Genomic DNA, 286,698 nt, shown 5'->3' with positions numbered 1-286,698 from the left:
GCAGGCCCCTCTGAGAGTGGATGTTTGGCGAGAAAGCACGCTTGAGCAAGCAACCTCTAAGTCAAAGGCCTAGTCAATATCCCAGTTTTTAAACCCAAGAGCTCAGAACAGTCTGTGGATTGCAAATCTGTAGAAAATGGCCTTCCCTCACTCCCCCTCCATGAAATTTTTGTGATTGGCTTATTTCTATGAAATTTTTCAAGGAACGGGATTTTTACATAAAAAACAAAGGGTTATTGGTTTAGATGTAACATTGAAGAATAAGGAGAGAGCTGAACTCACCTCTGGACCCGGTGTTCATGAATAAATGAGACCAAAAAGACAAAAGGACATACTTTCAAGAAAGTTGCAGGGGGACAGAATCTTCAGAGAAGTGTCAGCATTTGTTAAGACCAGAAGGTGAGGCAAAAATTCTGTGAGGAGAATCCAGAGGTAGTGAATTAGAGCATCAGAGAAGCAATGGAAAGATTGTGAATGGAGAAAAGTAGCGGGAGATTGGGTCATAAGAAAGGAAGTACATGTGAGAACTCACAAGAAAGATGATGACCAAGGATGCCAGGAATATGAGGAAGTATTCACTAGCCTCAAGGTCTCAAAACAGAAATCCCATATAAATCTGAGGTTCACCCTAACTTGTGCAGGTAGACTTCACTAGTCTTGACAGCAGAGAGTGTAACTTACTGACTTATACTCACATCTTTCTTTTACAGTGGAACCCTAAATCAAACACTGTGGCCCATTTCTCTTGGTTTAAGCATGAACATGTGAGATAATTCTTGGCAATGAGATGTGAGGGAAAATCTGCTATGGGGGGCTTCTGGGAAAAGTTTTTCTCTCTAACAAAAAGCAGCACATGCTGTGTACCCACATCATAGCAGCATTATGCACAACCACTAAAAGGTGGACGCAGCCCAAGTGTCCATCAACAGATAAATGGATAAGCAAAATGTGGTGTATGGACATAATGAACTATTACTCCTTAAAAAAGTAGGAAATTCTGACACATGCTACTATATGGATGAAACTTGAGGACATTATACTGAGTGAAATAAGCCAATCACAAAAAGACAAATACAGTTGACCCTAGAACAATGAGGGAGTTAGGGCACCCATCCCCACGCTTTTGAAAATCTGCACGTGTAACTCATAGTCAGCCCTACATAACCACAGTTCTACATCCACAGAGTCAGTCAGCCATGGATTCTGTAGCACTGTAGTATTTACTATTGAAAAAAATCTGAGTATAAGTGGACCCATTCAGTTTAAATCCATGTTGTTTAGGGGTCAGCTGTACTGTAGGATTTTACTTACCTGAGGTACCTAGAGTAGTCACATTCATAGAGATAGAAAGTAGAATGGTGATTACCAGGGGCTAGGGGGAGGGAGGAATGGAGTCATTACTTAATGGATATAGAGTTTCAGTTTTGTAAGGTAAAATGGATTCTGTAAAATAAAATGGATTCTTTTTTTTTTTCCTCTGGACTGGGAGGCCTGGTTTATTACAAATTCTTTTGCAAGCATTGAACCTCTTACAGGGAAGGGTTTGTGGACCAGAACTTTGACTCTGTGAATGAATGGTGTTAGAGATATGATGATGGTTATGCAACAATGTGTATGTACTTAGTGTTACTGAACTGTACACTGAAAATGGTTAAAATAGTTAATTTTATGTTATGTGTATTTTACCACAATAAAAATAATTGAAGAGAAAAAAAGCAGTGAATGCCAAGACCATTCAATGACCAAAGGATAGTCTCTTCAACAAATAAATAGTGGTGGAACAACTGGGTTTCCACATGCAAAAGAATAAAGTTGGATCCTTACTTCATACCATGTTCAAAAATTAACTCAAAATGGATCAAAGATCTAAATATAAAAGTTTAAATGATAAAACCCCTAGAATAAAACATACAGGCATATCTTCATGACTGGGATTTGACAACAGTTTCTTAGATGACACCAAAAGCACAAGCAAGAAAGAAAAAATAGAGAAATCATACTTCATCAAAATTAAAAATTTCATGCATCAATGGACACTATGAAGAAATGAAAAGACAATCCACAGAAAGGGAAAAAAATATTTGCAAATCATATATCTGATAAGGGTCTAGTATCCAGAATATATAAAAAACTTAAAGATAAACAACAAAAAGACAATAATCCAATTAAAAGATGGGCAAAAGACTTGAATAGACATTCTCCAAAGGGTATGCACAGATGGCCAAAAAGCACATGAAAAGGTGTTCAACATTGCTAATCATATTTTTATGAAAACGTGTATTTTATGTTTAAATATGCATATACATACATTTGAAGAGTAATATATAATGCTTGAAATTGCAAAATGTTTCTCAGCCACTGTATTAATCACGTATTTTGTATAACAAATTATCCATGTCTTAGTGGTTTTAGAAAACAATATTTATTATCACAATTTTTGTGGGTTAGGAATCTGGTCATGACTTAGCTGGGTCCTCTGCTTCCTGGTCTCTGCCAAGGCTGCAATCAAGGTCAGCCAAGGTCTGTGATCCCATCTGGAAATATGACTGGGAAAAAATGTGCTTCCAAGTTCATTCAGTGGTTGTTGACAAGATTCAGTTCTTTGCAGGTTGTTGGACTGAGGGGCTTCGTTTCTCACTGGCTATTGGTCATCTCCTCTCTCAGTTCTTTGCCACATGAGCCTCTCGAAAAAGCAGCCTGTTTCATCAAAGCATGTGAGCCAAGAAGGCAATAGAGAGAGTCTGCTAGCAAGATGGAAGTCACACTCTTTTAAAAGCCAATTATGGAAGTGACACCGCATCACTTTTGCTGTGTTCTACTTATTAGAAACAATCTGCTAGGCTGAGACCACACGCAAGGGGAGATTATTACACAAAGACATACATACAAGGAGGTGGGGATCACAGTAGGCCATTTGAGAAATATTCACCACAGTCACCATACACAACTGTTGCAAATACCAGGCTAATTCATAATTAACTTGGAACCACACATTGGAATAGGAACAGAAGCAAGAAAATTCCTATCGTGGAATGAGTCTCTGCTATACAGGAATCTATGGCATTCATGCTTTCTGAAACATAAGATTTGACAAGTTGTCTTTTTTCTTACCTAAGTATTTTGCCACTCAAATCCTCTCCATACTCTGAAGCAGTATTTATATTTGATGTTGCTACCAGCAAATCCCAGAACTTTACAGCATTTGCATACAGCTGCCTTTTGTAGGGCAAAAGATGTGGAGAAGCATTTTCCTGGGACCTGAACAATGTTAGTGACAGGAACAGCTGTTTAGGGTGAAGGGTGGCACCAGGTTAGTGCTGAGAGCCAGTTAGAGAATGAGAAAGATACTCCTGTGTTTTCAGTATGATTTTTGTGATCATATTACACGTAGAGTCTTCTAAGGCAGGGGTCCCCAACCCCTGGGCCGCAGACCAGTACAGGTCCGCGGCTTGTTAGGAACCGGGTCACACAGCAGGAGGCGAGCAGTGGACGAGCAATCGAAGCTTCATCTGCCGCTCCCTATCACTCGCATTACCGCCGGAACAATTCCCCACCCCACCCTTCCATCCTCTGCCCCCGTCTGTGGAAAAATTGTCTTCCATTAAACCAGTCCCTTGTGCCAAAAAGTTGGGGACAGCTGCTCTAAGGCATGGTTCCCCTTGCTTGGGGCTAGTGGCAGAACTGATGTATTTAAGGCACCTGAAACCCAGTGGGTAATAAAAGTCATACTCTTTGGCTTATCTAACATGTCCCAATTTTCAGATGATTTGAACTCAGATAAGCATGAATTCAAAATTCACATTTTTCTCTCTTTGCTTCTTTTTATTCCTTCCATTCTTTTGAAAGTTACTATTTTTTCCAATTATAAAATAAAATATATATAGATGTAAATCATTGTAAACTGCCGAAAAGCAGTAAGAAAAAAGAATCACTCAAAATTTCGTTATCTGTGGGACTAATTAAACTCAAAAGCTTTTGCACAGCAAAGGAAACCACAAACAAAATGAAAAGACAACCCACAAAGTGGGAGAAAATATTTGCAAATGATGCTACCAACAAGGGATTAGTCTCCAAAATTTATGAACAGCTCATTCAGCTCAATACCATAAAAACAAACAACCCAATTAAAAAATGAGCAGAAGGGGCTTCCCTGGTGGCGCAGTGGTTGAGAGTCCGCCTGCTGATGCAGGGGACACGGGTTCGTGCCCCAGTCTGGGAAGATCCCACATGCCGCGGAGCGGCTGGGCCCGTGAACCATGGCTGCTGAGCCTGCGCGTCCGGAGCCTGTGCTTCGCAACGGGAGAGGCCACAACAGTGAGAGGCCCACATACCACAAAAAAAAAAAAAAAAAAAAAAATGAGCAGAAGACCTAAATAGATGTTTCCTCCAAAGAAGACATACAGGTGGCCAAAAGGCACAAGAAAAGATGCTCAACATTGCTAATTATTAGAGAAATGCAAATCAAAACTACATGAGATATCACGTCACACCACACAGAATGACCATCATCAAAAAATCTACAAACAGTAAATGCTGGAGAGGGTGTGGAGAAAAGGGAACCCTCCTACACTGTTGGTGGGAATGTAAATTGGTACAGCCTCTATGGAGAACAGTATGGAGGTTCCACAAAAAAACTAAAAATAGAGCTACCATATGATCCAGCAATCCCACTCCTGGGCATATATCCATAGAAAGACATGGTTCGAAAGGACACATACATACATTGAAGCACTGTTTACAATAGCCAAGACATGGAAGCAACTTAAATGTCCATCAACAGATGAATGGATAAAGAAGATGTGATATATATATAGATATAGATATAGATATAGATATAGATATAGATATAGATATAGACGGTGGAATATTACTCAGCCATTAAAAAGAATGAAATAATGCCATTTTCAGCAACATGGATGGACCTGGAAATTATCACACTAAGTAAAGTAAATCAGACAAATATCATATGGTATCACTTATATGTGGAATCTAAAAAAAACAAAGTTACAAATGACCTTATTTACAAAACAGAAACAGACTCACAGACTTAAGAGAATGAACTTATGGTTACCAGGCGGGATGGATGTGGGGGAAGGATAGATTGGGAGTTTGGGACTGACATGTACACACTGCTTTATTTAAAATAGATAACCCAAAAGGATCTACTGTAAAAATAAATAAGTAAATTATTTTTGTTATCTAAAGGTGACCATTGTTGACATTTTGATCTGTATTTCTTGGTATCTTTTCTTCTAAATGTAGTTTTTCATGTGTTGTTTGACAGAGTTGTGATTACTTTACAAACAATTTTTTATTCAGCTCTTTTCACTTACCATTAAAACATAAAGCACTTTTCCATGTTATTACGAACTATTTTTAAACATTATTTTTTTAAACCTGTGCTCTTTTTTCCACCTTACACTGCTTTCCAGGGAAAAACAGCAAGTTAAATACTGCTCATAAACATTACTTCTATTAAGTCTAAATTTCAGCCTGACCCAATTTCAGATTCTTCTGAATCTAAAATAATCTCTCTCTCTCTCTCTCTCTCTCTCTCTTTCTTTTGATAGAAAACTATTTTGGGTGTTTGGAAACTAAGGAATTCAGTGAGCTTGGAGGAAGATGAAAGAGTCTAATACCGGCAGTTTGTCACTTGAACCAAAAAACAGAACTCAAACTCTGAATTGGGAGAATGTTCAGAAAGGAGCTACTAACTTAATATTAATATTAAATATTGATATCACAAAACTTTAGTTTTTAAATAAAATTATAAAAAGCTTCAATTTATATATTTTAAAGTAAAAAGACAGCCAGAAGCGACCTCTTGTAATTCTTTTTGACTTCTCTACAGAAATACGAAAGCTGGCAAGGATCTTGTTTATTAAGTCTCAGTACTTAGTTAAAGGATATTATTTACTTAATAATTCACAAAGGTTGTACCTCTGAATGCCAAAAGCCAGTTTGTAATGAATTTACTCTAGTTTTGAAAATGGTTAGACTTTGAGGCATGGCCAGTCACACACTCAGTTGGTCAGGTGCCTAGGAGAACATGATATTATCTTGCCCTTGAGGAGTTAGAAATCTACTGAGGAAGACAAGTATGTACATACTAAATTATAAATCAAGGCAGAATGTGAACAGGACTTAATAAAGTTACAAAGTCTTACTGTGGCATAGAAGTATGTGTATACTTCAGAATATATATATTCTGATTTTTAAAATAACCCAGGTGTTTGATAAAAATTCAAACATTAAATAATATATAACAACCAAAATAATGACCCGTAATAACTTGATGTATAATCTAACTTTTTATGACTATGCTAACATGAAATATTATTATTACAAACATTTGTTAATGTTAATGAGTATGTCTGCACTGTATACAATGAACTAGGCATTGTTTTAGATGTTGGGGTTATAGCTGAACAAAAACAGGGATTTCTGTTCAAGGAGCTTACATTTTAGTGGATTGAGACAGAGAATAAACAAAAAATAAAACAAGTAAATTATGTAGAATGCTAGAAGGTGATAAGTCCTATAGGGAGGTGGAGGGAGGAAGAAATAATAGAGGATGAAAAGAAGGACCAAGAGTCCTGAAGGATGGATTACAATTTTAAAATGGTGGTCAGGGTAGATCTCATTTAGAAGGTGACATGTGAATGAAAATTTAAAGGAGATAAGGGAATGAGGCAAGCAGATATGAGGGAAGAGCATTCAGGTAGAGGGGGCAGGCAGTACAAAAGTCCTAAGGTGGGCATGTGCCTTACCTGTGCACTTTCTAATCAGAAAAGATCTTTTAAGTATCTGGAAGCTGACAAGCTTGCTGTGGCTGATACTAGTTTTCCAACATTCTAATTTTCACTTAAAATTAGTGTGGTTTTCCTTGAAGTAACAGGTTCGTTTCACTCATTTTTTAAAAAATTTCTGTCAAATGCCAAATCTAAATAAATGTGGTTTGTCAGTTACTCTTTCATGAAAAAAAATGGCATTCCAAGAAAAATTGTCTAGTTTAGCTGGCAACTCAAATAAACACACATATGTTTCTCCTCAAGAGAACCATCCCACTCTGGTATGCAGCAGAAGTGTTTTAGTCACACTGCCTATTTTATCACCCAAAAGGTTTGCACTTAAGAGTTAAGATTCAGGGACTTCTCTGGTGGCACAGTGGTTAAGAATCCGCCTGCCAATTCAGGCGACACGGGTTTGAGCCCTGGTCCAGGAAGATCGCACATGTCGCAGAGCAACTAAGTCCGTGCGCCACAACTAATGAAGCCCGTGTGCCTAGAGTCTGTGCTCTGCAACAAGAGAAGCCACCGCAATGAGGAGCCCGCGCACCAAAACGAAGAGTAGCCCCTGCTCACTGCAACTAGAGAAAGCTTGTGGCGCAACAACGAAGACCCAATGCAGCCAAAAATAAATTAATTAATTTTTAAAAAGAGAGTTAAGATTCAATGAAATTAGTCATTTCTACTGCTTCATCAATGACAATTATAAATTAAAGTGGCATTTTTACTTCAAGTTCATGATAGTGGGTAATACAATGGCTACTAGTAGAGAGACAGTTATTTTATTGTGTCATAAACCCAAATATCTACATATTAATATTCATTTATTTCAGAATAATAATTGCTACTATGTATTGGGTGCCTGTTATTGTGACGGGAGCTTTTACATATATTATCTCATTCTGTCCTTTTAGTAACTCTTAAAGTTGTAGCTATCACATTCAGACCTAAAGTACCCAGCAGAAGATGTACTTTTTTTTGGTTCTGTTTTTTTTGTTGTTGTAATAAAATACAGATAGCATGAAATTCACCATTTCAACCATTTCAAAATATATAGGCCAGTTCCATTTAGTAAATTCACAAGGTTGTAGAGCCATCACTACTATCTAGTTCCAGAATGTTCTCATCACCCTAAAAAGAAACTTCATACTGATTAAGCAGTCATTCTCTATTTGTCCCTTCCCCTGACCCCTGGAAACTACTAGTATACTTTCTGTTTCTATGGATTTGCTTACTCTGGTCATATAAATGGAATCATACAACACGTGGTCTTCTGTGTCTGGCTTCTTTCACTTAGCATATAGTTTGAAAGGTTCATTCATGATGTAGCATATATCAGTACTTCATCCTTTTTTATGGCTGAAAAATATTCTGTTGTATGGATATACCACATTTTGCTTATTCATTCATCTCTTGATGGGCATGTGGATTATTTACACTTTTTGGATACGTGAATAATGCTGCAGGGAACATTGACATACAAGTGTCTGTTTACATCCCTGTTTTCAATTATGTTGGGTGTATATGTGGGAGTGGAATTGGTAACTCCACTCCAGATCATATGGTAACTCTATGTTTCACTTTTTGATGAACTGCCAAACTCTTTTTCACAGCAACTGTACCATTTTATATTCCCATCAGCAAATGTGTGAAGGTTCCCACTTCTCTACATCTTTTCCAACACTTATTATGACACATCATTTTTTCACTTTTTAAAAAAATATTTATTTATTTATTTATTTGGTTGTGCTGGGTCTTAGTTGCAGCAGACAGGCTCCTTAGTTGTGGCACCCTGGCTCCATAGTTGTGGCATGCATGTGGAACCTAGTTCCCTGACCAGGGATTGAACCCGGGCCCCCTGCATTGGGAGCACGGAGTCTTATCCTCTGCGCCAACAGGGAAGTCCCTATTTTTCACTTTTTGATTATAGCATCCTAGTAGGTGTGAAGTTGTTCTAACTGTATTTTCTTAGATTCTGTTTGTCTATTTGGAATCCATTCATCACAGGGCAAATATTATATTACTTATATTTTCTTATTATCTGTATTCTTTGTTTATTTATTTATTTATTTATTTATTTATTTATTTTTGGTTTCATTGGGTCTTCGTTGTTGCACACCGGCTTTCTCTAGTTGCAGCGAGCAGGGGCTACTCTTCATTGCGGTGCACAGGCTTTGCATTGCTGTGGCTTTTCTTGTTGCAGAGAATGGGTTCTAGGCATGTGGGCTTCAGTAGTTGTGGCATGCAGGCTCAGTAGTTGTGGCATATGGGCTTAGTTGTTCCACAGCATGTGGGATCTTCCTGGACCAGGGCTTGAACCTGTGTCCCCTGCATTGGCAGGCAGATTCTTAACCACTGCACCACCAGGGAAGTCCCTATTTTCTGTATTCTTGATGCTCTGGCATTTGGGGGCCTTACAGATGCAGAGAGAGAATATCCCTGCAAGGGCTGGCTAATTCCTAAAGATAATAACAATTTGCCAATTGAGCATGGGTTTAATACATAAACCAACCAATACTGAGTCTATACACTCAACCATCTCCTTATCTAACTCTCACACACTAAACCAATATTTCCCCTGCTCTAAATGATCCCAGGGCCAGGTATCAGGCAACTAGTGACCATAGTCTTTCACCAATGAGTATGATGTTCATTATGGGTTTTCCATAGATGTCTGTTATCAGTTTGAGGAAGTTCTCTTGTATTCCTAGTTTGTTGAGTGTTTTTTTTTATCATGAAAGGACATTAGATTTTTTTCAAATGTATGATTGATGATCATGTTGCTTTTGTCATTCATTCTATGAATATGATATACATATATACTGATTACGTTTACCTGTATTACTGATCTTATATAATTGAATAAACAAGAATCCTTGGAGAAATCTACTTCCCCCTCTCCTTTGCCTCCAATGTCTATTCAGCCTCCAGTTTCCACTGGTTCTACCTCAAAAAAATCCTAAATCAGGCATTTCTTATCCACACCTGTTGATCTTTAGCAAGGAAGTTCAAATTTCCTCTTTACTGCCCTCCTCCATTACACAACCTTTTGTTCTCTCCAGGAATAAAAATTAAAGAAAGACACAGCAACTCTATTCTCGTCTTAGCTTTTTTCACTAGGCACACCTTCCCTTCTTCTTCAGACCCCACCCCTCTATGACCATAGACCTAGGTTGGCCCATAATTCTTCATCCCTTAAGTCAATCAATTCAAGCATGGGCATATGACAAATTGTTCTAACATTGATATAGAAATGCAAGGAAACCAACATAGCCAAAACAATCTTGAAAACAGAACTAAGTTCAAGGATTTATCCTTCCCAATATCAAATTTTAGAGGATTTGTCTTCCCAATTTCAAAATTTACTACAGTAATCAAGACTACATGGTATTGGCATAAAGGTAGACCTATATGTCAATGGAACGGAATTGAAAATCTAGAAATAAGTGCTTACATCTATGATCAATTGATTTTCAACAAAGGTGCTAAGGCAATTCAATAGGGAAAGGATAGTCTTTTCAATGGTACTGGGAAAATTGTATTACCAAATGCAAAGCAAATCAGTTTAGACCTGTACCTCATGCCTTACACAAATATCAACCCAAAATATATCATAGACCTAAATGTAAGAACTAAAACAATAAATTTATTAGAAGAAAACATAGGAGTAAATCTTCATGATTGTAGGTTAGGCAAAGATTTCTTAGATACAGTACCAGAAGCATAAATGATTAAACAAAAACATTACTAATTTAACTTTATCAAAATTAAATGTATTTTGCTTCAAAAGGTTTTCATTTTCATTAAGAAAGTGAAAACATAAGCATATCATGTTGCTGATAAAAGACTTGTCTCCAGAGTATATAAAGAACACTACAACTCAACCATAAAAAGACAAACCAATTTTAAAATGGGCAAAGGATTTGAATAGACATTTCTCCAAAGGAGAAGGATGTTCTACATCATTAGCATCAAAGAAATGCAAACCAAAACCACAAAGATGCCATTTTACACCCACTAGTTTTGGTTATAGTCTAAAACACAGACAATAGCAGGGGTTTACAAACAGCTCATACACCTTAATATCAAAAACAACAGTAACAAACAAACAAAAAAAACAGTAACAACCCAATCAAAAAGTTGGCAGAAGGGGACGTCCCTGCCAGTCCAGTGTTTAAGACTCCGTGCTTCCAGTGCAGAGGGCATGGTTTGATCCCTGGTCAGGGAACTAAGATCCCACATGCCACACCTTGCGGCCAAAAAAAAAAAAAAAAAAAGGACAGAATACCTAAACAGACATTTCTCCAAAAATGACATACAGATGGCCAAGAGGTACATGAAAAGATGCTCAACATCACTAATTCTTAGAGAAATGCAAATCAAAACTACCATGAGGTATCACCTCACATCGATCAGAATGGCCATCATCAAAAAGTCTACAAATAGGGCTTCCCTGGTGGCGCAGTGGTTGAGAGTCCGCCTGCCGATGCAGGGGACACGGGTTCGTGCCCCGGTCCGGGAAGATCCCACGTGCCGCAGAGCGGCTGGGCCCGTGAGCCATGGCCGCTGAGCCTGCGAGCCCGGATCCTATGCTCCACAACGGGAGAGGCCACAACAGTGAGAGGCCCTCGTACCGCAAAAAAAAAAAAAGTCTACAAATAATAAATGCTGGAGAGGGTGTGGAGAAAAGAGAACCCTCTCCTACACTGTTGATGGGAATGTAAATTGGTACAACCACTATGGAGAACAATATGGAGATTCCTCAAAAAACTAAAAATAGAGTTACCGTATGATCCAGCAATCCCACTCCTGGGCATATATCTGGAGAAAACTATAATTCAAAAAGATAATGCACCCCAATGTTCATAACAGCACTATTTACAAGAGCCAAGACATGGAATCAACCTAAATGTCCATTGATAGATGAATGGATAAAGAAGATATAGTATATATATATATATATATATATATATATATATATATATATATACACAGTGGAATATTACTCATCCATTAAAAAAAGAATTGAAATAATAGCAAATGTTGACAAGCATGTGGAAAATCAGAACTCTCATGTATTACTGGTGGGGATATAAAAGGGTGCAGCTGTTTTGGAAAATAAGAAGTTCCTCTAAAAGTCGAGCATAGAATTACCATAAAACCCAGCAATGCCACTCTGAGGTACATATCCAAGAGAAAGGGAACATATATCTACACAGAAACTTGTATACAAATATCTGTACCAACATTATTCATACCAGCCAAAGAGTGAAAACAGTTCAAATGTCCATCAATTGTTTAATACATAAAGAAATCCTTACAATAGAATGGTATTCAGTCACAAAAAAGAATGAAGTACTGACATATGCTACAACACAGATGAACCTTGAAAACATTATGTTATGTTAAGAAACCAGACACAAAAGGCTACATATGGTATTGTTTCATTTCTATGAAATGTCCAGAACAGGCAAATCCATATAGACAGAACTGAATTAGTGGTTGCCAGATTCTGGGGGGAAGGAGAGGATGGTAAATGACTATTGATGGATATAGGATTTCTCTTGGGTGATGAAATATTCTAGAATTAGAGGTGATGGTTGCACAATTTTGTGAATATACTAAAATATGCTGCATTGTACACTTGAAAAGGGTGAATTTAATAATAAGTGAATTATATCTCAACAACAGCAACAAAAGGATGTAGGTAATGGAACAGATTTGGTGATGGAGCAGAAATGTGCTCTGTTTGAAGATATTAACGTGTTAAGTCTTAGGTACCTCCAGAATATCGTGGTAGATACCCATATCCCAAGCAGGCATTTGGAATTACTTCACTACAGTTCTGGAGACAGTCCAAAAGTCAGGTGAGTTTTGAAACCACGAAAAATGTGAGATCATGTATGGACAGCAGAGCAGTTCAACCAAATCTCTCCTTAATACAGCACATCAAGCCCTCTAGGAATGGCCTTTGCACTCTTCTCAGCCTCATCTTTCATCACTCTGTGTCTCAGATATTTTTCTCAACAAACTAAATTATATTCATTCATTAAACAAATATTTAGTGCTCAGTACAAGGAATAAATGAGTGAGCAAAGCAGACACAGATAGCCCCTGACTTCAGGGAGCTTGCAGTTTAGAAAATAAACAAGTAGTTATATTTTAGTGTGTTGGTGCTGTGATTAGGAGAACAAGTTAAGATACTATCCCATTCTTTCTTCATAAAGTTGAGCTAAGTGCCTCTTCGTTGTGGTCTCAGAGCACACTTTACATGTTTTAATTAACTTACCACATCATCTGTGTTAAACTTTATCTACATTTGCATTTTTCATCCTAACTGTAATCTTCTCAAATTTGACTTACTATCTTTGTAAGCCATAACAATGCTGATTAAATAATATGAACTCAATAGGTGTTTGTATATGGCTATGGTTAAAGAGTATCCACTCTGCAGCCAAATTACTTGAATCCTAATCCAAGCTCTGACACTTCGTAGCTGCTTGATCTTTGGCCAAGATATCTAACTTCTCTGTGTTCAGTCTCTTCACCTGTAAAATGAGAATAATAGCAGCACCTACTATGCAGCTAGAGATTATCATACTAAGTGAAGTAAGTCAGAAAGAGAAAGACAAATGCCATATGATATCACTTATATGTGGAACCTAAAATATGACACAAATTAACATATCTATGAAACAGAAACTGAATCATGGACATATAGAACAAACTGGTTGTTGCCAAGGGGGAGGGGTTTAGGGAAGGAATGGAATGGGAGGTTGGGGTTAGCTGATGCAAGCTTTTATAATAGAATGGATAAACAACAGGGACCTACTGTATAGCACAGAAAACTATATTCAGTATCCTATAATAAACCATAATGGAAAAGAATGTGTATTTATATATATATACATATATAGCTGAATCACTTTGCTGTACAGCAGTAATTAACACATCATAAATCAACAATACTTCAATAAAAATAAATAATTTTTTAAAAAAGAAGAATGAATGGGAAATAAAGAAGAGAAAAAAATAATAGCATAAACCTTATAAGGTTCTTGTGACGATTACAAGAATTCATGTAAGTAAAGTACATGCATGGAACAGTGCTGGACATATATTTTCTACTCTTATTATGTTCACTTTACTAAACATCATACACCCTGTTGTTATCATTCTTACTGTAATAGCCAAGTTGGCTAATTTCAAAGAATAACTCCTTAACATGCGTATCTGTGTTTCAAATTATAACTGTGATACTAAAGATACTCCCCTTCATACAAAGTATAGCATGAAAGTTGGTCAGATTAAATTTTTCCAGAAAGTTGATCACAGTATTACATATGGAAATATATTTGGCATAGAAACCTACTGAATTAAACAGATTTCAATGAGCTGCCAGTAGATGGCTCTCTTAATATGCTATTTTATTTTCAGTTCAGATTTGTGCTTTTGTGCATGGAGTCACACTTTCAAAAAACCCTGATAAGAGGGTAGAAATGGCTCTCCAGGAATTATCTAATTTATTTGTCTATCTTCTGGTAGGATTTACAATCCGCAGTTGTAAATTCATTTGCAGAGGTACTTCAGTGGATAGTTGTAGGGGTTTTGTTTGTTTGTTTGGTTTTTAATTAAGGAAACATAAGAAAGCCCTTTTGGAAATGTAAATTCATTTGCAGAGGTACTTCTTCAGTGGATAGTTGTGGGGTTTTTTGTTTGTTTGTAAGAAAACATATGAAAACCATTTTAGAAATGTTTTCATTGGAGGCTATTTTTATCTGTCATGATAGATGGATGAACATAATTTATACCTTAAATTTTTCATGGAAAATGGACTTCCAATTTTCTTGATATCTCATTTTTTTATAATAACTTTAGACATGGCTAATTCTTCCCTTAGTTTTCCTTCGTATTATAAAGCTAAGTAATGACTTATAAAACTCTAACTTTACTATATCAGTTAGTTGTGCAAGACCTTTCTATTCCCATAGCATTTTTTAAAAAATTTATTTATTTTTGGCTGCGTTGGGTCTTCATTGCTGTGTGCAGGCTTTGGCGAGCAGGGGTACTCTTTGTTGCGGTGCGCAGGCTGCTCACTGTGGTGGCATCTCTTGTTGTGGAGCACGGGCTCTAAGCGCTCGGCCTTCAGTAGTTGTGGCTCACGGGCTTAGTTGCTCCATGGCATGTGGGATCTTCTGGGACCAGGGATCGAACCAGTGTCCCCTGCACTGGCAGGCAGATTCTCAACCACTGCGGCACCAGGGAAGTCCCTCCCATAGCATTTTACCGTTATTTTATTATATTGTGATTTATTGGCTTTTACTAGTTTTACTATTAGTTCATCAAATGTTTGGAGAATAAAGCTGAGACTGGCTGGGACTTGGGACCCTTTGCTGGGACCTGTGACCCTTTGCTAAAGTGTTGCAATGCTTGTACCAGGACACACCTCTCCTCAAGCAACAAAATGCAAATAAACTATATGGGACTAAAAATAACTGCGTGCATGTGCAGCTGGGGTAAATTCTGGACCCAAAAGATACAAAGAGACCAAAAATCCCAACTGTCACTTCTGCCTGGAGCAAAAACAGGGTGTCAGGAGCAAAAGCACGATACTGAGCATCCCCCCTGCACATAACACCGCCTAAGGGGTGGGCAAACCACCTAAGCTACCCCTCTGGCCAGAAGCCTGGACACACCCCTACCCTCACCCCATAGAAGAAACCTGCTCGCCCCCCCACTCCCCAGCCCAGCAAGTGAGCAAGCAAGGGAACCTGTTGTTTGCTCTTGCTCCCTGCTGCTGCAGCAGGGGCCTCAATAAAGCCTTGCCTGAATTTCTGGTCTGGCCTCTAGTCAATTTCTATTGATTGGGGAAGGCCAAGAACTCTGGCCATTAACAAAGCTATACTCTAGTCGCCAAAATATTTGTTGCTATGACAGGTATATCCAGATATTCAGTAGTTAAACCTTATAACCTATAGTGTTCATAAACCTACTCACTGTTTCTGCAAAATTATAGAACTTATTTTCTCAGATTATATCTCTAAACTCCTGAATACACCTGTGTTCTACAGTTCCATCCCTTCCTAGGCCATTCTGGTGGGGGATGCCCAGTCCCTCCACTGCTTTCACACACACACACACACACACACACACACACACACACACACACACAAAACAAAACAAAACAAAAAAATACTTGCACTCAAGCACTTGGTAAAGATCTGCAGAATCCTAGAGAGGGGTCATAGGGCAAGGGGTTTTTTGGAATATTCTTTTGGTTCACTTCGTATCTCCTCCTCATCATGTTTCTCCATTTCTTCCCTATATATCCAGAATTCTAAAAATAAACTCAACCCTCTTCTTTATGGAACAGATCTGCCAAAAGTCAGACCTCAAGTTCCACAGACTTCTCAGCTGATCCCATGGGTAGCCCTAAAGCTGGGATGGCTCTTCAGATATGTCTTCAGTCAAGGAAAGAGGCCAAGCCTTTGTATCCCTCATTGATCAGTTTTTGGATGCAAGCTGCTCCCAGGGAGGTGTCATAACCCCCTCTCTGATTGAGGATCCCCTCTTTGTCTAAGGGCAATTCCCAGAGAGAGAGACTCAGCTTCAAGCCGTCAGCAGCCAACACTTCCCAAAGCTGGGGGAAACCAGTGCTTCCATCCTAAAAGTGGCGTCTGGGTGGTGTACCACAGAATCTACTTCAGAGTCCATCTTTAGAAGAAGAAGATAAGTCCCAAAAAGCAAGAAGTAAATCCAGAAATAAATGGAGAGACCCAATAATATTATTTGGATTCCTCAGCTCAGCTTCATCCCTGGAATTCCTAGTTACATGAGCCAATACATTCCATTTTCTGCTTAGGCTATTTGAAATTGGGTTTCTGTCACTTGCAACTGAAAGATCTCTGATCAATAACACCTCATGTTTGAAGAAAGCAATAATCACTATTCTATTCTTTCAGCAATTACAATGTCATAATTTATTTGTTTACACATCTATCTCTCTAATTAGACAGTAAATTTCTTATAGGATCATATTTTATTCATCCTATCTGTAGCATCTATGGCAGTGGTAAGTAAAGGAGATAAGGAACAAATATTTGTTGAATTAATGAATAAGAAAATGCCAAAACGGGGCTTCCCTGGTGGTGCGGTGGTTAAGAATCCACATGCCAATGCAGGGGACACGGGTTCAAGCCCTGGTCCAGGAATATCCCACATGCCACAGAACAACTAAGCCCATGAGCCACAACTACTGAGCCCGTGTGCCACGGCTACTGAAGCCCACACGCCTAGAGCCCATGCTCCGCAAAGAACGGCCACCGCATTGAGCAGCCCACGCACCGCAATGAAGAGTAGCCCCTGCTCGTCTCAACTAGAGAAAGCCCACACACAGCAACGAGGACCCAAAGCAGCCAAAAAGTAAAATAAAAGAAAGAAAGAAAACACCAAAACGATAGACAATGCACAGGAATAGACGTGGATGAGTTCACAGAGCACATTAAGTAAGGAAAGGATAGTCAAATGTTGACTTGAAAGGCATATTTGGCCTATCAGATTTCACTTTCCTTCTCTTAGCCCAATCTAAGTTGGAATTTCACCCAAGATACTCAGATTCATCAATATTACGTAGCCTTTGGTTGACATTTAAGCTAAGTTTGGTGGAATGCTCATTTATTCTTAAAATACACTTTTTGCCTTTTCTATGGTTCTGAGCTCCATGTTCATTCTTGGTCTAGGGATTTGTTCACTGTGTATTTGGTCCCAGGCCCTGTGCTGGACTCTGGGAATATAGCAATGAGTATGACAGAAAGCCCTGTCCCCAGGGAGTGTATATTCTTTAAAAAGAAGACAGATTTTAAACAAGAAATTACAAATGCAACATGTACCACAAAAGGTAATTATGGGAGTGTATAGCACAACCTAAATTGAGATTAGGGAAATCGTCCCTGAGAAAGTGACATTTCTATAGAGAACTGAAGGAAGAGTAGAAATTAGCTCCCAGAAGCCCCCAACAAACATGTTATTGTGTCTCATTAAGCCTGAAATAATCCGTATAGTCCAAGGAATAGATGAATTCACTCAGTAGGAATTCACTGAGTAGCTAAACTAACCAGAATCCCCTTCTGGAGCTGAAGGTGAGGTTAATCCCACCCAAATTACATGATTGAGAATGGGGGAGGGATTTTTTCCCAAAGGAGATTTTTGGGTACAGCTACAAAGAAAAAGCAGAAATTTGTGCTGAGCAGCAAGCACAAGCACCCCCTTATAGGGAGGAAGTCTTGATTCACAGAGGCTGCTAGAAGACCTTTCCAGTATTCAAGTGAGAGATGAAAGTGACTTGGATAAGGAGACGCCAGTGAAGGTTGAGAGAATGGACAGGACTTGATAACTAATTGGATAAAAAGGTAAAGAGTGGGGAAACTAATCAAAGATGACTCCAAGATTAAATTTTTTTCCTCCTCAGGCTGTGACATAGTTAGCCTAGATGTCCTAAGAATTTCCTGGCTATGGGTCCATGAATGAGAAAAGATTTCCCAAGCTTATCATAAAGCTCCTTTTTGGTGTTTTATAAACGAAGCTTATAAATGTCTCCTTTGCCCTTTAAAGTTCTCTCTTGTTCTTTTGGATCCTCATATGCTTCTTTTTATAACGTACTGCTTGTCTGAACCATATTCATTAATTAAATGTTAAGGCTACTTCTACCTTAGCTTCTTTATACACTATATTAGGCAAGCATTTGACCCTTAATATTAACCAGTGGTGAATGTCATGAAGTTTGAAATTACTTCAAAGTAGTTCTTCAAGTATCAAAAAATAGTATACCCAAAATTGTAGACACAGATTGGGATGGCTGCTCATCTGATAATTCCCGTGTCTTTCTATCTACTAAGAAATTCCAGATCACTGGGCACAAAGGTAGGTATATGATCCAGACTGAGTCTGTGTAAATTCCTCATTCCCCAGCCACAGTGATTCATCCAACGGATGGGCTCATCATTCCTTCCTAGAGATTTTTCAAACTGACGCTGAGAAAAAGAGATTCACTTTCTTCTAAAAAAAATAAGCTCGAAAGAAGGCAATTACAGGTTGCTTTGTCTGTGTACTCTTCATGAATGCAGTTCATCTATAGAAGGAAAGATTGACACCACTGTGCCAAAAGATACAGAGACACAAGGTATGGAAAGAGAGACAGAGACAGAGAGACAGAGATTTTGAAATCTGGTAGCATTTATATCCTTGGGTCTCGCTGGCCTGGGAGCTATCTCAACTTCTGACCTTCCTGTAGTTCGATCATGTGCTCTAGAAAAGCAAGGATCCCAAGAGCCTGGCACATGACAGCTACTCCAAGAATAATTGTTGAGATAGAGACTTCACTTTGGACCAAGATGGAATGATAAGAACCACATTTACACTCCTTTCTGAAACAATTTAAAAGACAGAGAAAATACATGAAAAAAAAAAAGGTTTTTATTTATTTTTGTATTTTTTTGTTTTTGGTCATGGCATGAGGGATCCTAGTTCCCCGACCAGGGATGGAACCCGCACCCCCTGCAGTGGAAGCATGGAGCCCTAACCACTGGAGCACCAGAGAAGTCCCAAAAAATGATTTTTAGACATTGGACATCAGACAGTACAGAACAGTGTGATTTCTGAGAGAGAAGAAACAAAGTGAGCCCTATAAGTACCCCCTTTTTATTGTCTGGAGAGTTTTCATACTGCATGCAAAGAGAGGGGACGCTGGTGGAGTCTCACAATCTCTCTGAGTTGAGAAGATGGAGCTGGGGTCGTGGGAGGACAAGGCAACTAGAGTTCTCAGGGCAGCATACCAGAGAGGAGATTGCTGCACAGAGAGAGTGCTCTGAAGATCTGCAGAGTTCTTCTTTATTGTTTAGCTGACTATTGATCAGAGGATATATATGAGGAACAATCTGAAGTGGGAACTGTAAAAAAAAAAGTTTCCTATAATTTTCTTTGAGCAGATCTGTGTTCCAACTTGGAAAATAAATATATCCTTATAGTTTCCAATGAACAAAAGTTCTAGTAATTAAAAAAAATTCTTGAATGAATGTGAATCAGTCCATTCTCCCTTTTTCCTTAAGCTAGTTCTAGTTGGGTTTCTGTTGCTTGCAACCAAAGAATCTTAGCCAATACACCTTAAAATTCCACTTCTGAAGTTATCTTCAGAAACTAACAAAGAATTCCAAAGACTTTGGTTATAAGAATGTCTATCATTTTAATGTTTATAAATGTCAAAACTCAGATTTTCTGATATTCCCAAAGATTTTTCTATGCAAATTGGTAAATTAATCCAATAAAATACTATGTAATAACTAACAGGACATTTTAGTTTCTCACTTGACATAGAAATATGCTTATGATATATTGATTCGTTTTTTTAAAAATTAAAAATTTCCATTCCAAGTTATAAAACAGAATATATAGTTTTTATTGTGCATATGGATATATAAAGTGTGGAAGAATGTTTCTTAAAACTTAAATAATCCTTTTCGCTGGCTGGTGGAATTTCAGGTAGTTTTTATCCTTAAAAAGAAAAGTATCTGTGTTTTTGGATTACCCATCCTACAACAAATTTGTTTCAACTCTTTTTTTTTACTGCCTGTCTTAGTTGACCTCTGAGGTTTTGTTTTTGATCTAAAGTTTACCACAATTTTCAGTTTATTTGCAAAGCAGAGAAGGTTGACATAATTTTAGTCAGTTGAATAATTAAGTCCTTTCCTATTCAGATTACAAATTACTCCTATTTCCCCAAACCCTCTTACAGAGCTCTAATCTTTGCACTTTTACAACTTAACAACTGTATACACAGTACACTTACTAGAGGCACAATAAAAATTATTAGATAGATGGTTATTCTCTCAGTAATATCCTAAGGGAGAGATGCTGTATACCAAAGGTATCTGTTTGATAAAATGGGGCTGGAGAGGTTTTAAACTTTTACCAAAACACATCAAAGCAGCTCAGTTATTAAGCTTAGAAATGTTTCCTAGTGTCTGGCTGATCTAATGTTTTGGCAAATATTGAAAGTGACCTATGTCCCTAGGGGGAAGCACATTACGCCTCATGATTCCATGTCCCAGATTTTCCAGAGAAGACCTGGTTTATTTCCTACTTTTGTTTTTCCATGGCAAAGGTCATTCCTTTATTGGATTTTAACTTTTATATCTCTCAAAGAGTTTTCCTGTAAATAAATTCATGCATTTGTGTAAAATATCTTTTTCTAGATTACAAATCCCATTTTTAATTTAGAAAGATGAGCCAACAAAGCATCAGGATTGGAACAATTAATCCTCCAATAGGGTAATGTGGTACTGGTGACCCAAACAGGATCAGGGAGATATATGAATGTTGTGGATATTAAAAATCTAATTTGGGGCTCACACTTGGTAACTACGAGAAACTACCACCTTGAATTCCCAATTTGCACCTTAATTACTTCTGACCTTGAATTCTCATCTCAGATCTAAAGCTAACTAGCTGTATAAAAGATGTTCGATCAGTCAGTTGCTTTCATCTATTTATCTCTCTAGTAGAATTTTGAAAAATGATCTATCAGCCATGCTGGATTGTTTGAGGATGAAATGTAATAGTGAATGTACAAGTGATTTAAAAAGCACTGCTTGTATTTGCTAAGAGTCCTTTGTTAAAATCTTACTATGGAAGTTAAAAAATACAACACAAAAAGACTGAGCTGCTCTGGTTGAAGAGGTTATGAAGAGCAGAGCCCTTCATATAAATTTGGTATGTTACTCTTGCTTCTTCTTATGTTTATCAGAGAAAAATTGGAACAAGAAGAAAAAACAAAAATCAGTAATAATTCTACCACATAGAGAACTGTTTGTGGAACTACGTTTTTCCAGACCCCAAAGAATATCTTCAAACAAACTTGATCAGGTGACTGGTTGATCAGAATGAAATCTCTGTCCCATTGTTCCATGGAGCTGGGATAAGTGAGGTTTGGGGCCTATAGTCAAAGTGAGGAAGGCAGATTTCATCATCAAATCCTGGAGGCAATGAAACACATGGCCAGAATGAGGAGACAAAGTCCAGAACCTGCTGGATGATGAATCTGATTGGAGCCAGACTGAAGCAAACATAGAAACATAGAAGCCCTGGATAACAGCTAGAAACAGACTGGAGTTCCTTTAGCTTTTTTTTCTTTCCCCCCTGATAGAACCCATGCCCCCGGCAGTAGGAGCGCGGAGTCCTAACCACTGGACCACCAGGGAATTCCTCTCTAGCTTGTTTTTTACGGACCAGCAGCTGTAAATTCTTGGATTAATCAGACTAGTAAAGAGAGTCAGCGTCATCAAAATAATTTAACTTAAAGTTTTGTTGAGCTTACAAAACGGCAGTTCTGAATTTTTGGTTAAAGTTTTAGCTGCTATAAAACGTTATTTTGAATATACTTTGAATTATAAAAGCAAAATAAAGATAATTTTTGTACCTTTTTTCATTTAATTGGAATTGTTATCAAGTTTCTGCAAATGTAATTGTAAAGCATTAAGTATTTATTGGTAAATAATGTATGTATTTCCAATCCAAGAAATATAATAAGTGAGTGAAGTTGAAATAAGTGCTTTATTTTTTTTTTAATTTTTTAACATCTTTATTGGAGCATAATTGCTTTACAAAGGTGTGTTAGTTTCTGCTTTATAACAAAGTGAATCAGTTATACATATACATAAGTCCCCGTATCTCTTTATTCTTGTGTCTCCCTCCCTGCCACCCTCCCTATCCCACCCCTCTAGGTGGTCACAAAGCACTGAGCTGATCTCCCTGTGCTTTGTGGCTGCTTCCCACTATCTATCTATTTTACGTTTGGTAGTGTATATATGTCCATGCCACTCTCTCACTTTATCCCAGCTTAACCTTCCCCCTCCCCATATCCTCAAGTCCATTCTCTAGTAGGTCTGCGTCTTTATTCCTGTCTTGCCCCTAGGTTCTTCATGACCTTTTTTTTTTTTTTTTTTTTAGATTCCATATATATGTGCTAGCATACAGTATTTTTTTTCTCTTTCTGACTTACTTCACTCTGAATGACACACTCTAGGTCCATCCACCTCCCTACAAATAACTCAATTTCGTTTCTTTTTATGGTTGAGTAATATTCCATTGTATCTATGTGCCACATCTTCTTTATCCATTCATCTGGTGATGGACACTTAGGTTGCTTCCATGTCCTGGCTATTGTAAATAGAGCTACAGTGAACATTTTGGACATGACTCTTTTTAAATTATGGTTTTCTCAGGGTATATGCCCAGTAGTGGGATTGCTGGGTCATATGATAGTTCTATTTTTAGTTTTTTAAGGAACTTCCATACTGTTCTCCATAGTGGCTGTATCAATTTACATTCCCACCAACAGTGCAAGAGGGTTCCCTTTTCTCCACACCCTCTCCAGCATTTATTGTTTGTAGGTTTTTTGATGATGGCCATTCTGACTGGTGTGAGGTATTACCTCATTGTAGTTTCAATTTGCATTTCTCTGATGATTAATGATGTTGAGCATTCTTTCATGTGTTTGTTGGCAAACTGTATATCTTCTTTGGAAAAATGTCTATTTAGGTCTTCTGCCCATTTTTGGATTGGGTTGTTTGTTTTTTTGATATTGAGCTGCATGAGCTGCTTGTAAATTTTGGAGATTAATCCTTTGTCAGTTGCTTCATTTGCAAATATTTTCTCCCATTCTGACGGTTGTCTTTTCGTCTTGTTTATGGTGTCCTTTGCTGTGCAAAAGCCTTTAAGTTTCATTAGGTCCCATTTGTTTATTTTTGTTTTTATTTCCATTTGTCTACAAGGTGGGTCAAAAAGGGTATTGCTGTGATTTATGTCACAGAGTGTTCTGCCTGTTTTCCTCTAAGAGTTTTGTAGTGTCTGGCCTTACATTTAGATCTTTAATCCATTTTGAGTTTATTTTTGTGTATGGTGTTAAGGAGTGTTCTAATTTCATTCTTTTACATGTAGCTGTCCAGTTTTCCCAGCACCACTTATTGAAGAGGCTGTCTTTTTTCTACTGTATACTCTTGCCTCCTTTATCAAAGATAAGGTGACCATATGTGCGTGGGTTTATCTCTGGGCTTTCTATGCTGATCCATTGATCTATATTTCTGTTTTTGTGCCAGTACCATACTGTCTTGATTACTGTAGCTTTGCAGTATAGTCTGAAGTCAGGGAGTCTGATTCCTCCAGCTCTGTTTTTTTCCCTCAAGACTGCTTTGGCTATTTGGGGTCTTTTGTGTTTCCATACAAATTGTGAAATTTTTTGTTCTAGTTCTGTGAAAAACGCCAGTGGTAGTTTGATAGGGATTGCATTGAACCTGTAGATTGCTTTGGGTAGTAGAGTCATTAGTGCTTTATTTTTTAAATATTTATTTATTTATTTGGTTGCACTGGGTCTTAGTTGCGACAGGTAGGCTTCTTAGCTGCAGCTCACGGGATCCTTATGGCTCGCTGGCTCCTTAGTTGTGGCATGTGAACTCTTAGTTGCAGCATGCATGTGGAATCTAGTTCCATGACATGGGATCAAACCTGGGCCCCCTGCATTGGGAGCATGGAGTCTTAACCACTGCGCCACCAGGGAAGTCCTGAAATAAGTGCTTTAAAGTTAAAAAAAAAAAAAGAGTAAGGATTAGGGTGAATATTTCCCAACACCCCCTGCTTTCTCCTGCTTTCTTATATCCCCAGAACAAGACAAGGAATATAACTTGAAAGAAATATGCCCAAATAAGTAAATAAATATGCCCAAATAAATAAAGTTTTTCTATAACAGCTGTTTAAAAACATTACCATTATGTGGTCTATTTTCCCTCTCTTTACCAAATCCATAAAGAGATATTAAAATATCAAAACCAGATATGATTCTGATTGTTGAGTCAAAACATTTATCTAGAAAATTCCAACCTATCCATGCAAAGGTTCAAAACCTTTCTGAAACACTTGACTATTGTTTTACAGCCTTCATTACCCTCCTGCACATCTTTAGTCATTCTTTACTCTAGGAAGTCTTTACTGACCCATCCAGGCTGGGCTAAATGCCCTCCTATGTGCTCTAAGCCCCTCTATGTATACTTCTACTGTTTCTACTTCTGTCTTTTATTGAAATTATCTATTCATAATCTGTGTCTTTGGATGAACTGTAAGCTTCTATATGGAAACCCTCCACACACTCCAGATGGGATTGAGTTCCCCTGCTACAAGTATCCCCAATTTCCTATGGTTTTTCTTTGTAAGAGTTATGGGTGTGGGGATTCCCTGGTGGTCCAGGGCTCTGCGCTTCCACTGCAGGGGCACAGGTTTGATCGCTGGTCGGGGAACTAAGATACTGCATGTCACAGGGTGTGGCCAAAAAATAAAAAAATGAAATGAAATGAAATCTTCAAAAAGGAATTATGGATGTGATTATTTTTGTAATAGGGATAGTAATTACCACTGTCCAGTACTATATAACCATCAGGGCTGAAGCTTTCCCTTACACATCACTATTACTTTCCTCACTTCAATCCCTTTATGTTCAAAAGATTATTTGGAAAAAATGTTAGTTATTTCTTGCTCTTTTATTTAAGACAGAAGTTTATCTTTGCACAGAGTTTTAAAAATCAAATAATACTATAAGACTCAAAATGAAAAAAAAAGTGGTGCACTGTTGTTCCTCCTTCTCTACCCTTGATTCCCACTTCTCAAACACAACATTCTTTCCATTATATTAGCTGAATATTCTTCTGGTACTTGCTTCCATCTTCCTCAATAGGATCCTTGTATTGCTGCTATTTTGAGATTGCTCAGTTTCATATCTTTTAGCTTCCTACTACGGAGGGTGAAGATTAAGCTCTCTTATGACACTGCCCACCTCACGCCCTATCTCACACATTCACATACATTCTTTTCCACCTTCATGTCTACCTATATGATTACATGATCCATAACTTTTGGTTAACTCAACATGACCATGCAGTATAAAACAATTATACTTCCTTTCTTGTACAGTTTTTTGTTTCTCCTGGAATAAAAAACAATTCTTTATTGTTAGCTTAGTTTTCTATGTTCCTATAACTAATTCATCCTCAAACATTCCTCCAGAATTATACATTTCCTTTCATGATGTTCAAATACATCAGGTTGCTTTTATTTTATTCTTTTCATGGCAACCTCCCTGGTGGATACCTCTGCTTTCTTGTCCCCCAAATGAACAGACTGTTCTCTAGAAATGCTGTGCAGTTATTGCTCTGGGATCTCCTTCATGCTCATCCTGAGGATTCCCGTCTCCTCTTTGTGCTGGATCCCCTATTTTCTGTATCTCACTTCTTTCTTCCTGGTTTTGCTCCCTTGCTTTGTGGAGTACATTCTCCAGTAATTCCTGACAAAAGGTACATATTAAGCACAATCTTTAAGAACACAAACATCTGCAAATGTCTTTATCCTCACACTTGACAGTTTGGCTGAATATAGAATTCTAGGTTGAAACCATTTTCCTTGGAATTCTGGAGACATTGCTCCACTACCTTCTTTCATGGAGCATTGCTGAAAGAGTCAATTCCTTCCTTATTCTAGCTCTTTGTGGCCTGTTTTTTTCCTCTGGAAATGTTTAGGAGCTTCTTTTTGTCCCTAGTAAATAAAACTTCCCATGAGATGCCTTGGTGTGGGTCTTCTTAAATCTATTGTGCTCAGCATGTAGTGGGCTCTTTAGCTCTGGAAAGTCATGTCTTTCAGTTGTGGAAAACTTTCTTAAATTACTACTTTGATAATCTCCTCCCCTGTTTTCTCTATTCTTTTTTGCATGACATTTTTATTATGTAGATGCTGAACTGTCTTTCATTTTCTTATATTTTCTATTTTCCATCTCTTTTTCATTTTCATTTTTATTTTTTGGTTCTACTTTCTCAGGTATTTCCTCCAATTTTTTCTTCTAATTCTTGAGCTTTTTGAGATTTCACAGCATGAATCAGATTGTTATTACCTTCCCTTCTGAAAGTTTAGATTTGAGCTTTCTCTAGACTAGAATATTAGTTCTCATTTATTCACCTGCTTCCATGTTTCAAATTTTGTTATGTTGTCTCCTCTCCCATTCTCTTGGTCCTTATTGGCTTATGCCTTTATTGTGATTTCAGGAGAAACCTGTGGTGAATAAATGAGTTCAATCCACCATATATAGTCAGAACCTTTGTTACTTTCCCACTATAACTGTTATGCTTCTTTTCAAGGCAACATGGCTACCTCTGAGTTACAGGGAAAAGATCAAGTACAAGAAAGCAGAAAAAAGAGAAAACACAAATGTTAATATTTCAAGATATTACAACATTTCCAACAGTACTGGAGCTAGCTTATACTGGCTCACAAGAATACATGGTTTTACTTTCAGGAATTTGTGAGCCAGTTGGTAATCATTATTAATAATTAATTAAACTTTATTATACTTTACAACTTACAGTGAAATAAACTATATTAAAAACATAGGTAATAAATACTCAAAATTTATCACTTCTTCATTAGTTTAGTGAATTTTACTATCATCTATATTCTTCAGGTTATTTACATCTATTGTAATGATGTGCTATATATCTCTTCCCAACTTCATATTCAGTGAAGTCATATTAGTAGCTTAAAAGTGGCTATAGTGGGAGCATTTATATAAAATGCTACAAATAAGGAATTGATATTGTTCTTTTCATTGTCTAGAATGAAATGAAATTGTCTAGAATGTGATGGAGAAAATATTAATAATACAAATTAAACTTAAGAGTGTGCTGTGTCTGTAACGGTTAGATTGTGAATAGCACAAAAAAATTAAGGATATAGTCTTCGGGTATTTGAAAACTATTATCTCATGCAGCAAAGAAATCAGTCATTGACAAACAAATGAAGTTCTGACATTCCTCTTTCTTGTTTCACTTTCATCTTAATCTTTAACTGAAATGAAAATATCAACCAACATTCAGGTGGACCCACACTCATTTGTCAGTTGTGACCATAGTTTGGCCATGCTTACAAGAGTTTCACAATCTACAAAATCATTCTGTGAGAATCAATTTGCTATAATGATTTTACAATAAGGTATATATTATTATTTATAAATTGTGTGCTACACATCCTTTGTCTTAATAAAATTTAACACACACATACACATACTTTCTAATTTATTTTTTGGAGAACTAGTTCTTAAACAATTATTAATACATCACTCTCTATAACTTTCCCTATACTATAATTTCCATGAGGGCAGTAACTATTTCTGTTTGATTCCCCAGGTCTTGCAAGGTTTTTATTACCTAGTAGGTACTCCCTAAACATTTACTGAATGAGTGAACGAAAGCTCAGGAAGTTTGCCTTATTCATTTTTATATCTGAGAAGTAGCACAGTGCCTGACACAGATTAAGTGCTGAAAAGAAATAATGTTTGCTGACCTGAACTGAAATTGAGTCATAGTCTCCTAATCCTGAAAAACATCCCATGACAATCAAATGCATCAAGGAAAAGAGTTAAGATGGTTTATTTTTTCAGGCACAAGTCTTGTTTTCATGGTCGCTTTGCAAGTTAAGTCACTTGCTGCACTAAGTCCAAGGTGAAAGCCAGATCTCTGATTCCCGAAACAGTGCCCTATTCATTAGATTCCCTATTTCTCAAGGGCACCAGTATTTTCTGACACTAATGTTGAATAGGAGAGCTGGTTACTTGCTTGTGGCTACAAGATTTTTACTTAAGATAAATGACAATAAACAGAGCTGGGAGGAATCAGATATGATGTCTACCATTTAATGAGCACATACTATGCTCATTTTAAAACTACGCTTAAAACCAGTAGCTCGGTTTCTCTCAACAACTTTACAAGGTAGAAATTATCCTAACATTACAAATGAAGACACTGAGGTTCAAAGAGGTTTGTAAATTTACCTAAAGCTCACAGCTGCAAAGTAGCAATGCTGGGATTCAAAACAGTTTTGTCTTAAGACAAATTCCACTATAGTTTAATTGGACAGTGTTCTTAAACATCAGCTGTTCATACACCATTGTTCATGTACCACTTTCAGGATATGCATGTCAATCATATTATCATTTACTTCATATTTTCCTTGGACCTTCTTTTGTTATTTGTTAACCTAATCTGAAATAATAACGTCCATGAAATGATGGGTTAATATGTTGTTATACTTTTCTAATATATACGAACATGAATACATAATTATTAAACTAAAAATTTTGCCTGCTTACTACCTAAAATGACCTTGGGTACTATTAGAGATACATATACTTCCCTGAGGTAAACACTGCTTCTTGCAATGCAGCAGATTTAACTTGTACTGAGGTAGGAGCAATGGTGATGGCCATATTTTTTGGTTTGTCTTCAGTTTCTATCCTGAAAAAAAAAAGGAAATCATCCAATCTATTTTACTGGGAGGAGAGGGAGGGGGCCTGACTCACACTTCCTGAGCAAATTCCTATTGCACAAAAAAAACCTTCTTCTAGGGTCACTGAAACCTTCCAAGTGACAGAATTGGAATTAAACTTGGCAAAGATTACTAAATGCCATCAGTGTTAGACAACTGAAGGTTTTTGTAGCAAGAACAGAATTCAAGAAAAAGAAAACCAAAGTGTTGGAAAGCACCTACAGTGAGAGTCACGAAGGATTAAAAATATCTAAGAAAATCTTCCTGGCATTTGTGCTGCCCAAGCTGGAGTTGATAAAATTGTTTCTATTCTTTCCTGTAAGCACGTTGGAGGAGGAAGTAGTTGGATTGTCTTTCTTGGCTTTTGAGTAGGAGGAATAACACAGCATTATCGGATATAATGGCAAAAGAAAAAAGAGAAAAAAATGTTTTTTGAACTGCTGAAAAACTAAATTCATAACTCTGTGGAAGAACACAGATTTGGTTATATAAATAGTTTGGAATGTTGTCCAATGCATTTCAAAGGAAAAAAATAAAAAGAGCATCAGAAACCATGTAACAGTCAAGACTATGGTGGTAAATAATATAGATCTTTTTTAAAGCTAGTGAAATATACATGTGTATATTTGGTTCAGTTTTAATCTATCTCCTTTATGGTGCTTACATGTCCCTCCACAATATGGTTAATACCACACATTCAGTCCTCTCTTACCTCAAACTATTTGGGCTCTATACCCTATACCCTAACTGAGCCCAGGCCTGGGGTCACTGCATGTGGGTTTCACCAACATCCAGACTTTAAGTTGACTAGAATTTGCAAATCTTAGTACTGCTACCCTCTTATTTCTTAAAAGAAAAGTCCCCTGTAGAATCTGGAGCTAGAAAAAGTACTGTTTTTCTTGAGGAAATAGAATCTTTCACAATACTGAGAACTTCACGATTGAGTATTTGTTCTCAACATAGATAGACTGTGTGGCTAGCAACCTAAGTGACAAGTTAAAGGACTTCCAATTACTGTAGAACCATCACAAAAGAATGACACACCATTTTCCCTCTCTGTCTGGGAGGAGCATGGGGGTGGGAGAGGGGAAGTAGCCAGGACTTTGTGTTCTATTTGGTAAGATCTAGGCTTCCTTTACCTAGTTAAGAGAACATTGTTTGTTTTTGAAATCTAGGTTTTTGGAGGCTTGCTGCTGGATTGGCCTAAAGAGAAAGAGCTTCCGGTGTTAAGAGAGGAGGGGCTGGTGCAGAGGTAAGTTATCTAGAGTAGGCAGATGCATAGTGCTTTGTCCTCTAGCTGTGGGGCTTTGCACTCCACTTCCTCACAGTGGCCTAGAAGTTGCAGGAATTTTGACAGAATGGCTTTGTGTGTACCTGGGGACTGAATACTAAGTTGTAAACATCCCTCTGTAGTGAAGTTTCCAGTCGCCAAATCTGGCACAGAGGGAGTAGATGCTGTTTTCAGCAGAGGTAGCCACCTTAGAATAGATGATAGGTAGATAGACAGGAAGATAGATAGATAGATAGATAGATAGATAGATACATAGATTTAGACAATGTGTATTTCAGCAACAAGTTGATGGATTGAGAACTCTCTTTGAGAGAACCTCTTCTCCTCAGTTTCCCTGAATCAGGTAAGCCTTAGGGTTCTTTTATCAAGAATGAGACGGGGCCCTCTAAAAATAACTTTGATTGAATTATCAACCCTGATAGGGGAGAGTCCAAAGGATTTAATTTAATTTAGAAAAACAATGAAATGTGATATTTCCTATACCTTAGTTTTATTAGTTAACTATTGCTGTGTAGCAATATTACCACAAACTGAGTGATACAAAATATCACTCATTTATTAAGAGCTTAAAACATTCATGCATTAGCTCATAGTTTCTCTGGGTCATGAACCTGGATATGGCTTAGCTCAGTCCTCTGTTTCAGAGTCCCTGACAAGGCTGCAGTCAGTGTCAGCCAGGGCAGAGGTTTCATGTGAGGTTCATCTGGGGAAGGTTCTTCTTCCAAGTTCATATCATTGTTGGCAGCATTCAGTTCCTTGCACATGATTGGACTGGAAGCCTCAGTTCCTCCAATGTTGAGTGGAGACAGACCTCAGATCCTTGCCACATGGACCTTTCCACATGGCAACTTACTTCATCAAAGCCATCAAGTCAGAGAGCCAATAAAGAGAGTCTGTTAGCAAGATCAAAGTTACAGTTTTGCGTAATGCAATCACAGAGGTGCCATCCCATTACCTTTACCATATTCTGTTGGTTAGAAGCAAATCACAGGCCCTGCCCACACCAACAAGAGAGTTTTACACAAGGTAAAATTGGCATGAATACCAGGAAATGAGGATAATTTGGGGCCATCTTTGTGTCTATAATACAAATTTTAGAACAATTTTATACATGGTAACACTAAGAAGTTCATGGAAAAAATTGTAATTTAAACATAGTAATTTATGTTAACTCCCAATGGGCAGTCATGCTAACATTCTTCTTTTTCTTAGTTTTCATTTTCTTCTTTTATTTATAATTTACTACTTTATTATATGTGCCTCCAAAAACTTTTTCAAATATTTTGTGGAAAGGAGTGTATATAAATACACTTAACATACTGTTAAGGTCTAAATGTTTGTGTACCACCAAAATTCATATGTTGAAACCTAATCCCCAATGGGATGGTGTTTGGAGGTGGGGCCTCTGGGAGGTGATTAAGTCATCAGGGTGGAGCCTTCATGAATGCGATTAGTGACCTCATAAAAGAGACTAAGGAAAGCTGTCTAACCTGTTCTGACATGTGAAGACAGAGAGAAGAAGGCTGTCTATAAACCAGGAAACAGCTCTCACCAGACACCGAATCTGCCAGTGCCTTGCTCTTGGATTTCCCAACTTCCAGAACTATGAGAAATAAATGTTGTTTAAGCTACCCGTTCTATGGTATTTTTGTTATATCAGTCCAAATGGACTAAGACACACAATATAAAAGTAAACATTTTATTAAAAGGGGAAGTAAGTCAGACAAAGACAAATATCATATGATATCACTTATATGTGGAATCTAAAAAAAATGATACAAATGAACTTATTTATGAAAGAGAAACAGATTCTCAGACATAGAAAACAAACTTATGGTTACCAAAGGAAAAAGGGAGAGGGCAGAGATAAATTAGGAGTTTGAGATTAACATATACACACTACTACATATAAAATAGATAACCAACAAAGACCTACTGTATAGCACAGGGAACTATATTCAGTATCTTATAATAATATATAATGGAAAGGAATCTGAAAAAGAATATATATATATATGTGTATAACTGAATCACTTTGCTATACACCTGAAACATTGTAAATCAACTACACTTCAATAATAAATAAATAAATAGGCTGGAAATGTTTTAAAAAAGGGGGGTGGGTAGGGGAAGATAGGTCCTAAAGTATATAACATGTAATATTTACTAAAGTGAGGAAAAAACAAATTTGCACAAAACAGATATGAAAAACATTCCAACTTCATTCATAGTAAGAGAAAGGCATATTAAAACTCACTGATATATACAACTTTTTATAGATCAGATCGGTAAAAGTTTGAAAGTTCTGTTGGTGAAACTTCTGGGAGAAACAGGTAAGAAACAAACTTAAATTACAATGTTACATACTGACAGGTGCTTTGAAGAAAAGTAAAGTAGGACAAAGAGTTAAATTGACAATGTCACGGGAATTCCCTGGCAATCCAGTGGTTAGGACCCGGTGTGCTCACCACCAGGGGCCCAGGTTCAATCCCTGGTCAGGGAACTAAGATCCCCCAAGCTATGCAGCGCCACAGTCAAAAAAATAAAATAAAGTGATGATGTTGCTATTTACTATAGATCAGTCAATATGGCTTATCTGGGGAGGAGACATTTGTGCAGAAACCTGAATGAAATGAGGGAGTGGGCTTTCTAGGATCTACAGAAAAAGGCAATTTTGAAAGCTCAGACATGGAAAGAGGTTTGCCAAGTTTGAGGAGCGTGGAGAAAGCCAGAGTGGCTGAAGCACAGTAAGCAAGGAGAAAAATGACAGGAAGTGAAGCTGGAGAGGTAGCCAGAGGTCAGATTGTGTACAACTCTGTAAACTACGGTAAAAACCCTTTTATTCTGTGAACCAAGGCCATTTGGAGGTTGAGAGCAGGAAAGTGATATAAAAGGTCTTAAGTTTTAAAAAGAATCACTGTAGTTGCTAAGAGTAGTTGAGGAGGGGGTGGAATTGGGCAAGAATGGAAGCAGGAAAACCAGTGAAAAGACTTGGGTTCCTATTATGCATCTCAAACAGAACTGTTGATTGCCAAGCCCATCCCCTGCCCGTGATTCAGCATTCCTCTTTCTTTCCCATCTCAGTAATGGCATTACCATCCTCTAAGTTATTTCTTTTCCATATCTCCTACATGGACTCTGATCAGTAACTTCTGTGGCCTTATCTAAAGAAGGCCAAAATCCATCCTCTCTTTCTGTCTCCACTGTCACTCCCTTAGTCCTAGGTACTTTCATGTCACATCTGGACAGCCATCCTCTCTGCTGCTACTTACCATCTCTACAATCCATTCTCCACATGCAACCAAAATGAACTTTTGGAAATATAAATCAGATCATGACACTTAGCTTGAAAACTTAAGGGTTTCTTTTAGCTTTTAGAATAATATCAACATTCCCTGTCAGTCCTATAAAGCTTTACATGATGTGGCTCCGATTTACTTCATGCATGTGGTAGGCAGAATTCTAGCCCCCATGATCTTCACCCCGGGTGTTATTCCTGGGATTATATTTTGTTATATGGCAAAGCGCATTGTTTTAAGTTTGTTGTAATTTGCTCCACAGCAATAGAAAATTAATACGATGCAACTTTCTTGTTCACTGTGTTTTATATCACACAGGTCAAATTTCTCTTCTTCAGATGTGCTAAGCTTCTTCCTGCCTTAGGATCTTTGCATTTAGATTTCCCTCTTCCTGAAATACTTAATCATGACTGGCTTCTTTTCATCCCTTGGGTGACAGCTTAATTGTAAGAGCATCAGAGAGTCCTTCATTGACTACCCTATTTTAAGCTACACCCTCCCAATTTATTGTTATATCATCCCAGTTATTTTATTCATAGCGTTAGTAAGTAGCTTTTATTAGGGACTTACATGTGGCATGCACAATTCTAAGCACTTTACATGGATTCTTCATTTAATCTCCATAATAACCCCATGAGACTATATTACAATCACCAATTACAGATGAGGAAATGGAAGCACAGAGATTGAATACCTCATGCAGGTCACATAGCTACTAAAGAGCAGAGCCAATATTTGAACCCAGGTAGACTAAATTCCAGAGTCTACACACTTAAAACTGTATTTCCCCCACAGTATCTATCACATTCTAAAATCATCTTGTTTTTTATTTACTTATTTATTGTTTTTCTCTTCCTCTACACTTAAAACTAGTATGTAAGTTTCTCAAAAGTAGGAATCTTATTTGTCTGTTCACATAGTAGCTGCTGAAGGGTAGCAAAATATGCCACTTCAAAATAAGTCACTTTGGCATAAGAACTATTTTGGCTGAAGGAAATTGAAAAGGAATAGATACAAGAAAAACTCTCTGCCCTCCTCCTCTTTGCCTAAAAGCAGGTTGCTAATCTGTATAGATATTTCCCCTCCCATCTCTATTGGGAAGGACAAAAATTAATCACTGGAGATAACTCTAGATCCTTAATAGCCCAGAGATGGCACCAGAGGAATCTACATAACAAACTTTACTAATTAGCCTTTATTTTGCATTAGTTCCCCCATATGTTTGCCTTCCCTAGAAATTCAAAGACTTTTTCTTTTGTCTTGTCACTTGTCTAATAATTTATTTATTTTTCTTTTCTTAGGATGATACATAAACCCAAGTTCTAGCCATTCCTTTAAGTTACCCATCTCTAAATGCTTCCATGCCATGTTAATAAACTTCTGCTTGTTCTTCTGTCTTTTGTCTTTGTTAATCTCTCTTTTGTCACCCTAATTTATAGAGCCCCAGCTAATGAACCTAAGATGGGTAGAGGGGAAAATATTTTTTTCCTCCCCTACACTGCTCAGCAAATATTTTAGAATGAATGAGGAAAATGATAACACAGAAATTAAGTAACTTATCTGCAGTACAAAGTATGTAATAGAGCCAGGCTTTGTACCTAGAACCACCGATCTCAAGCTTGTGCCCTTAGCTCCTATTGCCTTTTTCATTAAAAGAATAATAGTAATCAGTTGTCATTTTCTTAATATATGTATAATATTGTCCCAGAGTATGAATACAGTTTTCTTCACCTGGCAAAATGATCCATCCAAAATGATTTCTTGGAAAATTTTGTGGAAGTTCATCCTTACTGTCATCTTACTCTGTTTTTGCTCTGTGGGCCTTCTCTGAGGCATATGCTGGGTCAGAGAAGTCTTTCTAGTGCCCCTCAATTGCCTCTGCCTGCCCATAATTCTGGCCTTGCGTGCAACACATACCAACTTCTCTGCCTCCAAGAGATTAGTCTTCGCTGACCACAAAATATAATAACTATTTTCCTTTCCCTTGCTTCCCACACTAGTTTCTCTTCTGGTCTGTATAAGTGGCCCTTCCCACCTCTGAATATCCAAATTACAATGTATTTTGAGAAAACTCTCTGCCCCTGTGAAAACTTCCCTTCCCTGTGACAGACCACTGACTGCTATATTCACGCTTTACCATAGATAGTTATCAGTGTTTGAGGTCTCACAGCTGACTCCATTGACACAAAACAACACATTGAGGCCAAGATTCTGGCCTGTAAAATGTTTCCTCAATAGCCTGACATGAAACAAAGACAATCATACTGAGGCATTTGACCCAGGCTGCACGAGTCCATGGAAGTTAATTGTTTGGTGATTTCCTGTACTTGAGGCACAAATGCTTCCTTTTCCAACAATAGACTCACTAAAGCCTCAGTCAATGCAATGAAATTAGGGGCTTCAGGGACAGTCTGTATTCAGATAACACTCAGTGGTAATTTAGGCGATGAGGTTTGCAGGATTGAAAGGCAGTTCACAAAAGAACTACAAGTCCTCCCAGTGTGAGGGTTCTTGATTATGGTTCTGGGTATTTCTGGAAGGGTTGTGGCCTTCCTATCAATGACTCCTTGATTTTATTGCACCCTATGCAGTTCAGAGCCTCTGCCTTACAAAGAAGGAAAAGGTGGGTGTGCATAATACACAAGCATAAGCTACCAAGGAGACCAAACTCCTAAGCATAGCATAGAATTGGATTTTAACTACCCAAACAGCTTTCTTCTGCCTCAGCCTGACAAAGACCCTCTCCTTGACCAAACTTAATCAGGCTCCTGTAAGCCCTCCTCTCAACTAGGCCTTGACCTTGGGCTTCAGCATCCAATTTTGTTGAACCCACACCACTTATTTTTAGCACGAATTCTTCTACATCTGGGAATTCCCTGGCAGTCCAGTAGTTAGGACTCAGTGCTTTCACTGCTGGGGCCTGGGTTCAATACCTGGTTGGGGAACTAAGATCCTGTAAGCCACGGGGCATGGCCAAAAAAAAAAAAAAAGAATTCTGCTACATCAGTTTAGACAGAATCCCCCACCCTTGATCACCCTCAAAATCTGTTCAAATTCGTCAGCCTCCACTATCTCCCAGGTGATATCCGATCACTCTGTCCTACTTTCTGCAAGAATCCTATTAGGACAGTTCAGCAAGAATTATCCTACTCCCTTAGTAATTTTCCATCCACTGACTGACACCCTCACCCTCATGCCCCCACCCCACTTCTTGGCTCTAAATCCCCACTTTCCCTTATATTCCAAATTGAGCCCAGTTCTATCCTGAGGTCCCTTTTCCCCTATTGTAATAGTTCCTGAATAAAATCTGCTTTTGAAACAGAGCAGGACCCTGCGGGGCCCTCCCAGGTACAAAAGCCCCTCTGTGTCCCCTGTTTCTTATTTGTAGAAGAAAAAAGACCTTAGTCTCTTAGGCCTTTCCCAAGTTCCAAAATAGGACAATAGGGTCACGGGACTCCTAGTTCCCTGAAGGGATACAGAAAACAATCTCATACATATCTTTGAGTTGTTCTACAGAAACTAAGGTCTCCCCACTCAGGTGGAGGATGGTGATGGCATGCTGACCACAAGCACATAGACCCCAGACTGGCTGGAACCAGAAGGTTGAGATTCCTGAAATATCAGCCTGTTACCTCACCACCAACCAATCAGAAGAAAGTCACACACCCTACAGCCTTTACCCCAAATGCTGCCTTTAAAAACTCTTCCTCCCAAACTATTGGGGAATTCAGGTCTTTTGAGCATGAGCTGCCCGTTCTCCTTGCTTGGCGGTCTGCAATAAGCCTTTCTCTATTCCAGACTCTGACATTTTGGTTTGTTTGGCCTCACTGTGCATCTGTCAGGCACATGAACCTGGACTCGACAACAATTTTACCACTTTAACTACCATCCAGCACTGTTTTTTCTTTGACAATCCCCTGTAGGGATCCTGTGCTCCAGTCAGACTGAATTATTTTCCACTTCTCAGAACATTTCTTGCTTTTTCACACCTCCCTGCCTTTACACCTGCCTAGGAATGTTCTTTCACTTCTCTGCCTGGTTGATGCCTACTCATTCTTCAAGACCAAGCTTACGTTATTTATTAGCCAATTTCCCTCCTTTCCATTCCTAAAATCACTAGCTCAGGCCCTCAAAACTTCTTGGCTGATGGCTGCTAACAATCTACATTCTCCATGTCTCCAGTGTTGAACCCTTTCAAATCCATCTTCCCCCCACAGCCAGAGCAATTTATTTAAGACCCAAATTTGATCATCTTATCTCTTACTTGAATTCTTTGTTTCATTAAAAAAAAATTGAGATGTAATTAACATATAACATTGTATTAATTTAAGGTGTTCAACATAATGATTTGACATATGTATATACTGCAAAATAATTACTGCAATAAGTTTAGCTAACATCCATCACCACACATAGTTACAAATTTTCTTTTCTTGTGATAAGAAATTTTAAGATCTACTCTCTTGCACTTTCCTGGTGGTCCAGTGGTTAAGACTCTGCACTTCCACGGCAGGGGGCATGGGTTCAATCCCTGGTTGGGGAAGCTCTGCATGCCGCAGGGTGTGGCAAAAAAACAAACAACCCCCCCCAAAAGATCTACTCTCTTAGCAACTTTCAAATATACAATACAGTATTGTTAACTATAGTCATCATGCTGTACATTACATTCCCAGTACTTATTCATTTAATAACTAAATGTTTGTACTTTTTGACCACTTTTACCCATTTTGCACCTCCCCACCTTTAACACTTAAAGTTTTCCCATCAATTACAGGGTAGAGGCTAAGCTCATTAACATAGAATATGAAGGTGATTCTTGATCTTTCTCCTGCTTATGTCTCTGCCATTTTATCTTCCACCCTTTTATTCCCTGCTAGTTTTCCCTCTAGTAAAATCAGATTGCATGAGGTTCCCCTAAATATACATCCTCTGCCCATCTTCACTACCAAATTATTTCTTTTTATGACTTTGCTCAAGTTGCCCTCCAAGGAACTTTCCTTAACTGCCTTAAAATATATAGGAATACTACACACTATGTGCATATATATACGCACACACACATACATATACACAATATAGGAATACTATATGTGTATATATATGCACACATGTACATATACACACACCTATAGGGAATATACATTTTAAGAATGCTTTATATATGCATATGTACATAATAAAATAGTTATATACATCACCATTTCTGCCTTTACTGCATTGTTTTATATGTATTAAATTTTCTCGATTCCCAATGAGATTATCAAATTCTATGGGCATAGACCAGGTCTCCTCAATATAGCTTACTATATGGCACACTGTAAGCTCAATAAAATGTGTATTGAACGAAGAAATAAAAGGAACTCTAGAAGTTCCCTTTTTTAAAAAGTATTTTTCTCCATACAGATAACTCAGCAACTGAAGGTTCATTTGAGTTAATAAGGTACTCTTTTAAATTGCCAACTCTCAAAGATGGAAACCACAGTTCTGTGTGAATTACTTCAAGCTGCTGAATGCCTGGCTCAGATTAGTAGGACTTGAGAGATTAACTGGAGCAGAGTAGTACACTTTTATTATTCTTTTTTTGAAATTTATTATATTTATGTTATTTGTTTATTATTTTTGGCTGCGCTGGGTCTTTGTTGCTGCACGCGGGCTTTCTCTAGTTGCAGCGAGTGGGGGCTACTTTTCACTGCAGTGTGCGGGCTTCTCATTGCAGTGGCCCCTCTTGTTGCGCAGCACGGGCTCCAGGCGTGAGGGCTTCGGCAGTTGTGGCCCGGGAGCTCAGTAGTTGTGGCTCGCGGGCTCTAGAACACAGGCTCAGTAGTTGTGGCACACGGGCTTAGTTGCTCCGCGGCATGTGGGATCTTCCCGGACCAGGGCTTGAACTGTGTCCCCTGCATTGGCAGGCGGATTCTTAACTCTGTGCCACCAGGGAAGCCCCGCTTTTATTATTCTTATTGGCTGCCCAGCACCTCTGAACACTCTTGTATTTGCTGATTTCTCTACCCAATTAAATAGAAGCCAACCCTCACTTCCTCAGCCTTTCTTGCAGTTAGGCTCCTCCAACTGGATACATTTGTGCCAGACTTTGAAAGGGAAGCTGGGACTTCCCTGGTGGTCCAAAGGTAAAGAATCTACCTTCCCTGGTCGGGGAACTAAGATCCCACATGCTGCGGAGCAACTAAGCCCGCGTTCCACAGCTGCTAAGCTCACACTCCTCAAATAGAGAGCCCGCGTGCTGCAAACTACAGAGCCCAAGCGCTCTGGAGCCCATACACCACAACTAGAGAGAAGCCCTCATGCGGAAGTGAAAGATCCCGCATGCCTCAACAAAGACCCTGTGTGTGGCAACTAAGACCCAACGCAGCCAAAAAAAAAAAAAGAAAGAAAGAAAGGGAAGCTAGAGAGATAAAGAAGTAGGGAGTACCCAGTCTAGCAAGTGAGGCAGGTGTGTTCAAATTCCCAGGGAACAGTAGCAAAAGTTCTATCGGAGGGGTCTTTGCCCTACATTAGAGTCAGTGGTAGAGGCTGTGATGTTTCTCTGGTATGTGAGTTGTGCACTGATCCTCCAGGCCTGGTTCTCCCACCTCTCAGGAGATTCTGTGAACTCCTTAATGTCCTTTAAAGAGTTCCTTTTCTGCTGAAACTAGCTAGAATATATTCCTAGACTTTCTATCTTATACCATGGACTAATAGATGAAAGGAGGAAGAGGGGAGTACTTAATGTGGTGCTTTGGGGAAGACAAGCTAGAAGAAGGATGGGGGACTTTGGACAGGAGAACAGCAACATAAAGACCATGGATCCTCAGTGGAGCAGAAATAAAGAAGCAGGTATGAAGGTAAATGAGAATCAGCAAACTTTGCCTACTTTGTTAATTTTGCTTGTGGTCCTGGTCAGAGCCGTTACAGATCTAAAAATGATTCCTTAGCTATAGTGAGCAAGGTGTGTGTTGAGAAATACTGATATCGTGATTGGTTTAGAAAGCTGCAGACTTTAGTCTTCTCCAGTTTGCTCAAGCTCCCCAGTCCCGAGAACCCCCTGACTCCCCTAATGCAGATCGGGCTCTCTAAATTGATATAGGTCTTTCCTGCATAAAACCTCTCCCTCTTTCTGTGAAGTAGAGGAGGGAGAGAAGGATAGGAGGGAGGAGAACAGCAATAGAAGAAGAGTACAAAGAAACGAAAGAAGGAGGTAGTGGGGAAACACTGTGTGGAGAGGAGAAAATGCTGGGGACAGAAGAATACTGTATGTGCAAATATCCATTTGAAACAGGAACATCATACTGTTTCTTTTAACTGCCCCTTCTTGGCTTTCCTCTCTCTCTAAGACATTCATAGAGTACTGAGAATTTTCCCATTTGAAAAGTCTTCCAGAACATATTTCTTTGCCAATATTAAGGCTCTCCTATAAATGCTAACTTATATATGGACCATCTAAATAAACGTGGGATTTTTGGAAAATGTGTTCATATATATCCAACGAATATTTATTGAGACCCTTTACGTGCCAGGCACTAAACTTGGGAGCAGTGCTGAATAAGATAGATAAAGGCCTTTGGGAGCTTTTATTAGCATTGAGCTCATCTATACTCTCATGTTTCATAATCTATTATAATAAATGTCCTCTGTTGAAATCATCGCAGTGGTACAATGGCAGATTAAAGGATCTATCCCAAGGTTACATACAGGTAGGTGCTTAGGGTAATCGCTTTGTAATGATAAAGTGATGATACTATTAAAGCTCTGAGTATAGGCAGGGCAATGGCAAAAATAAATTTTTATCAAGGATACTAGAAAGAGCTATAAATCAATCAACTGGGCTCTTCTAGATAGACAAATAGATGTGTTTAACCTGTGAGTATGCTATTAGTGTGACTGAAGATACATTTCCCTGCTTCTGATGTTTTTCCATTTGACAGGAGCCCATTAGTGTGTAAATTAGTAGAGCTTGTGATCTTCTGCCAGCCTGGCACTCACTCCACCCTGGGGGGTGATATTTGAAAAGAGAAGTTGGGCATGAACAGCTTAGCTTCTTCCTCTTGGGATACAGTTAAAGAGAGAGAGCATGTGTTTATCTCTCTGCCCCTCTGTGTACAGGTGTCGCCCATGCTGGGGATAGCCGAGGGGTCTGCTCAGCCCCAGCACTGCCTGCAACTGGGGACGTATGTTTGAATAATTCTGGACTCAGTATTAGGAAGCCCACTTGCTCAGACATCAGCCCTCTACCCTAAACTTTATCCGTACAACGGTGATTTCTTTTGGCTCCCACTTGAAATACTCATGACTTGCTTTCCCATTGATTCAGAAATTAGGTGAGGAAAAAGGGATAGTTACTGGCCCTTCAGATTAAGTAAAGATTGTCCCAATGACTAAGTGGAGAAAGACAAAACTTAGTGGAATGAGCCCAAGGTCTGACATCAGACCTGGGTTTTGAGTACTGGCTGTGGGGTCTTGGTTAAGCCACCTAGCCTCAGAGAATCTCATTCTTCTTTGGTGCCCTGGGGATAATATGGCTAGTATTGTCGCAAAGATGAGAGCTAACTTATGAAGGGAATTCCCTGGTAGTCTAGTGGTTAGGATTCCGGGCTTTCACTGCCTTGGCCCGAGTTCAATCTCTGGTTGGGAAACTGAGATCCTGCAAGCCTCGTGGCACGGCCAAAACAGGAAAAAAAGATAGCTTATGTAAAGTACCAAGCACAATGTCTGGCATTTAATAAATGGTAACTGGTAACAGCAGCAGCAGCAGCAGTAATGTGGGGTACCCAGCACTGGGAGAGTTAAAAAAAGCATTTCTGCTTTCACGAAAACAAGTCTCTTTAAAGAGATAATACTAACTTAATTTTTTTAAGTTTTAACTTTTAATTGAAAAAATTTTATCACTTAGCTAAAATACTTTTGAATACATTAATATGCATTTGAATACATAATTAAAATACATTTCTCATGTAAAACACTGCGTGTTTTAAAATGATTTGGTCACTCAATAAATTCCTTAGAATTCAGGGGTGAGCATAGCACAGGGAGATCAGCTGGTGCTTTGTGACCACCTAGAGGGATGGGATAGGGTGGGTGGGAGGGAAGGAGACGCAAGAGGGAAGAGATATGGGGATATATGTATATATATATAACTGATTCACTTTGTTATAAAGCAGAAACTAACACACTATTGTAAAGCAATTATACTCCAATAAAGATTTAAAAAAAATTAGTATAACCTTAAAAAAAAGAATTCAGGGGCGATAATGAGCACAATTGGAGTGAAAGTGTTTATTTTCAGTTTATTAATTTCCTTTGATTATCATAGAGAAAAACTTTGCTAGTCCTAAGGTCTTCTTTGAAGTCAGGCATGATGGGAAGTGTGCTGGGAAAGAACAAATCAGGCATCTTACTTTTGTAGACTCTTTGTGTCCCCTCATTCTTTTTTTTTTTTAATTTCTTTTATTTTTAATTTATTTTTTGGCTGTGTTGGGTCTTCATTGCTGCGTGCAGGTTTTCTCTAGTTGTGGTGTGCGGGCTTCTCATTGAGGTGGCTTCTCTTGTTGTGGGTCATGGGATCTAGGCACGTGGGCTTCAGTAGTTGTGGCATGTGGGTTCAGTAGTTGTGGCTCTCAGGCTCAGTAGTTGTGGCTCAGGGGCTCTAGAGCACAGGCTCAGTAGTTGTGGTGCACGGGCTTAGTTGCTCCATGGCATGTGGGATCTTCCTGGACCAGGGATCAAATCCGTGTCCCCTGCGTGGGCAGGCAGATTCTTAACCACTGCGCCACCAGTGAAATCCCTTGCCTCATTCTTAAAGTTAATGTTCCATATATGGAATTGTCTGTGAGCCAACATATCTAGTTTTTTTCCCCTCATAGGCATCTTCCTGAACACAGTTTTGTCATCCTAGCCCATCTCTGCTGATTTCAATTCATCATTGACAAAGGTGTGGAGTGTTTTGTGGCTGGATGACAGATTTATGAAAAGAACCCAGGTATGTTTCTATTATATTTCTGATGCACGCCTTCCAAGGTTCATTGGGTTTAGAGATTTTCATGTTTAGCTCAAATAAATGAAAAACATCTATATGAATTTGTGACCTATAACTCTACTGGAAAATAATGTAGATTGATTTAATTTAGATTATGCTGTTTGTTAAGAGGATACTCTTTTTACATTTTCTTTGCTATCCTAGAAGTTTTTTTTAAAGTACATTCTCAGAGATTACTTCTTTTTTACTACTTTTTAAAAAAAATAAATTTATTTATTTTTGGCTGCATTGGGTCTTCATTGCTGCGTGTGGGCTTTCTCTAGTTGCGGCTAGTGGGGGCTACTCTTCGCTGTGGAGCGCGGGCTTCTCGTTGCGGTGGCTTCTCTTGTTGCAGAGCACTGGCTCTAGGCGCACAGTCTTAGTTGCTCCATAGCATGTGGGATCTTCCCGGACAGGGTTCGAACCCATGTCCCCTGCATTGGCAGGCGGGTTCTTAACCACTGCACCACCAGGGAAGTCCCCTATCCTAGAAGTTTATATCTAGAATATTTTCTCTACAAACAGACTTTTTACGTGTAAAGCAGGTAAAACTCTTCATTTTGTCTGTTAGTGCTTTCATAGTTTTTATCATTCTGAAACAAAATCTACCCATCAGCAACAACACAAATAAAACTAGAATCAAAGAATGAAAGCTAAGGGCTTCCCTGGCGAGTTCGCCGTGTATGAAAGCCCGTGTGCAGCAACGAAGACCCAATGAAACCAAAAATAAATAAATTTATGTATAAAAAAAAGAATACATCAAATGCATCAAATAAATGACTAAAAACCTGTATCTGGTCAACCCAGACAACCAGTGATACTTTGATAACTAGATTGATTTCTGACACTGGCATAATAAAATTAAGGGATTTTTTTTTCCCTACTCTTAAGCAATATTGCCTGAACAAAACGCTCTATTATTGGTTCCCAGGGAATCAAGTTTTTAGACTGCTATGTCTCTAGCATCTTCTCCAGTTTCCTAGTATGGGAAACAATGCATTTGCTGAACTAATTCTTTTTAGCTAATATACTAATTAGAAATATTTTAGTGGCAAGTGTCAGAAACTCAACTCAAAATGGCTTAAGCAAAAATATGAATTTAACTGGCTTATGTTAATCCAGAGTTAATGTAACTTTAGGAATGGCTGGACCCAAGTGCTCAAACCAGTGCTGTTCAGTATAAATACAGTGAAAGCCACAAATGTGAACCACTTATGCAATTTTAAATATTCTACTAACTACATAAACAAGGAAAAAGAAACAGCTGAAATTAATTTTCCTAATATATTTTATTTAGTCCAAAATATCCAACATATCATTCTAACAAGTAATCAATATAAAAATTATTAATGAGAAATTTTAAATTCTTTTGTTCATACTAAATCTTTGAAATGCAGTGTGATTTTACATTTATAGCACATCTCAATTTAGACTAGCTGTATTTCACATGCTCAATAGCCATATGGGGCTGGTGGTTACAAAAACTGGACAATGCAGGTCAAAACAATGCATCAGGACGATATCTCTAGCTCCTGCTCACTCTGCTTTCCTCTCTGTTGGCCTCAGCATCCAGCCTCATCTGGCTAACTCTTATTTATTTTCAGTTTTCAGTTTTACCCATCCCTACCTATGGTGACCTCCTCTCTTACTCGGCCCATTTACTATGGTGACCTTCTCTCTTACTCGGCCCATTTGCTAGAGACATACTGGCATGTAGTGGGCATTTGAATGTCTGTTCTTTATCATAAAAGTTCTAAGGGAGAGATTGTACCAGTACAAATTCATTATTTTTAATAAGGGAAAAACTCAGGTACTGATCCCTTCGAAGGTAAGATTTCACAAACCCCCCCACCCTGGCTCCTATCCATCATCTTCCAGGTATAGGAAAGACACAGAAGGTTAGTTGCATCATCTGCACAATAAAAGATAGCATTATTTATGGAATACTAGAGCTATGTCTACATTTGGGAAGGGAGAATTTTTTTTTTTTTTTTTTTTTTTGCGGTACGCGGGCCTCTCACTGTTGTGGCCTCTCCCGTTGCGGAGCACAGGCTCCGGACGCACAGGCTCAGCGGCCATGGCTCACGGGCCCAGCCGCTCCGCGGCATGTGGGATCTTCCTGGACTGCGGCACGAACCCGTGCCCCCTGCATCGGCAGGCGGACTCTCAACCACTGCGCCACCAGGGAAGCCCGGGAGGGAGAATTATTTTAAAATATTTATTTATTTATGTATTTGGCTGTGTCGGGTCTTAGTTGCGGCATGCGGGATCTTCATTGCGACATGTGGGATCTTTAGTTGCGGTGGGCGGACTCTTCATCGTGGCGCATGGGCTTCTCTCTAGTTGTGGCACGAGGGCTCCAGAGTGCGTGGGCTCAGTAGTTGCAGCACGCAGGATCTCTACTTGTGGAGTGCTGGCTCTAGAGTGTACGGGTTCAGTAGTTGCAGCACGCAGGCTTAGTTGCCCCGCGGCATGTGGGATCTTGTTCCCCGACTAGGGATCGAACCCATGTGCCCTGCATTGGAAGGCGGATTCTTAACAACTGGACCACCAGGGAAGTCCCAAGAATTGTTATTCTTTGTATTTGTCCTACCTCAAGAGAATTTGGGACTTTTTTTTTCTTCAGAGGTTTGAAACATCTCAAATGGAACAGTGAATTCCAAAATGGAAAAGCACAGGAATGCACTCATAAAACGCTATGATGTTACTACCTCTTGTGTTATTATAATTCCAATTTTACAAATAAAGAAACTGAACTATAGTGAAATTTTTTTAAAAATCCAAAATGATAGCATAAGAATGTCTCAGTGATTACCCATGTTCTTAACTACTGTGCTATAAAGTCCTCTAGTAAATGTGATGTCTTTTAAAATATGTAAGGAGACACACCACAAGGCTATGTCAAACTGCAGAAAAAACCAGGATACAGCAAAGAAAAGCTTTTAAAATGGCTGGAATCTGCTCAATCTTTATATGTAGTAGTTGATTTTATTATGTGTGAATTTGTTTGATAGCCAGCTCCACTGACTTGACATACCAAAAGGGTTGGGAATAGAGTTTAGGATTTCCACAGTGCTCTTAACACACTAGGCATTACTCCTTGTGGTAAGGACAGGTGAGAAATGAAGAGGGGGTAGGAGGATGAAGGGATAGGGAAGAGGAGGTAGAGACCCCATAGCTATTAAATGGGTTTCAAAATAATACTCCCAATAATTATAAAAACAACAGCAAAGATAGCTAATATTTATTGAGCACTTACTATGTGCCAAGCCCCTGAATTATTTAATTTTATCCTCCCCAAAATCTGTAAAATTGGTGCCATTATTGCTTTCATTTAGATTCCCTGACTCAAGTAAGTAATGGCTCAACCATCTTATTGGAAATCTCCAATCTTCTTATTGGAAAGCTAGAGATTTGCTAATCATTTTCCTTGGGAATTCTCCCATAATGCTCCTGAATAATTTTTATTTTTAAATTTTATTACTTTTTTATTGAAGTATAGTTGACTTACAATATTATATTAATTGTACATTACATCCATGTAGCTATTTATTTTATACATAGTAGTTTGCACCTCTTAATCTCTTGCCCCTATCTTGCCCCTCCCCGCTTCCCTCCCCCCACTGATACCCACTAGTTTGTTCTTTATATCTGTGAGTCTTTTTCTGTTTTGTTATATTTATCCATTTGTCTTATTTTTAGATCTCACATGTAAGTGAAAAATACAGTCTTTGACTTATTTCACCAAGCATAATATCCTCTTGGTTGGTCCATCCATGTTGTTGCAAATGGCAAATTTTCATTCTTTTTTATGGTTGAGTATGAATAATTTTTATTGTTCCTTCTTGAAAAGTTCCCCTTCTTTGGCTTTTAAGACACCACATCTCTTCATTCTCCTCTTATTTCCATTGCCCTTTCTTCCTCTCTGCTCTTTAGTATCCCTTCTTTACTTTTCTCTTTAAAAATTTGGTTCCTGCCCTCAGCCTTTTCTTCTTTCCCTTGGTTGATGTATTTTCCCTGCTCTCATATCTCAAATAACATCTGCTTTCATACACCAAATTTCCACATAGATGCTTTGGATTCCAAAACTGGTCACTGGATATTTTTGCCTAAATGTCCTGTAAACACTTCAAACTCCATTTGTGCAAAACTGAATTCTATACTTCCTCCCTAAATTTATTTTTCTTATACGCTCTTACTCAGTAACTACTATTCACCATCATCCACCCAGGGTTGCAAGTCAGAAACCTGTGGGTATCATCTCTGGCACCATCCTGTCCCTCACCTTCCATAGTCAATCTACATCTGAGTCAACTCTTCTCCTAATCACCTTTCAAACTGGTCCACTTCCCTTCATTTTCACTGCCACTACCTTAGGTTCAGGTTCTTTTCTTATTTTTTTTTCTTTTTCTTCTTTAACTGAAATATATTCAACATATCACACTGTGTGAATTTAAGGTGTACAACAAGTTAACTTGATACACTTACATATTGTAATATGATTGCCATTGTAGTGATAATTAGCACCTCTATCACATTACATAATTATCCTTTCTTTTTAGTAGTTGGAGAAATTAAGTTCTAGTATCTTAGCAAGTTTGATGATTATAATATTGCTGTCTAGATTCATTGCACTGGCATTATAACTCTAGGACTTATGTACTACTCATTGTAAGTAGGTACCCTTAAACAACATCTGTCCTGTCTCCCTACTCTCTAACCCCTGGTAGCCACCATTTTCTACAAGTTTGGCTTTTTATAATTCCACATATAAGTGATATCATAGAGTACTTGTCTTTCTCTGATTTATCTCACTTAGCAGAATGTGCTCAAGTTTCATTCATATTGTTGGAAATCGCAAGATGTTCTCCTTTCTCATGGTTGAATAATATGCCATTGTAAGTATGTATGGCATTTTATTTATCCATTCATCTACCAATGGACATTTAGGTTGTTTCAATATCTTGACTATGGTAAATAATGCTGCAATGAACATGAGAGTATGTATATCTTTTCGAGTTGGTGTTTTGGTTTTCTTCAGATAAATACCCAGAAGTGGAATTACTGAATCATATGGTAGTTCTATTTTTAATTTTTTGAAGAACCTCCACAATTTTTCCCACAGTGGCTGCACCACTTTACGTTCCCACCAACCATGCACAAAATTTCCCTTTTTTCCACATCCTTGCCAGCACTTGTTATCTCTTGTCTTTTTGATAACCATTCAAATTGGTGTGAGGTAATATCTAACTGTGGTTTTAATGTGCACCTCCCTGATGATTAGTGACGTTGAGCAACTTTTCATGTATCTGTTGGCCATTGGATGACTTCTTTGGAAAAAATATCTAGTTAGCTTTTCCACCCATTTTTTAATCAGATTGTCTTTTTGTTATTGAGTTGTATGAGTTCTTTATATATTTTGGACATTAACTTCCTATCTGATATATGGTTTGTAAGTTTTTTTTCCCATTCTATAGATTGCCTTTTAATCTTGTTAATTGTTTCTTTTGCTATGCAAAAGCTTTAAAGTTTTTATTTATTTATTTATTTATTTATGGCTGCATTGGGTCTTCGTTGCTGTGCGTGGGCTTTCTCTAGTTGTGGCGAATGGGGGCTACTCTTTCATTGCAGTGCACAAGCTTCTTATTGCAGTGGTTTCTCTTCTTGTGAAGCACATTCTCTAGGCGCACAGGCTCAGTAGTTGTGGCGCACGGGCTTAGTTGCTGCACGGCATGTGGGATCTTCCCAGACCAGGGCTTGAACCTGTCTAGCCTGCATTGGCAGGCAGATTCTTAACCACTGTGCCACCAGGGAAGCCCAAAAGCTTTTAAGTTGGATGTACTCCCAATTTGTTGATTTTTTCTTTTGTTGTTTGTGCTTTTGGTATCATATGCAAAAGAATCATTTCCAAGATCAGTATCAAGGAACTTCTCTATGCTTTCTTCTAGGAGCTTTACAGTATCAGGTCTTATGTTTAAGACTTTGATCCATTTCAAGTTAATTTTTGTGAGTGGTGTAGGATAGGGGTCCAATTTCTTTGCTTTGCATGTGTTTATCCAGTTTTCCCAAAACAATTTATTGAAGAGACTATTCTTTTCTCATTGGGTGCTCTTAGTTCTTTGTAGAGTATTAGTTGACCATATAACTAAGGTTGAATTCTGGGGTCTCAATTCTTTTCCATTGGTCTAGATGTCTATTCTTGTATCAGTGCCATACAGTTTTATAACTGTAGCTTTGTAGTACAGTTTGAATCAGGAAGTGTGACTGTTCTAGCTTTTTTTTTTTTTTTCCTAATGATTGCTTTGGTTATTTGGGGTCTTTTATGGTTCCATACAAATTTTAGGATTGTTTTTTCTATTCCTGTGAAGAATGCCACTGGTATTTTGATGGGGGTTGTATTGAGTCTATAGAGGGCTTTGGGGATCAGGTCCTTTTTTTTCTTACATTGTATGATAGAAAGCTGCTAATTGTCCCCCAGGAAATTCATTCTCCCCTTTGTTTATGATAATAAACCCTTGTTTTTTAACTGTGCACATGGCCTCACAGAATAAAAACTATATTTCCTAGCTATCCTTGCAGATAGGCAATGGTCATGTGTTTAAATTCTGGTTAATGGGATATGAGCTGAAGTGATGTGGAACTTCCAGGTCATAAACTTAAAGGGAAACGTATCCTCTTCTCCATTTTACTATATCTCAGGCTGTGAGGTGTATATGGTAGTGGTAAACCATCTTGGAACATGCAAATGAGGACAACACCTGACAGTCCACGTCCTGGAACTGTTCTACAGCCCTGGGTTGCTTATGCCCTGAGTGAGGAAAAAACTTTTATCTTGTGCAAACCCCTGTAATTTGGGTTTCTGTTACAGTAACCAGATCTATAGAGTGATACCCTTGGATGAGTACAACAATGTTCTGATTTGTCTACCTGTCCCCACTTTTAACTTCTCTTTAATCTGTTTTCTTCACTAAAGTTGGAGTAATCATTGTAATAGAATTTAAATTTGGTCAGATTTTTTCCTGCCATTTTCTACTTCCTATGCCATCTCTTTCAGTGTGTACTTTATTATATTCCTTAGCCTGGCACACCAAACTCTACATAATCTGGCCTCTGCTTTATCTCTCCAGTCTTACCTCTTATCATTACCTCATATCATTATCTTATCATTCCCTGCCTTGTGTGCCAAGCTCAAATCACATAGACCCATTTGCAGCTTCACAGAATAAGCCAAGCTCTCATACCCAGTGCACCTGTACATGCTGTTTACTCTGCCTGGAATGCCCATTCCCCATCCTCACTAGTTTCTCTGCCTGGCTAGTTTCTATTTGTCCTTTAGAATTCATGTCTTCTCCTCTTGGAAGTTTTTCTTGCCCACACAAGAATTGGTTATAGCCCCCTCTTATGTATTCCCAAAGTATTCTGTGCATACTTTTATCAAAGAACTGCCTGTTTGTCTATTATCTCCACACCCCTCCCCTACCAATATCCTGGAGAGCAAGGATGATTTTCTCATTAATAGTGTATCATTATGCCCTAGGACAAACCCTGGCACACAGTAGCACTCAAAAGATATTTATTCAGTTAGTGAATAAAAGGCAGTGAATGAATGGATACCATGGAGTCATGAAAATAGCATTTAAATGGAATATAGAGACCTGAGTTTTGTACCTGGTTCTGCCACTACCTGGATGGTTTTAGTTGAAATCATTTCACTCCACTTCACTTGAGCTAGATAAGCTCTCAGGTTTCTTCCAGGTTTATGATTTACAAATACATTATACAGGGAAAAGCAAAAATATACAAACTTTTAGAGCTGACAACCTTAAGGGGCTGGCTAGGTAATTCTTGTTCGAAAAAATGTACCTTGAAAAAATATGCCAAATAAAAGTGAGCTTTTATAGCAGTATTTAAGTTCTTTCTACTTACAGCTTTCAAACTATTTTTGTAGAACCAATTATTTTCACAAAATCTTTCAGAAATATCTATTGTAATCTGTTTGAGAAGCAGAGAATGTGAAATTCAGTGATATTAGGTAACATATTTGAGCTAGCAGCAGAGACAGAAGCAGAATCTGATTCAAAATTGTCTTGATAGAATATCCCACCTATTGTAAAAAACTGTGTGATATTATAGAGCTAAACCAGTAAAGAAAGCAGTGAAAAAAATTTTCTTTTTATTATTTATCTATCTATCTATTTATTTATTTATTTTTGGCTGCGTTGGGTCTTTGTTGCTGTGCGTGGGCTTTCTCTAGTTGTGGCGAGTGGGGGCTACTCTTCGTTGTGATGTGCAGGCTTCTCACTGCGGTGGCCTCTTTTGTTGCAGAGCATGGGCTCTAGGCGTGAGGGCTTCAGAATTTGCGGCTCACGGGCTCAGTAGTTGCGGCTCGCGGGCTCTAGGGCACAGGCTCAGTAGTTGTGGCGCATGGGCTTAATTGCTCCGTGGCATGTGGGATCCTCCTGGACCAGGGATAGGACCCGTGTCCCCTGCATTGGCAGTCGGATTCTTAACCACTGTGCCACCTGGGACGTCCCGAAAGCAGTGAACTTTAAACTATGTTACACATAGATTAAAATAGCAAATACCAAAACTAAGGTGCTAGATGACATTCTATTTCAGAATCACATAATTATGGGGTTAGGCAGCATTCTTAAGAGGTAATCGTCTATCTTTAAGCAAGGCTACACCTAGTAGTCCCCAAACAGAGGAAGTTATGCAATTCTTTGAAATATTTGGAAAAAGCATATTCCACAACTCTTTTTCATACTTGTCCCAGTGCCACGTGATACTGATAACAGAAAATTTACTACCTTAACAATTATCTAGAACTGAACCAGTTCTAGCAATGACCCCATACATCCATGATTCCCATCCTTTCCTGGTTGTGGTAGGCAGAATTCTAAGATGGCCCCCCAGATTCCTGCCCCTGGTATACATGTTTTGTATAAGCCTTCCCCAAGCATGTGGGCAGGACTTGTGGATACGAGATAGGCATTCATTTGATAGGTTATATTATGTGATGAATGTATGACAATGGTCACCTTTGGTTATACAGTGATTGAAAATGAATATACCAGCATTACGTGGTTATATTTAGTGAGAAAATGGAATGGTATCTGAAGGTAGCTCCCTCAGTTTCCCTTATTTCTACCTCTACAATGCTGCATGATCTTCCATCCTTTTCTTCCCTCCCCAGGTAGCAAACGAAAGGTACCTCTTTATCTCAAGGTTATCAAGTGTCTCTTTCAGAATTTCAATTGTTCTCTCTCCTCTTAGTCATTCCCCACAGCCTACAACACATAGGATCTGACAGAACCTTTCCATGACTCCAACTCTTGAACTTTGGTGCTTCTCCTTCCTTTCTGTGTCAGACCTGCTTGTTCCAGATCTACCCTACTGTTCCTAAAGAACATTGGCCTCATCTGGGCCCAGATCCAGATCAATAATCTCCATCAGGTTTCAGATCCTAGCCCAGAGACATGAAATAAGAATGGCACAATAGGGTACCACTGATATTGGTTTCAAGCTGGCCCTTGCCCCAATGTTTCCTCTACTTGCTTTATTTCTTTAACCTCTAGCTTCTTAGGCCTTTTAGTCTGGCTACATGATAGATTCATTCTCTGAGCTTTCAACTCTCTTTCTATCTTCTCTAATCAGCGGGTTGTCTTCTCTCTTGTGATATCATACTAATTTGGGACTTTTTTCTTTTCTTTCTTTCAGGTTAAAAAGAATGAGGTAATGAATCCCCATGCTCCCATCACCCAGCTTCAGCAATTACCAACGTAAGCCCACATTGGATTATCATTTTTGTGTGTGGTAAAAAGTACATAACATTAAATTTACCACCTTAATCATTTTTAAGTATAAAGTTCAACAGTATATTCACATTGTTGTACAACAGATCTCTGAAACTCTTTCATCTTTTAATTCTGAAACTCTGTACCTACTAAACATCAATCATGTTGGATTATTTTTAAAGCAAATTCCAGATCTTATATCAGTTCTTTAATAAACATTTCAGAATGTATCTTAAAGGAATAAAAGATCCCCCCACCCCACTTCTTTTTGTACAACCGCAAAACCCTTATCGCACTTAAATCAAGGTTTCAACAGGAAACAGAGGATACACTCAAATAAGATAACTTTAAGAGGGTTTATTTAAAGGTTGTGGGTATAGGGGAACCACAAGGTATAGTACAGTAACCTAGGGTAAGTGACTGAGTTGGTACCACCTCCAGACCCAAAAGGATATGGGGAGGGAGTGGTTACCAGAACCTGGAAAAAGAAAGAATCTATAAAGTGGGCTACACTGAGAAAAGCAATGACCTTAGGTCAAGAGACACAGTAGGGTGATCTTGCAGGGAGGGAGACAGGGGAATGATACCCTGACATTACTCTCCTCCCTCTCTCTCTTCTTTTGCTAGTAGTTTTCAATGGCCTCGTCCATCTAATGGCTAAAGGGCATGGGAACCCTAGTGGTATGATCCATAGAGTCCAGCCTTCTGGAGCAGAGAGTAGGGTGGAGAGTGGCTCTGGAGGAACAAAGGGAAGATACCCAGAAAATAATAATTCTTAATATCACTTAATATATTTATGTGAACCATTCTGGCAAATTATTGAAACTGGGAAGGGGATTGTGGGAGCCCACTGAATTTATAGCCGGTTGGTCAGAAGCACAAGTGGTAACCTATGACTTGCAGCTGTCATCTTAGGTGGGGGTAATCTTGCAGGATTGAGCTCTTAACTTGTGGGGTCTATGCAAAACCCAGGTAGGTTGTGTCAGAACTGAAATGAACTATAGACACCCAGTTGGTGTTTGGAGAGTTGGAGAATTGGTTGGTGTGGGGAAAAAAACTCCACATATTTGGTGTCAGTGTTGTGAATAAAATCAGCTCAAGATGTAATTCACATTCCATACAATGCACCCACTTAAAGTGTAAAATTTACATAGATTTTAGTATATTTACAGAGCTGTACAACCATCACAATTAATTATAGAACATTTTAATCACCCCCAAAAGAAACATTAAAGCCATTAGCAGTCATTCTTCATTCTCCCTTTCTCTCAGCCCCCGGGAAGAACTAATCTACTTTCTGTCTCTATGGCTTTGTCTATTCCACACGTTTCATATAACTTGTGACCTTCTGTGTCTGGCTTCTCTCACTTAGCATAATGTTTTCAAGATCCATCCATATCGTAGCATGTATCAGTACTTTATTTAATTTTATTGTCAAATAATATTCCATTGTATGGATATACCACATTTTATCCATTCGTCAGTTGATTGGCATTTGGGTTGTTTCCACTTTTTGGCTATTGTGAACGATGCTGCTATAAACATTTCATGTGCAAGTTTTTGTGTGGACATATGTCTTCATTTCTCCTGGGTATATACCTAAGAATGGAATTTCTGGGTCACATGGCGACTCTGTATTTAAACATGTTGAGGACCCGCTAGACCGTTTTCCAGAGCAGCTGCACCATTTTACATTCCCATCAGCAGTCTAAGGGGGTTCCAATTTCTCCACATCCTCATCAACACTTATTAATATCTGTCTTTTTGATGCTAGTCATCCTAATGGGTGTGAAGTGATATTTCTCTGTAGTTTTGATTTGCATTTCCCTGATCGCTAATGATGTTGAACACTCTATTCATATGTATATTGGCCATCTGCATATCTTCTTTGGAGAAACGACTATTCAAATCATTTCCTCATTTTAAAATTAGGTTATTTGTCTTTTTATTATTGATATATGAGTCGTTTATATATTCTAGACAGAAGTCTCTTATGAGACAAATGATTTGCAAAAATTTTCTCCCATTCTTTGGTTTGTTTTTTCATTTCCTTGATGGTGGTGTCTTTTGAAGCACAAAAATTGTTAATTTTGATGATGTCCAATTCACCTTTTGTTGCTTGTGCTTTTATTCTATTTTTAATCTTTAAAAAATTCCTTGCTACTTATTTCTTGAAGGAACCAGGTCATTACGTCCTGTATAATTTACCATATTCTCAATTTTGCTAATTGCAACCCTAGGGTATTACTTAACATGTTCCCCCAACCCCTATATTTTCTATAGGCTCATAATTAGATTCAGAGTCTTGATCAGATTTGGGTTTAAACTTCTGACAGAAATATTTCATAGGTGGTACTGTATACATCCTAAAATCCTCTTTACCTCACATGAGGAGGAATACAGTGACTGATTGAATTCTTTGTGATGTTAAGATTAATCAGTGGGTTCTGTTCTTATTGGCCTAACCCAACCATTTAAAATTCTCCAACAGGCTCTTATTTAATGGTTTATCAGCTATAATATTTGGGTCAGTGCTGTCCAATAGAACTTTCTATGGTGATGGAAATGTTCTATCTGTACACTGTCCAATATGGTAGCCTCTAATCACATGTGGCTATTGAGTACTTGAAATATGCCTAATATAACTGAAAAATGACTCAAATTTTAATTAACTTAAATGTAAATGGTTACATGTGACAAGTGGTTGATGGATAGTACAGGTCTAGATTCAGTATTTCACCAGAGGCTACACTACCTCTGCATTTGTTAGCTCAAATTCTTCTAAAATAAATTTCCCTCATCAAATATGACTACCTTGGAATACAGCTCATTCAGAAAAGGCATAACTTGGGCTTGTTTTTCAAGTGGGCACTGAGCCTACATTTCAGGCCATTTTGATTGGGGTAGCCTGGCCTTTGGGCCCTTCCCAACTAAAGAACTATGAGGGGCATACATTCTGTTTTAGGAGGATTGTTACTGTAGTCTCTGTGTCACTTGCAGGGGGTCGGTAATAGAAACTATTGGCACTTCATACTTCTTCCCCACAGCTCATCTCTGATTTTAGCTGCAGCTGTGGGGGACAGTTATGCACACGGATGGCTTCCTACCTGAAGCACCTACCATATCGCTCAGCTTTTTGCAGCATGGAGTGTGGGAGTAGTTAATGTCCCGAGGATCAGCCTTCAACCAAGGGTAGCTAAAATACTCAACCTCACAGGGCCAATTCTGAAGTGCATACTAAACAGTTCTCCAGAGGGTGGCAGGCAGGATTAAGCTTTGTTGCCCACTGTGCTAACACTCAATAATGCCCCCATTACCAGCTTTCTCTCCTCTAGTCCACTCTCTGTACTCCCTCTCTCCAGCTTCTAGGATCTCTTCCCTAATAAACTGCCTGCTTCCAAGTTGTGTCTCAAGCTCTGCTTTGGGGGAAATGTAAATTAGGGCAGGATCTCAAAATACTTTAGTCCATGGCATTAATTCACTCAGAAATATTTACTGAGTGATTATAATGGATCGGGCAGTGTATTAGATACTGAAAGTACGATGGTGAACATGAGATCAAGTGTGATGGCGTACATGGATAAATGGGCAATAATTGAATAATGTATCAAGCATTATAACAGGATAAACGTGGGTGCTATTAGTTGTGAAGCGTGGCCAGGTTTAGGATCCCTGAATTGTCCCTTGCAAAAATCCCATTTGCTAGGTAGTAGGGGAGAGTGAATGACAGAGGACAAGGCAGCCAAAGCATCCCTAGCTTGGACTTTGTGCCCAACTCCCAGGCTTCAGTTTGGGACTGAGGTAAGCCTAAGTGGCATGGTCGAGTCCTCCCTTCGTCCAGGCCACTACTTTGGCCCTCCTAGAGCCTTCATTGGAGAGAGCCCCACGTTGCTCTTACTGCATGAATCCAGTGGTGCTTCATAAAAGCTCAAGCCTGAAAAAAGGAAGCACTCCCTAACCACCACCCCCCCACTCCAAAAATCCCCAAAGAGAATACATTCTGCCCGCAAAGCCAGAATTTTATTCTTACGACACAAAAACTGCCCGTTTGTACTGTGGCCTTAGAACCTTGACCTTGCCACAACCATTACCCTCCTTAGTGCTATATTAAAGGTGGAAACTTGAGCCCAATAAAACTTAAAATGTGAAACGAATGTGACTTTCCTCCCTTTCTTCTTTTTTCCTGCTGTATCCCTAAGTCTTCTGCTTGAAGGACTTTAGAACACTGTGTACATCTAGTGAGAAGTGTCCTGAGGCTTTCTCACCTAAAACTAACTATTTTGAGGCTATTCAGCCAAGTTGGTCCTGGCCCTTAGTAATTCCTTTGCCAGTATCTTTCTATCAGTGGGGAACTTGGGTTCTGAATCCCAGTCAACGGCTGGGCCATTGGTGCTCCCAGAGTTCCAATGAGCCTTTCCACAAAGTTTTAACTGGGTTAAACATGGAGTTAAACTCCATCCAGTTTTCTCCACCTCATATGAAATGAACATCTTGTCTTCACCTGATGCTGAGAACTGATACTATCTAGAACTTATACGTAGTTTTTGAATTTTTCCTGTTTTAGCACTAATTTTTCCTGTTTGCTAATGACAGGAAAACCCAACTCAAATTAGCTTAAGCAAAAACAAAAACAAAACAAAACAAGGCACCCCTCCCCCTAGCACATAATCAATTCATGTAACTGCAAAGTCCAAGGCTCAAGTAATAAGGAGTCTTTTTCCACCTTTTGCTCTCCTCTCTGCTGTGTTTGGCTTCACTCACAGGCAGGCCTTCTTCAAATGGAGGCCACTAGTACAGCAAATGCAATTTTTACTTTTGATTGGGCCCAACAGTCTTGGCTTGACTCATGTGCCTACCCCTAAACCAGTCACAGAAGCCAGGGGAATGTGCTGCTCGGCTTGGCCAGGCCTAGGCCACATGCTCATCCTTGAAACCGGGCTGCGGGAATTTGCTCCATGGAAGTGTGGTGATTGAGACTGGTGGATTGAGACCTGTGTGTTTGTGTGTGTGTGTGCTGTATGTGCGGGTGTGCACACACACACACAGGGGGTAGTGTGGGGAGCATGGATGCTGGTCAGCCAAAACAATTCCCCTCTCAGTCCCTCTGTTGAGCTCCACACATATCCCTGAGACTGGACTCCTGTGGGGCATGGATACCTCCCACACTGGACTTGTCTGTGACGTCAGCTGCTCCCCAGAGGCGGGGACCGCCATTCTCGCTTGAAGGGTTCCCCAGACTCTGTCTAGCCTGCTTACAGCTTGTCCTCTTCTTGCTCTAAATGTTCCCACCAAGCTGCACAGTGCATGCAATGTCCTTTCAGACACTTTGGCAACTAGTGAGTCATGTACACAAAGAACCATTCAAAGCAAAATGTGGTCATTTCTCTGAGAGAGTAGTGAAAAGATGTTTGGAGAGCAGAGATAAAGGCATATAACATCTGGCTGGGAGAATGAGAGCAGACAAACGATTCAGCGACTATCAAGCACCCAGGACAAGCTTAAGGGTAGGATGAATAATGATAATAACAGTGATAATAATAACAGCAGCTAATATGTATAGTACTTAACCATATGCCAGGCCCTGTTCTAAGAACTGTGTGTGAATTAACTCAATGAATCCTCATAATACTCTTTCAAGTAGGTACAATTATTACCCTGTTTTAGAGTTGAGGTTAAGTAACTTGCTCCAGGTCACACAGTAAGGAGGTGGCAGCATATGATTGGGTCTCTATCATGGAGGGTCTTAAAGGCCAGCATACAGTGTTAGCCTTGACTTGTAGTTCTCTGAGTAGCTGTTTCATGTTTCCCAATGGACTCAAACTTCCTGAGAACAGCACTTTGTACTACACTTGGGGAGAAGCTACGTATGTACCTCTTTGAATAGACCACCTTTACTGGAGTGAGCATTGTTAAACAAAATAAATGAAGTCTTCCACAGTGGTTAGAGTACTGTGGATCTGACAGGAAGTTATGGATCTGACTAATTGAGGCTTTCACCTCTGACTCAATGTGTGACTCTGGGCAAATGAACTAACAGCTCCATGCTTCTGACTTTCCAACTGTAAAAAAGAGGAAAAGAAGTATCCAACATACTTCACAAGGACACAGCAAGACCATAAATAAACAAACAAACAAATAAATAAATAAATACACATATTAAATTCTTGCAACACTTAAGAGAAAGGTACTAAAGAAACCAAGGTATTTTTCTTAGTTTCACCGTAACATCAGTAATCAGCAAATATGCATTAGGAGCCAAACACATTAGACACTATGGGATTACAACAGAATAATGAAACATGATTTCTGCTAGTCCCTGTTTTATAGGATTTGATGGGCAAGATCAGTTTGATTGGTAAATATACAGATTACTTAACAGAATATCAAAATGGTAAAGTACATTAGCGCTCATCTGGTTCAACATATATATATGAAAAATGAGATTCAAAAGGGATATGTAATAGTCTCAGGAAGAGTGTTACTAACGGGGAAACACGTGTCTTCAAAGAAAAAGCCTGGGCTCAGGGTCTAAACTTCCGTTGAAGAGGTTACCATCTGTGTGACCCGGGGCCAGTCGCTTAGTTTCTCCGAACCAAATTCCTTTCCTCTAAAATGAAGATAATGATTTACTTCCAAGAGCTGTTGTGAAGATTAAGTAAAATTATGCATGCCTGTAAAACTTTAATCCAATGCCTGGCTTAGCACCACAAGTCAACTATTATTATCGTTACCTCTGCAGGAGACAGCTCTTTTCTGGCTCTTTTTCTGTAAGAAAAAACATTCCTTCTCCAGTCAGACCCCATTCACAAGGTCACAGCAGAACAGAAAGTGCTTTCAACTACACGGAGATGGGTGCTGCAGGAACTTGGACCCAGCCATCCCGGGCGGCAGAGCACAGCCGCCTTGGCAAAGCCCATATTCCATTTCCTTCCGTTCCTTTTCGGGAGAGCCAGGCTCCCCCCCCCCCCCTGCCGCCCCACGCGCTCGGTTATCTTATTCTCTTGCTTCGCCAGGTCGCTGGCCCCTCTCTGGCTTCTCTTTGCGTCCTCTCGGTCATGCGGGCCCCGCAGCAGCCGGGAGGCCAGAGCCTGCGGCTCGCTCCCTCCACGCCCCAGTCTTCCTCTTCGCTTCCGCGGGCCGCAGCTGCGTTCCGAAGCCAGGGTTCCCGAGGGGATTGACGCGCTGGGGGGGAGGAGCGGTTTCTTGCTGCGCGCCTCTCAGGAGCATTACGGCCAGGCTCGTTCCCGGCTCCGGCCGCCAGCCCCAGCCTCCCGGGTCCGGAGCGGGGACTGGCGGAGGCGGCGAGGGAGGGAGCGCGAGTGAGGAGGCACGCGCCCGCCCGTCCGCGCCCAGACCGCCGCAGCCGCCTTAGCAGCCATGGCCGAGCGCCGCGCCTTTGCCCAGAAGATCAGCAGGTAAATCTGGAGCGTGGGGCGCGCCGCCGCAGCCGGGGGAAGAGTCGGAGAGTCCTCCCGGCCCGGGCCTAGGAGGCGGGTGGGTGTGGCGACGCGGACGCCGGGATCCCGCGGCCTGGTCGGCGGCTGGGCGGAGGGGGCTCGCGGGGGCCGCGGGGGCGGCTCGCGGCGGACGCGGTGGCTGCCGAGGCCTGGTGCCGCCCTCCGAACCCGGCCGTTAGCCCGTGCCTCGTCCGGGGGTGCTGAGAGCCCCGCACGCCCGTGCGCCCGCCTCCGCCGGCTCCTCGGGCCTCCGGGCCTGGAGTTCAAGGCGGCCTACTGAAGGGCGGGCGGGGGAAGCTTGTCTGCCGGCCGCTCGGCGCTTCCCAAATTCTTTGTGTCCCCACCCCCGGGCTGGCCGGGGCCCTTTCCCTCTCCCCGCCCACCCCCGTTGCCCCTCAGGAGGGTGCGGGGGTCCGCCCTCGTCTCCACCCCAACAAAAGATTCGGCGCGCGGCGGGCTCCCGGCCGGTGCGAGGCCGCCCCTCCTTCAAGCCTCTCACCCTTCCCAGAAATCTGACAGGAATCCTCTTTGCAGCCAGGGGTCCAATTCACAGTGGGCTCGTGCACCCAGAATCGAAAACGTACGGCCTAAATGCAAAGTTGAGAGCTTGTGGTCTGCACCTTCGGTGTCCAGCTGCCCGATCTGACGAATTGTAGGCTGGAGCTTGATCCTAGTAGCGTGTGAATGTAAACTGCGCCTGTGTTTCTCATAGCTCCAGAGAAAGATGGATGATAGGCAGTGTTCTTTATACACCGGCCCTTTGACTCGTGTTTTAGGAGTCTAGCAGTGAGCAAGCGATCACAGTTGAGGTTTCTGAGCTTTTCACCCACTTGTAGTGGGGAGGTTGCCACCTTTCCCCCCCCTAAAAAATTGAATTACGGTGGAGGATTCTAATATTTGTAGACTTTCATTGTGGAATATATCAGTGTGTATGACACTAGACATGTTTTGTTTAATAAGACCATATTTCTGTTAATCCGAAGTCCCAAGAGAAGAAACATTCGAATGTATTACTTTTTCGACAGTTGTATTTCTGTGACTCTGGATCTTTTTAGTTTGCTGATATTTATTAAAGATTTTTGGATCTACCAAACAAGTCGTTTCTTAACTGCTTGAACTTCCATAGTGTTACTCTGTTTTGACACTTTTTCATTTAAAACTAACATCTGTTTCATTTAAGCTTTGTGCTTTTTTTTTTCTTTCGAGCTTTAAAACACGTATTTTATTTTCTCCTTAAGAGACAAAAGAGCAAGTGCTTAAGAGTGTAAGCTCAGACTGTGACCACGGGCTTAAATCCTGACGATTATTTTCTAAGTTGGCACCTTGGCCAAATTGTTTAAGTTCTCTTAAGCTTTACTTGTTTGGAAAATGGGTAAAAAAACCCCGGTACCCAGCTCATAGAGTTGTTGTGAACATTAAACGGAATAATTTGTGTAAAGGGTTTAGTACAGTGTATGGCCTTTACTAGCTATCATGGAACACTTAACAATAATTAGTATAACCTAGGGACCTGTGATAGACTTAATAGGAAATTATTACTTTTGTTCTTTTTAAAATTTTTTTTGTAAAATAACTTGGTTTTGTTTCTGTAGGCAGTGCCATTTAAAAGTAGATGTATTACTTGACATGCATGCTTAGTATTAATTTCTTTTAAACAGAACCAAAAGCTTATCTCTGAGAACATTGTGCTGATCAAGAAAGTGCACATAAGGGAGTTAGGTGTGAAATACGTACAATGTCTGTTCTCCATTCATGGAATTTGTTCTCAGATAGGGCATGACAAAACACAAGAAAAAAAGATAACCAGTTTTGCAAAACAACAAAACAATTCAAATTAGTATAGCCGTGTAAAGTTATAAAAGTAAGTAAGGCAATGGAAATGAAGAGACATGCATTGACTGGAGAGATACTTAGGAGGTAGGCATGGCAGTGATTGATGATTGCTTGGATAAGGAAGGTGAGGAAGATTGAAGAGTCTGGGAGAACGTCCAAGTTTCTGACTTGGGCAACCACGATGGAGGCAGTTGTTGAGATAAGGGAGGACAGGAGGAAGAATGGGTGTGAGGGTGGGAAATGAGGTGGGATGGAGATGATGATTCAGTTTTGGACATGTTGATTTTGAGGTGCTCATGGAGCATTCAAAGAGAAGTGTCTATGAGGCTGTTGGTACAGGTTTAAGGTGCAGAAGAGAGATTGGGTTGGAGATCTAGATTTGGGAGTCATCAGCAAGTAGATTGTAATTAAAGCCAGAGGAGTAGATGAGATAGTTGAGGAGGAATGCACAGGCTTAATCTGGAGGGAAGACCAAGGACAGAACTGCTATAGATGATGAATTATTATCTGCTTATTGTGAATGAAAGGTACTTTCCGCCAAGATACCAAATATGGCAGAATAATATCTCTGAATAAATTCTTTTTTTTTTTTTTTTTTTTTTTTGCGGTACGCGGGCCCCTCACTGTTGTGGCCTCTCCCGTTGCGGAGCACAGGCTCCGGACGCGCAGGCTCAGTTGCCGTGGCTCACGGGCCCAGCCGCTTCGCGGCATGTGGGATCTTCCCGGACCGGGGCAGGAACCCGCGTCCCCTGAATCAGCAGGAGGACTCCCAACCACTGCGCCACCAGGGAAGCCCTGAATAAATTCTTGTTCTGCTTCTTAGTTTCCTACTGGGGGAAGTATAGCACAACTCTGGAGACAGACTGCCTGGTTTGACACCCTAGCACTGCCCCCCATTGTGTAAACTTGAGTGAGTTACTTCCTCTCACTTTTGCCTCATTTTCCCTGTCTATAAAATGGGGTTAATAGTAGAACTCACCTTATAGGATTGTTGTAAGGGTTAAATAAATCCATACGTATAAAATGCTTATGACAGTGCTTTTTAGATAATAAGTACACAGTAAGTATCACTATTTTTTTTATTATTACAGGATTTATAATATGGCCTAAGACTACTATTTGGAAGTAATAATCCTTTTTATGATATACCTGTATGAACTTTGTTGCTCTGTGAAAAACCTGTTGCTACTGGAAAACTTATTCTTCTTTTTTAAAGCTTTATGATTTTTCAGAAACCTTTACTTTGAAAAGAATTATACTGATCTCTTTTCTGGTTCAGTTGTTTCCTAGCCCTTTGCATTTAGTGCTGTTATTTTTTGAGGCTGTGATTTGGTGATTTTTTTCAAAGCTCTTTATTCTGCATCACTGATTGTGCCACTAACCTTGGCTCATCATAGAAAAGCAGACTTCATGTCAAGTATTGCCTCTTGTCTGTTCTCCCTACATTTATGTATGTATGTATGGCTGCATTGGATCTTTGCTGCTCTGTGTGGGCTTTCTCTAGTTGTGGTAGCAGGGGCTGTTCTTTGTTGCGGTGCACAGGCTTTTCATTGCGGTGGCTTCTCTTGGTGTAGAGCACAGGCTCTAGGCGCACGGGCTTCAGTAGTTGTGGCTCATGGGCTCTAGAGCACAGGCTTAGTAGTTGTGGCACATGGGCTTAGTTGCTCCGTGACATGTGGGATCTTCCCGGACCAGGGATCGAACTCATGTTCCCTGCATTGGCAGGCGGATTCTTAACTACTGAGCCACCAGGGAAGTCCCTGTTCTCCCTACTTTTTGAGGACAAGGCATATGCCTTGTTAACCTTTGTAATCACTCCCTAGTGTATAATAGGTACAATTTATGGAATGTTGATTGTAGATAAATGATCTAGGATTTTGTTTGGATTATTTTGTCCTATCACTTGATATTCAGCTGTAATGAAGAACATTTGTGTATACTTAAAACACTTTTTACCACATTCTCATCTTCATAACCCAGAGGGCAGAAGGACATAGTAAAGAAGGTAGGCTCTAGGTCACATCACCCAGGTTGAAATTCTACCTATACCAAATAATAGCTGTGTAATTCTGGGCAGTTGATCTAACCTCTTTGTCTTGGTTTGCTCATCAGTAAAGTGGAGCTAAAAACCTCTGTAGGGTTAACTTGAGGATTAAATGAGATAATACATGTAAAACACTTAGAACTGTGCCTGAAACATAATAAGCATTCAAAAAATGTTAGCTGCTGCTATTATTCCTATATTATTTACTGTTATTTGTTTATTTTTATTGGGGTATAGTTGTTTTAAAACGTTGTGTTACTTTCTACTGTACAGTGAAGTAGAGTTCCCTGTGCTATACAGCAGGTTCTTCTTAGTTATCTATTTTATACATATTAGTGTATATATGTCAATCCTAATCTCCCAGTTCATCCCACCCCACCCCACCTACCTTCCCCCCTTGGTGTCCATACGTTTGTTCTCTACATCTGTGTCTCTATTTCTGCCTTGCAGACCGGTTCATCTGTACCATTTTTCTAGGTTCCACATATATGTGTTAATATACGATATGTGTTTTTCTCTTTCTGACTTACTTCACCCTGTATGACAGTCTCTAGGTCCATCCACGTCTCTGCAAATGACCCAGTTTCGTTCCTTTTTGTGGCTGAGTAATATTCCATTGTATATATGTACCATATCTTCTTTATCCATTCCTCTGTTGATGAACATTTAGGTTGCTTCCATGTCCTGGCTATTGTAAATAGTGCTGCAATGAAGATTGGGGTGCATGTGTCTTTTTGAATTATGGTTACTTACTGTTATTTATTACTCCCATAATCCAGATGCAGAACTGAGGCCTACTGAGAATGAGATTATTTGCCTTAATTGAGGCTCAAACCCTAGTCCTCTGATTTCAGATCTTAAATTATTATTATTCGACTGTATTTTCTTTCTGCAAAATATTTTCTTCTGTGGTAGTTCTAGATTTTCTAACAGCGCTGCTATTAGTATACCAAAAGTTACCCTTGTTTTCTTAATCTTTGTTAATTTTGTATCATTTTGCTGACTAAGAAGCAGAATTTAATGAAAGGCTTTCATCAGATCTTTATTTCTGAGGAAAATCTTACATGAGTAGGATTTCCTGGGTATGGGCTTATTTATAACCTCAATTATTTTTAGTCTTGAATCTGTTCATAACTGGCAGAATAAACTCAATCTTTTAATCTACTTTGTTCAATTCATAATCTCACTCCTGATCAAAGTAAGTCCTTTCCACATAGTATCAACTATTTCAGTGCTGCCTGTTTCATCACTTTGGACACATATACCACTTCCCTGACCTTCTGTTTTACTCATCTCACTAACTGTTAATGCTGAATGTCTAACCTATTTCTTGCTCCTGAGCTGCAGAGTCGTGTTGGAGGGAGACTAGAATAGTCCAGAGTTGATCTTTAAAAAAAAAAAAATTATTTTTTTATTTATTTGGTTGTGTCGGGTCTTAGTTGCGGCAGGCAGGCTCTTCAGTTGCAGCAGGCGGGCTCCATAGTTGCGGCACGTGGGCTCCTCAGTTGTGGTATGCAAACTCTTAGTTGTGGCATGCATGTGGGATCTAGTTCCCTGACCAGGGTTGGAACCCAGGCCCCCTGCATTGGGAGTGCAGAGTCTCATCCACTGTGCCACCAGGGAAGTCCCCAGAGTTGATCTTTTATTAATTAACGTCTTATCATTTGAAATGAGGTTTATTCCAAATAATTTCTCTTATTTATCATCTTTGTTTCCCTACCCCATCTTTTACCGAAAAGTTTGGGACCATACCACATGAGTCCTTCATTTTAACCTCAGCATATGACTGTCCCAATATATCGTTCAACCATCTTTCTCTTGAGCCTGAAGGGTGTCTTGTACCTAAAACTTACCTGTTTTATTGTACTTTGAATCCCATACCTTGCCACCTCCTCCCAACCTTGATCTCACAATTTTCCCTTTCCTTTCTAGCATCTTCAATCTATTCTTTTTTATGGATGTTTCCCTTAAGCCATAAGACTTATCCTGCCTTTCTCATCATAAAACAAAGAACCATCGAGTCTTCTGGCATTTCTGGCTGCCAACCAATCATTTCTTTTTCTTTTATAGTCAGCTTTCTCACATGTATGTGGTATAGTCACCAGTACTTCCTGCCTGTTCTCTTTCTCATCAATCCTGGGGCCATATGGCAGTGCTTACCATGCTACCTTATGTGTACTTGGATTATAGAACTCTTGAGAATTAGGAACATTTGACTTTTTTCTTTTGTTCATCACTGATTTCATGAGGTACAGTTTTTTTTTTTCTTTTTCTTTTTAAACTTGCTCATGCTTGCCCTCCTTTCCCCTTTCCCCCTATTTTATACTGCTTTTCAGAGCTCTTTGAGGGCTGGTCTAGGTCTCTTTATCTCCAGTGCTTAGCACAGAAACTTGTGTAAACTGGACGCATAAGAAGTGTAGGAATGAATGCCACCCTGCCACCTTGGAGCATCTTTCATTGCCTCACAACAAGGTCATGGCTGATCTAGTCCCTTCCTCCTCTAATTCAAACGTGTTACAAATGAAGTCTCCCTAAAACACAGCTTTTATCATGGCATTCTTATGTTCAATAATATAAATATAGTGGCTTCTTATGGGATTAAATCCAAACTCCTGCTTGCACTTTCAAGTCATCTATAATCTGGTCCTTCTCTTGTTGCTTATTCTCTAGCTTACATTTTGGACTAGTCAGTCTGGTGTTTTCACTTTACCCCCACAAATGCTCTGCTCATTTCCATCTCTATAACTGTTCTGTTGGTTTTTTTTCTTTTTTATATATCCTGCCTCTCCTTTTCTAAATCTTACCCTTTGCTTCAGAGTACTCCAAGCTGCTGTCCTGACATTTGGGATAACCATTTCCTTGCTTTTCTTTATTTTTACTACCTGTGAATGCATCCCTAAGCAATATAATTTTTTATTTTTGAATTCATTTAAATAGAATCATACTGTATGTTTGCATGCTTTTCTGTCTTACTTCTTTTGCTCAAAATTATATCTGTCAGATTCAGCCATGATGTTACAAGCAGTTGAAGTTCATTCGTTTTCATTGCTTTATATTATTTCATTGTATAAATATACCACAATTTTCCATTCTACAGTAGATGGACATTTGGGTTGTTTCCAGTTTTTGACTATTAGAAACAGTGTTGCTATGAGCATTCCTATACGTATATTCTGGTACATATGTTCATGAGTTTTTCTATGGTATGCTCAGGTGTGGAATTGCTGGGTTTTTATTGCTTGTCCTAACAGTTTTATTTATCATCAAGCTTATTAGGCTATGCCAAACTGTTTTCTAAGATAGTTGTGGAAATTTACACTCCCACAATGTTGCTTTACATGGTTACCATCACTTGGTATTGCCAACTTTTTCATTTTGCCAATCTGATGGATGCCTGATGCTATCTTATTGTAAAAGTTTTAGTACATATTTACTTGATAACTAATGAGATTGAGCCCTGTTTTGTATGTTTATTGACCATTTGAATTTATTCTTTTGTAAATTACCTAATTAGTTTGCCATTTTCCTTGTTTTTTCCCTTTGGATTGTCTTTTTCATATTGGTTTGTGTGAGTACTTTATATGTATTCAGTAGATTAATCATTTATTGATTATATGTTTTGCAAATATCTTTTCCTACACTGTGGTTTGTTTTTTAATCCTTTTTATAGAGTCTTTTACTTTTTTGGGGGGGGGGCTGCACGTTGTGGCCTGTGGGATCTTAGCTCCCTGACCAGGGATCGAACCTGGGCCTCCTGCAGTGGAAACATGGAGTCTTAACCACTGGGCAGCCAGGGAAGTCCAAAATGGAGTCTTTTGAAAACTAAGTTTTAATGCAGTATATCAGGTTTTTTTTTTTTTTTTTAACATTTGGTATTTTGGGGGTCTTGTTTAAGAAATATTTTATTCTCTGAGGTCATTAAGATATTCATCTGATTTATAATAAACTTTGTAATTACCTCCTTTGTGTTTAGGTTTATATTCCACCTGGACTTGATATGTGTATGGTGTGAAATTTTAATTTTTTCAGAATGGATTCTCCTTTCCCCATTGATCTGTCCTGCCATGTCTATAATAGATGTGTGTGTCCTTATTTGTGGGTTTTTTTATGGGCTCTCTATTTTGTCCCAGTGGTCTGGTTATACATCTTTTCACTAATTATAAACAATTTTCATTATAATAAGTTTTGGAATTTGATAGACTATCTCCTCCCACCTTAAAAAAAAAGTGTCTTAGCTGCTCTTAGCTTTTTGATTTTCCATGTATATTTTAGAATCTACCAAAAACAAACAAACAAAAAACTCCCAAATCCTATTAGAATTTGATTGGGATTGCATTGAATCTGTACATCAATTTGGGGGAGAAATGACATTCTTATAATCCTGATTCATGGTTGTGGTGTATCTCTCCATTTATTTAGGTCTTTGTATCACACAATGAAATGTTGTAGTTTTCTCTGTAAGGTTCTTGCATATCTTTTGTTAGATTTATCCCTAGGTATATAATAATTTTGTATCAGCTATATACCTTGTTAAACTCTTGTTAAATCTAAGAATGTATCTGTGGATTCCTTTGTATTTTCTTTTTCTTTTTAAAAAAATTTTTACCAAAGTTTAATAATAGTCCTTGATTCTTCAAAATGGGCACAGGCTTTTCAACTCTGGACAGTCCTCAGGTTACACAATAGCTTTGTGGGACTGATTTCAACCAGAACTGTTATGCTTTCTCAGGAAAACACAGGGTCAGTCTTTTTCAGGAGACCTTATATTCCAGCTCCATACTTGAGAAACTCCTGGTACAGGACAGACTGAACAAAGCTGAGGGGGAAGATCAGGCTGCAGTCAACCTACTTACTCTCCTGTGGCCTTTATATTTTCCATGTAGACAGCCGTATCATCTGAAAATAAAGAATTTTTGTTTTATCTTTTCCAAACCTTGTAACTGATTAATTTTTTTGTGTTGGTCTGCAGGCTATTACCTTGCATTATTGTACAGATTTTTACTACCATTTCTACTCAACATTGTGTTAATATTGAGCATCCTCATTTTGTTCATAATCTCAAAGGGAAAGCTTTCTGTGTTTCACTTAATATTAAGCCTGGTGATTACTGTAGGTTTTTGTAGGTACTCTTTTAGGCTGGGTTCCCTGGAAAATAGAGACTGAAACAAGGATTAATAGTTGAGGCTTGGACTTCCCTGGTAGCGCAGAGGTTAGGAATCCACCTGCCAATGCAGGGGACACGGGTTCGAACCCTGGTCTGGGAAGATCCCACAGGCCGCGGAGCAACTAAGCCAATGTGCCACAACTACTCAGCCTGTGCTCTAGAGCCCATGAGTCACAACTACTGAAGCCCGTGTGCTGCAACTACTGAGCGCGCATGCTGCAACTACTGAAGCCTGAGCGCCTAGAGCCCATGCTTCACAACAAGAGAAACCACCACAATGAGAAGCCCATGCACTGCAACGAAGAGTGGCCCCCGCTCGCTGCAACTAGAGAAAGCCCGTGAACAGCAACGAAGACCCAACGCAGCCAAAGAAAAAAAGTTGAGTTTTTTTCTGGGAGGCATAATCCCAGGGCATTAAAGAGAAGAGGGAAGTGAAGAAAAGGATGGGAAACAATGTAAGGTGATACCTTATCTCCTTGGCCACTGCTTCACAAAGAGCTAAAGAGAGATCGTTTGCCAGGTGTGCATGCTTGGCCACACAGGATATCTTTAGACAGAGGAACAGTTCCTTAGATGTGTAGATGGGACTGTGAAAGAAGAGGACGTTTATCTACCTGCTTTTCTCCTGCATCCTGTTTTCCATTAGTCAATTCAGTCTCCACAGAGAGTTAGTTCCCTTTAGTTTCTGGGATGCATCTTTTGGACCCCTTTGGCAACCGCTTGAGATGTCTCTTCTTTTTCAGTGGCCTTTTACAGAAGAGACTTTTTGGTTGCAAGTGACAGAAACTCAAATCAGATTAATTTGCACATATCAAAAGTGCTGACTCATGTAACTGAGTACATTGGGTCCAGGGATACAGGTGATGTTAGTAGGCCTCTTATCTTCATGTTTTGGCTAGATTTTCCACAAAATTGTAACAAAATGGTTACAATGAGAATTGACAGCCCCAGGCTGGAATCCTACAAGTTTAGTTGTGGCAGAAAAGATCCAGGAACTCAGTTATTGGTCTGGCTTGGGTCACATGTCCTTCCTTGAACCAATTACTGTGTTTAGGGATATAGGGGATTCTGGCCAGTCCTGGGTCATATGTCCTCTATGGTTTGGGGGAGAGATGTGATGGTGTCAGCAACACCCAATCTCAAGGAATGAGTTGCTTATCAAAAAGGAGTTTCTAACCAAAAGAAGGAGGGTCAGAGTGCTGGTCCCCAAAACAACTGATATTCTTTAAAATTAGTCATTTGAAGTTGTGTAGCATCCCTATAATCATTTAAATATATAGCTGTATAGTCAGCTCTACTACCTGCTAAAATTTAAATGTAACTGGTGAAATACAAAAAACAAACAAAACCAGGGTAACCTGATGCCAGCTGTGGATCCCGTCTCTTAACTTTAAGTTTAGCTCTCACCTTAATGCCAACTCAGAGCCTCCCAAAGAGGTCTACTTGGTTCTTGTTTTTTGGCTTTCCCATGCTTCTTTCTGCACCTGCACTCCTGCATCATCATGAGGTGTTCCATGTTTGTCCTGTGACACCAGAAAACTGAACTCCTTCACTCATATCAGCCTTTTAATGATTTTCATAAACTTTGCTAAAGATACAGGGATGGTGGTAAGGAGCCTCAGAGTCCAAAACTTTCTTAGTGACTCCACTCCATCTCTCCTCTTTTTCCTGTCACCATCATTCTTTCTCTGACTATAAGCAATTTCTTACCCTTATCTTCACAGAGTAGTTCCAACCATATCCAAGCTCTTTCTGTTTTTTAAAAAGACAACTTTATAGAGGTATACTTTACATACCGTACAGTTAATTCATTTTAAGTGTACCATTCAGTGATTTTTAGGAAATTTATAAAGTTGTGAAACCATCATCTACAATCCTGTTTTAGAGCATTTTCGTCCCCCCCCAGAACCCCTTGTGCCAGTTTGTAGTCACTCCCTAGTTCCACCCCAAGCCCCAGGCAACCACTAATATACTTTGTCTGTCTCTCTTTCTCTAGATTTGCCTTTTCTGAACATAGCATATAAAAGGAATCATACAGTATGTGGCCTTTTGTGTCTGGCTTCCTTCACTTAGCATAACATTTCAAGGTTTGTCAAGTAGTAGCATGTATCAGTACTTGTGAAGTGGCATTTCATTATGGTTTTGATTTGCATTTCCCTAATGATTAGTGATGTTTTTCTTGTGCTTATTAACCATTTACATATCTATTTACATATCTAGCTATATTGGTGAACTATATATTAAAATCTTTTGCTCATTTTAAAATTAGATTATTTATCTTGTTTTTGAGTTGTAAGAGTTCTTTATATGTTTTAGATACAGGTCCTTTATTAGATATATGATTTGCAAATATTTTCTCCCTGTCTGGTTTGCTTTTTTATTTTCTTAATGGTGAATTTTTTTTTTTTACATCTTTATTGGAGTATAATTGCTTTACAATGGTGTGTTAGTTTCTGCTTTATAACAAAGTGAAAAAATATGGAACGCTTCACGAATTTGCGTGTCATCCTTGCGCAGGGGCCATGCTAATCTTCTCTGTATCGTTCCAATTTTAGTATATGTGCTGCTGAAGCGAGCACTTAATGGTGAATTTTGAAGCACAAAGATTTACATTTTGATGAAGTCCAATTTATTAATTTTTTTTTCTTTCTATGGATCATGATTTTGGTGTTGTTATCTAAGACTCTGCTTAATTCATACTCAAGATTTCCTTCTCTGTTTTCTTCTAGAAGTTTTTATAGTTTTAGCTCTTTTGGTTTATGATCCATTTTGCATTAATTTTTGTGCATGGTGTGAGAAGGGGTTTAAATTCATCTTTTGTATATGAATGTTCAGTTGATGTAACACTCTTTGTTGAAAAGACTGTCTTCTTCTCATTGAATTACCTTGATACCTTGTTAAAAATCATTGATCTGAGGGCTTCCCTGGTGGTGCAGTGGTTGAGAGTCCACCTGCCGATGCAGGGGACACGGGTTCGTGACCCGGTCTGGGAAGATCCCACATGCCGCGGAGCGGCTGGGCCCGTGAGCCATGGCCGCTGAGCCTGTGCATCCGGAGCCTGTGCTCCGCAACGGGAGAGGCCACAACAGTGAGAGGCCTGTGCACCGCAAAAAAAAAAAAAGAAAAAAAAATCATTGATCTGTATGTTTGTCCTTACAGTATCAAACTGTTCTGATTACTCTCATTTTACAGTAAAATTTGATAGCTGGAAGTGTAAGTCCTTCAACTTTTTTCTTCTTTTTCAAAATTGTTTTGCCTATTCTGGATTTTTTCCTTTTCTGTAAACATTTTAGGATCAATATCAACATGAATTTTACCAATTTCTGCAAATATTCTTTTGGGGTTTTGACAGGGATTACATTCAATCTGTAGATTAGTTTGGGGAGAATTGCCATCGACAATATTAAGTCCTCAAATCCATGAACACAGGGCTTCCCTGGTGGCGCAGTGGTTAAGAATCCGCCTGCCAGTGCAGGGGACATGAGTTCGATCCCTGGTCCAGGAAGATCCCACGTGCCGCGGAGCAGCTAAGTCCATGCGCCAGAACTACTGAGCCTGCACTCTAGAGCCTGTGAGCCACAACTACTGAGCCTGCGTGCCACAACTACTGAAACTCATGCGCCTAGAGCCCATGCTCCGCAACAAGAGAAGCCACCGCTCACTGCAACTGGAGAAAAGCCCGTGCGTGGCATTGAAGACCCAACGCAGCCAAAAAAAATAAATAAATTAAATAAATAAATTAAAAAAAAATCCATGAACACACTGTCTCTTCATTTATTTCGAGCTTTTTTGATTTCTCTTAGTAAAGTTTTAAAGTTTTCAGTGTGCAAGTCTTATACTTTTGTTAAATCTATTTCTAAGTATTTTATTGTTTTTGATGTTATCATGAATGGAATTAAAGAATTATTTTTGGTTTGTTTGTTGCTAGTTTATAGAAATACAATTGATTTTTGAATATTGATTTTGTATCTTCTGACCTTCCTGAACTCATTTATTAGTTCTAATAATTTTTGGTGGATTCCTTAAGATTTTCTGCCTACAGGATATATTGTCTGTGAGTAAAGATAGTTTTATTTCTTCCTTTCCAATCTTAGTGCCTTTAATTTATTCCCTTTCCTTCCCTCCTTCCCTCCCTCCTTTCCTCCCTTTCCTTTCTTCCTCCTTCCCTCCCTTTCCTTCCCCCCTCTCTTCCTTCTTTCCATTTTTCCTTCCTTCCTTCCCATATTCCACTGGCTGGATCCTACAGCGCAGTGCTGAATAGAAGTGGTGAGAGTACACATCCTTGCTTTCTTTCCCATCTAAGGAAGAAAGCATTTCACCATTAAGTATGATGTTATCTGTAGGCAGATGCTGTAGGAAAGGGAAGGAGGGGACGAAAATTTGAGAAGTATTTAAGACTTAGGATGAACAGAGTTTAGCAACTAATTGTATACAGTTTACACCAGGATATAATTTGTATGTTTGTGAGTAAGGAGATTCTGGCTTTTTTTTTATGAAGTAGAGTGGAGTTAAGGATATATTTATTTCCTTTAGGGAGGATTGACTTTTTACAGTAGAGGTTTTTTTCCTTTCAGTTTTCTTTTTAATTGCCAATTTCAGATCAGTGTTAATTTTTTCAAATGCTAAATTTAAAAATCTTTTTTCTGTAGTTATAACTTAATATGTTCCATCAAGTAGGGAGCATTATTATCACCATGTTTTAGTTGAGGAGATTGAGATATAGTGAAATGCTGTAGATCAGAATGATGGAGACTTCCAAGTCTCCTTAATACAGTGCTTTCTAAATCTTTAACTTAAATGTCATCCCAAAATAGCGTCAGATGGGATACATGAGTCATCTGACATCTTTTTTTCCTTCATCCTCCCCCAAAAGGAACTGTGTCTTAAATGTTAAGTGTATTATAGAGAAGGATTATTCCTGTTCTTTGGTTTCACAAATCAACCTGTATGTGTTTTTGTTTTCTTGGGGTTTTAGTGGTTACTGGTCCACTCTGGACCTTAATTCCTAAAGAATTTAACACAGGATAACTTACAAATGACAGTGCCTCAGATGGGAGTTTTATTTAGCCATCCATGAAAGATAGGAAACAGATCATAGCGATGGTGGTAGTTATTATAGTGTTCCTATTAATATGCTGGTATATACTACAGACATTTTTACTGGGCATCTTTAACTGACCTCCTGGTTAGGTTCTGGAGAATAGAGAAATAATTAATATAAACTATAACTAGAATTATTTACCTTTGGAAACTTGCTTCCATGGAAAGACGCCTCGGGAGTTTAATGGATCTGAATTCAAACCCTGCCTCTACCTTTCATAAGTTACTCTATTTTTCAAGTTTATCTAAAAATATCTATTTTTTTCTTACTATAAAATAATATATGGTACTGCAGAAAATGTGGAAATACAAAAGGCCCAAAAGATAAAATAAAAATCACCCATAATTCTTGATTTAGACAAAAATCTCTCAGTGGAGCTTACGTTCAAGCGATGATCTTTGCGAAGACTAGAAATAGCTTAAATGTCTACAGTAGAGACTGGTTAAATGTGTTGCAGTTTATTCATTTTATGGACTCTATATCAGATAAAAAGGAGAACAGTGGTTAAGAGTTGGGGCTCTAAGTTGAGACCTTAATGCTATTCCTTATTGGTTGTATGACCTGAACGTCTTAAAACTTCAGTATGCTGGTATAGTGCCTACTTCATGAGTTCTTCTGAAGATTAAATGAGGTATATCAAATTTAACACTTTTATGTGTATCTGGCACATTGTAAATGCTTGATAAATATTGCTAGAATATTATTATTAATTTTAAGTGCTGATATGGAAAGATTCCTAAGATATATTAAGTGTATAATGTAAGATATTGAGAAAAGGTTATGTATGATGTCATATGTCATATTAAAAAATAAGGATTTCTTATATACGCACTGATGTACACACATCTTTTTCTTGAAGGACACCTAAGAAAATATTCAGTGGTCACATGTGGGGAATAAGGTTGGGGATTGGAAAAGGTAGAGAGTTATACCTTTTGTTTTTACTTCTTTGTGAAGTTTGAGTTTTTAATACCATGTACATTTTCCTTTTATTTACTTTTTTAATCATTTTTTTTTAAAGATGTCTTCCTTTATCAAGTTGTTTTGTCTTTTCTCCATACTGGGAAGTCTTATTCACTCCATACTAGGGAAATCTTATTTTCTCTGCTTCTCATAGTAAGTTTATTTACATAATTGTAGAGCTTGAATGTAGTTCTAGAACCAGCCCTTTGCAGATATGCTAATGACGTATTAGAGACTACTTTGAGATAAGTAAACATGTTATCTTGTTAAAACATTGCTAAAAGAGAAAAGTTTCACATAGAATAGGAGAGCATTGTGTTTCAGTAGGAGTTTTTTTTTTTCTTCTTCAGTAGTAGTTTTTAAACTTTACCAGTTAACAAATGGGATAGTAATGATGTCAGCTAGGCTCTTAAAGAAAAGGTTTTACACATGTAGAACTCTTCTGTTGATTCAGATTTTTTCCCACCAGCAAACACTTACCTGACTACTTGACAGTAATAGATAAAAAGGCATACTTCTTGTCTCTTTCCAATCAATTAGAAAGCAACAATACTTATAGATTAATTTCCTCTGAAAGGCATTTGGAAAGTCTATATACTAGGTAGTCTCTAAATTCTTCCTTTTCCCTTACCTCCTTTTCTCTCTCTCCACTACACCTGTCTCTCCATTCCTTTCTCCCCCCGCCATTGTCTTAGTTGTCTTAGACATTGAGAATGTAAAGATTAATAAAATGTAGTTCCTGCACTCAAGAAGTTCCTATCAATTGTTCCATTCTAGCATTCTTATTGAACTACTTTTTTGGGGGGAGGAATTATGAATTTCGCTATAGTCTCAATTTTTTCACTTCAGCTTTTTAAACATTTTTAAAGCACCCAGAGTATGCTAGGCACTCTGCTGGAGGGTGCAAAGATAAGTAAAGCTAAGCGCTTAGTTCCTTGCAAGGAGATAGTTAGATTTCAGAACAATTTGATAGGTGCTATGACTAAGGTACTGCTCGGTTATCACAGTGAGGTAGTTCTTGATAGGAAAATGGCACCAGACAGAGTTAAAAAATGTATGTTTTCTTTAATGGCAGAAATTAGCCTGCTTTGAGACATTTATACAAAAAAAGAGACATAGCATACTCCTATCAGAAGTAAAGTTTCCTTGTCCTCCTTCATTCCTCAAGGAGGTTGCAAAGGTACCGCTGAAGAGGGAGAGTGTGCCAGGCCTGAGAAGCCATATTCCTGATACTTTACCACACCTTTTTTTTGTCCACCATACTTTTACATCTGTGGGTCGCATTACTACTATTCTAGAAAAATCTACTTTGCAGTTTATGTGCTTCTATCGAAGAGAATGTTTATAAACATTAGGCTTTCTCACTGCAGAAATCAAACTGTCAGCAAGGCCAGGTTCTTACTCCACCATAGAAAGCAGTCTAGCTAGTCTGCTGCCTGTCTGAACTAGCCTCCTGGAAACTCCATTTCCTTAAATGAATGCGTATAAACACAAAATGCTTTGAAAGCACAGAGGACGAGTGTCTAACCTGAGGAAAACAGGGCAGAAATAATCAGGGAGGGATATATGGAGGATATGATATACTTCTTGAAGAGTATTTGGCACATCTGTATTCCATATTTAGTTTGCTGGTTTTCTCTGTTAAGGCAGAGTAACAATAACTGAAGTGTTTTAAACTAAATTATAGACGTAATTTGCATCTCTAAAACATAAGGACATTTCCCTCCATTGTTTTAATACTGTCTCCCCCATTAAAAAAACACTGATTCTTAATTATGTAATACCTTGTCCATGTTCAGATTTCTCATTATCCCCAGAAATGTCTTCTATAGCTCGTTTGTTCAAATCAAGATCCAGTTAAGGACCATTCATTGCATTTGGTTATATCTCTTAAGTCTTTTTTTCCCTTTTTGAGTAGACTTTAATTTTTAGCCTTAAGTCTTTTTTATGCTAAAACTTAGCCCACTGCCTTTATTTGTTTGTTCATCACATTGACTTGTTGAAGAGACTTGACATTTTAGAATGAGCTTTCTTCTGGTTTTTGTCTGATTGCTTTTTTTTCGTATTGTTAACACTGTTCTCTGTATTTCTTGTAATCTGGATGTTAGATATACAGGTTTGATTCAGTTCAGGTTAAACATTTGAGGCACAAATACTGGAAAGGTGATACAGTGTTGCATTTCTTTAATCTATTGTTTTCTTTATTTTGCCTCTTTTGGTCTTTAATACCAACTATATGCTATGGTAAACTGTGATTCAATCCATCAGTCATCCATCATGGACTTGGATAGTCACAGCATTGGAGTATCATCTGTTCTTGTCCTTTTTCTTTTGGGGATTTTTAGCTAGCCCTTTCTTGCCTTGTCTCTGATATGTGCCCTTACCTGGTATATTCCATGGTATATTCCCTTACACTTTTCCCCTGAGTTCTGTGTTTAATATAAACAGTGCCAGTTCCAAGAGATTTTATTCTCTTATTTGCATATTACATTGCAGATATTTTTTTGTGACTTTATAGGAGTAGCTCAACTAGCCTCTTTTATTTTAGTCTAAACTCTCCTTACTCATCTTTACTCAGGTGTTTCCTCTGGTTCCATGAAGAATGACTAGAGATGAGAGAGGCCCAGATTGGCCTTGGGACGTTCTGGAAATCATGGTTGATTGGGCATCTGAAAGTGGGATGAGGTTAGAGGAAAGGTTAAATAAATGCAACATAATTTTCCTTCAGGATGTGGATCCTTTGTTGGTTATTTCTAATATCCCATGGTGAACGGCCTTAGTGAGTGCTTGCTTTTGTAAAAACTAATTCATGTTGACATAGTAAGGGAGCTTACGGAAATGGAGAGAGTTGGTAAGGAGTTAAATAGGTCAAATATTGGATCATGTGCTTTTGGAAGGGGAAGAAGATATTCTGCTGTTATAATTTAAGAGTGTAAGTAACTATGGAATTTTTGACCTACTCTTCTTTACACTTTGCAGTTAATACTAATAGCTTATTAGAAGTAAAAAAGACTTCCTTGTATTGCTTTACTATATGAGCTTCATTAGGAGTAGGAAAAATTGTTATTAAAAAAGTAATCTGTGATAAAGGATTTTAATTGATAACAGGTACTGTTATTCCTGATAACAGTTTATTCATTACATTTCTTGTGTTGCATACTTTGGACCATAGTATGGTTAAGAGATACTGTTTTTTTGTTTGTTTGTTTGTTTTTGCGGTGCACGGGCCTCTCACTGTTGTGGCCTCTTCCATTGCGGAGCACAGGCTCCGGATGAGCAGGCTCAGTGGCCATGGCTCACAGGCCCAGCCGCTCCGCGGCATGTGGGATTTTTCCGGACCAGGGCACGAACCCGTGTCCCCTGCATCGGCAGGCGGACTCTCAACCACTGCGCCACCAGGGAAGCCAGATACTGTTTTTTTAATTTGGGAAAATTTCCTCACTTACCATTGAGGAAATCTTTTCATGTAGAGGGTCTCAGTATAAATACATCCTTTGTCTGGGTTGCAGATGGTTTTATTGCCATTATAGCTCAGTCTGGAAATGGTTCTTATTTCAAATTATTGCTGATTTTCTCTTTGGGGGAAATTATGTCATGTATAAATAAGACAAATATTTGTAATGTGGGGATTATCCTTTGTCTCTGTTATTAAATGAAAGATTGTTATTAAATGAAAGATTGTCTCTTTTTGAAGTAATCATATTTTAAATTTTGTTTCACTTTTTAACATTTTCTGAAATCAGGATATGTCTTTCAATTAATTGATAGTGTATTGCTTAATTAGCGAGGTTTTTCTTTCTTAGCCGTACCTGAAGTAATAGCAAGTCTTAACAGTTACTGAGATCTTGAACTTGATCACATATAGCAGTTTAGAATTCAGATTACTTGTGGTTTAGCCCCAGAAACACTGAGAAACAGAAGCACTGAGGTAGTGCTGAGGTTGGTAGACTGAGTTGAGTAGCACTGAGGAAGATAGCCACAATACTTGTTCTCTGTCTCTCTCTCTTTTTAAACGCTTTTTCATATTTTCATCTCAGTCTTGACAACAGGATCAGGAGATTGTAAGGCCTTTAAACCAAACATAATAATGAACATTCACAGTGTATAGGCTTCATTAAAAGCCTAAGGGGAGTCATAAACTGCAGTGAATGTTCCTGTCTTCTCACATCCAGTCGCTTTACAGAATTTGCCCTTTGCCCCCTCCTCAATCTGTATCCTCCTTCAAAGGTTACATTCCTCCTTTAGCTTTCATCTCTAACCTCTAATCGTTTCTTCATGCTCTTCTCTTCCTCCCTTGTCTGTTCTGAGTTCGTCTTATTTATTTATTTACGTATTTTTTAAAATTCAGTAGACCTTTTTGGGAGAGCAGTTTTAGATTTACAGAAAAGTGGAAAGTACAGAGAGTTCCCATGTTTACTTCCCAACCAAGTTTTCCCTTTTATTAACATGTTGGATTAGTATGATACATTTGTTATAATAGATTTGTTAAATAGATAAGCTAATATTGATACATTATTATTAACTAAAGTCCATAGATTACATTAGGTTTACTGTTTGTGTTGTATATTCTATAGGTTTTGACAAATGTATAATGATATGTATCCATCATGATAGTATCATAGAGAATAGTTTCACTGCCCTAAAAATCCCTGTGCATTACTTACTCATCTCTTCCTTTTCCTCCTTCTTCCAACCCCTGGCAACCAGTGTTTTTCACCCCTCCATAGTTTGCCTTTTCCAGAATGTCATATAGGTGGAATCATACAGTATTGTATCCTTGTCAGATGGGCTTCTTTCACTTAGCAATATTCTTTTAAGGTTCTTCCATGTCTTTTTTGGCTTGATAGTGCATTTCTTTTTACTGCTGAATAATATTCCATTGTATGAATGTACCATAGTTTGTTTATCCATTTACCTATTGAAGGATAAGCTTCCAAGTTTTGACAATTATGAATAACAGATTAGCCTTTTATAAAACACAAATATGATCTAAAGTACTTCAGATCACCTGTAAAGAAAAAGTTGAGCTAATTCAGTATCTTGAGCCTTAAAAATGATAACTCTTTTACCTTTCTATCAAAAATTTCTAACCGAGTGGTCAGCTCCTAACAGTGCTCAAGAGATGTGTGTGGAGTGATTGAATATGAAAAACGTTAAGGGGGTATGGAAGAGAAGAAGGAGGCTAAAGATTATATCATAAATTTGGATATTTTTTGGAAAATGAAATTGTCTAGAAATTCAGCTGGAAATTTGAATGGGCACTAAGATGTTCAGGGCTCTGAATTCAACCATTAATTTGAGAACACTCCAGAACAAAAGTATCATCAAGCTGGCCCAGAATTGAAGGCAGTAGGCCTGTTTCACTTTACGTTCAGTGGAATGATAGGAAGAAGGTAGGGTTTATTTTTTGGAAAAGAGTAAAAGAACAAAAGGCAAGGTTTATAAAATAGTGACCAGTTGATGATCATAGGGTGGAGGTTAGATATTGACATCAGGAAAATAATTATACAAAATCTATTAATAGTTGTCTTTATTTTGTGTTCTTTAGTTACATTTTTTACTTAGTAAAAATGTTACTAATGTGAGGAAGTTATTTAATTACTGGATTTAAGACTCACTGAATATTTTGGTTTATAATTTTGTGAAGTCTAAAGAATATAGAGCTTAATGAGCTACAAAGTCATTCAAATGTCTAAAATATTTTTGTTTTAGAAATATTTATTTATTTGGCTGCACTGGGTCTTAGTTGTGGCATGAGGGATCTTCGTTGCCACGTGTGGGATCTTTTAGTTGCGGCATGTGGGATCTAGTTCCCTGACCAGGGATGGAACCCGGGCCCTCTGCATTGGGAGCACGGAGTTTTAACCACTGAACCACCAGGGAAGTCCCTAGAAATGTCATTTAGTAAATTTGAAATACTAGTATGCTTCCAGGGGTCAACAAGCAGCTTGAAATCGTGGAACTTCTAAACTTTAATCCTGTTTCAAATAAGGACTTACTGGTCAAGTTATGTTATGGTAATGCCTTTGTGGTTTACTTCATTTGTCAGTAATACTATATATTTCATAGGACTAAATATACATTTCTCTGTTTTAAGTGCCACATGCTAAATATTTTAGGGGAAATAGCAATGAATGAAACCACTGCCTCTGTTTATATAGGGCATACATGAATGTGGAGAAAATAACTAGGAAGGAGGAAAATGCAAGTTAGGTTATGATAAATGCTCTAAGAGTTTTTAAGAAGGATGGTATTTTAGCTGTGGTGAGTCAAGAAGCTTGTATGGAATTTGAATTCAAATTTGCCATTTGAATTTTACCCCTAAAACTAGTTAAGAGTTGAATTTGTGGATACAGGAGAGAAACAGCATTCTAGGAAGCAGTTTATGTTCATTGAGAAGAATTTGGGGAGGGATAGGTAAGGCTGAAAAGGTGATTAGGGTCAGATTATGGAAAGCCATTAATGCCAGAGTATAAAGACAATTTTTATTAGTTAAGTAAAAATAGGGAATAGTTTTCTGGGGCATGAATATTGTTTATAAAGTACTTTGAATTAATTTTATATCCTTAAAATATATACACATTAATATATACATCTTATTGTAGCTTCCAGCTCTATCATAAACCAAAGTATCGATATGTTCCCTGAAATGCCATATACAAAAAAATCCTTATGTAAGTTGGCTGTAAGTACTGTACCCTATATCAGCATTATAAAGATGTTCTACTGTAATTATAAGCAGTATTTACCAAAATATCTTATAAATTTATAGCCTTATTGATGTGCTGAGATTTTGTTGTTTTTTAGATGACTTTTAAAAATACTTAGCTTTCTCCCATTTTAAGTTAGTTTGTTTTCTTTTTAAAAACAATGTATTTGCTTTTTTTTGTTGTAGAACTGTGGCTGCTGAAGTTAGGAAGCAGATTTCTGGACAGTACAGTGGTTCTCCCCAACTGCTCAAAAACCTTAACATTGTTGGCAGTATATCCCATCATACCACAGTAAGTAGCATATTTAAAATATGACATGTTACTGTGTAATTCTGACTGGGCCATGAAAAAATAATGGAAAGATAAGAGTCAGTAGATTGGGTTCCATCACTACTCTCGCTAACAACCTTATTTGTTGCTATCTCACTCTTTTCTGAAATTTGAGTCAGAGGAGTGTTGGGAGGTGTTATAGCAGTGTTGATTTCCTAGTCAACTCTGAAACTTTACATTCAGGATTTAATCAACTCTGGAATTTTACAATTAGAACTTCTCAGACCCAAGGTGATTCATACATGAAAATTCAGGAATCTATTCTAGAAATAATAGGTACTGAAGTCAATGTTAAATAATTATGTAGATTCATAGTATTATCTATCTCCTTTAATAGATAGGAATATATAGTTATTGAATTATTGCTTTAAGCCAGGTGCTATGTCAGAGATATAAATATATGTTTTTTATTCAAGAGGCTGGCATGAGGATAATCAATTTTGATAAAAAACTGGTACTTATTAGTTATAGTAGGAATATGAATTAAAAACATGCTCCATTTGTCAAAAGCTGAAAAAGTAATTAAGAGTGACTTGGGTGAAGTTGTATTAACACTTTCTGTTTAGTTATGAAATGGCACCAATTATTGAACAAACATCATATGCCAGAGCATAATAGTTTGATTGACTTATAGCGACATGTTTATAATGTTTGTGTTATTAAAATTTTAAAACATGGAGTTTACTTTTAACAACAGTAACATACTGATTGGAGAAATTTTAGAATATATAGATTTCTGGATGGTTTCAATGTACATGGAGATGATCCTTCTAATACCCTCTTACTGTCTTGAACTCTTCTTTTCAACTGATTTCCTGCATTCTGTGTTACACCTTAACTATTCACTTCCATAGTCATCCCTGGATTTAGTCATTATGAATAACCATAAGCCTCCTGTAATCTCAGTTTTATGTTTCCTATTCTGTTAATACCACTTCTTATCTTTCTTGCTCTCTTGTTCTGGTGCTCTGACTTCAACTGTCCTTCAACACCACTGGGACCTAGAATTTGTGATCATACTAACTTTTTTGTGTCTCTCACCCCTTGATGTCCTCTTTTCTCTCCTTACCAAACTTAAATTATTTGTTGATCATTATAATTGCTCTTTTGTATATACTCTTGGCTTCCTTAACTTCTTCTCATGTCATTTGCACTACCTCAATGCTGTTTAAATCCAACCTTCTGCTGACTTCATACTTGCACTTGTGCAGCTGAGTGTGGCTGGAGGAAAACACACAGATCCCATTGACTGGTCTCACTTTAAATTTATGACCACTAACTCATGAAGGCTTTAACATTGCTAGGCAAACATTTTATTTTCCTAGTCCATTCATTTTCCCACTGTTTTAGTTGACCCATTTCATGCCTCCTACTCTTTCCTTAAAACCCTAATTGCTCTTCCCCATTTTCACTCTTAGGATGACTTGGCTTCCTGTTTCACTGAGAATATTGAAGCAGTCAGAAAGAACTTCCACATACTCCTACCACCATGTGTGTTTACCTTTTATCATCTGTACCCGTATTGTCTGTCTATTCACCAGTTATTTTAAATGAACCACTAGTGAACTAGATCCCAAGTTCTCTTGCTCAAATACAGTACTTTAGGAATTCTCCCTACTATCTTTTTTTAAAAAAATTATTTATTTATTTTTGGCTGTGTTGGGTCTTCGTTGCCGCGTGTGGGCTTTCTTTAGTTGTGGTGAGCGGGGGCTACTCTTCATTGTGGTGTGCGTGCTTCTCATTGCAGTGGCTTCTCTTGTTGTGGAGCACTGTCTGTAGGTGCGCAGGCTTCAGTAGTTGTGGCACGTGGGCTCTAGAGCACAGGCTCAGTAGTTGTGGCGCATGGGCTTAGTTGCTCCGCAGCATGTGGGATCCTCCCGGACCAGGGCTCGAACCTGTGTCCCCTGCATTGGCAGGCAGATTCTTAACCACTGTGCCACCAGGGAAGTCCTCCCTTCTCTTTTATATCATCACTTTTTCTATTTATTGGATCATTCCCACCAGTATATAAACATACAAACATGCCGTTATTTCTCCCATTTAAAAGAAATCTGCTTTTTTTTTGCCCCACTTTTCCATCAGTCTCCAACCTCCAATATTTCTGTGCTCTCTTTTGCAACAAAATTCCTTTGAAGGGTTGTCAGAGCTTGCTGATTTCAATTTCTCTTCTTGTATTCTCTCTGAAAAAGTTCTTTTTAAGTTATGGGAATCTTCAAACATACATAGAAGTAGAAGACTAGTATAAACATTAACATCTTTAAATTTAACCACAGTGCTGTTATCACACTTAACAAAATTAACAGTCCATAATTCTTTGGTATCATATATCATCCAGTGCATGTTAAATTTTCTTGATTATTTCATACATATCTTTTTATAGTTGGTTTATTCAAATCAGGATAAAACAAAATCCACAGATGGAATTTGGTCTTAGATCACTTGCATTTGGAAAAAAAAGGGCAGTTTCTCCCTCCTCTAACTTTTATTTTTTTAAATTGAGGTATGGCTGACTTACAATAGTAAATAAGTTTCAGGTGTACAGCACTGTGTTTCATTATATTTAAAGGTTATACTCCACTTAGAGTTATTATAAAATACTATGTTCCCTTTGCTGTACAATATATTACTGTAGCTTCTTTATTTTATAATAGTAATTTGTACCTCTTAATTTCCTACCCCTATCCTGCCCCCTGTCCCCACCACTGGTAACCACTAGTTTGTTCTCTGTATTTGTGAGTCTGTTTCTTTTCTTGTTATATTCTCTAGTTTGTTTTATTTTATAGGTTGCACATGTAAGTGATAACGTAAAATTTGTTTTTCTCTGTCTGATTTCACTAAGCATATCATCCAGATCCATCCACGTTGTTGCTCATATGGTCGTCTAATAGTCTACAAGGGTGCCAAGAGCATCCAATGGGGAAAGGCCAACAAATGGTGCTGGGAAAGCTAGAAAGACACATGCAGAGCAGTGAAATTGGTTCCCTATCTTACACCACTCACAAAAGTTAACTTGAAATGGATCAAAGTCTTAAACATAACACCTGATACTATAAAACTCCTAGAAGAAAATGTAGAGAAGAAGCTCCTTGATGTTGTTCTTAGAAATGATGTTTTTGGATATGACACCAAAAGCACAAACACCAAAAGCAAAAATCAACAAACTGGGGCTACATCAAGCTTAAAAGCTTTTGCACAGCAAAAGAAACAATTAACAAAATGAAAAGGCATCCTATGGGAGAAAAATTTTTACAAATCATATATCAGATAAGGGGTTAATATCCAAAATATATAAAGAACTCATACAACTGAATAACAAAAAGACAAACAATCTGATTAAAAATAGGTAGAAGAACTAAATAGACATTTTCCCCAAGAAGTTATCCAAATGGCCAACAGGTACATGAAAGAGTACTTAAGGAAATGGAAATTAAAACCACGATGAGATATCCCCACACCTGTTAGAATGGTTATCATCAAGAAGACAAGTGATAACAAGTGCTGGCAAGGATGTGGAGAAAAGGGAACCTTTGTGCACTTTTGGTGGGAATGTAAAGTGGTACAGCCGTATGTTTTCCTCCATACTGGAAAACAGTATGGAGGTTCCTCAAACTAAAAATAGAACTACAATATGATCCAGCAGTTCCACTTCTGGGTATTTATCTGAAGAAAATGAAAACACTAATTCGAGAAGATACACACACCCCAATGTTCATAGCAACATTATTTACAATAGCCAAGATATGGAAGCAACCTAAATGTCCATCAACAGATGAATGGATAAAGAAGATGTGGTGTATATATACAGTGGAATACTACTCCCTCCCCCAACTTTTAAGTTTGTTTGTTTTTATGCTGTTGACTTGTTGTGGAAATTAGATTAGTTGTCTTACAGAATTTCCTGCCTTTTGGATTTTATGTTTATTTCCTTGTAGACTTGTTTCTCTATCTCCTGTATTTCCTGTAACTGGTTAGATTCTGGTTCAACGTTTTTGAAATTTCTTCCTCATAGACTTGTTTCTCTATCTTCTGTATTTCCTGTATACGATTAGATTCTGGTTCAACTTTTTTTTGTTTTAATGGCTTTACTGAGATTTTTTTCACATAACCATACAATTCATCCATTTAATTTACAATTCAGTGGATTTAATATGTTCACAGATATGTGCAACCATCACAACAGTCAAGTTAGAACGTTTTCATTACCTCAAAAAGAAACTGTTTAGCTCTCACCCTTTTATCTCCCTTCCCCCATCCCAAAACAACCACTAATCAAATACCAGAATTTTGACAGCACACCAGAAAAGACTGAAAGAGACCTGAACACTAAACATGTTAGTCAGAATTCCAGTGCAGTGATTGTTGAAGTAAGACAGTGTCTCACATTGCCTGTAAGGGATTCTGTATTGCTTCACTATTGCTTCTATTGCATCCTTTAATCCTGCCTACTGCCCAGTCATTCTCTGTTATAAAATAATGTTGCAATCTGCTCCCTTGAATCTGTAAATACAGGATCTTTCTTTGGAGTCTTGCAAAATAATTTATAGTTGTAAGCAGCTTATCACTACATCTGAAAACTAGCCCAGGCAGTGGTCTCTGATGGGAGTCAGAGAGAGTGGAGACAGTTGTAGCAGAAACAAATTTATTTCCTTGCTCCAAGTCTAGTTAGTATTACACCTAGAAAACTAGTGACTTTCTATGTGAGTTTGGGAAACAAGATCATTTATCATCTCTGTGATTTAGTGTTGTTAAGAGAGTGTCATAGCTTTCTTACCAACCCTAACCCTTACTCTTGATATGATTGGTCAATCTTTTAGGAAAGGTTAGTTTTGAATTAGACATATGTAAGGACTCCCAGCTTTTGTCATTATTTTCATGGAGTATCATTTGTGACACTTTGAATCCTGAAAAGTATACTGCCTCAGAAATAATTCTTTGGTGGAGAGACATTGATTTATAAAGTTTAAAAAAATGTTTGCTTAAATTTATGTATGTATGTATTTATATTGTGGTAAAATATACACAACAGAATTTATCAGTTTAACCATTTCTAAGTGTACAATTAAATGGCATCAAGTACACTCACAATTTTGTGCAACCATTACCACTATCCATTTCCAAAACTTTTTTTTTCTTTTTTTTTTTGCGGAATGCGGGCCTCTCACTGTTGTGGCCTCTCGCGTTGGGGAGCACAGGCTCCAGACGCGCAGGCTCAGCGGCCATGGCTCACAGGCCTAGCTGCTCCGCAGCATGTGGGATCTTCCCGGACTGGGGCACGAACCCGTGTCCCCTGCATCGGCAGGCAGACTCTCAACCACTGCGCCACCAAGGAAGCCCTCCAAAACTTTTTAATTAACGCAAACTGAAACCCTGTACCCATTAAAAAAAAAATTCCATTCCCCTGCTCCTCCCAATCCCCAGTAACCTCCATTCTATTTCCTGTCTCTATGAATTTGTCTATTATATGTACATACCTCATGTAAGTGGAATCATACAATATTTGTCTTTTTGTGTCTGGCTTATTTCACTCAGCATAATGTCTTCAAGGTTCATGCTTGTTACAGCATGTGTTAGAATTTCATTTTTTTTTAAGGTTGAAAAATATGCCATTGTATGTGTGTATCACATTTTGTTTATCCATTCATCTGTTGATGGACATTGGATTGTTCTCACCTTTTGGCTATTGGTAACGATGCTCCTATGAACATTAGTGTACAAGTATCTGTTTGAGTCTCTATTTTCAGTTTTTCTGAGTATATAGCTAGAAGTGGAATTGGTGGGTCATATGATAATTCTGTGTGTTTTGGTATTTTTTTTTTCCAGAACCACCAAATTGTTTTCCACAGCAGCTGTACCATTTTACAGTTCCACCAGCAGTGCACAAGACTTCCAATTTCTCAATATCCTCTCCTACACTTGTTATTTTACATTTTCTGGTAATAGCCATCATAATGGGTGTGAAGTAGTATCTTGTGTTTTTGATTTGCACTTTCCTCATCACACTAATTTTGTTATGTTTTATTTTCATTTAGTTCAACGTAATTTTTAAATTTCATTTTTCAGACTTTTGTGACTCATGGATTATTTGGAACTGTGTTTTTAGTTTTCAAGTGTTTGGAGGTTTTCCTGTTGTCTCTCTGTTGCTAATTTCTAGTTTGATTACATTATGGTCAGAGAACACGCTCTGTATGATTTCAATTTTTTAAAATTTGTTGAGGTTTGTTTTAGGGTTCAGGATACGGTCTATCCTGGTGTTTACTTTTTGGGCCATTGAGAAAAGTATTTGGTCTGTTGTCGTTGGGTGGATTGTTCTATAAAACAATGTCAATTAGATCCTATTGGTTGATGGTGCTGTTGAATTTTACCATATCCTTGTTGATTTTTCTGTTTGGTTTTCTTTCAGTTGTTGAGAGAGATGTCTTGAAGTCTCCAGCTATAACTGTAGATATATCTTATTTCTTCTTTTAATTCTGTCAGTTTTTGCTTCCCATAATTTATAGCTCTGTTGTTTAGTACATGCACATTTAAGATTGCTATGGGTCATAGCTGTTATCATCAGGTAATGTCCCTCTTTATTCAGTACTTTTCTTTGCACTGAAGTCGAAGTACTTTATCTTATGTTAATATAGCCACTTCTGCTTTCTTTTGATTAATGTATATATGGTATATCTTTTTCCATCCTTCTGTTTTCAGCCTACTTATATTGTCTTTTTTGAAGTGAGCTTTTGGTATACCATACTGGTACGTCATGTTTTTAAATCCATTCTGCCAGTCTCTTATCTTTTTATTGGTGTATGTAGGCCATTTACATTTAATGTTATTATCATTCTGCTAGGGCTTTAATCTGCCATTTTATTTTTTGTTTGTTCTCTCTGCTTTTTGTTTCTCTAGTTTCCTTTTTCTGTCTTCCTGTGGGTTATCTGAACATTTTTTAGAATTCCATTTTGATTTATCTGTAATGTCGTTGAGTGCATATCTTTGTATAGTCTTTTTAGTGGTTGCCTAAGGTATTGTATATACATAACTAATCACACTACTGGTGTTGACATTTTACCAGTTTGAGTGAAGTGTGGAAATCTTATGTACCTTTATGTCTCTTCACCCTATAGGTATTAAATTATATAGACCTCACCTGACATTGCCCCAGCAGTAAGGGGAAGGAGTTCTTGTTACTGCTGTATAGGAATAGGTGTCCAGATTCCCTGTGTGGACTCCACTGACACTGTGGGAGTGGAGGATTCATTACCTTCCAGTAGATATGAAAATCTCAGCTCCACACTCTGACTTCTCTGACATTGTGCTGAATGGGTAGTGTTGGGATGGCTTGTTACAGCTTGGTGAGGGTGAAGTCTAGCTCCCCATTTGGCCTTTGCTGGTGTGGATATGGGTGGGACTACAGTTTTTCATGTGATGTTTGGCTGGAGTAGAGTGGTTATTATCTAACCATTTTCTATTTTGCTAGGCTGCTGCTCTCTTGGTCCTTTGGCTGGGGAGAACAGGCATTGGTTGTGTTTTTTGTTTTCCTGTGCTCCTTGGTGTTTCTGGGTTGTAGGCTTCTCTAGCTAATCAGGTCTGGAGTATATAAGGTAAAAAGAAATTTTAGGTAACTCACTGTTGTGCTATTCCTTGGGTCCCGAGGTCCCTGTTGGTCTGCCTTTCTCTATCCACCTTTCAGAGCCGTCTTATATTTATTTTATATATAATCTTCAGGGTTTGTAGTTTTAGCTAGTGGGAAGAATAGAGAAAAGTATGTCTACTCCATCTTCCTGGAAGTGGAAGTACCTACTTGTGACTTTTGATGTTGAGCACTTTTTCATGTGCTAACTGGCCTTTTTTTTTAAATGAATTTTATTTTATGGACTCTGTTGGATTTTTTATTTTAAAAATTTTATTTTATTTATTTATTTATTTTGGTTGTGCCAGGTCTTAGTTGTGGCACGTGTGCTCGTTAGTTGGGCTCGAGGGCTCCTTAGTTGTGGCATGCAAACTCTTAGTTACAGCATGCATGTAGGATCCAGTTCCCTGACCAGGGATCCATCCTGCGTCCCCTGCATTGGGAGATGGATTCTTAACCACTGCGCCACCAGGGAAGTCCCTAACTGGCCATTTTTATATCTTCCTTTCTGAATGTCTTACCAGCTGCCCCCCGCCCCGTGCCATTTATTTGAGGGAGTGGTTTGTTTTTATGAGATGTGGAACTTCTTTATATATTCTAGATGCCAGTCCCTTATTAAATGTATTTTGTAAATATTTTCTCCTAGTGTGGCTTACCTGTTCATTTTCTTAACCATCTTTTGATGTATCAATTTTTCTTTTACGATTATCCCTTTCTCTGTCATGTCTGAGAAACCTTTGCCTACTCCAAATTTTGAAGATATTCTCCTATATTTCCTTCTAGCTGCTTTATAGTTTTAGCATTTATGTTTATATCTATGGTCCATCTCAGTTTAGTTTTTGTGTATGTTGTGATGTAAGGATTGAAGTTCATTTTTCCCCCATATAGATATCCAATTTTTCCAGCAACAGTAATTGAAAAAGATTTCCCTTTCCCTGATGAATTGCTTCTATGCTTCTATTAAGCATATCATGATAGTGTATTATGTATTTGGTAGAATAGGTAAGATAGAATGCTTATGAGAGAAAACCATGAATTTAGATCTTAAAGACCCAGTTTGAAATTTTGCTCTTCATTTTGTGGCTATTTTATTTTTCAGAAGTTAACTTCTTTGAGCACAATTGCCTTTATTTGTAGAATTGAAATAGTAATTATCTCTAACTTATAGGGTTTGGGGGAGGTTTAAATGAGAAAACATAATGATAATGATAATAATAGCTACTATCTTTTGAGTGTTTATGATGTGATAGTCATTCATTATTTTACTTAGTAACTTTAAAATGTTGTTGCTCTACCTAGTTGTTCAGTCCAAAGAAGTATAGGTTAAAGCACCTTCTTTGTAGTAATGCAAACTTGCACAGTAGGCAGGTCTCAGTGTTTTTACCCAGTTGAACATCTTGAAAAATAACATATTCTTATTTTCGTTGGTCCACAACTGCACATTTGTTGTATAATCATTTATAGTTTTGCCTGAATAATTTTCTTTCTTGAATTAGATAAGAAATAGAGTATCTTATCAAAAACTATAATTTCAGCTTGGCTAAGGAATGCCACAAATATCCTATTATTGCTAATAATACTTTTAATAGGGTCTGTGTATTAGTTTCCTTGGGTGCTGTAACAAATTATCACAAACTGGGTGGCTTAAAACAACAGAAATGTATTCTTTCACAGTGCTGGAGTCCAGAAGTCTGGAATCAGTATCAATGGGCAGAAATCAAGGTTTTGGCAAGGTTGCACTTTCTTCAGAGGCTCCCTTCAGTATCACTTTCTCGCCTCTTCCAGATTCTGGTGGCTGCTTGTGGCACATCACTTCTACCTTTAAGGCCAGAATCTTCAAATCTCTCTTTTCTGTGTCTTCATATTGCTTTCCTCTTGGTGTGGCCCAAATCTCTGTTTATCTTCATATAAGGATATATATGATTGCATTTAGGACCCACTCAGATAATCCAGGATAATGTCCCTCTTTTAAGATCCTTAATGATATCTTCAAACACTCTTATTTTATATTTTATTTATTTATTTTGACATATAAGGTCCATAGATTGGGATTTGGCAATCTTTTGGAGTGCCATTTTTCCCCCTACTGCAGTATGGTTGTACCTTTTAATTAAGATAACAGTAACAACAAATAGTAAAAGCACCACTAAGAAACTTAGCAATGAAAATTCCAAATTATAAAAAAGAATCCCTCCAGTGAGTATTTTGTCACTGTATAGTATTATAAAACTGTTAATTATCTTACTGTTTTTATGTGGGAGTCATGGGCAAAATCGAAGCAAGAATATCAGAGAGAGTATGACCCAACACTTTGTGGTTTCTTTAGTTCATCTGGCTGAATATCTGTTGACATTTTAGAAATAGCAAGGGAAAAATTACGTTTTTTAAAATAATAAATCTATTTAAGTTTTAAAATTCTTGTGTACACCTCTTCCTTTATACCCACCTCTCACATCCATCCCTGTTTATAAAGGTGCCCCTTACTGAAGCAGTGGATCCAGTGGATTTGGAAGATTACCTCATTACTCATCCCTTAGCTGTGGATTCTGGGCTTTTAAGGGATTTGATTGAATTCCCTCCAGATGATATCGAAGTGGTTTATAGTCCTAGGGACTGTAGAACCCTTGTTTCAGCTGTACCTGAAGAAAGGTAAGGAGACATTTACCTATTTCTGGTTTTAGTGTAACTATAAAAAAGCTACCTTCCATTATTTTATTTAGATTCTATTTCTTGTGGTAGTGTTGTTTCCCATTATATGAACAAGAGCTCAGCAGCAGAATTCACAAACATCAGTGCTTTCCTGTCTAAATTATAAATATATTTTCTTTTTTAAAATAGTGAAATGGATCCACATGTTAGAGATTGTATAAGAAGTTATACAGAAGACTGGGCAATTGTGATCAGAAAGTAAGTTATATATTCATTATGACATTTAAAAATACTGAGTAGGATCTGCAAATGGATTAAGGTAGATTAATACTAATTATGAGACCTGAAAATTCATTTAAAAAATAGCTGAGAAAGTAAAAGAAGAACCTTTGCATATAGATATTTTTTTCTTAGGAGTTCCACAATTACTTTCTCTTACTTTCCTTATAAAATAATATGTTTGTGGGGATAGTATTTCTATATTATCATAGATCATTAGTAACTAATAATAATATATAATAATGATTTGTAGTCTAATCCTTTTGGGAAATCGTGGGTAAATATTGATGAATAATTTGTATTTCTCAAAAAGAATCCAATTTATTGAATTGGTTAAGTTAAATTTAATAGCTAGTTTTCTAGATCAAGCTGTTTGAAAGGTCTCTGCCTTTTATTAACTAACTGAATATTTACAGATCCTTGACTTGTACATCCAATCAAGTAAGTAGTTGTAAAAATAATGTTTTGTTTTACCACAAAATTTATGTTTCTAACGGATGGTATTTGAAATATCAAGTCAGATTAGGAAATAAAATAAAATTACTCTTCCTTTGCTAATTTGCATAATGAAGAAGGGTCTTCATACTGAATCTTCTTAGCCTTATTTTATTTTCTAAAGGAAGTATAATTACTGAAGTAGTGGAAAATTCTGTTATGACATTGCAGTTTTGAGAAATGAAGTTATCTGTGCTAAATTGTACTAGTAACAGTGATGTATCCATTGCTTATTTTGTTGCTGTTATGGGCAACTGTCTTATTTCACTGTGTTTCACTCTTGGGGTTACTGCTGACATGCTTTTTAGTTTTAGTGTGACCTAATAAAAATACAGTCTGCTACCCTTTATGAAGAAGAGCTGTTTTTATGAACTTACAGTTTTGATAAGTATTTCAATAGCCAGATTTTAGAGATTACTGAAGAAGACTGTTCCTCTGTCAGATAACTCAAAAGTCTTTACCTTTATGCATGTATGTTGGAAACCTGTAATCAGAAATCTTAATAGAAATAGATTAGTTGTAAAATATATTAACCTTAGAATCATGGAGTCGTCTTGCTACTTAATTCTAATCAAGGGATTGCTGACCTTGATTTAAGCCAAGAGGATACAGTAGTTAACATTTATGGTTATTTGCTATATGCTGGGCATTTTATTGGATACTTTACACTCATCTCATTTAAGGTTCCAACAGACAAGGTAGCTCAGGCTCAGAGTTCTTAAGTAACTTCTTTGAGGTCCCATAGCCAAAAAGTGGGATAGCTAGGATTAGAACCTAGGGGCATCAGATTCTAAGGCTTGTATTTTTTTCTGTTATACTAGATATTATTTATTACCTTCAGTAGTAAATGGAAGACAAAGGGGTACTTTTGGTAGACTAGAAGTTTTAAAGTATCCCTGAAATATAAAAGGTATGATTGGAACACAACAGAAAACCATAGCACAGAATAATCTAAGATACATGCAAAAGGTTCAGTAGAGCTTTAGGCTCAGTGAACACAGGCAGTGGAAGGGGGACCTGGGGTAAATGTTGGACATTTGGTTACTTTGAAACCCCTTATACTCTTCCTTATGCATAGAAGTGGGAGCAGAGGTATTTGCCTATTTATTTATTGATTGATTGATTGATTGGCTGGCTGTGTTGGGTCTTGGTTGCTGCGCCTGGGCTTTCTCCAGTTGCGGCGAGCAGGGGCTACTCTTCGTTGTGGTGTGCGGGCTTCTCATTGCGGTGGCTTCTCTTGTTGCGGAGCACAGGCTCTAGGCACGTGGGCTTCAGTAGTTGTAGCACACGGGCTCAGTAGTTGTGGGTCATGGGCTCTAGAGAGCATGCTCAGTAGTTGTGGTGCACGGGCTTAGTTGCTCCGCGGCACGTGGGATCTTCCCGGACCAGGGCTTGAACTTGTGTCCCCTGCATTGGCAGGCAGATTCTTAACCACTGCGCCACCAGGGAAGTCCGGTATCTGCCTATTTTAAGAGCACTAAATATAAGGGCTTGAGCTCATACAGTTGTGCCTGGGGTGGGCATACCTTGGAAGAAGAAGGAGCCCTCATACCCAGAAGACTGGCAGACTCTGCCTGAAAACATGAGGTGCCTCTTCTCCACAGCCACTGGATATGTGCTTGGCTAAGCAGATACAGTATTTTCAGACAGATATGGGCTTACAAATTAAAAACTGAGCATTAGAACCTAGAATTGCCAACCATTTGATTAAAACCAGTGCACTTGAAAGAGAATTATCAAACTACAAATAAAAGAACTTACAATTTAGGAAATAGTTAATAGAACACACATTAAGACCCATACGTGTAACTAATATCCTCGAAGAGATGTGAAAAAATTATGGTAACCATATAAAAAATCAACTGGTTATCTTTGGAAGTGAAAATTTTGTTCAGTGAAAAAAAATTTTTTTAACTCAGCAGATGGGTTTAATGGCAGAGCCGATGTGACTGAAAAGTGGAATAGTAAGTTATAAGATGAGACCAAAAAATTTTTCCGTAATTCAGCACAGAAGGGTAAAAGGATAGAAAGTACTTTATTCATTCAAGAGATACTTACTGAGAGGCTAGTATGTGCCAGGCACTATACTAAGCAGTGATGATACAGCAGTCAACAAAACTAACTCCGTGCCCTCATGGAGCTTATGTTCTACTTGGGGTTGAGGGCAATAGACATTAAACAAACACAGATAAATATATAATAGTTGGGGAGAATAGAGGGAAGTCTTGTAGAGAAAAAAAGTAGGATGGGGGATAGGGAGAGCCAAGAAGAGGTGATTCCACTTTGAATAACTAATCGGAAGAGGCCTTTCTGATAAGATGAATTTGAGCGAAGACGCGAAGGAAGTTAAGGAGTAAGCCCTCTGGATATCTGGGGGAAGAGTGTATTAGACAGAGGCAAGAGCAGTACACGCAAAGGCTCCATATTGGAAGCATGATGGGAATGTTCAAGGAATAGCAGAGAGGTCAGTGTGGCTGGAACAGAGTAAGTGAGGGAGAGAATGCCAAGATACAGAGTCGTAGAAATGGTGGTGTTGGATGGGTAATCTTGTAGAGCCTTATCATAGCAACTGACTACAGGAACAGAATGATAATATAGAAAAGAGTATTGGTCATGAATCATGTCATTCTTCTCAGCTCTCTTGAATTTCATACTATCAGTTTTTTAGGACATAAAGGAGGAAGAATGAAACAGTATTCTGGTTTATTAGAGTAGCTTAGATATCTAGTTTCTCAATTAAGGCACTTTTTTTCACATTATCTCATTTTTATTAAAAAATACAAAAACTATAAGTATGTATATACTTACGTATATGTATATACTTATGATTACACATACACCCAGGAAAAGATCCCGTTAGTTAAATACTAGGAGTTCAACACTGATACTCTGAGTAGTAGAAATATAATGATTTTATTTTTACAAGTCTGTATTTTAAAATTTTCAACAATGAGCATGGATTGGTTCTGTAATAATAAAATGTTATTTTAAAAAAACCCTTTTTCATATAGAAAAGCAACAGTGTATTCTGTCCTTTAAGGAAAATACAAATGTTTCCCTTGAGGAAAAAAGGTGCAAAGACTAGAAAACAGTTTAGTATCTTTCAAAAATATCTGGTAATGGTTTTTGGCTGCAAAGTTTTGTCTGTTTGTCTTTAGTCAACATTGTGTAAAGAGTTAAACAGACCTGTGTTTGAATTCAAACTTTGTCACTTTACAGGCATTTTTACACAAATTAAGGCACTTTAAACATTTCATGAAAGATTAAAATATCTGCTTCTGAGTAATATCTTTCATGTTACTATATTGCATATCTTTATTTTAGTTATTCCAGAGAAAAATACTTTCTTTTATTTTGTGATTATGCTATGATGTGAGCATCATGTAGCTGCTATTTCAGTACCTTTCGCAGCAAGACATGTGAATAATTCATATTAAGTGTGATTCTTCACTGTGTCATAAGTTGACTGATAGAACCATATCATCCTCTGGTAATTATAATTGTTTATGCTCCAGTTAAAATTTCCCCCATTTTGACTATATGAGGTGTGACACAGTAGTTGCTCTTTGATCATAGTGTCTCTAATATTCTTGGACATTGGGTTGTTAGGAAAGAGTTTAAGAGTTGTTCTTAGCCTAATATATATATTATACAACAATATATGTTAATTAAGAATATATGTATACAGTGGCGTAGATCTTGCTATTCTTTCATTTTACAGGCTCTTTTTTTTTTTTTTTTTTTTTTGGCTGCGTTCTGTCTTCATTGCTGCGCGCAGGGTTTCTCTAGTTGTGGCGAGTGGGGTCTACTCTTTGTTGTGGTGCGTGGGCTTCTCATTGCCGTGGCTTCTCTCGTTGCAGTGCACTGGCTCTAGGCGCATGGTCTTAGTTGCTCCGTGGCATGTGGGATCTTCCTGGACCAGGGATCGAACCCATGTCCCCTGCATTGGCGGGTGGATTCCTAACCACTGCGCCACCAGGGAAGTCCCTATTTTTTCATTTTAGAAGCCTGAAGCTTTAGGTTGTTTAAGATTTTTTATACATAATGAGATATAGCAAAATTTTTTTGGCTATTTGGAACTTTAAGTTTCAGTGCTTTATATATGTTTTGCCTTTTAAAAATTTACATTGTTATGAATGCAGGATATGTTTTCTGCTCTCTCATTTTATTCTTTTTTTTTTTTTTTTTTTTTGGCGGTACGCGGGCCTCTCACTGTTGTGGCCTCTCCCGTTGCGGAGCATAGGCTCCGGACCCGCAAGCTCAGCGGCCATGGCTCACAGGCCCAGCCGCTCCGCGGCATGTGGGATCTTCCTGGACCGGGGCACAAACCCGTGTCCCCTGCATCAGCAGGCGGACTCTCAACCACTGCGCCACCAGGGAAGCCCTCATTTTATTCTTTAACCTGGCTTCCCATCCTTTCCTTTTACTGACCAATTCTCTGAATTCAAAGTACAACTTAAATTATATCCACATGATTGTCATGAAAAGGAAGGACAATATGATTTACCTCTGGAAACTCATAAATGCTCTCTAGTTGGATTAAAGGAACTCTGGATGGAAGTTTTCTTAAACCTCTGGTTAAATGTTTAATACACTCAAAACTGCCAGAATATGTTGTTATTATGTAAAGAAATAATGCAGAGAACAGTTGGCTTATTACATAATGATGATGAAAAAGTGAAAAATTTTCAAAAATTGATATTTCCTTAATTATTTTATTTTGAATAGATATCATAAACTGGGAACAGGATTTAATCCTAATACGTTAGATAAACAGAAAGAAAGGCAAAAAGGTTTGCCAAAACAGGTCTTTGAATCCGATGAAGCTCCAGATGGCAACAACTACCAGGATGAGCAAGTAATACTTGTATTTTTAAATGACTATAAGAAGTTATTTTAAAATACTTTTTTCATTCATTGATTAATATATTTAATGTTTTGCATGACAGGATGATCTTAAAAGACGTTCAATGTCAATAGATGATACTCCAAGGGGTAGCTGGGCCTGCAGTATTTTTGACTTGAAAAATTCACTTCCTGATGCTTTGCTTCCCAATTTACTTGATCGAACTCCAAATGAAGAAATAGACCGTCAGAATGATGACCAAAGGAAAGCAAACCGTCATAAGGAACTCTTTGCTTTGCATCCATCACCAGATGAGGTATAGATAATTTGGATATAAAGAAGCAAATGATTATTAAGATAGATGTTTTGGGAGTATGAATTGTATGTAGCATTGTGATAATGTAGGGAATAAAACTTAATTGAAACGTAGCTATGCTTTTTGTAAATGAAATATAGTTGAGTACACTTACGATCTAATGACTCCTGTTTGAGGATAAATAGGCCATTATTTTCTGTGTCCACTTGTGAAGACTAAAAGTAGTAGATTAATAAAATAAATTCTTAAAAAATAAATTGTAAAGGGTTGACATGGTAAGCATGTTCATTTTGGTGTTGCTTGTCAATTTTGTAGGAAGAACCAATAGAACGACTTAGTGTTCCTGAGGTGCCCAAAGAACATTTTGGTCAAAGACTTCTTGTAAAATGTTTATCACTCAAGTGAGTATTTATTTTGTTTACTATGTAACTTTTATTTTCTGGAATAATATTTTGAATACCAGTATAACAGAATCCTGGTAGATTTTATACTTGTGTTTGTGTCCTTTTGAAAAGTATTGTTCTGAACATCATTTTAAATTCTACTAAACATTTCATGTTGCCTATGAAGCTGAGCTTTAGAGCATTTTTGGCTAGGTGAAGATGACTGCCTCAGTTATATAACTAGTCTTAAGACTTGAAAAAACATTCACTGAAATCTGTAGTATTTATCAGACACTGTTCTTGGCTTGAGGAATATAAAGACAAAGTATCTTTTTCCTTAGAGATGATTTTATATTTGTTACATGGCAGGCTTTGTTTTTTCTTAAGATTTTGAAGTATGTAGTAATGGTTGATTTAGACTGTGAAAGATATACATGGAGAAGTGTGTTTCAGGAAGAGGGGCAGTATAGATGGTGTAGCACAGATGTAGAGAAGTACAAGGTATTGAGAGAATTTATTTTTGGAATGAGAATTTCTCTTGAACTATGTACTTTATTTTTAAACTGCTTCATCCTTTTCCTTCTTAAAGGTTTGAGATTGAAATTGAACCCATTTTTGCAAGTTTGGCTTTATATGATGTAAAGGAAAAGAAAAAGGTAAGGTTATATAATTTGAACCTAGTCTTTTGTCACAATCATAGGTTCAGAAACCTGTTTTTAAGTTGTTTTATAAGATAAATAATGACTTTTTGAGAATATTATTAAACATGGATTTTTTAAGAAGAAAGTAGAAATTTAAGACATAAAGTATTTTCTTACTATAAAATAGTTGACCTAGTTTTTATTTCATTGAAAGAGTTCCAAAAGCAAGTAGCAGACTTTCTTTTAGTTTAATAAATAGAAAAAATACAAGAAAACCATTTTAGGCAACTGATGTATAAAGGATTACAATGATGGTGACAGTGAATTTTTGTTGATGTAATTTTCAGATTCTCACTAGCTAAAAGATCATTTATATATATTTCAAATACTCTTGTCTAAAGTAGTGCTCTTAGTTTTGCCATTATATCTTTATTACACGTAGGAGTTTTTCAGAGGGCTGTCTCATACAGCATTTCAGTATTCTAAGCCTAATGTGTAGTAGAAACTTAAAATGCCTTTAGTGACTTCTGCTGTCAACATATTATGGATTTCTATAGTGGAACTGTATTCCAGCAACTTGTATTTGCTAAATCAAATCTTCTGAGATGTTATTCATGTAATTGTTTTAAAGACTCAGTTTGGGGTAATTCATCTCAATAATAATTTCCTTGTATACTTTATTAGAAGTTAAATTTCTAATTAAAAGAGCGTGGGATATGGTTCTTTAGAATATGTTTTTTGCATTATATTTTTTTTGCTTTGATTTAGACATGTAAAGATCAGTCAGTGAAATATATGGTAAACTGTATGTTAGTATAATCGTCTAATATCTGTAATATTTTAAGACTGTGTATGATTTTTGTGAGTTTTTATAAAATACACAGGTTTTAAATTTAATATATGAATATGTTTTTTAGATTTCAGAAAACTTTTATTTTGACCTTAATTCTGAGCAGATGAAAGGATTATTACGTCCACATGTACCACCTGCTGCCATTACCACCCTGGCACGATCAGCTATTTTTTCTATCACTTATCCTTCCCAAGATGTTTTTCTTGTAATAAAGGTGAGAATAATGTTAAATATATTTGTTTATTTGTGTTGTGTCTGTATACTTGTGTCCCTATCAATATTGCAAGCTTTTTAAGGGTAAAGATTTTATCTTTAACCTATTTTTTCATCTTAATATTTCTTAACACAATAATTGACGTATACTATAGGTGCTACCTAAATTTTTCTTGAGTGGGGAGCTTTATTAGGGTTCTCCAGAGAAATAGATCAGTAGGAGGGAGATACACACACACACACACACATGCGCGCACAGATACACACACACACACACACAGACAGAGATTTATTTTAAGGAAGTGGCTCGTGTGATTGTGGGGGCTGACAGGTTTGAAATGTGTAGCGCAGGCTGGAAATCCAGGTAAGGGGTGATGTTGTAGTCTTAAGTCTGAATTCCACAGGGCAGCAGACCAGAAACTCAGGAAGGATTGCTGTGTTGCAGTCTTGAGAATCCTTCTTTGAGAAACCTTAGTCTTTGTTCTTCAAGTCTTCAACTAACTAGATGAGGCCTACCCACATTATGGAGGGTAATCTGCTCTACTCAAAGTCTACTGATTTAAAAGTTAAATCACCTCTAAAAAATACCTTCATAGCAACATCTAGATTGGTGTTTGATAACCTAGCCATGTTGGCATATAAAATTAAGCATCATAGGAGCTATACTATGATTTTATCACCCAGCTCCTAAATATATAAATACTAAAATCTGAATCATTGAGATCACGGAACATTATGATTTGACTGTCAGCCAATTAAGAATAAGGATTACAGATTCTAAAATCTGAATATTACTAAGCTACTTAGCTTAGGGTAACTTAAGAATAATTTACCTTAACTTGACCTTGACTTGAGAATAGCCTAAAATATATTCTTTAATCATTTTATCTGTATTTATATAAAATTATCATAAAAAGCTAATGAATTTTATAATAAGGTTATAAAGTGGATTGTCATGAAATGAGTTTTATTTACCCACAGGAATAATGTCCTAATTTGTGGACAGATTCCTATGAATTCAGGTTAAAATAAATCTTAGTTACAATGAACAATCTTACAAGCAAAGATTTAGCAGCAGTGGTCTTCAGAAACTCACTTAAGAGTAAAGTTCTAGATATTAATACAATTGATAAATGTGTATACACAGTTATTTTACATGGGAAAATAGTAAGTTTTCATAAAATAGAACATATTTGAGGGAATGAACTGGAAAGATAGAGATGATGATTGGAATACTGGCTGCTTAAAAATGAGACTACTCATACCATATGGTCCCAATTGTGTAAAATATATATACACACACCTATACACACATAAATGTTTGTATATACATAGAAAAAGACTTTTATGTAATTTCAAAAATATGTACAAGTTTTAAAGTGTTTTACAGACTTTAAAGAAAATGTATTTAGGAGGTTTTATTAAATCATAGTCCAGCAGGATGTTTTTGTTTTTTGAGAGAAAAATCCCCTTGATCTGGGTATTAGTTAGTTATTGCTCTACAAGAACAAAAAGACAAAATCCCAGTGGCATACAACAATAAGCATTTTTTAGTTTATGCATCTGAGTTGTCTGTGTGGTCAGCCAATATAGGTTGAACTCTGTTAGATAGTTGTGCTCCTTCCAAGTGTCTGTAGGTTGACTGGGCATCACTTGATTTAGTTAGAGCTATTCTTTGTATGTCTCTTTTCTGGCAGGCTAGACTGGCATATTCTCATGGTGATTGCATAAGTGCCAGAGAGCAGACCCAGTTGCACAGACACTTTTCTAGCATTTGGTCACATCACACCAGCTAACATTTTATTGGCCAAAACAGGTCACATGATAACACAAACTCTAGGAGTTGTGATATATACCTGACCTCGTTATTTGGAGGAATTGCAGTGTCATATAGCAGTGAGGGGGTAAAGGAAGGGTGAAGAGTCATAGGATATTTATATGTCAGCTTTGGTAGATGCTGCCATATTGGTTTCCAAAGTATCTGTGATAGTTGTATTCCCTACCAGGGGTGATTAAGAGTTTCAGTTAGTCACACTTACCAGTTTTTTAAAAAACTGACATATGAAATACATATAATAAGACCTTTATAGTTTACAAATGTGGGGTAAACAGAGTTATGAATTCTTACTATGTATTTTTCTGTGTAATCATGACTAAACTCAAGCCATACGGTATTTCCATCAACCCATCACCCTGGAGAGTTCTTTTGTTTGTCTTTCTAGTGACTATCCCCTCTGTTCCACCAGTTGACTAGTATTCCAACTTAAATCACCATTATTTTCCTCTTCTTGAATTTCATCTGAGCACAGTCATACAATATGCAGTCTTTTGTGCCTGGCTTGTTTCAACTCAATATAATTTCTGTGAGAATCCTCTATATTATGTACAGCAGTAGTTTGTTCTTTTATTTTCGTCGTCATGTTTTACTTCATTATCTGATTATAACACAGTTTATTTATCCTGCTTAGATGAATAGATAGACCTTGGTAGACCATAGGGTTTTTTTTTTTTCCCCTATTGTATATCTGGTTTTCAGTTGGTTATTATGAATAAAGCTTCTATGTACATCCTTTAACAAGTCTTTTGGTACATGAGTATACATGTGTTTGGCACTCTGTGCTTGCTTTCTCACAGAATGTTATCCTTTGATAAATCAAAGTTTCTAGCTTACATGTTGTCTAATTTATCAACCTTTTTCTTTATGGCTGTGGTATTCTGTGTTTTGTGTATGAAATTTTTGCCTCCCTCAAATTCAAAAATATATTCTCTTAAGTGATCCCTGGTAAGAGTAATTGTTTCACCTTACACATATAGTTTGGAGTGAAGTTGAGATGAAGATTAATCCCCCCCACATATGGATAACCAAATGACCCAGAACTATTTATTGAAAAGACTGCTTTTTTCTCCTACTGCTTTTACAAAGTATCCCATGTCATAAATCAAGTGTTCATATGTATGAGATTTTTTTCCTAGAATCCTTTTTGGTTCAACTGGCCTGTTTGTCTTTAATTGGCACTAGTACCACACTGGGTTTTTTTTGTTTTTTTGTTTTATTGTGTTTTTTTTTTTTGCGGTATGTGGGCCTCTCACTGTTGTGGCCTCTCCTGTTGTGGAGCACAGGATCTGGACGTGCAGTCTCAGCGGCCATGACTCACAGGCCCAGCCGCTCCACGGCATGTGGGATCTTCCCAGACCGGGGCACGAACATATACATATGTTCATATACAGAATTTCATTCGTCACTGGTGTATAGAAATTCGGTTATCTTTTCTTTATAAATTTTTATTTATAGTTAGTAACATGCACAAGGTGTACACTTTCTTTAATTTTTACATACTTAACTCAGTTATGTAACCAACATCCAGATCAAGGTATATAACATTACTCAGCAGCCTTCTCTGGCCCCTTCCTACTATGCTGACTTATCACCATGGATTAGTTTAACCTCTTTTTCTTCATAGAAAAGGAATCATATATATTCTTGTGTCTGACATTCTAAAGAATTATATGATTCATCATTTTTGCATGTAGCAATAGTTGGTTGTTTTTCACCCTGCATAGTATCTTGTTATATGCATATCACAGTTTGGCCATTCTAATAGTCAGTGGACATTGGGGTTATTTCTAGATTTTGGCTATTGTAAGTAATGCTGCTGTAAACATTCTTATATATGATTTTTGCATTTCTATTGAGTATATAGGTAGATGTTGAATTACTGGATCATAGTGTATTTATAGCTTCAGTTTTAGTAGAAAGAACCAGTATTCTGATGTGGTTAGTCCAAGTTTCAGTCTCATCAGCAGTGCTTGAGAATTTCATTTGCTCCATATCCTTCTTAATACTTGATATCATCAGGTTTTATTGTATTTTACATTTCAATTTCATTAATTTTATTTTATTATGTATTTTATTTCTGGAGCATTTGCAGGGTTATGTCAGTTTGGCTTTAATTTATAATTGCCTGATGTCTAAGAATTATTGGCCATTTGGATATTGTTTTGTGTAGTGCTTATTCAAATAGTAAGCTCATTTTTAACTTGTTTGTATACATAAAAAATACAAATTTTAAGTGTATAGGATACATAAGTTTTAAGTGAAAAAAATACAGTTGTGTAATCTTCATTTCATTGGATTGTTTTTATTTTATCAATCATTAATTGTATTAATAATTTATTAATTTGTAAGAGCGCTTTATGTATCCTCCATTCACTAATTTGAAGTATCAACTTTATTATGTGCTAAATTTTTTTTTTTTTTTTTTTTTTTTTGCGGTACGTGGGCCTCTCCCTTCTGTGGCCTCTCCCGTTGTGGAGCACAGGCTCCGGACGTGCAGGCTCAGTGGCCATGGCTCATGGGCCCAGCCGCTCCGCGGCACGTGGGATCTTCCCGGATCGGGGCACGAACTCGTGTCCCCTGCATCATCAGCAGGCAGACTCTCAACCACTGTGCCACCAGGAAAGCCCTGTGCTAAATTCTTGCATACACTTCATTTGGTTTCTGGACTTTTATCCTATTTTATTTATATTTCTTTTCCTAAAACATTAAAAATTTTATAGGGGTAAAGTGAGACATTTTGGAGAAAAATGATAAGTAGAAATGATTATATTGGCCACTTAATATTTTGTGAGTTGTCTTTTTAAATTGTAATTTTGTACTTTGATGTTATATTAAATGGAGATGACTTTTAAGACTGATTGCTTTTATTAATAATTTTAATTGAGGTAAAATACACATAACATAAAATTTACCATCTTAATCGTTTTTATGTGTACAGTTCAGAATTAAGTATATTCAGATTATCGTGTAAGCAATCTTTGGAAATTTTTATCTTGCAAACAAAACCTTAACCCTCTATACACATTAAGTAGCAGCTCTTGATTTCCCCTTCTCCCCAGCCCCTGCCAACCAGCATTTTGCTCTTTGTTTCTATGAATTTGTCTATTCTAGATACCTCATTTGAATGGAATAATACAGTATTTGTCTTTTTGTGACAGGCTTATTTCCCTTGGCGTAATGTCTTCAAGGTTCATCCAGGTTGTAGCATGTTTCAGAATTTTCTTCCTTTTAAGGCTGAATAATATTCCATGTGTATGTTTATACATACTATGTTTTGTTTACTCATTTTTTGATGGACACTTGAATTGCTTCTACCTTTTGGCTATTGTGAATAATGCTGCTATGAACATGGGTGTGCAAATATCTGTTTGAGTCCCTGCTTTCAATTCTATTGAATATATACCTAGAAATAGGTTTTCTGAATTACATGATAATTCTATTTTTAACTTTTTGAGGAACCTCTGTACTGTCTTCTACAGCAGATTACGATTTTACACCATAAAAAGCACACAGGGGTTCCAGTTTTCCATATCCTTGCCAATACTTGTTATTTGTTTGTTTGTTAATTTAATTGTGGCCATCCTGATGGGTGTAAGGTGATATCTCATTGTGGTTTTGATTTGCATTTCCCTAATGATTAGTGATGTTGAGCGGCTTTTTATATGCTGCTTAGACGTTTGTATGGCTTCTTTGGAGAAATGTCTATTCAAGTCCTTTGCCCATTTAAAAATCAGATTATTTGTTGTTCTGTTGTTGAGTTGTAGGATTTCTTTATGTGTTTTGGATATGAACTCCTTATCAATTATATGATTTGCAAATATTTTCTCTCATTCTGTGGGTTGCCTTTCACCCTGTTGATTGTGTTCTGTCATATACAAAAGTTTTAAATTTTGATGTAATCCAATTTAACTATTTTTACTTTTGTTGCCTTTGCTTTTTTTTGTGTCAAATCCAAGAATACATTACCAGATCCAATCACAGGAAGCTTTTCCTTTATTTTTTCTTCTAAGAGTTTAATAGTTTTAGGTGTATGTTTAGGTGTTTGATCCATTTTGAGTTAAATTTTTGTATATAATATAATGTAAGGGTTCAACTTTATTCTTTTGCATTTGGATATTCAGGTTTCTTTTAATATCATTTGTTGAAAAAACTGTTCTTTCCCCATTGAATAGTCTTGGCACCCTTGAAGAAAATCTAACTACTTATAGTTTTCAGATTACAGTTCTTTCACCTTTTTGGTTAATTCCTCAGTATTTTATTCTTTTTATATTATTGTAAATGGATTTTTTTTCTAAATTTCCTTTTTGAATTGCTCATTGCTAGGGTATAGAAATGCAACTGATTTTTTGTGCGTTGATTTTGTATCCTGCAACTTTGCTGAATTTATTTATTCTAACAAGTTTGTGTGTGTGTGTGTAATATTAGAGTTTTCTATATAAGAGATCATGTTGTCCGTGAATAGAGATAATTTAACTTCTTCCTTTTCAATTTGGATGTTTTTGTTTCTTTGTCTTGTCAAATTGCTCTGGCTCAGACTTCCAGTACTTTGTTGAATAGAATTGGCAAAAGTGAACATCCTTATCCTGTTCCTCATTCTAGAGGAAAAGCTTTTGGTTTTTCAGCATTGAATATGATGTTAAATGTGGACTTTTCATATATGGTCTTTTATTATATTGAGGTAGCTTTCTTCTTTTCTAAGTTCGTTGAGTTTTTCTATCATGAAAGGGTGTTGAATAGTCCAGTTCTTTTTCCTGCATCAGTTAAGATGGTCATGTGGTTTTTTTCTGTTATTTTGTTAATGTGTTGTATTAGGTTGATTGATTTTTGTATTTTGAACCATCCTTACATTCCAGGCTGATTACTTTTATTTTTAAGCTTAATTAATCTTTACTCTTTTTGTCTTTGACAGCTAGAAAAAGTGCTACAGCAAGGAGACATTGGAGAGTGTGCAGAACCATATATGATTTTCAAAGAAGCAGATGCCACCAAGGTAGAATGTCATGCCTCTTATTTCCGCCACTTTCATAGTCATTAGCAGTCACTCTCTATTCTCCTCAGGTCCCCAAACCCAACCCTAAACAACGTCTAATCTCTGAAATTATAATTTGGGAGAATACTATACAGAGCATATTAAAGAATTTTACTACTAATTCATTTTCTTCTCTTGGCCTACCCATTTTCTTTATTTCCTTCATTACCTAGCTTGAGTCATGTGCTATGCTATTCTTTAAAATCTCCCTCACCTCAGGCTAATGGATTCCTAAAGAATCAAATTACTTGAGTTTAATTCCTAAATAATGAAAAATTTCCTGTGTTTGCAAAATAGTGATTTTGATGGAACTTTTTCTAGCAAAGCAGAAGTATTCTGGGCCTCTGTCTAGCTGCAGATAATTAGGGAATATGGTAAAAATAGAAAATACAATCTCCATTTTGCCATCAGATAATTAATTTCTAGAATTTGGATAAACTTATAAAGCAAAAATAATTGAACAATTGGTACCAAATTCCACATACCCTGAGTTAGTTATAAGAATAACAGGTGAGGACTTCCCTGGTGGCACAGTGGTTAAGAATCCGCCTGCTTGGGGCTTCCCTGGTGGCACAGTGGTTGAGAGTCCGCCTGCCGATGCAGGGGACACAGGTTCATGCCCCAGTCCGGGAGGATCCCACATGCAGTGGAACGGCTGGGCCCGTGAGCCATGGCCGCTGAGCCTGTGCGTCCGGAGCCTGTGCTCCGCAACGGGAGAGGCCACAGCAGTGAGAGGCCCGCGTATCAGAAAAAAAAAAAAAAAGAATCCACCTGCCAATGAGGATTGGGGACACGGGTTCGAGCCCTGGTCTGGGAAGATCCTACATGCCGTGGAGCAGCTAAGCCCATGTGCCACAACTACTGAGCCTGTGCTCTAGAGCCCGTGAGCCTCAACTACTGAGCCTGTGTGCTGCAACTACTGAAGCCTGCGTGCCTAGAGCCCGTGCTCTGCAACAAGAGAAGCCACTGCACCGCAACGAAGAGTAGTCCCCGCTCGCCGCAACTAGAGAAAGCCCGCGAGCAGCAACAAAGACCCAGTGCAGCCCCCCCACCGAAAAAACGAGTAACAGGTGATTTTTGGATCTTTGAACACATGATTTAATATGTCAAACAGCCAAGAGAGGTATGTTTGAGGAGTATTGGACAAATCACCACAATCTAGAAAATGTTTTGCTTTTTATTTTTCTGAGATTTGGAACAAGAATTGAGCGTTTTCTGCTAATATGGGTACATCTGAGCACATGATATTCTCTGATTCCTGGATATCTGGTTGAAATTAGGGTTAAAGTATTCTGGCTTCCCCCAGGTCATCATTTTACAAATTAAATTGCTCTGTTATATGAAGTTCATAGGTGTATAATTGCAGCTTATTTCACTCTTCTCTTACATATTCACATGCTTGATAAGGGTCCTTAATTCTCTTTAGTACTCTTAAAGCAAGAACCTATTTTGAAGGTATAATAAATATAGCAGTAAAGAGTCCTACCATTTAGCTATTTCTTCATCTTTTCTCAGTCCTGAGTTCTAAGGTAGGACACTGCCATTTGAGTATACCTTACCAATATCCTATATGGAAATAGTATGTGAGAGATTTTAGTGTAGGTTTTCACCCTTGGACCATTGCTTGGCTATTGCAGGCCACCTTAGTGTTTGTTTTAAGGATAGCCTAAAAGTTGAGCCAGCCTCAGGATGTCTTCCAGATAAGCATGTGCTATTTGGATCATTGGTCTTTTTCCAGGGTTTAGTCCTCTTGTCATACTTTTTTTGTTTGCTTCTTTTATTACAACTCTGAGCTTATTTATTGTTGGTTTATTTGTGACCCCCAGTCCCACCTCATAGTTGTTGTAAGTTAGTGATTATGTCAGAATGGCCCAACTACTTCCATCTTTTTTAGAAAAATAAAATTTAATAAGTCATAACCTAGAATATTTTGTGGTTGGCAGTTGCTGTCTAGAACCTGTTGTCTAGGTTATGTTTCCTTTCATAAAATAGTACTTTTAATACATAAACATGTTTGACTCTTGCTGTCCTTTCTTTTCTCCCAACATAAGATCATCACAAACAGAAATTTTAAAGACTTTCACATACATTTGTAGAACTGGTTGAGGTTGCTTAGTAAAGATAATATACTATTAATTGATCTCTGAAAGGTACAGATTGTTTTTGCATCTTTGCTGAGAATTGAGAATTCTTAACCTTTATATTTTCCTTTATATATTATGACATAGCCTTTAATTCATTTCTTTGAACGTAATCATATAATGTATAAAGTTTTGTTTTGCAGAATAAGGAAAAATTGGAGAAGCTGAAAAGTCAAGCTGATCAGTTTTGCCAAAGACTTGGGAAGTATCGCATGCCTTTTGCTTGGACTGCAATCCATTTAATGAATATTGTTAGCAGTGCTGGGAGTTTGGAAAGAGATTCTACAGAAGTAGAAATAAGCACTGGAGGTGAGAATGTTTTATATAAAATATTTCTACATGTGTAATTCTTTTTCTTATATAGTCTTGTTTTATTTGTAAGCTTTGCAGTGTAGTGAGACATTAAAAGGGTTTTCTTTTTTTCCTTTAACGGGTTTATTGAGATGTAATTCACATACGTACAGTTTGCCCATTTAAGATGTATAATTCAATGTTTTTTGTTATATTCTTAAGGTTCAGCAACTGTCACCACAATCTAATTTTAGAACACTTTCATACTCCTTAGTGGTCACTCTTCTCTTCAAGTCCCCAAACCTAACCAAACTGTAATTTATTTAGTCTGTATGGATTTGTCTATGCCAGACATTTCATATTAATAGAATTATACAATGTGTAGTCTTTTGTGAGTAGCTTCTTTCACTTAGCATAATGTTTGAAAGGTTCACTCATGTTGTTACATCTGGGTATAGTCCATTTTGAGTTAACTTTTGTACATGGTAAGAGGTAAGGGGCCAACTTCATTCTTTTTATGTAGATATCTAGTTGTCCCAACACCATTTGTTGAAAAGGCTATTCTTTCCCTATTGAATGGTCTTGGCACTCTTGTTGAAAATCAGTTGACCGTCGATATATGGTTTTATTTCTGGACTCTCAGTTCTGTTCCATTGATGTATATGCTTATGCCAGTACTATACTATCTTTATTATTTTAGCTTTGCAGTAAGTTTTCAAATTGGGAATAGTGGGTCTTCCAATTTTTTTTCAAGATTATTTTGAGCTCTTGCATTTTCATAAGAAGTTTAGGGTCAGCTGATAATTTCTGCACAAAGGCAGCTGGAATTTTGATAGGAATTACATTGATTTGGTAGATCAATTTGTGGATTGTTGCCCTCATAACAATATTAAGTCTTCCAATCCGTGGAATGTTTTTCCATTTATTTAGATCTTAAAAATTTATTTAAACAATGTTTTGTAGTTTTCGGGTTTTGATGCTATTTTAAATGGATTGTTTTCTTAATTTCATTTTCATAATGTTCATTTTTAGTGATAGAAATACACTTGGCTTTTGAATATTGATCTTGTACTTTGAAACCTTTTTGAATGTGTTTATTAATTCTAATTTTTTTTCTTTTCTGGATTCTTTAGGATTTTCCATGTATAAGATCATGTCATCTGCAAATGAAAATAGGTTTACTTTTTTTTTTCCCCCAGCTGGATGTCTTTATGTATTTTTCTTTTCTAATTATCTTGACTAGAACCTCCTGTACAGTATTAAAAAAAAAATGGCAAAAGTGGATATCCTCATCTTGTTCCTGACCTTAGGGGGAAGGCATTCAGTCTTTCACTATCAAGTATGATGTTTGCTATAGGTTTTTCATAGATGTAATGTAGTAGTTTGAGGAAGTTCCCTTCTATTCCTTTTGAGTGTTCTAAACTTTTTGAGTGTTTTTGTCGTGGAAGGATATTGGATTTCGTAAAATGCATTCTTTGAGTTTATTGAGATGATTTGTATGTTTTTTTGCCCTGTCGTCTTTTAGTATGCTGTATTGCATTAATTGATTGGTTTTGGATGTTAAACTAATCTTACATTTCTGGGAGAAGTCTCACTTGGTCATGGTATATAATTTTTTTATATGTGTTGTTAGTCTGTTTCCTAGTATTTTGTTTAGTATTTTTGCTTCTATATTCCTAAGGGATATTGGTCTGTAGTTTTTCTTCCTTGTAATATCTCTGTCTGGTATTGGTATCAGGGTAATACTGGCCTCATTGAAAATGAGTTGTGTTTTTTTCCTTCTGGTTTTTGGAAGAATTTGTAAATCATTGGTGTTAATTTTTCATTAAAAGTTTGGAAGAATTCACTAGTGAAGCCACCTTGACTTGGTCTTTTCTTTGTGGTAAGTATTTTCACTACTAATTATATCTCTTGTTATAGATCTATTCATATTTTCTCTCTCATCTTGAGTCAGTTTCAGTACTGTGTATCTTTCTAGAAATGTGTTCATTTCATCTAAATTATCTAATTGTTATCTAACTGTTGACCTACAGTTATTCATAGTATTGTAGTATAATCCTTTTTCTCTCTAAGGTCTGTAGTGATGATTTTAGTAATTTGAGTCCTGTCTATGTTTTTTTTTTTTTTTTTTTTTTTTTTTTTTTTTGCTGTACGCGGGCCTCTCACTGCTGTGGCCTCTCCCGTTGCGGAGCACAGGCTCCGGACACACAGGCTCCGCGGCCACGGCTCGCGGGCCCAGCCGCTCCGCGGCATGTGGGATCTTCCGGGATCGGGGCACGAACCCGTGTCCCCTGCATCGGCAGGCGGACTCTCAACCACTGCGCCACCAGGGAAGCCCTATGTATTTTTTTAAAATAAATTTATTTATTTTTGGCAGCATGGGGTCTTCGTTGCTGCACACAGGCTTTCTCTAGTTGTGGCAAGCAGGGGCTACTCTTCGTTGTGGTGCGCGGGCTTCTCATTGTGGTGGCTTCTTTTGTTGTGGAGCACAGGCTCTAGGCACGCAGGCTTCAGTAGTTGTGGCACGCAGGCTCAGTAGTTGTGGTGCACAGGCTTAGTTGCTCTATGCCATATGGGATCTTCCTGGATGAGGGCTTGAACCCGTATCCCCTGTATTGGCAGGTGGATTCTTAACCACTGCGCCACCAGGGAAGTCCCCTGTCTATGTATTTTTTTCTTCATTAGTTTAACTAAAGTTTTAAAAATTTTATCTTTTTGAAGAATCAGTTTTTGGTTTCATTGATTTTTTTCTGTTGTTTTCCTAGTTTCTATTTCATTTATTTCCACTTAGCTGTTGTCTTTTTTGGTATCCTTTCCTTTTTTTTTTTTTTTTTAACATCTTTACTGGAGTATTGCTTTACAGTGGTGTGTTAGTTTCTGCTGTATAACAAAATGAATCAGCTGTATATCCCCATATCTCCTCCCTCTTGAATCTCCCTCCCACCCTCCCTATCCCACCCCTCTAGGTGGACACAAAGCACCGAGCTAATCTCCCTGTGCTGTGCAGCTGCTTCCCACTAGCTATCTGTTTTACATTTGGTAGTGTATATATGTCCATGCCGCTCTCTCACTTCGTCCCAGCTTACCCTTCCCCCTCCCTGTGTCCTCAAGTCCCTTCTCTAAGTCTGTGTCTTTATTCCTGTCTTGCCCCTAGGTTCTTCAGAACCAGTTTTTTTTTCTTTTTTCTTTTTAGATTCCATATGTATGTTAGCATACAGTATTTATTTTTCTCTTTCTGACTTACTTCACTCTGTATGACAGTCTCTAGGTCCATCCACCTCACTACAAATAACTCAATTTCATTTCTTTTTATGACTGAGTAATATTCCGTTATATATATGTGCCACATTTTCTTTATCCATTCATCTGTCGATGGACACTTAGGTTGCTTCCATCTCCTGGCTATTGTAAATAGAGCTGCAGTGAACATTGTGGTACATGACTCTTTTTGAATTATGGTTTTCTCAGGGTATATGCCCAGTAGTGGGATTGCTGGGTCATATGGTAATTCTATTTTTAGTTTTTCAAAGAACCTCCATACTGTTCTCCATAGTGACTGAATCAATTTACATTCCCTTGGTATCCTTTCTAATGCTTGCTTTGGGTTTAGTTTTCTCTTCTTTTTCTGGTTTCTTAAGATGTAAGCTTAAGTTACTGATTTGATATCTTTCTTTTTTTGTAATATAAACATTCACAGCTATAAATTTCTCTCTGAGAACTTCTTTAGTGATATATCATATGTTTGGGGATTTTGCATTTTCATTTTCCTATATCTTAAATGTTTTTAAATTTCCCTTGTTATTTCCTCTTTGATCCATTGGTTATTCAGAAGTGTGCTGTTTAACTTCCACATGCTTATGAATTTCTCAAATTTTCTTCTGTTATTGATTTATAGCTTAATTCCATTGTTCTTGGAAAACATATTTTATATGATTTGAATCCCTTTGAATTTATTGTATTTTGTTCTATAGCTTGTTATATAGTTTGTCTTGGAGAATTTCCTGTGTGTGCTTGAGAAGAATGTGTATTCTGCTTTTGCTTAGTGGTGTATTCTATAGATGCCTGTTAGGTCTAGCTTGTTTATAGTTTTGTTTGTTTTCTACAATATAGTTGCTCTATTGGTTTTGAATTATAGGGTTATCTTGCAAAGACTTTGAATGCAAGTTATCTTAAATTCTTTCTCAAACTCAAGTGCTAAGACTGAGGGGCCATTATATGGTGACCAAAATTTACATTGTGTGCATATTTCCTAGTAAATACGTAGTTCCTCTATAGCTGTTCTTCATAGCTCATATTAGGTTATATGCATAATCTTTGTGTGGTAGAGACTTATTTTACACTGGAGAAGTTTTTAAAGAGAACACGAAGATTCAGGTTTAATGCTTCCCTACAGATCTCCCCAGAAGTGAAATTCTTCTACTGTAATCATTATTGCTGAGGGGATAATTTTCAACTTTAGTGGATATTTTCCTGTGTTCGGAAGACTGCTTTAAAACACGTTTTAAATATTATGGAAATGAATATCTTACTTTTTTTCCTTGGTAGAACGAAAGGGCTCTTGGTCAGAGAGGAGGAATTCTAGTCTGGTTGGCAGAAGATCACTTGAAAGGACAACAAGTGGAGATGATTCTTGTAACTTGACCAGCTTTCGACCTGCTACTCTCACAGTGACAAATTTTTTTAAGCAGGTATTATTCTGTCATGGAGGAATTCTAGGGGGCTATTCGTACTTAAATTTCTTGTGATTTCAGAAAAATCATAATTTTCCATGCAGTACATGTACATGTAGTAATTGATTGTGATTTTAACAAGTTAAAAAAATTAAGAATAAAAATAAAAAATATAAGAAAAAATATTATAGCTGTTTTTTCATCATTATATTTATTTAAATGTTGGCATTGATTGGTAATGCTTCCAAATCAATCATCCACATCTGTATACTGTTTCTTAATTTTAATATTTTAACTTTTCTTAAGCATTGATATTTTATGGATTTTCTTAGAGTAGGTGTGTGGTTACATGTCTTCCCCACTCAAGTTGTTTTTGACCTAACATACCACATTCATGGTATATAGAGTAGAAATTTCAGGCTCTAATAGTGCATTTTTGTGCCAAAATTACTTTTATAGGTGAGTTTATAGGTCCAAAAAGTTCTTGATCAAAGATACTTTGTTCTTTGCAAGTATATTTCCTGTACTTGAGTCAAATCAGTAGTTTTCAAGTGCTGGTCATGATCCAATAATAGTAATGGAAATTTAGTAGATAACACCCAGCTTAAAAAAAACAAACAAACCAGTAGAATAGAAAAATAATAGTGCATTGCACTTAGTGAAGTTAAATATTGCTTCAGTAGGCTTTTTTCCCTCGAATTTTTGTGTGCGTGCATACCTGTCTATATGTGCATACATGGTGTATGTGCTACTGGATTTTGATGTAAAATGAATTTTATACTCTGAATCAGGATCAGAAAATTTTGAAAGTCTGTCTAAAGTAACCAGAGGACCAGAACATTTTAAGGATGGAAGAAAATTTGTATTAATGTGATAAACTGGAGAAGGGTACTATGCATGTATTTTGGAGCAGATTAAAGGAAAATGCTAAGTATTGCCTCAGAATTCCTCCTTCTGTGGTATTACTCTAAATAAGAGGAGAAAATCCTGGCCTAGTGACACCTTATAACTTGAGAGGGCAAGGTGTTTAGGGCAGGATGTGTTATGATTTGACAGCTAGTTGTCTAGTATAATGCTACAGTTATATATCAGTAGCATTTACAGGCAGCTGCTCTGAGAGACTCAAATGGGAAATAAAGCAGGTGAGAAGGGTCTGAAGTGGTAAGGGTCTTTGTATTATGGATAATAGTGCAAGAAGGAATCTAGAAAAGGCCACGGCGTTACTTGAATGAGGTGACAGGCCACATTTAGCTATGGAAACAGGGCAGTAGATTTACTTGTTACAGTGACACAACCTTGTAGCTGTAACATTTCTCTCTCTCCATCTTCAGCTGGTATATCACTTCTGCCACTATTTCCACAGCTTTTTTTTTCTTCAGCATGTTTTATTATTGAACTAGTATTATAAACTTAAATCAGTAAGTCATCCATCTACCCACCCACCTGTTTATTCAACAAATATTTTTGAGCATTCATCATGTACTGAACACTGTTGGAGACTGGAAACTGGAAACTGGAACAGAGTGATTGTGAAAACTTAAAAAGGATGATTGCTGGAAATATGGAGCAATGGAAAGCATTTACACTTGACTTTTGTACAGTTCTATAATTTTTTAACGATTTTTATAAGTATTTTTAAATAGCTAGGATATTATGCATCAGGCAAGTGCATATTAAGTAAAAAGCAGAGATTACAATTTTAATAAAGTAGAATTCAAGGTACAATTTATCCTAAATGAGATACAGAAGGCAGGTTATTTATTTACTTATTTATTTGTTTGTTTGTTTGGCTGTTCCGGGTCTTAGTTGCGGCATGCGGGATCTTCGTTGCAGCATGCGGAATCTTTTGTTGTGATGCACAGGCTCTTTGTTGCGGTGCGAACTTCTCTCTAGTTGTGGCGCACAAGCTCTAGAATGTGTAGGCTCAGTAGTTGCAGCATACGGACCTAGTTGCCCCATGGCATGTGGGATCCTAGTTCCCCAACTAGGGATTGAACCCTTGTCCCCTGCATTGGAAGGCGGATTCTTAACCACTGGACCACCAGGGAAGTCCCCAGGTTTTTTTTTTTTTTTTAATGAGAGATTACTGTCCACGACTGGGATATAGTAATCAGGAGTGTTTATGTACAGATTTGAAATGTGTCAGGCCAAAATTATTGGAAATACATAGAGATTTAAAAACAAAAATTAAATCCATACATTAGTTTTAAGGACATTTGTTCTATTTGTTGACATGTATAGAAGTTATCTGTTGCTTCAGGAGTACATAGCATTACATGCAGTGTGGAGGGGTGAATGTCAGCTAGGCTTATTCACATGTTTGGAGATTGACTGGGGTCAACTGATCTAGGCTGACTTCTGCTGGGAAAACTGAAATGATTCAGACCTTTTCCATGTCTCTCAGCTTCCACTCTTATCCTCTAGCAGGCCAGCTTGGTCATGTTGTTATAGCAGTGACAGAAGTTCCAGAGAGGGGGCAAGCTTATTTATGCAAATGCTTTTCAAGTCTCTGTATCATGTTTGCTTACTGATTAGAACAAGTCTCGTGGTCAAGCCTAGGGGAAAGAATTGTGTCCCACCCAACAAAAGGCATGGAAACAGGGAGTAAAGAATGGAGGCCATTAATATAATCAATTTAACAAGTGAAGTAGACAGAAATAATTGATTCTTGAGATAATCTGAATGTATTCTAAATAAGGACCATTTGAAGATCTGTATTCATTTCTGTACTCAAAAGGAGAGAATATGCTCTTTTAGCAACTGATGGAACATTTACAATAATTAATTGTATATTAGGTCACTGAAAAAATCTTCTAGAAGTCAGATTCTCTAACTATAACTCAGTAAAACTAAAAACCATTTATAAAAGTATTGACAAAAATCTCCAACCACTTAGAAAATAAAAATCACTTTTTAAAATAATGGCATAAAAGAAGATCAGTTCTGTATCCTGTTTAGAATACAATTGTGAACAAAAGAGATCTGGCTCAAGGTGAGTTCACAGTAATAAAGGAGGCTTAAATATGTTTATTACCAAATAGGATAAACAGACAGTATATGAATTATGCATTAAAAATAATAAGATGTCAAATGCAGGAGGTTTGGATTAATAAAATGTAAAGACTTTTGAATAAAAGAATAAAATCAATCTCTACCTATTTTAACTGTAAGAAAAAATATTACGTTAAATTGAGAATTCTTTGTTAATTGGACATGGTTCAGTTTTTTGTCTCTTTTCCCCCATTGATTGAGGTCTTTTTAGAGTTTTCTTTCTGGTCTTATTATCAGGATAGTTGTCTTGTTTTTTTTAAGAGTAGTTTTTTGTTGTTACTTCTTTCTTTTCTTTTTCAAATGTAGCCAATGCTCTATATTTTGCATTTAAGAAATTTGGTGATATAAAGTTGAAAAGACAAATGAAAACTCAAGTGTAACAAATTTATGAGTGTCATATGTATATATATATATATACACACATACATATATATGTCTGTTTTCTATCTATTTTCTTGTTTTCTTCTCTTTATCTCCCTCTAACTTGCATCGTTTTTTCTATATTTTAGAGTGCCCTGTAACCCCTTATAAACATAGATAATGGGCTGTAAATAAATCTATAAAATTTAAAAGTAGATAGCAGTATTATAGCTCTTAATACAACTTGAAAGCAAGAAGGAAGAAAATAGGTTAGCATATTTATTTTTAATCATAATTATATTAATTTAATTTTACTTTTCATTCAGACTGAATTGAAGGAAGAAGGGCAGGATTATTAACAGGCAATATAAGCTTATTTTCAATGTACTATATTTTTTAAATCTAATACTTTTTCCTCTATTTTTAAAATCAGGAAGGAGATCGCTTAAGTGATGAAGATCTGTACAAATTCCTTGCTGATATGAGAAGGCCATCTTCTGTTTTACGGCGACTAAGACCTATTACAGGTATTTAAAAATTTTGTGTAAACGTGATGACAACTATTATCTTCATTTATAATTGTATTTTTTATAATTATCTATTCCTTTTTTTAGTTATCTAGCCCATATGTGTTTCTGTGCTCAATACCTGTCAGCCTTGTTCATTTCATTATTCTGCTCTCATGTAGTCTAACAGTTTGGATGCAGGATTCAGTACCTTAGATAATTTGAGTACGGAGATGAGAATGATGAATAATATTGTGGCTTAAAATTATTTTCTAGAGGGAAAAAATACATGTAATGGTAGATATTCAGAAATAGATTCATATTATGATCAGAGCAAACCATTCCAGAGTAAAACTATTTTGAAATCTACCAAGTTTAAAGTAAATCATGTAATCTTCAAAATGTTGGCTTGTTTCTATACTAGATCCCTCTGTTTTTTTTTCTTCTTTTTTGCCTTCTTCTTCCTTTCCATTCATTCATTCAGTAAGCATTTATTATTTTATGTCTTCTTTATGTCTGTATTAGTAATTTGTAAGTTTGAGACTTGATAAGATGAAATAATTTAGAGGTCTGAGATGATAGCAATTTTGGTTTCTTCCCAGACTTCTTGCAAAAATAGGATCTAAATCCTTCCAAAGGTACTTTTAGTGTGAAGTTGTTATTTATTATGTTTACATTGTTTTTATAATGTATTTTTATATGCAGCTCAGCTGAAGATAGACATTTCTCCTGCACCTGAAAATCCCCATTATTGCCTAACACCAGAGCTGCTTCAAGTGAAGCTTTACCCTGACAGTAGAGTTAGACCTACCAGAGAAATTTTGGAGTTTCCTGCAAGGGATGTCTATGTTCCAAACACTACTTACAGGTAGCATTTTAATTTTGGAGAATTTTGAAATAAGATACTATATATTCTAATATTAATAGAGAATGAAACTCTTCAAAAATCTTTTATAGCTTTGTTACTTATTCCATTTCTTACTTCATGATTTTATTAATAGCTGTAATGTATTAAGCTATTGCTGTGCAAGAGGTATAATGTTAGTTACCTTACATACATTATCTTAAATAAGATAATAAAATAATAAAATAAAATAATGCTCATAGCTTGAGGTAGGTATTACCTTCATTTTAGAAGTGAGTAAACTGAGGGATAAAGAGGTTATACTTTACTGTGTTGGAGCTAGCGTTTGAATTGTGGGTTGTTAGGTTAAAACATTTGAACTCCTAGTTACTGTATTTCCTCATGTGTTCTTATTAGCAGAGTCTAGCATTACACATGAATCATGTATGTGCCTGCACTATGTTCTAACAATCAACAATGTTTGGTGATTCTACATTACTCAGAGAATACTTGACACAAGGTTATTGGATAGGCTTTTAGGCTGAACCTGCATAACTCCAGGGGTACCATTTAGATATACTCTTTATGAATGAGGCTCCCTTTATTTGTGAATGCTGAGACCATGACTTGACATGTCTATTGGGATACCCATCAGGGCCGCTCAGACATAAGTTTCTACCTAGACTTCCCCATCTTAATGTATTTCACCACCGTTTACCCAGTTCCTGAGGCCAAAAGTTTTGGAATCAAAATGATTTCTCTCCTTTTGTTATTCCTCACATTTACTCCTCCACGAAGTTTTGTAGGCTCTGCTTCAAAATGACTCCCAAATCCAATACTTTGTACCTCCTCCACCTTTAAAATTCTAGTCAAGTTACCATCCAGATCAGCACTGTCAAATAGAAATATAATGGGAACCACATTTGTAATGTAAAATTTTATAGTTGCTACATTAAAAAAAATAGAAACAAGTGAAATTAATCATATGTTATTTAACCCAATATATCTAAAATAGTATTTTAACATGCAATAAATGTAAAAAATTCTTTTACTTTTCTTCCCCTCCTAGTAAAAATCTTCAAAGTCTGGTGCGTATTTTACACTTAAAGCGCATCTCAGTTCAGATGAGCCACATTTCAAATGGTCAATAGTCAGATGGGACCAGAGGCTAGAATATTGTACAGCCGCTGATCTTGAATTTTGTGTACCTTTTAAAATTTGATCTTATTTCTACCCCTGCCTCAGTCAGTTCTCAGCGTTGTAGTCAGAGAGATTTTTAAAAGATATAAATCAGATCATTTATTCCTCTGCCTAAAGCCCTCCAGTGGCTTCTATTATAAGCAGAACAAGAATGAATTTTTTTATAGTAGTCTATAAGACTATATGATCTGGCTCCTGCCTTTCTCTCACGTCATATCTTACTAATCTCTGTCTTGCTCATTTTAGCCTCAGTGGCCTTTTTGTTCATCCTTGAACAAACAAAATTCTGCCTAAGATTGTTTGATTTTTTTTCTTCTCTTTGCCTATTATGTTTTTCCCCAGATAGTCACATGACTTGATTCCTTATTCAGACATATATCTGCTTACAGGATATTCTCGTCACCCTAACTAAAAAGATCTGCTGCTTCCCTACTCTAGCTTTTTACCCTTCCTTGTATTTATCATTATCTGGCACTGTAATATGTAGTTATATGGTCATTTTTTTCTCTTTCTCATTAGAATGTAATTACTATAAAGGGCAGGGACTTGTCTGTTTTGTTTACCACTTTATCTCCAGCATATAGAATAGTGTACAAGCACATGGAGAGCACACAGTAAATACTTACTCAGTGAGTTAAGAAATAAGACATTGTACAGTGGTATGAATGGAATTTAGAGTCATGCAGATATGGGTGTGACTTCTGACTCCACTGTTTATTGTTTAAGTAACTTGTTTTAAGTTACGAATTTATTGGCACTCAGTTTTATTAATAAAATGTGAGATGATAATACCTGTCTTCTCTTGTGAGGGTACAGAGCGCAAAGCATTACACGTGATTGGCACATAGTGTGAGTAAAATTCCTGGAAGATAGGCTGAAGAAAATATATACTGCTTTTTCAAAAGAAACAGGTAATATAAGTATTCTCCTATAAATTATATATATAACTATTTAAAAGGACATGGAATAAAGAAGTGATCCAAGGTTTGTATTGAACAATTTAGAGGTTATCAACTCTCTCTCTTATCTAGTACAGGAATCTCATCTAGAACATTCCTAACTTGTGTTTATCTGTTTTGCCTCTGCTTGGATTATTTCAGAGACAGGGAAAATGGAATTGGGGACTATGAGGGGTCTTTTCTTTCATTTTCCTACTTACCTTTGTTATTTATTTACATATTTATATTTTTAAACAAATTATATGAATATACATAAAGTTCACATAGTTCCATAAGGCTTAAAATTAAAAACAGAGGTCCTTCATCTTATTCCTACCAACTTTTCCCTACGCCAATGTCTAATCTTTATTGTCACTCACTAGTAACTCTTTTTGATCCTTCTTTTGGTATTTTACTCTTTGTTTCTAAATAGCATGTTCATGCTGCTATTTCTTGATTCTTTTTCAAGATTTAACTCTGATATCTCCTCCTTAAAAAAATACATATACTTGCATAAATCCAGAAAAAAAATATACTTGTCAGCTCTGTAAAGCTTCTTGCACTACAGTAAAATATATCATATTATCAATTATTTCCTCTCTTGCACCTTCCTTAGTCCCTTTGCAACTAATTATAAGTTAGTATGGCAGGGAAAGTTTTCTAGGCTCACTAGGCTTACTGTACAGTTGTCATCTTAGAGCCTATTCACCATTTTCCTAGAAATTCTGTTTGCATTTCTTTTGCAATGGAGTTCTTATCTCCTATATATTTTTTTCTTCCTTGGTTTACTCATTATACTGAGAGCTTTTAGTATCTTCCTGGATTAGGGTGTAGGAAAGTACCTGCACATATTATATGCTTGATAGAAGTTAGTCATTATTATTATCATTAGCTTTATTAGATTACATTTACCCAGTCGTTACACAACTTGAGAGAGAGTGGTTTGAAAGCTTAAGGATACTGGGCTTTTGGGGTATAATTGGCTAAGAGAATGATTTTAAAAAGGAAGGTTATCAAAGTCACTAGTGGCCTTTTTTGTATTATTACTTGGGCCTTCAATGTCCAATGAGACCTGAATACCAAATCGTATAGGTTGCTTATTCTACTTAGTACTGTTAAAAAATTTTAGTCCCAGGCAGCTAATATTTTTTAGAAATTTATAATTTTTAAAAAAACCTTTCACTTATCTAGAAAATCTAGCATAGGTAGAAATAATTTTAGAATGACAGAAGGAGATACACTCAGCAGATATCAGCTGACACACAGATATCATAAAATTTTACATAAATTTCCATAAATATTTGCTGACTGAATTGTTGTATTGGATCACAATAATACTCTTCTAGCTCAGTTTGAATTCTTTCTACCTTCTGAGGCATGTTTCAAGGTATGTTTCAAGGTAAGCAGTGATTTCTGGTAATACATGTTAGTAGGCATTATGCAATCTATATGTGTACATTTTCCCAGTGAATAATGTTTAAAAAAGAAAGTAAAGTTGACACAAGGACTCCTTTTAGTTTATATATAGCCATTATCTCTTTAACTCTGTACAGCAGCCTGCACAGAGCCAATACGATTATCCCTGTTTTTTAGATGACAAAGCTGACATTCCATAGGGTTCAAAATTATATCTGAATGAAACAGAAATTTAAGCAATTTTAGTGTGAGGTTTGTTTTTTTTTTTTTGGCTACTTGGCATGCAGGATCTCATTGCCCTAACCAGGGATTGAACATGCACCCCCTGCAGTGGAAGCATGGAGTCTTAACCACTGGACCGCCAGGGAAGCCCTGTAAGACTCCTTTTAGTTTATATATAGCCATTATCTCATTAACTCTGCACAGCAGCTTGCACAGAGCCGTTACAATTATCCCTGTTTTATAGATGACAGAGCTGACATACCGTAGGGTTCAAATTTGTATCTGAAAAAACAGAAATTTAAGCATTTTTAGTGTGAGTTTTAAGAAAGTATTTGCACATTGTATTTATTTTTAGTAGGAAACTTGAGTGTACTTTAAAGGGTTTCAAGGGATAAAAAAGATTAAAAAAATTATTGTCTGAGTAGAGGGAGAATGAATGGACGTGATTGACGCAAACATTTGACAAGTGAGAAATCGTAGGGAGAACTGTATTCTGAAAGTGGCAGATCTCCTATTACTTAACACCTATTGCTTCCAATTTTTATAGTTATCAAATAATTTAGAAAAAGCTATCTAAAAGGATATGTATGTAAAAAATATATATTTTTAGTTTAATTTTTTATGTTTTACATTAAAATATGCTTTTAAAGATATTGAGATTTCTCTTTTTCTAACGTAATATTTTATTTCAGAAAAACCATTTACTTTTCCTCTACACATGATTTTTTTTTAACATCTTTATTGGAGTATAATTGCTTTACAATGGTGTGTTGGTTTCTGCTTTATAACAAAGTGAATCAGCTATACATATACATATATCCCCATATCTCTTCCCTCTTTCTCAAAGAGGTTTTTTAAAAAAAATCTTTACTAAGCTATATGTAAAGTTAGAGGTTTTCACATTCAAATAAAGTCTGTCTTTTTTTTCCCCACCACATGTGGTTGTTCACTTATTCTTTTAAAGCATTAACACAGAAGGGACTTGGTCTGTTCAAATCCTCTATAGGGGTAAATGAGAATGCACAGATACATGGTAGTTTTTAGCAATTAGGAACTGAATAACATATTTCTTATTGTGCAAAACAAGTGGAGATAATTTATATCAATTGCTTGCTTTATCAAGAAAATACTTATGTTATCACTCTATCATAGAAGAAATGCTAGTGCCATTGTTACATTAAGATAATCAAAAAACTCTTACTCATGGAAAAAAAACTTTTTGTTGAATATCTGAAATCACTTGAAAGTTAGGTAGTAGATTGTATGTAATGCTACTCATGTTCCAAGTTTGTACTTAATGACCACTGTTGCACTTGAGTTAAAAGATCATGGTACATCTAATTGAGCAAATGCCCATGTGTTTTATTGACATCCAGTTTTTAAGAGATATGTCATAGAGCACATGATATTCTTGGTGAGACTGTTAAGAGTTAGTTTCTTTCCCCCAAATAGCCTTAGTTGTAATCACCTATTGAACTTTCATATCTTTGTTCTTCTTCCATTTCTTAGAAAGACCATATCCAGCAAATATGCTGTTACCAAGAATATAAGAATGAATACAGTGGTTCAGACTTGGTGACACTGAGAAACAAAATGAAAGGATGTGGTTCATTTTGATCTGGACCTTAGTTAGCAGTTAGTAATACACCCCCATTCATCTCTCAGTAATCCTTAGTAAACCTATATTATCTGTGACATTAACCTGATTATAGTTTTAAACTCTTTATAGTGGAAAATTACGAACATACACAAAAGTATATAGAACAGTACAATTAACCTCCATTGTCATTCTTATTTCATCTATTACCTGTTCCTTTTTTTTTCTGTAATACTTTAAAATGAAGCCTAGTCATATCATTTCACCAGTCAGTCCTTCAGTTATGTATTTCTGGCAGATAAGGACTTAAAAAAATTAGCCACAATAACATTTGAAATGTTTTATTATTGCTTTATAATTTTACCCTGTATCAGTTTTCTCCTGGGTAGTTTAATAAGTTTATTGTATAGTGATTGAATTTTTTCCCTAAAATTCTGTTTCTAGGAATAGCTTGTTCAATCAAAGTAAATGTATACAGTTGGCCCTTCCTATTAGCGGGTTCCACATCTGCAGATTCAAACAACTGAAGATTGAAAATATTTGGAAAAATAAATTCCAGAAAGACCTAAAAAGTAAAACTTGAATTTGCTGTGCACTGGCAACTATTCACATAGTGTTTACATTGTATTAAGTATTAAAAGTAATCTAGGGCCTCCCTGGTGGCGCAAGTGGTTGAGAGTCCGCCTGCCGATGCAGGGGATACGGGTTCGTGCCCCGGTCTGGGAGGATCCCATATGCCGCGGAGCGGCTGGGCCCGTGAGCCATGGCCGCTGGGCCTGCGTGTCCGGAGCCTGTGCTCCGCAACGGGGGAGGCCACAACAGTGAGAGGCCCGCATACCGCAAAAAGAAAAAAAAAAAAAAAGTAATCTAGAGATGATTTAAAATATGCGGGAGGATGTGCATAGGTTATATGCAAACACTTAACCATTTTATATAAGGTACTTGAGCATCCACGGATTTTGGTATCCTCAGTGGTCCTGAAACCACTCCCCTTGGATACCAAGGGAGGATGATACTACTTATATTATGACATGAGAGCCATGTAATTCATGTTTCTTAAACTAGGTTATCATATGATAGTAGGTCTCCCTTTAGAGTTCGGGTTCTTAATACCATTCGGCAGTCTTGTGAATCCTTTGATTCTTGTTTGGGAATAATCTTTCTGAATGTATAAAATGAAACACATAGGATAACAAAGGAAATCAATTATATTAAATAACAATTATCAAGATTTTAAGTTGTGATATGTTTCTTTGTTAATGAATTAAATAACAAAATCTAGCCGCAGGTATAAAAACTACCATATTCTCTAGGTAGTAATAAGCATGAACAGTGTTTTAAGATGTCTGCAATAGTTGTGATATAAAGTTATGTGTGATTTCTATTAATGACAAAGTCTCATGTATTGCTAATACTAGTATGGTTAGTTTCCTGCATTCAAAATTTAAGGAAGTGTAAATTTCAGTGAAAATTAAGGAATATTTTTTTTTCCATTCAAGTTTTTGGTTCTCTGCTTTAGAGAGTATTGGTCTTTGTTTTTATTTTTAGTTTTCATAGATGTCACAAACTATTGCCATACTCCACTGTTTTGGTTTTGCCCTAGATATAACACTCTGGCTTTTATACTATTTAATTGGTCCTAGTTTATTTTAACTACAAAAATTCTTGATTTGAGAGGTCTGTTCTCTAACATTTTAACATAGCCACCCAGGAGTTTTTAACTAGGGGCTTGAACATGGTGGAGTGTTATCTCAGACTCCAAGGGAAGGAGTAAAATTCCAGAAACAGCAGCAGAATGTGAGGAGAGCACTTATGTTCCTCTGTCCTGAGAGTTAGAGTATTTTCTGTTAGGAAGCATTTGTACAGAGTATTTACTTAAAGAGAATAGTGATACCCAAGATCCAGTTTTTGCAAGTATATACATTTGTTTAGAACTTTGTAGTTCATACAGCCATTCAAATACAGTACCTTACTTGATAATTACAGGTCTATGAAGTAGATTTGACAAGGTTATTATTATTCCTATATATATGGGATATGGAAACTGAGGCTTAGTTGCTTATTTGAAGATAAACAGAGCCTTACATCTTTAAAGATACAGGTTATTGCTTTGTCAGATAAATGTAATTTTGTTAGATGTATGATTGTTCTTGGGATGAAACATGAATTTAGAAAAACAGTTTTTATGTTTGAGATGGAATCGCTGATTTTATATTTTCTAAAATGTCATTGAAACCTCATTTTATAAAGGCTTATTAGGGAGATTGTTAATCCTATTTTTATGACCTTGAACTGCTCATTTCACACCAATTGAGTAATTTTGCCCTATTTGATTTGCCATGAGAACACTTTGTACTTTGATAAAAGGGCCAACATTTGACCACTTTGTAGTACATGCTTAAGTGCAATGTTTGTGGTTGTTAGTTATGGGAGAAAAACAAAAAGGACATTTGATTATTCTATAACAGAAAGTGGAATATGTAACAATACATATTTGGAATAGGTTTTATAAGGAGGTAAATAGTAGATACTCAAATACTGATTAATGAATACATTTTTGATTAATGAATGAGTTAATTGATTTCCGTGAGTTATTAGGAAGAAAAGATACAAGCGTGAAAACATGCTGATTCTAGGATGACAGCATTTAGATAGATTATACTACAGTAGGTAACTCCTACATGAGAAATGTATACACTTGCTCTCAGTAAAATTCACACTAGTTCAGAGTAAACTCTTGGTATAGAAATTCTGTAGGAATTCACTAAAATCAAGTAGATGGACTATCTTTGGTGCTCTTGGGGTTTTTATTACTATTTTCACTATTTTTAGTGTTATGATTTGCCAGATTTATTTTTCTGTCTTGTCTTTACTTGTAAAGTGCCAGTTGAAGGGGTCCAGACAGTAATGCTGCAAGGTTTCAGAGGAAGGACCTCCATTTACTAGGATATTTGTGGAATAAGTGAGATCATCTGTGCTACCTTGAAGTATAAATAGCATCTAGCCAAGCAGAAAGGTGTGGAGAGGCATTCTAGGAAAATGGAATGGCATTAGGAAAGTATACAGGGGATGTTTCAAAGTGAATAATTTTAATTAGATCTGAGGGTTTGTGTTATGCAGGAAATGGCTAAAGAAGTATTTTGGGGTCAGATTATAGAAATCCTTGAACACCTGGAAGAGATTTGGATTTTGCTTTGTAGGCTTATGCTCTTCTAATTGGGGTACACATTCTTGTGAGGGCACAGCTAAATGAGATATGCAAGTCATGGTAGAGGAGAGGTGGTACACAAAGTTAATTGCAAAACCAAAGATACCTCCTGGGTTCTAAGCTTTTATGACTGGAAGCATGGTAGTGCCATTAATGTATATAAAGAAATAAGGAGGAGAGTGTGAAAAGGTAAAAGGGAGAACCAGCAGAGGCTGTAAGGTATTAATGAATTTGTTATTTGATAAATTGAGTTTGAAGAGGCTATAGGATATCAAAAGGAGAAATGGCAGGTAGGCAATGGAAGAAGGGGAACTGGAGAGAGATCTGGGAGTAATACGTAGATTTGGGAACTTTATTCATGGAAAAAGATGAGTCCATGAGAGTAGATAGAATTTCTGAGGGTCAGAGTAGAAGATATGACTGAATATTGTACATTGGCCCACAACGCTAAAAAAACTAGGATGGATTAGGGCTTTAAAGATGGGTTCAACTTGGAGATAATCCTTGGAGAGTATAGTAGTATTTTGGAAGCAAACTGAAGGTCAAGTTTGAGAAAAGAATATTGTTATTAGTAAGTAGTAGAGAAACCAAAGGGAATGTGGTCTAAGAGGTCACTAGATTTGACAGTTGTGTTAGTGGTACAATTAGAACACTTTTGGCAAACTAGTGAGGACAGAAGGACACAATTTTGTGAACCATAAAGAAAAAAATCCTTTTTCTTTCTCTACCAGAATTCTCTCTCAATCTGAGCTTTATATACAGAAAAAAACTCACTTAGTGTTCCTAAATGGAACAAAATGAAACATATTGTGTGAGAATTATAAAAAATTGGAAAACAGAGACAAAAATTGGTATATTAAATAATGCATTATTTTGCATTTGAAAGCTTCCTATTTTAAGCCATTTTGGCATTCTCGCTCTAAAAAGTCAATTTGGACAGCTTGAATGTGGTTCTGAAAAAAAGAAAACCTACTCTTGCCTTTATTCTTTTGTATTTTTTGGAACAAAATATTTATGTAGGATCCACATAGATCATCCATATTTGCATGTGTCATATAGTAAAAATATATATGACATATATTGGATAATTTAACATACAGAATGCTGAATATTTATTGACTAATGTGAGTCACTGTATAGCTTGGGCACTAAACTTTAAAAATTGGATTTAATTCAAGACTTTATTTCTCCTTGGTAGTTTCTTTAAAAACGTATTTAAAAATAAATATTGACAAGTGATACTATGGTCAAAATATCCTCTAATAATCCTTGAGGATTTAGAATTTAAATTGTTTAAATTAGAAATAACATAATCATACTTCTATTGGATGTCAGTAAAAAACTACAAGAATTGGACTTCCCTGGCAGTCCATTGGTTAAGACTTCACGCCTCCACTGCAGAGGGCATGGGTTTGATGCCTGGTCGGGGAACTAAGATTCCTCATGCTGTGGCACAGCCAAAAAAAAAAAGCTACAAGAATTTAAATTTCTATAATTTAGGGGACTGAGTCTTTATTGAATTTGGAAACATACATGAACATCTCTCAGACTATTTAAACATTTAGTTACTTGTTACGATTCTTAATTCTGTTTGAAAACCTACACATAAGTATTAGACTCACACTGTGTCCAAGGGGAATAAATGATAAAACTTTAACTTGATGCCACCAATACATTCATTCTTATTGTATTCTGACAAGATCCCTTTAAAATTATTTGTTTTCACAATATTAAGTATTAAAATATGTATACAGTACAGATAACAAACAAGTTAAGCTACAGCAATACTTGATATTTAAAGTCAATATGATGACTTAGCAGTTATGATCTACTGTATATAAGACCGTGAATCTATTTTGGTACAGTATTTCATCCTGCTTCATTTGGCTTCATAAATAAAACATACCAAACATTTACTCCAAATTATTTTGTAGCAAAATGAAGTATCAGTTTTAAGATTCATATTATCGATTTTCACATGTACTCTGAACTGACTGAATTTTAGTTTTGAAATTAATATTACAGCATTTAAGAAATGTGCAATTATTAGTCCTTTATAGTTATTCAAGTTTAGAATTTTAGCAAGAAAAGTAGTTTTTAAACTGAGGAAGTTGTAAAATTAGCTCACATGATGACTTTGAAAATAAAAGCCTCTTTGTAAGTTTTTTATTTAGAAAGGTTATTTAAAAATTCACCCATTGGTTACAATTCAGATTGTGACAATCTAAAATTGATTCACACATCACAAAATATATGAATAAATGATCATAAGAATTTTGATTGAGAAAGGTAAATGGTGTTCTTTGAGGTGACGTGATGATATGTTCAATATTAACTTGGTAGTGGCTTTAATATAAAGAATTTATTTCTAAAGCCTTCTGTTAGGGATTTAATACCAGATTTTTAAGCCACAGTAATTTCGGATGAGTTTAATGTTTAATTTATTGACTTTTTAATTTGTCTCAGTTCATTCAGAATTTTCTGAATCTGTTGGGCGGATCAACATTTTGGTTGATTTGATAGAGTATAACCTTCCATTTTGAGTCTTCCAGCATATTCCTCTTCTCCTCTCTGGCTTAGATTTTGCTTTTGGCTTGTTATATTTACCATTTAGGTTGTTTTCCCCACATACATCATGGCACCACCAACCTCCTAAAAAGGATAGATACGCAGTTTAATAGATACAAACTCATACGTAGTTACTGTTATTATAGTTCCCCAGTGAGTATATCTTCATTTCTTATAAATATGGCAGTGTTGTATACATATATTCCAATTTAAAAGAATTTATACAAGTCTCATATACCTGACTAAAAATAAAATATCTAAGAAAGGGTAGAGGTAAAATACATACTCAAACTAGAATCAAGTTAACACTTACGTTGAGACGTTTACCTATAGAGAAAATGTTTATATTGGATTCAGATTTTGAAGAGTTGACATTGAAAGATATTAGCTATTACTTTGGGAAGATATTTTGAAGCTTTGAAAATAAAGTATTTGTATTAGGAACAGGTTACCTGAATTACTTTCTGGACAGTTGAAGTGTCCTTTTGCTTTGTGATCCCAAGTAGAAAACATCAAATCTTTGTGCTCCGGGAGTGCGTTGGGGACATTGCCAGCAATCTCAACTAGATGTAGTGTATAGTTGGTTTCATGATCTCCCAAGTGAAAAGAATATTCAATATAATGCTTGTTGTCTTTCCAATCTTCTAGCTCAATTCGTAAGATATGGTTAGATTGCTTTACTAGGGAGTATATCTTCTCTAGACCCAACCAAAATTCTCCTGAAAAGAAAAGTTGTAAAAATCTGTGGATTGTTAACTGCAGATTAGGCAGCGACTATTTTTTTGAGTGTTCTTTTTTTTTTTGGTATAAGTAGATTAGATGTTTTAGTCTTGAATCCCTTGGTTATTTTAGAGTCTCATAAAATATTTCTGTTTAAAACAATTTTATTGAAGATACTTATGTTAAAATAGTAACAGGTGTTAAAATACAACAAGTGTTAAAATAGTAATGGGGGCTTCCCTGGTGGCGCAGTGGTTGAGAGTCCGCCTGCCAATGCAGGGGACACGGGTTCGTGCCCCGGTCCGGGAAGATCCCACATGCCGCGGAGCGGCTGGGCCCGTGAGCCATGGCCGCTGAGCCTGCGCGTCCGGAGCCTGTGCTCCGCAACAGGAGAGGCCACAACAGTGAGAGGCCCGCGTACCGAAAAAAAAAAAAAATAGTAATAGGCCTACCTAAAGTCTGATTATACTTTCTAAAATGGATATTATCAGGCATATTTCACAGGTGAAACGTGTTAGACTATTATAAGTACTTTTAGGGCTAGTCATTGGTAAAATATGTAACTTCTGGGTCCTTAAATGTACTGGCTTTACTGTCAGCTGTTTATTAATATGAATATACTGTCAAGAGATTTGTTAAGTATTTCCAGAGACTTGTATAATAATATAATTTTCCTCAAATATAATCTTGGCCTTTGATATTTGCTTGATATATATGTTTTCTTTGTAGAAAAAGAAGGAAATAAATTTTAAAAAACATTTTAAAAAGCATAATTTTTAATAACTTTTCTCTATAATTAAAAAATTTTATTTGGAATTAAAAACATAACATATTGTAAATACAAATAGATCACTCTGATTATCACAATTACTCTCTCTTTAATTATCCCTTTTATTAAAGCATTTAAGGAAAAAAAGTCAAAATTTCCTTACTGCTGTTGAATTTGTAGATTTCATTTTAAGAATTGCAAAATACAAATGGCTTACTTTCTTGTAGAAATAAGTGAATACTCTAGATTTTCACTCTCAGAAGATTTGGAGCTACAAAACATATCACTGATTCTACCTTTTAGTTAGGGATTTAATTGGTAGTTTGAATACAGAATTGTTTAAATGATCAAGTAGTACTGAATGTTTAAAAATTCGATATAATAATGGATGTTATCCACTTTATTTTTGAGGACATGTACATCACTCATGGATTTTTATAATGTGCTTTTTGGATTTTAAACCTCTCATTTATTTTTATTTTGCTTATTTTGTTTTTTACCTTATTTTGTGATCAAAATATAATAATTTTCATTGAATTAAACTAAATTTATTTTAAACCACACATTGTATAGTATACATTTATTATATTTAAATAATTGAAATCTAAACATTTTGTACTGTACATCTGACAGCTTCCTTGTGCCTTCCAACTTCCAAATAGTTAATATCTAAAATGTTAATAAGAAAGTAGAATGACCAGTGATAAGGATGGTTTTCTTTGTAGCCCATTCATAGCATTTAGTACTTATTTGAAGCACTTAGCACTTAATCAAATTTATCTTTGATAATTATAATTATGACAATTAGAAGCCATCCAATTAAATTGTGATAAGTATACATAGAGCAGACATGTAATTGTGAAAAGTATAATTCAAATAAAGACACTTGTAATAAGTTCAGTACTTATAAATGTGTAGTTATTTGTTAATAATTTATATGAAGGCTGGGAGTGTTCCTCATTCATTGTTGTATTTCTAATGCCCAGTCTGTAATAAGCTCTTAATAAATATTTTTAAGTTAACCATTGAATGAAGTCAGCTTACCATCAAGCCTCCCAAAACCATATTTGTAGTTTTCCCAAGTTTCATTGAAGTTTTGTGATCCATCTATTCGGTGTTGAATTAATGTCCATGAACTACCTGAATATAATGAACAGATTGTTTATTTTCAGTAGACTGATACTGATAGTTGTAACAAAATACAGTTTTTTGTTTGGTTTTAATTGGTGGCTGTACAAGTAGTTATTAATGTTGTTATGGTAATAACATTTTATTATTTATTATGAACCCAAGAAGTTAAGTGAAGAGCAACTAATGAATGTGTCTTAGTAAACTTATTGACAAAGGTCATTTTAGATTATTTTATAGAAAAAGATGGAGAATATTGAGTAAATGCCTGAGTAAATACATAAACAAGACAAATATAAGTACTAGATCTGTATAACTACTTGTGTTATATATATTTCATTTTATATGTATTCAGAACAAAAATAACAGGAATAGCCTTACTAATAGGTAGTGAGTAACCTGAACTAGCTACTATCTAGTTTCTCTTAGGCTTGTTTTACCTGATTTAACATCACAGTAGACATTGAAAACTTGAGAGTTGCTGGGTCTAATGGAATAGATGCCACTTGTATGTTCACCTCTATTATAAATGATGGTACAATCAGCAGGAATGTCTAGAATCAACAAAATGTTATTACATAAGATACAGTAATAAAGAATAATATCTTTAGAGCTTGAGATTTTACTTGACATTTTATGGAATTGTGGTGACTGTAGCCTTCAGTCTTTTTCAGTAATGTGTTATTGAAAAGGTACTTTATGCTAAAGCATTTTTATTAGATGGCATGTTATGCAAAGAATATCAAAATAGTTATTACCAAACTGATTTATTTTTAAGAAAAGTGACAAAATTAGAATTTTAAACACTTTTTTCCCTTAGATCTAGGAAAAACATAAAATACCATATATGAGATGTTAGTATAGTGCTTGGTGCATATCAGGTAGTCAACAGATATATGAGGAAGGAGTGAACGTACAGGAAACTAACAGAGGACTTTTTTCCTCTATGAATTACATTAAAAATAAATGTGTTTTCAAACTATATCATTTTTTTAAAGCTTGGGTAGGAATGGAGACTTGGTTCCCCCATCTTTTTATTTTTCTTATGGAAAGTAGAAACATCGAAGAGAATGCCATAATCTTTTCATCTGTATTCAACAGTTGTTAACACTTTGCCATATTTGCTTTATAAACACAAATACATACAAATATGTATTTTGCTGTGCTATTTGAAAGGAATTTGCAAACATCATGCCCCTTAACCCCTTAGATATTTTGGCATGCATCTCTTAAACATGAGATTATTCTCTTATGTAACTATAATACCATCATTACATCTAAGAAAATTAATAATAATTTTATATTATCTAATATCAAGTCTATATTTGTATTTCCCTGATTGTCTTAAGAATGTTTTATAGGGTTTAAAAAAATCACCAGGATCCAATTTAGGTTGACACATTATATTTGTTGGATTTATCTCTTTATTCTCTTTTAGTTAGTCTAGAACAGGCCCTGAGAATAGAGATTTTTGATGGAAATGTCAAAGAAGAAAAATTTGACGATACTAGTTTCAAGAAGGAAACCCACCAAATTATCTTACCATCATGTTCTACATTTTTTGTTTCATTCAAGTGAAGGGATGGAGTAGTTCTTGGTGCTCTTGGTTTAGAAGAAAGAGAATTTTCTGTGGATTCTTGAATACCAGTTCTTCTTAACTGATAAAAGAATATAAATCTACTTTTAAAAATGATACTGAGTATACAATTAGGGGAAATGTGAGTTCATAATATGTTATTATTTTTGATGTTAAGAGGAATAAGCAATGCTATACATATTATACAGACTTCCTGTTCTCAAAATATTTAATCAGGCACATAAAGAGTTCAAAAAAATAGAGCAAGACAAGGCAAAAAACAGAAATTGATAAAAAAAACAGTAAGATCAAAGGCACAGACTTTACTTAGAATATTTTAATATGTTCTATTTATTTATATGAATGTAATATATATTCTGTTCAGTGACACAGGCAGAATTTAAATTTCGTAATTCTCAGTTGTAGGTCTTAAGACCTAGCACATATTTTGAACAAGGCTGCTTTCTTGATAGTTTTTGACATGTAATCATATCTGTAAAGGTAACAAATTGACAGTTTCATTTGTGTACTTTCAATATATTCAATATTTCATTGTCTGTTGTGCTGGGTTTGCAGTTTATTGACTGATAGCTTTTCTTATTGATGGGTTGAGAAGAGCAGAGTATGTAATGTGTTATTAGTGTTAGTTTTTCGATGTCAGCATAAGTGGCATTTCCTAGGATATAATGCATAAAGATCCATTGTAAAGTTCACTTACTGGATGTTAGTCTTTTCTACTAAGTAACTGTGATCTTGCGGTACGCGGGCCTCTCCCTGTTATGGCCTCTCCCGTTGTGGAGTACAGGCTCCGGACTCTCAGGCTCAGGGGCCATGGCTCACGGGCCCAGCTGCTCCGCGGCATGTGGGATCTTCCCGGACCGGGGCACGAACCTGTGTCCCCTGCATCGGCAGGCAGACTCTCAACCACTGCGCCACCAGGGAAGCCCGTAACTGTGATCTTATAGTAACTGAACTTTACAGTTTTGGTTTCTTAATTTAAATTTGAATAAGTTGGTCAGATGATTTAAGGCTTCTTCCAACTTAGAATTCATTGTTGAATCCTTCATACATTTTATTATTAGACAGGATGTATATTATTTTATAATAGTGACATTTTGCTTTTGTGAGCAGGTTCATTTACTCATAATAAAAGATACAGGAAAAGAATTAGAAAAATAACATATAGTAAGAAGGAAATTATGGAAATCAAAACTAGCTGGCAAAAACCCCTTTTCAGACAATTAGCAAAAATAACCTACTAAAATTATGAGTCATAAAATTACTGAAACATAATGTGTTTATTTGGTGGAAATTGGTAATATTTGTTTTATAGTTCTTGGCATCTATTTTTTTTATAGCAGTTTCTTCAGGTCTGTATTATTTCTGAAACTCTCCTGAACAGCTGTTTAGTAGTATTATTACTAATTAAATTTTTGAACTCTGGTACTGTATATTGGAAATCTTAGATTTTGGCATAGCTTTATTCCAAACACGTATCTACCTTGCTCACCTAGCCAGTTATTTACATTGTAGATTAATTATATCATTGGGTATTAAACCTTAATTATTAGACATATGGCTTCTAATAATAATATTAATCATAGTAAGTTTTTATTGACTTCTTTGTGCTAAATGTGACATTACCTTTATTAACATGTATTTATTAAGTGCCTACTATGTTTCAGACAGAGTTCTGTATTTTGGAGCTATAGCAATTTAAAAAAATAGAAGAAACTTTCTGTACTTATGGAGCTTACATTCTAGTGCAGGGACAGACAAGATGAATAACTCAAATATGTATTATGTTAAATAGGAATAAGTATTAAGGAAGAAAAGAGAGTAATGAAGGAGGTAGCAGGTTTCAAGCATGGGTGTAGGGGATTATAATTTCTGATTAAGTTATCTGGGAAGGCTTCTTTGAGAATTTTGTATTTGAGAAAGACCTAAAGTGAGTAAGAGTGGGCCCATGCAGATACCAGGGTGAAGAGCATTCCAGACAGAGAGCAACAAGGGCAAAGACCCTGAGATAGCAGCCTGTTTGATGTGTTTGTGTAACAGTAAAAAGGCCAGTATGACTAGAGTACAGGAGATGAAGTCAGTGAGATGATTAAGAGTCATCTGGGTCTTATGGGCCACTACGAGTGAGACCGGAAGCCATTGTGCAGTGTTGAACAAAGAGAGAGATAGTCTAATTTAAATTTTAATTGAATCTCTTTGGCTGCTATATTGAGGATATACTTTGCATGAATTAATTCTTTTTTTTCTCACAACAGTCCTGTAAGGTTCTTTTACTATCTACATAGAGTACATGAGGAAACTGAGAAGGGGTTAAGTAATTTATTCAAGGTCACACAAAAGTTTTAGAGCCAAAATTCAACCCCAGGTAGTTATTAGCTTCAGAGCCTGCAAACCTAATGATCATGCTGATGTGATCCTTTTATTCACTATCCAACTATAATTATTTTAAATAATTTTAGGGTCCAATGTTTTCATAAACCTAAATTTTATGTAAAAGATTGGACATACTATTAAAATATTGACTTACCTGATTTTCTATTTCTTTTATTTGACTATGCTGTTGATTTAATTGTCTGTATTGTTCTTCCACGATCTGAAGAAGATCTTTGATGCTATTATCTTGCTGTTCTACAAAAGTCTGGACATAGATTATAGGTTGGTTAGAAGTTTCTTTCTTTTTTGTTAAATTAGACTTTTTTATTTCCTATAACACTATCACAATCTAATTTTTTAAACTAATACTGGAGTAGAAAAATGATATTGGCAAACCTTTTGCCCTTGTATTCTTCTTTCACATAATACATACTTTAGTTTTTGTGTTTTATTTAAAATGTACCATCTCTAAAATCTGATTTCCTGAACTTTAAACTACTTCATTAAATGAAAAAAAACCCCAGTATTTTAATATCTTTTCCATTAACTGTATTACTTTTATATATTTTAAAGGTGGGAAAATAGTACACAAGTTATATTCCTTTAGCTTTTTACTTGCCTCCAGTAATTTGCAATAGTATAATAATTTAGTGTTCTAAATTTCATTGCTTAACTGTCTTGTAATTTTCATCTGAAATGCAGAGTTTAGTTATTTTCATAAATAATGTTAGGGAAACAAAAACCAACTTGAAATTATAATGGGAAAATTTATTTCCTGGAGTCTTTTTTTCATGAGAAAAATACAGTGTTTCAGCAGTTCAACAGAGTATTTCAAGTAGCATGTTTTAAAATATATTTTTTTAAAGATCCACATTGAAAACATAATCATGAACCCTCTTTGTTTTATACTTACTTTGAGTGAAATTATTTCCGGGTGTTCCTGAATTTCAGGTTGATTTTTAATTAAATTGGTTAATTGGTCCTCCAGGTATCTCACTTTTTGTTGAAGTAGAATTTTTTCTTCAAGGAGACTTTCAAGTTTTGAGTTGAGTTCAAGTGACATGTTCTTTACTTCTTCATTTATGACTTGCAGTCTGGATGTAGTTCTTCTAAGTTCCTTTTCTTCTTCTTTGATTTCATTGGTTTGCAGTGATAAGTCATAAAAAGACTGATCAAATATGTTGAGTTTTTGAAATATGTCATTAATTTGGCCCTTAGTCTTATGAACAAAGTCTTTAAGACCATGTCCTAACTGAAGTAGGCCATTGGCTAAAATTTTTACATCATCTAACATAGCAAATCTTGATTTTGGCTCTGGAGATACAGAATCAAATGATGAATAATCTTGGTCGATTCTGGAAGAAATAACTAGAGGAGCAATAAAAAGAAAGAGCTTAATAGTGTACATTTTTATCCTAATTATTCACTTTAAAACGATTTGGAATTCGTTTTTTTCCTGTGAGCATACCTAGACTTCTGAACTCTCTATATAACACTATTTGCCACATAAACAGTAAGGTTGGCAGGTGAATATAGTTAATCATTAAGCTGTTTAAACTTGTATGAATGTAACCTTCCACACTGAGTTAGATCAATGCTAAATGAAGTCAAAGAAATGAACAAAGAATTTAATAGGTCATTTAAAATGGTTATTGTATTTAATTTTGCTGTATTATAAACTGCACTTTCAGTGTTATGCGATCTACCTGTTTTTAAAAGCTCATTTTAATTTATCATGATTTTTAAAGAGATTTACAAGTAAATACCAAATTCTTTTGATAAATTTTTGATAAATGATAAATTCATCATTAAAGTTGAGGAAAAATTAATGAATTAAGTATACATTTTCCAAATTGTATTTTAGTTTTTTTTGGAAACAGTGATTGATTAAAAAAAAATGCCTTCTCTGTGAAGCCTTCCTCCACATCTGCAGGTGGTGTTAATGCTGCATTCCCATGGTACTCTGTATGAGCTAACATATGATTATATATTCCTTATTATTTGTCACTGTAATTATTTGTTAGTATATCTTTTTGCTTCAGATAATCTATCTAAACCGTATTTGTATGTTATCACAAAATCCCATACATTAAAAGATGTTTCATCCTTTTTCTCTGTTATAGTCTATGTCTCTATGTTCTAGCCTCCTCTTTTCCGTGTGCCCACTGTAAGACCAATAGATTATATGGTTTTCTAAGGTCAACCAGAATTAAATATTGGGTTGACCAAAAGAAAGGTTTGTTCGTTTTTTTCCATAAGATGGCTCTAGTAGCACTTAGTTGTCTTTAACTTCATTCAAAACAATTTTGTTAGATTGTATGTGATAGCTGTCGTATCAGTGTGCATTTAAAAAAAGACTTAACAAAATTGGTGAACTTTTGTGTAGCCATTTTAATATTGAAGATGGAAGAAAAAGCAACATTTTTGGCATATTATGCTTTATTATTTCAAGAAAGGTAAAAATGCAGCTGAAATGCATAAAAAGATTTGTGCAGTGTATGGAGAAGGTGCTGTGACTGATCGAGCATGTCAAAAGTAGTTTGCGAAGTTTTGTGCTGGAGATTTCTCACTGGACGATGCTGCACGGTCGGGTAGACCAGTTGAAGTTGGTAGCGATCAAATCGAACATTAATTGAGAACAATCAACCTTATACCACACGGGAGATAGCCAACATAGACAAAACATCCAAATCAAGCATTGAAAATCATTTGCACTGGCTTGATTATGTTCATCACTTTGATGTTTGGGTTCCACATAAGTTAAGTGAAAAACAACCTTCTTGACTGTATTTCTGCATGTGCTTCTCTACTGAAATGTAATGGAAATGTTCTGTATTTAAAACAAATTGTGATGGGCAATGAAAAGTGGATACTGTACAATAATGTGGAACAGAAGAGATCGTGGGGCAAGCGAAATAAACCACTACCAACCATAGCAAAGGCTGGTCTTCATCCAAAGAAGGTGATATTGTGTATATGGTGGGATTGGAAGGGAGTCCTCTATTATGAGCTCCTTCCGGAAAATGAAATGATTAATTCCAACAAGTACTGCTCCCAATTAGACCAACTGAAAGCAGCACTTCTATTTGGTTACTCTGCTGGAGTATTGACACTTTTTGCACAATTTATATATTTCCTCACATGTAACACTAAAAGATAGATTAGAGGCAGCGGTTGCATATTCTTGGTTTATAGTATATTGTCTCTGGGTAGAAATATCTGGATAATTTCTTTTCTTACCATAGTTTGACATGTTATTGAATATAATTAAAATAAATAATTTGCCTAATTACAAGCTGTGGAAGAGTGTCAACATGGGAAATGTAATGAAAGTAGTAATTTTGTAAATGATTTTTACATCTACCTTTTAATGCCCCCTGTCTGCGTACACATTGTTAAAGGCAGAATCTAATCTTTGCTTGAACTTGTGCCTGTTTAAATAGAACCCTGTTGAGATGTAACCAGTAATGTTATAAAAACTTAAAATTTTTGTGCCAAAGAAAATAAGAATCTAAGCAAAATTAAGACCTAATTTAAGAATTCCTAGTTTCAAAGAACTAATATACAAAATTTCTTAGCTGCATAGAATTTTAGGACATTTGGGAGCTTTGTTTGAATTCTAAGTAAAGCAAAGTCCCTTATCCTCCCCCAGGTTGTGCAATCTTATGAAGATTTGAGTTCCAAACAAAACACAAGGCATTTTGGGTCTGTTGAATATAGTATCACTAGTAATTTCTTCCTTTTACACTGTGGTCATTTGTTTTTAAATTAATATACTCGGTAGAAAGATTCTAAAAGTAACTGAGAAAAGCATATTTATAAATAGAAATATTTATAGTAACTAAAGAATAATGCCAGAGTAATATCAATACATTAGCTCCCTTTTCCTCTCTTTGTCCAGAACAGCACTGTCCAATGGAAATATAGTGTGAGCTATATATGTAAAAAACTGAAAAGAAACAAGTGAAATTAATTTTAATAGTATGTTTTGTTTAATCCAAATCTAGTATGTATTTTATACTTTCAGGATATCTCAGTTAGAACAGGTACACATCAAGTACTCTGTAGTCTCACTAGACCATATTATTGGACAGCAGAGGTCCAGAAGATGAGTGACCTTCGAAGGAATCATTTTATTTATCTTAGCTTTTTTCTCATGTTCACTATTAATAAATGTTAATTTGTTATTTTGAAAGTATTTATTGTGGAAACTCAGGTATTTGAAAAACCTATAAAAAATAAAAATGCTGACTCTTCCCTATTAACATTTTGGGGTCTATCATACCAGTTCCCTTGGATGACTACCTAAATGTAATTTTTTTTTAACACAAATGGGAGTGTGTTATGTATAGCTTGTGTTATATATATAAATTGATTCAAGACCATAACATTTTAAAATTTATTTTCATATGAGTGCCTGTAGATTTACCATATCCTTTTAAATGGCTGCACAATCTTTTATTATATGGATGCACCTTAATTTAATCATCTGCCTGTCAATGATCATTTCAGTTGCTTGCAATTTTCTGATTACAAACAATATGCATAGAAAAGGTGTTTATATTTGTGTATAGATATTTTCATATGATAAGTTCATAGATGTTAACTTTCAAAGTAGATTTCTCTTGTCAGATTATCCTTTAAAAAGATTGTGCCAGTTTATATCCCTACCAAGAGTATACGAGAGTTCCTCTTTTCCCATGAATTTTTACCAGTGCTTTAAATTGACAAAGACAAAAAATATTGATAAACCTAGTAGGCACATATATCTAGTTTATTTTGCTGTCTGTCTTGCTCTCTTTGTGAATTACCTGAGAATTATCTAAGTCTCCCTCCCCCCATCAAACTCCGCACCCATTTTTTGTTTGTCTCTTTCTGAATAATTTTAGGAATTATTTACATGTGATGGATACTAACTCTTCGTCATGTGTGTAGCAAACAGTGTTCTTCCAATTTGTCCTTTGTCTTCCACTTGTATTTATGGTATCCCTTGCTCTGTAGAGGCTTTAAAATTTGTCTTTCATGATTTTTTGTGGCTCATGCTCAGAAATGCCTTCCTCGGGCTTCCCTGGTGGCGCAGTGGTTGAGAGTCCGCCTGCCGATGCAGGGGACACGGGTTCGTGCCCCGGTCCGGGAAGATCCCACGTGCCGCAGAGCACCTGGGCCCGTGAGCCATGGCCGCTGAGCCTGCACGTCCGGAGCCTGTGCTCCGCAACGGGAGAGGCCCAAGTACCGCAAAAAAAAAAAAAAAAAAAAAAGAAATGCCTTCCTCACCTATAAAATATGTTCTCTTTAAAGGTTTTCTAATACTTTTATGGTTTTATTTTTATTATTTAAAACTTTGATTTAATCTGGAATTTATTTTGAGGAGGTGGTGAAATATGAATTCAGCCTTAAAAAAGGTCAGTCAGCTATCTCAGCAACTCAACACTTTTCATTGATCTACCTTCTCTCTGCTGATTTAAAATTCCTCTGAAGGAGTATTATAAATGCACGGTAAAGACTTACTGGGTTTATGTGGAAATTTATTAGTGGAGTTAGCAGTCAAATGAAAAAGAGTCTAGGCTAAACCCATGCCTTTCACCTTCATAGACAAGTTGAATTTAAAATTGTATTGCTTATATTAGAAATCAAGCATAGCTTAATGTTCAATTAATTCGCATTTCATATGAAAATTCAAACTCCAGAAGAGTTAAGTAACTAAATATTATGTGAGTTCTGTACTATTCATTCATTCATTCAATCATTCATTTATTCATATGAGGAACTGTTCTAGGCATTGGAAATACAGCAGTTAACTAGATTCATAAGGTACTTGCCCTCATGGAATTTGGGCTTTATTTAAGGAGATACATAAACAAGAAATAATGTACAAACAAACAAGATAATTTAGGATTATCTTAAGCAGATTATTTAATAGTTGTGAATGGAATAACAAAGTGATGTTATGTGGGGAGGTAAAGTGAGGCTTTCTAAGAAAGATGGGAAGGGGCCAGTTATGTCCATATCCACAAAGCTAAAACAGTAGTAATCCAAATGCAGACATTGAGGGGTGGGGGAAGGCATGATGTGTTTTGCTTTTCTGTGTGTTTTGCATGTCTATCCTATTTGAAAATTTCTCACTGAAATTTATGGGCAGATTCTTTAGTTTCAAGTCCTCTTGTGGGCCCCAGTGACATTCTGTGTTCATAGCATTTATCATACTACATTATAAGTATTTGCCTGTCTTATTCTCCCTCCAGACTGAGTTCTATGAAGTCAAGAACTTTGTCTTTTATCTCTATATTCTCAGTATCTAGTATACTGCATACTCAATAAATGTCACAATGAGGCATTATAAACATAATAAAAGCTGATCTGTTATCATGTGCTTTGGATCCTGTTCTCTCCCACCATTTCAGGAATCTTACATTCTTGTTCTAGTGTATGCAAACTCTGTCTCAACTAAATTCTTTTCATTAGGATTTAATCAAACTTAAACCTTTCCAATCTTAAAAAGCTTCCCAAATCCCTATGTTTTGTCTCCAACTATTGCATTATCTTTCTCCCATTCTCAGCTACACTCTTCAGAATTTCACTTATTTCATTTTCTTACCTCCTACTTACTCTTTAAACCTACTTTTGTCTGTTTTCAGCCTGAGATTTCCAGTGACTTTGAAGTTGCTAAATTCAGTTGACATTTTTCATTTCTTACCTCATTTGGTCTGTGAATGGCATTTGACACTTAACTCTTATAATTCTGCTTGTAATTTCTTCCTTGGGCTTCCTTGCCACTGTACTTTCATGGTTTTCCTTCTGTTTCTTTGTGGGTGCCTTATCAGTCTTTGTAGGCTCATCCTCTTCTGGATGACCACATAATCTTGAAGTTCCTTAAGACTCCTTTGTTGGAATAATACACAAAGAGAGTAATTAAGTAATATTCTAGTTCTCTCATAGTTGATGTCCTTGATAATGGTTCTCAGCACAGGAAAAATGATATATAGGTGCAAGACAGAAAAGAATAAATAAAAACCTTGTATTCTTGAATTTGAATTTGGATTATCACTATGAACTCAGGATAGATTTCATGTTAAAAGCATTTTCCCCTAACTCTTTCAACTTTAAAAGGCCTAGAAACAATGAATAACCCACAATGAGTGGCCTGGAAAAACATTACCCATTCAAAAACCCCAACTCCTTGGAGAAGTGGCTGATTCCAGGTTTGGGAAGAAAGTGTACAAGAAGAGCCTGGAAGGTCTTCTCGTAACAGATAGTAAGAAGCCGTCAAAGACTATTATGACTGAATCAAAAGGAATCATGAGCCAGTTTGAATTGACCTTTTCACCTGTCAAAGATGGTACAATTTGAACACCAGTAAAGATGATAACTGCAAAATATTGAAACCTGTTAATATGTTTGGTCCAGGAGTTTATAAGTGATGCTTTTAAAAAAAGACACAGTTGATCCCTTTTAGAGGAATGTAATGTACCAACTGATTATTTTGAAAACTGGCAGCTAATGGAAAAGAATCAAGAATTTATTCTTGCCTCTCATATAATGGCTCACTGGCAAAGCAAATAGTAGATAAGGAAAAGTGCTCTTCATAGAGATATTCTAGTTGTTAAATAAAGAAGCAATGATAGAATATCACCTTTTGGCAATCCCTAATGAGTTAATGGATTTAGGCATTGGTCATCATTGTCTACTAATTGCACAAAAAATGAAACAACAACCAAACATTTTCCTCCTGATAGAAGGACACAGTACCATTTATGAAGTGATCTTGCCACCAAAATTTGACCAAGGCTCTAGATTCAACTCTCAATTCATAGAAAACACAGAGGAACATGTTAAATGTCACTACAGCGTGCAGTCAGTAAAATCCAGCCTCTGGAAAAATCTACACAAAAATATCAATAATTCTTCAACAAATGTATTGCAAAGGGAGTAGATGAAAAGACTTCTCCATGATCAACTAAGTACCTGTCTGTTCCTCCCATAGCTTCTGCATACTTCTCTCACAACACAGCATTGTTTTGAAATGGTCTTGTTTATAGGTATTTCCATGCCATTAGATGTGTGATATATTTTACCTCTTTTTATCTTCTTGTTTTTAACTTTTGACATTTTAATAATAATGTGTCTTGGTGTGGGTCTCTTTGAGTTCATCTTATTTGGAACTCTCTGAATTTCCTGGATCTGGATGTCTGTTTCCTTCCTCAGATTAGAGAAGTTTTCAGCCATTATTTCTTCACAGTTTTCCGTAAGTAGGTTAATGCCACTATACATCCTGCCCTGCAACCTTTTTTTCATCCAACATGCTGGGTATCTCTTTCTGCATTAATAAATACTGCTGCATATTGTCATTTTTGGGGACTCTGAAATGTATTCTTCTTTTAATATATCTTAATTTAATTAATTAGTCCAGTACTGATGAACATGTTTCTTTATAATTATTTCCTAATATAAAAAATGTCATGAATTTCTTTGAACACACCCATTTGTACATATGTGCAGTTCTCTCCTTAGACTAGAGGTGGGTTTGTTGGGTCAAAGAGTATGTTCATTTAAAATTTCTATATTGCCCTACCACCTTCTAGAAAATTCAGACCTATTTTCATTGTCCTAGCAGTTGATGAGGAGGGTTTTATTATGCTTGAAGTCTTGTTCATCAGCTCTGAGCAAGCACTAGTTTTCAGGTAAAGTAACTCTCAATCTTTTTCTTATTTTTTTTTTTTAAGCCCTCTCTTTTGGTGCCTTTCCTTGAATTATTTCTCATCTCTCTGTTGGCAGCAGGGACTATTAAAGCTGTGTAAGATGCAACTGGACATGAAGTCAAATAATAGTAGAGTAATATGTGATTTTCTCATAGTAACTACCTAATACTGTTATACCTACCATATTATCATATGTGTTTTTGAATAATAATGTAGAATATTATACCTCTTAAAACCTTGATCACATCTATACAAAAAGCCTGATTTCTAAATGTCATCCTATTTATATCTGCTTGGAGAAACTAAGATAATATTAGTACTGTCTTTTAACTTCTTAATAATGTTTCTGTTCATACTTGTTTATTTCCCAGTAGCCTCTTCTAGAGGAAAGAACGTGCATTTTTTTTTTTTTTCTTTTTGCGGTACGCGGGCCTCTCACTGTTGTGGCCTCTCCCGCTGCGGAGCACAGGCTCCGGACGCGCAGGCCCAGCGGCCATGGCTCACGGGCCTAGCCGCTCCGTGGCATGTGGGATCTTCCCGGACCGGGGCACGAACCTGTGTCCCCTGAATCGGTGGGCGGACTCTCAACCACTGCGCCACGAGGGAAGCCCCAAGAACGTGCATTTTTAAGTCTGACTGAACTGTATTCTCATTTTGGCTTTGCCACTTATTTGATAGTATGTGAAAATCTCTTAACTTTTCTGGGCCTCAGTTCATCTGCAAAAGGGGGGTATATTTGATTGCTGTCTGTTTGAATGACTACTCTAAGGATCTAATCAAACATTGTATGTGAAAATAGCATAGTGTCTAGCAAATGCTAATAATTCAATATTTGTTCATCTATTTCTTTTGTGGTGTGTAGTAGTGATATATAGTGTTTTTAGATATGTATTCACTGTCATGTATACTATTGCCTTCACAGAAACCTTCTCTACATATACCCTCAGAGTCTCAATTTTGCCAACCGTCAAGGTTCTGCCAGAAATATAACCGTTAAAGTCCAGTTTATGTATGGGGAGGATCCTAGCAATGCCATGCCGGTAAGAAATGTTCTTTACATTTCCTATTCTTCATATACGGTTCAAATAGACCTTTTTTGGGGGGGGGGAGGGTAATCACTTGGTTGGCAGCTCTAAACTGGAAATTAATGTGATCTTGCAAACAAAATTTCTGACTTCATTACTTCCTGTACAGGTAGTAATGAGTTTATTTGAAGTCTTATTTATTGAGGACTTGGTATATGTTAGGCACTCCCAGAGATACAAAGATGAATAAGGCATAATCTAGAGGATATTAAGAATACATAAAATTTTAAAATAATGAACTTCAGAAGAGGGCCAGATCAGAATCACCTAGGGTACTCTAACAGAGCAGATACCTCTTCTCTATTCTTCCATCTATGATCCTGATTCCCCGCCTTTAGAATGAAAGGCCAGGTAAGGGAGGTGGTAAGTGGTGGGTAGTGTTATAGGGTTGTGGTATAGTTTGAAAATGCTCCCCAGGTGATTCTAATTTGTATGATTCTTCCCATCTTTGTTGAGAAACTCTGGCAGTAGTTCTTAACTTTGGCTACATTTTACACTCACTTGGGAGCTTTTAAAAATACCAATGCCCAGACAGTCTCATTCCAATTACATTATAATCTCTGGGGTGGGATACCAGCCAGATATCAGTATTTTTAAATCTCCCCAAAGGATTACATTTTGCAGCCAATATTTATAACCAAGGTATGTGCTAATTATTAGAAGATTGGTAGTATAGGGTTTCAAAGGTATAGGTGTTCAGAGGAAGGAGAGAATGCCTCAAAGGTGGTTAAAATGTTCATAGCAGTGGATCTGTCTAGACTGCGGGGAAAGGAGAGCAATTCAAGTTGGAGAATGTCCTTCAACAGAGGTAGAGTGGTGAGTTGCCAGTGAGCCAGAGCAATGCAAGATAAGTCAGGAATAGTAGATTGAGGCTAGATTGGGGAGGTTCTTGACTGCCCACATTGTCATTTAGGATTTGTGGGACACTAGTAAATTCAGGTTCCATGAAAGTAGATTTTCAATTTATGGAGTAGGAGCACATCTATCACTGTAGATGTTCAGCCTCTGAAAGAACCCTAGTGGAATGAAAATGTACTAAGAACAGGTGCACTGTTTACAGAGTTTTATTTTAGCCTTCTATGGCAGTCATTTGAATCAAGTTCTTTTGATTTTCTACAATACTTACTAAGAAAACTATATATTTTCCTTTCCACTGTAGCCTCAGTTTCATCAACATTTATAGATCTTGATAGCAGCAAGCACAAATTATTCATCTTTGTATTCTTCTATGGCAGCTGTTCCAGATCCTAGCATGTAATACATGCTGAATAAATATTTGTTCAATAAATGTAGAATTTATTTTTGAGGTTTGGAATGAGCATTTCATGCTTTTTACTAGCTCTTCATTTCTGCCAAAGGAATGAATGTACTTATCATAGTCAATGAAAAGATGCTGGATTGTGAAAATAGATGGCTTCGTTATCCTATATGTGAATGGCCATATGAATTTGAGCTTATGACAAATGTAGTATATGTAAAATAATTTGTTTTTATTTTTTGCCTAACAAACTCTTCCTTGTCTTAGCATACATATAGCCTCCTCTACAGAGCCCCAGCTGCGTCCAGCCATATCGGCAGTTAGACCACTCCTTCTTTTGGTGCTACCTTAGTGTCTTCTCACTTCTTTTATGGGCTGTTTCATTTTATGGTTATATGCTTGTTTCTTTATCTCGACCACTAGACTGTGAGCTCCTTGAGGGCAAGGACCATGTCTTACTCATATCTGTATCTTGCCTATCATAGTGCTTGGGATAATTGATGCTCAGTCTATGTTGATGAATGATTAAAAATATATGTTAAATGGTCAAAGGAACACTTTCACTTTATATCATTGCATGTTATGAAAATAAGTTACTTTTTGAAAAACAATAGCTTCTCAGAGGGAAAAAAAGGTACTGCATTCCTTTCTCTTGTGTATTATTAGTGATATGAAAATATAATGCTTTTATGTTTATGTGAGTGGCTGGTTTGAAATAATGTATAAACACAGATACATTGTATTTGCTTATTTTTTTAAAAATGAAGACTGTCCAAATGGATCTTAAGATAATTTTTTGATCATACAATCTTGATATGATAAAATCATAAACTTCATAATTGTGGCACTGGAACAGCATTTTTATAAAAACATAGTAATGTAGTCTTAGAAATTGATGAAATTAGACATATACAGGAGAGTCATAATTATTACACTTTTGCATACCCTTAAAATAAAAGGACCTGCTTGAAATGTTGCAAAAAGAAACACAGATATCTGTTATTATGTTCTTTTTATTTAAGGATGGTGCAACTATAAGGAATAAAGTTTGTATAAGGAATAAGGAATAAACTTTGAGTTGTTTTACCAGTTGTGTGATAGAAGTGTGATGACATGTCCCCATGCCTATTCATGCATGTGTAGAGATGACTGGCCAGACTTAAAAGTTTAATCTATGACTAGATAACATTGTAAGCCTGTCACATAGTAATCATAGCTATGACCTTGACATCATTAAGCCATTTATGTAATCTGCTGCTCTTATTAACCATAGTATTGCTTGGTAGAATTCTAGAGGCAGATATACAAGACTGAATTATTTTACCTTTAAACCTTCTCCAAAGTATTGTAGTAGTATTGTATTTTTTTTTTTAATGTGGTGGATTTGAAAAAAAACAAACACATAAGTAAGAATATAAGAATGGAGCTCCTCTTCCATTTAGTAGCTTGCAGGGAGTACTGGAAGTTAAAGGGTACATAGCTTGACCTAAATTAGGGTATTTTAATATCATTTGTAAATAATTTATATTTGACATTCAGAATGACTGTTGTTTTAGTGGAGAAGCCACCAATTTATGTAGTAGATATATGCCACCATTCTAGGATCGTATTTCTTATGTAAATTCCAAATGATGTGCTACATCTAGATTTTAAAATGACTTCTTTACCTTCTTTAAGGAAAAGGAAAGAAATGTACCTTATTGCCCAATAGATATAAATATAATGGATAGAAACTTTTTGAATGTTTGAATGTCAGATGGGTCTATAGTTGAAAAGAAATTTACAGTTAAGCAATGGACCTTATAGGCACATTGTTCTTCATTGGGCTTATTTTGCCCATTGTTCTCAGTTATTAAATCAGACAAATTCTTACATAGATTTGAAACATCCAGCATTTATTACAACAAAGTTTCAACATGCTGTTATTTGTTACAGGTAATCTTTGGTAAATCTAGCTGTTCAGAATTTTCAAAGGAAGCCTATACAGCCGTAGTATATCATAACAGGTACTGAATTCAAATATTTCTTTCAAAGTTTCTCACTTCTCAGTGGCATTGTTAGCACTCACGTTAGTGTGTTTACCAAATGCTTTGCTGCACTGGATGTGCAAATTCAAGACAGCTGACATCAAAGTTATAATTTTCAACCTGTAGATGCACATTCTCTCCGTCGACATCTCAAATATAAGACTTTATGCACAAAACATCTTTTCTGTCAAATTCTCTGATCCTTTCATTTTTATTATATTGTTATTGATTATCATTATGGCCTCTGGTCCTTTGGTCTTTCCCTGTTATTTTTACCTGACACTTTGTAGTTTTACTTAACTCTTTACTAAGCTTGCACTCATTAGTCAGTTAAATTGGTGCAACATCCAATAAATCTTCGACTCAGTGACTTTCCCTTTTACTTCTTTGGGAATTGATTGTTAACTCTGGATAAGCTTTAACTTCTACTTTCTTTCCCCTCCTCCTCCCCCTCCTCCTCCTCTTCCTCCTGCCTTCCCTCCCCATCCCCCTCCTTCACCTCTCTCTCCCCCTTCTTTTGTTTTGATTATCGAATGCTACTGGAGAAAAAACACAAAATTGTGCCAATCAGGGCTGTCACAAATTGATGTTATTTTATCATATGATGGGGCTACAGTAATTTATTTTATCGTATTTTATCTTCTTTTGGCCCCTCTGTTCTTTGGTAAATTTTTTTGTCGTCACTTTTTTACCTTCTCTCCCATTTGGCAGTAGCTATTTTAAGCTTTTCTTCCCCTTTCTCTAGCTCCTACTTCTTTTCTGTTTGCTTTAACTCTTACTGTTCCTACTTTATGAAGTTGATTGAAACCATCTAACTTGAGATCTATCAGCTTCTGTGCTCTTCACCTCAAATTGTCTCCATGCAGATCTGCCTTTCCTCTGTTTCAAAGGTGGTAATGGCCCACACCTTCCTCCGTGTGGATCTTTTCATCTCTGCTATCAAAACGATCTTATCCAGGCTCTTCAGAATGTGACTCTATCAGTTATTCCTTTTCTTGCATCATCAGTCTTCTGTTTCATTGGCTCCATCTCTTATTGCCACAAAAGTTGTTTGCTATACTTAAAAAAAGTCTTTCTTCAGTGCTGTTGTGTAGCATGTTTTTTCCTTACCCTCCTTAAAACTTTCTTCTTTCTCACCTTTATTTTATGGCCCTCTCTTGGTTTCCTTTTATCCCTTTGAACACTTTTTTTAAAAATAGTAATTATTCTAATTTTTCTTTTTCTTTAAAACATAGGCCTTCCACACAAAACACTAAAGTTTTGCCTTTATCCTTCTTTTTCTATAATATGCTTTCCCTAAATAATCTTATATGTATTTCCAGAGTTACATTCAATGAAAATACTACCACTTTTACCTTTATGTGGATTGTTCGCACTGTTTATTTTCTCTCATAACTTTCTTTCTGAGATACAGATGTGTATTTTCAGTGGCCTTTTAGGTGTATTCATTCGAGTGCCTGCTGCCTTCTCAATTTCCATGTATTTGTTCTTGACTCTCTTCCTAAGCCAATCTCTGTCTGACTCTTTATTTTTATTAATCGTACTACGATTTTTCCAGTTGCTCTGACTCAAATGTAAGACATTCTTGCCTTCCTTCTTATTTTGTCTAACATACAGTCATCTTTTACATCTTGATGATTGTATTTCTGCCTCATTACCAAGCATATCTTGTGCTGTCCTGTTTCTGGGCCTTTCTTGGATCTTTTTTCTGTTGTAATACTGATTCCCTCTAATTTAACTCCTACTCATACTTTAAGGCCCATATCATATATCTCTTCCTAAATGACAGTTCCCTGATCTAAAACTTGAAGTAATCAATTCAGCTCTGTTCTTGAAGCACTTAACCTTATATGCTGTATACCAGGGGTCAGCAGACTTTTCTAAAAAGGGCCAAATAGTATATATTTTAGGCCTTGTGTGCCATCTGGTCTCTTACAACTACTCAACCTTGCTGTTGTAGTGCAAAAGTAGCCATGTACAGTAAATTGCAAATAAATGGGCATGGCTGTCTTCCAATAAAATTTTATTTATGGACCCTGAAATATGAATTTCATTTAATATCTCAAGTGAAATATTATTCTTTGGAATTTTTTTAAGCACTTAAAAATATAAAAATCATTTTTTAGTTTGTAGGCTATACAAATGAAGTAGTGGACTGGATTTGGCCTGTGGCCATAGTTTGCCAACCCCTGCTTTATAGCATAGCTATTGATATATGTGTGTCTTACTTATATTTCTACTGAATTATATATTTTTGAGGGTTATTTTTCTTATGTTCATCTTTAAAACCACCACAAAAGTAACACAGTGCTTAGCCTAATGGTGGGTAATTAAAAATACTTGTTGATGAATAACTCGTAGATGTTTAATTTTCCATAAGAGCCTTTACATAATATGATTTCAGGAAAGAAATGAACTAAAACACTAGAAGCCAGGAAAGATATTTATAAAGAAGGTTGTATTTTCTAAAAGTATCTCAGTTTGTGGCTAGGTCTTTATTTTGTTGCTCTTAGCATTAGTAGAATTAAAATGATACAGTCTAACATTACTAGTAAATTCAACTTTCTCATAATTCAGTGGTGACTAGTGAGATCAGTAATAAGATCTATAGCATCTTTTATTCACCAAAGTCATCAAATTCTCAGGTGGCTAGCATTAGCTACCTTTCTTACAGGTATTAAAAGCCTTATGCCACTTAATTTTTCTGTGATCAGATCTACACCTGTTAGCATTTTTGAGGCTTATTTGAGATGGAAGAATATTTGACGTATTTAGCATCAGAGAAAAATCCCTAACTGGTGGGATGGGCTTCACTTTAAAGGTAGTTGGAACTATATGGTTTGGATGTATTTTCATTGAATACAACAGAGAGATACTAACTGAATATGGAAGATGGGGATGCTAAGGTTCTATCCCTTTTAGGTCTATATCATAAATAGCAGCCATGCTATCTTATAAAAATGCTCTTAAGGCCCACTCTCAATGAATATTGAGATGCAAGTGCCATTGGTTTGATCAAATATGATAATTTGTTGTATTCCTTAGTAACTGGGAGCCCTTCTAAATGGTGGGATGCATTGCAATTTATGGGGATTCCCTGATTTTTTCTTTTCTTTTTTCTCTTTTCCTTTTCCTTTTTTTTTTTTTTTTTTTTTTGTAAAGCTGTCAGTCAATACACAACTAGTCCATGTTTAGGTAACATTTATGGAATGATAGATATAAGACATTCCATAGAGAGCCCATCTTGATACCAAGTTGTCTAAAGATTCCTTTTTTCTTTCTTTCTTTCTTTTTTTAACAAAAGGTTAATACAATTTAGTATTACTATGAAGCTGTACTCCTATAAAAGAAAAATGTTTTTCTATGGTATGGTTATAAGATATACATTTATAAAAGCTCATATTATTTTTTCTATGTAATATGTATCCAAATTGGTTTATAAATATAGAAAGCCTTGCCCTAGTCTCTTCTCTTATACAGTTTCCAATCTAATGAAGATTTCAGCATCAAGGTGGTGATTATTAATGAATTTTCATATAGTAGGATTACTCAACCCATTAATAAAAATGGGATGAGAAATTTCAGAAACAGTGGCAGCTCCCTCATCTGGAAGTAGGGGTTAGTTACTTGAGTTTGGAAATAAAAATATTTTGGACTAGAAGAAAAATTAAGCATGAATCCTGAAATTAATTTAAAAATTACTCAAACATACAAATGCAATAATTGTTTATTTTGAACACATTACTGACTATTGATGTTTTGTTTTGTTTTTGTATGAAGGTCTCCTGATTTTCATGAAGAAATCAAGGTTAAACTCCCTGCTACTTTAACTGATCATCATCACTTGCTTTTTACATTTTATCATGTTAGTTGTCAACAAAAACAAAATACTCCTCTTGAAACTCCTGTTGGATATACAGTAAGTATATTTTTGTTAAATATTTAGCCCTTTGATCTTAAAAATAGTTAACAATATTTAAGATAGTTGGTGTTCATTATTATTTGAGTATTCCTTATCTGATTCCCCATGTTCGTTAGGAAGGGTCATCATAACAAGAAAATGCTCAATACAGTTAACCAGTGTCATTAATTAACTAAGTAACATGTGTAAACACTTAGGTGTTATTCCTGATTATTGTATATTTACCCAACAGTACTGTGTAAATGTAACAGTTTTAAGGGTTCTTCGGAAGAAAATGGTTTGAATGTAAAATGATTAAAAGAGACGCTTGGCAATTAAAACCCTTTTTAATTGCCTTAATTAAAGCAATTAAAACGCCTGAGTATTTTTTGAAAATCATTACTATTGAATTACAAAAGTAAACCTAAGATGAATACATCATAGTGTGCTATCACAATTTTGTCAGAAAGGCATGCCTTCACCTAAAAGAGAAAAACTAACGTTTGATACATATCTTTTGTCTTCAGCTTATGACATGAATTTCTGCTAAATGTAAGAAAATAAGTTTATGTCATACTTTTTAGTTTTGTTTTCAACATTCTTATCTAATCAAATCTTTCTTTCCCTATTTACATTGACACTATTACCCCAGTTTAAAATTGATTCACTTTGTGGCCTTTTCTATTACCAACTTTCCCTTGGATAATGGGGACCTGCTATAGATTTAAGTATTGCATAGTTAGTTGGTAATAATGTTTTGGGGATCCTCCTTAAATATTGTTGGGGAAACTTCTTTAGATGAATTATGAAAACCTATTATTATTACCTACATAATTAAATCCCCTTGGTGTTTAGTGATGTGAAACGAATTTGGCTCATACCAAGTTCTTAAAACAGATTTTCCAAGTAATTACTTTTATAACAAACATATTTAAATTAATATTGTTTCCTTTTTATTTAAAAGTGGATACCAATGCTTCAGAATGGACGATTAAAGACTGGACAGTTTTGCCTACCGGTCTCACTGGAAAAACCACCACAGGCTTATTCTGTACTGTCTCCTGAGGTCAGTTTCTCTCACACTGAAATTCTCCAGTTTGAATGAAATGGGCTTTTTATTACAAAGATAGTTTTCTCAAACTTGCTGTTTCTTTTCTCTCTAAGTATGTATATAGTGAAGTAATAATATTATTTTCCAAGGGACATTAGCAGCTTTGATGATGACATATGTGACTTGAAAGAAAAAAAACATTGGGAAAATCTCAATCAAGAATCAGTAGCCACTGTTCAAAAACCAAAGTGCCTTTTGAGAACGATTACATGATTACCAGTGTCTCTTAATGCTTTGACTACAACTGTTTGTAACCATTAATCTGAAATGTGTCTTGTGAATGTTCTCCTGGTGGCATTTATTTTTCATTATAGAACTTTAAAAGTTTTCACAAATAAATTTGTATTGTTTTTAATTTAAAAAAAAGGCAATGTAAGGCTACCGCTCTGACCTCCTTTCTCACCATTCTCTGTCACTCTGCCCTGACTATATAGCACAGCGCCTTTGTTGTTCCTCATACATGAAGAGCACATTCCCATCTCAGGCCGTTTGTACTTTCCTTTGCTGGCAAGACCTATCTATCACAAGACCTGCTTCTTATTTAATTCAGATATCCACTCAAATATCCCCTCTTCAGAGAAGTCATCTATAATTACTTTGTTTTAAGTAGCAGCCTTCACCGCTTTTTATCCCTTTGCTTTATCCTCATAATACTTAATCACTGGGACGTCCCTGGCAGTCCAGTGGTTAAGACTCTGCACTTCCACTGCAGGGGCTCGGGTTCGATCCCTGGTCAGGAACTAAGTTCCCACATGCTGTGGGGCGCAGCCAAAAAAAAAAAAAAAACTTACCACTGACTTTATAGTTCATATATCTTTGTTTATCTGTTTATTGTCTACAGAGTATAAACTCCATGAGGTTAAGGACTTTGTCTTTCTTATGCATTGCTGTATCTACCAGTGCTTAGAATAGTGCTTGGCTCATAGTAGACAGTTAATGAATATTTACTAAATGAATGAATAAAGACGGTAGGAAAGAAATAGGACAGAACCCCCCCAACCCCCAAATCTTTCATTCAGTTTTCCAGGAACATATCTTTTCAGTAAAATAAATTAGTCTTCTGTCAGGGGTAGCATTGTATTTCAAAAGGAAATATTTTAAAAGAAAATATAATTTTATGGAAGTTATGGATTTGTTCTTAATTGACTTGCAGATGCAAGGTCAGCTTTCTAAAGGGGAGGCTGATGGTTTTCTTCTAGCTACAATGTGTATGTTCATATATAAAGAATATGGTGATAATTTGGATTTGACTATAGATACATAGTATGGCTGATTGATATGTGAGATTAAACCACCTGATTAAGTGCTTAAACTTTTGTGTATTTTAATTACTATATTAAAAGAAGAGTATATATTCTTAGCATCATTATTATATTTAAAGAATAGTATATATTAATTTTAGTGCTTAATTTAAAGCAAGTGAGAGATAAATATTTAAATGACTTTTATAGGTCATTACTTAATGCAATTTTGTATTCACTTTCCTGGTTGAGGTTGAGCTCTCTTTCATTCAGAAAGTCAGAGAACTTCTGATATGTGTTAACTTCAACAGTTCTTTGGACCTTAGAATATGAAGCTTGCCATATAATCACACTTAGGTACTGAGAAACTAATTTCTGTAACTAGTGAACTATTGCTTTATTATATTTCACTCAGTGGTAATTTTCAGTGATAAATGGATCATTTTCTTCTTAAAACTGGGTGAAAAGGAAGGTGAACCTTTGTTGGCTTTGTTTCACCACACTTTCTTGGTTTTCTGGTGTTTCCCCCTTAAGTTTTCACGTTCTTTTCACTCTGAATCTGTAAGCACTCTTCCCAGGCAGGATCACTGACTGCAGTTCTGTGAACAGTACTCTCAGAGTGGTGTAGTATATAACTTACAAGAAGACCAAGATGCTCCTGACTCCTACTGCTAGTTGATGAATCTTAAATCTGCATCTCTGCTCACTCATTTCTTGCCAGTTATTTGTCTGGTAAATTAAAAAGCCTAATGATGTCTTTGCCAGGATGTTCTGTAGATATCTCAGACATAAAATGTCCCAAACTGGACTCATTCTTGTTGAATACTGTTGGAACTTTATGGTGAAGGGAAAACCTTGGCCACCAATATGCCTCAACAGAGTGATGGTATTCTAGTGAATTTATCTCAGTTCAGTGTCATCAACTTTTCAGGATTAGTGTTTATTGGGCTCCAGGAAGCAGATTCATGCTTACAAGATTCATACAAGATTGACATATAGACTAGCATGGCAGTTTATCATCTCTATTTGCATAGATATGCAAAGATCAGCATATAGGATATTTTTTAACTTAACAGTGGTTACATCTGAAGATAGTTACACTTTTCAATTTTTTGTTATTTTATTTAATAATATAATACACACTCATGAATCCACCACCCAATCCAAGAGCTAGAACACTGACAATAGTTTACATCACTTATGTGCTCCTCCCTTATTCCACACTCTTCTTCCTTCTAACTACAAAAAGCTAGCCTTTAAAAAAAATTGTGGTAAAATATACATAACGTAAAATTTACCATTTTAACTATTTTTAAGTGTACAGTTCTGTGGTATTAAGTACAGTCACATTGTTTTGAAAACTAGCCTCTTAAAACTACTTTTTTTATTTCCAGCAAGAGCAAAGTTTATTAAAAAGTTTATCTTCTTTAGAAATTTAACCAGAATATTCCATTCTGATTAATGGAGAATTTAGTGTATTACAAACATCAAAATATTAGGGGTAAATCAACACCTACCAAAATGTCTGGAATGGTGAATGGCCAGATGTGGTTGGAGGTTTCATGTACTGAACTTAAAAAAAAAAAATCTTCTGAGTTGATTATACACCTGTATTTCCAATCATTTCTGGGAAGGTGGGGGCAGGGGGGTGAGCCAGGAATCAGATTTTGAGAATAAGAAACATAGAGCTGCAAAGAGAGATGTTAACAAGCAAAGAAGTAAAATATTAGGGAGAAAAAAATGATTTAAAAAAAGTACTAGAGCTGGGGTAAAATAAAACTGAGTATAAATGGTCTGTATGGTAAGGCAAAGAATTCCATGGTGATCTCAGCCTATGTGGGCCAGAAATAAAGTGGGTGAGAGGCCATTTATTTTGTTGACTGAGATACTCTCAGACCATTTTTCTGTAAGGTTTTTTTCCCATAGAATCTTTTATTTTTTTAATTTAATTTAATTATTTTTTTATACAGCAGATTCTTATTGGTTATCTATTTTATACATATTAATGTATATATGTCAATCCCAATCTCCCAATCTCAATCACCCCCACCCCCCCACTCCCGGTAAAACTACTTTTTTTTTTCAAAAATAAATTTATTTATTTTTGGCTGTGCTGTGTCTTCGTTGCTGCGTGCAGGCTTTCTCTAGTTGCGGAGAGCGGGGGCTACTCCTTCGTTGCGGTGCGCGGGCTTCTCATTGTGGTGGCTCCTCTTGTTGTGGAGCATGGGCTCTAGGCGCGCTGGCTTCTGTAGTTGTGGCGCGTGGGCTTAGTAGTTGTGGCTCACAGGCTCTAGAGCACAGGCTCAGCAGTTGTGGTGCACCGGCTTAGTTGCTCCGCGGCATGTGGGATCTTCCCAGCCAGGGCTTGAACCCGTGTCCCCTGCATTGGCAGGCAGATTTTTAACCACTGCACCACCAGGGAAATATCTAAAACTACTTTTTAATTGAGGTATATATGTGCCTAAAGAATACATTGTTTACTTTGCTTATTTTATGAATTTAATGAAAAGGTTATTATGCTATAAATTATCCTCTGAGACTTGCTTTTTTCATTCAGCATTATATTACTAAGATTTAGTGTTTATTATCAAAATAAAATGTTCCTTCGGAATTTCATTGTACTTAGAATATAATCTAGATCTTTTTTCCTGCGACCTACAGGAAATCTCTGAAAGACCTGGGCTCTTCCACTTCTGCAGCATCATCTTCTACTACCACCACACCCCTTGTTCTGTACTTACAGCTTCTTCCAAATTTTTTCCAGCCTCTCAGTCTTTGAATTTTGTCTTTCTTCTTCATGATCTCCTCATGGCTGGAGTCTTTTCATTATATTTATTTCATCATATATTTCAAATAGCACTTCCTCAGAGAGGCTTTCCCTCACTCCATGAATTTTCAACCCTTCCTTCCTCCACACTGCTAATACAGTCTATCATTTTTAATCCATTTTTATTTACTAAATACTTATCACTATCTGAAATTCTTATTTTCTTTTTTTCTACAAGAAATGGGTAGTAAGCTCCCTGAGAGCAGATGTTATATTTATCATGAAACCCTAGTACCTAGAAAACTGTATAGAGACTTAAGTAAATATTTGTTGTATGAATTTAAAGAAGAAAATTATAGGATTATTGGTATTAGCAAAAAGTAAAAAATGGAAATTACCTGGATGTCGACCAAGGGTTTGTTTAATTAAATTTTTGTATAGCCATACAGTGGTACAGTAGTTAAGAGGAGTGATACAGATTTAAATATCCTAATGGGACATTTGTAATAAAAATATAAAAACAAACAAATAATGTAGTGACAACCAAACTCAATATGTAGATATATCAGCAACTGGGTGGAAATAGTTTGGAAAATATACAACAAATTTAGCAAAGTTAGCTCTCACAGGGGTGTGGGATTATGAAAGTTTTTTTGTTGTTGATTTTTTTTTCTAATCTCATATACCTTTGAAAGGCAGTATAACATAATATCCAAGATTTCACTCCCAGCTCCCACTGACCTCAGGTGAGTTTCTTATTCTGCTGTGGACTAAATTGTTCTAACCCCCAATGTGATAGAATTTGGAGATGGGACCTTTGGGAGGTAATTAGGTTAAATGAGGTCATGAGGATGGGCCCTCATGCTGGGATTAGTGCACTGTAAGAAGAGACACCAGAGAGCTTGCTCTCTTGGCTGTGTGAGGACACAGTGAAAGGTGGTCATCTGCAAGCTAGGAAGGGGTTCCCACCAGAAACTGACCATGGTGGCACCTTGACATTGGACTTTTCTAGTTTTCAGACCATGAGAAAATAAATTTCTGTTATTTAAGCCACCCAGTATATGACATTTTGTTGTGGCAAACCGAGCTCATTAAGATAGTCTCTCAGCCTGAATTTTCTTATCTGTAAATTGAGGAGAATAATTAATGCCTACAATAATTGAGTTATGTTGATGACTGAATGATTAATCGTATGTAGAACATTTAGAATGGTACCAGGCACATGAAAAGTGCTGAAGAAGTGTCTGCTACTATTATGCCATTCCTATTGCCACACTATTTGTTAGAATATTTTAAGAGAGTAGTTCTTACTTTAGCATGCATCAAAATCACCTGGAGTGTTTGTAATAACACCACTTGTTTAACCTTACTCCCAGAGTTACTGATGAGGTAGGTCTGGGCTGGGGCTTGATTTTTTACATTTCTTCAAGTGCCCAGAAGATATTGATGCTGCAGACTGTTTTTAAAGAAGTATGTGTTCACATTTTATTTGGATGTCCTTTTTTTTAAAAGCTGAAAATGAGTGTTTTGGGTTGAAAGAGCTAGTACTGTTTCTTGCGCTGAGTAGTTTCAATTTACTCCACCAGCGTTTGTTTCTTTTTTAAAGTTTCAATACCTGTATTATTTGCCTCAGTAAAGATATTGCATTTCTTACCTACTTAGTATTGAATTTTGTAATAGGAAACTTACTTTATTTGGTTTTATTTTCTTCATATAATAACAATATAAAATCATGGGAAAGAAATCCTATTTTCCTATATATGTATATATATATTTTGTTTGTTTGTTTGTTTTGTTTTGTTTTGCTGAGACTTTCTATTTTTGTCATTTGTTTCAAGGATGTTTGTAATTGCTTGTGGAGCATTTTTTTCCCCTGATGGCTGTTTTAAACTCCTTGTCAGATCTGTCCAGTATCTAAATATTGATGTCTCTTGATTGTCTTTTCTCATTTAAGTTGAAATTTTTCTGGTTCTTGGTATGATGTGTGATTTTTTGTTATATCCTGAACATTTTGCGTATTATGTTATGACTCTAGATCTTACATAAGTCTTGTGTTTTAGCAGTAGGGGGAGGTCCTGTTGCCAGGTGGAGGTAAAGATTCACATTCCCCACTCCGCGTTGGGTTGGGGGTGGCTTATTATTGGGTGGAGGTAGGATTTGGGGCCTCAGTTGACACCTCCCTGGCTGTGAGGGTGAGGGGAAAGCTTGTTACTTTTCCCTGGTTGGCCTCCACTGACCCCACAATTAGTGGAGGTACTTTTTATCACTGGACTGGGACCAGTTCCCATCTCTGTCTTCTCTGATACCAGACAGTATTTGTGAGGGTGGGGTAGGGATTGAGGAACTTCATTATAGCCAGCTGAGGGTAGACACCTAGGCCCCTCACTCAGCCTGTGGAGGTGGAATGGGGCTGTGATTTGTTTCCTTGTGTTTGGCCAGATTAGGGCAATTGTTGCATTTCACTAGAGGGAGCAGGCTTTTCCTGGAGTTTTTTTTTGTTTGTTTGTCTGTTTCTTTTGGCAATTCTGGGTTGCCAGCTGCTCTAGCAACTAGCCCAGGATGCATGAGGCAAAACTAAAACCCAGGAAACACCGCCTTATAGTTCCTTGTATCCTGAGGTCCCTAGCCCGTCTGCATCCTTCTCTCCCCTTTTAGTCTTTATGTTTATTTTATGTATCATGTTCAGGGTTTTTAGCTGTACTCAGCAGGAAGAATAGAGAGAACTGATGTACTCCCTTTTAAAAATAATTTTTGTGATATGATTTTAATTAACACTGCTAGCAATTTATATCAGAAAAAAATGTTTTCTAATCCTTAAAACAATAGACTTCCTTTGCTTATGAATATTTTAGAGCCCAATTGAAACATAATAGAAGTGTTTAAAATAAAGAAAATAGGATACTGTTAAGCCGTTAAGATATTGTAGATGTGAATTTATTGGCATGAAAAGAGATTCACAATGTAATAGGTGAAGAACAGGTTTCAATATAATATGTTTGATATATCACCTATGTAAGGGTGTATTTAAAAATACACATGCATAAGGGAAGATCTGGAATGATATAAAGGTATATGTTTCTGAGAAGATAGAATTTTGAGTGTATATTTTCTGCCTTTTGCTCCTTGGGCCTTTTACTTCTCTTGTAAGAAACATACTGATTTTTGTAATAAGAACAAAATATAAGTTCTACATTTATTTGTAGTGCATACAATATATTTCCACAGTATTTTTTCTCATTGAGATATTGTAATTTTTTTCATAATTCACATTTGTTTCAGAATTCATAATCAAGTTAAGCATCTGTGGTCATTGTATTCAATATCTTATAGGTTCCTCTACCTGGCATGAAATGGGTAGATAATCACAAAGGTGTTTTTAATGTTGAAGTTGTTGCTGTTTCATCTATCCATACACAGGTAAGTGAGTTTTTAATAATTTTTGTGATCAGATTTCACTTAAATGAATTGAACATTTTGTCTAGAACTTAAATCAGTTTTGTCTGCTATAAGATTTATGAGACTATATATCAGTTAAAAATGTATAGGTTTGGAAGTTACTTTTTAAAGGAATCAATAAAATATCATTTAATATGAACAAAAGCAAATATTTTGCTTTTCAAAATGTTATTGACTTCATTTTGAAAATTAAGTGATTTTTTTCCCTAAGTTTCTAGAACATAGCAGAATAATTAGAGTTGAAAAACCATCATCCAGCTAGTTTTACTTCTCATAGACTTAGATATTTCAAATGGAAAGGGTTCTTAAGGATCACCATATGTGCCAAGCTCTTCTCAAAGCCTTTGTATTTACTCTTTCTTTAGCTGGAATGCTTTTCCTTCTCACATTCATTTGACTTCTCTTCATTAAGGCTTCTCCTTACCTAGGAGAAGCCTTTGCTGGTGACTCTTTTAAACATAGCAGCTCCATCACTCTGTATCGTCTTACCCTGCACTCCTTGCTGCTTCTTATTTTCGCTTGCATGCTCTTGCACTTTTGCTTTCTCTCACTGTATGTGTGTGTGTGTGTGTGTGTGTGTGTACATATAAATGCATTCATATCCTTTGTTTATTGGTTCTTTCCCCCATTAGACTGTAAACTCTGTGAGGTCAGGGATGCTGTTACCTGTGAAGGAAAGAGCCTGCCCTTAAAGTACCTTACAGTGAAATAGGGGGAAGTGCAAAAATAATTATAATAAAACTAGTATTATGTTAGATATATGAACTAAATCCTTTCAAGTACAGAGAGAGAGTTGTTTGTTTTGTTGGGAACTGAGTTGTCGCATTGGTGAGTAGGCATTTACCATACAGAGAGAGGGTAGACAATGCAATTGATAAAAAGCAAGTGCAAAGAGGCAGTAATCTGCTGAAGGAAGGGTAATTAATCTGGTGTGACTGCAACTTAAAGTATGTGGGAAATCATGGTATATGAGCATAGAAGACCAGGCTGGTAAAAGATTATGAAGGACCTTGAATGCCACAGAATTTAGAGTGTGTGGTGATTTCTAACGTAAATAGTAAGTGTGAGAGAAGTAAATTTGGGAGCATACTAAGGGAGAGAAATTATGGGGCTATAATGAGTTTATTTTTGAGTTTGAAGTGCCTGTGCACTTCAGATGAAGATGTCCTATAGGCAGTTGTAATTAATTAGGAGTTTAGGATTGGGGTAACAGAATAAATGTGATAGCTGAAACTGTACTAGTGAATGTGATTTTCCAGGGAGAAAATGTAGAGTGAGAAGAGGCGGGTGTTCAAAATGGAATATGTGGGTTCTCCAACTTGAAAAGGCAAGGGGTGGTATGCAGGGGTTTCCAAGGCCACCTTTAAGTTCTGTTATTTTCTAGCAGAACTCACAGGACTCAGCATATAGTCATAGAGATGATTTAGAATCTATAGACTGTAGAGGAAGAATACAGTAAAAGTGTCTAGTGTGTAGCCCCCTGACATTCACAGTCCTGTGACTGAAACTCAAAAGTTTATAAAATTTTACAACTCTGTCATATTCACAGCTATGATTAATTTTAGTGAAAGATATAAAGCAAAATAAGGTAAGGGGAAAGAGGTCAAGTCTAGAGGAAATAGGACACAGGCTTCCAAGAGTTTTCATCTCTATGAAATATTTTGCCCCAAATCCTTCTTTGTTACATTAAGACAATACATGTATCTACCTGCCTCCATAAAAATAAAGTCTGGAGTAAAACATAAATATATTACCAACACTAGAAAAAGAGAACACTAACAATGATTACAGGATTCAAAGAAACATGAAAAATAATGTATTTGTATACTTAAGAAGATATCATGTGATATTAAGAATAATTTTATTAAGGGAAGGAATATATTTAAACAGTATACTATAATGTCAGCCTTCTCATTATCAGAAGAATAAGGTCTATAGGAAACATAAGCATATCTAACAACAGAAAAGCAAAAACTCCACTGGAGCATTATTTTACTAGGATCTACCTGCATACTGCTAAATAAAATGTATATACTACCTTTTTGCTGTTTGTTTATTTTTTTCTTGGCTGCGTTGGGTCTCTGTTGCTGCACGTGGGCTTTCTCTAGTTGCAGTGAGTGGGGGCTACTCTTGGTTGCAGTGTGCGGGCTTCTCATTGCGGTGGCTTCTCCTGTTACGGAGCACGGGCTCTAGGCATGCAGGCTTCAGTATTTGCAGCACATGGGCTCAGTAGTTGCGGCACGCAGGCCCTAGAGCATGTGGGCTTCAGTAGTTGCGGCACGTTGGCTCAGTAGCTGTGGTGCACAGGCTCTAGGGCACATGGGTTTCAGCAGTTGCAACACACGGGCTCAGTAGTTGTGGCTCGCGGGCTCTAGAGTGCAGGCTCAGTAGTTGTGGTGCACGGGCTTAGCTGCTCCGCGGCATGTGGGATCTTCCCGGACCAGGGATCAAACCCATGTTTCCTGCACTGGCAGGAGGATTCTTAACCACTGCGCCACCAGGGAAGTCCTTTGCTGTTGTTTTAAAACATGATATAGAGCACCCTGTCTTTTTACTTTCCCTACCTCACTGTGCAGAAAAGAGTTAACATAGCAAGCTTAAGACATTTCAAAGGCCTGCTTACAAGGTTGGCCCTTGGCTGGCATCTGGGAACTTGGATTTCAGGGGCGTTCCCACTGATAGGCGATTGCTCACTATACCTAAACTGTTTGTGCAAGCAATATGGTTTATGCTTAATACATGCTTTCCTTTTGCAAATCTAGGATTTTGGTATGTGTTAGGCAGAGGGTGTCTATGAGACAAGGCTATGGTAAAAACTCTGGGAACTGAGCTTCGCTGGTAGACAACATTTCACATATGCTATTTCAACTTATCCTCTATGACTCCAACCTTGTAAGCAGGCCTTTGAAATGTCTTAAGCTTGCTATGTTAACTCTTTTCTGCACAGTGAGGTAGGGAAAGTAAAAAGACAGGGTGCTCTATATCATGTTTTAAAACAACAGCAAAGGACTTCCCTGGTGGCGCAGTGGTTAAGAATCCTCCTGCCAGTGCAGGAAACATGGGTTTGATCCCTGGTCCGGGAAGATCCCACATGCCGCGGAGCAGCTAAGCCCGTGCACCACAACTACTGAGCCTGCACTCTAGAGCCCGCGAGCCACAACTACTGAGCCCGTGTGTTGCAACTGCTGAAACCCATGTGCCCTAGAGCCTGTGCACCACAGCTACTGAGCCAACGTGCCGCAACTACTGAAGCCCACATGCTCTAGGGCCTGCGTGCCGCAACTACTGAGCCCATGTGCTGCAAATACTGAAGCCTGCATGCCTAGAGCCCGTGCTCCGTAACAGGAGAAGCCACCGCAATGAGAAGCCCGCACACTGCAACCAAGAGTAGCCCCCACTCACTGCAACTAGAGAAAGCCCACGTGCAGCAACAGAGACCCAACGCAGCCAAGAAAAAAATAAACAAACAGCAAAAAGGTAGTATATACATTTTATTTAGCAGTATGCAGGTAGATCCTAGTAAAATAATGCTCCAGTGGAGTTTTTGCTTTTCTGTTGTTAGATATGCTTATGTTTCCTATAGACCTTATTCTTCTGATAATGAGAAGGCTGACATTATAGTATACTGTTTAAATATATTCCTTCCCTTAATAAAATTATTCTTAATATCACATGATATCTTCTTAAGTATACAAATACATTATTTTTCATGTTTCTTTGAATCCTGTAATCATTGTTAGTGTTCTCTTTTTCTAGTGTTGGTAATATATTTATGTTTTACTCCAGACTTTATTTTTATGGAGGCAGGTAGATACATGTATTGTCTTAATGTAACAAAGAAGGATTTGGGGCAAAATATTTCATAGAGATGATTTAGAATCTATAGACTGTAGAGGAAGAATAGAGTAAAAGTGTCTAGTGTGTAGCCCCCTGACATTCACAGTCCTGTGACTGAAACTCAAAAGTTTATAAAATTTTACAGCTCTGTAATATAATTTTATCATGTATTATAATCTTTTTTAAAGGATCAATTGAAGACAATAAATGTTTTTCATGATGTTTTGTACTTTGCTTGTAGGCACTTTGAAATTTACTGGATATATAGTTAGAATTCAATAGAATTATTTTCATTCATTTAAAACATATAAAATTAGAACAGTATTAAAATTATAAATGTGAAGTTGTTTAGCATTACTGCCTTTTCTTAAAGTTTATTTTCATTGTTAACTAAGTAAAAGTCTTCCCAGAGTTTCAGTAGCCTTTTTTCTCACATCCATTGGTCAGAACTCGGTCATCTATAGGTATAAAGGAGACTCAAAGAGCAGGCACATTACTGCTTTAAATAAGATTGTGGTTCTGTCAGTGTAGAAGGAGGTTAAATAATAGCAGTCAGGATTTAGTCAGGAGATAGAAACTGCCAGTAATTTGAGTGGAGAAAATCTGCAAATAAATAATTGTTAACCAAGTTAAAGGTGATTCACTACTAAATGGGTTAAAAGAGAATTCTGATTGTAACAAAGATAGCAATTGCAGAAAGTGGTAAGGGAGGAAGGAACCTAGAAACCTAGAGCAAGATCTTGAAAGATGTGAGTCAGACGTCTGAGGAGAGGACACCGCTGCTACAGGAGCACAGTGCCTGCTATGCTGTAGTATTGAGGAAGCTTGGTAGAGAGCTCCTGCTGTGGCACTGTGAGAGCCACCACTGCTGCCCATGTCCCTCACCTCTGAGCCACAGCATGCATGTGTACTCGCTGCCATTAGGAAAGCAAACAGGAGGAAGAAGATTCCCTTCTAACTCCTCAAGCCTAGCAGACTGTTTCCCATACCCTCTGTTGTCAGAGCCTGTCACAAGCCAGCTGACAAAGGACAAATGTGTTTGAAGAGTCTAGCTCCAGAATTACAAAATGTGGAAAAGATGGTGGGTTTGGATGGAGCTAAGAGGTAATAAATTAAAAATGGGCTCAGGTAGGTTACTAACACACTTGCCATAATAATTGAGCTCTAAAACAATAAGGCAGACTCACATTGGAAAAAAAAATCCTAATATCAATAGTTTTTTTGAGTAATCAATAGTATTTGAAGTGGCTACTTTACAATAATAGCTGAGAATAGATGTATTTAATTGGAAACAACGTTTGTATATACTAATATGTACTTTTTTGTATTATCAATTAATATGAGATATCAGTGGTCCATAGTTTGGGGAATGTATGAAGTTATAATTGTTTGGTGCCTCTGTTCATTCTTTGTTTTAGGATCCTTATCTTGATAAGTTTTTTGCTCTGGTGAACGCTCTGGATGAACACATGTTCCCAGTCCGAATTGGAGACATGCGAATCATGGAAAATAACTTAGAAAATGAATTGAAGAGCAGTATTGCAGCATTGAATTCATCTCAGTTGGAACCAGTGGTCCGATTTCTTTATCTTCTGCTTGATAAACTGATACTTTTAGTTGTTAGACCTCCTGTCATTGCTGGCCAAATAGGTAATTTACCTATGTTGGGGGAATCATGAAATTTATCATTCAACATTTCTAACTTTTACAGAAATAGAACCATGATTCCTTTTTGCCATTTCTATAAGGACTGTGTTTGACTTTGTGGGGCGTTGTTACTTACTTGTTTTAATGCTGGAAAATGATAACTTTCTTTTGTTTCTATAAAATGTGCCATATAGACTTCTACTCAAATTATGAAAACAAATTTATTTATTCACTCACCAAATATTTATTAAGCGCTCAATATGTACCATACAGTGATAGGCACTGACCAAGGCATGGTTTCTGATTTTAAGGATCTCATAGACTAGTTAAGAAAACATGCAACTGATAAATCATATTGTGTTTTACATGACTTATATTCTACATTTTCACTCATCTGCTATCCTCTATTTAATATAGCTATTATTTTCTTCGTTGACTCAAAATCTCTATCTTCTTTTTCTTGTGAGTTGTTCTTGAAGGAGAGGTATTCAGGTTTCCTACCTTTTTTCCAAGATTCATTCCTTTACTTTTGCTAACAGCTTCCATCCAATCCTGCAAAGTAGTTGAGTTTGTGAGAAATTTCAGCTAACTTGTTATAGAAGTTTTGTATTAAGTGGTGGCACAAACGAGAGTAGTATTCAACTCCTTGAGATTTTTTTAGGGACACTTGTAAGTAGAGGTAATTCTTGGGTTGAGCATTTAAAGATGAGTAGGAGTCTGACAGGTAAATAACTAGCCCAGGGAAATGAAACAGTATGTGTGTAGTACACAAACAGATAAACTAACCTGGAAATTTTGGGGGAATTACAAGTAATTAGTTATGAATTGGAGGGTTAGTGATTAGAGATGATATTGGTCGTAGGGGAGATGAAGCAGGGTCCTTGACACATTAGGAAATTGGACTATTATTCTGTAAGAATCAATAGCCTTTGAAGGGTCTGGTCTTAATTAGAAAAGTAATGTGACTAGGTTGGCTTTTATAAGGATGATTTTGCATGGAGGTAGATTGAAAGTGAGAAAATCTGGAGGCAGGCAGGCAGACAGATTTGAAATCTTGAATTTTATACAAAAAACTTTGTGGTCCTGATAAAAGACAGTGATGGTGGGACAGAGAAGAGAGGGTAGTTTAAGAGATACTGAAGAGATGTTGTAGAGAGTAATGTTACAGAAGTCATAGAAGGTTTTAAGAAAAAAAAGTTAACATTGTTCATTTTTGTAGATTATATAAGTAAAATAATCACAATAGTAACATACATTTCCACAACACTTACAGCGTACCAGGAATTATGCTATGTACTTTATTTATATTAATGTATGAAATCTTTACAACTCTAGGTATAGGTATGAATTTCATGATTTCATGAATAAAATGAACATATGCTTAAAAATTTACCTAAGGATTCAAACCCAAGCAACTGACTCTAGAGTCCCACTCTTATCTACTATACTGAAGAAGTGTCCACTGGTGAAATTAACGAGAATAGTCTTGGTCAAATAGTGAAAGTAGAAACCAGATTACAGAGAATTTAGTAATAAACAGCAGATGATGAAAGGAATGCAAAAAGCTTATACTGTTTTGAGAAGTTTAGTTAGAAGAGGAAGCAAGGTTGATTAGGGCGTAAGAGTGGAGAGAGTTGAGCATGTTTATATGCTTTGAGAATGCGTATAGAGTTGCAAGAGGGTTAATTAATGAAGCAAGCATGTAGGACAAAAATTAAGGTGGATAGATCATTCTTATATAGGAGACGAGCACTGCTTCCTTTGGAAAGGAACTAAAAATTGTTTCAGATTCTGATAAATTTATAGTAAAAACTTCAGGACTTTCATGCTCTATAAATTTCTACTCTGAGATAAAAAGCAGGATTTGTGGAGAAGGGAGTAAAGTGGACCTAGTTTTGTGAAGGACTCTGGTGGTTTGGAATAGTTACTATGAGGGAAAGGAAAAGGAGTCAACCAGGAACACAGGTAGGATTGCTAAACCCTGCTTAGGTTTCTCTCTTTCTAGTCTCTCTTCTAGTTCAGTATATATAGATTAATCTTCCTAAATGACCACTCTATCTATATTTCCACTCTTAGGAAAACTTAATTGGCCTCATTATCTGTTCATAAATTCCTGTCTTGATTAAATAAATCATAAAATGTGAGGCGCTATTGCTCAGAATGGCTGTTTGGATTATACATTTGTTCACTGAGCTACGAGAATTTCCCAATTTTTGCAAAATTCTTGTTATATACTGACTTGAATGGCTGGGTAGGTATTACTTAGCCTGGCATTTAATGTGCTATAGTCTTACCTCAACCTGGTTTTCTACCCTTTTTTCCTTCTAATCCTTTTACAGAGCTACTCACTTCAATTAAGTTGCTTATCAACTCTTTTCTATTAAGTTAATATTTTTAATAATCTACTTTTATTGGTAATTTTTATTTTATAAACAAAAGTAACATGTGCTCAATGTATGGTATTTAGTTTCTTAGAGTCATCTGTAAAATGAGAAGTTACTTCTCACAGGTTATATATAAGGTAGATTTTTTACTTATCATGTGCTTTGTATTGTTTTACAAAGTAGTGGGTACTGTTTGATGATTCTTTTTTTCTCACTAAGCAAAGCCACATAGTTTTCATGTTAAATTAGTAAAATTAGTTTTTTCTCATTTTTTTAAGAAAAGTATTTTGCTTCAGTTAATACAGTATCATAAATAGATACCATAAAATTAATATCAAATATCATCTTTATACGCTTACTGTGTGTAGTCACTATACTTAATGCATATAGTGAAGGCAAAACCTTGATCTTTTTGGAACTTACAGTCTAAAAAAGTTATTGGAAAAATATTTTCTTTCTTCTTAAAAGTAAATCTAGGTCAAGCATCATTTGAAGCCATGGCATCAATTATAAATCGGCTTCACAAAAACTTGGAAGGAAATCATGACCAGCATGGCAGAAACAGCCTTCTCGCATCATATATCTATTATGTTTTTCGCCTACCGAATACTTACCCTAATTCACCATCACCAGGTATTTTATTCTTTTTACTAAGAAACTATCTTGCATAGATTATGTGTTCATAATAGGATTGAAATAATCTTGTAGTCCATGGTGTGATGCATTTATTCAATAGCAGACATTTGTTGAATGCCTGCTAAGTGCCATGGACTATGCTATGTACTGGAGTTAAAAGGATAAATAGGTTATATTTTAAAGCATTATTTATACAGCTTCCTTTAAGTTGAATTAGAGAGATCTTGGTTGAATTAATTTTTGGAAATGAACCTTGAAAATAACTTCTGTCTCTGGAAGCATTTTATCATTCCCAGTTAAGATAAATAATCTAGAAAAATGGTACAGATGAACTGGTTTGCAAGGTAGAAATAGGGACACCAGTGGACACCAAGGGGGGAAAGTGGAGCGAGGGGAGGTGGTGGTGGTGGGATGAATTGGGAGATTGGGATTGACATATATACACCAATATGTATAAAAGAGATAACTAATAAGAAACTGCTGTATAAAAAATAAAATAAAATTCAAAAAAAAGTTGCATCACAAGGCATTTTGGGTAAAATTGGAAGGAAGGGTATTTAAAAATCCCCTCTGAGGTTCTCTGAGTCTATTTGAGGCTAATGCAATCATCTCAGCTTGATTTATGATTATGTAGTCTAACGTATGAACTGCTGTTTGTAAACAGTTTAATAAAAGGCTATTGCTCCAAATTCCAAATTAGCAGTGAGGGTGATTTCTATTAGAAAAGACATTTGTGGAGGATTTTGTCCTTGATACTTAATAAAGTGAGTTCTTTTTCTCAGTATAATACATGCTGTTGACTTGTGGCTCAGCTCTAGGGACCTGATGTTATATTCAAAGAGTAAAAACATATCTCTGCTCATTGTTTATTTACTACATTTTGGGGTACATATGGCAAAGTTGTTTTCCTTACAGTTCCAGTTCAGTTTTTTTCTCTTGATTACGTGTTAAAAATATGTGCATAAATTTCCCCAGTATCTCAGTTAAAAAAAAAGATAAGGTAAATAGAATGTTATATTTGTCATTCAGAGTGCTATTGGACATCAAAGAAGAAATGCGATGGCTCAGTAATTTCCTGGTAACCCTGTGAAACCTGCAATACTATAAAAGATTATCCTCTAGAAAAGTTCTGATCTCTTCGTGGTCAATAAAATCATACAGCCTTTTTGAATATTAGAGCCCAGAGTAGCCACTTACTTTTGTTTTATATGACATAAGTGGTAGTGGTGGTGGTGGGGGATGTCTTAGTTTGAATCACTCTTCAGTTGTTCAGTTAGTAGGTTAATGATTATGTTGTGCATACCTTTCAACCTGTTTACGTATTTGTCTGTATGAGTCATCCATTCATCACTAGTGATAATGGTAAGTGCCCTTTTCAGCTGTTGTCAGTGTTAGCATTAATAATGGTGACAAGTAATTACGACATTCACTCTGAAAACTAGGCATAATAGTAATCTCAGTTCTAGCACATTTTATTTCTTAATTGAAAAAGAGAGCTCATTGACTCTTATGGTCTTGTTCATAATTTCCTATCTTGATTTCAAAAATTATAGTACTTGAGTCTCTGAGTATATAAGTGACTGTGGACTGTATATAATGCTACTCCATTTACTGTTCCATTCAGTACACTATTAGAATTTCACAGATTTTGCAAAATGTCTTTTTTACATGCTGACCTGAAGACTATAAACTACTTAGTTGACAGGTGTGTCTCATTTGCAAATATGACACTCAGAAAGATTTCTTTGAAAAAGAAAAATGGAGATATAGTTGTTGGGCACTTTATGTTCATAGATCCTGGTTGAATAATGGTATCAGGCTTGACTTCAGACAAAAAAGGGATTCTTTGCTTTTTTTTGTATAACCTGGGCTTTTAGGAGAATTATCTTTAGTATACATTTATGTATGTATATTATAAAGATGCCATTTTGTTATAGTTAAAATTGTCACTGATAAAGTTAGAGACCTAAGCCATAGTTTCATTTAAGAGATACTGACAAGAAATTGGCTCTCCCTCTTAGTGACTGTTTCAAGGGGCAGAGCAGGAGGGGTGGGAAAAAAGGAAAAGATATTAGCTGGAGCATTTTGGGTCTTAGACACCCTCATATATAAGGAAAGGTAACGTTTGTGTATGTTTCTTATTACTTTTGTTTTTTATTGTATATGTAATACATAATCATAGAAACATTGAAGAGATAATGATTGTATTTATAATTCACATGGTTTCATCAGCTACTGTAAAATAAATTATCTTTGTATAGCTGTCACTAGGTCTGGCATGTTTTTCTTATTTATAGTATTTTCATTTAGAAATAAAAGCAATTTACGATCTTTGTGGAATTTTGTAAAGCGGAAGAGATTTTTTCAGGTCCTTTGCTGATTAATTTTTTGCTTAATTATATGTTATTTTATGTACAACTCTAGGTCCTGGGGGTTTGGGAGGATCAGTGCATTATGCCACAATGGCTAGATCTGCTGTGAGACCTGCAAGCCTTAATTTAAATCGTTCTCGGAGCCTTAGTAATAGTAATCCAGATATATCTGGAACTCCCACGTCACCAGATGATGAAGTACGGTCAATCATCGGCAGTAAGGTAAACTGAAGATATGCGTCTATAAATTTGGTTTTCAGGTTGTGAACAAATGAGAAATGTCCAATTGTTTTACTTTATTCTTAATTTTAAAATGTATTTGAGTTAGTAATAAGAAAGAAATTGTACATTTCTATTCTATCAGTGAACACATAAATGTTTGATGTTTCTATTAAATGTTTTTGCTATTACAAACTGGTTTGTGTGCTCTGCTCAAGAATATCTGCCAAATTAAAAAATTTGTGCAGGATGACCAGTCACATACGACTCATTGTCTGATTATCATGTGAAACATGGTTAGATTGATTTTCTAGAGGATTAAAAGAGACCTGTGACTGCTTTGTAGTTGGGACATATTATCAACTTAAAATATGAGCCTCCCTTCTCCAAAAATATCAAGAACAATGATTAATAATTAATAGAGCTACATTTCACATGGAAAACTCTATGTAAGGTGCAACAGGATTAGAAAAATATGATTTATTTAATCATGGTTAGTGATTATCCCAGACAATAAGGGAGAAGCCAGCCAGTATAAGATCCAGCTATATTTTATGTAAGCATCAATCTTTATTACCCCCCAAAATATACTTAAGGAACAAGTAGTCATTACCTTTCTATAGTTAAAGTACAAAAATAACTCAGTTTGAAAATCAAAGTGGAAAAAAAGAACAGTAAGACTGAGGCTAAGAAATCACATTATGTTGGGTTTTGACCAAACCATTTTAAATTGATTTTTTACTATTAGAAAGAAGGAAGATAACTTTGTTACAGAATCATAGCCAACTTTTCTTTGGCATTTTAGTCTGTTAATTAGGATATGAGGAAGAATTAGTAAACGTGTTTTGGGGTCTGTGTTTAACCCTTAGCCTGAACTAAATAGACCTTTTTTTTTTTTTTTAATGATCTGAGCTTGTTTGTGTGAAATACTTGAATATGGATCAAACACGTCAGAATTACTTAAATCTACTCATATAGTTACAGAAATTTTACATTCAGACACTTCTAATAAACTTTAGCATTGTGCATTTTAAAGTACCTTTTACGTAATTTGAAAGTAATTTCTCACAGATCAAAAATACGTTTTTTTTTTTTTTTTTTTTTTCTTTTTGCGGTATGCGGGCCTCTCACTGTTGTGGCCTCCCCCGTTGCGGAGCACAGGCTCCGGATGCGCAGGCCCAGCGGCCATGGCTCACGGGCCCAGCCGCTCCGCGGCATATGGGATCCTCCCAGACCAGGGCACGAACCCGTATCCCCTGCATCGGCAGGCGGACTCTCAACCACTGCGCCACCAGGGAGGCCCAAAAATACGTTTTTTAAAGTAATTTCTTACAGATGAAAAAAATATTTTGTAGCCTTATAATTTAAAAAATAAACATGAATTTCAATAACTTAAAGATCCAAATAGGTGTTACTCTAATTAAACAAACTTTCACTTTTTGTGAACTTTCTGAGAGAATGATGTTCAGATGTGTTTACATGGATACTGCAGAGTAACCTGAGTAATATAGGAATTACAAAAGAGACGGCTTTTCTCCCTCCCCATATCTTTCCATGTCTAGGAAGAGAAGGTTTTTTATCCTTGTCTTCATTCTTGATCTTTTCTCATTGTAATGGAGGTAATATTTAACATAATTTACATACTGTAAATACAGTTCTTCAGTGGAATGAATCTCATTTGTGAATTATAAGAAATTTTCCTATTAAAGAGCTATAGACGCCATTTTTCTCAAGGTACTTTTGAAACATCTCTTAATTTCTGTAAGATTTGCATTTTGCTTCATTTAGCTTAATTCTAGAGTTTTCCTTTATATATGATGTATTTGATAAATTATAACATCAAGATTTAGAACAAAAGTGTACACGTATTGGAATGATTATTTGTCTTTTTTCAAGTGGTTCATAAAATGGGACATAATAATGATGTAAACTTGCTTCTGGTATTATGATATACATAAACTTTTGAGAAAGCCGTCATAAGATGAGACTTTGTCTTATGACAGTACAGTCTTGTCCTAATCAAATTTTATTCAAATGTTTTTTGTGTGTGTTCTTTTTTTTTCTTTTGGTTGCTTTTTTTTTTTTTTTTTTTTGTGGTACACGGGCCTCTCACTGTTGTGGCCTCTCCCGTTGCAGAGCACAGGCTCTGGATGCGCAGGCTCCGGACACGCAGCCCCAGCGGCCATGGCTCACGGGCCCAGCCGCTCCGTGGCATGTGGGATCTTCCCAGACCGGGGCACGAACCCGTGTCCCCTGCATCGGCAGGCGGACTCTCAACCTCTGTGCCACCAGGGAAGCCCCCTGGTTGCATTATTTTTGATAGCTACCTACCTTCATTTTGGACTGTCATTTAGTCATAATCCCTAATAATAATGGTGTATAATTTTATCTCATTGAAAAATTATAAGGAATCTGAAGTTTATTTATAGCTACTCTTTATTTATTCTGATTTTATTGGCTTGGAAATTAGAGAAACTCTTCTTTAATGATTTTTGTCTTTCACTCTGCCTTAGCCATGGTCATACCCTTAGTCTTGTCATGATGAATAATTTTAATCCTCATTATCTCGATTTCATGCATCTTGTTCTCTAACCATTAGCTCATATTTTTCTGTCTAGTACCCCAACTCCAACAATTTCTCCAATCACTTGATCGTATGACCTTTTTACTGTACCTCATGTCCCTAATGTTCTTTCTTTCAATTTAGCCAGCTTAAATTCCATGATCAGTCATTATAATTATTACCATTATAAATAAACGTCAATTCCCTTATCTTTCCCTTACTTCATTTTACTTGCTTAGCCAAACCTCAAACCATAGCTGAATTCAGTTGACTGCCTGTGCTGTTAAACATGATTTGAGAAATGCCATGATAACTGGTCTCATTTGAAATTAAAGGCCATGAATGTCAAGAGAGCCCTTAATGCTGTCAAGCAATTATACTATATTTCTTTATTCCATTTACTTTCCCATTCTCCCAGAAAAAGGTTTAATGCCTTCTTTGGTACCTCAAACCCTCTAACAGCTCCCCACCAATCCCCCTCCTCACTTTATCTCCTACTTCATTAAGAAAATTGAGGCCATCAGAAGAAAACTTTTGTCACCTTTGACCATCACATCTACCTACCCACTACCATCTACTACTACCTACTACTTAAAACTCTGCTATAGATGAACTGTCCATTTCCCTAAGTCCATTCCCTGTTTATATACAACCAGCCATCCCCTTTCACCTACTCAAGATCCTCACTCCAGGAGTTCTTTCATCACTCTCCTACATCATCAGTTTCTCCCCATCTACTAAATCAACCCATCCCATAAAATGAGATAAAAAATAATTTTTTTTTATTTCTCCCATAAAAAAATCTCCTCTCTAGTATTTCTGCTGGTAGCTTCTTCATCATTTCTCTGCTACCTTTTGTAGTAGAATTCCTTAGAAGAGTTTTCCATACTTGCTGTCTCCAATTCTTTTACTCTCGTTCTTTAACTCCTATTACCCTACTTCAAACATATTCCTTTGATCTTCCGCCCATACTGCCCTTCTAATGCCCCCAGTGCTCTCCATGTTCTTAAATCCGAAGGTTAAATCTCAACACTTGGCTGACTTTACCTTACAGCAGCTTTTGACAGTTAATTCTCCAATTTATTCTATTTACTTAGCTTCTAGGGCACTACCCTCTCTTGATTTTCCTCTTTACTGATTACACCTTTTCATTCTCTTTTGTAGATTCTTCTTTTTCTGATCTCTTAATTTGGAAGTGCCCCAGGCCTCTGTCCTTATTTCTTGTCTTCTCTTGTCTTGTTTTCTCTTTTCTCTACACTCACTCACTTCGTGATCTTACAAAGTCCTGTTGTTGTAAGTATCACTTTATGTTGATATCTCACAAAAATTGTATTTCAAGTACAGATCTCTCTGGAATGCTAAACTCAGCTGCCTTTTGTAAATCCTTTAGTTCAGATTTGCATATATGTTAAAGGTAGAGCCACTTCTTGTCACCTCTAGTACTGCCATTTGGTCTGAACCACCATCGTCTCTTCCTGAATTAATGTAATAGCCTTAAAGATGGTTTCCCTCCTTCCAACCTACACTCACTTCACAACATAGCAACCAGAATGCTGCTTTAAAAACTTACGTCATAAATAAACAAAACTTAAGTTGGATTATGTCCTTTCTCTAAGCAAGATCCTATGACTAACTCCTTTACCTCCTTTAAGTCTGTACTCAGAGAACTACCTTCTCCATGGGGTCTACTCTGACCACTTATTTAAATGTATAAGTGTGTCTTTCTCCTTAGCCTTGTCCCAGGGACTTCTTATCCCCTTACTCTGTTTCTTTGACTCATAACATTTACTACCTTTTAATGTAACATATAAATTAGTTACCTGTTATGTTTATTTTTTAGTGTTTGTCTCCCTTTATTAGGGTATAAGCTCCATGAGGGCAGAGATATTTGTTCACTGATGTATCCAAAGCAACTATAATGTCCAGCATATGAAAAGTACTCAAAAGATATGTATCCAAAGAATGAATGTTAGTAAGCATTGAGTATCTCTAGCAAGAATAAAGAACTTTTTAAAAATTGAATTATGCTTTTGTTTGCCCTCTTGCTATCAGGATTTAAATACTTAAAGATCTTAAGATATTTGGTTTTATGAAAGTTTTGGTTAGACTTTATTTCCTAATACAAAATGCAGAACTCCTAAAGTTCTAAAATACTATCAACAGGCTTTTATTACTCTAGTGGCTATAAAACCATATTTGTGAGATTTTTTTCATAATTATTTTGCCAAAACTGATCTTCCTTTTTCCTAGCAATATTCTTTTAACATTCAGTTGTGTAAATGTATGGTTGCATCAGGTTTGAATTTTATTGCTTTTTAAGCAAATGCCAGTGCAATTTTACATTGATAATTAGTTTCTTTCTAATGTATCATCTCCTATTTTTTCATTTGTTTTTCAAAAACTGAGAGCTTACTCTGTGCATAGCTTACTAAATCCACTATGCTGAGGATTGTACTGAAACATGAGTATTGATGTCAAGTCAGATACTCTGTGAGCCTTATTCAGGGAAGGGGCCTATCTATACCTAAGGGACAAAACAAAATAATAATGTTACAGAGATTTGGCAAAAACAGAATAAAAACACTTTCATGCACATGTACACACATTTGATTAATCTCTTCTGTTAGTTGGAGATATGTAAACATAGTTATTATATTAGTAAATATCAGTGATGACTTTGCTTAACTAAGGGCTGTTTGATATAATTCTTAGCTGTATGACATTTAAATTATGGAAATAATTTGCTTTACAAATAAATTGGCCACCAGTTTTCTTTAAACAGTTGGCTTTGACTTGATGTGATTATAACTGTTCAGAGCCTCAGTACTGTGGATATAATGTATAATTAATGGCACAAAGAGATTTATTGTTTATTCTCACATTACTCATTAACATGTGCCTTAGTTTTAAAGGAAATTATTAAGCAAGAAGTTAAAAAGTGAACTTATGAGTACGGCAAAGTTATTGTTTTTCTTTTTGTAGAAATTTATGGTAGAGAGCACAGTTGTAATTTTGCAGAAATTAGATGCTTTTATTTTGTTATTTTTGTAACATGAGTAGTGACATAATTTAGGAGACTGAAAACTTTTGTTTTAACTTACCTGAAAAACATATTGTTTGCTGATTTGCTTTTATTTGAAATAATATAATGGGCTTCTGAGAAGTCTTTATTAATACCTATAAAGTGGGGTATTTTATTTTAAACAAATCTATTGATTACATAATTTTATGAGTATTTGAATATTGCCCAATATACTTCGCTAGGAAGCATTTAAAAAAACATGTATGGCAAGTTTTTGTTAAAACTATTTTTTAAGAGTTTACTATATTTGAGGCATTGTATTCAGTGATTTACTTCCATTATTTACTTTGATCTTTACAGTATTAGGGAGACACTTATCATTATTCCTATTTTGTAGCTAAGAAACTGAAAAAGAGATTAGATAACTTACCTTAGATTTTACAGTTAGTAAGCAGTAGAACCTGGATTTGAATTTTAACTCTCATCTTACACAGTCAGTGTCAAAAATGAGGGGAAATGGGTAGTTATTGTATCATCATTTCAACTTCTTTGTATTTTTGGAAAAAATAGGGAGAAAAGGAGGGGAAATATTCTCCCTAAAAGCTAAGCCCTTGAGAGCTAGTAGTTTGTCTTCCCTCTTTCCCCCTCCCCTTTCCTCCTCCCCTCCCTTTTCCTTCCCCCCTACCTCCTCCTTCCCTTCCCATAATATACCCGAATGGGCCTCGCTCCCAGAGATTGTTATTTAACTGTTTAGAGGTAGGGCCCTGCACATTTGTGGTGGTGGCCGTCCTTAACCGTCCCAGGTGATACTAATGTCTACATAGAGTTGTTTACCACTCTTTACTCTTTCTTTTCTTTTACCTATCCTTCTTTGGCGCTTTCTGGTTTGGGTTCATACTCAGGCCCTAATATTTTTAGTTGGCTTGTCTTGTGCTGTCTTCAGCAGTCCTCTAAAAATCTCTTATACCTTGCTCAGTTCTATTCGTAGGTTCCCAGGGCCCAGCCCATGTTGCTGAATCTGGATTTCTGGGGGTAAGGGCCAGAATCTGAATTTTATAATTCAGGTGATTCTAATAATCAATTTTAAGAAATCAAAGTAAAGTCCCAGTTCCCTTTACCTGGGATCATAATAACCTCTTTCATAGAAGACAGACATAATTCACTTCTGGTCATACACATTAATAGCATATTAAATTAACTTCAAATTTATGATAGTGATGATGAAGATACAATTCCTACAGACAGCCCTGGAATAATGTTTTTACTTACAATTTTTATATAAAAAAGTAGCCCATTATTTTTTTTAAAATAATAAAATTCATAAATTTATTATTTGTTAATAAATCTACCCATTATGTTTAATTTCAACAAGCACAATAAGACTGAGCACAACTCCAAATCTACCATCATTTTTAGGAAGGAGCAAATATCGGGCATCTTTTTTTTTCTTAATTTTTTACTTAATTTTTCTTATTGGTCCCTAAAAGAGGAGGCAAGTTCAAATAGAATTATGGAGTATTGCTACACAGAAATTTTCAGTTGATGACAGATGGAATAAAATTAGTCTTTTAGACAAGATTGGAATGTTTTTCTTCTTCCATTTTTTTTTTTTTCTTTTAAACCCTAGTTAGATTTAGAGGAAATTGTCTGTTGCTAAGTTGTACCATCTCTGAAGAGAGTTTGGGGGGATGGTGCTGTGGGATCTTTAGTTGTTGATACTTAAAGGTGATCCCATTATATAAAGAGAAATTACCTATAAATGCTATACTTAATTTTCTTTGTGATTTTAAAAAAATTATGTAATGAGATAATTTTGATGAACTAATATTCTATAGATGCCTAAAAATTTTGGTTGCTTTAACAGTACTAATTAAAAACATGTTTGCATTGGAAAGTCTGGATTTCTTTAAGAATATAGCATGCCACATGTAATATTTCTTTCCTTTCCAACTGCTTTCTATTATATGCTTAGGGTTTAGACCGCTCCAATTCCTGGGTTAACACTGGTGGTCCAAAAGCTGCCCCATGGGGATCCAACCCCAGTCCAAGTGCAGAATCAACACAGGTGGTGTTTATATTAGAGGTTTCTTTATTGGCTGCTGATGTTTCCCTTTAGAACATTACTTTTTAGTAAATACTATGATTTCAGTGGCTTGCTTTTTAATAATTAAAAAGTGTGTATTTTTGTTTACTTAGCACATTTTCCAACTGCTATGCATGAATACCACCAATTGCACCAGTAATACTCTCCTTTCCTATTTCCTGTCTCCTTCCCTCCTGTACACCCCATTGATGTTTCAGTGCCTGCTGCTTATGCAATTGATGGCTTTGATAACAGTTTCTACTTTTGGGGTAGCGCATCTTTAGTAGGAATTTAAAAATTTTTTGTGTGGAAAAAACCTGACAGTTTTCCATTCGCTTTTGGTTTAAAGTGTAGCTATTGTATCATTGTCATTTAGCATTTACTATCTTGTCATTTTCTTCATAATCACTGACTAGAAATATTGGTAATAAGCTGAAATTAAATATGAACAGTATATGATCCCCATGCTGTAAGATTAAGTACCAGAAGCAAAAATCTGTTTTAAACTGTACTGTGTTGCAAAGTATGAAATTTGTTGTAACTTATTTGTACTAGGTTTTGCTTACTTAAGTCTAATTGCTTGATAGCTAATACTGCATGATTCCTCAAAATATACTTCTCATCTGTGTATTGGCTTTGGAGGACAATGCTCTCGTTCTTCAAGAAAAATTTTAATTGCAAATTTATTATAAATGATTTATATTTAATATAATGTATGGCTAACCTGAATCGTAATTTTTGATGATACTGAAACATGAAAAAAATGATTCTAAACTTTTAATTTTTTAATTAAATATAAAATTCTTGATTTCTCTTTTTGGTCCAAGACCAGTGAGAAGTATGTTTTTACTTTTTACATTTTCTTACTAGATGCATGCATGTGTATAGATCACACAGATAAAAGTTTCATTCTTTGCAGCACTCTGAATTTATATAATCATTAAAATACTTATCTTTTAAAGATAAAATAAATAGAAGCCATTTTGATACTTCTAATGCATTGTCGTTAAAGCAACTTAAAATAGTGAAAATGGGATGAGCAATAAAACAGATGGCTGTTAAAATGACAGTAAAGCTCTATGTAAAAAATTGTATATAATCCTTGAACTGCATAGTCATCCACAGCAGACTTTAATGGTATCTCGTCATTCATTCATCTTCACTCCATAGGCTATGGATCGAAGTTGTAATCGTATGTCTTCGCACACAGAGACGTCAAGTTTCTTACAAACATTAACGGGACGCTTACCAACTAAAAAGGTAGATTCATACGAAGATAGTCCATGTAGGGGGAAAATAATTCCAACAATTAAGTAGATGTAAGGATTATTTACATAACCAGTACTCTGAGATGTTACAATAATTGCACTGTTTTTAAAAATACATTTGAGCAAGCATTGCTTGTCTGATGTCTTTTTGGGCATACCTCTCCACTGTAAGCTCTTTTACATTATTATAATGTTTATATCTTTGCAGATGACTGTTTTTAGAGTTTAGTGCATTAAATTTGATCATTAAATTTTAGTACCAAAAAGATTGTATCAACTCTTAATTCTGTTTCTGTAACTGCTTCTGTTTTGTGTTTTAAATCTCCAGGGAAAGGAAGATGAGTTAGAAAAATTATCACTCTTAGTAAGATATGTTGATTTGCTTCCCTTATGCACAGTTTTGTTAGTCCTTTTTCATATTAATATACACTATTGTGCAAATGCTTTGTATGCATATCCATTATAAGGCAGGAAATTTCTGCTATTTTAATAAAAAGACTTTAAATACCTGAAAACTTGAAAATTAATGGCTGATATCAAAGTTTAAATTTTTAAAGGTATTTCCTAAATTGTACCAGCAAAGTTCATGAATGTATTTGCATATGCTGAAATATGTATGTAAGGCACAAGCCAGATTTTATTTGTAACTGTGAGTTTTCGGTCTAGTTTCTTTTTGCACGTACAATTTAGGAGGCTATTTCCCACCTGTCGTTTTAAAATTACATTTTACTCCAAGATAACATGTAATTTTTTCAGCTATTCAACATGCCACTGTCTTATGTGTATAAGTAGCCGTTTCGTTAATGGGTGTCCTCACCGCATCATTGAATGGTTCACATGCCTTATTTTGCTTATTCTCATTATATCTTCATTTGTACTTGCATTATTTGGTTTGTGTTACCAGCAGACCTGACACTGATAATAACTTTGGATTTATTTCTGGATAGCTATTTCATGAGGAGCTGGCTTTGCAGTGGGTTGTTTGCAGTGGCAGCGTTCGGGAATCAGCTTTGCAACAAGCCTGGTTCTTTTTTGAGTTAATGGTGAGCAAACTAAACACATTCTTTGTTTTTCTTGTTAAACAATTTTGTGTTAGCTCGTGATTTTATCCTAGAATCTTTTCCTATTGCCCATCTTATGGTTTTACATGTGCCTCCAAGACAAAATTACCTTTGCTACATCTCTAAATAAACACTGTGGACAATCAGCACAATTTAGATGGAGTTATAAAGCTAATTTAAACTATATTTTTAGGGATAGTTGCAGGCGCTAACTATCTTTTTAAAGGAAACCTGTGATACATTCTTTCTTAGTCTGAACATGCTAGTGTATAATAGCAGCAGTATTGATTTCATACCAGATAAAAAGAGCTTTATAGATACCTACTGCTTTTATGGTTAGAAAGCTCTTAGGGAAATGCCAGTCACAGCCAATGAAAAACAACAACACTTTCTACTTAATTCAGTAAATGCTATTAAAACAAATAAATGAATTAATATTTTAATAAATATCGATATACACAATATACACATATATATACACAAAAGCAATATACATTTATTAAGTACATACAGTATGGTAGCACAGCCCTATGGGTTAGGGATTACCAAGGCACAGAGAGATTAAGTAACTTGTTTAAGTATACATAGCTTGTATACAGCAGAGCTGTGATTCAAACTTAGGCATTCTGGCACTAAGGACCTTCCTCTCTAACTTCTAGAAAGCTGAAATCACTGAAACTTTTTCTTCCAAAAAAATTATGTAAAATAATAAATAAGAAACAAAGGAAAGCAAAACAACAAAAAAGAGATAGAAAAAAGAAAGAGAAAAGAAACAATGGAAGTTTCCAGAGTATGCCATAGAATCATTCTTAGCATTGAATGTTACTTATGTTGAAGATTAGAAGACATTTCTTCTGCAAGTTAAAACTACAATGAGGTATTGCCTTGCACCAGTCAGAATGGCCATCATTAAATAGCCTACAAATAATAATTGCTGGAAAGTATGTGGAGAAAAGGAAACCCTTCTACACTGTTGGTGGGAATGTAAATTGGTGTAGCCACTATGGAGTATAGTATGGAGGTTCCTTAAAAAGCTAAAAATAGAGCTACCATATGATCCATCAATCCCACTCCAGGGCATATATCCAGAGAAAACTCTTAATTCAGAAAGTTACACGGGGCTTCCCTGGTGGCGCAGTGGTTGAGAGTCCGCCTGCCAATGCAGGGGACATGGGTTTGTGCCCCGGTCCGGGAAGATCCCACATGCCGCAGAGCGGCTGGGCCCATGAGCCATGGCCACTGAGCCTGCACGTCCGGAGCCTGTGCTCCGCAATGGGAGAGGCCACAACAGTGAGAGGCCTGCATACAGCAGAAAAAAAAAAAAGTTACATGCACCCCGGTGTTATAGCAGCACTATTTACAATAGCCGAGACATGGAAGCAGCTTAAATATCAATCGAGAGATGAATGGATAAAGAAGATGTGGAATACATATACATTGGAATACTATTCAGCCATAAAAAGGAATGAAATAGTGCCATTTACAGCAACATAGATGCACCTAGAGATTATCCTACTACGTGAAGTAAGTTAGAAAGAGAAAAGTCAAATACCATATGATATCACTTATATGTGTAATCCAAAATATGATACAAATGAACTTGTTTACAAAACAGAAACAGATTCAGACATAGAAAACAAACTTACGGTTACCAAAGGGGAAAGGGGGTGGGAGAAGGATAAATTAGGACTTTGGGATTAGCATATACAAACTACTGTATATAAAATAAACAACAAGGCCACACTGTATAGCACAGGGAACTATATTCAATATCCTATAATAAACCATAATGGAAAAGAATATGAAAAAGAATATATATATATAACTGAATCACTTTGCTGTAACCAGAAACTAACACAACATTGTAAATCAACTATACTTCAGTAAAAGAGTTTAAAAAAGACGTTTCGTCTAGAGATTTGCTAATCTACAAAAAAAATAAATCAGGGACCATATGTAAGTGGTAGGCAACTTATTTTTTTCCCCCTAGAGAATAAACACCAAATTGTAATTCATGTGCTTTTAATATAAGATCAAATGACTTTTTTAAAATAGTCTTACATGTATGTTCAGATTTCTTAAACATGAAATAGTTTGACTTGGCTCTGTTATTTACCAACTGTAAAACCTTGTCATTAATTTCCCTGAATTAAAAATTTTTAGTACCGTTAACACATTGTTGTGATAAGTATCCATATCTAAAAGTATTTGGTAAATTGAAACCACTTTAAATTTTACCTAACATTTTATTCTTAATATCTAGTCATCAATATTTAATGTACACCCACCATATGCCATGAGATGCTAGGTGCTAAAGATTCTACATGCAGTCAAGGTTTCTAACCTCTCAGAGCTAACAGCTGGGGGGACATGGAATGGCAGAATTGTTAAGTCTTGGAAAGATTTAATTTAAAATAATTTTAAAGGATGAAACTTTTTCTGTTGACATACCCATAATTTTTTTTCTCACTGATAGCCAGGATAATGTCATGAAGCTGATACAGAGATTGAGTTGTATTGTGTTTGATATTTCTCTAGCACATACAAAATATTGTAGGGAACTTTTTCAAAATATTTGATAAGTTAAAAGTATTTTATCTATCTGTTAAATTACATGGTATGTTGACAAAAATAGCCCTAATGTTTAGAATCTCTGTAACTGTTCATTACATCCGTAAGAAATTAAACGAATGGCTTATTTCTTTTTTCAGGTAAAGAGCATGGTGCACCATTTATACTTTAATGATAAACTTGATGCACCAAGGAAAAGTCGTTTTCCAGAACGTTTCATGGATGACATTGCTGCTCTTGTCAGCACAATTGCTAGTGATATAGTTTCACGATTTCAGAAGGTAACGGTAACTTATTTTTTTAAACTAAATCTGTGTTTCAAGCATACGTTAAACTATATTTGTTTTTCTTTTAATTGTTTCCCAGGACACAGAAATGGTTGAGAGACTCAACACAAGCCTTGCATTCTTTCTCAATGATCTGTTGTCTGTTATGGACAGAGGATTTGTCTTTAGCCTTGTAAAGACCTGCTATAAACAGGTAATGTATAATTAGTAATAGTTAGTAATCAAATAATTTAAATGCTGCGTTTGCTCTTTTAAGGCTGGAGCTAAGAGATTTTTCAAGAACACATTTATATAGTGATGTTTTTAAAAAGTGGCATATTTTTATTAGTAAGGGAAAGATAAATTACAGTTATTAGGACACAGGAATGGGGCAAGTTGCTGTCAGTACAGCTGGCTTTTCATTGAGTTATTCTGGCCCACTTATGACTCTTAGATTCTCATTCAGAAGCATACCATCAAGTCAGGAGTCTAAATGTAAAGCAGCCCCAAGATGCCATGCAAGAGTAGCAATTTTACTGAATGAACAGCTAACCCAACTTTTTCTGTCTTAAGTGATTTTTAAAGCAGTTGCATTTTGCTGCGTATTCCTCATGATGAAGCCCTAGACATAGTAGCGTTTAGAAGCATGAGTAGATGTTTACCCAAGTCACAGATATTATTATCTAGCTTTTTCTAAACTAAAAGTATCCTAGAAGTTTTCTACAAACAGCTGGTTTTGTTTTAAATTTTTTATCAAATGATTAATGAAACCTGGCTTTTAGAAAACATTAGTTATTCATCCTGATAGACCATTTGGGTAGTGAGCTGTATAATCATCCTAGAATTACCTTTTAAGGGAGCTTTAAAAATGTACAGATCTCTGTGTCCCATCCCAGCATTTCTGAGGAGTTTGAACCCTGGTGGTGGGGGTGGGAGTGTGGGAAACAGTGCTTATAAAGTACTCCCTGCTGGTCCACAGATTAGTTTTAGGGAACTACTGGTTAAAAATGCTATTTGGCAGTCTAATACTTAGAATTTTGAAGCTCTGTTCTATTGGATGCCAATATTGTATGTTTCTTTTAATAGAGAAGTTAAAACTATGCGTGGGCACTGATCTATTTGCAAGTATTTGCAACACTATGTATTATTTTTACTTTTTCCCTGAAATTTCATGTATTATTGCTCCCCAAACCTGTCCTGTCTTTATTCTTCAAGCATTGGCCTCCTACATTTGCCAAACATTAAACTAGACTTTAGGGATGCTAAAACTATTCAAATAAGGCAGTCTATATATGTCTCCTCAAGTAGCTAATGGGTGTAGTTGGGAAAATAGATAACTATAAATATAGGTTAACACAAGGTGCTGTAAAAAGAATGGATAATTTATTGTAGAAAGTTGTTTTGGTGGTATACTTTTTCTTCATAAAGTATATCTTTGAGAAGTGGAAATATTAGTGCTATATTGGAAATATAAGAATGTGGCTTTAAGAATGCACCTAGTCAGTGGATTTATACAGTAAATGTTGTAGTTCCAAATTTTTTATTTTAGGAGTAACTTTGGAAAAAGCCAATACTGTTATTTAAACCACAAAATTCAAAACTGCTCACTGAGTACTGTTCTTTAATTCTTTTTTTTTTTTGGTTGAATTTGTTTTTTTAATTTTAATTTTTTTTTTACATCTTTATTGGAGTGTAATTGCTTTACAATGGTGTGTTAGTTTCTGCTTTATAACAAAATGAATCAGTTATACATATACATATGTTCCCATATCTCTTCCCTCTTGCGTCTCCCTCCCTCCCACCCTCCCTATCCCACCCCTCTAGGTGGTCACAAAGCACCGAGTTGATCTCCCTGTGCTATGCGGCTGCTTCCCACTAGCTATCTATTTTACATTTGGTAGTGTATATATGTCCATGCCACTCTCTCACTTTGTCACAGCTTACCCTTCCCCCTCCCCATATCCTCAAGTCCATTCTCTAGTAGGTCTGTGTCTTTATTCCTGTCTTACCCCTACGTTCTTCATGACATTTTTTTTCTTAGATTCCATATATATGTGTTAGCATACGGTATTTGTGTTTCTCTTTCTGACTTACTTCACTTGGTATGACAGACTCTAGGCCCAGCCACCTCACTACAAATAACTCAATTTCGTTGCTTTTTATGGCTGAGTAATATTCCATTGTGTATATGTGCCACATCTTGTTTATCCATTCATCCGATGATGGACACCTAGGTTGCTTCCATCTCCTGGCTATTGTAAATATAGCTGCAGTGAACATTTTGGTACATGACTCTTTTTGAATTATGTTTTTCTCAGGGTATATGCCCAGTAGTGGGATTGCTGGGTCATATGGTAGTTCTATTTGTAGTGTTTTTTTTTGTTTGTTTGTTTTTCTCTTTCTCCCTTGAGGTACGTGGGCCTCTCACTGCTGTGGCGTCTCCCGTTGCGGAGCACAGGCTCCGCGGCCATGGCTCACGGGCCCAGCCGCTCCGCGGCATGTGGGATCCTCCCAGACCGGGGCACGAGCCCGTGTCCCCTGCATCGGCAGGCGGACTCTCAACCACTGCGCCACCAGGGAAGCCCCTATTTGTAGTTTTTTAAGGAATCTCCATACTGTTCTCCATATTGGCTGTGCCAATTCACATTCCCACCAGCAGTGCAAGAGTGTTCCCTTTTCTCCACACCCTCTCCAGCATTTATTGTTTCTAGATTTTTTGATGATGGCCATTCTGACTGGTGTGAGATGATTTCTCATTGTAGTTTTGATTTGCATTTCTCTAATGATTAATGATGTTGAGCATTCTTTCATGTGTTTGTTGGCACTCTGTATATCTTCTTTGGAGAAATGTCTGTTTAGGTCTTCTGCCCATTTTTGGATTGGGTTGTTTGGTTTTTTTGTTATTGAGCTGCATGAGCTGCTTGTAAATTTTGGAGATTAATTCTTTGTCAGTTGCTTCATTGCAAATATTTTCTCCCATTCTGAGGGTTGTCTTTTGGTCTTGTTTATGGTTTCCTTTGCTGTGCAAAAGCTTTGAAGTTTCATTAGGTTCCATTTGTTTATTTTTGTTTTTATTTCCATTTCTCTAAGAAGTGGGTCAAAAAGGATCTTGCTGTGATTTGTGTCATAGAGTGTTCTGCCTATGTTTTCCTCTAAGAGTTTGATGGTGTCTGGCCTTACATTTAGGTCTTTAATCCATTTTGAGCTTATTTTTGTGTATGGTGTTAGGGAGTGTTCTAATCTCATACTTTTACATGTCCCTGTCCAGTTTTCCCAGCACCACTTATTGAAGAGGCTGTCCTTTCTCCACTGTACATTCCTGCTTCCTTTATCAAAGATAAGGTGACCATATGTATGTGGATTTCTCTCTGGGCTTTCTATCCTGTTCCATTGATCTATCTTTCTGTTTTGTGCCAGTACCATACTGTCTTGATTACTGTAGCTTTGTAATATAGTCTGAAGTCAGGGAGCCTGATTCCTTCAGCTCCGATTTTCGTTCTCAAGATTGCTTTGGCTATTTGGGGTCTTTTGTGTTTCCATACAAATTGTGAAATTTTTTGTTCTAGTTCTGTGAAAAATGCCAGTGGTAGTTTGATAGGGATTGCATTGAATCTGTAGATTGCTTTGGGTAGTAGAGTCATTTTCACAATGTTGATTCTTCCAATCCAAGAAAATGGTATATCTATCCATCTATTTGTATCATCTTTAATTTCTTTCATCAGTGTCTTACAATTTTCTGCATACAGGTCTTTTGTCTCCTTAGGTAGGTTTATTCCTAGATATTTTATTCTTTTTGTTGCAATGGTAAATGGGAGTGTTTTCTTGATTTCACTTTCAGATTTTTCATCATTAATGTATAGGAATGCAAGAGATTTCTGTGCATTAATTTTGTATCCTGCTACTTTAGCAAATTCATTGATTAGTTCTTGTAGTTTTCTGGTAGCATCTTTAGGATTCTCTATGTATAGTATCATGTCATCTGCAAACAGTAACAGCTTTAGTTCTTCTTTTCCGATTTGGATTCCTTTTATTTCCTTTTCTTCTCTGATTGCTGTGGCTGAAACTTCCAAAACTATGTTGAATAATAGTGGTGAGAGTGGGCAACCTTGTCTTGTTCCTGATCTTAGTGGAAATGCTTTCATTTTTTCACCATTGAGGATGATGTTGGCTGTGGGTTTGTCATATATGGCCTTTATTATGTTGAGGAAAGTTCCCTCTATGCCTGCTTTCTGCAGGGTTTTTATCATAAATGGGTGTTGAATTTTGTCAAAACCTTTCTCTGCATCTATTGAGATGGCCATATGGTTTTTCTCCTTCAATTTGTTAATATGGTGTATCACATTGATTGATTTGTGTGTATTGAAGAATCCTTGCATTCCTGGAATAAACCCCACTTGATCATGGTGTATGATCCTCTTAATGTGCTGTTGGATTCTGTTTGCTAGTATTTTGTTGAAGATTTTTGCATTTATGTTCATCAGTGATATTGACCTGTAGTTTTTTTTCTTTGTGACTTCTTTGTCTGGTTTTGGTATCAGGGTGATGGTGGCCTCGTAGAATGAGTTTGGGAGTGCTCCTACCTCTGCTATATTTTGGAAGAGTTTGAGAAGGATAGGTGAAGGATAGGTGTTAGCTCTTCTCTAAATGTTCGATAGAATTCACCTGTGAAGCCATCTGATTCTGGGCTTTTGTTTGTTGGAAGATTTTTTATCACAGTTTCAATTTCAGTGCTTGTGATTGGTCTGTTCATATTATCTATTTCTTCCTGATTCAGTCTTGGCAGGTTGTGCATTTCTAAGAATTTGTCCATTTCTTCCAGGTTGTCCGTTTTATTGGCATAGAGTTGCTTGTAGTAATCTCTCATGATCTTTTGTATTTCTGCAGTGTCAGTTGTTACTTCTCCTTTTTCATTTCTAATTCTATTGATTTGAGTCTTCTCCCTTTTTTTCTTGATGAGTCTGGTTAGTGGTTTATCAATTTTGTTTATCTTCTCAAAGAACCAGCTTTTAGTTTTATTGATCTTTGCTATCGTTTCCTTCATTTCTTTTTCATTTATTTCTAATCTGATCTTTATGATTTCTTTCTTTCTGCTAACTTTGGGGTTTTTTTGTTCTTCTTTCTCTCATTGCTTTAGGTGCAAGATTAGGTTGTTTATTCGAGATGTTTCCTGTTTCTTAAGGTAGGATTGTATTGCTATAAGCTTCCCTCTTAGAACTGCTTTTGCTGCATCCCATAGGTTTTGGGTCGTCGTGTCTCCACTGTCATTTGTTTCTAGGTATTTTTTGATTTCCTCTTTGATTTCTTCAGTGATCACTTCGTTATTAAGTAGTGTATTGTTTAGCCTAAATGTGTTTGTATTTTTTACAGCTCTTTTCCTGTAATTGATATCTAGTCTCATAGCGTTGTGGTCAGAAAAAATACTTGATACAATTTCAATTTTCTTAAATTTACTAAGGCTTGATTTGTGACCCAAGATATGATCTATCCTGGAGAATGTTCCATGAGCACTTGAGAAGAATGTGTATTCTGTTGTTTTTGGATGGAATGTCCTGTAAATATCAATTAAGTCCATCTTGTTTAATGTATCATTTAAAGCTCGTGTTTCCTTATTTATTTTCATTTTGGATGATCTGTCCATTGGTGAAAGTGGGGTGTTAAAGTCCCCTGCTATGAATGTGTTACTGTTGAATTCCCCTTGTATGTATTTGCCTGTTAGTATTTGCCTTATGTATTGAGTTGCTCCTATGTTAGGTGCATAAATATTTACAAGTGTTATATCTTCTTCTTGGACTGAACCCTTGATCATTATGTAGTGTCCTTTTTTGTCTCTTGTAATAGTCTTTATTTTAAAGTCTATTTTGTCTGATATGAGAATTGCTACTCCAGCTTTCTTTTTGTTTCCATTTGCATGGAATATCTTTTTCCATCCCCTCACTTTCAGTCTGTATATGTCTCTAGGTCTGAAGTGGGTCTCTTGTAGACAGCATATATATGAGTCTTGTTTTTGTATCCATTTAGCCAGTCTGTGTCTTTTGGTGGGAGCATTTAATCCATTTATATTTAAGGTAATTTCAATATTTATGTTCCCATTCCCATTTTCTTAATTGTTTTGGGTTTGTTATTGTAGGTCTTTTCCTTCTCTTGTGTTTCTTGCCTAGAGAAGATCGTTTAGCATTTGTTGTAAATCTGGTTTGGTGGTGCTGAACTCTCTCAGCTTTTGCTTATCTGTAAAGGTTTTAATTTCTCCATCAAATCTGAATGAGATCCTTGCTGGGTAGAGTAATCTTGGTTGTAGGCTTTTCTCCTTCATCACTTTAAATATGTCCTGCCAGTCCCTTCTGGCTTGCAGAGTTTCTGCTGAAAGATCAGCTGTTAACCTGATGGGTATTCCCTTGTGTGTTATTTGGTGTTTTTCCCTTGCTGCTTTTAATATGTTTTCTTTGTATTTAATTTTTGATAGTTTGATTAATATGTGTCTTGGCATGTTTCTCCTTGGATTTATCCTGTATGGGACTCTCTGTGCTTCCTGGACTTGATTAACTATTTCCTTTCCCATATTAGGGAAGTTTTCAACTATAATCTCTTCAAATATTTTCTCAGTCCCTTTCTTTTTCTCTTCTTCTTCTGGAACCCCTATAATTTGAATGTTGGTGCATTTAATGTTGTCCCAGAGGTCTCTGAGACTGTCCTCAGTTCTTTTCATTCTTTTTTCTTTTTTCTGCTCTGCAGTAGTTATTTCCACTATTTTATCTTCCAGGTCATTTATCCCTTCTTCTGCCTCAGTTATTCTGCTATTGATCCCTTCTAGAGTATTTTAAATTTCAATTATTGTGTTGTTCATCGTTGCTTGTTTCATCTTTAGTTCTTCTAGGTCCTTGTTAAATGTTTCTTGCATTTTCTCTATTCTATTTCCAAGATTTTGGATCATCTTTACTATCATTATTCTGAATTCTTTTTCAGGTAGACTGCCTATTTCCTCTTCATTTGTTAGGTCTGGTGGGGTTTTATCTTGCTTCTTCATCTGCTGTGTGTTTTTCTGTCTTCTCATTTTGCTTATCTTAGTGTGTTTGGGGTCTCCTTTTTGTAGGCCGCAGGTTCGTAGTTCCCGTTGTTTTTGGTGTCTGTCCCCAGTGGCTGAGGTTGTTTCAGTGGGTTGTGTAGGCTTCCTGTTGGAGGGGACTGGTGCCTGTATTCTGGTGGATGAGGCTGGATCTTGTCTCTCTGGTGAGCAGGTCCACATCTGGTGGTGTGTTTTGGGGTGTCTGTGGACTTATTATGATTTTAGGCAGCCTCTCTGCTAATGGGTGGGGTTGTGTTCCTGTCTTGCTAGTTGTTTGGCATAGGGTGTCCAGCACTGTAGCTTGCTGGTCGTTGAGTGAAGCTGGGTGTTGGTGTTGAGATGGAGATCTCTGGGAGATTTTCGCCATTTGATATTACTTGGAGCTGGGAGGTCTCTTGTGGACCAGTGTCCTGAAGTTTGCTCTCCCATCTCAGAGGCACAGCACTGACTCCTGGCTGCCGCACCAAGAGGCTTTCATCCACACGGCTCAGAATAAAAGGGAGAAAAAGTAGAAAGAAAAGAAGAAAAGAAAGAAAGAAAGAAAAAAAGAAAGGAAGGAAGGGAGGGAGGAAAGAAAGGAGGAAAGGAGGAAGGGCGGAAGGAAGAAAAAAAGAGGATAAGAGAAAATAAAGTAAGATAAAATAAAATAATTAAAATAAAAAATAATTATTAAGAAAAAATTCTTTAAGTAAAAAAAAAAACAACAACAAAAATGGATGGATAGAACCCTAGGACAGATGGTGAAAGCAAAGCTATACAGACAAAATCTCACACAGAAGCATACACATACACAGTCACAAAAAGAGGAAAAGGGGAAAAAATAAATCTTGCTCTCAAAGTCCACCTCCTCAATTTGGGATGATTCATTGTCTATTCAGGTATTCCACAGATGCAGGACACATCCAGTTGATTGTGGAGGTTTAGTCTGCTGCTCCTGAGGCTGCTGGGAGAGATTTCCCTTTGTCTTCTTTGTTTGCACAGCTCCCGGGGCTCAGCTTTGGATTTGGCCCCGCCTCTGCGTGTAGGTCGCCGGAGCGCGTCTGTTCTTTGCTCAGACAGGATGGGGTTAAAGGAGCCGCTGATTCGGGAGCTCTGACTCACTCAGGCCGGGGGGAGGGAGGGGAACCATGCAGGGCGAGCCTTCGGCGGCAGAGGCCGGTGTGACGTTGCACCAGCCTGAGGTGCGCCGTGCATTCTCCCGGGGAAGTTGTCCCTGGATTCCGGGACCCTGGCAGTGGCGGGCTGCACAGGCTCCCCAGAAGGGAGGTGTGGATAGTGACCTGTGCTCGCACACAGGCTTCTTGGTGGCGGCAGCAGCAGCCTTAACGTCTCATGCGTGTCTCTGGGGTCTGCGCTTTTAGCCGCGGCTTGCGCCCGTCTCTGGAGCTCCTTTAAGCAGTGCTCTTAATCCCCTCTCCTCGCGCACCAGGAAACAAAGAGGGAAGAAAAAGTCTCTTGCCTCTTTGGCAGGTCCAGACTTTTCCCCCGGACTCCCTCCCAGCTAGGCTTGGTGCACTAACCTCTTCAGGCTGTGTTCACGCCACCAGTCCTCTCCCTGGGCTCTGACCGAAGCCAGAGCCTCAGCTCCCAGCCCCGCCCGCCCCGGCGGGTGAGCAGACAAGCCTCTTGGGCTGGTGAGTGCTGGTCGGCACCGATCCTCTGTGCAGGAATCTCTCCGCTTTGCTCTCCGCACCCCTGTCACTGTGCCCTCCTCCGCGTCCTCGAAGCTCCCCACCTCCGCCACCCGCAGTCTCTGCCCGGGAAGGGGCTTCCTAGTGTGTGGAAACCTTTCCTCCTTCACGGCTCTCTCCCACTGGTGCAGGTTCCGTCCCTATTCTTTTGTCTCTGTTTATTCTTTTTTCTTTTCCCCTACCCAGGTACGTGGGGAGTTTCTTGCGTTTTGGGAGGTCTGAGGTCTTCTGCCAGCGTTCAGTAGGTGTTCTGTAGGAGTTGTTCCACATGTAGATGTATTTCTGATGTATCTGTGGGGAGGAAGGTGATCTCCGCGTCTTACTCTTCTGCCATCTTCCCCCTCTGTCTCAGCGCCTTATTTTAAAGGTAGTAATGTTTTTCCCCAAAGCAGTTATTCTGTCGAATACAAGGGTTTCTCACACTCAACAATGACTTAGACTAAGAGGAAAAAGCTATTTCCTCCTTCTTAGCCATCTCCCTTTAATTTAGAAATCTCTTTAATTCTTTAATCCATCATTCTGGTATTGGTAGTAGAGAAATGATATGTTCAATTGGTGTTTTCTTATTTATGCATCGCTTACAAGGTATCTTCAAAGCTTTATTCATTACCAACTCCAAGTGTCTTGGTGTCCCTGAGGCTGGATTTTCTGCGCATCATCTGCAGCCATGAGCACTATGTTACCTTAAACTTACCCTGCAGCCTGCTAACTCCACCTGCGTCACCATCACCTTCTGTTTCTTCTGCAACATCTCAGGTATGCAAAATGTATGAAAACAAAATTTTTTAAGTCCACACTTGTGGAAAAAGCATTCTATTTCCATTCATGGAAAACATGAAAAGTAACACTGTTGAATAATAGCTGTGTGATAGGCTCCATACTAAGTGCTTTGTAAGTATTAAATGGTTAAGTGCTTTATAAGTATTAATCATTTACTCCTTACAGGAACTCTAGGAGGTAAGTTCTATTATTATCCCCATTTTACAGGTGAAAAAAATTGAAACACAGAAAGGTCAGTAACTTACCCAGGGTCACATAGTAAAAACTGGCAGAGCTAGGCTTTGAACCATGGCACGTGTTGGCATATTCTAGGCCCCAAGTTCTAACCACTTTGTCGCACCCCTCTTACCGATTCAGGCACAAGGGAGTGAATTCAGCTACATAAACTCACTTGATGTTTTCACAAATTGGGTTTTTTTGAGGCAGACACAGACTGAGTTTGGGGGACAAGGTATTAGATATTAATACCTGTGAAAGGAAGGGGAATGAAGCATAATTTAGCAGAGAAAGAAGTCAAACTGCAGTGCAGTCTGACAAAGCCCTACCTGCCTCTCTTGTATCCAGAGAACCCAAAGGAAACTAGATGGGTGTTTATGGGTTTTCACAGGGTGCCTAGTAGTTGCTCTAAATATGACAAAGGGTTATCGTAGCAATTATTATGTGTCCTGTCAAACAGATTGAAATGAAGCGATTTTGTGGTTTTCGTATCAGAGAAGCCTGGATGTTCCCTCCTAGTGAAACATCTTTTTGCTATATAATTCCTAAGGCAAACAAGCTACTTCCTTAAGCTCTTAATGTCTAAAGTCAAAGTTGATATGAACTCTTTATAAGTTTATTTTTGAGATATTTAATTCCTGAAAGTAATTCCCTACACTAGATCAATCTCAGATGTTTGATAAAGAAAATTTTAAACTTTACTTAGAAAGATTAGAAAACATCAGAGAACACCCCCAGCTTTTCATTTTACCTTTGCAAAAATTCTTAAGGATTAGCCTGTTTCCATATACTTTTACCTGGCTAGGACACACTTCTTCCAATAACAAATGAGGCTAGTCTTTTGCTCCCTTCCCCCATCCTCTGTCAAAGATGTGGCTGCACAGTCAAGTACAAATTAATCAAAGGTACAGTTCCTAAAACCTTTAATGAAACACATTTGTTTACACCTGACTCCCTGTTGAACATCTCATTCAGCCAAGAAATTAACAGAATTTCTTGCATTATCTCGTTCCCTACTTTCTCATCTAACTGCAGAATTTTCAGATTCTAATAGATGACAGAGATATCACTCTTTGGGAAGTGGGGGCAAGGATAGTTTTATATGCTTATTAGGAAGATGACTTCTCCATAGAGAAATCTGAAGTCTGTTCTAAGAAACCTCTCATGGGCAGTCTTGAATATGGATGAAGGGTGATGAGATTGAGGACATTCTTGCCTTAAGCTGTATCTGGGGGGAATGCTATTTTACAGTATTAAAAAACTCTTAAAAACTCAGTGAGCAGACAAAAAAAGACAGTCATTTTCTGGAGATAGTGTTTTCCCTGAAAAACAACTTCATAATATTTGAAATTTCTCTGGAAACCGATAGATAGCCTTGACTATGAATATTCCTCTTGTACTCAGCAGTGAGTACATAATGTATCATATGGATTTAATTCCTTTTTTCCCTTCAGAGTATGATATTGAAACATTAAGTGGCTAAAAGTATAAAGGAAAAAGCAGATGAAAAAATTTTAATATGAGAAAAAGGAAATTGAAAATAATTTAAAATGTTGTTTCATCATAGTTTCCTATACCAAAAGTAAGAGCAGTTACTTTCTCCAATGTTAATAATAGTAATGTAAAGGTAAACTTAAAAAGTTTATCTCACTTTCAGATAATGCTCACATCTCATTTGTTGTAGTGCTCTGTCTATAGAATGTTTTGTTGCATAGCTGTTATAGTTTTGTTCTACCTCACTCACAAACAGAGTTCTGGATTTTCCACCACTGTGCAAGACCAGAAGATTGCAAATATGTTTGAATTGTCTGTGCCTTTCCGCCAGCAACATTATTTGGCAGGACTTGTGTTAACAGAGCTGGCTGTCATTTTAGACCCTGATGCTGAAGGGTGAGTAGACCAGTTTTTGCCGTGTAGAGTATCAATTTGATTTTGGACAATGGAACAGAAGTATCCACTTAACTTCCTAGGAATCAGAAGAATACTGTTTACCACTCTTCTTCTACGTCTGTGTTCACTAAGTTCCATACTCATGTTATTTCTATATTTCATCAGTTTTAAGAAAGACATTTTTTGTCATCTCTGAATTTGATGTTTGTCTTGAAATCAACATTGTATCATGGTTTAGTTGGTGGCCTTTTTTTCCTTCTTAGTAGTACATAAAATATTTGTGCATATTAGTAAATGGACTTTTAGATTTGCTGATATACAGCAGGCACATTTCAGTTAGGTAGACTAATCTGTTTGATTCCTTGTGAGGAAAATTTATAATTTGCCATCATACTCTGTAGCATGTACTTCAAAATTTGCTCTATAAACAAATGTACTTAGGTTTTAGAAACTTCCAAAATTGTGTATACTTTTAAAGAATTACTGGAAATTGATATAGTAAGAAGAGTATATTGTCTGATGACTTGAATTTATAGAAATAGCTTTTCTATAAATGTGTTGTGATCTAAGATCCCTATAGGGTATTTCTATCTTAACGGCTGTTTTCAAAAATCTGAATGACTGTAACTCATTTGGGTAATAATTGCTTTTTTTTTCCATGATAGTATCATTAGGAGTTTGTAATGCAGTTTAACCTGAAGTAAGCGCTCCAGAGAACAAAAGGAGATACTTTTGAGCAGGTTTTTTAAGAATCCTATGATGTTTTTGTTGAACGAATGAAAAAGGATGCTTGTAAAGTTCTTAGCGATAGGGACATAGTTAATGCTTAGTAAACTGTCAAAGGCTAAAGCTTCTGCAAATGAAAGACATGAGTTTTTTTCATAACAGCAACTTCTCACGTTAGGAATATAGTTTTAAGAAGCAGTTTTTCACACTGTGCTCTGCAGAACTGTAAGGTTCTGAAAAGGTCCTTAATGTGCTTCCATGTAGGATGGGGTTGGGGTGTAGACACTGGAGTATGGAGAGGACAGACTAAGTGGGTGAAACCCTGGGTCTCCCACCCCTGCTTGCCACCACTCTTATATTTTGCGATTGATAAATGAATAGAAAGTCATTGGGGGGAAGGATCCATTGTTTTAAAAAAATCACTCTGAAAACAACTTCTAAACATGCCACCTTTCTTTAATAACTGTTATATCTCAATCATTTGACTCTATATTTCCAGTATTTTTACTTGATACATCAGGATAAGTTTGGTTACCAGAAACAGAAAACCTTTCTTCATACTGGCTGGCTTTATTAAAGGAAGGATATTTATTTTTTCATAATTGGAAGAAAGGTAAGGTTTTTAGCACACTATAATCAGCAGCTCAATAATGTTGTCTGGATTCTGTTCCTTTATATCTCTTACTTCTACTAGAAACCCCTCAGCTTTATCCCGAGGCTAGTGTGCCTCTCATGACTGTAAGATAGTTGCTCTGGCAGTTGAGCTTAGATTATTGCTTGTTCATGTCCAGCGGAGGACAGAGGGAAAAAACCCTCTTTCAAGCATGCAATGCACATCTTTTCTTTGGACTGATTTGGCTCACTTGCCTATCCTGTACTGTTACAGTCACCAGAGCAATGCCAGGTTCCTGGATGGATTAGATCACTTCTACTCAAATGGGGTGCTTAGACTGGTTTGGGTTCATGGGTGGTTTGTTACAAAGCAGAAGGTAAGGACCTCATGCCTAAATGTAAATCAGCTGTCACTAAAAAGTGTTTGGTTCATATAACATATTTTTTTGTAGACCTTCTCAGTTAAGGAAGCAATTAGTTAATTAACATTTATCTCTTCTCACACTGGTAATGAAACAGCTTTACTAACTGTCTGCTTTAAGTAGCAGGGCTAGTCTGATTGGATCTATCTACTTCAGAAACTGGGGGAATGGAGTCATCTTCCCCTGAGTCACAGGGGCAGGAACGTATACCTGAAAAATTTTACATTCTATTAGGAAGGAAGACAGGGGGAGGAGATGTTGTGTAGGTGTTCAGCAGTGTCTGATAAAAAATAGAGAATTCTAACAGTCAACTATTTTTGTGATGAGGTTTCTTTCTCACATGAAGGATCAGTTCTATTAAAATAGATACATTTCTATGGAACAATATAGGACCTATGAAAGACTTCTTTACTTCTTTTTTGTCTCTTCCAGCTGGTCTTCAGAGTTGGTTCTTTGATACTTGGAAAGATTTTCTATCAAGTCTGAAAGCCGTGATAACTGTGTTCACTACTACTTTGTCTATTGAGTTAAAAAAGATAACTGGAAGAGCTTTAAATAGTAATATACAGGATTATAAGCTCTTACTGTTGCTTGTTTCCTCCTTTTCTCACTCTTTCCTGCACCCAGTCCATTAGCAAATGCCTTAATACTATCTCCAAAATATACCCCAAGTTTAGCTACTTCTCTCCGTCTTTACTGCTGCTCCCCTAATCATGCTTCCATTCTTCCCTCCCTAAAATCCTTTTCTACCCAGCAGCCTACATGGTCTTTTAGAAATGAAAACTAAATTACATCACTTCCTTGCTTAAAACTCTTTAATGTGTTTAAAAGCACACTTAACTTTTAAAATAATTAAAAGTGTGTGCTTTTAAAATAGCATTTAAAATAAAATTCAGACTTAATAATGGACCTCAAAGCCCTATATATCTAGCTGTTGTCTACACTGCCACTCTCTTCCCTCCTCACATACTAAAATCTAGCCATCCTGGCCTTCTTTTTGTTTCTCTAATGGGCCCAACCCAGTCCCACCTTAGGGCCTTTGGACTAGGACTTTTCTCTGCCTGAAGCAATGCTGCAATTGCCCTAAGATCTCCACGTAGGCATTTCCTCCTTGTGATTCTTCAGGTCTCCACTCAAAGAGTATCTTCTCAATGAGACTGTCATTGGCCACCCAATCTGAATTATAGCTGTGTTGCCGTTGCCACAATTATTCTTAACCAGATAAGCCTGTTTTATTTTCTACAAGGCACTTACCTGAAATTTGCTTGTTTGTTCATTATCTGTCCCCTTCCCTTAGAATGTGAGCTCATGAGACCAGGCACTTTCTTTCTTATTCACTGCTGTATTCCCACTGCATTAGAATTGTGTCTGGTACAGAGTGGACACTTGATAAGTATATGTTAATTCAGTGAACGAATGATTGACTATGAGAGACTCACATCTCTAAGTTTTAAATTCTTCTTATATTTTTATTTTATTTTATTTTTTTAAAGAAGATGTTGGGGGTAGGAGTTTATCAATTCATCTATCTTTGCTGTGTTGGGTCTTCGCTTCTGCGCGAGGGCTATCTCTAGTTGTGGCAGTGGGGGCCACTCTTCATCGCGGTGCGCGGGCCTCTCACTGTCGCGGCCTCTCTTGTTGCGGATCACAGGCTCCAGACGCTCAGGCTTAGCAGTTATGGCTTGTGGGCCCAGTTGCTCCGTGGCATGTGGGATCCTCCCAGACCAGGGCTTGAACCCGTGTCGCCTGCATTAGCAGGCAGATTCTCAACCACTGCGCCACCAGGGAAGCCCTCTTCTTATATTTACGTAGATAAAATACAACATACATTGGTTAGATAGATCGTTAAGAGGATTGTTTTTCTTTTTATTCCTTCTGCTTGCTAAGTGATCAAAAATAATTCCTTGAGTAGCAATAATATGTTCTAATATTGTTTTAAAAATTTATTTATTTTATTTAATTTTGGCTGTGTTAGGTCTTTGTTGCTGCGTGCAGGCTTTCTCTAGTTGCAGTGAGCGGGGGCTACTCTTAATTGTGGTGCGTGGGCTTCTCATTGCGGTGGTTTCTCTTGTTGCAGAGCACGGGCTCTAGGCGCATGGGCTTCAGTAGTTGTGGCGTGCAGGCTCAGTAGTTATGGCACACGGGCTTAGTTGCTCCACGGCACGTGGGATCTTCCTGGACCAGGGCTCAAACCCGTGTCCCCTGCATTGGCAGGTGGATTCTTAACCACTGTGCCACCAGGGAAGCCCCATATGTTGTAATAATGACCAAAGATTTGCTCTCTAGAAATTTTCATTGCAGTTAGAAAGTTACAACGTTGAAACAGGATACTATGGTTAAATGCAAATTTTGTAGTACAGACCTAGTTTTGAAGAAGATTAGCACCTTTATTATAGCATTTGTAAAACTGAATTATTATTTTTGTATCTGTGTTTCTCTCTTGCTAAAGCAAGCTCTTTAAGAACAGGGACAATGTCTTATCTCCAACATCTAGCATAGGATATGACAGGTCCTGCGTGTGTGTGTGTGTGTGTGTGTGTGTAATGGCTGAAAGTGATTGAGTAATGTAGACACATGAAAAGGCTTCATGAAGACCAGTGGGTAGAGTTTAGATAGGTTGAAGTCTGGCACTGGTAGCTGCTGAGAGATGTTAAATATATACCCAGGTTTGGGAATCATAACTGGTGATACAAGTTGAAAGGGAGAACATAAAAGGCAAATGATCAGAATCTGAGACTTGGGAAGAATGTTGGAGAATATGAGGAATAATGGGAACTCTTTGGAGAAAATACTGAGAAGAAAACATAAAAGATGACAAAGTGTCAAGTAGAGAGCTAGAAAATGAAATCTGAGATATGTCCATTAGATGGAGTTCTTGACAGTATTTAAAAATATACTTTCTGAATAAAAACTGGAAGGAAGAAGAATCTCCAAGTAGATTTCATATATAGCTACATAAAATGGTAGATAAGCTAAAGAGCCCCAGAGGAAGAATACCTGGTTTCCAGTCCTAGCTTTTAAATATGCTGTGTGATCTTAAAAGAGAAAAGCTAATATTTACTGAAAAAGGCAGTGTGCAAGGCACTGTGCTAATAAGCATGTTACATAAATTATGTAATTTAATTTTCACAGCCACCTTATGAGGTTGGTTATTACCTTCATACATAGGTAGGGAAACAGAGGTTAAGTATCTTTGAAAAATCATTTAGCTATTAAATGATGAAAGGGGTACAATACCATGTGGTAAGCATTCAAAAACTTTTAGTTTCAGAGAAAGAGAGTAGATATTAGGAAGTAAATGGAAAAAAACGCTTGATATATACTGCACATTCAGGAAGTTTATTACTAGAGAAATCCTATAAATAAGCCAGAGCAAACTAGTTTCAAGTGAACATGTATTTTCAAGATAGGAAAGAAGGGAAGAACTTAGTGAAGAGGGACATTGAAGCTATTGAAGAAAGAATTTTTCTGAGATGAAAGGAAAGATGATTTGGTAGCTATAAAGATGGAGATGTGTTAAAAGACCTGGGCAGAGCAAATTCAGAACAGCTTTTCTTTCCTAAAAGAAAGTTGGAGGTAAGGTCTTCTATTGAGATTGATGATGAGAGGCTTAAGGAGAGAGAATAAGATCTGAAACAGCTGCCAGGTGCAGCATTAAGGGCAGTTGAAGTTGGATGAATTTTTCTTTAGAATGGTTTTCATAGTCAAAGCAGCTTCAGTCTAAGAAGAGAAGCCAAAAAAGTGTGAAGATGAGAGTGATCCTTGCTAGTGTATTAGCCAGTTGAAACTTGGGATTGGGAGTCTAGAAAGTTGTAAGGGCCCAAATGAGCAAGGAAGTTCAGTTTAAATAGAGATGTCGAAGGCAACCCTAGCCATGGACTACATAACCCATTAGGTAGAGGATTTTTCTTTTAGATAAAGGAAATAAAAGTTTAGTTTGGTTAAATGTGAAAAGATTTTATTTGATGTAATAGAATTTACAACTACTTAAAATTTACTCTTTTTTTTTGCGGTACGCGGGCCTCTCACTGTTGTGGCCTCTCCCATTGCGGAGCACAGGCTCCAGACACGCAGGCTCAGCGGCCATGGCACACGGGCCCAGCTGCTCTGCGGCATGTGGGATCTTCCCAAACTGGGGCACTAACCTGTGTCCCCTGCATCGGCAGGCGGACTCTCAACCACTGCGCCACCAGGGAAGCCCCTACTTTTTTTGCTTTAAAATATAACTGTAACTGGTTTTAAGTTATTTAATATTAAAATGGCCTAAGGAGTTAATGAAAAAATATTCAGATTTACTCTTAAGTGAATTTGTATAGTATTTCCTTTTCCCTCAGTTCTTATTTTGTACAGCGAGATATTAATTTTATTTATTGTTTGGACATTGATTAATTTTAAAATGAGAAGTGTTTTTTAGGAATACATGCAAATATGTGGCAAAGTTAAGAAGCTGAATAAAGTGGTTCAGTACCATGACTTACTGTTTGCTCTAAAGATATTAACTAATCTCTGTGACCTTACTGCAGCTGCTTCTTCATCTTCTTTTTAAATAGACTGTTTGGATTGCATAAGAAAGTCATCAATATGGTACACAATTTACTATCCAGTCACGACTCAGACCCACGGTACTCTGACCCCCAGATAAAGGCTCGGGTGGCTATGTTGTATCTACCTCTGATTGGCATTATCATGGAAACTGTTCCTCAGCTGTATGATTTTACAGGTACTTAGTATATTTAAGACAAACTAAAGGCAAATCTCAGTGTTTAAAAGTATTAGAAAATATCTCAAAGGTGATCTTATTTTAGGAAAAGAAATATAAGGAAACTTACACTGACATAGGTACACTGTAAATACATAACATATTTCTGAAAAAGTTTTGACTGTGTGAGAAAATTCACTGCAAGGTTTCTGTAAGCATTTCTTATGACAAATTTTTAAATAATGATTTTATAGCATTTCTATACCTACCTATTAGGAAATAGGGTTTTTTTTGTGTGAGTGTATACTGTTCATCTGAAAAAAACAATATGAGAAAACTTGCCAGATGTCCACCACCCTCAGTCTCAATATTATTCATATACATAAAATTGAATTTAATATTCACCTGAATAACAACAATGATGTTTATTGCTAATACTGGTTTAATAAGTTGAAGTTTTGTTACTTTTTAAAAACTGGAACCCACAAAGTTTTATTCCTCTTGCTTTCCATTTTTAGAATTTACTTAAATTCCTTCATTTGCCTTAGAGAAAACACTGTAGGTTGCATTTGAACTAGCAGTTAACCTGATAAAAGTACTTCCAGTTCAATTTAAAAATTTTTACTGGTATCTAATACGTATTATCAGTAGGTGCTGGTGATACAAAGATAGCAACTCTTTCCCTTTGAGAGACTAATAGTAGAATAGTTTTCCCAGTATTTTGATCACTAAAGCGGGTTTCCTTATCTGAAGGCAGAAATTTATATTATTATATCTTCTTTTACTAGCAAGTTAAAGTTCTCTACAAAACTATAAATATTACTACAGGAATGAGTTAATGTTTAAAATATTTAAATTATTTTTTTATAAGAAGTAAATATAATGATAAGCAGTATATGTTAATAGGTTTTTCTTTAAAGAGTAAAGGAGAATAAGAAAGGGAATTGCTTGCTCAATAGCTGTTAATTAAGCTAAACAGAAGTTTTCTTTATTTATTTTTGGGTGATTTTTTTCCAGAAACTCACAATCAACGAGGAAGACCAATCTGTATAGCCACCGATGATTATGAGAGTGAGAGCGGAAGCATGATAAGCCAGACAGTTGCCATGGCAATTGCAGGAACATCAGTTCCTCAGCTAACAAGGCCCGGCAGTTTCCTCCTCACATCAACGGTAAAAACAACCCTCCTACAGAAGTTTTATCTGGAAAGACAGATATTTCCAAGGATATATCCTTTAATAACTGAGATTATTGTACTAGCTGATGCAGAAGTACTCTGAGTTTTATTTATTTTGTGGAAACATTAAGGTTTTGAGAATATTGCCTATCTTGTACTAAGTTTTTTTTGTTTTGTTTTGTTTTTTTGCGGTACGTGGGCCTCTCACTGTTGTTGCCTCTCTTGTTGCGGAGCACAGGCTCCGGATGCGCAGGCTCAGTGGCCATGGCTCACGGGCCCAGCCGCTCCGCGGCACGTGGGATCCTCCCGGACCGGGGCACGAACCCACGTCCCGTGCATCGGCAGGCGGACTCTCAACCGCTGTGCCACCAGGGAAGCCCCTAAGTTGTTTTTAAAATTATTAATTACCTCAAGCTTTTCGGTATAAAGCTCTATATTCTGTCATTTAGAATTTTGAAGGTTGCCTTACTTATAGCCTATTTTCTTCATTTTTAAATCCCATTTTATTCTTTGTCAGCCCTAAGAAATAGTCTCAGTTATTTAGCAGTTGAGAATATTTATTTTTAATCTGTGAAGATTTATACTTTTTCATATTTAAATAAATTGATATTCATTCAGCCCTGTAATTTTCCCCTCTTAAAGAGGGAAGAACAGGGAGGCAGGGAGTAAACAAAGTTAATAAAACAAGATCGACTTCTAAAAGTTTTAGATGACTTTCAGAAAATTGCAATCGTATTTATGGAAGCTAGCTTACTAGGCAACTTTTTTAAAAGTTTTATTGAGATAATTTACATATCAAAAGATTCACTCATTTTAAGTGTACAATTTCATGGTTTTTAGTATCTTTACAGAGTTATGCAGCCATCACCACAAACTAATTTTAGAACATTTCCATCACCCCCAAAAGAACCCTGAAGCCTATTAGCAGTCACCCTCTATTTCCACACAGCACCAACCCTAGGCAGCAACTAACCTACTTTCTTTCTGTATAGGTTTGCCTGTTCTGGACATTTCATATAAATGGAATTATACACTGTGATCTTTTATGTCTGGCTTCTTTCACTAAGCATAATGTTTTTGAGGTTCATTCATGTTGTGACATGTATCAGTACTTCTTTTTTTAATGCCAAATAGTATTCCTAAATATTGATAGACCAGATTTTTATCCATTTATGAGTTGATGAACAGTTGAATCGTTTCCACTTTTTGGCTGTTAGGAATAATGCTGCTATGAACATTTGTGTACATGTCTTTGTGTCCACATATGTTTTCATTCCTTTTGGGTAGATACCTAGGAATGGATTTGCTGGGTCATATTGTATCTCTATCTTTGACATTTTGAGAAACTTGTAAACTTTTTCAAAGTGGCTGCTCCATTTTAAATTCTCACCAGCAATGAATAAAGTTTCCTGTTTCTCTAAATCCTCATCAACACTATTATCTCTTTTTTATTATATATACTTCATACCTTAGTGTGTATGAAGTGGTATCTCATTGTCGTTTTGATTTGCATTTCCCTAAAGTCTACTGATACTGAGAGTATCTTTTCATTTGCTTATTGGCACATCTTTTTGTATATCTTATTTAGAGAAAAAGTCCATTCAAATCCTTTAATGTTTTAAAATTGTGTTATTCATCTTCATTGTTATTGAGTTGAAAGAGTTTTTTATATATTCTGGATATAAATTCCTTATCAGATATGTGATTTGCAGATATTTTCTCCTGTGAATTATCTTTCCCCTTTTTATTTCCTTAAATATTTATTTATTTATTTATTTATTTATTTATTTATTTATTTATTTATTTAATTTGTGTCGGGTCTTAGTTGCAGCATATGGGATCTTTCATTGCGGCACATGGGCTTCCAGAGCGCGTGGGCTCTGTAGTTGTGGTGCATGGGTTCCAGAGCACGTGGGGTCTGTAGTTGTGGCACACGGGCTTAGTTGCCCCACGGCATGTGGGATCTTAGTTCCCCGACGAGGGATCAAAACCGCATCCCCCTACGTTGGAAGGCAGATTCTTAACCACTGGACCACCAGGGAAGTCCCTCTTTTCACTTTCTTGATGGTGTCATTTGAAGTGCAAAAGTTTTTAATTTTGATGAATTCCAGTTTTTCAGTGTTTTCTTTTACTTGCTTTTGCTATTGTAGATACAAAATAATATATAAAGTACATGTATAGTTAAAACGTAATAATAGAAGAAACAGCAGTGTACCTACCACTCAGCTTCAGAAATAGAACATTGCAATTTCCTTGGAAGTTCCCAGTTTGCCATCAGTTCAATCCCTTTCTCCCCTCAAAATGACCACTATTCTCAGTTTTGTTGACCTTGGTTTTCATTTTTTAAAACCTTGCTTATGTGAAATACACCACAGATGAAAAAGTACATGAAACATAAATGTAAATGTTTACAAAAGATTTTAAAATGAATATCTTTGTAACCACAATTCAGGACAAAATATAGAACATTGACCGCCTTCCAGAAATCCTTGGCCTGCTGTTTTCTACCACAGCTATCCACCAAGCCACCCACTATCCTAACTAACGAAGTAATTGCATAATTTTGTTAATAGTTTCACCATCTAAGTTTGCATCCCTAAATACTATAGTTTAGTTTTACATTATGTCTTTAATATTTCTCCATGTTGTAAAAAATAGCTGTAATTCACTGATTTTTCATTTTAGCATGATATTCCATTGTCTGACTATAGATCAATTTATTTACCCATTCTATTGATAGATGCATAAATGGTTTCTGATCTTTGGTTACAAATAACAGTCTTATAGATTCTTCTGTATATTTCCTGTCTGCATGTACACACTTTTATTTAGGGTATTTCTTAGGAGTGGAATTTGCTGGGTCATATATGTGTACCCTCTTCTATACTAGATATGCCATGATGTTTTCCAAAAGGTTTGTCTTAATTTTTATTTGCACCTGCCGTATGAGAGTTTCTGTTCCTTCATATGTTCATTCATCTGCACTTAGAATATTCAAACATTTAAATTTTTGTCAATTTGGTAATATATCATTATATCTCATTTTAGCATTCATTTTCCTGATGTCTTATGAGGGTGTGCACTTTTTCATATAAATGGCTATTTGGATTTTTTCTTTTGAAGTATCTAGAGTTTTTTTGCCCATTTTCCATTGGATCGTCTGCCTTTGCTTGTAATTTATAGTAGTTTATATGTCTGGATCAAGCCCATTGTCAATTATAAGTGGTTCAAAGATTTTTTTCTTTTTTTGTGGCTTGCTTTTTCATACACTTAATTGTGAATTTGGTGATAAGTGTCTTATTTTAAAGTAAGATTGTATTGAATCTATGGATCAGTTTTTGGGAAAATTAATATTTTTACATGCTTGAATCCCCAAATCCTTGAATATGTTAGATCTCCCCACTATTTAGGCTTTCTTTAATGTCTACACATACATAAACTTTTATAGCTTTCACCAGAGGCCCAGAACATCTTTTGTAGGTGTATTGTTGGTCATTGATATTTTAAAAATATTTTAGTAATATTATAAAATTATATAATATGATAATGTATAATACACATAAATTATATATATGTAACATTATATTCTTATAGTCTCATAAATGTCATCTTTTTCAAAAATTGTTTCCTAATTGTTGATTGCTATTGTTTTTTTGGCCGTGCCACGTGGCTATGGGATCTCAGTTCCCTGACCAGGGATTGAACCTGGGCCACGGCAGTGAAAGTGCCAAATCCTAACTATTAGACTACCAGGGAACTTCCTAATTGTTGATTGCTTTTATGTGGGCATAGAATTGATTTTGAACAATAATGTTTATTTCCAGCAGAATTGCTAAACTAATAACAGAGGTGTAGATTTTTTTTTTCTGCATACACAATCATATCATCTGGCAGTTTCATTTCTTCCTTTCTCTTTTTTTTCCATAACTTATTTACTGGCTAGAACCTTGAGTACAATGTTAAATAGAAGTAGTGATAGTTGGCATCATTAAAGGGGAACCTTGCAACATTTCATTCTTAAGCATAGGTGCTAAAGGTTTTGGTTTGGGGGTTTGGTTTTTTTTAAGATACCCTCTGTTATATTATGGAAGTCCCCTTCTGTTCCTAGTTTGCTAAGAGTTTTATTTTTGTAATTATGAATAGTTGTTGAATTTTATCATGCTTTTTTGCACCATTGAGACTGTCATTTTATTCTGCTTTGTAATCTTTTACTGTGACCCCTTTCAGTTGATTTTCTAGTGTTAAACCTACCTTGAATTCCTGAATTAAACCCAACTTTTTCATGATTGTATATTAATAGATTTGGTTTGCTGTATTTTGTTTAAGATTGTATATCCATGTTAGTAAGATTTTTTTTCTTTCTCATAATGTTCTATTCAGATTTTGGAATCAGGGGTAGTTTAGCCAATTAAAATGAGCTAGGGAATTTCCCCTTTTATTCTGTTCCCTGAAAGTACTTGTTTAAAATTGAAATTATTTCTTCCTGGAATATTTGGAGAACTTGTGAGTGAAGCCATCTATACCTGCAGTTTTCTTTTTTAAAACTTTTAAAATTACCTGTATAATTTCTTTAATGATTGTAAGGCTGTTCAAGTTTTCTATTTCTTTTTACACTGGTTTTTATAAATTTTATTCTAGCAGAAATTTATTCAAATTTCTTGGCATACAGAATTGTTTCAAATATCTTCTATGATCTTTTTAATGTCTATAACATCTATAGTAGAAATAAACATTTTTATTTCTGCGACTGGCTTTTTATATCTTTTGTCTTAAATCAGTCTCAACAGAAATTTGTATATTTCTTTAGTTTGTGTAAAGAACCAATTTGGGGTCAGTGTTGATCCTCACTTTTGAATGTTTATCTTTATTATTTACTGTCTTCTACTTTCTTTTGGTTTATATTGATGTTCTTTTTTCTAAATTCTTGAGATGGATGCTTAACTCACTAATTTTCATCCTTTCTTCTCTGATGCATATTTTAATCATAAACATTTTCCTTTAATTATTGTTTTAGTTACATACCACAGTGTATAGGTAACATTTTCATTAGTCATCAAAATATATCTTAAGTTCATTATGGTTTCTTTTTAGACTTTTGGGCTATTAAATTGTTTTTATTTGAGAATTTCCAGTCATACGAAAATTTCTAGTAATCCTTTTGCTTCTGATTTTGGCCTAATTGAATGATCAGAGAACTTACTCTACATAATCTGTTATATTTGTGGGAGTTGGTTTTATGGTCTAGTACGTGGTCAGTTTTTGCAAATATCTCACATATTTGAAAAGAATGCATATTCTTCATTTGTTAGTTATATGTTCTATATTTATTCATTACATGCATTACATCAAATTTGTTAATCCTATTGTTTAAATCTTCTTTCTCTTTACTGAATTCTGTTCACTTTTTCTAATATCCCACTACAACTGTGATGGTGTAATTTCTTCTTGTCATTCTGTCAGATTTTGTTTTATTTCTTTTGAGGCCTTATTATGAAATATCTAATTTTAAATTGTTATATTTTTGATGGATTGTACCTTTTGTCAACATGAACTGTAATGCTTATTTTTTATTTGCCTTAAAGTCAATTTTGTATAATACTGGTATAGCTATGCTAGGTTTCTTTTGCTTAGCATGTATGTGTGTATATGTGTGTGTGTGTGGCATGAGTTTTTCCATCCTTTTACTTTCATTGTTTTTTCTCATGTTTTTTTTTTTTTTTTTTGCGGTATGCGGGCCTCTCACTGTTGTGGCCTCTCCCATTGCGGAGCACAGGCTCTGGACGCGCAGGCTCAACGGCCATGGCTCACAGGCCCAGCCGCTCTGCGGCATGTGGGATCTTCCCGGACCAGGGCACGAACCCGTGTCCCCTGCATCGGCAGGCGGACTCTCAACCACTGCGCCACCAGGGAAGCCCTTTTCTCATGTTTTAAATGTGTCTTTTATAAACAGCATATGTTTAGAGTTTGTCTTATATTTGTAAAATCTGGTCTATTCATCTTTGTCTTTCACTAGAGTTTTAAAACCCATTTACATTTAGTATAATTAAATTAATGTACTTAACATTTTAATTTTACTTCATGTTTTCTCACCCCTATTATGTATTTCTTTTTGTCTCATTTATTATCTTCTTTTGGATCATTTTTTTCTCATTCTATTTTTTCCTCATTCCACTTTTTCCTCTCTACTAGGTTGGAAGTCATACATTCTGTTTCTATTCTTTTTGTGATTATGTTACAAATAAGAATATGCTTTCTTAAATTTCAATCTAATATTAATCATTACCTTTACTTTCACATTGGTTAATAGAAGGATCTTAAAACAGGTTGACTTCATTTACCTTTCTTTCTACTTAAATGCTATCTTTAGTTTTATGTATCATTAAACCTCACAAGACATCATCATTTTTTTATGGCTATATAGAATCAATTATTTAGATTTGCCCATGTGTTCACCACTTTACTTGCTCTTGATTCTTTCTCAAATTTGTGATTTCTATGAGATGTTTTTCTACTTTGTGAAATACATCCTTTAGAATTTTCTATTCTGTGGTGATGAACTCTCTGTGTTTCTTTGAAAAATGTCTTTATTTGACCTTCATTAGGATTCCTTTTTTAAGAAGTAGCATCTGAGTTTCCTCTGTTTTCTTTCAGTCTGCTGAGGACGTTGTTCCCATTGTCTTCTCATTTCTGTTGCTACTTTTGAGAAGCCAGCTGTTGTGAACTGTTACTTCTTTGAAAATAACTTGTGTTTTTTTCTGTCATTTCTTTGATAGTCTCCTTAAAATTGGCTTTCTGTGGTTTCAATTGTTGAGACTAATTTTGAATTTCTTTATGTTTATTCTGCTTGGTAGCTTTTTTTGACTTCTTAAATTTATGATTCAGCATCTTCAGTTCTATGGAATTCTCAGCTGTTATGTGTCCAAATATGTCCTCTTCTCCATTCTGTCTCTCCTCTTTCATATTCCAGTTAAACTTATGTTAGTCCTTTTTATTGAATAATCTTTGTCTCTACTCTTCTGTGTATTCCATCTTTTTGTTAACCTGTGCTTCATGCTGGCACTTTTCTTTTGATCTATCTTTCAGTCTACTAATTCTCTCCTTAACTATACCTGATATTACATTACACCAACCCACTGAGTTCTTAATTTAGTTATTGGGTAAATTTTTTTCAGTTTTCTAAATTCTGTTGTTTCTGCTGTTTCTTTTCAATAAAACATTTCTCTTTATATTTTCAAGTTTCCAGTCAAGATTTTTAATCTTATTTTTTGGGCAAGGGTGGATAGAAAGTGTAGTTATTTTATAGTCTCTGATAATGTCAATACCTCAAGTCTTAATGTACCTTTTTCTGTTATCTGTTTTGTCAGTTCTCACTCATGATGTATTGCTTCTTTGTGTGCCTAGTTCATGACTCTGTACTAGACTTTGTATTTGCAGTATTACTTGTATGTATAATAAGAGTCCTGGGGTTGTGGTTTCTTCCTTCACAGAAGATTCATTGATGGGTAATACCAAACCAGAAGGTTCTTTTTTTTTTTTTAATGCTTTGAGAGAATGGAGAAAACAGCCCCTCAGTTTTTTGTAGGGCTTAATTCTCTCATAGAAACTTGACTGAGAAAGACTGTTCTGGATACAAATCTCAGGTGGTGGTGGTTGTTTTTTTTTACATTTTAACATAGTGATTTTTTTTAACATCTTTATTGGAGTATAATTGCTTTACAATGGTCTGTTAGCTTGTGCTTTATAACAAAGTGAATCAGCTATACATATACATATATCCCCATATCTCCTCCCTCTTGCATCTCCCTCCCACCCTCCCTATCCCACCCCTCTAGGTGGTCACAAAGTGCTGAGCTGATCTCCCTGTGCTATGTGGCAGCTTCCCACTAGCTATCGGTTTTACATTTGGTAGTGTATATTTGTTGGTTTTATATGCAACAAATTTCTACTAATTTATGGTGTGCTTTTTCTATGTATCTATTTATTTATTAATTGAATGAACAAACACACATTCTCAATTTCAGTGTAAGCAAATATGATCATCTTTTTGTGGTTTATGGTTTACGCTTTTTATGTATTATTTAAGAAATTCTGTCCTACTCCCAAGATTACAAATATGTTCTTTTATATTTCCTTTTAACATTTAAGTTCTTTCTTTGTCCAGAATTTATTTTTTGTACAATAGTGCAAGGTAGGAGTCTACTTTTTTTCCCCCAAGGGAAGTTGGTTATCTCACACCATTTATTGAATAATTCATCCTTCCACCACTGATTCATAGTGCCAGCTCTGTTATATGTCACAATTTCATATATGCATAGGATTTTTTTGTGTGCTTCCTATTATTTCATTAGACTATTTGTCTATCCATATGCCAATATCGAGCTGTCTTAATTATTCTAACTATTTAGTAAATGTTGCTATCTGGTAGAGCAAATTTGTCCCCCATCCTACCTGGTTCTTCCTCAAGAGTGCCTTGGCTATTTTTGGCCCTTTGCTTTTCCCCATTAAATTTAAAATTAGTTTGTCAACTTCCAGGAAAAACCTGGCTGGTGTTTTGATTGGAATTGCATTGATCCTGTAAAACAATTTGGGGGAAACCTGACATCTTTTCATTACTGAGTCTTTTTCATGTTTGTCCAACTTTCTTCAGACTGTGTCACTGTGTTATTGCAGTTTATGTGGGGGTATAGGAAATGTTAGTGTGTACCTGTTTGTCGAATTCGGTATAATTTTAAAATTTTGTTTTAAAAAATCAGTCACTGAGAATTTAGTCAATATATTTATGCATACCTGAAAGTTCTGCTATAGAAAGTGCTTACTTTTAAAATAAAGAAGCATTTTCCTTATGAGAGAGACTGTGGATTTGGGGGTGGGAGTCAAAGCTATTTGTGTCCAGGTCAGGTGCAGTATAGCATAGTGGTTAAGTGAGTTTATGTATGTGAATTTATTTACATGTGTGTGCATCCATTAAAGGCAGTAATCATAGTGGATACGGGCTTGGTTTCTGGAGCCACACGTTCTGCATTTGAATACCAGTTCCACCATTTATTGCAAAATACTTTCACAAAATATTGATACTTAACTACTTCTTGTCTCAGTTTTCTTGTCTGTAGAATGGAGTAAGTAATAATATTTATCTCTTTAGATGGTTTCAAGGGAAACCATCATGCATGATAGAGGGGAGATTAGGGTAGTAGTTGAGGTCATGGCTTTCCTTTGTAATTCCTCTCAACATCCTATCCACTGCTTTCTTATTATAATTTAGTATATTTATTAACCAAATATTAGAATGTAGTATAATGGTGAAGAGTATAAGCTTAGGCGTCTGGTTAACCTGGACTAAAATTGTGGCTTTACTTTTTCTTAGAATGTGATTTAGGGCAAATTACTTAATCTCTAGCCTTTAGTTTCCTTACCTGTAAACTAGAAATAACAATAGTTAATACCATCTCATAAAACTGTTGAGAGAGTTAAATAAGAAAAAGCAATTAGCATAGTGTCTAGCACATTTCAAATTTTGTTATGTTTTGCCATCATCATTATTTGCCATCATCATTATTATTATTGTCACCCTGCATTCTTGTCTGTAAAATTGAGATGATACAACCTGCTTAGTAATGTTGTTGGAGGACTAAATGAAATAATATATGCAAAGAGCTCAGTATGATGACTGGAAGAGAGTAAATATTCAATAAATGGTACTGTAAACAAGTTCTTAGTTTTAGTTTTTGTTTGTATTTCACACACTGTATACTAATACAAATCGAAGGTTGGGAATATAACCTTAAATTTATATGCTCTAAGTAAAAATACTTTTTACTTATATGTGGTCTAAGACTTTTTCCTTTTGTCTGTGGCCCTTGATAGGAAATAGTGATTCTCTAAACCTGATAAACATTTTGTTATCACATAATACTCTTAAAATAGTCTTATATAGAGTCAATTTTTTTTCCTTTATTTATATCGTGTCTGATAGTCTTTGGTATATATCTTAGTTTTTAATAATAGGACCTTTTAGTTTTTCCCTTTATGTTTTCTGTTACGTTTATAGTCTGCTGGAAGCCCTGTCATAGATTAAAGCAATCTTCTATTGCTAGGAAAGGTTCATTAAATGTCAGGACCTTAAGTTTAAGGTTCTATATGAGTTACACAAGTATTGTCTAAATCAGATTGTTCTTTTCTTTTTTTTTTTTGCGGTACGCGGGCCTCTCACTGTTGTGGCCTCTCCCCGTTGCGGAGCACAGGCTCCAGACGCGCAGGCTCAACGGCCATGGCTCACGGGCCCAGCCGCTCCGCGGCATGTGGGATCTTCCCAGACCAGGGCACAAACCTGTGTCCCCTGCATCGGCAGGCGGACTCTCAACCACTGCGCCACCAGGGAAGCCCCAGATTGTTCTTTTGAAATATTTAATTTTAAAGTAATTGTTGTATTGCTTTTAGAAGAAAACAACTGACAACTGAAAAAAAGAAATGGTCTTTGATCATTTTGTGTCTCATTCTACTGCTTTTTATTTTCAGAGTGGCAGGCAACACACTACCTTTTCAGCAGAATCAAGTCGGAGTCTTTTGATCTGTCTGCTTTGGGTTCTCAAGAATGCAGATGAGACAGTTTTACAAAAGTGGTTTACAGATCTCTCAGTCCTGCAGCTAAACCGGCTATTAGATCTGCTTTATCTTTGTGTATCTTGCTTTGAGTACAAAGTAAGTGATCATTGTGCCATTGCAAAGATGAACAAGAGGGGAAACATAATATGGAAAAGAAGAAGAAAATTTCTTCAATGTGTCTTCTTTTCTAATGTTTAAATTTTAGGGAAAGAAAGTGTTTGAAAGAATGAATAGTTTGACCTTTAAGAAATCAAAGGACATGAGAGCAAAGCTTGAGGAAGCTATTCTTGGAAGCATAGGTGCCAGGCAAGAAATGGTGCGCCGAAGCCGAGGACAGCTTGGTATGTACACAGTATCTTCTCCTTCTGGTGAGAATATTTTTCAGTTTCCTTGAACACTATTACAGTGATCATTTTTGCAAGTCTTCAGTAACAATTCTACACTTTTAAAATAGTGTTTTAAATGTAACTGTGAATTAACTCGAATAGCCATTTCTTTGCACATTAGAATTCCTATTTAAGTAGGGTGAGCATACTTACAATTTGCTCTGGATAATCTCAGTTTGTTTCTCTTGCCCTTGTGTGATTAATAGCATCCTTTATTTTTAAAAATAGATTTTTTAAGAGCAGTTTTAGGTTCATAGCAAAATTGAGCTGAAGATACAGATATTTCCCATATATCCTCTGTCCCCACACACATGCATGGCCTCCCTCGTTATCAACCTCCCCTACCAGAGTGGTACACTTGTTACAACTGATGAACCTATACTGATGCTCATTATCATACAGAGTCTATAGTTTACATTATGGTTCTCTTGGTCATCCATTCTATGTAGCATCACTTTTTACTCTTAAAAGTTTCCTAGTTTTGCAGTGATTTAATATACCCTGTATATAAGGCAAAGATATTGCCCATTAAACTCAAATATCAGCAAGAGAAGACAATTTTGTAGCATTTGAAACCTGTTTCTAATCCCTGGTCTGCTACCCAATAGCCGTATAACTTTGGCCAAGTCACTTAATCTCCCCACTTTCCCCTTCCTCATCCATTTGTGATTGTTTTGAGATTTTAAAAGGTAGTGTTGATCTTATCATCTTTGTAGTGACCATGTGTGTGTAAACATTTCGCAAATTCTAAAGTAATATTGTTGCTGAGAGCTCCTTAAGGTCAGGGACATGGCTTAGTCATCTGTGTACATGACATTCGCTAACAGCTCGATATATATTTGTTGACTTAAAATGTGAATGTACATTTACATGAATATTTTTTAATTATTGTTTTTGATAGGCCATTTAACTTAGTGATTGTTTTCTTAAGTAAACTTAAATATCTTTTATATGCTATGTGTGTTTGGAATTTAATAATGAATAAAACAAAGTCTTTGCCTTTGAAATTAATAGAGCACTGTTTGTTCACTTCAGTTATATACAGTTTACAATGTACCTATTGATTTTCTTTTAACTCTTTTAGTATGTACAACAACCATCTATAAAGTATGGAAATTAACTTTCTAGGTCATTTAATTATTACCAAAGCCTAATGAATAATTATCCTCATCTTTAAGATAAAATAAAACTCACAGAGGTAAATAACTTGCCTAAGATTATAAACTGATAGAACCAAGATCTTTTGACTGCCAGTTTAGTGTTCTTTATATTATACAGTAGCTCTTTCTGAGGCTTACTGTTGGAAAGAGTGGAGCTGTTACCGATATGTTTGTTACATTTTTAAACTTGTGGCCTTTGGACAGCTACCACTGTTTAAATGTAAGAAATGAAGTTCTGTATGTGGAATCTTAACCCCCCACCCCCACCCCACAAACTCATAGATACGGAGAACAGATAGGTGTTTACTAGATGTGGGGGGTAGAGGTGGACAAAATGGGTGTAGGGGATCAAAAGGTACAAACTCACCGTAATAAAATATGTAAGTACCGGGGATGTAACTTATAGCACCGTGACTCTAGTTAACAAATGTATACTTGAAAGTTGCAAAGTGAGTACATCTTAAAAATTCTTTTTTTTTTAAAAAAAAATATTTATTTATTTATCTTTGGCTGCATTGGGTCTTCGTTACTGTGCGCAGGCTTTCTCCATTTGTGGCGAGCAGGGGCTACTCTTGGTTGCGGTGGCTTCTCTTGTTGTGGAGCATGGGCTCTAGGCGGGCGGGCTTCAGTAGTTGTGGCACGTGGACTCGGTAGCTGAGGCTCGTGGGCTCTAGAGCACAGGCTCAGTAGTTGTGGCGCACAGGCTTAGTTGCTCTGCAGCATGTGGGATCTTCCCAGACCAGGGATCAAACCCGTGTCCCCTGCATTGGCAGGTGGATTCTTAACCACTGCGCCACCAGGGAAGCCCAAAAGTTCTTATCGTAAGAGAAAAATATTAGAAGCTATGTGTGGTGATGGTTGTTAACTAGACTTGTGATGATCATTTTGTAGTATGTGCATATATTGCATCATTATGTTATACACCGGAAACTAATATAATGTTATATGTCAATTGTATTTCAATTTTAAAAAAAGAATTGAAATTCTTGTCTTTGAAAAATTAAACCTTTGCAATTCTTATATATTTGGATACTTAATAAGCTAGGTCATCTAATGATAGACATTCTTAACTAAGGAGATGAGAGACAATTTCATGGAAAAAAAGTTAATGATAAAAATGAAAATAGATCACAGTTACTTATTTTGTTAACTGTCTTAATATAGACATATCTTTTTGCTTTCTTTCCCAAAATTTCTTAAAGACTGAGGTTTCAAAATCAAAGAGGTAAAGAGAGAAAGAAAGGGAACGAAAGGGAGAGAAAGCAGGAGTATCCAGACATGTCCTTTATTGTGTGTCAAATTATATTTGTTTCTCAATATTTTTAAAATTTCTATTTGAACTCTGAATTTTTACTTTCATTTTTCTTTCCATTTTCCCAGCCAATTTAAAGCTTCATGGTTTTCAAAAAGGAGCATTAGTTTTCTAGTTGAAAGCTTGAAGTCATGACTTGATTCTATTGTTTATATTTCTCCACAATTCTCAATGCCTTCTCCACTTCTGCTGGATTGGTATGAATCAGTTCTATTGCTGCTGCCCCTTAAGGAGCCCATACCATTCATTTTGCCTTCCATCCTAGAAACCGCTTGGGAGAAAGCCCCTATCTTCCTCCTGTCCTGCCTTCTGTGGACCAAAATAAATAATACTTTATGAATCCTTTTTTTAAAAAAATTATTTATTTATCTATCTATCTCTATTTATTTATTTTTGGCTGCGCTGGGTCTTCGTTGCTGCGCGTGGGCTTTCCCTAGTTGTGGTGAACGGGCTACTCTCTAGTTGCAGCGAGTGGGGGCTACTCTTCGTTGTGGTGCACGGGCTTCTCATTGGGGGGCTTCTCCTGTTGCAGAGCACGGGTTCTAGGTCCGTGGGCTTCAGTAGTTGTGACTTGCGGGCTCTAGAGCACAGGCTCAATAGTTGTGGCGCACGGACTTAGTTGTTTTGCGGCATGTGGGATCTTCCCAGACCAGGGCTCAAACCCATGTCCCCTGCATTGGTAGGCGGATTCTTAACCACTGCGCCACCAGGAAAGCCCCTCAATCCTTCTTAATTTGTTTATTTATTAAACAAAAAGTTATTGAGTTCTCAGGATGTGCCAGACACTTTGTCAGTACCTGACATAAAGGGGTGAACAAAATGAACATAATCTCTGTTCTTAAGTAGCTTATATTCTTGTGGTCATAAGTGCTATGGAGAGAAAGAAAGTAAATTAAGAGGAAAGGAAGTGGTAGAGAGTTGAGGAAGGCCTTTCTGCAGAGGTGATGAATAATTGGCCAGTGAAAATTTGTGGGAAAAACAATCAGGTAAAAGGAACAACCACCATTGCGCACATCCTAAATCAGTAGCATATGTAGTGAAACTACACACACACACACAATAATGGTAGTATAAACAAGAGTGGGAGGAAATAAGATCATATCATGCGTGTTCTTATAAACCATGGTTAGGACTTTGGGAAAGTCAGTATTAGAAAGTTTGCTTATTTAAAAGCATGTTTGTTTTTTTTATATTACATTTAGCAAATATATTTCTTCTGCAACTGTTGTGAAAAATTTTAATAAAAAGCACCATTGTCTGGTTGGTTTTTCCACTTGTACTGAGGATAAGGTGGCTGTGTATAAAATTAATAACATGTAGGATTTCTTATATGTTTGCAAATATACATGTATGTGGTCTGACTGAAATAACATTAAAAAAAGGTTTTGAAATTTGTTTGACAGAGAGAAGCCCATCTGGAAGTGCCTTTGGGAGTCAAGAAAATCTGAGGTGGAGGAAGGATATGACTCACTGGCGTCAAAACACTGAGAAGCTTGACAAGTAATTTAACCTTCTGTTTTATCTTACTGATGGGTTTGTTGAGTTTCAAATAATGATTACTTTTAGTGTTATTTTTTATATATTAGGCATTCAAATCTTAGAAGACAAAATAGTTATATTTTAGTTTTAAATTTTAGATTAAAAATGATTTGAGGGAAGAATTTTTCATATGGTATAGTAAAACAAAAGGTTACATATTCACATGTTACTCTGTTTTCCTCCAACAATCCCCTTTGGAAAATGCATTCGGCAACTATTTTTTAAATATATTTTGGGTGTCACACTGAACTAAATATTTCAGGGATTACAAAAAATTAGAAAACTAATCTTTGCCCTCTTAAAGCTTAAAATATAAAGAAAGACAAAACACTCTACAAGTCTTCTGTTTCTATCATGGAGGCAAACTAGGTACACTAACTGACCACCCTACCGCCAAAAACAATCCTAAAGGACTGCATCTTCAGCCTAAGGGGAACTGGAAGTAAACCTTTCTCACTGCCCAGGTAACCACAGGTAAAGTTGCTTGGCTTGACACTTGGCATTACAGGTGTCATGGGGCTAACATTTTTTCCTGATAGTTTGTAATTACAAGTTAGCTCTCAAGTAACTTGATTGGCCCCCACAGCTTTGAGCATATGGTGACCAACTCATTTGGGTTTGCCTAGTACTCCTCATTTTAGTAGTGAATGTCCCACGTCCCAGGGAACCTCCCAGTCCTGTCCTAACCTGGATGGTTGGCCACCCTGAGAACGATCTTCAGCCCAAGCTTTAGAGGATTCTCACAGTTGAACTTCAAGAAATATTAGCTCTCAGACAGTAAAATCATGAAACACAGGAAGCAAGTCCCTGTGAGAGCCAGCAGAGAGAGAAGCAGCAGGGTCAGTACCATATAGATGAGTTTGGCATTGTCAGAAACAGCCTTAGTCTCTACAGGCTGCTATGACAAAATACCACATGCTGTGTCACTTTTAAACAACAGAAATTTATTCCTCACAGTTCTGGAGGCTGGGAAGTTCGAGATCATGGCACCAGCAGATTTGGTGTCTGGTGAAGGCCCTCTTCTGGGTTACAGACTTCTTGCTGTGTCCCCTTATGGTTTAAGGGCAAGCAAACTCCCTGGGGCATCTTTTATAGAAGCACTAATCCCATTCTCGAGGGCTGTGCCCTGATTATCCAATCACCTTCCAAAAACTGCACCTCCTAACACCATTACCTTGGGCATTAGGTTTTCAATGTATGAATTTGTTAGGGAATGCAGATACTGAATATAACTGTGTTAAAAATTCTTAAAGTTTGAGTTTCTGCATTTCTGTCCTCTCTGTCCATGTTCGTTTCTTTTATTATTTTTCCACGTGTTGTGTTTTTTAGAAATCAAAAAGCACCAAGATACTATGCTATTAGTATGTTGCTTTATTTCTGCATTTGTATAATGTGTTCTCTTTGCTTACCTTACTATGTTTTAAGGGAGCCCTTTTTTTTTTTGGTGTTTTCCTGATTCTTTTTGTTTAACCATCTTGTTTTGTCATGTTTCTTCACAAAATCTTGCTGGAATTTTAAGTTTGAATATTATATATTTTGTTGTCCAATTTAATTCTAACTATACTGTATTTTCTCCTTAAATTTAATTTATAAAATGTAAATTCATGAACTGTTCTCTTTAGTGACAGTAATAAAGATTCAGACTTTAACATCTAAGAACGTTGAAAAGTTAGCATTTAATATATCCTTTTATTTTTGCTTTGATTTATGGGTTTTTTGTCTACTTGGATGTAATATATAGATTCTGTATATGTATTGCAACTAAAACAAATGTCATCTTTACTCATAAATCATATATAGTTATTAAGTTTTTTATTTTCATTAAATAATACTTTTGTAAATATTAGTATTCAAGTAAACCACTTCATTACATCAAGTTGTTTTATTTCTAATGAGTGATTCCATCCAGAGTCTCACTGAAGAGTTCAATCATTTTCTGTATTAAAATTTTTGTATCAAAAATTTGGGGAAATTAGACAAAACTTTATTTTTAAAAAGATCTTTTATCTTAAATAAATATGTTGAAAATCCTTGAAATAGTAATATGAATACTAAACATTTTGAATGTTGCTTTACATGAAAGCAGCCCTAAATACAAGCCCACATAGCACCACCTAGTGTCTACATACCATTCAGAATAGAAGTTTTTTCCTGTGTTTGCTGCATCTCTGAAAACTAAATATTTATGCCTTTAGTGGCACTGTAGCACTGTAATGGGGTGAGAAAGTCTGTACTGGCATGGTTGAAAAAATGTAGGTTAAAACAAAACGTTTTAAAATATGCAAAATACTGTCTTTTTCCTTATTCTCTTGTAACTTTGCATTCAGGCAAATATTGAAAAATGGTTCCCCTGAAAAAGCAAAAGGGTTCCAAGGTTTTTTATTTCTGTGCATCTTTAAGTCTTTTTTGAATTGCAGATCTATTGGCTTTTCTAAAAGATAAATATAATTTCTTATAATATTTTGTATTAGGTCAAGAGCAGAGATTGAACATGAAGCACTGATTGATGGAAATCTGGCTACTGAAGCAAATCTAATCATTTTGGATACATTAGAGATTGTTGTCCAGGTAAGAACACAAGTTAGAGGAATTTAAAGTAGTATAGATTTGATAAGTTAGGGTTGGGGGGAAAAAGTATTTATTGAACCATATAGTTACATTTAAATATCAGTAGATCCTAGAAGTTATGACCTTGCTCCTCTTCTTTTCTCATTTAAAACCTATTCATTCTCCTCCACCTCTTTTTTTTAATCCAAATCCGTCTCAGCTTCTTTTCCTTGAGGTCTTCCTAGATCCTACATTATCTTTTTCCTATTAAAATTTTTATTTGTTACTTATACATATTCTCCCTCTCTAACCAAATTGCAGTTAACATCTCTATTTTATTTATCTATTTTAAAATTGCAGACAGTTTCTGTAACAGAATCCAAAGAGAGCATCCTTGGTGGGGTGCTGAAAGTGCTACTACATAGCATGGCCTGTAATCAAAGTGCAGTTTATCTACAACACTGTTTTGCTACCCAGAGAGCCCTGGTTTCAAAGGTGGGTTATTTCTGAACCTGCTGTTTTGTCAGACTTTGCTTTCTTTATTAACATTGTCTAAGATCATTTGACACATACATTGATCATATTTTAAATATACTTATAGTTAAAATTTTAGTAATAACCTAAGACTCATGATTCTTCTTTGCCTTTTTTCTACTGCTTACCTTTTGGAATTTCTAAGAGTAGTTCTGATGTGGAGAAGGGCCTGAAATTACTAGCTTATTTTATTTTATTTATTTTTTTAAATAAATTTATTTTATTTATTTATTTTTGGCTGCATTGGGTCTTCGTTGTTGCATGCGGGCTTTCTCTAGTTATGGCGAGGGGGGGCTACTCTTCATTGCGGTGCATAGGCTTCTCATTGCGGTGGCTTCCTTTGTTGCGGAGCACGGGCTCTAGGCGCGTGGGCTTCAGTAGTTGTGGCGCACAGCCTCAGTAGTTGTGGCACGCAGACTCAGTAGTTGTGGCACATGGGCTTAGTTGCTCCGCAGCATGTGGGATCTTCCTGGACCAGGGCTCGAACCCGTATCCCCTGCATTGGCAGGCGGATTCTCAACCACTGCACCACCAGAGAAGCCCAATAGCTTATTTTAAATACGGGGCTTTTTGTGTTTTCTCTTCATTTTATTTTGGCTGTCCCTTATTGACTTGATTTATCAAGAATTCAATGTATAAGTTGTTCAGTCTGTTGAAATTAGCTTATCCTATGGTAAATGGAAAGGAAGGTGCTTTTGCTGTTTGTTCAACTACTTCAAATATTTATTTCCTATGTTTGTTTTCCTCTGGAAATGTGTGTTCTTAATACTTGAAGGTAGCTATTTCATCTTAGTCATCTTATAAGATGGAATGCAGAGCTGTTGATGAAACTGAGCCAGTGAAAATAACTTATATACTATTTTGTGATAATGAAAACATTTCACAGAATTATTATATGTTAGTTACTATAGTAGTAAGTGTTTTATGCACATTATCTAATCTAAGGTAGTCATACAATCCCACATAGATAACATTATTGGGCCCATTTTAAGGATGAGAAAACATGTCCAAGGCCGTATTACTAGTGTAATCCATACTCGAACCCAGTCTGTCTGGCTCTGTGGGCCATGTTATTAACCATTAGTAAATATTGTCCCTTAACATTCTTTTAATTCCTGGGCTACACCAACAAATCTCCACATCAGGCTATATTGACATATCTCTGGAACTTTTACTGCATAAATTCAGTGCTGGTGTTGTTTCTTTACAGTTCCCTGAACTCTTGTTTGAAGAGGAGACAGAGCAGTGTGCTGATTTATGCCTCCGGCTTCTGCGGCACTGTAGCAGTAGCATCGGTACAATACGGTCACATGCTAGTGCCTCCCTTTACCTACTTATGAGACAGAACTTTGAGATTGGGAATGTAAGTGTTTCATCTCAGGATTGTATCTTTGATTCATTAGGAAATATAACTTCTGTAGATAACTATGAAATGGGTTCGGGGGGAGCATGGAATTTTTTTGGTATGTTTTGAGTCTAATATTTGTCTTTCTATTTCTCATTCTGTGGACATCTTATAAAAGTCCAAATCTTCAGTTTTACTTCCTATACTAAAAACAATGTGTAGTAGTACAGATTTAGAATATAAATGTTGAGCTATTGTAAATTTTAATTATTATCATTAAGTGAAATGAAAGTCATAAGGAAAATTAAAAGTTAAATATCTTGGCTTGATATTTTATGATTATATGCCAGTCTTTGAAGAATTCCATGTTTTCATTTATGTTTTTTTATTTGATAATAGATTTGTGTTGTATTTTTCCTAACTTTATGAGTCAAATGTTTAGTTCATTTATTCTTAATCATGTAAGTATTTAAGGTCTAGAATATTCCATTGTGCACTGTTTTTGGTGTCTCATGGTTCTGATATGTAGTATTCTCAGTATTCTTGGTTTGTAGATATTTGTAATTTCAGTTTATATTTTCTTTTTAACCCAAAGTTTTAAAGTTTTGATGATAATTTTTAGTTGTTTCTTTTTTTCTGGCCGTGCTGCAGCTTGCAGGATCTTAGTTCCCCAACGAGGGATTGAACCTGGGCCCTCAGCAGTGAAAGTGTGGAGTCATAACCACTGGACCACCAGGGAATTCCTGATAATTTTTAGTTTTATTGCAAAGTGATCATACAATTAATATACTGTGTCTCCTTTTTGGTAGTATGGATGTGTGTGTTTGTGTGTCCAATCATGTAATTTTTTTATGAATGTTATGCAAGCATTTAAAAAGAAGGGGTACTCTTTATTTTCAGAGTATTGAGTTAAACAGATATACCTTTTAATTACATTATTCTGTTTTTCTTTATTTTTGGTCCATTTGGTGGACTGAAGGTGATGATTTAAAGCCTACACACTGTCTCTTTCTCCTTTAGGTCTTATTTGGTAAATTGATATTCATAACTATTTGGTATATTTATAACTACTATTCATAGTTATTATATCTTACTATGAATTATTCCCTTTAAAATTGAAAAAGACCCTGAATTGGTTTCATTTAAAATTTTTATATTTTTGGCCTGAATTCTGTCTTGTATGGTATTAAGATACCTCTGCTTTCTTTCTAATTTGAACGTGTCTTCGGTTACCTTTGCCTATCATTTTGTTTTCACTTTTTTGAATCACTTTATTTTAAACATGCCTCTCATATACAACATAGAGTTGGGTTTTGCCTTGTAATCCAGTCTCTAAGTTGAATTAAACCTTTTCATACTTGTTATTCTATCAGATACATCCTAGAGTTGTGTTGTATTATTTTGTTAACGCTTCCCCACCTCTCTCCTTAAGAAAATTTGTTGGTTGTTTTCATCTTGCACTTATGGTCTGTTCACCTTATTTTTTTGGTGTAGTCTTCATTACATTTAAGAAACTTTGTATTGTTCTAGTGATTACCTTTATAATTATATAATACCCTCAGCCCTCTATTTCTTTAATCATGCATTCTCAGTGGAGGCAGTATTGTCACCAAGCTAGTGAATATTGGTTCTTGGGGGGTGAAAGAAAATCTTAGCTATCACAGTGGCTTTCCTTGAGTTCTTTTATTTCTGCCATTTTTTTTCCTTTCTAAAGTGAATGGCTTCATAAATTTTTTATAATTTAAGGTAAAATATTTTATTAGAATTTTCACCTGTTTCATGACCATATTTTCCTATTAAGTGTTTCTTACCTGGTGTTTCACTGATCTTCTTTACCTTTTTGTTACTCTACATAGAATGAGATAGTTTATATTGGCCCAGGTATTTATAGGACATTCCTTCAGGAATGTGTCTGTCATGGGATTTTGCTGTTGTATACTCATCTTACCTAACTTCCTAAAGTTTCTGGTCAATCTGTTTCTAACCAGTCCCTCCAGATTTTTAGGTCATTTTGTTTCCAAGACAGATAGTATTTAATCACTTCAAAGTGAGTTTCTTACTTAAAAGAAGTATTTTTCCCATTATTTCTTAAATCTGCACCCTAGGATTCCTCACTTTTTACTATCCCCTCCTTGCCTTCCATTGAAACTGCTTCCTATTTAGCTTGTCTTGGCAACCCTTATGCATTTTTCTAATATATCGATTATGTATCAGTCTCCTCATTTTGCTGAAATACAGTTTATGGATTTTTTTCTGTTCATCTTTTATTTTATTTATTTATTTTTTTTTTTGCGGTACTTGGGCCTCTCACTGTTGTGGCCTCTCCCGTTGTGGAGCACAGGCTCAGCGGCCATGGCTCACGGGCCTAGCCGCTCCGTGGCATGCGGGATCTTCCCGGACCGGGGCACGAACCCATGTCCCCTGCATCAGCAGGCGGACTCTCAACCACTGCGCCACCAGGGAAGCCCCATCTTTTATTTTTATATGAAATCCAGGAGAAGTAGGAACTTGCTGTCTCACACTATCCTATTTTTACTGGAAGCCAAGTCCTCTTTCCTAATTCAGAACAGAAGAATCTAGTTACTTTATGGATCTTGTTTAGTTTTTGAAATAAAGTCCCTAAAATTTGACTACACTTGGAGTTTTCTTGATTCAGTCTTCTGTTATTTTAGGAAAGCTTTATATAATAGGATGAAAATAGATGATTTATCATCTTAGTGTGAGGTAGTGCCTCTACAAAGGAATAGGTAGTTTTTTAACTGGCAGTGATTTTATATAGTTTATAGAATCAAGAAGTACTAGTAGAACTAAGTATTAAGTTGTGTTGTAGGTACTGTGGTAGGCATTGGGCAAACATAGATAAAAGGACAGTCCTTATTTTCAAATAGCTTAACATCTACTAGGGTAGGAGATGAACAGCTAATGTTCAGCTAATAATTGTAATAGTAAGTACTTACTTCACATGGTTTTGTGAGGATTATATAAATTAAGTAAAACACTTATGTCAGTAACTGGCTCTGAGCAAATGCTCAATAAGTGTTTGCTATTAATATACTGAGAGGTAAGCACAGGGGACTGTGTAAGCACAGAGAAAAAGAGCTTATGCTCTCAAAAAAAAAATGACGTTGGAAAAAAAAAGAAGAGCTTATGCTCTCAAAGATGGATTATCAGAAAGAGGAGATGCTTGAACTAAGGATGAAGAATTGCCCAATCAGATGGGTAAGTAGGTGGGTAGAACTTTGTAGGTAAAGAAAATGGCACATAGATAATTAGAAAGGCATTGAGATGAGAGTAGAAAACAGGCAGAGAAGGAAACTTTTTTAGCACTTCTTAATTTTTATGGCTCAAAGGGAGAATAATAAGAGATAAAAATTGTAATTGACATGTCTGTACTAAGCTGTCATAGGGCAGACACTGTTTCTCACTATACTCTCAGTTCCCACCATATAGTTTGACATATTTACTTGGTCAGATATTCGAATTTTATCCTCAAAGCTGTGAACAGCCATTGGAGTATTTTAAGAAGACGACTGACATGTTCAGATTTACATTTTACAAAAATTTCCCTGATGCTACTTATAGCATCAGGGAGAGAGAAAAAGGGGTGAGAAAAAAGCCGAAAGATTGATTAAGAAGTTATTACAGTAATGATAAGGGCATAAACTAAAGAAATGGCATTGGGAATGGAGAAAGAACAGATTGGAACAGATTAGAGGTTAGTGTGGGTTGGATTTATGGTATGAATAATGAGAGGGGAGAATGACAATGGAATGACTCCTAGATTTTTGGCCTGAGTGACTGATTACAAGAATAGTAGCACCATTTATTTAATCAATAGGAAAAGAAGGTGTTTTTTGTTTGTTTGTTTCTTTGTTTTTTTGGCTGTACTGGGTCTTCGTTGATGCACACAGGCTTTCTCTAGTTGGGGCGAGCGGGGGCTACTCTTCATTGCAATGCATGGGCTTCTCACTGCGGTGGCTTCTCTTGTTGCGGAGCATGGGCTCTAGGCTCACAGGCTACAGTAGTTGCAGCACGTGGTCTCAGCAGTTGCGGCACATGGGCTCAGTAGTTGTGGCGCACAGGCTTAGTTGCTCCGCGGCATGTGAGATCTTCCCGGATCAGGGATCGAACCCGTGTCCCCTGCATTGGCAGGTGGATTCTTAACCACTGCACCAGCAGGGAAGTTCCAAGAAGGTATTTTAGAAGTGTTAAAACTGAGGTACCCATGCGACATTCATAAGGAACCATCTAGTAAAATATAACATCTTGGAGCTCAAGAGAGAAATATGAACTGAAGACATAGACATGTATCTGTACTGGTCCAAGGCAGAGAAATGGATGAGGCTGTTTAGAGTATGACAAGTGAAAAGGTTTCTTGACAGAATCTTTGGGAACAGTGATATTTAAGAAGGACAACTGAGGAATAAAGGAGACAGAAAAAGAGTGGATAAAGAATAGAAAAATCAGGATAAAGTGGTACCAGTGAAGATAAGGCAGGCAATTTTCAAGGCAAAAGTAATCAATACATTTAAATATACAGAGATGTCAAGTAGAATATTGACAAAAAAGTATCTTGGATTTGGCGATTACTAGGTTGTCACTGATAACCTCTTAAGAGTGGTTTCACAATGGGGAATGGTGCAACAGAAATGAATTTTCGCTAGAAAAGGAAGAATGTAAGCTCTTATAGGCATCACTCCAAAGATTCTACCTTTAAGTTTCTTTATACAGGATGTGAGTTATTTTTTCATAGCAGTGGACCTAATGAAAGGGGCTAGAATGCAAAGACCGCATCTAACACTTAAGAATTTTGTGATGCTGGTCAAGTTCTTTAACCCATCTGTAAAAATGGTATTATTATTAATAACATATACCTCATAATAGATCAATGTAAAGTCTAGGCACAACTTCTAATTCGAGTCTAACACACATTTTTATTTTTTACCCCCTTTTGTAGGCTATTATTACAGCAAGATTCTAAGCTTTATGTCCTTTTAAAAATAAGATTTCAATATAAATATTTCATTACTTTTTCAAAAATATTTTGCATAGAATGGTATTTTTTTTTTTTACTAACCTTTTCCTTTTAGGAAGTAAAAAAAAAAATACTTTTTCGCTTTAAGCTTTCCTGTATTAAATGTTTACCTGGCAATTTCTCTGTTACAGAACTTTGCCAGGGTTAAAATGCAGGTAACCATGTCACTGTCTTCCTTGGTGGGCACATCTCAGAATTTTAATGAAGAATTCTTAAGACGTTCTCTAAAGACTATACTGACATATGCTGAAGAAGACTTGGAATTGAGGGAGACAACATTTCCTGATCAGGTCAGAAATGCTACTTTTTAGAGCATTAATTGAAACAGGAATTGTAAATAGGCATTTTCCAAATTGTTAGATCAAACTTTGGTTTTAGCTGGAGGAACCTACATTTTTCTTTCATCCATGTGTGTCATAGATAGGGCTGAATCTCTTTGTTTTAATAAGCCACCCTCCCTTCTCAGCATGGTTAATATCTTTGGTGTTTAATTCTGTGAATTTATACCAAAATAATGTTAGACTTAGGCAGTATGGACAAACAAAAAGCTTTATGATTAAACTATTCCCACTGATTAATGTAATTTGCCTCAAAAACTAAAGTTTCTACAAACTACCTTTTGGGAAAATCTGAAACATAGGAGAAAATTTCCTTTTGTGTTCTTTTCCTGTATTCCCTATATCCCTATATGTATTTTATTTCTACTTACAGTTCTACTTGTTTCTGGGTGAGAGAACTGAAAAAACAGTCTGCTGAGCAATTTGTATAAAGTTTACTACCCTTCACGCATCTTACCCCAGCATACCCAGACTCTTTAGAACTATATCAAAATCATATTATTTGTTTTGAAATCTTTAGATGCTTATCTGAAATATCTTCCAAATTAATTTAATGATTGTGAATGAATAACAGTTGAAGGATGTTTTTCATACAATTCTCTGCTACAGGTCCAAGATTTGGTTTTCAATCTCCATATGATCCTTTCTGATACTGTTAAAATGAAGGAACACCAGGAGGATCCTGAAATGTTGATTGATCTAATGTACAGGTAACATTTGTTTGATTCACTTATACCTTGTATAATGGGGCTTAAATTAGTCCAATACACAGAAAACATGAGATTAAAAAAATACAAAAATTATTTGTTGTTTTCTAATGGTAACTGAAAAGTCAATATGTGCTTTATCAGATCTCCTGTGTCACTTCTTCTTTTAAGAACTATGAATAATTGTTCGGTATATTTATTGATTATCAAAAACAAGAGGATTATTTAAAATAATGACACATTTAACACCTTGGCATCCTGGGCCCTAGATTTCCTAGGAAGGCCCAAGATCCATATTTTAAATGTAAACATCAGTTCTTTAGGAAGAAAATACAGTGTATTAACATTTTACTACAGTATTAATTTTGCTGATTTTAAATATGATTTTGCCTATAGGATAATATTTATAGGGTATTTTGAGAATTTTGTAATTCCTGTTGCATCTTAAAAGATGTAAGTAAAACTTGACTTTTTCTTTGCCATATGACCTTCTCTTTTTACAGTTTTGGAGTTCCTTAAAGGCACAAAGATGATACAGTGAAACAATCTTTTATAAATTTTTTTCCTTGAATACAAAACTTGTTTATATTCCCATAATAAACATGTAAATTCCCAGTTTTTCCCTTACTGATTGTTTCCTTAGTGTCCAGATTTTCGTATAAAATGTCCTTTTTTTAGCCCCCCACTGCAAAAAACTGATATTACCATTCCATTGGCCCACAGTTATTTCTCTAAGCATACTCAAAGACATTTTCATACTACCCAAAAACTTGTCTTAATAGGTTGTGTTCAATAACAGAAACCTAAACACTGAACAAGCAATTTGAACTCCCTTCCAGCTTGGGAAGCAAATGCTAATTGAGAAGAATTTCTGTTCTAACTAGAATTGCCAAGGGGTACCAGACCTCTCCAGACCTGCGGCTGACCTGGTTGCAGAACATGGCTGGCAAACACTCGGAACGCAGCAATCATGCTGAAGCTGCCCAGTGCCTCGTTCACTCAGCAGCACTTGTTGCTGAATATCTGAGCATGCTGGAGGACCGGAAATATCTTCCTGTGGGATGTGTAACATTTCAGGTAGGAATCTGCCAGGTTTACATTAAATCAAGGTATGTCCTTTTTTGGATTTAACTTTTCTCACTGGTGTTTAGATTCATTCAGCTTGTAAGGAAAGCATAAAGACTGAAGGCGATACTTCAGTAGATGAATTAACATTTCACTATCACTTTCATTAATACATTTTTAAAGTATATTTCTCGTTAGTTCTCTTCCACATTTTCTTACCTCTGCATTATCAGTGCTGTGTATATTTATTCTCTTTGCCTATACTGCTGTGGACTTTGTAGCATCTATGAAATACATTCAAAATATTGAGAATCAGAATTCAGTGGAAACTCTTAATTAGCTTTTAATTAAAATACCAGGTAAACCAACATTCTCCATTCCCTGTATAAATATGCTAATATATGACTCAGAGATGATAGTTTATGCTCTAGTACGGTTACATCCCCCTTACCCACTAGTTGAATTCTTTACTTACCAAGAGTTAGTTATGCTTTGCTTTTCTTAAAACCTGTTAAGGCCAGGTTTGGGAAGTTACAAAATTTAATTAAATATTATGTTCTCTGATAAATCTAAATGCAAAAAGAAAGTGAGTTATTGTTTCTCGGAAAACCAAGTTGAATGTTTTGCAAAGGGATCAGACAAATAAAGAAAGAATGGGGGAAAAGCTCCAAGAAGTCTAGGATAATTTGATAATCTTTTAAGTTCAAGTTTTACTCTAAAGAAACCAAAACTGGAAATCTTAAATAAGGGTTGCATTGTGGGTATTTAGTCAAGAGAGATTACATGGAACTCTGATCTCAAGACCCATACACAAAGAAAAGGCCTTAGATCTACTTCAGGAAATTGACAAATGAGTGTATATCTTCTGTGAATATTTAGGTTCAAATCAAATATTTAAGGTATGTAGGTATCATTTCTTTTTTAGAAATTATGGCTGATCCCAATCTCATTGGGTAAGAGGGCTTTTAATATACCTGAGTTTTCTCATTAACTTGATGTATGTTAGGCAAGCCAAGGTACCATTTTTGTACCTTATTTTCCCTGAAAGAGAGTTTTAGCAAGATCAATTAAATTAAAAGTAAAGATTGTTTAAGTCTCCGTAGGTGTTCTTTGTGATATTATGATTTTCCTTAGCCCATGATTTTTCTTAATTTTCTTTCTTGCAACTTTTTATTAATGGAAAAGTTATCTAGCAGTGGTGTTACACTTTATTGTCATCTTCACAGTACAAAAAGTTTTTGGAGATTTGTCTTTTATCTTTGCATTGACTACCCTTTGCTTGAAAAAACTTAAGCTGATAGCTATATTTCATCGTCAATTACTTCTTCATATACATCTTTCATGTTAAGAAATTAATTCCATTTCACAAGCCTTAAACATTTTTTTCCTCCTAGAATATTTCATCTAATGTTTTAGAAGAATCTGCAGTTTCAGATGATGTGGTATCTCCAGATGAAGAAGGTATCTGCTCTGGAAAGTACTTTACTGAGTCAGGACTTGTGGGATTACTGGAACAAGCAGCTGCTTCTTTCTCTATGGTAGATGACTCTTATTCATTTCTTCCCACAATTACATACTTCTTAATTATTAGTGACATGTATATTTATGCTTTCTGCCTACGACCCTGCTTCTCCTTTATGATAGTTTTCTCTAAGTACCTTAAGAACCATGTAGTAACATTTTCTTTCTAGATTCATCATTGCTTATTCCTTTTTATTTTAATAGTCTGTCACTTCCTCCAGTGTTTGTCATCTGCTTGTTTGTGAACCAACACTTAGTCTATAAGAGATTTTTTTTTTTTTTGCTTTACAAAACTTTACCACCAAACATTTTCTAAAACTTTAAAATTAAAAAAAAAAACCCAGCAAAACAGAAAGCCTGTGGTACTCAGGAAAATTATGGCCACTCATCCCATTGGTTGCATAGTGAGTTCTATTAGGTAGATATTGAAGTGTTATCAGGAGCTTTATGAACTGCATCCTAGATCCCTTGTCTGATCTACCCTACCATGCTATAACTCTAATCCTTGTCCCTCCCCATCTGTATGTGAAGAATTAAAGCAGTCATGTGGATCTGAGATGGGATGTTTGTTGGAGAAGGAAAAAACAGCCAGCCAAATCCCTGCTTACTTTCTTGAACCATGGTGATATGGTCACCTACTTTCTGTGAGTTTTCTGCTGAGTGTTTAGTATCCCAGCACCAAGGTTGGGAGACAGTGAGGTTCATGTTAAGGTAAAAGGGAAGCTTGATGTAATATACAGTGTTTCCCACCTTCCCCATTGTACTATTATTAGGAATTGTTTATTGCTTCTCCTGGCCTTAACCCTCCCCAGAAATATATTGGTTATGGGTATAGATTTAGAAGGCATACAGTCAGAATTCAGATCCTGGCTCTGCTGCCTTAGTAGTTAAATCACTTCAGGCACAAGTTACTCAACCTACCGGTGCCTCACTTTTCTTAACCATTAAATGCATCAAATAATAGTACCTACTTCAAGGAATGTTATCAGGGTTAAATGAGTTAACCTATGTAAAGTGCTTATCACAGTGCCTGGCTCCAAGTAAGTTTTAATGTGTTTGCTATTATCATCCTCTTATCATTACTGGCACTTAGAAGCAATTCATTTAATAATGATTCTGAGATTCAAAGAACGTTAGGCATTGGTCCACTTTAAAATTTCTTGTTTTTGAAGACCTTGATTGTCCCGATTCCTACCCCAGATCTCTGTTCCTTGAGTTTCAGTTTAAGTGATCTGAACTAGCAGGGAAAAAAAGTTTTTTGGTATTAATGGAATATTTTAATAAATATACATTCTCTGTGTATATGTGTTTAATTTTAATAATTCACAGCAGTGAATTTAGATTGGGGTACAGTGGCCTATATTACAGAAGCCTATATTTTGCAAGAGCATATAATTGTGAATTTCATTCTTTTTCAATTAATCTATTTAATATTAAGTAAAATAATTACTGGGCATTTTAGTTACACTAAATGTACTTTACTATTACAGCTACATGTTGCTTAAATATACTCCTGTGAACTGACTAGAAAATATGAGAACCATATGTTTTCCTTGGGAAAATAATATTTGCTGATGTATGAGGCAGTGGGAACTCAGTGGCTCTTGGAAAATATCTCTCCTTTCCTTCACTACAGCCATCAATCCATTACTAAAGGCAAGAGAGTGGGTAGCAGTGTAAACACATTTTGTCCCTTACTCTGATTATAACCAGAGCAACCCTTGGCCACCTACTGACCAACTATCCCCTATTTGAATAAAATCTGGTGGTTCAGAACCTTCTTATGTTTTGTTAAAAATCAGTGATTTTTCCATAGGAGAGTTCCAATAAGATTTCCTGTGCCAATTTAATATTTTGGAAAAGTTAATAATTTTAGTGTCCTAGGAGGCCACAGGTTATCTGATATTTGTGTATCTGTGACCAATGTAATAATTGGGTTTCTTTTATTCCTCTGCTCAGAATTAGTTTCTACAAAAGTTTATGTGCGTATATGAGGACACACACATACACACATTTATTTTAGTTAAGTAATTACTGGGTAGATAAAAGCAAAATGTCCAATTCAAATTATATAGAAATATAAATATGCATATATTATGTGTGTGTATTTTTTTTTTTTTTTTTTTTGGCGGTACGCGGGCCTCTCACTGTTGTGGCCTCTTCCGTTGCGGAGCACAGGCTCAGCAGCCATGGCTCACAAGCACAGCCGCTCCGTGGCATGTGGGATCTTCCCGGACCGGGGCACGAACCCGTGTCCCCTGCATCGGCAGGCGGACTCCCAACCACCGCGCCACCAGGGAAGCCCTATGTGTGTGTATTTTAAATGCACAGACACAAACACACATGCATACATATCCATTCATCTATCTAGAAGAGATAATATTACATTGTGCAAAATTATTTTTTTAGGCCTTAATCAAATTAAAAATTAGTAGTGTTTGTTTTATGTCCTGTTGGAAAACAGTAGTATTGTCTTAGTAGAAATATTGTGAGTTCATAAATTGTAATTCACTTTCTTATTGATGTAAAAGAAAGCAATATCTTATTATTCTTATAGGCTGGCATGTATGAAGCAGTTAACGAGGTTTACAAAGTACTTATTCCTATTCATGAAGCTAATCGGGATGCAAAGAAACTGTCCACGATTCATGGTAAACTTCAAGAAGCATTCAGCAAAATTGTTCATCAGGTAATGATTGTACTTTCTAGCTTCAGTATAAATGGAGAAAACTGTCTACAAGCATTAGTGTTGCTTTGTACTAATGTCAAACTAGATCTCATGAAATGACCATTCTAATGAGGTTACAAACGAACAGTGTCAAAATGATGGTTCATGGCTAAAAGCAAGACTCATTAACAAAACTGAATTTACCTAAAGTAGATTATGATCATCATAATCTTTCCACGTAGCTTCTCTTTTTTTCCTTCACTTTTTTTGAATTATTACTAGTTGTTAAATTTTTTTAAATTGTGAGTTATTTTCTGTTTCACAGTGTGGGTTATAGTTATGAATCTGATTTTTAAGTTGATTTCTATTCATTTGCTGCCAAAAAAGTTTTTATGTTTAACTTTTTATTAAATGATGTGAAAGTTTAATAAACTCCTAACATTTTTAATGATTTCAACTGAACTTTTAACTATTTTTTCCATATATTTTTATTCAATCATCCTTTGACATATTTCTAATATGAAAATAATGTTTAGTGAAAATAATGAATAAATGGTTGTCATGTTTATTCAGTTATAATAGTATGACTTCAGTACTTGTTTATAGTTCATAGAATCCACATATTATCACTAAAATTAAAATTAAAATAAACTTGGTTTAGAAATGAGGTAGACTACCAGCAGTTGATTTCCCTGAAGCTGAGTCACTGGCTCCATTGAAATACTCTGAAGTATCCTGTCAAGGCTCCTCTTTCTCCACTTTTCTCTTCCCTTCCCTGTGCTACCCATGCTGTTGTCTGCTACTGCCATCATCAAAGAAGGAAGTGGAGTACTGGTTTTCCACTTTTTCGTTCGGTATTAGTCCTACTTTATTGTCTATCAACTTGACCTCCTCTTTCTTGCCATGGACTAAGCTGTTCTGGATGAATTGATATAATCTGAAAATTTTTAAGTCTTAAATAGGGCCACTATACTGTTAAGCCAGAATTTTATTATCATTACTAAAACGTTGAAGTTGCAAAAGATCATTAGGATTCTTGATCACAACAGTTGGGTCTTTTTATAATCAGTTGTACATATACTGTTAAGGAAATCTCATCCCAGCTTCCAGAGCTATAAATTGCAAATTACACATCAGGTCCGGAACATCTAGAGCTAGTAGCTTCCAAGAAACTTTCATCCATTTGTATCAAAGACATTTGAGTGAAATTTCAATGTCTATTCCAATTTACCTGTGGTACTTCAGTGAAGTGCAGCTCACATTAGTTAGTGATCTAATTTAGACACAAATTAAACAAGTAGTTGGCTTTCTTTCCCCCAAATTTGTACTTTTCACTTATTAAAGTTTTAAAAGGTGAAATTTTAGCTTCTAGGTTTTGAACAAGGAATTTATAATATTATCACAGGTCTTAAGTGAAGGAATATGGTGTTAAAAGTACCCTGGTGTTTTCTATACGAAGAAGAATTTATGGTATATGGTGCCTTACACTACTGAACTTCCTTTGGCTTTTTTTTGTTCTTTTTAAACAGTTTTTTTTTTTTATGACTTTGCCCTTTTTTTACTTTTTATTATACAGAGTACTGGCTGGGAGGTAGGTAATGTTTTAGTTAGTTAAAGACACTAATAGATTGATTTGATCAGATTTCTTATGCCAATGCTTTGCCCACATGTGCTAGCTGTGGGCATTCTGTTGCTGTCTGCTGTCAACTGAATTCATTAACCAAAGAAATTTTGTTAAAATACTGTAAGTTATGTTAAGAAATTTATTATTAAGAGGTTGTAGGCAGTGCATGGAAATCCATATGTTACACTAATGAGATTCTTTGGTAAATGAGCCACTTTGTCATCACTTAGTTTGTTTTTATCCTTTGAAGCATTTTCTTTCATCAACATTTACACACAAATTTCTTTTTTTAACCATATTGTTTCACCTCATTTTACAGAGGTCGATTTATATGTTATTGCTCAGAGGTGTAAATAAAAAATATTTCATCTGATCTAAGATGCCATCAATTGTAAGACATCCCATTATTTTCCATGCCTTTAAGAAACAAAGAAAAAAAAATACCCTGTGTATTAAACTACAACATTCTATCAGTCAAAAGATGAATGCCAACTACAGAGATACTAAAATATGGGCCAGAAATGTGCATCTTAGAATAGATGAAAGAATGTGTTAATTTGATCTTGAGTCACTTAACCTTGAGTATAAGCACTACTGAGGAAAGAAATTCACTTTTGTCATTTGAATTTTGTTGGAGGGAGGGATAAAGAGATTGAGACAACTGGAAGTTTAATTTGACCTCATGTTCTGACAATGTTTGATAATTAGTGTTCGATGAAGACTATGTGTGCTTCCTTTTATGGAGTCGTTAGGCTCATGAAGTTATATATAAGTTAAATCTTACCTGAAAAGTGCCAGGAAGAATTGATTGCCTTTGTTTTAAATCCTTCTGTAAAGGAAAGAATTCTATAAAATTTAAAATTCTACAAAATAATTTATTTTGATGAGGTATAAAACAAAGTATTAATAAACCAGGTTTATTTAAAGCTAAGTATATTTGTAAAGTTTTCTGCTTTGCCTCTCACTTTGTAGTCAGGTTTATGTTGATTAAACAGCTTAGGCTTTCTCTGTTTGGTTTTGCATTTCAATCCTTGTTTTGAGATCCAACTAGAAACCTTCAGAATAAGTGTTACTATTGCATTCTCTTCCATTTCTGAATTAGTTGCCACCTTTCATTTTTCTTCAGATGAAGCCAGTACAGTTACATCTACCTTAGTTCTCCAGATTAAATGTGTGTGACCTTATTAATACCTAGTATAGTACCTCTCATTTTTGTGGCTCAATTAAGACTTATATAAAGAGACTTTACATGGTTATCTATGAGTGATAAAGTTCTTTATGGATTTCCTAACATGAAATGGAAGTAGGTGAAAAGTAGATAAAAGAAGATACATTGAAACCTCTGAGCAGTTTATTACTAGTCTGCTTGATGCTAAATCGACCCCTGAAAGGTATAATTTTCACTGGTTATGATATTAATATTCTGTCATCATGTTTATTGCATGGTAAAAGTCGCACAGACTTTATTTTCTTGTTTATATTCTTGTCACTACCTTTCACTGGACCCTTAGCTTTGTAGCTTCTAAAATTGTTGCACGTTTGTTTTTTGCTTTTCCCTTGTAAAACTTAAATGGATGCTTGCATTTTAAAAATATGTTTGCTACCATTTGCTGCTTATTTGTTTTGAAATTTCCCTAATTAAAATGCTTCTGTTTTCTCTTCTCTCTTGCCCCTGGTTGCTGACCCTACTCCCTACTTTTACTATTGTCTATTGTGGTAAGTTCCTATCTTGTGAATATTTTTCTTTTTGGCTCTGGGAAAACTTCAGTAATTTCATTTTTTCTAAAAGCTATGTTTCCTAGCTAATTTCCTAGTATTCTCAAAGAACTCTCACTGGATTGAGATCCAATAAGGATAACTGATACACTGTAGAAAGGCTCTTTGAATTGATACCCCCTCCCTGACTTAGAGGAACGCTATCTGGGCTTATATATTAGCATTGTATTTCATTTTTTACTGTGCTCCTTGATTTGGTACAAATTATTTGAGTTGGCAAAGCTTTTTAGGACTGTGTGTGTGGGTTTGTGTGTGTGTGTGTAAAAGATAACTCTAAAACTTGACATTTAGCAATTTGGTAAAGTATTTACCATTCAAAATAACAAATCATGAACCCTTCTTAAATAATGGTGATCTGCCAATTCCAGTATCTTAATGACTGTTTAGTATTTACCTTTATTTTCTCTTTTCTCAAGCCCATTTATTTTTCTTAAAATAATAGGAAATAAAGTGTGTTTAATAATTTCTCTCTTATGATTGCATTTTAAAATTATTTTTAGAAAAAAGAGAAATATTGAATTTCTATATGGAAACTTACAGCCATTTCATATTTTGTGTCTATATATTTTATTTTAAAAGATACATTTATCCATTTATCAAATAGTGAACAATTTGTATTCAGAAGTAGATTAATGCAAGTTTATATTTTTTAGAACAGTCATTCCCCAACCATTGATAACATAGTCACATAATACTGTCTCCATTTTTTCTCCTTAAAAGATTACAACATATTTCACCATCCTAGGGGAAATATCACCACCCTAGTAGGTGTATATTATAGTCTCCAGAAAGACTTGAGAAGGTGGGCTTAGCTTTTTTAAGCTGAATTCTCTCTACTAAGTCACTAAAGAAAAGTGGGGTACCCTAATTTATGAGATTGAAGCATGCAAAATAACTGTATCATAACTCTTGTTGTATTGGATGGACATGAGTATGTCCATATTCATTTCCATCCAATATTTTGGTTTTTATATGCTGAGAAATACTAGCTGTAGTTCTGGTGCAGTGGCTTCTGTTGAATTTTTATAAGCTTTAATCCACGCTAAAGCTGCGTGAGATAAATTAACTCATCCAAGCCAGTAAAAGAGCAGAATGAGAAACAGCAAATTTTAATAGGTGATTGGGGAGTGGGGGGCTGAAAGAAGGGCCTGAAAATAATTCCAAGAGCATAGTCAAAACAAGCACTTTTACAACAAGTAGTTGAGTGGAAAAATGTGACACTCTAAAGAAGAAACTAGACCAGTGTAGGTATAAAACATCCATGACTGTTTACCTCAGGAAAGGTGAAGATGTGAAGTTAGATATGAAGAAAGTTAAGGAAATTAGGGAAAGTGAGAAGAACTTCTCTGTGAGGAGGTACTTTCTGATAGTTGGTGACTCCCTAATAATTGGTATAGACCCATGACTGAGCACCTGATAATGCTGTACCACTGGTTAGGTTTGCCCTTTATGTTACTTTTGATGAGAAAAAGATACAGACAGCAAACATTTACTTTGTAGATGATACTGGACATGATTTGTTTTTTTCTGGACTAGAACATATAATGGTTAAAATTGAACTTCTGATAAGAAATGCAGTAGGATATATCAGAAGAATATATCTGGTAGGTAAACCACCAACCTAATTTTCATACTGAAGTTTACAGGAAGGAGATGTAAACATGCAGTAACAATTACAGTAGAGGACAGTGTTATAATATAGAGGAAGACAAAATATAGTGAGGGAGATACCCAGTAATTCTCAAACAGTTACTCAAGGAAATCCTCAAAAGTTCTCAAGGAAAGCATCAGAGAAGCGAAAGATGGCTCAGAGATCATACTTCTGTTCTAGTGTTTGTATACCAGTATATAGAATATGGGGATTAAATAGCTTAATTAAGAGCTTGGACTCGGGTGTCAGATATATTGGGATTTAACTCTCAGCTCTGCCACTGACTAGCAGTGTGACCTAGGGCAAGTTACTTTTCCTCATCTATAAAAAGAGGGTAAAAAAAATGGTATCTCGTAGTCGTGATAAGAATTGACAGAACTCATGTAAAGTGGATAACCAGTGTCTAGCACATAGTAAGTACTTTTAAAATGTTGGAGATTATTTTTTTTATTGTTGTTGTTATATCATCATCATCATTATTATCATTACTGTTACTTGAAATCTGAACACAATTTAGCTGTGAAATCTAAGAGGTGTTATGTTCCCAGGTCGAGATCTGTGATTAAATAAACTGATAAAAGTATATGTTCTTTAAGAGGAATAAATCTAATAGAAGAGAAGGAGATTACCACTGTGTGAAATACTGGTATGCCTATCTGGCAATCAGTTAACTTGAAGGAGGTGTTACCAAGTCCAAGCTCACTCTGCTTGCCACACAACAAGCCAGTAAATCGGGAGACGAGGTGTTGAGGCAAGGAATAGCGACTTTATTTGGAAAGCCGGCAGACCGAGAAGATGGTGGACCTGTGTCCCCAAAAACCATCTTATCAGGGTCTGGATGCCAGTTTCTTTTATAGAACAGAGAGGGGGATGAGGTGATGAAGTAAAGTGAAAAGGCCATTAGTTTTGCAAAATATCTCCTGGCTTGGCCAGCAGGGAGGGCATGTGTTAATTTCTTTTCTGCAGCCATTCACAGGTGGGCAGGGTCAGATTGTCTCCCTGTGAACTGAACAGAGGTACTTCAGTTTAACATTCATGCAGAGGGTCAGGGTCCCTTGAGGCAGGCCATTATGTATGATTATAATAACAAGAGCAACAAAAAGCAAAGGTTAAAGTAAAAGATCCAACATGGAGTCAGAAGCATAATGGAGAGCTATGGGTGAAGATGAAAGAAGTTTTAGAAGTGACGTCATTGTGGAAATATACAACTAGCCCAACTGAATGTTTCCTGCTAAATAAAGATAAAACTAGAAAAGACTTAAGATAATTGTCATAAGCAATTTCACCCACTAGAGACATGGATAGATGAGTAGATGGATTTCCTTGTCTGGGACGTAGTTTCATCAAATACAAGATGGTGGACCCAGTAAGTAGAACTGCTAAGGAAGAATAAATTGGAGTGTGGGAACGATGGGAAGTTCAGAAAGAATTCATGACATTAAAGGAAGGTAATGCTAGAAAAATATAGGCTAGATTGTAGGAAAGTATACTTTTTTTTAATTCAAAGGAAAAATGAGTATCATCCCATGGTCCAAAACTCTGAAGAGAAAATAAGATGAAGTGATGTTTTTCTTGAAGGTACAGCTATATGATTAGTCTTTCATGAACATGATAGAGTCAATGGTTTTACACTAGAGAACTCTTTGTAAGTTGAAAATAAATTTAATCACTGTTCCCTCCCCCACGCCACTACACACACATTCATTTTCAATTCCAGTAACTCCTATCTGATCTCCGCTGATCTTCTCCCTCTTGCACACTCTGCTTCAGCCACTCTGGCCACCTTCCTATTCTTCAAACACATGAGGTAGGCACCTGTCCTAGGACCTTTGCACTGCCTCTTTCCTCTGCCTGGAATGCACTTGCCCCAGAAGATCCACATGATTAACTCTCACACCTCCTTCACATCTTTGCTCAGATGTCACCTTTTTGTGACACCTGCCCTGACCACTCTGTTTTGTTCACTGATTTATCACCAATGTCTAGAACAGTTTGCTGACACATAGTAGGCATTCAATAAATATGTGAATGGATGAATGGTTTCCCTCACATACATTCTGTTTAATGACTTCTTATCTTTTTTTCCTTTCCTTCCCTCCCATATCCACTTAGCCATTCTTTTAACTTGTAGAATCCTGCCTGTGTGTCACCTCTTTTGTGACCTGGCTCTAACAAGATTTATCTTTCCTTTCTCAATACACTTTTTATTATAGCATATAACCCTTTGTATTGTAATTATTTGAATACATTTTTTACTCTCTTGGGGAGGTAAGTCTTATTTATTTTTATTTTCCTATTCCTGAGGATGAACAGTGGCTAACACATTATAAGCACTCAATAATTTTTTTTCTTGAACTGAATGTCAGTATGAGAAAGTAAATAAGAGTTTAAAATGGCTGCTCAGTAGCTAGTTCAGTTTTAAGCTGCATTAATAAAATTTAAGTCGACATCCAGGGAGGCAGTGAGCCCACTGATCTCTACACTGATCAGATCACATCAACAATATTGTTTATTTCTGGGATACCACACTTTAAAAGGTGGCATTGAAAAACTAATAAAATGAAAACAGCATAGTAATTCCTATCATATGAAGATGATTGAGAACTGGAAAGTTTAAGGGAAACAAGTTCTGACAGCAGTCTTCAAATATTTAAAAGATCATAATATTGAAGATTTAGAATAGGGTTTTAAATTGGGACACTCTGAGGGGAATACAGCCAGAATAACAAATTTTAATATTTGTGGTTTTAAAAAATAAATAAATATGTACATTTATGGCATTTTTGGAAAAAAACAATCACAAATTGTTAATTTTCTCAAATGCCTTTTTTATTTTCCAGGTAGTGGGGTCTTCATTTCTTGATTATATCAGAATTTGCTATTATTATATTGTTCCATTGGCTTATTGATGGTTTTAATCAAAATTTTGATTGAATACATTTCAGTCAAATTCAGTGAATACATTGAATCTCTAGAGAGATTTCATTTGCTATAGAAATCAGTTAATTTTTATGTTTGTTAAATTTTGAAGCGACTGAAAAGAAAATTTTTTATTAGCAACCTCAAGTTTCTTTAGCTCAAAGACATTTTTCTTTAAAACTGTATTTCTTCTGGACCAAAATGTGGCGATATGGGGGCTTCCCTGGTGGCGCAGTGGTTGAGTGTCCACCTGCCAATGCAGGGGACACGGGTTCGTGCCCCGGTCCGGGAAGATCCCACATGCCGCGGAGCGGCTGGGCCCTTGAGCCATGGCTGCTGAGCCTGCGCGTCCGGAGCCTGTGCTCCGCAGCAGGAGAGGCCTGCGTACCGCAAAAAAAAAAGGGGGGGATATTTTTAGTCACTGTATTTTTTTAATTATTATTATAAGGCTGGAAAATTGAGGATCAGAATTTCCCATTTTGCTTTATTATCTGTTTCATTTGTAACTTATTTTACGTACCCTTTTGCCTTTGCAGTAAGAAGTCAATATAGGAAAAATAAGTATCAAACTTACTAGGCTTAAAGAGAATTCAGAGGTATATAAACACTCATGTATGGCTGTGTATATGGGCGCTACCCCCAAATCCTTCTGAAACATCTTTGTATCTAAATTGTAAGAATTGCATAGAAAGCTTCCAAGTATTTTATCTTTATTGAGGGAATCTGTTTTCAAATGTGCTGTGTAGGAGTTCAGGTGACCTTAGTGTACATTGTACTTGGGATGAATGTGTGGTTAATGTATGCAGTGGGTGGTTTGGGGACTTTAGAAAACCAACTCTTCTCAAATTTTTTTTTCTTTTTATCTTTCATTTATACATTTTTTTCTTTCTATTCCATTTTTAATTACTCTTCCACATATCAATATTTTTACCAGCAGAGGGATACTAATTGTAAATATTTTGCTTCAGTGCTTCTGGATGGTCTTGACATTTACTGACCGTCTGCTCTGTGCCAGGTGCTATACTTGGCTCCTAACTTTTACGATCTCATTTAATATATGTAAAGAGATAATATAAAGGCTAATGGTAACTAAAAACATTAGTGTTGTTTTTAAATTTAACTTTAGTATGCTCTAATTTCAGGATAATTAGAACAGTTTGTTTGATACCAAGCAACTTTTCTTGCAATAAGGAAAATGAGTTAATTTATCTCAATTATATGGACATTAAAAAAAAAAAACATAGACCTATGTGAGGACATCACTTGGTACAGTCCCTGAAAAACATATGCCATATATGATTCGGTAAAAGCCCTAATTGCACAATGTTATTTATTAGAAATAATGAAAAAAAGAAAGATTACTTTGTTTTTACTTTCATTTGAAAAATAATAAAATACTGTAGTTTTGAATTAAAACTTTTGCAGTGTTTTGAGAATTTTATACCATAGCAATCTAAACGAAATGTGTAAAACAAAAAGACTTTGTATTAAAGTTTCTTTATTTTCCTACACCTAGGATGGTAAGCGGATGTTTGGCACCTATTTTCGTGTTGGTTTTTATGGAACCAAGTTCGGGGATTTGGATGAACAGGAATTTGTTTACAAGGAGCCTGCAATAACCAAACTTGCAGAGATATCTCACAGATTGGAGGTGAATGCTGTGGTGGTTCACAAAATATCATCTTTAATTTGTATTTTCTGTGGTGAATAGACTTTCAGATCCAGATCTAATCATTTAATAAGCCAGATCCTGCCAAATAAACTACTCCTTTAGAGTATAAGGATTTTTGATAGGTACAATATAGTCTTTTGAATTTTTCAAATCTTTTATGGCAACAGTAAAATAATATTATTAACTTGATTTTTTTGAGGGTGTATTTTCACACATTTTAGAAATCCTATATCTTTCAGAATTACTGTGATTTGTGGAGAAATGTATAGTATTATCCACATTTTGAAAAAGGTATAAGGTATTAATAAGCATGGAACTAGAATTAGAACCCCAAGGTATTTCTGACCCAAGTGCATTATCTTTTTGGCATAACTGATTCCCAGTGAGATAATCTTTAGAACTTAAAAGCTTGAAATTATACTTTAAAAACACTGCTTAGAATCCCTTAACCTTTATGCAGCTACTTAATTTTCACAATAAATAATTAATTTTAATGTTTATGAAACTAACCAATCTTTTCTGCTATAGTTATCCTTTCCAACTTTCCTCTATTCTTGGTTCTCCAAGTGTGGTCCATGGACAGAATCTTTATTGACATCACCTGGGAGATTGTTTGAAATGCAGAATCTCAGACCTTACCCCAGACCATCTGAATCAAAATCTGCATTTTAACAAGATCCCCAGATTATTTATATAGACATAGGAGTTTGAGAAGTAGTGCTCTAGGCTAGTTTTTATTCTCAGCTGATGTTAATTTCTCAATGTTGTATTCTTATTGGTGATTTCACAGGGCTCAACTTCCATAAATTTGTTTAAGCTGGACTTTTTGTTTTTCAAGAGCCTATTAAGTAAGCCTTGGGAAATACTGAGACAGTATTTCCCAAACTTAATAAGTCATAAAAATTATCTTAGGGGGAGGAGTGGCTGTTCTCCTTTGAGGATTGAGATTTAATTTTTCCTTTTGAATAGCTCCATCCTTTGGCCATGCTGCTACTCAGTGTCATATGGAAAAGTCAGTATGTTCTTGACCCAGGGTTACCTTTTCAAAATCTGAACTTTTACAAAACTTCAACAAGTCAATGCTTTTATTTGAAAATTCTTGAACATTACATTAATCACTCAGAAAAATGAATGTTTGCTCATTGACTGCAAGAAATTAGGCTACATCAAACTCAATAAAAGTTAATATCCTATACATCAAGTATAATGAATTTCTTTTGTCTCTGCTTTCTATTCCCTTTTTGGTTTTTTTTTGAGGACCTCTTGTGGAATGCTGTATTTTCAGTGATGAAATTTTTTTTTTTTTGTATTTTGTGTTATTTAAAATGAGTAAATGGCAGTAATATCAAATAAGTATGGACTAAGGCCATGCTAATTTGATAGACTAAATTTAACTTTTGTGAATGCAAATAATTATTATATTGTAATTATTGACATGGTTGTACAAGAACTTACTAAATGGCCCGATTTTGCTCAGGAGTCTCCCTCAGAGACCTCCTCTATTTTCTGCTACTGTTAACTTCATGTGAAAGATTTCTTTTTCTTATTTTAGGGATTTTATGGAGAAAGATTTGGAGAGGATGTGGTTGAAGTAATCAAGGATTCTAATCCTGTAGACAAGTGTAAATTAGATCCTAACAAGGTATGGTTGATTAGACTGTAATGGCACATAGGTATATCTTTGAGACTGATTTTTTTGGGGAAAGACTGAATGATGATTTCACAATGGAAATGAAGGACTTTTTCCTTTCCCAGGCATATATTCAGATTACCTACGTGGAGCCATACTTTGACACATATGAGATGAAGGACAGAATCACATATTTTGACAAAAATTATAATCTTCGTCGTTTCATGTACTGTACACCCTTCACTTTAGATGGCCGTGCCCATGGGGAACTTCATGAACAATTCAAACGGAAGACCATTCTGACTACTTCTCATGCCTTTCCTTATATTAAGACAAGGGTCAATGTCACTCACAAAGAGGAGGTAAGTCTCCAAATAGGAAAATAGAATTAGTGGAGCAAATACATTGGAGCCATGTGAAAACAATGTGGATATAGCATTGTGTATCATGCCTCACGTGGTAAGATACTAGAACTTTACCCATTTTTAAGTCATTAATTTTCAGCTTCTTTTCTAAGTCCCTAATTCACCCTTCGCTTATGCTTTAAAGGGTTGATTTTTTTATTTTTCATTTAGTGATCCAAATTTTGGAATTTTATTATTAGATAATAGTTTACAATTGGTCACCACTTTTTTCTTATTTTAATTGATTGTATATAAAGCTCACTAAATATTTTTCAATCAATACACTGACCTAATAGATGTTATTTGACCCAGATCATCTTAACACCAATTGAAGTTGCTATTGAAGACATGCAGAAAAAAACTCAGGAGTTGGCATTTGCAACACATCAGGATCCAGCAGACCCCAAAATGCTTCAGATGGTACTCCAGGGATCTGTAGGCACAACAGTGAATCAGGTTGGAGCATTTGCTAATACTGTGCGATTTAAGTTATAAATGGAATTTTGAATGATTTCATTATTATATTTTACAGGGATCACAAATAAGTGTCAAAGCAAGTGAAAATATGTTAGAAGTAGTTGCAAAAGTTAAACTGAAAAACAAAATTTTTAGTATAATCTCAATTATTAAAAATTTTCACACCTGCCTTTTATACTGCCTGTTTTTCTAACTATCTGTTCTGAAACATTCTATTAAGAAGGGATAGATTTCACTCAAAATGGCCTTTCCTTTAAAAGCTTGTACTGAAAGAATGTGGTCTAAAAAGAAGGGCTCATTTTCAGAGCTACGTGTTATATGCATGTGTGCGTATCTACTCTCTTAGATACTCCCTGATGTTATCTTCTCCAGGTCTCCTTCACAGTGAGCTGAGAATAGTAAATAAGTAATGTGAAATCATTTTGAAAATTTGAATAATGTACGTACACAAGATATTGTTGTTTTGTCATATGCAGATTAGAAGCCATCCCCATTATCTCCTTGTAATGGGTTCATTCAGCTTCTTTTGCTGATGATTAGTGAATAGTCCAAGGTAAGGGAAAATCCAAAAAAGCTTCAAGTAAGATTTCATGTAATATATCTTACCTTTTTTGGGGTTAAAGAAATGAAGCCAAAAAACGCCCTACCAAAACTGAAATGAAGATTTTAAGACCTTTACCTCCTAAAAGTATACGTGATTTGGAGGTTTTACTTCCAAATGACATAACTTAGAAAAGATCACCTTTAATTCGCAGTATTAGGAACACATTTGGAATGCTGAGGGAAGCTGTTTTAGTAAAATCAAGTGTCTAATAATCAGTGGATTCACAACTGATTGTCAGTAGCCTGACAACTTTTATATCTAGGATAAATTTAAGAATATAAAAAATATAAGGCAGAATACATTAATGAATACAAGAGTCAGTCCTTTAGCTCCTACTCTTTTTCTTTGAAATATGAACTAATAAGTTCACTGCTGTGGGCAAGAATATAGATTTGACATAAGGAAAAACTAAAAATGTATTATCAGAATCCATCTCTGAAAAGTTTTAATATAGGCATAGACATATATGTATCAAGCTTAGTGCTAAGAAAAATGGTTTTGACAAATTCTATCTCTGTGAATATATAAAAAACAAAAACACACTTTTTATTTTCTTTTTTTACAGGGGCCTTTGGAAGTTGCCCAGGTTTTCCTGTCTGAAATACCCAGTGACCCAAAGCTCTTCAGACATCATAATAAATTGCGACTCTGCTTCAAAGATTTTACTAAAAGGTATTCAAGGTTTCCTACATAAAGATATTCAAATTGAGACTGTCCAATACACAGTTTGATGTGAGAGTCTTCAGGGACTATTGAAAAGAGAAACTATAGGAAAATGGTTCACAATGAAAGGTTGTCTGTGTATAACTAACTATTCCTTATATATATATATCCCTGCCCCCCAGTACTGTATATAATGCCATGTTTTAAATTTTAAAGATTAGAAAAGCCTAGACTCGGGAAATTTTTTCAACTTGAAACTATTATTAGTTTAACATTTAACTTGTTAACTTGAAAGCTGTTATTTATTGTGAACATTCAATGTGAGAGTTTCTGTTTCCCTTCCCTCAGAAAATATACAAGCAGCAAACTTGGAAGCAAAAAATTTACGTTCAGATCTTATCCTTATCATTTTATGTCTCTTTTCCAGGTCACTTAATCATTATGATCCTCAGTTTTCTAATGTATGAAGTAAGGATAATAATATTTACCTCACACAGGGAGGTTGTGCAAATTAGGTGAAATAATACATGGGTGTCAGGGTCCCCAAGAACACCCCCAGTTTTGATGATTTGCTAGGAGGACTCACAGGACTCAGCATGTAGTTGTAGACCTGGTTATGATTTGTTCCAGTAAAAGAGTGCAAAGTAAAATCAGCAAAGGGAAAAGGCACAGGGGGTGAAGTCTAGAGGAAACCAGGTATAGGCTTCAAAGGGTCCTCTCCCAGTGCAGCCACATAGAAGGTGCTAATTGTTCCAGGAAAGAGTTGTGGCAGCATGTGTGAAATGTTGTTTACCGGGGAAGGTCAGTAGAGACTCAAGTGCCAACCAGGATTTTTACTGGAGGCTGGTCATGTAGGCACCTTTTCCCTGACAGGTACCAAAATTCCAGACTCCCAAAAGGAAAGCAGTTATTTAGCAGAAACTATAGTGTTTGTATAAATGGTTCAGGCACAGTGAGCCACTCTTATCTTCTGGGTATGATAGGAACCCTTCCCAAATCCAAATTCCCAGACAGTAACCAAGGGCCAGCCTTGCAAATAGGACCTAAGGATAGCAGGCTCAGGCCTGCTGTTAACTCTTTTCTTCACAAATAATACTTGGCACGTAATAAATAGGTATTCAGTAAATACTAAATTTTGAAACATTAGGGGAAAATAGTCATCAACTTGATACTGATTCCTGCTTTACTAACACTGTGAGCACAAAAGAGGGAATGATAATTTACTTGATGATGTCAGGGAAGATTTCACACAGGAATTAACATTATATATGGACCTTGAAGGATGAATACTAGTTTTTCAGGCAGAAAAGAGGGGGTAGGGTATGCTAAAAACAAACAAACAAACAAACCAGCATGAGCAAAGTTCAAAATCTGTTCTGAGAAAGATGAACAGTTTAGTGAAGCTGGAACTGTGCAATCTATGAAAACAAGTAGTCAAACACTGGGAAAGTAGGTTGGAATTAGATTGTAAGGGCCTTGTGTACCATTAAGTAAATGACTTGGCACTTAACAAAGCAGCATCAGAACCATAGTCAGAATCCAGTCTTTGACTCCCTATTATGGTTTCTCTTATCAAATTATGAACTGTGGTTTCCCTTATCAAATCATTCATTGAAAGGGTTTATTGGGGTAGACATAATTTTACTTTATATCAGTTTTGTCGTCAGGAAAATATGAGGCATGCTACCTTGTTCAAGTCTCTTGAGACAGTATGTTCCTTATTCTCACTGCAATAGCTGTCATGAATTTCTGTCAGTTTCTCCTGCGTGAACATGGTAAATGTCTTTTAAAAACTTCAGATAGCTTCATTGGAAGTCTGGGATTTTATAATCTGATTATTGAGCTAGACAATCTTATAGGTTTGGTTATAGGAAACATAGCTCCTAATGTATGGTATAGATGAGCTGCCGTAGTAAAAGAAAGAAAGCTGTTTTGTACTTGTAGAATAGATTGACTTCTATTGGGACTGACATATACACACTACTGTATATAAAACAGATAACTAATAAGGACCTACTGTATAGCACAAAGAACTCTACTTAATACTCTGTAATGGCCTATATGGGAAAAGAATCTAAAAAAGAGTCAATATATGTATATGAATAACTGATTCCCTTTGCTGTACACCTGAAACTAACACAACATTGTAAAATCAACTATACTCCAATAAAAATTTTTTTTTAAATGGACTGATTTCTAGCATTAATTTTATTATTTGGGAGGTTTCAAATAAGAACCAAAATATCCCTGCTGCGCTTGTGAGCCAGATGATCTTGAAACAATACATATTTCTTTAGGTCATAGACATTTAATAATAGATGCTTATTTTCTTGCTATTGTTTTGGAATTTTTACCATGACTACGATTCTAACACAAATGTCCTCCTCTTTGTGTATATTTACTATAGGGTAATGAAGTCCTGTAGTCTGCAGGTCTTCTTAAGGGTTACCACAGAGAAGGTTTTCTCCTTTTAAATTACAAAAAGGCAAAAAACAAAACTACATGATATAAACCTTACAAGTCATAGCCAATACTGCCTTTTTAATTTTTGTGTGTATATATTTTTATGCCAATATGCATATATATTTTACCATAGCTCAGTTATAATATACATATTATCTTAAATTCTTATTTTTCAATTAAAGTTAAAACTGTTATTCTAATAGTTATATTATCTCATCAAATGTCTGAATTTATGTGGAATTTAAGTGTGGTATAGTTAACAAATGTATCTTTTTTCTTTTGTTGAATTAAAATATTAAGCATGAGATGACTGAGCCAAAGTACATGAACATTTTTATTGGCCCCTAATATGTAGTCTATTCCAAAAAGGTTCTAAATATTAACAGTGCCAAGAATGCAAGTGTACTAGTCACAGTACACCTTACTTTAAGTAATGCCATTTAAATAGGGTGTCTCTTGTTAATCAGTTTAAATGGTACTTCAGTTTGCATTCTTTTATTCCTAAAAACAATAAACACTTTTTCTTGTATTTACTCTTTATATTTTGGGGCTTATCTTTTAAAACTTGTTTTCATTAAATCTTGAGTAGATTCAAAATAGTATTTATAACATTTGCTATTAAAGAACAGGGAGAAAAAAGTTATGTACCTACCACCCAGCTTTTAAGAAATAGAACATTAGCATTGCTTTGAGATCCCTCCTCACATGCCCTTTTCTGATATTATCACCCTCCCTTCCTTCAGAGGTAACCACTACATGAATTCCATATTTGTCATTTTCCTTATTGTTTTCATAGTTTTATCATAAATGAATATATCCCTATTACACTATTTAGTTTTGCATGTTTTTTTAACTTTATATAAATGGAGTGTACATATTCTTCTGTGACTTGCTATTTTTAATGTTTGTGAGATATTGCTATAATAAATGTTGCTTTATTTATTTTATATGTTTCATTGTATGGATGTGCCATGATTTATTCATTCTTCTGTTGATGGATATCTCCTGGTTTTTGTTTTTTGTTGTTTTTAGTTACAAAGAATACTATTCAAATATTTCTTTACCTACTTCTGGATGTACAAGAGATAGCCTAGGGCTTATATACCTAAGAGTAGTGTTGTTGGTTCACAGGTCCTACTTCAACCAGATAATGTCACATCTTCTTCCAAAGTGTGAAGCCAGATTTACATTCTCACCGGTAGTGTTTGAGAGAGTTCCTATTGCTATGTAACCTCACCAATATTTGATATTGTCTGACAGTTTTTAACCAATCTGGTGGGTGTGAAATGATTATGTGATTATGGATTAAATTTGCGTTTCCCTGATTACCAGTGAGGTTGGACATCTTGTCATGTGCAAGATGTAAAGTTATATGTTCAAGTTTATTCCTCTCTGTAAAGTTATATGTTCAAGTTATTTTTTTGTTTGTTTTTTGGGTTTTTTTGCCATTTCCTATTGGATTCTTTTCCTTACGGATTTCTAAAAGTATTTACATATTCTTGGATATGTAATGCTTTATCATTTGTAAATATCATAGACACCTTCTATGAATTTGGGGCTTTAGCACCTTTTTTTTAAATAAACAGAAGTTGTTAAATTTAATATAGTTAAATGATTCAGTCTTTTCTGTTATGACTGTTGCTTCTTGTGTCTTAAGAAATATTTTACCTGAGGTCAGAGTAACATTCTATGTTGACTTCTAAAAGTCAATATAATGGTATCTCTAAAATTCAATATAGCCTAAACAAAAGGGCAAGAAGGCAAAAAAGGCCTTTTTACTTTTTAAAAAAATCTGCTTAAATTTGATTTCTGTATATGGTTCAAGGTAGGGATCAGTTTGATTTTTGTCTCTACTGGTAACTGAATATGATGTAAGATAGGGGTCAGTTTTCTGTTCCCATATGGATGTGCAGTTGACTCAGCACCACTTATTTCAAAGATTACCCTTTCTCCACTGCTTTGCGCTATTACACATCAAGTGCTCATTTTGTGTGCATCTGTTTCTAGGATCTTTGTTTTCTTCCACTGTTTACTTATCTCTCCTTGAACTAATATTATGGTGTTTTGATTACTGCAGCTTTATAATAAACTTCCATATATGATAGAGCAGTTCCTCTCATTTTGTTCAGGGACTACTTTTGGCCCTTTTCCTTTTGATAAAAATTTCAAATTTTAGAATCAATGTATCTCTCCCTCTACCCCACCCCAAATAATAACCTGAATCTGAATCTATAGATCAATTGGAAGAGAATTGACTCTTCCAAGAAGTCCATTAATACGGTATACTTCTCCGTTTACTTAGATCTTCTGCATGTTTTTTTTTTTTTTTTTTTTTTTTGTAGAGGCCTTACATATCTTTTGACTTATTCTTTGGTATTTAATATTTTTATACTTTTGTTAATGGTATCTTTTAAAATTATATTTTCTGTTTGCTGACATACAGAAATGCAGTTGAATTTTATATGCTTTACATGAGAATACTGCCAAATTCACTTGTTAATTCTAATTATTTGTCTGTAGAATCTCTTTCTTACAGTAATGTTTAGGACCTCCATTACTGTGTTGAATGGGGATAGTGATAGAGGGCATCATTTTCTGGTTTCTGATCTAAAAGAAATTTTTTCGGCATTGAGTATAATGTTTTCTTCATGTTTTTGTAGATATTTTTAACTAGGTGAAAGAAGTTCCTACCTGTTTGTAGTTATGCTAAAAGTTTATCATGACAGATTTTTAAATTTTATCAAGTGGGTTGTACGTGGGGAGTAGGGATGTAATATGGTGTTAGAACAGTTTCATAGTATTTTGTTTGGGAGTTTTGCAACTGTTTTCATGGGTGAGATTGAATTACAAGTATTTTCTTATAGCCCCCATTAGGTTTTGGTATCCCAACCTTGAAAAATGAGTTTGAAACTCTTCTCAGGAATAGTTCTTTTTTCCCCCTATACCCTGGAATAGTTTTTTATATACTCTGGAATAGTTGTGTTACAAAGGGATTATCTGTCCTTAGAATGTTTAGTAGAATTTGCATGTTTATGTTTTCTTTGTGGGTAGATTCTTGATTTGACTGACTTGATGGTTTTAGGATTATTCATATTTTTGCTTAATAAATTTTATTCATATTTTTTGCTTAATATTTTTGGTAATTGATCTAGAAAAGTAGAATTTCATATTTATTTGCATTAAATTGTACGTAGTATCCTCTGTGCCTTTATGAACTTATGCTGTATTTGACTTTATGTCCCATTTTTAATTTCTAGAAGAGGATACTTGGCCTTTTCTCATTTATTCTTGCCAGAGCTTAGTCTATTTTTTTAGATTTTTCTGACAACCAACTTTTGCATTTTTTAATATAGAGCTATCATACTTTAGAATTTTATTCCCTTCCTTATACTTTGAGTTTATTCTGTTCTTTTTAAGTTGCTTGTTAGCTCTTCAGTTTTAGTCTTCTTTCCTTAATATAAGCATTTAAGGCTATATGTTTTCCTCTAAGTATCACTCTAGGTGCATTCTACAAGTATTGATATGTATACTTTTTTTTTAAACACGCTTTTTCCATTTACCTTTTGGAGTCCAGATATTTTTTCTTAAATATCTAAGTTGGATAAAAGATATTATCAGATCTATTCAGTTGTTAAGAAACATTTATTTGGATAAAGGCAAACCACTGTACGAGATGCCATTGTTGCTACATAAATGAGTACGGTTACATCCCTTAAAGAACTTTTAGTCTAGTGGTGATATGTGGGGAAAAAAAGGGTGTCAGATTTAATATTAAAGTATATATAATTTTCAATTGTGAAAACTGGAGGCGGATGTTAGATTCTAAAGAAACTCTGTTGATCATCTCTTCCCTGCTTTAAACCTAATTGCAAGAGAGGATGTTTTACATACAACCGAAAAACTGAATGTCCTTGTCATGGTGAATACATATATATATGCATGCCCTAAAAGTATGCCAGAAGAACTCTTTTGATAACACACTGTTTTTCCTAGGTGTGAGGATGCCTTAAGAAAAAATAAGAGCTTAATTGGGCCAGATCAAAAGGAGTATCAAAGGGAACTGGAGAGAAACTATCATCGCCTTAAAGAGGCCCTACAGCCTCTGATAAACAGAAAGATCCCTCAGTTATACAAGGCAGTATTACCTGTTACCTGCCACAGGTATGCTTATTTTTTCTATTACTTTGGATATCTTCAGAAAAATGAAATCTGCTTGAACTATTTAAAAGTGAATTTATTTAACTTTTATTAAATAATTTCAAATATTGTCTTCTGAAACCTAACAAGTTCAACTTATGTAAGCCTTGCATCATCTATACCTGAATCAGCCTACAAGATAAAAGTCAGTTCTTTCTGTAATAAAGAGAATAATAAAGCTGTTTTAAGAACTCATACTAACCAGGACACCACACATAAGTCTGGCCTCCTAGAACTGTTCCTTTTAATGTCCTGTCACACTTTCTGTGAGAGAAATTCTCATTTCTATGAGAGAATTTGCTAGAATATACTTGAAGCCAGGTATTCATTTCCCTTATCCCTGACAGTAAATAGTACAGAGTATGTTCTTCTAGATTTGTATTAAAACAGAGAACCCCACTGAGTATCAAGACAACTTCACTATTTTTCTTCACTTTCTAATTGTGACAAATAAAATTAGAAGTGGGAGTAACTTGGAATTTTCTACAACTGACCATAATTCTACTTGAGCAGATAATTTAATCTAATTTTAGATTTCTCCTCTGTAAAATAATACCTTGAAGAGGTTGTTGTGGAAATTAAATGGCATGTGAAGTTCCAAGGACAGTGCTTATTAACATTTTTCCTTTTAACCCCTGAATCCCGGACAGGGCATGTTAACTGCTAAAAGTAAACTGCCTTCTTTGCATTTTGAAATCCAAATGTACATACATCTATTGAATTGTTGTGGCACCAATATTTTACTACCTTTTTCTTTGAATTATGGCAGTGAAGCTATTAAATTGTACTTACCTGATCAATTAATATTCGGAAGGTTTTTGAAGTTGCTTATATAAATGGAATGTAAATGCAAAGTATAATATACTACAGAAGAAAGTTTAACTGGCTATTTGATCAAATGAGAATATTCCCTGTTCTTCAGTGATCTAATATTTGTGTACTTCTAGGCCTCTGAAAATGTATACCAAGTGCCTGCTGTATGTCTTTTCCCCTACAGGGAGCATGTAGACAGACCATCTACAGGAACAGGAGACCAGGAGGCCTGTTTTAGATCCTTTCTCTGGCAGAATATATTATAATTTGCTTCCACCATCCTTACAGTGATGCAAGACACCCTGGGTGGTTTCCTCTTGAAATTCTTGATGGGAAGCAACACTAGTTCCCTCCACTTTGGGCTTCCCTTTCAATCTTTTTGGAATTTCTTACTTCTTGCTGCTCTACCCACCTCCACCAGTCTTACAGTCATTGGTCAGAGGTCCTGGGATGGGGTGCTGGGTCCCTGAAGTAGTCAGGAAGTCTCCTAATGGTAGTCTCACTTCCATCAAATCTCTCCAACTCCTTTCAACGGACAATATTGTTCCTATCTGAAGGAAGCTTTCCATTACACCATTACCCTGAGTTTTGCCTTCCTCTCTGATGGTTATTCCTCCAAGCTTTAGTTCTTAATATTTGCAGGCAGTTTTTTGGAATTTAGAAAATCCTTTTTCTTGATGAACACTCTTTTAAGACTGCTATTTTCCAAGAAAAAACCAAGCTTCAAGATTCAAAGCTGAACATGATCTCTTTGTACCTGTCCTCTCCTTTCCTGGAGATTGGAAACCTTAAGAGACTGTTAACGTTAACGGCAGGAAAGATAAGCAAAACAAACCAGCTTAAGGAAAAAGGAAAATACATTAAGAAGTATTGAAGAATTATCCTCTTCACTCTTAATTTCTCAGCACTTAGAAAATAAAATTCCCATAGAACTTGAACTTTTTATTTTGCTGATTTACAAAATCTGGGATATTATTTTGCAGAAAGCTTAGGAGGTTTTAAGATGGTGGTTCTCACGGTATAATCTGGGACCCATGCGAGGGGTCCCTCAGACCTTTTCAGGAGGTTCCTGAGTCAAAACAAATTTTCGTATTAATGCCAAATATTATTTTTTTCACGCTCATTCTCTCATGAGAGTACAGTGGAGTTTCCCAGAGACTATGTGCCATGTAGAAGACTGAATGCAGAAGCAGATATTAAGAATCTAGGCTTTCTATTAAGCCAGATGTTAAATATGTAAGAATGCCACTCTTCTAAAACTGTTGCAAATTACTTTTAATAAACAGTGCTGTTTACAGTAACATGTAATGGGTTATTTTATAAAATAATTTAAAATGTTCTTAGTTTTAATTTCTAATATGGTAAATATCAATATATAATCCATAAACAAAAGCTTCCTTGGGGGTCCTCAATTTTTAAGAGTGTATAAAGGACCTAAATCCCCAAAATTTGAGAACCACTGATTTAAGGCTTAGAATTTAATATTTTAAGTAAAACACTTGCATTTTGCCTTTTAATAACCCCAAGTAAATCTTTTCCTGAAATCTCTCCCATTATCCCTTAGTTCTTGTTTAATCACAATATCTAATATATTTATTGGACAAATGAATAAATGATCAATGGACTTGGATAGAGTGGTTACTATACTATAATATACTTCTAATCTATAGAGAACTCTACAAGTTAGAATATATAAGGCAGAGTGTGTAGGATGAGCATGTAACTTGAAGTGTTAAAAGAGCTTTGGTGGCAAAAAAGTTTTAAAGTCAGTAAGCTTTTGGTGGCAAAACTTTGAGGTAATTGGCAGAAAGCATGTAGACATATTTTACAGGATTATATAAAAATTGTTTACTTATAACTATATCCTTTCATTTTCTCTCCAGGGATTCCTTCAGTCGAATGAGCCTGCGCAAAATGGATCTCTAATATAAATTGCACTTGTTTTTATTCATTTGAAAAAAGCCATGTATTCAACATTGAGTGTGAAAAGAATTTAAGAACTTTTGAAAAAGACTTGGGACTTAATTCTGGAAATTATAGCATTAATTTACTCATGGAAGAATGCAGTGGCCAAACAATATCAAATGGCGATCGCTGAAGTTTCAGAATCATGGCTGTGGTTTCTAATGTTCTGGTAATATGCTGTTATCTTTTTTAAGACATTTTAATGACTCAAAGGTACACTTACATTTACCATTATTTATACCATAGCTAATGTTAAATTTATTTACTTTAAGTTTGTATTTTTTAATTTATATTACCATTTATAGATTCGTTTTGGAACCATTTTAAATGTAGTAATGCTTATTTTAAAGGTACTATTAAATATGTGAATGTTTACACTAATTTTACTGAGACTTAAAAAATTTTTTTTACTGACAAAAGCAGAGAATAAGTTAGTTGATTCAAGAAAGTTCCAAAAATAGCAAAATGAAAGTCATAATTGACAGTCACTTTATGGGCCCAGATAATAGCCCCCAAATTAAATAAATGAATAAATTAATGGGTGGAAATAAATTATTGATAACTGGTTTGTAAAGCCTTAAAACTGGTTTCTAAGGTATTTTCCATTTAGGCACACAAAAAAGGGATTTAGAATTGCAGAAGAAACTTTACCTGATAACTTCTGTCTATAAATAACGATTACATACTGGGATAGCTAATACCAGTGACAGTAGTTTGACTCTCAACCTTATTAGAGTAATGATAGTAGTATAAGCTGACCCGTAGCAACTAAAATGAATGATTCCTCTGTTTTAAGTTAAACAAGACAGTCACTTCATCAGTTTTTAGTGTTCTAAACTGGTAAATTAGAAATCTGCTTTAAACTTATCTTGCATCACCATAAAAATAACAGAGAGCTGGTGTTTGATTTTAATCTACCAGCTGAATAAGGTATAGTTATTTTTTGATACTTGTATAGATTTTACAGTGTATGTATAAAAGGTAAAATTAGCTGTTAATTAAGAGCTAGTTAATTTAAAATTGTAACTTTATGATATGAAAGACTAATGCAGGTTTTTTTCCAACATATATTTCAATTATTTGGCAAGTTTTTCCAAGGAAGTGCATAATAATCATTTCTGCAAGTGTTTGAACATTTTTTCTTTGTGCAGTATTGTAACTTATAGAAAGGTATCACTTGTTCCATCCCTTTGATCTACTGATCACTTACATGAATCACTTACGAACTGATCAAATATAATATGGCACGTTCATTCTCCTGAGAGCGTAGATGTGATGGCTGATATTCCCCGCTCCAGCCTACCTTTACAACAGGCAGTATCATCTCAGATTCCTCTTATCTACATCAATTCAAAGACTGAATCACAGAAAGGTTTTTCGGGTGAGTCTACAGGTGGACCAAAACAGGTGAACTAGGAGTCAGAAAAGCATAACCTCAAAAATATATATTTGGGAACAGAGGATCCAGATGGTCAATAAGGAAAGGCAGTCAAGAACGGAAACTCTTTAAAGCAAACAGAAAAGGTAACTTATTTACATACTCTCTCCCTCTTTAGGGTGGGAGTAGGGGGAAGAATATTACAATAATTGTCTGATGTGAAATCAGAAGAGGATTCCTCTCTTAAGACACTGGTGTAACTGAACACTTCCTTCCTAACTTACCGTGTTCAATTTTCTCAAAACAAACTTTCTCATATCAGGAATCTACACTAGTTAACTAGTATAGTTCTAGGCTGTCTCTTGAGTGTTACAGAAGCCCAAGTTCTATCCTAGAACTCCTCCATCAGAAGCTTATGAGTAGTGTTCAAGGCCGCTCATTTTAAAAGTTCTGTTAGTGACTCCTACTCCCTCAGCTGCTTATGGGTAGTGTTCAGGGCTGTTCCTTTTTAAAAGTTCCATTAGTGATCCTGAACATAGAAAGTGGCAAGAACTGTAACTTTTTATGTCACACCATCTTGTGAAAGAATGTGTAAGACATTAACTGTGTAGTTTATTAGCTGACAGGTACTCTTTATTTGTTGAAATGGTGTATAACAGCGTTATTCCAAGAGTTATGTATTCTTTGGAATTATATTTCATATTCTTAATACCAAGAATGTCCCTTTAATAAGTCATAATCAACCATTTACCAATTTAATATATTTAAAGTGAAAATATGACCAAGTGTTTTGTGTGCCCAAAGCCTCACCTTAAGTTCTCCAGTTTTGGATTCCATAGTTATATGTCTAAAGGTATGACTAGGTATGACAATTAAGATGGACTAAGCACAATTTCTCCTATTTGAAATTCAATTTCTTTGCCTCCAAATGTCAGAAAGTACTATTAAAGGTAATTATGCATGTTTATTCTCTTCTATGTATATATGTGTGTATAGTATGTGTATATACACACAAGTTTTTTTAAGAGAATCCAGCTATATTTATGGTAAAAAATATGCAAGTAAAAAAATCCTCAAGCATTTGTATACATAGTTGTTAAGCAGTTAAAATTTTATTGACCTCCTGGTTTTTTTAAAAAAGTTAAATTTAAGGTCACACCTCTAAGTTCGATGCATTATATACAGATCGTGCAGAGTATGACTATGAAGAGATACAAATTAGTCCACACTGAAAAAGATTTACTAGGGTACAGGATCATTTTCATAAATACATATAAAATTCTTTTGAAGATAGAAGAGGACTGACTCTTCAGGTTTTCTGAGACACTTTTCAAAGTGACTGAAGGCACAAAATGTGCACTATTGTGAATACATACACGTGCCTCTAATACAGCCCACCAAAGGTCTGGCTTCATGACTTACAAAACTAAATGTACTGAAATGAGATTCTGCTTCTCGGCTGAAAAACCACAGAACCTATAAACATCATGTAGATAATTACTCCAAAATATGGAGATAAAAATACAAGCACTTTATTTGAAAAAGCAAACACAAAAGATAGGTGTAAATTCAAAGTGTTTAAATGCTTCCATTTTGAATAATTCAGTTAAGAACCTATACAAGTTTGTTCCCAGAAGCTAATGCATCAATCACTAGTCTCCACTAAGGAAAATGAATTCTAAAAATTAACATGGTTTTCAATAACTCAGATTTCACTATTTATATAAAAACCTAGAGAGACCAATAATATCCAATAGCTTCAAAAGATAAGCTAGATAAGCTAAAGACTTTTTGATGTAATCAATTTACCAATGTTTGTCCAGGTCTGTTTAATATACACACAAGGAAAATACACTCACTCTATAATTTCTTATAAAATAGCAAGTAAGGAGTAGATGTAGGAGATGTAGAAGGGGAAAGAGAATTCAAAAAGTCCTTCTCTTCAGTAACTTTCACTTCAGAATCATCAAAAAGCAACCACTTCCCCTCATACTCCTTTAAGCTTTGCACTACATATGAAATTTTGTTTTCAAAATCACTCATGTTAATGCCTGTTTGGTCATTGGATTCCTTGTTTCTATCAGATTCATGGGTCCCATTAGTATTGTTAGTCTCAGAATTTCTATTTTCAGCAAATGCTGTACTGGCAACTTTATCAGGATTAGATGCTTTGTTGTATAACTCATAATCTGCTTTAGTCTTTTGTCCTCCGAGAAGTCCAATAGCTTCTACTTTTTTTTTGTTCAAAACTTTACTTGGCTGGGTATTTCCACTGACTCCAATCGACACTTCTTCATCGTCACAGTTTTCGACCACACCCCTTGCTTCCTCCTCATTCAATGGTTCTGGCTTACCTATTTCACACATTTGGTCGATCACAAAATTTTCCTTATCTAGTTCTAAACTGTTAAGGTCAGTGACTTTAACAGAAGCAGTATAATGCCCGCTACTAATTGTAATGCCACTATGCATCACAACTGCAAATAATCCATAGCTGTCGTTGGTTGGCTTTGTACTCCATTCTTCTAGTGACAGTTTAAGAGGTGTCAGTAAAGGAGTGTTGATCTTGGAAAGTCCACCACCATAACCATCAAACCTTTGGAAGGGGGGAAAAAAAAGGTTTTCTGGGATTCCACTTCATATATATTCAGTTTTACACCCAGTGTGAAACCAAGTAAGTCTGAATGAACCCTTAATATTTACTGCTCATATGAATAAAACACAAAGTAAAAAACAAGACCCCAGTTTTGTATAATACTTACACAAAGAATACTGAAATAAGTACTAATATTCAGGTGCTTCTGTGAAGGATATATGGCACTTCCCCCCTTAATTTTCTTTATTTTCCTAATTTTGTGCCATAAGAAAATAAATGGCACTAAAAGAAAACACTGATCTTCAAAATCCTTCTCCTTTATACTTAGTAAGTCATTTTAATGTGAAGTCTGTCTCTACAACCAAGATTTGGGGACAAAAAATAAAATGTACTGTAGTAAAGGAAAAAGCCACCGAAAGAAAGGACCATGTCATCTTCTGGCATGAGAAAATGTGTGGAGAGCTACTGGTAAGCTCTCATGGTAATTTCAAACAATTCATTAATATAGAAAGGAATAAAATCTACAATGACATGTACACATGTCAGAAAAAGACTATCTAAAATGTAACTGGCATTTTTATATTTATTATTGCTTTCAGTTATTTAAATTTTCAACTAAAGAAGAATCTCTCAAATTGTTCAGGCTAGTTTTATTTCCTGGCTTACTTAAAACTAAAATAATTTTGCTTTTTTGCTCCCCTCAAAAAAATGTTGATGTATGTACGAAATTTGTTCCCTGCTTTAATCAATTAATTAAAATAATCAAATAAAGAATGAAAATGAAAAATGTGTGAACAAATCATACGCATTCATACAGAAGGATTTAAACTGATGCGTTTTTACAGGGAAACGTAATAAAACAATAAACTTTTCTAAGGCAATATTTGTAAATTACTTCATTTCAGTAGTTTCTGTTACACTATTGTACTGTTTCCTTACTATCATAGCATTTTGAACAAAATTTTAGAATACTCACTCCAAGCCACTAGCAGCAAAGCACTTCAAATGAATAGTTATAACTTCAGGCATTTTGTCAAACAAAAGACTTCGTTCAGCTTCAGTATAATGATGGCAATTTTCACAGAAATATTTATCTTCTCCTACAATCCTCTCCACTGAAGCAAACTGTGAAATTGCCCATCTCAGGGTCTTCATTTCTGTTTTTGGCTCTGGAGAAACTACGCAAGAGAATCCTGTCACTCACAAATGAAAAATCTCTCAGAAATTAAAAACTTAAGCCACTAATTTTTATGTTCAGAATTAGCATACAATTTTAATTGACTAATCCTCCCCAAATAATAACTAAAGAGATTTCTTTTTTTAGTTTCACAAACTTGTAAGTTCATCTTCGACAGTGCACATACCTCTAAATATTTGTATCTGGTCAGCCAAAAAATATTGAGGTCAGGGACAGCAAAATCAATGTAAGCCCTACCCTCTGACTCCATGGGAGAAAGACTTTATATTTAATAGTCAATTTACATTATCTGAACAAGTAAACCAGTCTCATGATCACTTCCCATGGCATTACTACTTTTTGTGGTTTATACAAAAAAAAACACTGGCTCAAATATGGTGTTAACAAAAATATCCTCAGTAGCTCTGAGATTCAGGTACCCAAAAATTAACTTAGTAAAGCATTTCATTTTCCCATTATAACATACTCTACACATCAAAATAAAGATGCCAGGGCTTCCCTAGTGGCACAGTGGTTGAGAGTCCGCCTGCCAATGCAGGGGACAAGGGTTCGTGCCCCGGTCCGGGAGGATCCCACATGCTGTGGAGCGGCTGGGCCCATGAGCCACGGCCGCTGAGCCTGCGTGTCCGGAGCCTGTGCTCCACAAAGGGAGAGGCCACAACAGTGAGAGGCCCGCATACCGCAAAAAAAAAAAAAAAAAAAAAAAAAAAAAAAAAAAGATGCCAGAATTTTCCAAATGCTAATAACTATTGACAAGTGTAGCTATATAGGCAGAAAGATTTTATTATACCGAAGACACTAAAAGAGTTTTTTCTCAATAATTATATAAGCCACTTATTAGACAGTGTTTTGTTGAGGAAAACTCTAATTATTCCATAGTCCATGCAAGCCTCCAATTTTGCTTACTTTCAGAACTCTCCTCTACTTTGGAAAGCTCATCTTCTTGCACTGGTACACTGATGTCTTGAAAATCTTCTCTTCTTTCTGTTAAACTTTCACATTCTAAGCAACGAGTCCTTAATACCAGCTGACCTTGAAATAATTTCTCCACTAGCTCAAAACCAATTTGCTCTGCACCTAAAACAAAAAAAGGAAAACACAAATCTATACAGATGAATTCTTCAGTACAGCCCAAATAACCATTATTCCATTTAAAGTATATCATGGCTAAAAGGCTGATTTTCATATCTCAAACTTGCTTATTAGCATTAAGAGGTGACTTATTCATGAAATATAAACTCCCTGTAAAGATAATTTTGAAATTAATTACTGTTATCTCTAAAAAAAGACAGTTTCAACACATGTGTGTCTTCTTAACTCCCTTCCTAAAGATACCCCAAAGGATGAAATTTAGTCATGTAAGTTCTACAAATTTTCTCTGAGATCTGTGTGAACCTAAGCAGAAATCCAGTATGGTATAACTACTTAGCAAATGCAATTTCTTTCATGAGTTTATGTCAAATACTGCATATATAAAGGGGTAAAATATTCTCTTGCCATTAAGATGAACTCTCCTAGTTTATAAACATAAATTACTATTACCTTAAAATTAGTGAGATTTATACACACACACAAAATACATGTTAAGTGTAGTGCTTGAAACGCCAGTTCACATTGTGTTAAATTTCTCTTAAAACTTTAGCCAGATATCATACTGTATATGGATCTAAGAAGAGAAAATTCCGGCAGCTGTTAATCCTACCTATCAATGTCCAAGAATAAATTACACTGACCTTTGTTTATGGGCTTAACTTCATTAACAGGCATAACATTATTCCCTGGAGATTCAAGTCCACAACGATTAGCTGTATTATCATTCTCATACTTCCCCATGTCCTCTTCAAGACCATATTCATTTTCTTTAGACTGTCCTTTGGATTCTTGGTTTGTTGTTATTTTACCCAGACTACAGAATTTAGAAATAATGCTGGGTTGCTTAGCTGGAGACTTTAACCAGTTTATTTTAACTCTTGATTTCTTTTGTGAGGGTCTTGCACTCTCATTTTCAGAAATGTACTTGGGGATTATTTTAGCAAGAATATCTGATGAATCAACTGTAGCTTTTCTTTTTGATCTGGTTTGTCTCTGGTTTTCTTTCAAAGACTGGTGTTCCTTAGAGACTTTAACTTTTTTCTTCATGTTACCAAATTCAGTGTCACTTTTTCTTTTCCCATGTACTTTTGGCAGTTTTTCTTTATAGTCTTCAGAATGCCTCATACTGTCCATCTCCATGCTGTTATTGCCACTCATTTCCTCTTTCTGATGTTTTTCTTCTACCTTAGTAGATAACTCTGCCACATTTTTTACTTCTTTTTTTAGGAGTTGGCATGTTTCTTGAATGTGTCCCAAAATACACTGTAATACTTCCTGTGCATCATGCTGTAGATATCCTTCATACATAGGGTTGAGTTCCCTATAAATAAAAATTTCCATTTCATCTATTCCAGCTTTTGAAGATATAATACCAAAAACCACCTTTCCATATAGAAATGAATTCATTTATGGGGATATCATAAATTATTTAAAAATCCAAAAACATTTAATTCAGCTACTAATTTGAAACTCCTAAATGTGTAACTAAAAACAAACTTAACCTGATTTTTATTATCACAAATACTTTGATCTTATAAATATTGTTAATAGCTAATGTGTATACAGTATTTACTGTGTACCATACTTTATTCAAAATGCCATATATATATAATTTTTTTTTTTGGCCTTGCCACATGGCATGTGGGATCTTACTTCTCGGACCAGGGGTTGAAGCCCAGCCCTCAGCAGTGAAAGCACAGTCTTAACCACTGGACTACCAGGGAATTCCCTTAAAATGCTTTTTATATTATCTGTATAATTTTCACAATAACCCTGTGAGGTAAGTACCATATCACCACTATTTACAGATAACTTGCTCAAGGTCACAGAGATGCAAAAGTCAGGATTCAAACCTGCTCCTGGACACCACGCTACACTGCCTCTTAACAAATGTATGGCAATGTATTACATCTAGGTCTATTCCTAACCTAAACTATTAAATAATTTTTTAAAGACTTAAACCCTGTAGTGTTTTGGATACGGCTATTCTGTATATAGGATAAAGTTTCATTTTTAAAGATAATACTACAAAGAAATCTAATCCAGTTAACTAATATTTCTCTTCTAAGTACATACAACAAAAATAGAAAACTTGGAATTTACAGTTCTTTTATATAACGTATTTTGAATATAGACCTATAATTCCTATCTGAAATCCTTAGACCAAATGTGTTTGGTAATACAGAAATTTTCAGATTAAAAAAGAATCTGGCACATAGTTAAAATATGTATCACCAACATAATAGGGGCAGTATCCCATAATTACACACATTGCTACTTCTACAGAAAAGAATATGAATATTCACATTACAGATAAATATGAATAAAGACTATAAAATATGAATAAAGACTATAAACAGCCTCACACAAATTCAGATTTAATGAATTTAGTACTAATTGTAAGAAAAAATTTCCAGTCTTTGGAGCCTCTGGGATATTAAGGACTGTAGATCTGTAGTGTCTGTTTTCCTTGCCCTTTATTCCCCCCATTTGTTCACATGTCACTCTCCTCCAAAGAGAGAATGAGCTAAACTGGAATCCTAAAATTATATAATAGACTATACCTGAGTGTGTTAAGTAGTCGCCTTGGCTGAGTAGCAAGTTCATCAGTATATTTCTCTGGATGTAAGAGAAAACTAGCCTGAAGCTGTTCGACTGAAATGATCAAGGAATGTAAGCTGCATATTAGTTCATAACTTACTGAAGAATCTTCTTTGCAATTTCCCTGTCAAGAAACACACAAACATTTTAATTTTTGAACAAATTAAGTACCTTCCCCCTTCTTTTTCTCACTAGACAACACTAGCTTTTCTAAATCTAATTTCGTAACACTAATTTTCTGGAGGTATACAAAATAAAGTTAAAAAAATTTTAAGCATATTTTTGGTTACTTTCTATTATGTGGGTTATAATGGTTTTCTAATTATGTAAGTCAAAGGTTTCTTTAAATTTATTTAAGTAGTAAAAGTGAGTCAACTTAAAAACAGCAGATAAATAACAGGGTAAAAGGGTACGATATGGGTTGAGAATCCGCCTGCCAATGCAGGGGACATGGGTTCGTGCCCTGCTGGGAAGATCCCACATGCCGCAGAGCGGCTGGGCCTGTGAGCCATGGCCATTGAGCCTGCGCGTCCGGAGCCTGTGCTCCACAACAGGAAAGGCCACAACAGTGAGAGGCCCACATACCGCAAAAAAAAAAAAAGATATGTTGTGACAGTGGTGTGTGTGACAATGTTTACTGGTAAACAGTAAATTAGAGGACTGGAGAAAACACTATAAAAGGGGGTAATCAAGTTAGCTACTTACCCCACAAGAATGAAATAATCAAGTTAGCACCTTACCCCACAAGAATGAAAAATAATTGCCAATGAGAAATTTAATTCTCAGATGTAATTTGTTAAAAATAATCTTTGTCATTTCTCCTCCCAAATCCTCTCTGTATTTATTACTTTTTCATTTCTAAGCAAGTGAATTCCCATTAATTTTATTTTTTACCTTATCTTTTTGACTGGCTTCATCTTTTAGGGCTTCTTTCTTCCTTGAAATAATATTAAATAAGTGCTTCACTCCAGATTTAAAACCAGGACAAAAATATAATACCTATAAAGTGAGATTGTCTTGAGTATTTACTGAACAAACAATATACTTAAAATCATTAAAACACTATCATGCTTTTTGTAGAGTATGTTCATATGTGCATTACTTAAAATTCTGAGATTAAGATGTGTGTCAAAAATTGTTCTCTATTTCATCATAGCCTGCTATCTTCCCTCAGTGCAACAAAGCACTGAGCCTGACCAGATACAAGAGTACAACACGAAACAGATATAGTTACAAGGGTTACAACACATATCACCATAGAATCAGGAATCGGACAGAAAAACTAAAAGTTTGGTATCTTCAATTTAATCAACATCTACTCAATTTTGCTATCCCAATTTTATTTAATATATCATTTTCTCTTACCTCAACGGAAATTTGTAACGTGCAATTTAGAATCATGATTATTTTACCCCATTCTGGTTTACTTACAAAGACAGTATTATGGACAACTGAAATCCTCCAATAACCTGAATCCTCAGAAAATATTAAGTGTTAACATCATTCTTTGCCTACTAAAGTTTTATTATATAGCAAAATTCTCAACTTACCTGAAGTATACTATTAAGATAACAAGTATTGCCGAGATTATTCAGTCCCACAAACGGTAACAAGTTTTCTCTCTTCTCACAGTTGACAGGTGAGGACTGTGCTGCAGGAACAACTTGATCACTATTAAGTACAAAGAAGAGAAAGGGATAAGCAAGTAGAATTAAAGTGGAAATATTACTTCCCTAGATTTAGTCTTTTCCCAAAAGTTGTATGACCCGAAAAGTATATGGATTTTATTCAGATGGCATTTCAAGACAATTAATCTGTACAGGTGCAAAAATTGCTACACACCCAGAATAAAAGTTTTACAAGCACTTTAAAAATATTACACTCAACAAGCTTCAAAACAATTCCATTAAACGACTGTTAATCCCATTCTACAGAGCAGAAAATTGCAGAATTGGTACTATGATTTGTTAAGCCAACAGGACATTTTAATCAAGTAGTTTAACTCTGAATAGAAACCTGGAAATAACCTGAATATGACAATATTTGGGAGAGGCTGCACTATCTAAGTCAGATTCTGTTTACAGAAGATTATGAAGATACTTACACAGCTGTTCCTCACTTAAAAATGAATTGTTCAAGTTTATAACTCTTTTACCTCAGTTTAACAAACAGTCCTCACAGCATTTTTATTTATTTTACAGCTGCTAGCTATAACTCTAATACCTCAAAGTATTTATAGGCACGAATGATGGTAAGCAAAAGGTTCACACACAATCTCCTAAACTGATTATTGGTAAATATTAGGAAATTATACAGGGGAGCAAATCTACATTAGTCATATAGCAGAGTGCCTATGTGCTGAATACGGAGCAAGTGTAGACTCCAACTAGAGCAACTATTGGTGGAGTAAAGCATTCCATTTTGTTCTGATTTCTTTTCAGTCACTGAAGGATTTATTTGTATCAAAAGCATTTCTTATTTTTAAGTTTATTTTAAATATAATTTGCAATTGTACACCAACAGGTTTGAGAATTCATATACTAGGTATGACTACAAAGACAAAGTTTATGCCAGGTTACTGTCCCCCATGAATTTCTTTACCCTTACATAAAGTGTGTTGCACTAAAATCAAATTTAAATTGAAAAATAATTTTAGTCAATTAGTATTTCTCGAAGTTAGCCTAATCGGCTGAGCACAATTTAAAAGAGTTATAATGTGAACTGTGATGTGATCCCTGTGGGGAACCACCAGTTTTATCCTGTTTCTACTATTACACACTGCTAGACTTGTCTCACTAATGTGTGCTTTTTTATCTCCCTCTATGGACTATCAGGTCAGAATGACTGCAGATATCAATCTAAGTTCACTGCTTTTTCACTGATGCGGAATTTTAAAAAGTACAGAAATATACTGAAAATAACATACATTTCAGATCCTCTATATTCAGAAGTTTTTTCTTCATTTTCTTGAGAATCTGTGAAATCCAAGGCTCTCTTGGTTTCCTTTTTCTGAAAAAACTTCAAGGAAAGTCTGGGTTTTTTTGATGGACTACCTCTTGAAAGCCCATTACTTTCACTAGGTATGTCACTGGGCATTTTCTCTTCAAATCCCAAGGAGTTGACGAGAATTAATTTATACAGGGACCCTGTAATCACCAATCATATCTGTTAATCAGAGAAAAGGTTATTAGTTTTCAGTTACTGGCTGTAGGCAACAGAATCATCATTTCTGAAAACAAATTTACCAAGGAATGGTATTAATTAGAACTTTGTATTTGAAAATCTAATGCCTGCCAATAACAGGCAGTCAGTGTTTTATTGCTTATATGAAGGAGCTGCCATTTGTCCTTAACTTGCTCAAACAACAAAAAAAAGATACTGAACTTTTACTAGCTTGCTATTAGATTAAGGGTCACATCACAAAATACCCCACTTTAGTAGTAGACCCCATTGGACTGGTAGTAGTAGTAGTAATGGTAAAGTAGTATCATCAAGGGGTAAAAACTTTATTATCTATTAGTTCATTCAGGAAACACTGAGCAACTATCATCTCTAATTCTGAAGTACAAGGTGGGAAACAGAGGGATGAATGGGAAATCAAAGGAGTGCTAGAAGTGACCGAGTTCTCCTTCCAAGGTCTTTTCTAGTTATACAAAATAAAGTCTATTTAAAGTATAATCTGCATACAAGGAAAGGCCTAGATCTAGTGTTAAGTTTACACCTAAAAACTTGTGTGAAAAGTAATAAACCATATGCAAAGTTGGGATAATGGTGTAAAAAATTGCTGCACTTTGTGTATATCAAATTCGTATGCACTAGAAACCAAAATATACTGACTTTCCAAACTTCTTTTAACTATAGAATTTTTTAAGATACTGCTTTAAGTAGGAAAGAAGTTTGCCTTGTGCAAACTTTCTTCCCTGTTTTAAAATAAAACTTTTGGACTAAAAAAAAAATGGCTCTATTTGTGGTAGTTATTTTACATTTTAGTCCTATTTTTCATTAGGAAGATACTACTATCTGACCCGAGTATTACCAGAAAATCACCTAAGAGTCCAAAAACTCAGCAATGACTTTAAAATATAATATAGGTAGAGACTAACAGGACGAACTAAATTTCATCCTTAAGCATAAGCGAAAACTCGGCTGCCTCTGAACTGGGAATTCACAACACTGAACTCGGCAGTGAAACCACCTTTTTGAGACAACTCAGGAATAACTGGAAAGCCGACCAATTTCCCCATCCCCCCTCCAACTCAATTTACTCTCCTGGCCACTAATGCTACTGATGAAATGCTATCACGAATGATAAACCAGCCTGCACTGAAGTGTCAGCGATCTCTAAGCACTAGCGATTTTTGTAAACCGTTTTTTCTTGGGAGCCAATTCTAATAAATGATGGAAACTGGATTCTCTAACAGACAGAGTAACCGGACTTAAATAAATATAAAAAAAAAACAATGACCAAGCACCTGAAATAACATTATCAATCCTAATCAATAAACCACCCCTCCAGGCTCCTCAAAGCAATGATTAAACATTAACATTACCTAGAATATAACATTTTACCAGGTGCCGTATCTTCTGCTATACCATTTCTTGCTCCTGGCTGTCCGTATCACTGGGGGTTGTTACATCAAAAATGTTTCTCCCCTAACTCTAAATCAAGTTTCGCAGAAAAAACAACAGAACATTAAATGTTCTTGACAAATGACAGTGTGAACACTAAGTCTCATTAGTTTCAAGTTTTTTCCTCTGTAAGATGGGACGACTCAATCCCAACTTTTCACGAAAAATGTAAAACAAGAATAACATCCTCGACAAAGGTTTAAGACACGTTCCGTTCTAAATATTTGTAGAAAAAGTAAGTTAAACTGCTCGGTAAAATTTAGCAATCACCGACACAGAACAACGTGAGGGCAAACATTTCTTCTCCCTATCCCGCAAACTCTAGGAACGGAAAAGAAAGTGAGAAGATGACGGGACGGTGATGATGTCCGTGCCCGTCAAACGCGGCACCGGCCCGGCGGGCGGCGTCTTTAAGCAGAACCACAGGTCGCGGAGTTGGCCTATTTACTCCCAGCCCGCACCTGCCTTGAGTCCCCAGCGGCGGCGGGAGGGGGCGCCGCCCGCTGCGCGGACGGCTTGGCTGGCAGCTGGGCGGGGGCGCAGCACCGAGGGAGCCGGGGTCCTCCCCGCGGCCCCCTCGGACTCCTGCCGAACTTGCCGCGGCGTCCAGGCACCGGCCCCTCCTCCACGGGCCCTCCTTACCTGGTCATGGCCCAGAGCGAGGTCCGCGGCGGTGACGCCGACGAGTCTAACCGGGCTGAGGGCGGGTGCGACAGGTGAGCCCCTGCCCCGAGCCTGCGGGGGCCCGCGACCCACGGAAAAGCTGGCCGGATCGCCCTCCCCGCAGGGGAGTGACCATTCGCTCTCAAGAGCGGGAACCCGGGCTGCGGCTCAGTCCTGCCTGGCGCCGGCACCGACTACATCCCCGAAGCGGCGCCCGACCACGCCCGCCCCCGTCCCCGCCCCGGGACGGCAAGGAGCGCCAGAAGCGGCTCCGCTCGCCCGGCGCCCGAACCGCTGGGGTCTTCCCCACTACACCGCCGACGGGAACTTGGCGCGTTTTCCTCAGTCTCAGGACCCTTGTGTTTTAGCCTCCGCCCGCGCCAGCGCTGCGATTGGAGGTGGAGTCCTACGAAAGTGCCGGTTCTAGTCTCCAGGCTGCAGAGACGCGAAAGGCTAGAGCCACCCCGCGACCGCCACTAGCCCTCCTGGCACGCACGAGCTCCGGAACCAGCCGGAACGGTAGTTGCCCCAAGCTGGTAACGGGTTCTGCAGTTTCAAACAGCGCAGGCAACGTCACGGGCAGCTCGCGCGGGTCCTCGCGGAGGGCGCGCGCTAGAAGCTAGAGGCCTGGCTGGCGGGCTCGAGCCTCACATCCTTTTTTTTTTTTTTTTTTTTTTTTTTTTTAACCACTCGTGCGCGACAGTTGAGGGGAGCGTACGGGTCGGGAGACGGGACAGAGCGATGGGACGGGCTTCTTGCTCGGGAAGTTACCGCCAGGTGCTCAAATCCACCAATCCGTGATGAACAATCCCCAACCCTGCCCCCCGCAGCCCAGGAGGAGCCAGTCAGAAGTACCTAGACAAAAAAAACCCACCTGGTGGGGGGGAAAGGCAGTCCAGCCACTACCAAAAAGAAGAGAGGAAGGCTCCAGCCAATCATTGTTGGGCATACAGAGTGTTCCTCAGGCGCGTTTCCCCTCCTTCCGCTCTCATTGGCGCTCGAGTGCGCGCTTTCGCTGCCGACTGTTAAGTCTTGCTCTGCGTTTTGTGAATCCTCGAAGGTGGGACGTCAGCGAGGGTGGGGTTTCCGGAGCGAGGCCGTCACAATAAGTCCCGCCCCCGTTCCATGAGTACACACTAGGCGGGGTTACCCGGGAGTTAGTTTCGGAAAATGGCTGACCGCCCTGCCTGCTTCTCTGCGCTTGAGCTTTCTGTACCGAATCGCAGCCTCAGCCCCCAGGCCATCCAGTAAAAGGAAGCACCGCCATAGATAACAGTCAGGTCTCAACCGAATGCTGCGGAGCTGAGGCTCCCTCCTCAGCCCCTCCACGCCTCATTTTCTCGCGTTTACCCCTTCCCCTTCCCCACCGGACAAGGAAACGAAAGAGCATTCTTAGGGCCCAGCTCTGGCTGGGGGAGCTGCAAGGGTTCCTGTACGAGCCCTTACTAACGGGCTCAAAAACGGCGAGGCAGGCCTCACCTGGTTTCTGCTTCCGTCTGTTGTATGCCTACCTCGGTGAGGTGACCTCACAAAGCAAGGGTGGCAGTGAAGCACAATAAGTTCAGTCCAAATTCATTTAACCAAGCTTGTTTTGAGGTGCCTAGTGTGTGCCAGGCATTCCCTGCTCTATAGGGGCTTGACATGAGTGACAGGGAGAGGAAATAAGGAGTATGCTCTTTTAGGTACGTAGTCTTGACATTTGAGTAGAGAGCTGAATGAAAGTGCAGCCAGCCTTGGAGGAATCAGGAAGAACGGTCCAGACAGGGAGAAGAGCAAAAGCTACCAAAGTCCTCAAGGTTCACGTGTTTGGTGTTCTGGGAGGAAGCAAGGAGCCAGGGTACTTAGACCACAGTGAGTCTAGGTGTGATGATTGTGGGAAATGAGATTAGTTACATGGTTGGGGCTCTGATTAAACAGGGTAAGGAGATGGGAGTCATTTGATGGTTTTGAGCTGGGGAGTGGCGTAATTTGTAAAGCGGCTGCTTGTGGTGGTAGACTGTTGACCTTCAAAAGTGCAAGCTGTAAGATCCCCTAGGAGGCTATTCCAGCAGCCCAGGGAATAAATTAGGGTGGCCTGGAATAAGGTGGTAGCAGTGGAAATGTTGAGAACGGGTAGGATTCAGGATATATTCTGAAGTAAGGCCAACAGGATCTGCTGATGGGGAAAAAAGAGACAAAAAAAGACAAGGATTTTTTTTTTTTTAACCAAAGCAGTTCGATAGTGGTTTGTCCTTGTTAAAATGGAGAACATTGAGGTAATGATGGGTTTGGTGGGAGGGGCCATTGTTCTGAGACGGAAAGATTGAGACGCATATTTCACATGCAAATAGAGATACTGAGCCAATAGATTTCAAGTTTGGAGGTCAGTAGAGAATTGAGATCAGGAGATATAATTTGAGAGTCACCGAATGGTATTTAAATACACAAGACTTTAAGCAATCACCTAGAATGATATTTATCCTAAAAAAATCTGCAGGGCATTGATGACCTCTACCCTTGCGAAGCCAGGAATTCTAAACCCAGAAAACTGCTCCTTAACCTACCCATTTAGCAATCACCTAGAATGATATTTATCCTAAAAAATCTGCAGGGCATTGATGACCTCTACCCTTGCCAAGCCAGGAATTCTAAACCCAGAAAACTGCTCCTTAATCTACCTATTTTAGAATCAATATCCATCCCAAATGCTCATTTTAAGAGAGACTTATAAAGCTCCTGATGACATATTTAAGATCATTTAAAAAGCAAAATGAAGTAACTAGTATTCAAGCAACCAAAATGGAGCCGGGTGGCCATTGTGGATGTGGTTTCAGACATGTTCCTGCATCACAGAGAACTTGAATTTTCTGAACTGTAGCAAACTAAAGGACACCACATGTTTTCAAAATAATATCTTCTAGCAGTTGCCAGCTGCTACCTTATGGTCTCAAGTTCTCCCCTAAGCAATCCTTGCTTAACAAGCACCCTTCTTGCCAGCTCAACCAATTGGTAGCCCTGATGGCAGCTGCTATGCTCAGATGTGGCATATTTGCTAGGGTAGACTAATACAGCCCCAGGTATTTGGTACACATCATTGATTTAGTGAATGCATTCTTTTCTGTTCCAATCATAAGAAAAGATCAGAAACAGTTGGCATTCCCATGAAACAGACAGAAGTGTACATTTACAGTTTAGCCCAAGGCTATGTTAACATTCCTGCCCTCTGTCATAAAATAGTCTGGAGAGATCTGGACCTTCTAGACATCCTTCAGAACTTCACATTAATCTATTACATCAATGACATCCTGCTGATTGGGCAGGTTGAGCAAAATATGTCATTTTGCTCAGGATTAAAGGACTAAGAGTGTACATGTGCGGTGGAAGTGCAGAGGAGTGTGCTAAATCCTTAGCTTCCGATTGGGAACTCAATAGATGATGGCTAACTGAAATATCAAGAAGTAGAAATATGAACATGTTGTCTAGACAGGTGGAGGTAAATACCAAAGAATGAGCTAAAAATTGAAAGTGGCTGCCTTGAGGGAACGGGTCTTGTTGAAACTAGTTAACTCTTCAAATCATGTACAACTTTGAAAAGAGCAAAAAACTTAAATTTTTTAAACAAGCGTGGTAAATGAACTGCTTTCTGATTTCATCCCCTGGGAATGGTCAGAGCAAACAGGCTCAACAGGAGTGCATTATGTGGGTTTGGGTTGACAATTCTTGCAGCCCTCACCTTCCGGGTACAAGGTAAAGGAAGGCTCAGTATGTGAATCCTTGGCCTTTATCCAGCATCTTTAGTAATCGCAAAAAGCAATCAACCTCAAAACAGCTGGTAAAACCTCCATCCAGTAGTTAAATTTAAATTAAAAATATTCCCACAAGTTAAAGTCTATTTAAAAGGCAAAATCCACTTGGCTTCAGAATTTTAAATCCTCTTCCACAATCTAAAGCCCCAGGGTCAGGTGGGAGGTCCTCCCATACCTATGAAAGGAATGCCTTGCCCCACTTCCTTAATGTTTGGTAGTAATTTAGTAGATGAATGTCCGGTAAGTGGGTGGGTGCTGAGGAGGTGGCAGGAAGATTTATGAGCCTATTTATATTTCACGGGAAGAGAGTCTTGTCTTTCTCATGCCACTAAGATTCTCTTATCTTTTGTATGTTTAACCCATCCTGTAAAGAGCCCTACATGTAAACTTCAACACAATATTTTTCCTTCTCTGAATAAAATTTACTTGAATAAAGTACTAAGTATTTGAAGGGAAAATAAGTTCTAATTCTTTTCTTTTGAGTATCATTATGGACTCATGGCTTTTTACAGTCTTTTATTAAATTAAGCATAATTTTTATTTCCTTTTTGAAGCAAAACCTTTCACATTTTTAACCAGTGTGGACTCTTTTTAAACTGACTTCCAGGTCCTCTCAACATTTCCAAAAGCATCCTTACCTCCTGGAAAATTCCAGGTCCCTCTTTAAAAATATTTTCTAACTAACTTGAGTATACAGTATAATACATTGTTTTACCATAATATTATTAAAGGTTTATAAGCTTTAATTTTTTTAAAAAAAATCTTATTTATGTCCTAAACTATTCACCATACATTATTTTACCATTTCATTTCGGGTTTTGCAAAGAGTCCATGTATTTTTCAATCAGACAAGAATACAAGTGGTTCTAACGTGGAGAATGTATGATAACTGTGATGTAGTTTCCCCTTCTTTCAAACCAGCTAATTTGGAATTAGATTTTAAACAGCCCTTGGTATGGCACCACCCCCAAACTTGGTGGCCTAAAATAACAACTTCTTATTTCTCACCATTTTATGGCTTGGACACTGGCTCTCCTGCTGGGTTCCCTTGGTGGCTGCACTCAGCTGATCAGTCGACTGGGGGCTGGGCCCAGCAGGCCCCGTGGGCCACCCACTCCCTGTGGTCGCTTCTCCTCAAAGAGGCTGCATGGGGCTTCGCCATTAGGCATCTACAGCGGCATTCAAAGAGGGCAGGACCCAGTGTGCAAGCGTGTTAACAAGCCTCTGCCTGTATTAATGCATTACACTCCCTTTGACCAAAGCAAATCCCAAGACCAAGCCCAAAGTCAGTGTAGGGCAGATCTTCACAAGGGCTTGGATATGGGTGGGGAGCCTGAATCTTTGGGGTCATTAATGTTACAGTCTACTCCACTCTTCTGTGAATATTATCTTAAAGTATAAATCCTACTTCTCATGGATGTATCAGACAGACGACCTAATATTGACACAGAATTTTATATTAGATTTGGTCTAAATATCCCCTTAACTATAGGTGGTTTTTATATACAAATATATATTTCCTAGTGTCATTTTAAATCTTTTATCTAAGGCAGTTCACTGTTGAACATTACCTTTAAAAAGTCTTTATACATAGATGTGTGTGTGTGTGTGTGTGTGTATTTCATCTACAGCCCCAAAAGCCAATTAAGAATTTTAAAAGTAATTTAATTTTAATAAATACAATAAAATTAATATTGTAATTAAAAATTATCACAAATATCACAGTTTAAAAACTACCCAATAGGGCTTCCCTGGTGGCGCAGTGGTTGCGAGTCCGCCTGCCGATGCGGGGGACATGGGTTCGTGCCCCGGTCCGGGAAGATCCCACATGCCACGGAGCGGCTGGGCCCGTGAGCCATGGCCACTGAGCCTGCACGTCCGGAGCCCGTGCTCCGCAACGGGAGAGGCCACAACAGTGAGAGGCCCACGTAATGCAAAAAAAAAAAACCAAAAAAAAAAAAAAACTACCCAATAAGATTAAAGAAATGTTGTCTTTTATATTTTTCATCTGGGACTTATAAGAACTAATTTAATATTGTTAAAATGACCATGCTACCCAAGGTAATCTACAGATTCAATACAATCCCTATGGCAATGCCCAATGGAATTTTTCACAAAAGTAGAACAAATAATTCTAAAATTTGTGTGGAAACACAAAAGACCTGAATAACCAAAACGATCTTGAGAAAGAAGAACAAAGCTAGAGGTATCACACTCCTTCATTTCAAACTATACTACAAAGATTCAGTAATCAAAACAGTATGGTACTGGCACAAAAACAGACACATAGATCAGTGGAACAGAATAGAGAGCCCAGAAATTAACCCACAATTGTATGGTCAACTAACCTATGACAAAGGAGGCAAGAATATACAATAGGGAAAAGACAGCCTCTTCAATAAATGGTGTTTGGGAAACAGGACAGCTACATGATGAAGAATCAAACTGGACTACTTTACCATACCATATACAAAAATAAACTCAAAATGGACTAAAGACCTAAATATAAGACCTGAAACCATAAAAATCCTAGAAGAAAACAAAGGCAGTTTGCTCTTTGACATGGGTCTTAACATTTTTTTTTTTGATATGTCCCCTCAGGCAAGGGAAACAAAAGAAAAAATAAACAAATGGAACTACATCAAACTAAAAAGCTTTTGAACAGTGAAGGAAACTATCAACAAAACAAAAAGGCAGCTTACTGAATGGGAGAAGATATTGCAAATGGTAAGTCTGAAAAGAGGTTACTATCCAAAATATACAAAGAACTCATACAACTGAACTCCAAGAACACAAACAACCTTATTAAAAAAATGGGCAGAGGACCTGAATAGACATTTTTCCACAGAAGGCATACAAATGGTCAACATGAAAAGATGTTCAACATCACTAATCATCAGGGAAATGCAAATCAAAACCATGATGAGATATCACCTCACACCTGTCAGAATGGCTATTATCTAAAAGACAACGAATAGTATTGGTGAGGATGTGAAAAAAGAACCCTCTTGCATTGTTAATGGGAATGTAAATAGGTGCAGCCACTATGGAAGTCAGCATGGAGTCTCCTCAAAAAAATAAAAAAATAGAACTATCATACAATCCAGTAATTCCAATCCTGGGTATTTTCCCAAAGAAAACAAAAACACTAATTTGAAAAGATATATGCATCTCTATGCTCATTGCAGCATTATTTACAATAGCCAAGAGATGAAAGCAACCTAAGTGTCCACTGATAGATATATCTATATCTATCCATTTTATACCATATAAATATATAATGGAATATTACACAGCCATAAAAAAGAATGAAACTTTGTCATTTGCAACAACATGGATGGACCTAGAGGGTATTATGCTAATTGAAATAAATCAGACAGAGAAAGACAAATACAATATGATTTCACTTATGTGTGAAATGTAAAAACCAAAACAAATGAATAAACATAAAACAAAAACAGACTCATAGATACAGAGAACAAAGATGTGATTGCCAGAAGGGAGTGGTTGGGGGGATGAGTGAAATAGGTGAGGGAAATCAAGAGGCACAAACTTCCAGTTATAAATAAATAAGTCAAAGAGATGTAATATACAGCTTAGGGAATATAGTCAATAATATTGTAATAACTTTTTATGGGGACAGATGGTAACTAAACTTATCATGGTGGTCATTTTAATAATGTATAAAAATATTGAATCACTGTGTTGTACACTTGAAACTAACATAATATTGAAAGACAATTATGCTTCAATAGAAAAGAATGAATTTATAAGAGAATGGGTATATGGATTATATTACATTTCACCTGTAATATGTTTACCTTTACTCTTTTTACTACCATAAAATAGTTTAGCTACTTTAGCTTTAGGAAAAGATCCTAATCTTTGCAAGGAATAAAATAAACCATGTCTGTATTCCTAATTTTCTATTTTGTAGGATTTATACTTTCCCTTCAGGTGTGAACCATAAGGTCACTTTTAAAAAATTAAAGTTCATTGAAACGTTTTTTTACCCATAGATTTTCTTTATAATTTTACTTATTAACATTAAGTAAGGAAATTTCCACAGTAAGAAATGTTAATGTTCCTAGATTCATTATGTCATATATTTTATTACCTTTGAACTTCAACATTTAGTATGAAAGTTCTAAAATTTGGAATTAAAATTTACATCAAAATCAAAACCCTCAAAACTCTGAGTTTTCCTCTCTACCAAAAAAAGATAAAGGAATAGCTAAACTCCTTTATTATCAGCCCAGAAACCAAGGTCTTTGGAGTCAAGATTCAAAGTGACACCTTTTTTTCTCACTTAAGAGTGAAGTATGGAGGAATTTGTTACCAGATGTGTAGCTAAGTGTATACACATGTGGGTATACAGGCATTTTATAATTATTACACCATAATATAATTTTTTGTCTGGATGCTGCCACTGTTTTGGAGCTTAAAAGTTCATTCTTTTTCTCCTGTAGGGTTATGCTGAAACACAAATTAGTAGTTAAAACAATTTAATTCATACCACCTTAGGATTATGGATTTATTACAATTTAATCACAATACCAATAAAAGTTGTATCTTTAGACTTGTGCACAAAACACAAAATTTGCTTATGCATGTTCATTCTTGAAAATAGACATTTTAAAATACTGTGTTTTTACATCTTTTAACAATAGAAGATGTTTTCAATTAAGGATTTTATTTGGCTGCTTGTAAGGAACATTTCCTAAGCAATAATTTTTGAGATCTTGAGACATTTTAAAAACCTCTTAAAAACTCAATTAGTTTGCAGAACATTTGCACAAATTACATGGCTTTTAGGTCATGCCTCCTCCTTAAAAGCAAACAACTTATTAACTTATATTAAAAGTTAATTATAAGTATAATTTTAAAAAAATTTCTCATTTTGAATTATAAAATCTGTAATAATTTCTGCCATCTCTTTGTCACTCTCTGGTCTTTTTGTCAGTGGGGTACAAGAAGTAGGTTGGGCTGACTTCCCCAGTTTTGCTGAAGAACTTTGACCCTGGCCGTTTTATTCTTTAAGTCTCCCCAGCTGAGATTTCTACAAGTACTTCGTTGTTTTCTCATACATTAAAAAGTCCAGTCCATTCCATTGGGCTTTCTTGGAGTGTCCTGCTCCCTTGAGTTTCAAGTGCATCCCTAAGATAGCAACATCTCGTCACAAATTTCCTATGGTATGCCAGTTTCCAACATTCATGAATCAAGAACATTTATGTATACATGTAATATGTTAATGGACATGTCCTTGGAATTGCCCTCTTTCTCAGTTCTCGCTTAGAACCTTGGACAACTCAGTCTTGGTTTACCCAGGGTATTTCCTCAATTCTCACAGGGGAGCAGCACGCTCAAATTGAGTCTGTGATCTGTCGGCAAAAGGCATGATCCTAGACTAGAGTTAGGCTGTCAGGCGGCTCTCAGTGGAAAGACCCCAAGAATGATTTCAGAGGCTTTTGGTGTCAGTGTTGAATATTCATCCAACTATCCATCTATTAAACAAAGTAACTCAAATCAAGGGACCATAAATTATTGAAATATACCAGGCTTCACACTGTTTGTTAAGATCTGCTGCTGGGCAGTAATTTAATTTGGCCAGCACTTCAATAATTGCTGGGGAAGGAATGGAAACGATTAGGACTGAGAACATCTGCATAATCAAAACTGTCTCTTACTCCTAGAGGCAAGACAGACACATTTTTACAGTGAAAAAGTCACATAAAAGGAATAGTTTTGACATTTTTCCACTTCAGTTTTTTTTCTCCATTTCAATCTTTTTTTCTCCATTTCAATCTTTTAAGCATGAGATAATCTGAAGCTTACAACTATCACAAGCATTGCCATCAAGCAGCTGTATTTATTAGAAATCCCTCATGTTCCTCGTACAAGCCTAAAAGACCTAAAACAGACCTAGAACAAGTTTAGCTAACACAAATTTAGCTAGAGTTTGTTTGAGAGGGGAAGATTCCACACAAATAAAAAATATATGTGGTAGAGCAAGAAAAGTTTTGGGGAATTTTCAAAAAACTACCCATAATAAATTTATACCCACTCTAGTAACTTTTGTTACCATCTTAGACTACTTCTTTCTTACCCATTGAGTCAACTTTCCAAATGTCTTTTATTCATTAAGAACTATTTGAGAGATATGGAAAAATACACAAGGCATAAATGTAAGTTATGAAGCATAATAATAAAATGAGTATCCACGGAACCACCAACAAACCTAAAAACTGAGCATCATAGCACTGAAGGCTCCCATTGGACCCCTTCCGTCTCCCATCCTCCTGCCTCCCTCCTCTAGGTAATCACTATTTTACGTAGTTTTTTTCATTCTGCTCTTATCTTTATAATTCTGTCAAATATATATATGTGTGTGTGTGTTGGGATACATTATGTTTGATGTTAAAGATTATATAAGTAGTAACATTTTCTGACTTGGTTTTTATATTAGCTTTATGTTTGAGGAGTTCAGCTATGCTGTTGCATGTAGCAGTAGTTGATTTATTTTTCACTGTTGTGCAGTATTCTGTTGTACTACTATGCCATGATTTATTTATCCATTCTCCTGTCAATGAACATTTGAATTATTTCCAGTTTTTTTCCGTATTATTACATATATCCATATATGACTACTGATAGACGTGCATTTCTTTGTGGTGTATGCCAACTTTACCAGATAATGCCAAACTGTTTTCCACAGTGTTTATACCAGTTTACACTCACACAAGCAATGTACAAGAATTCCTGGTTCTTTCATCCTCACCAACACTTGATATTGTCAAATTTCTTTATCTTAATTTTCCCTAAACTGGAAGATATAAAACAGTAACTTACTGTGGTTTTAATTTGTATTTTCCTAATGATTAATTATGCTGAGCATCTTTTCATGTGCTAATTTTCCATTTGTATATTTTCTTTAATGACATTTCTATTGTAGAATTAGGCCCATTTTTTTTTTAATGGCTGTTTTTCTTCCTATGAGACTTCTTTTTATATTTTGGATACAAGTCTTCATCAGCTATGTTTTGCAAATATTTGCTCTCATCCTGTGGCTTCTCTTTTTATTATCTTAACAATGCTTTTTGAAAACAAAAATTTAAAATTTTGATGAATTCCACTTTACCATTCTTTTTCCTTTATGGGTCATGATTTTAGTGTTGTATCTAAAACATCTTTGCCTAACCTAAGGTCAAAAAGATTTTTTCCTATGTTTTCTTCTAGAAATTCTATAGTTTTAGTTCTTATATTTAATTCTATTTTAAGTTAATTTCTATATGTGATGTAAGAGTTGAGGTTATCCAATTTTGCATATATAGATATTGTAGCACCATGTTTTCAAAAGACCATCTTTTCTCCTTTGAATTACCCTGGCACCTTGATTAAAAATCAGTTAACCATATACAGTTGTCACTTGGTATCTGCAGGGGATTGGTTCCAGGACCCCAGTGGATACCTAAATCCGTAGATGCTCAAGTACCTTATATAAAATGATATCATATTTTATGTAATCTAACACACATCCTCCCATATACTTTAAATCTAGTGTAAATAAATCTAATACTTTTAAATCTCTAGATTACTTATAATAACTAACATAATGTAAATGCTATGTAAATAGTTGTAAATAAAATGTAAATGCTGTGTGAATAGTTGCTGGTACATGGCAAATTCAAGATTTTTACTTTTTGGAACTTTCTGGAAAATTTTTTTTAATGTTTTCCATCCAAGTTGGTTGAATCTGCAGATGCAGCCCCTGCAGATACAGAGGGCTGACTGTAGATGTGGGTCTATATCTGGACTCTATTAATCTATACGTTTGTCCTTACACCAATATTACATTATCTTGATTATTGTAGTTTTCTATTTTGTACTGAAATCAAGTAGAGTCAATCCTCTGGCTTTGTTCTTTTTCAAAATTATTTTAACTATTCTAGAGTTGCTTTGCATTTCCATGTAACTTTGGAATCAATTGATCAAATTTAAAAAACACAAAAATACCTATGAGACTTACCTTTTCACTCTTTTTATGTTTTGTTTTGTTTTAATGAACAGATGTTCCTTATTTTAATATGGGCAAATGTATCCATCTTTTTTTTATGGATTACTTTTTTTTCTTTTTCTTCTTGCATTTTGTCTAAGAAATCCTTCCCTAGCCTGAGATTTAAAATTTTTCCACAATATTTTCTTCAAAAATTTTTAAAGTTTTTATATTTGGCTTTTATCAATTTTTGTATATGAACCCAATTTTATTTTATTTTAATTTTCATATGGATAAAATGTTATCCCAGTCCATTTATTGAATAGTCCATCTTTACCTCAGGGATCTTTGGTACCCCTCTGTCATATATCTAGTTTACATATATGAGTCTCTTTATGGATTTTCTGATTTATTACCTGTATAAATACTATAATTTTGAAATAAATCTTTATATCTGGTAGGGCAA

General features: G+C 36.2%; 3 protein-coding genes across 10 annotated transcripts; 1 reads left to right on the top strand and 2 right to left on the bottom strand.

Annotated features, from left to right (window-relative positions):
- The first annotated feature begins 60,571 nt into the window (after window positions 1-60,571).
- On the top strand, window positions 60,572-260,678 carry DOCK7 (dedicator of cytokinesis 7). Of its 5 annotated transcripts, XM_082616168.1 has the most exons (50): window positions 60,572-61,000; window positions 83,043-83,148; window positions 93,273-93,448; window positions 93,638-93,706; window positions 98,951-99,080; window positions 99,172-99,384; window positions 99,700-99,785; window positions 100,357-100,423; window positions 101,326-101,475; window positions 108,221-108,301; window positions 110,625-110,790; window positions 115,318-115,460; window positions 119,287-119,380; window positions 120,065-120,227; window positions 147,555-147,672; window positions 150,911-150,981; window positions 154,783-154,921; window positions 155,868-155,969; window positions 163,353-163,439; window positions 168,734-168,965; window positions 171,815-171,979; window positions 174,407-174,576; window positions 182,131-182,223; window positions 183,412-183,501; window positions 184,457-184,552; window positions 187,282-187,422; window positions 187,508-187,621; window positions 196,744-196,914; window positions 198,905-199,044; window positions 205,355-205,524; window positions 206,521-206,675; window positions 217,196-217,378; window positions 217,488-217,623; window positions 221,544-221,640; window positions 224,151-224,247; window positions 224,587-224,721; window positions 225,971-226,123; window positions 231,272-231,430; window positions 232,088-232,188; window positions 233,070-233,262; window positions 234,645-234,788; window positions 237,329-237,460; window positions 239,016-239,030; window positions 246,935-247,060; window positions 248,634-248,723; window positions 248,837-249,073; window positions 249,428-249,571; window positions 250,762-250,868; window positions 257,316-257,483; window positions 260,216-260,678. In XM_082616168.1, exons 1-50 carry the CDS (start codon window positions 60,963-60,965, stop codon window positions 260,256-260,258), a joined length of 6,396 nt encoding a protein of 2,131 aa, XP_082472294.1. In that variant the 5' UTR covers window positions 60,572-60,962; the 3' UTR covers window positions 260,259-260,678. The 5 variants fall into 5 exon arrangements, with proteins under 5 accessions (XP_082472294.1, XP_082472296.1, XP_082472298.1 ...); XM_082616170.1 differs by lacking the exon at window positions 182,131-182,223; XM_082616172.1 differs by lacking the exon at window positions 224,587-224,721.
- On the bottom strand, window positions 131,209-139,410 carry ANGPTL3 (angiopoietin like 3). Its single transcript, XM_082616180.1, has 7 exons — window positions 138,850-139,410; window positions 138,091-138,201; window positions 135,513-135,627; window positions 134,410-134,523; window positions 133,886-133,981; window positions 131,805-132,071; window positions 131,209-131,436 (listed from the first exon to the last, which is right to left on the bottom strand). The coding sequence occupies exons 1-7, from the start codon at window positions 139,342-139,344 to the stop codon at window positions 131,252-131,254; spliced, it is 1,383 nt and encodes a 460-aa protein (XP_082472306.1). The 5' UTR covers window positions 139,345-139,410; the 3' UTR covers window positions 131,209-131,251.
- Window positions 260,679-262,768: 2,090 nt separating the features above from the next.
- On the bottom strand, window positions 262,769-275,492 carry USP1 (ubiquitin specific peptidase 1). 4 transcript variants are annotated; one of them, XM_082616177.1, is made up of 10 exons: window positions 274,434-275,118; window positions 273,713-273,821; window positions 272,089-272,327; window positions 270,713-270,833; window positions 270,057-270,161; window positions 269,126-269,286; window positions 267,203-267,882; window positions 266,376-266,546; window positions 265,248-265,449; window positions 262,769-264,271 (listed from the first exon to the last, which is right to left on the bottom strand). In XM_082616177.1, the coding sequence occupies exons 3-10, from the start codon at window positions 272,256-272,258 to the stop codon at window positions 263,536-263,538; spliced, it is 2,346 nt and encodes a 781-aa protein (XP_082472303.1). In that variant the 5' UTR covers window positions 272,259-272,327; window positions 273,713-273,821; window positions 274,434-275,118; the 3' UTR covers window positions 262,769-263,535. The 4 variants fall into 4 exon arrangements, with proteins under 4 accessions (XP_082472303.1, XP_082472305.1, XP_082472304.1 ...); XM_082616179.1 differs by lacking the exons at window positions 273,713-273,821; window positions 274,434-275,118 and adding an exon at window positions 275,329-275,492 and having other exon boundaries at window positions 272,089-272,180; XM_082616178.1 differs by lacking the exons at window positions 273,713-273,821; window positions 274,434-275,118 and adding an exon at window positions 275,329-275,422.
- Window positions 275,493-286,698: the final 11,206 nt, after the last annotated feature.

This window comes from Mesoplodon mirus (assembly GCF_964341445.2).
Source record: "Mesoplodon mirus genome assembly, chromosome: 3".
Classification (NCBI taxonomy): domain Eukaryota; kingdom Metazoa; phylum Chordata; class Mammalia; order Artiodactyla; family Ziphiidae; genus Mesoplodon; species Mesoplodon mirus.
The sequence above is the reverse complement of the archived record's forward strand: the minus strand, read 5'-3'. Positions and strand labels throughout refer to the sequence as shown.

What these genes read in the sequence shown, in the direction of transcription:
- DOCK7 (XM_082616168.1), top strand. Translation starts at nt 60,963, where the DNA reads ATGGCCGAGCGCCGCGCCTTTGCCCAGAAGATCAGCAG. An exon ending in ATGTAAAGGAAAAGAAAAAG is followed by an intron (nt 100,424 to 101,325) that starts GTAAGGTTATAT and finishes TATGTTTTTTAG; the next exon opens with ATTTCAGAAAACTTTTATTT. An exon ending in GTTTCCTCCTCACATCAACG is followed by an intron (nt 206,676 to 217,195) that starts GTAAAAACAACC and finishes TTTTATTTTCAG; the next exon opens with AGTGGCAGGCAACACACTAC.
- ANGPTL3 (XM_082616180.1), bottom strand. Translation starts at nt 139,344, where the DNA reads ATGTACACTATTAAGCTCTTTCTTTTTATTGCTCCTCTAGTTATTTCT. An exon ending in TAAAAGAAATAGAAAATCAG is followed by an intron (nt 135,628 to 138,090) that starts GTAAGTCAATAT and finishes TTCTTTTATCAG; the next exon opens with TTAAGAAGAACTGGTATTCA. An exon ending in CTACTGTGATGTTAAATCAG is followed by an intron (nt 133,982 to 134,409) that starts GTAAAACAAGCC and finishes CATTATATTCAG; the next exon opens with GTAGTTCATGGACATTAATT.
- USP1 (XM_082616178.1), bottom strand. Translation starts at nt 272,258, where the DNA reads ATGCCCAGTGACATACCTAGTGAAAGTAATGGGCTTTCAAGAGGTAGT. An exon ending in AGTTAAGCCCATAAACAAAG is followed by an intron (nt 266,547 to 267,202) that starts GTCAGTGTAATT and finishes TTTTTGTTTTAG; the next exon opens with GTGCAGAGCAAATTGGTTTT. An exon ending in AGTAGAGGAGAGTTCTGAAA is followed by an intron (nt 265,450 to 266,375) that starts GTAAGCAAAATT and finishes TCTCTTGCGTAG; the next exon opens with TTTCTCCAGAGCCAAAAACA.